The following is a 288,358-nucleotide window of genomic DNA, read 5'->3' as shown; positions in this document are numbered from 1 at the left end:
TTTATTTGACTGAGCGCGAATATTGTGTGACCTCTTCGGCAGCCCCGTTCGTCAGTCTAAAGACTTTGAACTGGTGCCGCCTGAGTGCTAGCAGTAGTAAAGCCCTAGGCGCGCTTAGACCCCACCGGCAAACAGAGATCTCAACCCGGTGGCAGCCGAGTGTAAATGAAGTGTTCACTGTCTTTCCTTGCCTTTTAGATTCACGCGCATAACCCCCGTGTGGTTCTTAAAGAGTCCCAACACTCTTTTTGTGCCCAGAGAAGCCTGTGTACATTATTGGTGAAATCGTCATAAACTGTAAGAGTTATCTTTCCAACCTGAAATGTATTTGCAAATGTAGTGTTCCTGAAGTATTTAATTGGTGGCAGCGATACCAGAATGAACCTGTGGTTGTTTATTTAACTGAACCAGTATTTATTCTGCTAAACAGAAAGTGATATTTATTCTATTTATTGAAGATATTTATTCCCGATATTTATTCTATTTATTGAAGATATTTATTCCTGATATTTATTCTATTTATTGATGATAGGTAATCCTGAGCTTATTTATTGTATTTATTCCAAAATCGAAACCCATCAAATTGTGGCCAAAAGAAATGTAAATGTGCTTTCCTAATTGATCCCCATTCATAACAGAGAATTTTTACATAAAGGAATCGTATTTTTCTACAACAGTGGTGTGGTTTCCTTCTTTTTGGTGGTTGTACAAGGAGATATTATTGGGTCAAAGCCGGCTTAACACAATAGCCTTCACTTGCCGTGACACTTGAGCCAAGCTACCCCCTTTGTGCTGGGCTTGCCCATCGCAGGTCCAACAACGTGTTTTGTTGCTTATCTGAGGTGTTGGCCTGGGATCTTCCTCGCGATCCACAATTGGCTTTGCTTCATGTCATGAAAGGGGTGGGGAGTAACAGGTACAAGCCAAACTGGACATTGCCAAAGCTTGGAAGGCGCCCCAAGCCCCGCCACTGGAGGAATGGCATGGACTTTTGCAGGGGACTAGAGCAAACTGTATTCATGGCCAGGGGGTGCCCCCGTAAGCACTTTAAAATCTGTACGAGGTGGGCTGATTACCGTGGGCTGGACTTGGACCCTCCGCCTGAGGACACTTTGACAGTTGGACTTTTGGCAACTCCGTGTAGTGTCTTGATGGACTTGGCATGTCCTGTTGTAGATACTTTATTGCACTTAAGCATTGGCAGCAGCGCAATGGGGGGTGGTATTGGGGGAGGGTGGGGTGTTTTTGTTTCATGTAAAAGTCTGCTGATGTTATTGTTGCTCCACTAATGGTTGCAGTAGACTCCGGATGTTGGGGCTATGCAATATATGTGAGTTCAGACAATAAAATATGTTTAAAAAAAAAAAGAATTTATGAACAATATTCCATTGTAAATAGAGATGGCTAATGATAAAGACATTGTAGACCTCTATTATAATAATTACAATAAAAGGCATCCCTCCCTGCACTTGTCTGTTTGTGTGTGACTTGTTCCAAGAATGTAAAAAAGGGTGCTTCGACAACCAGTGACCAAAGTCCCTTTTGTGTTGCCCGGCGGTGTCGCCTCTATTACCCACAAAATATTAGCAAATGAAGAAGCAGGAGCTGGAGACTGAAAGCCAGGAAACGAGGGTTTATTCTCTCCGGAGGAGAACACATCAATTCAGACAGCAAGTATCGTCACGAGGTGCTCTAACCGCATCTCTGAGGCCTGGCCTCTTATACTCAGATTTATTGCTTTATTACATGAAACACATATTTGTCAATACTTTGATGTACGGAAAGGCGTCTTAGGAATCCCCGCTTCAAGCCCGTTCCCACTTTTTTACAGTTGAAATCCCCACCCCGGTCACAACAGGTGATGCTTATCGCGCAGCTGGACATTCCGCCGATTCACGGAATGTGTGGAGTTGATCGGATCTCATGGGGTGAAGGGTGTTCAATCGACTCGAGGGTCCTTTGATAGGGGGAAGCTTCCTACTGTACGGGGGGTAATAAACAGTGTCCGCAGGGCCAGGTGGCGGCCTGGGAACAGGGGAGACAAACGGGCACACAGGAAAAGGGGGTTTACCTCAAAGGACTTGGGACCATGAAAGGGATGAAGGGAGGTGTCGCGCTGGGAACAGGATGGGATTCCGAGGCAGAGCTGCGCTGAAGAGGGGTTTTATGACCCGTGGCGTATGAGAGCGAGGAGGTTGTCAGCATGCGAGGGATGCCTGCGGGGCTAGGAGAGGGTGAGAGACGCGCTGGCTATCAGCGAGGGGCAGAGGGGCCATGGTGCTCAAAATGGCTGCCGCTTACGCGCAAGACATGTGAAAGCGGGAGTGATCAGTGCGTGGGGGGTGCTACAAAGAGTGTGGCATCAGGGCAAAGGGAAGATGGCGCATATAATGTTCACCAAACCGTATTAATTTTCCACAGTCCTCCCTTTAACATTTTCTAAGACATCTTGATGGCCTATTTCCTATCTATGTCTACTGCGGTGGTCATAAATAAGGAAGTAAAAACCCAGGCGAAGGAACTGTACATAAACATCGCATTTTAAAATCTTTTCATCTTAGTGGCGGGCTCATCGTTAAGCTCGTTGTAGGGAAGTCATAGTAATGCAAGACCAGACAAAAATTATGTAGTGAGAGCGTTGGGTATAGATCATAGATGCTTATAGTCATTCGGAATAGGAACTGATAGGTTACCACGTAAGTAAGTTCTTTTTGTACTCGGTTGGAGCATAGTCAATTCAATGGTGGTTGGGAGAGAAATGAGACATAGTAAAAACAATAATCAGGGTTCTGAGTGTCTTATGGTCGTGGACCATTATTAGTGAGTTCTCAGCATTCTTTGTCGTCTTCATGTTGGTACTGTTGAGCACCTGTATTACAATTCGTTCTTTAGTAGGGATGTCCATGTGAGTTGAGCCGTTGGAGGTCGGCGGGCAGGAGAGTGTCTTTGTTTTGTTTCGTCAGACCTCGTGGGAGAAATGCGTTACGATTTTGAAGCAGGTGCATTTTCTTCCATAATCCAGAGTGTGGTCATTAGAAGGAGACAGAAAAGGATTGTGGTGAAGGGTGCAATTGTCTTTGAGTTGTAGAGTCTGTCTGTTCTTGGGTTTCTGTGGTGGGTATTTCCTGTTGCTTCCATCATCTTCAAGGTGCTCGGTACCGGGCAGAACCACATACTTCCTTTATCTTCTCTTTGGGGCGACCCTTGGTGGAGTTTAGGTCACCGTTCTGAGATTTAACACAGTTCGTGGTCTACTTAGTCGGAGCTCCCTCCCTTTTGACGCAGGAAATACCCTTCTCCGGATGGCACAGTAGGATTTAGAGGATTTTGAAAGTTCAGGTGGAGGGAGGGGTGTGTGTGAATAGTCCTTATGGCAGGTCGGAGGAGGAGGGGATGGAGCAGGGCCAGATCGGGAACAGACCAGGGGGGGGAGAGGGGGGGGGGAAATTTAGACAGGCGGGTCCATAACCAGGTTCAGAGAGCGGGGACTTTTCGGCACATGTCGATCGCAAAGCAGGGGCCTTAGGTCAGCCCTTTCCTTTCGTGCTGTCAGAAACAGTGCCTCGTCCTGCGACTCCTTACTGCCGCGGTCTCGCCTTGGCCAATGTTGCTGATGTTCCACGATCTGCCATCAGGCCGCGTGCTCCCACATCCGGTCTCTTTCTCCTCCGACAGTAGTTCCTTTAAATGAGTTTGAAAAGACAGTCTTTAGAGAATTTGCAGCGGAAGGTAATCACATAAATCTATTTCTCTCCCAACACTAAGCAACTGGGTAAGCATCCGTTACATTGAGGTTTTGCAGCCAACGTATAAATAATAGAGTGAGAGGTTTGCTGGGTTCCCTACAGCTTTCCTTCGTTACTACTTCTTTGGAGTTTTGTATTTTACAGAAAAAAAGGGTGCCACGTGCTATTCACCATGGTCTGATAGATATCTTTCTGAGGAATGAACATAGGCTAAACGATTTTTCATTATATCAATGCATCCTATCTTTCGGCTAAACATTTTACCTTCAACAGGTTTACTTGCAACAAGTTCTTTTCATTTTTGACTTAATTCTAACTTCGCAAACATTATTCTAAATTCTACATAGTTTCTTACAACCTGGCTACTTTGTTAAAAACTTGGACTTGCGATGACTGTTCAACCCATCCTTGGGGCGAGCGGGGTCTAATGGAAAATAACTAGGAATATAGCGAACTGGGGCAAGGGACATTTTTAAACTCTCGTCCCGGGCAGTTGATACAAAACTGGGGGCATTCTGGGAAAACGGGGATGTCTCGATCACCTTTACTGTTTGGGCGTTGAGATAACTTCGGGACAGGGAAGGTCGCGTTTACCAGAGATACTTTATCATGGATGCCACTGACAAGTAGTTCCCTCAAAATGGGTCGGATTAGAGAACCTTAGTCGTCCTACCTGTCCCTTTCCTTTCGGACAATCTAGGTTTCATCAATATTTAGCAGAAAAGGAGAGGTAGTAACGTGGTATCGATGCAATTTTTATTTAAGACAAATTTGTGCAAATACCTGTGGTATTTGGAGCCAATCAGGTGGTGCACCAGGGGTAGTGGTTCGCCAATTAAGTGCCATTCGCTAGAAAGAGTGAAAGAGTGGAGGAGAGAGAGAGAGAGAGAGAGAGAGATAGAAAGGGAGAGAGAGATCAACAATAGGCTAACTAGTACACGGGTGACATGGAGAGTGGCCATGTACTATTTAGACTATTCAGTGCATTACCCAACATGAGACATTTTTGGGTTCGTGTTAGAATGCAGGAAGCATGCAGTTTGGGACGGAAGAGCATTAGACCGGGTACATAAGGACATGCATTGAGCTGGGCGTCTTTAGGTGCCATCTTGCAGCGTAGGTCCGCTTCAGGTATTGGACATGGCGTGGCTCCAGATCTTTACTATACCCTAGTCGTGATTCCAATGTAACCTGTAGGGGGAGAATAAGGAAGAAAGGGAGGGGGGGACAACATTCGAGCATATCAAATGTACGGGCACGAAAGTTAGTTACTTACCACATACCCGTATTTATCCCCTCGGGATATAATCCCTAGGGTCTTGGTTTCTGAAGTCAAGGAAGCGGGCAGTGTGATAGGCTGTTCATGGGGGGTTCGAGGGTGGCATTATAGATCGTGTGTAGGGAAACGCTAAAAAGAGAAATCAGAGGCGCCTAGCGTGAGGTACCTGGTTTTGTAGATGTATTTAGTCATCGGGATCCTTAAATCATTCCCAAAGCTGTGTTGTTCTAAGGCATATCAGTTCTTCGGTCAACCCTGTCCCTTAGTACCTTCGAGCACCATACCTTTATAACATTCTATCATTCACACCGCTTTACTTTACCCATTCTCAGTAATCGAGGTCCTTTTTCATGCGTAGTTCCTGAGCTTAGTCGCATATTTGGAGGCAGCGTATCATACCTTAGATTCGATCATCAATCCAGGGCCGAACAACCATTTTGTAATAACCTTGAAAAGAGAGCAAAACGGTTGCGCACAGAATAGCCCTCCCGCCGATTCCCACATTTACAAATGTACGCAATACCTGTTCATAGTTTGGAAAACCTTTATTTGCATAATGGTTCAGTAAGTAAATATGTGAATGCAATCGTATTCGGTCGGACACGGTGATGGCTGGAGCACATACAGTAGGGGGGGGGGCTATTTGCAGCATTTGAAAACATTGAAAAACGTCTACTTAGTTATTTGCAAGAAACTAAAAAAACATCTATTAATAATTGAGGGACCAGAGGGTATTTACTTCATGGATTGAAACACCGTCAGACTAATTGCAATCACATTTCCTAGATGTATGCCGTGGGCGTGCGCCACAAGCTACGTTATGTATCGGTTTCAATAAATATAATAAATCGTACATTGAAATCAACATTTTAACGGGATCCTTTCAAATGTTCGCCAAGTGAACCCTCCTCCCTTTTTCGCCAAGTGTACAAAGGTTCACATACATAACTCAGAACATCAAGTCTTGTTAGTCGAAGAACACCACGAGGTGTCCGTAAGTTCCTATTGATACCGGTGCCATTTTGGGCGATGCCGAGTTGGTTGCACCAGAATCCCTTTCGGCAGTTCAAAAACCTGTGCTAACAGAGGGGCTGGTAATGTGGACCGTCAATCAAAAGGGGAGGGAGGTAGAATCTTCCCTACCAGGTCACGTTGAGGTTCAGCCGGAACTTACTCGAATTCGTTAGCCCACGATGTTCCTGGATGGTTCAGACTGAAGCTAGTGCTGACACGAGAGCACCACCATCTTGTGGCTATGTTGTGGTCGTTTCATTTGTGATCAAGGCAGTTGTTCCCCACCGGAAGCCTGTAGGGGCCGAGGGCTTCTGGGACTCTGGTAGAATCTTCAAAGCTGTGGGGATGTTGTCGGAGGTGGGGGCTCGTGCCCAGGCGGGCAAGCGCCCGAGTTGCAATAACGGACAAAGTTATTCCAACGGCCTAGACCCGCCTTCCAGGGGCCCAGACGCCATTTTGAGACCCTGCAGCGTCTCCAAGAGTGGAAGAGACTTCTTTGGGGCGAAAAAAAATGGAACACCGTGCCGTTGAAGCAGGACATTTGGCTCAGGGCGTTAGGGTGCAGCGGCGGCGCCTCCACCGAGGGAGGTGAGGGAGGCTCGTTCACATCGCCTCCTTCTCCCAGTGCACCCCACGCCGTCCCTTTGAATCAGGGGTGCACATGATGACCACCCTACACCCCTGACTCTGCAAGTACTCTGGAGGAGGACCATTGTATGTCCGGTGCTGCGCAATTATGCCCGCCGGACATTGTATGTTCTGTGCTACGGAAATAGGTCCGTCGGACATTGTATGTTCTGTGCTATGCAAATAGATCCGTCGGACATTGTACGTTCTGTGTTGCACAAGTATCTTCGTCGCCCGGCTGGAGGATTTCGGCGCCGGGCCGGGGCTGGGAAACCTCCTACCTGTGGAGGTGGGAGAGGTTCGTCCGCGTCGCCTCTCCCTCCCAGTCCCCCTGCACCAGTTCAGCGGAGGAATTTTGCAATGGCCGGACCAGGAGATACGAGGGAGGGGGTCATCTGCATCCGCCCCCTCCCTACTTGTGGCCCGGGGGACGCCGCCCCAGGAAGGAGAGAATGGGAGGACCATTTCATGCCGGGCCCGTGGAGCCTCCTGTACATCCTCGCCGGCGACCTCTTTGGTCTATGGCTGTCGGCAGGCCCGCCCCACACGTGCTGTGTGTTTCACCTTCCGGATGGGCGGGAACGTTGACCTGTTACATTTTGGGGACTTCCGGGGTGAGCGTAACATGTTTTGTATTGCTCCTATTAGTACAGTTTTACTTGAAAAAATGTTTACCTAGTTTTTCTATTCATCGTTGGTCGTGTGTTATCTTTACCGTAATTAAATCTTAAATTATATAACAGAGATTCGGCTTCCTTGAGTCCTTTTTCCAGTGGGGCGTTGTCTACGCAGGCCTGTAATTGCTTTTGTTTTTCAGAGTGGGGGGGCAGAGAGTAATCAGTCCCAGAACTCAAACATGTTGTTGAAATTGGTCTGACGAAATCTATGCCATCGGGCATAATCAAATGTTGTAGTTCTATCTGTCTTGTCCGTGTTAGTCTGATTCGTCTTTGTCTCGCGCCTTTTCCCTTTCTGTCGGCCTGTTATTTCTGTCGGCCCTCCGCTCTTACCTATGTACCGTAGAGTCGGGCATTGGGCTTTCCAGTGCCCGAGTCTTTTACAAAAAGCGCATTGGTTTTGCTTTAAGTCTGTTCGTCCTGTGCGTAGTGTCGGGGGGTTACTTTCGGGTCGCTGTGTCTCGGGGTTGTTCTGTCGGTACGTCCCTTTATACTGTTCCCTTTTTATGTCTAATCCTTGGAACTGTGTCATTGCTGCCCCTTCCTTTTGCCTACCAGACGCTTGGAAGGTCGTCTGTCGCGTTTCTTTACCTACTATGACTTCGTCTCTTTCCTTTCGTTGCACTGCTTCTTTGTGCCACATACCGAGACTGTCGAGCATAATAGGCGTTGTCTTGCTACTACGAAGGGCTATTTCTAACATTTCTAATTTGTCAGCACTTAGAGGCCCCGGTGGCTATAACGCGCTATACAAATCAAATAAATAAAATAAAATAAATAAATAAATAAATAAGATCGAAGGATCCTACCAGTGGCCACTGTTTCTCTTGATTTGCTTTGGTATACTTGTGCCATAGCTTACTATAGGCTATGGTAATTAATCCATACTTTGTGAACATTTCTTTATTAGGGGTGCCTTCCAGTGGAGCAGGTTTGGTCCACCTCTAATACACGGTCCGGGCTGAACCAGCTATCGATCAGTGGGGAGAAGACAGGCATGACGGGTCACAATGGGGACAATAGTCAGCACTACCTATCTTATCACTGGGTGCAAAGACTAGACAGAATATTTCTATTCTACGTTGTTTGCAGGCAGTGAATACCTCATGAACAAATATCGGGCAATTCAATGTTTGGGTCAATAAAATGGTCAATGAAATGGTCAATGGGGAGAATAAGTAGGCCAGCAAAGGTCTGCGTTACCTACCCTTTCACTATCTGCAAAGAGGGGACCTATTCTTTCCTGTTTGCAGACAGAGAATCTCCAGAAAACAATCCGTAACAGTTAATCAATGGGGAGGGGCAATTGATCAGTGGGGGAGAAAGATAGGCACGACGGGTGCGTTACCTATCCTTCACTGTTTGCAAAGGGAGAGCCGGTTGTTTCTCCGTTTGCCGACAGCGAAACTCCAAATAAATTACCAAAGAGTAATACTAGTATTTTTTCGATCAATCAAACAATTTCTTAATTTGTCGTGTCTACACGACCTTACCCGGACCGCATGGACAGTTTCTTGTCTTCCGAATCCAGCGCCCGATCGTCCTCTTTTCTTCGTAATCCTCGCGGCACTCCTGATGGTTCCCAGTCAGGACCGTAGATCACTCGAGAGAGGTCTGTTCGGAACCAGTGAAGTTCGGATGATCGGCTGTCAGACGAGGGTCTATCGGACAGGGTACCTTCCGATCGTTGCAGTCGTTCACTCTGTCGTCAGGACCTCTCCCACTGGATCCACGAGTCGCTGATGGGCCCCACGTTTGGGATGCCAATTGTAAAAAAGGGTGCTTCGACAACCAGTGACCAAAGTCCCTTTTGTGTTGCCCGGCGGTGTCGCCTCTATTACCCACAAAATATTAGCAAATGAAGAAGCAGGCGCTGGAGACTGAAAGGCAGGAAACGAGGGTTTATTCTCTCCGGAGGAGAACACATCAATTCAGACAGCAAGTATCGTCACAAGGTGCTCTAACCGCATCTCTGAGGCCTGGCCTCTTATACTCAGATTTATTGCTTTATTACATGAAACACATATTTGTCAATACTTTGATGTACGGAAAGGCGTCTTAGGAATCCCCGATTCAAGCCCGTTCCCACACGTTTACAGTTGAAATCCCCACCCCGGTCACAACAGGTGATGCTTATCGCACAGCTGGACATTCCGCCGATTCACGGAATGTGTGGAGTTGATCGGATCTCATGGGGTGAAGGGTGTTCGATCGACTCGAGGGTCCTTTGATAGGGGGAAGCTTCCTACTGTACGGGGGTAATAAACAGTGTCCGCTGGGCCAGGTGGCGGCCTGGGAACAGGGGAGACAAACGGGCACACAGGAAAAGGGGGTTTACCTCAAAGGACTTGGGACCATGAAAGGGATGAAGGGAGGTGTCGCGCTGGGAACAGGATGGGATTCCGAGGCAGAGCTGCGCTGAAGAGGGGTTTTATGACCCGTGGCGTATGAGAGCGAGGAGGTTGTCAGCATGCGAGGGATGCCTGCGGGGCTAGGAGAGGGTGAGAGACGCGCTGGCTATCAGCGAGGGGCAGAGGGGCCATGGTGCTCAAAATGGCTGCCGCTTACGCGCAAGACATGTGAAAGCGGGAGTGATCAGTGCGTGGGGGGTGCTACAAAGAGTGTGGCATCGGGGCAAAGGGAAGATGGCGCAGATAATGTTCACCAAACCGTATTAATTTTCCACAAGAACGTCAGTAACTTGGGCCCTATTGACAAGTTAGGAAAAATAGTGTGAGTTATTTTTTTCTCCACATGTGGTAAACACCATTAGCTTGTGGTGAAGAATTTACCTTGTGGTAAATACCTCCTATTGGAGTTTCTAACTTTCAAAAGAGGCATAACATACAGAATCGATTTTTTAAAACACCAATGTGTTTCCAGTTTTTTCTTATTTACTGGCATTTTACCTTGTTAAATTTCAGTACGTTTGAACCTCCTTAGAAGAAAACTGCAAAGGTGTGATAGTAGTCAAACAACTCGTATTTCTGATCCTTGTGCAAACAAATGCTCGCCCACAGATCAGAATTTAACCCTGTTCTTGTAATTAGCGCAAAGACTAATAATAGATATTGACTAGTCACTATGTAAACAAGCAGTAATAATGCACATACAATAGTGTTTATACTCACGAGTAAAACGCAATTAACTTACACAAGTCGAAAGGACACAGTAGCCTGACCACAATATTTAAATTTAAAATATAGAAATACATTTCTTAGGAACTATTTATATTGAATTAGGTTTTATAAAGGAATACAAAATTTTCTAGCTATTGCGACAAGAATTTTAGATTCTGTTAAGGACATGGAGGTGAGGATTATGCTTTGTCTATTTCTTTACTGCAAACACAGCAGCCAATTAGAGTAAAACTATAACAATAAAAAACAGCAATACCCATGAGGCTTTGAACCACGCCTCCTTTGTCCAGCCAATCACTGCATTATCAAGTATACAAAGTAGAGAGACACTAATCTGTCTTCCTCTTTTCTTTGCGTGAACTCAGTCCAATAAGAACAACATCAAAGTCTTAAACTCTCAACGGAGAGATGAACAGTTCCTTAAGAATTCTCAACGGAGAATAATTCACAGCAAACGAAGACATCCGCTTCTGTCAGGAAGGCAAGTAGCTCCATCCAAAGTAGTCAATCAACTCTTGTAGGAATAATTTCCTAAAACAGAAAATAAGGTTGAGAAAGGAAACCCACAACATCATTTCTCATCGGGTGGGCATAAAAAGTTGTTAGAACAATATAACATCAAACAACTTCACAGTTGCATAAACTGTCCCAACGGGTGGGACAATCCTCGCCTCCTTGTCCTTAATAGAATCTAAAATTCTTGTTGCAATAGCTAGTAAATTTTGTATTCTATAGCAGGACTGGAAGCTTCTGATTATGCTGGTTCAAAGCTCATCAATCACAGCATCAGAAACATGAGGAATAGGTTTATAATAAAACACTTTAAACATCAAATCAAAAGACCAGTCAGCTGCTTTGAGGATGTCTTCCATATGGGATCCTAACAGGTATGCTTTGGAGGCCATAGCTCCTCTGGCAGAGTGGGCACCATAAACAGAGATGTCAATACCTGCCTCTGACATCACCCATCTAACTGACCTAGCTAAGCTGGCGGTAAGGGTAAACAATGGTCCAGAACCTATTTCTTTAAAAAGACATACAAAGCAGTACAGAATTTGGTCCGGCATAACGCTCTGGTGGATATGTGGGCAGAGAAAGACCCAATAGGTACAGGCAGCACTTATTACTCAGCTCCACATAAAACGGTCGCTAGGTTGGATTACTTTTTCATCTCTAGTTCACTGGTGTGCGGGGCCGTAATAGCACGGCTTCCCAGGATAGTGTCGGATCACAACCCGTTGGTTTTAAGTATGACATTGGCTAAAAATAGGGACAGGATGACTAATGCATGGACATTTGAACGGGGGCTGCTGAAGGAGAAGGAGTATGTTATAAGGATGCAGGAATGGATAACACAATTTTGGGACATGAACAGGTACTCGGCTTCAGGGGATATGGTGTGGGACGCTTTTAAAGCTGGAGTGAGGGGAGAGACACTAAGCTATACTATGCTAAGGAGCAAGAAGGAAAAGGAGAGGATGGAAGAGTGGATTAGAAGGTTGGTGCACTGAGAGGAGGGTCTAGTGGCAGCGATAAGTAGGCAAGAACCTATTGAACAGATTCTGTTGGACCTGGAGGTACAGAAGGCAGAGGCAGGCGTAAGTCTGGCGCAAAAGGCAGCAGGGAACTTCCTAGCAAAAAAAGAAAAATGCTATGAATTTAATGAGAGGGTGGGCCATTTGTTGGCAATTAGGACTAGGCAAACATTAGCAGCAGGGGAAATAAAAGAAATCAAGGACAGTACAGGGACTATAATCAGGAGGAGGTACAGGAAGTGTTCAGGAGGTTTTACGAAACACTATACGAGCAGGACCCAAATAATGCAGAGACAGGGATTACAGAATACTTGTCACAGGTACCGCAGGTAGGGCTAAGTAAGGAAGAGAGGGGAAAGCTAGACCTTCCGTTAACGATCCAGGAGGTAAGAGAGGCGACATTCAGTCTCCTCTCTGGTAAGGCAACAGGTCAAGATCAAATTCCAGTGGAATTCTATAGGACATTTTGGGATGTGTTAGGGACGGACATGTGGGCAATCTGCTGCATGGCACAGGGGGGTAGGGTAGTCCCACAGTCCTGGGCCATGCGGATATAATTGTGATATTAAAAAAGGATAAACCTCCAACAGAGCCAGGTTCATACAGGCCAATAACGCTGCTGAATGCAGATGCAAAAATATTTTCTAAATGATTGGCAAAAAGGCTGAGTAAGGTCATCTAGGGGTTGGTGTCCCCGGCACAACATGGCTTTATCCCAGGCAAAGGGACTACCCAACATACAAGACAGATGATTACCATCTTAGATGCAGCCGAGGTTGCAGGAGACCCTGTCGCTGCTATTTTTCTGGACGCTGAGAAGGCCTTTGACAGGGTCTCCTGGGACTACCTGTGGAAAGCCTTGGAATGGGCTGGTATAGGCAACGGCTACATAAATGCAATTCAGGCATTATATAAACACCCATAGGCCAGGATAAGAATTAATAAATCCTATACGAAGGCAGTACAGATCAGGCGGGGACTAGGCAGGGATGCCCAGCCTCGTCTTTACTGTTTGCCATATATCTGGACCCGTTGCTAAGAAGGCTTGCTTACAACCGTAGGATTCCCCCAGTTAGGCTGCATGAGCAGGAATATAAATTATTCGCTTATGCGGACGATGTAGCCATCACAACACCAGCACCGGGGGGGGCATTGGTCGAAATAAAGCAAGAAGCAAGGAATTTCGGGGTGATTTCAGGGTATCTTATAAACAGAGGAAAGACACAGGTAGTGCAGAATAGGTTCACAACATTCCAGGATACGAGGGTAGTTTCAGAAGCAATGTATTTGGGGATTAGGGTGTCAGCGGATCTGGATAGATTAATAGAGATTAATATGGAGCCACTCCTAGGGAAGGTCAAAAGAAATATGGAGAGAATTAATAACTTACACTTGGCATTAATGGGGCGTATCAATATGATTAAAATGGTTACTTTTCCAAAATGTTTATATATTTTCAGAGCGATTCCCTTATACTTTGATGGCACATGGTTCAATAGAATAGAAGCAATATTGAACAGGCTAATATGGGCACAGGGGAAGACTCGTAGAGCATATCGATTTTTGACACTACCGAGGGAGGGATGGGGGGCACCTGATTTTAGGCTGTACTATTGGGCAGTAGCTCTCCAATACTCTCAAGGGTTATTAGGAGGTAGTAGCCAGAATGGCGAGAGATTGGGCTGCGTGAACGTTTATGAAGCGGTTTTGGGCAAGGAGGCAGAGAATGCCTTAGTAAATACAGTGGATTATGCCTACTTTAAACACACTAGGTTCAAGACACTAAGTGCTATATATAAAATCTGGAAGGCCGTTGGGAAAAAGCTAGGAATTGGGAGGTGTTATAGACATCTGAGGCTGTATACAAACAAAGCTTTTCCTGCAGAGATCTTCAGGGATGCAGTTATGAAGGATTGGGATGGCAAGGGGATCAAGAAATTAGGGGACTTGCTGGACGGAAAAGGGGTGTTCCTACTGTTTCAGGATATTCAAACCAAATTCAAGATACCAGGAAGTAATTTTTTTAAATATCTACAAGTGAGGAGCTATTTTTATAAGAAACAGGGCGTGCCAGCAGGGCTGTTTCACTGTAGGATAATGGGGGGAAAACACGAGGTCTCTTTCAGTCAATGGTTCAATGTGACTGACGCTGCACCGCGGAGTACAGCGGCGAACACTTGGGAAGCATCAAGACCGGCACACATGGCAGGAAGGTAAGAGATTCCGTTCGTTTTAACAACAAACTGAATCGAAAACGTTATGAGGGAGGCTGTAACTTCATTGAACCATTGACTGAAAGAGACCTCGTTTTTTCCCCCCTTGTAGCAGTTACCTGATCCCTGGAGGACAGGAGCGGTGAAAACTGAGACTACAGATTTTAAGGTAATACCCTCAAAATTAGTGATAGCCATTATATTTGGCATTTGTATGAGAATATTGGGTTATTATAATCCCCCCCCCCTTGTTTTAGAATTGACCTGCCATAACTAAGACGGAATAAGGAGTCTATTCTAAATATGACTACATTGAATAAAGGAATTCCAATGGATGATTGATTCACCATCATTTCTAAAGAAATAAGGTAATATCTCGCGTACACCGACATGATTGTGCAAACGCATGGGGTGTATTAATACCATTAGTCCATATCCTGCATCGTTATGTCTTGCAGGATCCGGTCTTGATTGAATACGAGGCATACGCAGTGTAGCCTTACATCTTTGGGTAAGCGATTAACCCTTAGTGGTTTTAACTCTTTGTTAACATATCACTACAGCGGGGTAACTTCCCCTTTTTATATTTCATAGGGTCATCTCCAACCCTTGGTTGCCCAACTATTAATGTCCTGATGAAGACTCGCACGGTCCAGGTCTAACTCACCGGTTGACCCTAAGTCGAGTCGAAACGTCGAGGATACTAATCTCACCTTGGACCCAACCTCTGCCAAAAGTGCACACAATCGATATGACTGTTGTGTTTGTATGATTTAGAGATTAGTTGATAATAAAATTCTATGTGGGCCACGTTGTTGCATTACGGAAATTGTAAAACCGTAATTATAGAAAATTAATGAAATTATCTTGTTTATCTCTTTGAATTTTCCTCTTCTTTCTTGATTCACTGCACTCCCTTTTTGATCACCTCTTTTTGTGCACGCTCCTTTTGGGCAACCTCTCATTTGAAAGCATTGATAAAACTGTAAAAAATATCAGTTTTATGATTAGAGACAATGAATAAAACATTGTTTTCCCCTTTTTGATATATTGGTGCTGTAGTGATATTTTCTTCTTTTTACTCTAAGTAAGTAAGTTTATCTATGATTTGGGGTGGATATATGAGAAACGCCCCTGAATTTGAAAATGTTTGAATATGTGCTGATCTACTCGGCTTTCTTAAAGAAATAGGTTCTGGACCATTGTTTACCCTAACCGCATTATACCCAGGTCCTTATCCTTTGGGTTACCCCATTTTTCATTAATGGTTACCCTAGCTAAGCTGGCAGCAGAAACTGGTTTGAATGGTTTCTGGACCGAAATTAGCAACTGACCCAAAGGATCAGACCTGTGTGCAAAAGTACGTTCTTCATAACACTTCAAACACTGTAAAACACATAACTTGTTATTATGAGGAAAGGAAAGATACTCCACTGAACGAAACATGGTCTTAGTCCGTCGTGTGATCACAAAAGAGACACCATGAGGAGAAAACATCCTACCAGCCAGGTCTAAAGCCCTAACGTCAGACACTCTTCAACATGAAATGAGACAAAGCAACATGGTAAGTTTGGCAGAAATCTGTTTTAAAGATAAGTCAACATTATCCGGCCAGGATTCCAACAGGGAGAGAACCTTAGAAACGTCCCATAAAGTGGAATACCTAGGCCGAGGAGGGATAGCCACTCGGACACCCTTAAGTAACTTACAAACCAGGGGATGCACCCCCACAGGCTTACCATCAATTTGATCGTGCCCAGAGGAGATGGCAGACCTGAAATTATTAACCAATCTGTATGCAAGGCCTGACTCTGCACATTCCGACAGGAAATTAAAAATCTCAGTTACATTTGATTCCACTGGATCCACCTGTCTTTGAAAGTACCAACCCACCCATCTCTTCCATGAAACTGAATATCTTTTTTCGGGTGGAAGGAGCCCATGCTTGGTGCATAAAGCTGGCAGCCGCCTGTTAAAGTCCTGCAATGCTCTCATGTCTCCTCAGAGCGTCCACACCATCAGTACTAACTGATTCTGAAGGACCAGTGGATGGCCTGGCCCCATTGGGTCCTGGAGGAGAGTCGGGAACACAGGAGGCGGGAATGGCAGATCCACAGATAACTCCAGCAGTGTGGATAACCACAACTGAGTTGTCCAAAACTGCGTCACCAACACTAATGAAGCCGACGGACAAAGGCCGCCACTCTTGGTATCAGAGCAAACAGAGGAAATGCATAATTCCTCTGCTGCCCCCAAAGTTGAAGGAACGCATCCATTCCCATCGCCATCGGATCCGGTCTCCAACTGAAGAACAGGGGAAGTTGGGCATTGAGGTGAAAGGCAAACAGGTCTATCTGGCAAGGGCCTCGCATATCCATGATCTGAGCAAAAAGCGAGGGATGAAGTCTCCAATCGCAGTAGTCTCGGAGGAACCTGTAATTCCAATCTGCTACCTGATTGAGCTTCCCCGGGAGATATTCTGCCACCACTGAGATCTTACGATCCAGGCAGAAATGCCAGAACTCCTTCACTATGTGGACTAGCATGCGGGACTTTGTCCCCCCTAGGCGATGATGTATCTCACCGCTGAGACATTGTCCATTCGCAGCAGGATGCAACAATTGCTCTTCATGGGGGAGATAGATCTGATGGCAAAGTACCCTGCCAACAACTCTAGGCAGTTTATGTGCAACTTTAATTCTTCTGCTGACCACCGTCCTCCTGTGGTAAATTTTCCACAGCGAGCACCCCAACCCCATTGGCTGGCGTCGGATTCGACAACCACGTCCGGGGCGGCGCTGAAAATTGCTCACCCATTCCAGGCCGTCATGTGTTCCAACCACCACTGAAGCTCTTCTCGAGCTTCCGGGGATAAGGGAATGAGATGAGTCTCTGAAGGGCCCTGTAATGCAAGGGACCCGGAAAAATGGTTTGTATCGAAGAGGCAAGAAGACCTACAATTCTTGCTAGAACCCTCAATTAAATCATTTCTTTGGACAACGTGGATCTGATCTCCCTCTTGATAGACCTGATCTTGCTCACTGGAGGAGGAGCTGTGCAGAAACCGAGTCCATCAGGAATCCCAGAAATTCCATTTGCTGACTCAGTATCATCACAGATTTCTTGGTGTTGACGACAAACCCTAGATTCTGTAACAGGGACATTGTCCACTCCAAGTGTGTGAGGAGGAGATTCCGATCCTGCGCCAGAATTAACATGTCGTCTAAGTACACAATGAGGCGCACCCCCATCTCCCGGAGATGGGGGTGGAGCTTGGTGAATACCCAAGGGGCTGAGGAAAGGCCAAATGGAAGAGTCCGATACCGGAACCACCTCCCTTTCCAAGGAAATTGCAAGAATTTCTGATGTGAGGGGAAAACGGGAACAGTAAGGTAAGCGTCCTTCAAGTCCAGTCGGACCATCCATTCCTCCTCTAACAGGAGATCCCTCCATCTTGAAGTGTCGATAAACAACGTAGGGATTGAAATCTCTTAAGTTCAATACTAGGCGTTGTCCGCCGCCTTTCTTCTGAACCAAAAAGACGTTGCTGCAAAATCCTTCGGGGATGAAGGCTCCCACAGCAATAGCCTTTTAGGCCAAAAGCTCTTCTAGTTCTGAGTCTATAAAACTCTGTTCTAGATGGGAAAAAAGGAGAGGGCGAGGGGGACAAACCTTACGGGGACACTGCAAAAGTTCTATCTGGTAGCCCTGTACGGTCTAAAGGACCCAAACATCCGAAGTGAGATTCGTCCAGTTTACCACAAAATGTAACAATCTGCCCCCTAGGGGAATCAATGGACACACAGGACTTACCAGAGGATTGATTGTCGAAATTCTTATAACCCCGATTGACACCCCGGTTGAAGCAGCCTCTGAAACCGCGTGATCTGGACGGGTGGAAGCCAGCCTGATCGGGTTCTTGGGTGTAACCTCTGCCACGTCTGGGGGAGTAACCTCTCTGAGGACTTGTGTTTGAGTAGCGGCCGGTCGAGCGTCCTCTGCCACACCCGGCCCTACCAGAGACCTGATGTGGCACTCTTTTCAAGGAAGCCTGAGATTTGTCAAGGGAAGCAAACGTGCTTACAAATTTGGCGATATCTTTAACAAATTTGTCTCCAAACAATTTATTTATTTATTTATTTATTTTTGACATTTGTTAAGCGCACGATTACCCATAGGCGTCTTGGCGCTAGATTGTTCCCTAGATCCTCCCGAGAGCTCACCAAGTGCTAACCGTTATTGATCGAACAGCCACGTCTTCAGGCCCTTACGGAACTGTAGCAAGGAAGGGCACATCCTAATGTGCTGGGGTAGAGAATTCCACAGCTTAGATGCAGCAACTGAAAAGCGACAGTCCCCCCAAGAGACAGTTTTTGATCGTGGGGTGGCTAGTAAATTTAGATTGGCCAATCGGAGCAGTCTGGTTGGTTTATAGAATCTGAACTGGCCCTTAAAATACTGAGGTCCTGAGTCGTTCAATGTTTTATATACAATGCACAAAGATTTAAATTTAATTCGATTACAGATGGTCAGCCAATGATATTTCCTGATGGTGTTTGCTATGGAAGTGAACTTGGGTGTCCCAGAGAGCAGACGTGCAGCGTCATTCTGGATGGTCTGAAGCTTGGTGATAACCCTTATCTGAGCATTTAAAAACAGTCCATTACATTAGTCTAGGGACGATAGCACTAGGGAGGTAACCAGGGCTTTGGCTGCATAATCCGGTAAAAATGGGAGAATTTTTCTGATCAGCCTTAGCTTGTGGTGGGCAGTTGCCGCTACCTTGTTTGCATGAGCTAGAAAGTTGAGGTCAGCATCGAAGATTATACCCAGATTCCTAACCTTAGAGGCAGGCCTGGGGGGGTTACCCAGAGCTGCAGGCCACCAGGTTACTGACCAGTCAGGAGAAAGAGGTCCAAAAATAAGCACCTCCGTTTTTCCGGAGTTCAGCTTAAGGCAGTTCGCTGCCATCCATTCTCCAATTGCTAGCATCCCACATTGGAAGCGCTCTGCCACCTCTGGTCCATTGTTTTTAATGGCTAAAACCAGTTGAGTGTCATCGGCGTATGAGGTTATGCTCATCCCGTATGCTCTGATGACATTGGCAAGGTCCGACACGTATATGTTAAATAGTGTCGGACTTAGGGATGAGCCTTGTGGGACCCCACACGGAAGCGACATCTCGACTGATTGATATGGACCCAAGGTGACTGCCTGGGATCTGTCAGCCAAAAAGGATGCAATAAGATCCCTTGCAGTAAGGAGAATGGCATTCTTTGATCTTATGGTCGACCGTGTCGAAAGCCGCAGACAAATCCAGCATTACTAAGATTGCCGTTGCTCCCTGGTCTCTGATGGTCCTAATCTCATCGGCGGCTTTAATTAAGGCAGTTTCCGTGCCGTGATATTTTCGAAAGCCGAATTGCGAATCATCCAGGAGAGAGTGTTTCTCTAGTTGTTCAACTAGCTGGTGATTCATGGCCTTTTCTGTCACCTTGGCTAGGAATGGAAGACTTGCAATGGGCCTATAGTTCTTTAAATCTGATTTATCAAGGGTTTCTTTCTTCAGCAGGGGCTTCACCAGCGTATTCTTTAAGGAATCCGGGTAGATTCCAGAGGCTAGTATCGAGTTGCAGACTGCGGTAATGACAGGGATGAGAGTATCCATCACCGGAGAGAGTACTGATAGAGGGCAAGGGTCTAATGACGATCCAGATTTGATGGTGGAGACCAAAGCCTTTATTTGGTCTGTAGTGAGTGGGTTAAAATTTGTCAAGGCGTTGTCCATAGGGGGAGCCGATGGGGCTGATATTGTGGGCCGCGAGGAGAAAGCCTGATAAATATCGTTCACTTTTGAGAAGAAGAATTTTGCCAATTCATCGCAGAGATATTGGGAAGGAGGCGGGATTAGATATGGGGCATTGCCTGACAAGGATCTGGTGATATCATACAGTTGCCTACTTGAATTTTTGGCATTTTCAATTTGAGCTGAGAAAAAAGTTTTTTTTGCTTCAGTTATCATGGTTTTATAAACACTCAAAGACTCTTTGTACTTTGCCTTGTCCTCAGTGTTGTAATTTTTTCGCCACTGCCTTTCCCTGTTTCTATTCTGCTGTTTTTGTCTCCTTAATTCCTCTGTGTACCATGGCGCGTTTGGGGTATTTCTGTTACTTGATAAAGTCTTGGTTGGTACTAACATATTAGTGGCGTGGGCAATCCAATCATGATATTGTTGGGTTGCAGTTTTTGAATCCATAGACGGCAACGGGCAAGTACTATCCAGATGATTTTTTAATTCAGTCTGGTTTATGTTTTTCCAGACTTTAACAGATCGTGGGGTCGAGTTGTTGCTCGCATTCTTCAGTTTTTCTCTAATATTGAGTCTACTGAATACAGCGTAGTGGTCGGTCCAAGACATCGGTTGGATGTTGGATATGTGTAGTCTCTTCATATTAGAGAAAATGCAATCTAAAGTATGTCCGGCTTGATGGGTGGCATCTGTGATCATTTGTCTAAGCCCCCATGTGGCCATATCGGTAATAAGTGCCCGGGTGTCCCTATCATCTTTTTGTTCCAGATGGAAGTTCATGTCCCCCATTATAGTGAACGACTCTTCAGTAATTAATGATTCCATTAAGGTACTCATGTCGGCTAGAAACGCCGCCCTTGCACCCGGTGGTCGGTATAACAGTATTCCATTGAAACTGATAAGGGGGGTAAGCTTGATGGCAAACTGCATGGCTTCACATGTAATAATTGGAATAGGGGATGTTTTAACTGAGAACCTTTCTCGAGCTATAATTGCTAATCCTCCTCCCTTTTTCCGTTGTCTACCCTGTCGGTAAGCCTTATAGCCCTGCGGCACGGCGATTACTAGATCGGGGTCAGAAGCATCGTCCATCCAAGTCTCTGTTATGAACAGAACATATAGATTGTGATCAGTAATTAAGTCCGCTATTTCCTGACAATGTTTACAAGCAGAACGTGCATTAATTAGTGCCATGAGGATGTCAGTTCCTCTATGACCCTCAGCCAGGGGCCCTGGTTCCGATGATGCCAACTCAACCAGTTGTGGATCGATCCTGAGCAAGACGGATTTCCGTCGTTCCGAAGCCAGGGCGCAGTTTGAGTTCCCTAATATGCAGATAGCTCTTTGTGCCCAACCAGCCAGGACCTCGGGATGGATGACGTCACCTGTCTCCTGATCTTGGAGGGCTAATTCAAGAATCTTTGCCAAGGGGCCTGAAAGGTCGAGGACCTTATCCTGGCATGCCCGAAGGGCGTGACCGATCCCCTTCTTGGGGTCCTTTTTATATTTCTTAAGAAAGGTGGTCATCGAGGTATCGATGTCGGGTGTGAGAGCCACCTTGTGGGCTAAGTCTGGACGGGGACATTCTGACTTTAGACGAGCCTTGACTTCTTTGTCAACACCTTTCCTCAGGTGGATCTGTAAGTATTCCGCCACTGCGGGGGGAGGAACCCAGTCAGAAGATCTAGGGTGAACAATGTCCGAGGTGTCAAACATGAAGGGGGCAGGGGTAACAGGGGAAGAAGCATGCTTACGCTTCTTTGCGCATTTGCGCGGTCTGGAAGCCTGGGAGGAATCTGTATCAGTACTAGTATCAGTAGTGGTATCTACAACTGGAATAGGCGAGGACTGTGGAAGGGGAAGGGAAGGAGCGGCATCTTTGGCGCTTTCTTTGGACTTGTAAAGTTTAGCATAGGAGTGGACATGTGGCCAGGGGTACCCAGTGGACTCACGCGCTGTGGGAGTTGGGGCCTGATCAGAGCTAGACGGGGAGGGACCTTGGAGCCAGCAGGGACAAGCAGTTCTAACTTCTTAGCTAAGGGTAACAGGGTGGAAGACAGGGCCTTATCTAACTTGGCGTCAAGCTTCTTATCAATAATGGCCTCCATGGATTCTTCTTCATAATACTCATCGTTGCCCTGCTCGTCGCACGCAGCAACCTCCTCCTGATAGCAATCAAATTCTGCCATCCTCCAAAGGAAAATAAATCTCCAATCGTAAATCCCCAGAGGGAAGCTTAATTCTCAGCCCAGCAGGGAGTTGGTTGGGAGTAGTGCCGGGCGCAGGAGCCTAAACTACAGTACCAAAGTCACTCACTGTTGATGTAGTCCCACTCTAGGACTAATGGAGAAACTAAACCCCTGTCTGCAGGCAATCAGACAGGGGTGACAAAAATTATGGCTCAGAAGAGCCTAGGTAGAGTGATAGAGCGCGCAGTTCACCCGGGTCACCGAGTTCACCAATTACTTACACGCACTGGGCCCTGGCGTGCACAAGATTTAATACACCATTGACATTTGGGGTGAACTGGGTGATGGTTTCTGTTGCACGCTTCTATGAGCAATTAAGGCTTGGGTTACACCTCTGCTTACCATGTACCTGACTTACCCCAGGCACAAATACATATGATAGATCTGGAGCTAACAGGGAAAATAGTAGACAGGGAACCTAGGAAAAATACTCTTTATATTTCAGTACATACTTATCCACAATTTCTGTAAAATGACCACAGACACCTGATGAAGTTTAAAACTTTATATATGAGTTCAAAGGGAAGATGCCAAGACAATAAGCGATATGCAGAATAATATATCAAACATCAAAATCAACACCAATAAGTAACTTTGCACTAATATTATAACCATTAGAATATATGGGAAGACTAAAGGTAGGAATTTAGAACAGAACTAGTCACTGCAATTTTATACTAGGACATGGGTTTATGATTGGGACCTAAAATGTGTACTTATCCTAAGTGTTTTAAACTATTCTTGCTAAATTCACTGCAATCAACTAAAGGAAGGGAAAAACGGGAACATACTATTAAAATATAACAGTTTGGCAATTTTCTAAAGGTGGGGAGAGAAGTGGAACAATCCTACTAAACAATCACATATAATTTGCTTTTAAAGGTGATAGAGCAGTATCACTGGCGAGAGTGCTTTAATAGAAGAATAGAGAGAGAGAGAGAGAGAGAGAGAGAGAGAGAGAGAGAGAGATATGCAAACCCACAGACTGATATTTACCTAATTCAGATTGAAGACTAACCCTGGCCACGGGTCAGATGGGAAGACGGGGATAGGGACCCTCAGAAAAGGAATGCCAGAATGCGAGCAGGTACAGCCCACGGACAGTTCAGGACAGGATACCCCTCAGGTTTGGGTCAAGACTGGGCCTCCCAGGGTACGACCAACACCTACAGCTTCGGACAGCAACGCCTGCGTTACCCCTCTCCTGCAAGTAATCCGCCAGCAACCCCGATTGGGTTTTCGAATTTCCCCAGCAAAGTGCTTCGCCAGCACTTAGGATTATTTCCACCCCTTAGGAGTTTGTGGAAAGTATGGACAGAGTGCTCCGCAGCACTCTCAGATTGAGCACCTATTGAGATCGTAGGGTCAGTGACAGGTCTGCTACTCGGACAAGTCGGACAATTTTCCTAAGCTAAACTAGGGCAATTATACTATTTTGGGGTCCCTCAGACCACCCACTAATATTGCAAGTGACAGTTTCCCACATTATGATTGGTCAGGAGAGGTGGTGCGGTCATTACCACCTCCTAGAATTCAACTTTTTCTTCTCAAATATTAAAATTTTCTACCCGCCCCTTGGGTTCACGTTCCCATGCATAGAATTACAGCATTACTGTAGAGTTCACGATAGGTAGCAACAGAGTTGCATAGTCCAAGGTAAGATTCTGTCTTCCCAGGGTATTTCTCAGGCGCATTGTGCTTCAGGAGCCAGCTGGCTGATTTCAGCTTCTGCGCGGTTGAGTTTCTCCCAGGTCACATGGAAATATTCAGAGGAGCTTCAAAAATGGCGTAGCTCAAGCACTCCCAGCCCCCAGAGACACGGTACATGAAAAGTAAGCGAAAACAAATTAAAATCATATATAAAACGATCACACTGTATACCATGATGGAATTCTAAACATCCCTTATTTTATAATAACTATAGCGTTACTGTTTAGTGCGAAAAGATAAGATAGACTGAAGCGGCGGTAGCAAGCAGAAAGCGTGGTGAGAGACAAGCGGCCATTTTTGCATCAGTGCGCATGAGCAATACAATCCCTCCAAAATGCGAGTGCGTCACATCACATGGGTATGACCGACACATGCGCAGACTGAATTTCAGCGAAGCAGCCGATTCTTTAGTGCAAGCTTCGTTAATATGGAAAAGACATACGAGCAAGCATCCTGGGGACACCCGCGTGTATGGGAAAACGTATAATAAATGACGAACAACTATTTTAATAGGATTATACATTAGGCGAGGTTCTTGCACTGGAGCAAAGCGCTTTACGTGCGAATCCTTGCTCCATCAATCCCCTCTTTGATGATATTTACTATCATCACCACATAAAGGAAACAGATGCCAACTTCTCATTCATCCACATCACTCATTTGAATTTCAACAAATTTATTGTTGAGTTTTCTTTCAGCTTCTCTATGAGAGTGGTGATTTTTCACCTTCTTGTAGACTTCATTTCTTAATTCCTCTAATTCTAGTTCATCAATATTTCTCTTCACCCCCCTCTTAGGTTCTAGAGACTTCTTTTTGCATTTTTGGCATTTGCAACAGATAAAGATAATCAATACGACCACACCTATCACAACTATTGGCATCAGTATTTTCCACAAAATATTTCTACCTAGGTTAGAAAACCAACTACCTATAGAGGAGAGACCTCCAGTCAGTCTCGTCCAGGCACTGTCAACCTTCAATGGTTTGAGTTCTTTTTCCAAATTAGTTATGTTCTTCACATATTGTTTTAATTCGATACTTTTATCAGGAATGTAAGTGCAACAATGTTGCGCCTTCAGCATTCTACAGACTCCGCCCTCTTTTGCTAATAGGGTGTCAAGGGCAAGACGGTTTTGTAAAACCATTGATCTGATCGCAACCATTTCAGTATTGACCATCAGGAATCCAGCAGCAGTGTCCGTTGATAGTCGGTCCACTACTGTAGACAATTTGCAGATTCTATGCGTGTTCAGAACTACCCCCATTCCAGGTATCAGTGCACTAAAAATATCACCTATAATTTCACCTACACTGTCACGTTTACTACGCACTAAGCCATTAGTTTCTTCATCGCTTCCAGCAGCATTATTCACATGGTATATTTTCGGGAAAACAATGCCAAAGTAGCAGCTTCCATACCAGTGATCCGGCAATTTGAAATAAGCCTTGTTCCCACATATATAATATATTCCGGGAAACACAGGTTCTGACCCATTTTTGAAACCCCAACCTCCAATTACTTTGTAATTATGTTCACACTCGCTGGAACCGATGAATACATTGTTATAGTACTCTGTCTTTTCCCTATGGATACAAAGTTTCCCTTTTCGTTCAAAATCCAGTAACAAGGCAGGATTAGCTTCGCCTTGCGAGGTGTTATCCATGTGCTCAGCCCACCTAGGGACTCTATCCTTTTCGTCATTTGCTTTCTTTTGAAACTTTTCTCTCCTTCTGTCTGCCATTTTTATGAACATCTTTTCCTGCTCTTGCAGAGAACAGGTCAGATTATCTTGTCTTGCTTCATCTAAATCTATGTTGCCTATAGTCAGAAAATATTCTCCCATATAACGGGTCACGTCACTTTTGGTATGTACAAGGTTCAGGTGTCCTCTAATAGGAAGTTCAGAAAATACCACGTCAGCATTTGAATAATAGTACTGTAAAGTGCTCCTATAAAACAAGCTAGCTAAAATACTGCAGGAAATTCCATATGTTAAAGGTAGATGGTGATATGTCACGCCTTCAGCCACTGAGGTAGGTAGCTTCATGCAGACATAACAGTCCTCTATTTCCATGGCTTCTACGTAATGCACTAACAAGTTAGCAAAAACATTCAAATGTGTCCTGTTTCTCATTTTGTGAAAGTGTAGTCCATCCTCATCTGATGCTTCTAAATTAGGTCGTGTGTGTGTCAAGCCTACTTGTTTGTCGCGTCTTTCTAAGTTTCGTGGTGTTTCTACAGTCTGTACAGCCCCTACGTCTACTGCTTCTGGTTCAGTAGGGGACAAATTAGGATTTCAACTTATCATAAAAGGTAGAAAAACTGTTAGTCCTATCCACATTATTATTAGCATTGCTATACTACACAAGCATATTTTACAGCAAGTTTTAAGACACCCACATCGGGACCTTCCAGAGACATTCGGATCAGACATTTTTAGCTTACAGGTGGCTTTTGCTACCCCTCTTCGTTTCTTGGCACCAAAGGCTCACTTCGGGGCTCTCTCAAGGAGGGTCTTCGTCAGAACTCCGATCAGCGATGGACTCTTCGTCACTGTTGCCACTGTGGTGTGGTTCGTCTATTTCCTCCAACACAAAGTAAGTCCACTCAGGGCTCCGATACAGTCGGTTCTGTTTCTTTAGTCTGTCGCTTTTTCTTAGCGATTTTCCTTGGGCTGCCTTTCTTTCACTTTCAGCCCTTTTTCGGTCTTTCAGTTTCTCTTCGACTGTCTTTAGTCTGAGTCTCAGTCTTTTGACGTATCGGGGTGCACTTCTGCCTCCGTGCCTCCCAGTGGTAGAGGAAACTTGGCCTTCTTCGTGTACTCTCTTTACTTTTGGTTGTGGCACTTCTGTTTCCCTACCTGTCTGACTTGTTCCAGGTCTTTCATCTATGTCTTCTGCCTGGTCCCTAGTCTGACCTTGCTCAGATTCAAATCGTACTTGCTTTTTATTTTTCTTTGGCTTTACTTCGGTTGTCTGAGCACGTTGATCTATTTCTATCTGTTCCTGTTCATGCTCTTCAATCTCTTCGTCTTCTTCTGCATGAACGTCAGCTCTAATTACTATCTGTCCCTCTCCAGTCTCTGGAGTTTCAGGAGGAGTTTCGGTGTCTTTATCTGACTCTACTTGGCCTACTTCCTGATCAGGTGTGATGTGATTCTCGTTGACCTGATCTTCTTCGTCTATTTCTAGCTCACCTGGACTATCCCACTCACTGTCTAAGTAGGAATATTTCCTGGTTCGTATTGGATCATGAACCTGGTCGTCGGCAGGGAACCTCTCAACGTCTCGACTTGTGCTCGGCAGTTCGATGTCAGCTAGCTCCGGACTCTCCTCCTCGGGAGCTTCTTCAGCTGCGCTGCCTTCAGCTTCAGTCACGTTTTCTCCAGTTACCCGCTTTGTGTGGCTGGCGTGGATCCACTTCGGTACGCCCGCACACTTTACAGCAGTTGTAGTGACGAGGATCACTTGTCGTGGCTTTCCCCACCTTGGTTTCAGGCAACTGCTCCGGGTGTGTTTCTTTAATGCCACCCAATCTCCTGGTTGCAGTTTGTGTACTGGAGTCTTTGGCCACTCGTCTTCTGTCTCTCCAATCTGCTGAGAGAGAGAACGCACTTGGTCACCCAGCTGCTTGCAGTATTCTAGTACCATATCATCAGAAATGCTTAGCAGTTTGTGTCCGGGTACCCATGCCTGTCGCATCACTCTTCCCATCAACACTTCATGGGGACTCAGGCCAGTTTTTCTGTTCGGGATACTTCTCAAACTCATCAGCACAAGGGGTAAAGCCTCTATCCAGTTCATTTTTGTGGAATCACACATTTTGGCCAATCTGGATTTCAGGGTGCCATTTATTTGTTCCACTACCCCAGAAGCCTCTGGACGGTAGGCACAATGCAGTCTTTGCTTCATTTGGAATGCTTTACAGAGCTCTTCCAGGACATCGTTGGCAAAATGCCCACCTTGGTCCGTTTCGATTGTCTCGGGAATGCCGTACCTAGGTATCAACTCCCTGAGCAACAATTTTGCAGTAGTTAGGGCATCATTTTTCTTAGCGGGATAAGCTTCCACCCACCGGGAGAATAGGCAAACTATGACTAAGATGTATCTATACCCTTTGCACCTAGGCATGGTTACAAAGTCTGCCTGCATTCTGACAAAAGGACCTACTGCCTTTCCAACCGTACTTTGTCCTACCACAGTCCTTTTCCCTGCATTGAACTGCTGACACACTAGGCACCTCTGGCAAAGCCTTTCCGCCTGGTTCCTGAACTTTGAATTACAGAACACCTTGTCAAACACTCAACACATTGCGTCTCTTCCCATATGTGTTGGTTCATGTATCATTCTGATCATGGGGTCGATCAAGCTATCAGGCAGTACAGGCACCCCAGTCGAATTTACCACCACACCATCATCTCTCAATTTGCATCCATTTGCTGCCCACCTGCCTTTTTCTTGCCTGTCTGTTGCCTGTTGCAAATCCTTTAATTCTTCCCACGTTGACACATTCTCAAACAACATAAGTTGGCAGCTGGTTCCACCCCACAACGCAATTTGGAGTGACATATGGTATCGGGCACAGAACTGGGCAATTTGGTCAGCGTACCTATTACCGGCAGTCACATCATCGTTTCCAGATCTGTGAGCCGCGCACTTGACCACAGCCAATTCTTTGGGCAATTGGATAGCTTCCAGTAAGTTATGCACCACCTTTCCGTTTCTGATAGGTGTGCCTGAGGAAGTCATGAATTCTCTTTGCAGCCATAATTGGCCGAAGTCATGAACAACCCCGAAACAATACTGGCTGTCTGTGTAAACAGTTATTCTCTTGTTCTTACCCCTCTTACATGCTCTAGTTAACGCGATGAGCTCTGCCACTTGTGCAGATTTCACCTCGCTCAGGTAAGATGCTTCTATGGTTTCTGTCAACGTAACCACAGCATAGGCAGCACTCAGGCTCCCACTCTCATGTCTTAAACACGAGCCATCCACGAACATTGTCTTATCCCCATCAAGTAACGCTATTTCACGGATGTCCGGACGGGGCTTTGTACTGAACTCAGTTAAATCGATGCAATTATGTTCCCCTCCCTCCTCAATTTCTACATCCAGAGGGATAGGTAACAGTGTCGCTGGGTTTAGGACATTGCACCGGGAGATGGTTACGTTTTCAGCACCAATCAAGATTCTTTCATACCTAGTCAGCCGACTAGGTGTGAGGTACTGGGTCTTAGTTCTAGTCAGCAGAATCACAACAGAATGAGGAACATATACAGTGACGTGGTGTCCCATGACAATGTTCTCACTCTGTTCCAGACTGACGCAAGTAGCAGCAACTGCTTTCAGGCACTCCGGTAATCCAGCAGCCACCGGATCTAGGGTGGTTGAAAAATAGGCCACCGGTCTCCTAATTAATCCGTGCTCCTGGGTCAGGACTGAAAGAGCACAATTCTCTCTTGTGTCACAGAAAAGCTCAAAAGACTTAGAGTAGTCAGGCATACCCAATGCAGGAGCGGTACATAGACAGTTTCTCGATGTTACCCAAGCGTTCATGCTTTCATTGTCCCAGCTGACGGGGTCTTCTACTCCTTTCTTGGTCATTTTTATCAGGGGTCTTGCTAGCGCGGCAAATCCTACAATCCATTGTCTGCAGTAACCCACAACCCCTAAGAACATTCTCACTTCTTTCTGAGTTCTGGGCAGTTCCCTGGCTTTAATTATTTTGATTCTTTCTGTAGTAACTTTCCTGATTCCTTTTTCTATCTGGTGCCCCAGATACTTCACTGAGTTCTTACAAAATTGCAATTTGTCAGGCGACACTTTATGTCCTCCCTTTCCTAGGTGATTCAGCAAGGCAATGGTGTCGGTGACACAGTCTGTCTGGGTTCTAGATGCCACCAAGAGGTCATCTATGTACTGCACCAGAACAGATTCTCTTGGCAGCACCAGAGTTTCAAGGCACTTCTTTAGTATCTGGTTGAAAATCGATGGACTTTCGGTGTACCCCTGGGGGACAAGATTCCAGACATAGATATGGCTGTCAAATTCAAAACTGAAAAGGAACTTGCTTTCTGGATGCAACGGGATGGAAAAGAATGCATGGCACAGATCGATGACAGTGAACCATTCTGCATTCCAGGGAATCTGATATAGTATCACTGCAGGGTTGGGCACAATAGGACAGCAAGGCACAACAATCTGGTTTACCTTGCGCAAATCTTGCACTACCCGGTACTTTCCACTAGGCTTTTTGATCCCAATGATAGGCGAATTACAGGGGCTGCTCATCACTTCCTCTATTATTTCTGCTTCGAGCAGCCTGGTAATTTTAGTCGCTACTCCTGCTTTCACTTCTGCACTCATTTTGTACTGTCTGGTTTTGGGGTATACAGCATTCGTTTTTATCGTTATTTTAACTGGGTCTACATTCGCCATCAAGCCTACATCTTTTCCTGTGAAATCCCACACTTCTGGAACTACTCTTAACTGGAGTTCTTCAGGTAAATCCTCAACTGTTAACGGTTTGATATCTGCATCTTGTCTGACCAACATCAATTTGTACAGGCCATCTTCATCGGGGGTCTGAATTTCGACGCCTTTTGGTGTGCAATAGATGGTACAATGCATCTTGCACAACAAATCACGTCCTAGCAGGTTCACAGGACTAGAATCACAGACCACAAATCTGTGCATTTCCTTGAAATTACCTATGGAGATTTCCATTGGTTCAGTTACTGGGGTACTTATTATTTGATTTGAGACGCCCACTACTTGGATCGCTTCTCCCGAGAGGGGTAGGTTAGGAACATCCACTGTTCTTACAGTAGATCTGGTAGCACCAGTGTCCAACAGAAAGGTGACGTCTTTTCCCTCAACCTTTCCTTCAATGTATGGTCCAGTCTGGTCTACCGGTAAGGAGGCGCCAAGCACGCACTCCTCATCCTCCCCTCTCAGGCCCCGTCAATCTTGATTTTCACAGAGGAAGGTATCATTTAACAAATACTGTGGAATGACTGCATTTCTTTCATTCTCGACTTCCCATACTTCCGCCCTCTCATTCTGCTGTCCCTGATTCTTAAAGTTTTGTCTAGGAGCGCGAGGTACTGGAGGTAGTTTTACCTGTTGCTGGTTCTTCCTCGTCCCCTCTTTCTGCACCTGTGGGTTTAAACCATTTACAGGGGCATTACCGGCCTGCAGGTGTGGACACTCGTCTCTCCAATGCCCTATCTGGCCGCACCCGTGGCAAGGGAATTTTTTCATAGCCTCTTCCCGACTCATTTTAGCCCGGGGCTTTCCTCCTCCCCCACCAGTGGTATTCTGTGAGTTCTTATTAGAATTCAAGTTACTTAACTGCTGTTCTTGTTGTTCAGCCAACTTCACCTGTGCCCACATTACTTTCTCCTTGAGAGCCTTCCTTTTGTTTTCGATTTCATCTTCGCAGTATTTTGCGTATTTCAGGACATCATCTATTGGTTTTCCCTGCCAACTGATTTTATTGTCTCTAATCCATTGGGAGATTTCGGGCCTTAATCCTAGTACAAATCTGTAACTGAAATGTGTCATGTCTTTCATGTCCACATTATCGATACCGCTGTATGTTTTAAACACTTGCAGTAACCTTTCATAATAGGAGTGAACAGTTTCATCCCGTTCTTGGGTGGTTCTATCTATTCGGGTCCAATCTGTTTCTTTTGCGGGAACCTTTTTCTTGAGATATTGTATGACTTGCTCATACTTCCTCATTACTTCAGGTGCAGGCGCTCCTGTTTTCTCATCTCTGGGAAATTCCTCACTGGGCCAATCAATTTCAATTTTACAGTCGGTCCACAGATCTACAGGGACCACAATGTCGAAAAACCCATCCAGGTCTTTCAGCAGACATTTCTGAACTTTTATGAAGCGTTCTACCTGCCTGTACCAATCAACAGGCTTCTCCCGTAATTTCGGGAAGTCATTTGTAAACGACACAATATCCTGTCGGGACCAAGGGACATGGACATATTTCCCTCCCGGGACCTCTCTCATGGGACACAATTTTTCTGCTGGAGTTACTTCTTTCAGCATATATTCTGACGCTTGTGATTTCGCTCTACTGTCTTCCTTTTTCTTTGCCCACCGGGTTCTCCATTTTCCCACATACCCCCATTTCTGCAAAAGCTTTAATAATTCTTTTATCTGGATCTGTTTTCCCATCACATTCAGACTTTCTAAGTCTTTGTCTGCAAAATCTACTCTGTAGGGTTTCTGAAGAATTTTGGAGCGACTGACATCTATTCCCATTTCTGTGGCAGTGTCCATTAACCTTTCGAGGAGCAATCTAGCGTTTCGGGTAAGATTTTTACTGATGAACAGCAATTCTTCTTCACTGAAGGAGCTCAGGCGTTCCACCCCCACATTTCCAGCCATCATCTCTTCTATTTCTATTCTTAATTTATATATTTCTAACGCTTTGGGTTGGGGAGTGGTATCTTTCTCCAGCTCTTTGGTCCATCTGTCTAATTCTTCTGGGGATACTACTGTGGCACTCCTAACCCCAGATGCACCTTCAATCAACACCTCTTTTGGCCTACTCTGACTTCTTGTCCCCGACATGCTAGTCCTAGGTTCCCTAATAGGCAAATCCATCAGAACCACTGATTCACACTCACTCTCTTGATCCTCATCTATGTATACTTCCTTTCTCGAGGGTGGGATACTAGGCGTAGGCATTATTGGGGAGATAACAGGAGGACGGGGACTAGCCAGGTTATCTCTATACAGTGGAATAGCTGGACCAATAGTTACTGGAATAGTCAGGGAATCAGGATGGGGATGTATCTGGGCAATGGTTCGAACTAAATCCTCTCGCTGTCTAGCCAGGGCTTCCTTTTCTTTTTCTCGTAGAGCCTTTTCTGCAGAATTGTCGTGCAATACCTGAGGTACTAAGGGAGGATAAATACTTGGAGCAGTCGGAGTGACCAATCGGGGTGGTCCTTCCCCGAACGGCTGATAATTTGGGACCGTGGATTTAGGTCTGCAAAACCCATCCCCGTCACTGACTTTACTGTCTGTACCCGTTCCATCTGTATCACTATCCCTCCTACATCTGGGATATTTTGAAAAAGGGTTTGGAGAATGCACAGGTTCTGACTCTGCAACATAGGGAGGAGGGTTTTTCGTTAACAGGTCTTCTAGGTGCTCATCCTCTGAGTCCCCCACGGGCATTAAATGATGGGTCTTTTCTTTACATTTTCCTTTCCTCTCTTCTAATACCCCCATCATAGGAAACAATCCTTCTGTCATCATGGTTTGCCTCCACTGTTTCATTTTCTGCTCTTTGGTTTGCGTTGGAAGCCTTGGATACCATTTACTTAATCCCTTATCCATCCTGGGTCTATCCCTTTCTAGGGCCTCAATCTCCCATTCTTCCAGGGCTTCGTACTGGGTCAATCTAGGTCTGGGGTGTAATTCATTCATGCGGGTCCTTAAGTTAAACAGAACCCGACCATTAAATGTACCTTCAACAGGGAATGCTAAAACTCCGTCCTCAGCAGTATACTTTGCCCAATTTTCCAACCATACACAGGTATGATACCCTTTGTCAAACATCATGAAAGAGGCAGGGGTATTTGGCGGGGGAATGAGCACACCTTCCCTCGTTCTAATGGGCTTGTCGGTTTTGAAAAAATTCTTTATTTTGTCAGTAAATGACAGTTTCCTTTTTATTCCATACATCATGTGCGGTCTACCTCGCAATATCTGATCCTTATGAAATCCTAGGTACTTTGGATTTGGTATAAAATCTGGATACCACATATAATTTTCCAGACTCTCTTCTAACTCGGCCTGATTAATTTTGTTTACCTTTGTGCTTCCAATGCTAGCGCGACTTTTATTTCGCACTACCCAATCAGATCAGAGAATACAAAAATCTTTAACCAATGGGTGCGCGGCCTTTTCGCAAGACAGAGTCTCACTCTTTGGCACTCACCCCTCCTTCACAAATTCAGCTTCACTACACACCCGCTGTTTTGACCAATACCAGCGCGGCACGGAGTGACGTCAGGGCAGTCTTCCGACCGACTCCCTCCTTCACAAGGTAACGGAAACTTTTAACTTTTCCTAAAGTGCGAATGTAAAACTTAGTTACTAACACACAACGTCTGCCACTATGTCTGAGTGTTCTAAAGAGACAGAAAAACTTCCTTTCACTGCAAGTAAACCACTTCTGTCTACTTCTCATTCACTCTGGATAGACTTCTTTGCCTAACCTCACACGCGAGTAATATAGAACCCGTTATTCTTCCGACTCATCCACTTTCGTCAGGGATATGTACTGAGCCGGGGTTTCACCAGTGAACTATTTTACTTACCAGTCAAGCCTCGGAGACCCTACTACTCCTTCCGTATGCGACCCTTACTAGGTGATATCGCAATGAAAGTTTTATACCGGACTCGTAGCTATCATTTATTCAGATGCAACAAAAGGTCCTAATTAGTGCTTCCAGTTATTCCTAACCCTGCACTAATGACTCAAACCTAGTGACTTCAACAGCTAACCGGATTCTGCTCACCGTTAGCCAAATACTTCCCCGGGGATTCGGACTACACTGAACACTTACAAACAATTCTGGGTTAATTCAACATGTAATATCTATAGCAGCAATGCAAAATCATATACATTTACATATAAATCCTTAAAACATTTCAAATTATTTGAACCAATACAGTAGAAAATCAGCAGCACATTTTATTTTCACGGTTTGTTTATCACTTACCCTGTCTATCTAATCTAACTAGTCCAAACCATCCTCTGGTTACCAGAAAATTACTGATAGAGCGCGCAGTTCACCCGGGTCACCGAGTTCACCAATTACTTACACGCACTGGGCCCTGGCGTGCACAAGATTTAATACACCATTGACATTTGGGGTAAACTGGGTGATGGTTTCTGTTGCACGCTTCTATGAGCAATTAAGGCTTGGGTTACACCTCTGCTTACCATGTACCTGACTTACCCCAGGCACAAATACATATGATAGATCTGGAGCTAACAGGGAAAATAGTAGACAGGGAACCTAGGAAAAATACTCTTTATATTTCAGTACATACTTATCCACAATTTCTGTAAAATGACCACAGACACCTGATGAAGTTTAAAACTTTATATATGAGTTCAAAGGGAAGATGCCAAGACAATAAGCGATATGCAGAATAATATATCAAACATCAAAATTAACACCAATAAGTAACTTTGCACTAATATTATAACCATTAGAATATATGGGAAGACTAAAGGTAGGAATTTAGAACAGAACTAGTCACTGCAATTTTATACTAGGACATGGGTTTATGATTGGGACCTAAAATGTGTACTTATCCTAAGTGGTTTAAACTATTCTTGCTAAATTCACTGCAATCAACTAAAGGAAGGGAAAAACGGGAACATACTATTAAAATATAACAGTTTGGCAATTTTCTAAAGGTGGGGAGAGAAGTGGAACAATCCTACTAAACAATCACATATAATTTGCTTTTAAAGGTGATAGAGCAGTATCACTGGCGAGAGTGCTTTAATAGAAGAATAGAGAGAGAGAGAGAGAGAGAGAGAGAGAGAGAGAGAGAGAGAGAGAGAGATATGCAAACCCACAGACTGATATTTACCTAATTCAGATTGAAGACTAACCCTGGCCACGGGTCAGATGGGAAGACGGGGATAGGGACCCTCAGAAAAGGAATGCCAGAATGCGAGCAGGTACAGCCCACGGACAGTTCAGGACAGGATACCCCTCAGGTTTGGGTCAAGACTGGGCCTCCCAGGGTACGACCAACACCTACAGCTTCGGACAGCAACGCCTGCGTTACCCCTCTCCTGCAAGTAATCCGCCAGCAACCCCGATTGGGTTTTCGAATTTCCCCAGCAAAGTGCTTCGCCAGCACTTAGGATTATTTCCACCCCTTAGGAGTTTGTGGAAAGTATGGACAGAGTGCTCCGCAGCACTCTCAGATTGAGCACCTATTGAGATCGTAGGGTCAGTGACAGGTCTGCTACTCGGACAAGTCGGACAATTTTCCTAAGCTAAACTAGGGCAATTATACTATTTTGGGGTCCCTCAGACCACCCACTAATGTTGCAAGTGACAGTTTCCCACATTATGATTGGTCAGGAGAGGTGGTGCGGTCATTACCACCTCCTAGAATTCAACTTTTTCTTCTCAAATATTAAAATTTTCTACCCGCCCCTTGGGTTCACGTTCCCATGCATAGAATTACAGCATTACTGTAGAGTTCACGATAGGTAGCAACAGAGTTGCATAGTCCAAGGTAAGATTCTGTCTTCCCAGGGTATTTCTCAGGCGCATTGTGCTTCAGGAGCCAGCTGGCTGATTTCAGCTTCTGCGCGGTTGAGTTTCTCCCAGGTCACATGGAAATATTCAGAGGAGCTTCAAAAATGGCGTAGCTCAAGCACTCCCAGCCCCCAGAGACACGGTACATGAAAAGTAAGCGAAAACAAATTAAAATCATATATAAAACGATCACACTGTATACCATGATGGAATTCTAAACATCCCTTATTTTATAATAACTATAGCGTTACTGTTTAGTGCGAAAAGATAAGATAGACTGAAGCGGCGGTAGCAAGCAGAAAGCGTGGTGAGAGACAAGCGGCCATTTTTGCATCAGTGCGCATGAGCAATACAATCCCTCCAAAATGCGAGTGCGTCACATCACATGGGTATGACCGACGCATGCGCAGACTGAATTTCAGCGAAGCAGCCGATTCTTTAGTGCAAGCTTCGTTAATATGGAAAAGACATACGAGCAAGCATCCTGGGGACACCCGCGTGTATGGGAAAACGTATAATAAATGACGAACAACTATTTTAATAGGATTATACATTAGGCGAGGTTCTTGCACTGGAGCAAAGCGCTTTACGTGCGAATCCTTGCTCCATCAAGAGCAGGGGTTAATAGTCAGCCCAAGCCAGAAGATCGTCTGCTCAAAACTCTGCTTTTATATCATAAAAAAGCCCAATTTGGCTCCTGGCTTGCTGCGAGGTGTCCCCTGTTCAGCCCGGGGCAAAGCGTCGGAAGAGGCACTATTTCGGGCTGCGCGCGTAGACACACGCGCAAGCCCGGGAGACGCACGCTGCAAGCCTGCGAAGGCTCCAACGTGCGCTCCCTCCAGAGGTGGGGGCCAAACTCCTCTGGATTGCGGACCGCGAGCAGGCAGGCAGAGCTGCCAGATGGGGCGGAGGCACGAAGACCTACAGTGCAACACGCGCTGAACAAAGGAAAAGAACAGCTGAGAAGCGGAGCGGGCTCCACCGGCAGGCCGCGCTCCGAGACTGAAAGCGGGGGAAGCGCGCAGACAGCAAAACGCGAAGCAGTGCACATTAACCCCACAAGGTAGAAACCTCAGCAATATCTCGCATCAAATATTAAAAATGCAATACATGTATGAAATAAACAACACAAAGCACATAAGCTACTACTAGTGCAAGTATACAGAGTAGAGAGGCACTTATCTGGGCTGCGGAGCAGCAAAGAGAGAGGAAGACCGATTAGTGTCTCTCTACTTTGTATACTTGATAATGCAGTGATAGGCTATGACAAAGGAGGCGTGGTTCAAAGCCTTATGGGTATTGATGTGTTTTATTGTTGTAGTTTTACTCTAATTGGCTGCTGTGTTTGCAGTACAGAAATAGAGAAAGCATAATCAGAAGCCTCCGGTCCTGCTATAGAATTAGGGCCTGAAGTGCAATACCATTTTGCAGCTGCAAACCCTTGGATTCATAAAATCACTGGGTTTGCAACAGCAAAATGGCTTTTTGCTGTATACAAACCCCATTTTGCGAAAAAGCATTTCTAACCCATCCCAAATCACTGTCAGGAAGGGTAGTGAAAGGAGTGGTACCCTTCTAATTCCGATTAGAAATAGTATGAAGCAATGGATTTTTATTGCAATTGCAGTCCATTGAACAGTTACAGACTTCTTTAAGGAGTCACAAATGGACAGCTTCTCATTTGAAAATCGTGTCAGGCGACTTCAGGAGGGGCAGGCAGTGGTGCAGAGGAGCATTTCTTACTTCCCCCAATATGCTACCATATTGGAATTTTTTACTTATAAGTTTCTTTATGTAGGCAAGCCTTTTTTTAAAAAAAAATCTTTTTTTGGGGATATAAACACAGAGATGGCGGACCATTATTTCTTGCATGCTTGTTTTTGTAGCAAACCAAAGGAGGTTGCAAAAAGTGACATGTCAAATTAATATTTACTAGGCAGGTCGTTCTGCAGCCCCGTGACTGGAAATCTAGTGATGCAACCTATTAATTAGTTCATAGGATAAATTACCAAAAAAAGAATAGTCTCAAAACGCCCGCTCACAATGTGTGACAATAATTGGTGACTAATCTGTTAGTACATCTGGCCCTTTGCTATTAAACATAAACTTTAATTAATAATAAAGATGAATATTCTTTGATCTAACAGGTGACACAGATCTTGGGTTCTGTTTAATCGGCTATTGCTGAAGCCGTGGATTAGCATTTTAATGGTAAAGATGTATGCTTGATCAATAAAAAATGAAAAAAAACCTCCAATGTGTGAAATAAAGCATGAGCCTGCATCCCACACTACCTCTACTTCACACATACCGTGGCCTCCAACTCTTTGTCCTCCATATACAACCGATCCCAAAGTATATGCCTTTAACCCCACCTCTCACGCGCGCGCACACACACTTGGATTTCTACAGTGTGAACATAGGCATTGCACAGGGCGCGCGCGGTCTGGAAGGAGCACGGTGGACAAGGCCCGATGATTGGCTAGATGCCGGGGTGACATCCCAGCAGGCACCGCGCCCGGCCAGGCCGGGAGGAAGGCCCTGAGGGAGGCGGAAACGCGATAGCCAGCAATAACTCCACTCAGCTCATAATGAAGAGCCGGCCTGGGGAGCTGGCGGCCGATTGACTCGCGCACTTCATGAACACCTTCCCAAATTACAATCAATTACCGGGTCAGCCCGGAGTCGGGCCGCCGATCGAATGGGCACACATTTCGCGGCAGATGGAATTGGATTTTATTGAAAAAGAAATTTCAGCTGCATTTCAAATGCGCAGATGTGTCTGGCATAGAACAGCGGTTTGTCGCCTGATGTTATTTGTAGAGTCGCCCAGGCCGGGACAATCTTCAGTGAGGGAAATATCTGAGTAGGGGATCAGAGCACTGACTAATAAATACAGCAGCAGAATCCATATGGCCTCACGGTATGTCTAGGATCAGAGCTCAGAATATTATATTCAATGATCTGTCTAGGATCAGAGTTCATACTCCTACACACAGCGGCAAAACGTACAGGAAAGACGATCTGTACAGACTCCGAGCTCAGACAGTAAAATACAGTAACATGACCGAGAAGGGTCCCAGGCTCAATACAGGATCAAAGCTTCGACTGTAATATATATATATATATATATATATATATATATATATATATATATATATATATATATACAGAAGCAGAAGCCACAGGGCCTCAGGTTCTATACAGGATCAGATCTCAGACTGTAATATACATAGCAGAACTCAGGTTCTGTACAGTATCATATCTCAGACTAATAATACAGTAGCAGAACCCAAAGGGGCTCAGGATCTATACAAGATCAGATCACAGACTGTAATATAAATAGCAGAACCCACAAGGCCTCAGGTTCTGTACAGGATTAGATCTCAGACTGTAATATACATAGCAGAACCCACGGGCCTCCGGTTCTGTAAATGATCATATCTCAGAGTAATAAGACAGTAGCAGAACCCACAGGGCCTCAGGTTTGGGACAGTATCCAATCTCAGACTGTAATATACATAGCAGAACTCCGGTTCTGTATAGTATCATATCTCAGACTAATACAGTAGCAGAACCCACAGGGCCTCAGGATCTATACAAGATCAGATCACAGACTGTAATATACATAGCTGAACCCACAGGGCCCCAGGTTCGAGACAGGATCCGATCTCACACTAATATGCAGTAGCAGAACCCACAGGGCCTCAGGTTCGGGACAGAATTAGATCTCAGCCTGTAATATACATAGCAGAACCCACAGGGTCTCAGGTTCTGCACAGGATCAGATCTCAGACTAATATACATAGCAGAACCCACAGGGCCTCAGGTTCTGTACAGGATCCAATCTCAGACTAATATACAGTAAAAGAACCAACAGGGCCTCAGGTTCTGTACAGGATCGGATCTCGGACTAATATACAGTAGCAGATCCCACAGGGCCTCAGGTTCGAGACAGGATCAGATCTCAGCCTGTAATATACATAGCAGAACCCACAGGGCCTCAGGTTCGAGACAGGATCCGATCTCAGACTAATATACAGTAACAGAACCCACAGGGCCTCAGGTTCAGCACAGGATCAGATCTCACACTAATATACAGTAGCAGAACCCACAGGGCCTCACGTTCGGGACAGAATTAGATCTCAGCCTGTAATATACATAGCAGAACCCACAGGGTCTCAGGTTCTGCACAGGATCAGATCTCAGACTAATATACATAGCAGAACCCACAGGGCCTCAGGTTCTGTACAGGAACGGATCTCAGACTAATATACAGTAGCAGGACCCACAGGGCCTCAGGTTCGAGACAGGATCAGATCTCAGACTGTAATATACAGTAGCAGAACCCACAGGGCCTCAGGTTCTGCACAGGATCGATTCTCGGACTAATATACAGTAGCAGGACCCACAGGGCCTCAGGGTCTGTACAGGATCAGATCTCAGGCTGTAATGCACATAGCAGAACCCACAGGGCCTTACGTTCTATACAGGATCAGATCTTAGACTGTAATATACAAAGCAGAACCCACAGGGTCTCAGGTTCTGCACAGGATCAGATCTCACACTAATATACAGTAGTAGAACCCACAGGGGGCAGAGTCAGCACAAGGCGCTAGAGACACGCCGCATGGTACAAATTCCAGCCGCGACCCTGACTCCCCGCTGAAGTCCGATTGTGGATGGAACAAGCTTGGAAATTCCAGCGTATTAATAATGTAACTCACACATAAGGTGTGTACGTTAGATATAGCGATCATATTTTGTTTTGTGTTTGTTATTGTCCTGACGAAAGCTCCCCTGACCCCTGTGGGCCCCGAGAGCTGAAACATGTCGACACCTCTGGAATGATATAGTAGCCCCATAACCCAGCTACTCGTATATCACTATTGTTTTTTATTAAGAGTGGCTATTTCTTTGCACTCATTAAAGTTTTTCATTTTTTTGATCTAGCCATTACTTTTTTAACTTCCCTTTTTTCATCTCTGGACACTTCTGCAAATATCAGAAGTAGCCTCGGGTGAGGCAGGCATCTTGCACGTCAATCGGAGACCCAATGACTATGCCAAGACTCCTGTTGGGGCGGAGAAAAGATATACCGCTTTGACATTTCCCAGGAAGTCTATGAGGGTTTTCGATAAAAAAACTATTGGTTTTTTGCGGATACCAGTGTCCATTCTCTTTTGATTACCAGTGACTTATATAGGGGAAACGAATGGATTCTACTTTTTCCTCTTCCCTCCTTTTCAATTTTTGGTAGAACCCACAGGGCCTCACGTTCGGGACAGAATTAGATCTCAACCTGTAATATACATAGCAGAACCCACAGGGCCTCAGGTTCAGCACAGGATCAGATCTCACACTAATATACAGTAGCAGAACCCACAGGGCCTCACGTTCGGGACAGAATTAGATCTCAGCCTGTAATATACATAGCAGAACCCACAGGGTCTCAGGTTCTGCACAGGATCAGATCTCAGACTAATATACATAGCAGAACCCACAGGGCCTCAGGTTCTATACAGGATCGGATCTCAGACGAATATACAGTAGCAGGACCCACAGGGCCTCAGGTTCGAGACAGGATCAGATCTCAGACTGTAATATACAGTAGCAGAACCCACAGGGCCTCAGGTTCTGTACAGGATCGGATCTCAGACTAATATACAGTAGCAGGGCCTCAGGGTCTGTACAGGATCAGATCTCAGGCTGTAATACACATAGCAGAACCCACAGGGCCTCAGGTTCGAGACAGGATCGGATCTCAGACTAATATACAGTAGTAGGACCCACAGTGCCTCACGTTCTGTACAGGATTAGAGCTCAGACTGTAATATACAGTAGCAGGACCCACAGGGCCTCAGGTTCTGTACAGGATCAGATCTCAGACTGTAATACACAGTAGCAGGACCAACAGGGCCTCAGGTTCTCTACAGGATTAGAGCTCAGACTGTAATATACATAGCAGAACCCACAGGGCCTCAGGTCCTGTACAGGATTAGAGCTTAGACTATAAACAGCAGCAGAAACAGTAGAACCTCAGTGTCTGTCCAGGATCAGAGCTCTGAATACAACACATTGCAGCAGAACCCACATTGCTTCAAGCCCTGTCCAGAATCAAAGCTCAGAATGTTATAAACACAGCGGAACCCATAAGGCTGCAGGTTTCATCTGGAATCAGACCGTAGACTACTAGAAACATTAGGAGAATTCACAGGACAGTAGACTCTGGTCAGGTCAGAATGTCCAAAAAGATTGTTTATGCCGTTCCTCACATGTTAGAGACACAAGTTCAGCAAGAGGCTGCATCCCACTACGCCCTTTTGGGTTTATAGTTGGGAATCCATGTATTGGATTGTAATGCCCTCACACACCCTTTCAGGTGTCATGCTTCATCATATGGGCTGCTCCTCGTTGGGTCGGAGGTGCAATACCCAACGGGCTCCCTCAAAAGGGGCACTTTATCAGAGATCTTTTTCCAACAGCCGTAAGGTGAAGTGCGGGTGTGGGACCAGAACCGTGTAGATGTGTAGTGATGAATTTAAAATAGGATTGGGAGTACCTAGCATGAATTAATTTATTCTGGGGGTCTCCTATCCTAGTTAAAAACAGTGAACAAGGCCCTCATCAGAGTGTTATGTCTCGTGGTGGAGTGCCCTTTGTTAAAAATTGTTGGTTAACATGTTGGTCAACATGTTTCTCGCTTCCAGTTGACTATACTAGCGATTCCTCAGGACCTGGAGAAAGAACTATCTACACTTACTGATAATAGTACAAGAATTACTCACTGGCAAATTAATTTTAATGAAAAAGTACCTGATGCAACCTGGATCTATCCTATTCAGTAAATTCCCCAGGCATCATCAGTACCCGGCGGATCACGCATAAGGCTTAGCTCCTAGGTGTGCAAGAGGTTTTCAGCATTATGTTACACCCACGATCTGCCCTATCCACCGGGTCCAGGAGCAGTCCTGGTCAGGTCAGAACACAGAATATTATATTAAGTACAAAACCCCATAATGCACCAGACTCTGTCAATGATTCGAGCAAAGAATATTTTATACCGTAGAGGAACCTGCAGCAGATTCTACATGATGACTGCTCAGGATATTACATAAAACTAGTAAAACTCTCAGGTCCTGGATTGGAGCTCATAATATCACATAAAGCTTTCTGTTCATGATCTGAGGTCACAACATTATACACATCAGCAGAATCCATAGCACTTCAGGGCGTGTCCAAATAAGAGCCCCCAATCTTATATACAGTTGAAGACCCCACAGGACTGTAGGTCAGTCTAGGATCTGATCTCGGGAACATTAATACTGTGGAAGAACCGATAAGGCCCATAGCTCTGTCCAGAATCAGAGTACAGAATGTTGCAAATAGCATACAGGATCAGCGGACCTCATAGTACCTCAGGGTAACAATTAGAGCTTTGACTAATCCTCCCTGCAGTAAAGCTTAAGGAACTGCAGGCTCTGCACAGGGCCAGAGCTCAAAAGATTATACCCTGTAGGCCTCAGTCTCGCTTAAGGGCTAGAGCTCCGAATATTATATTTAGTATCAGAACATATAGGGTCTTTTGCTCCGTAAAGGATCAGAGTGCAGCATATTATATGAAGCAACACAAATCATAGTGCTTTAGGCCCAGTACATAATCAGCATATATTAATCAGCAAAATCAGTAGGTTTTCAGTCACCATCCACAGTCAGAGCTCAGGATATTGGCACATTTATTAAAACAACATAAAATCACAGCTCAATATTTCCACTTCACCATAGCATAACATACCACACAGTACCATGGCGTAACATACACATATATGGTATGTCATATACATACCACACAATGTCATTACAAAACAATCTGTACCACCACAAAACACATCATAGCACGGAAAATAAACATAATGGAGTGGCATAACTTACAACCATACCATAACCATACAATCCCATCCCACAGCATAACATCAAAGTCACTTCACAGAGCATACCACTTTTTTGCCATCCCACAACATTATGTAAGATCATGGGGAAACAACCTTTACAACGCAACTTTTACAACACACTACCATTACAAGGAAACTTTTACAATGCAACATCCATTACAACGCATGCCATTACAACGCAACAACTACAATGCATGACACTACAAAGCATACCACTACAACGCATGTCATTACAACGCAGTCATTACAACGCATACCATTACAACGCATACCATCACAGCGCATAGTACCCTTACACTATCCAACACTTACCCTACTGTTGCACTCCCTGGAGTTAGAATAGTAATTTTTACCCCTACACTATCCAACACTTACCCTACTGTTGCACCCCCTGGAGTTAGAATAGTAATTTTTACCCCTACACTATCCAACACTTACCCTACTGTTGCACCCCCCTGGAGTTAGAATAGTAAATTTTACCCCTACACTATCCAATACTTACCATACATGCAATGTAATGGTATGCGTTGTAATGGTATGCGTTGTAAAGGTAGTATGCGTTGTAATGGAATGCGTCTTAAAGGTAGTTTTTAAAAATTCGTTGTAATGGCATGCGTTGTAATGGAATGCGTTTTAATGGATGTTGCATTGTAAAAAATGCGTTGTAAAGGTATGCGTTGTAAAAGTATGCGTTGTAACGTCATACATCCAAGATTATGTGCCACAAGATAATTCTGCTAGTTTAAACAAAACAAGGGAACCCAGTAGGATCACTGCAGACCATGGGTAATTAGTTATTTCAAAGAACAATGGTCCTTAGTTTATAAAATGGTATAAACAAATTTAATTATAGACCACAATGAGTACTATACATTTGAATCCAATGTCCAGCCGGACATGGAATATTTATTTGATTAAGGTGCAAAGATATAAAAAATAGAACACACAGGAATAAGAGGGGCACACTCCTGTACCCAGTGTGAAAGAAAGGAAAGTTGAGAGAAAAGGTAAAGAACAATTTAGATTTTCAGGCAATAACCTTTGGAGCAGAACGTGGCTTGCATCTTAATAAATAGTACTGCAAGCTCAGTGACAGTGACAGCAATATATTAACACAATGGTATAATTTGAGGCACTGTATTTGAAAAGTCGAAGTTTCGATCCCTTGCCCCTATACAAACGGGATCATCCCTTTCTTTCACACCGGTTACAGGAGTGTGCCCCTCTTATTCCTGTGTGTTCTATTTTTTATATCTTTGCTTATTAATCAAATAAATATTCCTTGTCTGGCTGAACATTGGATTCAAATTTATAGTACTCATTGTGGTCTATAATTAAATTGGTTCATACCATTTTATAATCTAAGGACCATTGTTCTTTGAAATAACAAGATAATTCTGCTGCATAACAATACATAATATAAAATCCCTCCTTAATACCAACGAAAACCCCTCCTCCTAATCATTGCTGTTCTGTGAATCCCCCTCCTCCCACCCCGTTAAGCCCAAACATGTCTTCACCTGATATTTTGGCCCCCAGGCCTATGCCTCCATGAATGAATCCGGCCCAGGGCAGTTCCTCTTTGCTCTTGTCAGTGAATTGAAAACCATCCCTTCACTTTCCCTGGTCAAAGGTTCGAGGTGCTCTTATTTCACCAGGTGCTTCATGGACTAGGTCACCTGGAAGACCAAACCATGACTTGGGGAATACTGGTTACTAAGGAAAGACTAGGGAACAGGTAATATATATATATTTTTGCTCCACTCGCACCGTTATCGAGTCACTCTTTCAGGCGGGTGCTGCCGCGCGTTGGTGCTTCGCGCAAATATTATGGCTCCTGGAAACCTCCCACCTCGGTAGGAAGAAAAGGCAACACTCCCGGGGTGATTGAAAACTGCTTTTTTAATCAGAGATAAGACAAACGCGTTTCGGAGAAACCTCCTTGGTCAGTGGCAAAGCGGCAAATAATCAAGGCACCATTTAAAAAGACATCATTGTATGTTACATTGAGATAGAGAGGGGACTGGCGCGCCAAAGACTTAGCGCCCGCCATTTTGAAAGTGTTTCATACTCGTTGTAAATACATTTCTTTAATTAAATGTTTACCGTTTGTCAAGCCTAATTTTACAATTCGCCCTTTATGGACGCACTAATATATATATATATATATATATATATATATATATATATATATATATATTCTTCCTCCACCAGGTGCCCCAGGTTTCAGAAACGCCACTCCAACAAAGGATGATTCCACCAACCTTTATTTCACCGAATCATGAAAACAGCCCGACTGGTTTCTGTCCCTCACGCGTTTTGCTGCGCATGCAGCTTAATCATAGGGGGAGGGGGAATGACAAAGTTCCGGCAAGCTCCAATTGGGGTGTAATAACGTTGAAAAAATCTTCGGACATTATTGGAAGGGCATAATTGGACTCCAACTCCCGGCATACAACTCATTGGAGAGTGAATGCAATTAAGGGAAAATGAGGTGGAGCTTGCCGGAACTTTGTCATTCCCCCTCCCCCTATGATTAAGCTGCATACTCAGCGAAATGCGTAAGGGACAGAAACCAGTCGGGCTGTTTTCACGATTCAGTGAAATAAAGGTTGGTGAAATCATCCTTCGTTGGAGTGGCGTTTCTGAAACCTGGGGCACCTGGTGGAAGATATATATATATATATATATATATATTCAAAACACAAGAGTTACCTCATTTGGAAAAGCCCACATGCAGGTAGGTGCAATCTTCGTTTTTATTTTGCAGTTTAGCAGCACAGTGATAAAGAAACAAAGTCCAATTCAAATGACAGCCTGACGCGTTTCATGCTCGAAGAGCATTTCCTCAGAGGCTTTTGAAAAAACACTGCGTGAAGCACACAAATTTGAAACCTGAACACCTGCCAAGTGGGCGTTGGCTCTCCCTGAGCCTGCTGGTGCTCGTAGTCCTGATAAAATTACTCCAGTGTGCTGCTTCACAACAGTGCACATAGTTCAAAAAAGTGAAAACTCCAAGTGGGTTTGGAAATAATTCCTTAGTCTCTGTGCCTTACTTTCCCTGTGCAAACACGAACCATCTGCCACTGTTCAGTTTATAACTGCAGTAAACCCACTTCCAGGTGGTGGGGGGGCTTCTCCTCGACCGAGGCCGGCCGAAATGTATTCAAAACACAAGAGTTACCTCATTTGGAAAAGCCCACATGCAGGTAGGTGCAATCTTCGTTTTTATTTTGCAGTTTAGCAGCACAGTGATAAAGAAACAAAGTCCAATTCAAATGACAGCCTGACGCGTTTCATGCTCGAAGAGCATTTCCTCAGAGGCTTTTGAAAAAACACTGCGTGAAGCACACAAATTTGAAACCTGAACACCTGCCAAGTGGGCATTGGCTCTCCCTGAGCCTGCTGGTGCTCGTAGTCCTGATAAAATTACTCCAGTGAGCTGCTTCACAACAGTGGACATAGTTCAAAAAAGTGAAAACTCCAAGTGGGTTTGGAAATAATTCCTTAGTCTGTGTGCTTTACTTTCCCTGTGCAAACACGAACCATCTGCCACTGTTCAGTTTATAACTGCAGTAAACCCACTTCCAGGTGGTGGGGGGGCTTCTTCTCGACCGAGGCCGGCCGAATTTTATTCAAAACACAAGAGTTACCTCATTTGGAAAAGCCCACATGCAGGTAGGTGCAATCTTCGTTTTTATTTTGCAGTTTAGCAGCACAGTGATAAAGAAACAAAGTCCAATTCAAATGACAGCCTGACGCGTTTCATGCTCGAAGAGCATTTCCTCAGAGGCTTTTGAAAATTGGAATTGGACTTTGTTTCTTTATCACTGTGCTGCTAAACTGCAAAATAAAAACGAAGATTGCACCTACCTGCATGTGGGCTTTTCCAAACGAGGTAACTCTTGTGTTTTGAATACATTTCGGCCGGCCTCGGTCGAGGAGAAGCCCCCCCACCACCTGGAAGTGGGTTTACTGCAGTTATAAACTGAACAGTGGCAGATGGTTCGTGTTTGCACAGGGAAAGTAAGGCACAGAGACTAAGGAATTATTTCCAAACCAACTTGGAGTTTTCACTTTTTTGAACTATGTTCACTGTTGTGAAGCAGCTCACTGGAGTAATTTTATCAGGACTACGAGTACCAGCAGGCTCAGGGAGAGCCAATGCCCACTTGGCAGGTGTTCAGGTTTCAAATTTGTGTGCTTCACGCAGTGTTTTTTCAAAAGCCTCTGAGGAAATGGTCTTCGAACATGAAACGCGTCAGGCTGTCATTTGAATTGGACTTTGTTTCTTTATCACTGTGCTGCTAAACTGCAAAATAAAAACGAAGATTGCACCTACCTGCATGTGGGCTTTTCCAAATGAGGTAACTCTTGTGTTTTGAATATATATATATATATATATATATATATATATATATATATATATATATATATATATAACTGCACACCAGGCACGGCCCGTGCAGGGCGTTATACCAGGGCGGTGATGTCAGGAAGGGGAGGGTCAGGGTGGGGGGTTGTAAAGTGCGGGATATGGACCATTACAGGTAAGTACTGGGAAAAAAAAACGAATTTCGTTGCCCACGCTGCATCACCAAATGTGATGCAGCGTGGGCAACAATTTTTTTTTTTCCGGTACTTACCTGTAATGGTCCATATCCCGCACTTTACAACCCCCCCCCTGACCCTCCCCTTCCTGACGTCACCGCCCCGGTATAACACCCTGCACGGGCCGTGCCTGCTGCACACGTGTGTTTGGGGCTCCAGTACTTGAGGCTGGCAGCATGCTGATACTGCAATCTGTTTTGCTAAAAAATTCTGGAGTGAGGCCAGTAACTTTCTGCACTCTCAGCCTTTTCTACCACCCCAACCCATGCACAACCTAGCCATGTGCTGATGTGCTGGAGCAGCGGAGCATCTAAGGCTGCAATTAGGCCTGCCTCTCCCTCGGATGAGTGGATTGGGAACCTAGCCAATTTCTTTTATACTAAGATAGTGTCTATACAAGCTTAGGTCAATGATTTAGACTTGTCAGATGTGTAGATTTCTTTACGGGCTGTCCCCCAGTGCCAGGAAGATGGGCGCTCCCTCTCCATCTTTCCGCCTATGCCTTTAGAGACATCTCTAGCAATAATGAAGGGTTTAAAATCAGGTTCGCCTGTAGATCTTTGTTCTGCCAAATTTTTGGCTTCTATGGCAGAGATTTTGAACCCTACTGTTAATCGTGTGTTGAACACTTCTATTCTTAGTGGACGGGTCCCAGCCAGATGGAAGTGTGCGAAAATAATTCCATTATTAGAAAACCTACAGCAGATCCTATGGTCTTTACTAACTTTAGACCTATATCTCTTCTGTCTTTTTTTGCGAAAACTGTTGAAAAATACATCCACACAGTGATCAACAATTTTGCAGAGGTTAATAATCTGTTTCATCCTAGCCAGTCCGGTTTCAGGCAGAATCTCAGTACTGAGACGGCATTATTGGAGGTATCTGAATCCATCAAAGAGACCTTGGACGTAGGTGGCAAAGCGGTTTTGGTCCTTTTGGACCTATCCGCGGCATTTGACACCGTGCCCCATGGCCACCTTCTGCAGAGACTGAGGGAGTGTGGGCTTGAGGGCACGGTGTTGAAGTGGTTTACTTCCTTTTTAGAGGGTAGATTTAACCTATACATGGCCCCACTAGCATCATTGGCGGAAGATAATGAGGTCACAATAATATCATATGCCGGTGACACTCAATTGCTGTTCACCTGCAGAAAGGACGAGGAATTTAATGGGGAGAAGATCAATAAGTGCCTAAAAGAAACTTTTGCCTGGTTTAAACATGATCATCTGAAGTGTAATACAGACAAATCTGAAATCATTTTCTTGGCTCCCTCCCCGCTAGATGTCTGGAAACAATGGTGGCCCCAAGACATGTCGCCTCCCCAGTCCGCGGTTAGGACTGTAAAAAACGTGGGTGTAAAAATGGATGATGCCCTCTCCATGGCACCTCAGATTCAGTCGCCAATCGGAACTTGTTTCGGTCTTCTGAAGATGCTCCGGAGGTTTTTATTTCTACTACAGATCAAACACAGAAAAATGGTTATTCAGGCCCTTATTATCTCAAGGCTGGACTATGCCAACGTCCTCTATCTGGGCCTTCCGGAGTTCCTACTTAATAAACTGCAGGTGGTGCAGAACGCAGCAGCCAGGGCTGTCTTGAGCCTAGGGCCTAGAGACTGGATCTCTCGCCATCTTAAGAACCTGCATTGGATACCGGTACGCAGCAGAATCCACTTTATAGCTCTGGTCCTTGCTTATAAGGCCCTGCATGGTATAGGAGCACAATATATCTCTAGAAGAGTTTCTTTTTATGTACCTGGTAGATCTCTCAGATTTGCCCATCAACATCTTATGCTCACCCCTAAACATCTTAGAGCCCACAAAGGCGGTCCCTCCTTTCAAGTGCAAGTGGCTGGACTGTGGAATAAGTTGCCTCTCCCACTTAGACAAGTCACTAACCTGCTTGCTTTCCGGAAACAACTGAAAACCTGGCTGTTCCAATGTACAGACTAATATTTACGTTTTCTATCTGGTCTTCTTTTCTCTCTTACTTGTCTCCGCTTGCTCTGGGCCTTCCTCTGTCTTAAGCGCCGGGACAATCTTTTGAGTAGCTGGCTGCGCGCTTTAGAAATCGATTTTAACATAATATAACATAACATCCACACAAGCAGCCTAGAGTCAGATGCGTGGCAGCCTCAGCCCCAGAGCAGAAGGGTGCTGTCTTTTAACACCCTGATGAAGGCCGGTGTCTCACACCCTGGTGCCCCTATTCTCCCTGAAGCCCAAACACTATAGTTCTCCCAATTCACTTTCTCAGCAATCTTTAGCTCTTCAGACAGATATTAGTGAAAAGGGGTAGGAATAGTCTCCCGCTCCTGCAATCCTGAGCTGTATTCTCAGAAGAGGACCGGGAATGAACTACAACCGTTCAGGAAGAAGAACACACATGACACAACATTTTCAGAGCCATCCCTTGCTCAGCTGATTGTGTACATCTGACAGCAGAGTTATCTCTCAAAATTTCCAGACAGCAGAACTATCTACTTGCTACAGTCAATCCAGCTGTCCCTCACTGGACATAGGCAGCAGAGCTACCACACCACTTGCTGGTAGCTTACCAGAGGCAGTAGCATATGAGTGGGACTTCACGCCCCTGGAAAAGAAGGCAACAAGCAGCGTGTCTATGACTTTCGCAGTCAGCACATCCAGGACTTCTTCCTCCAGGCCATTCCTGTAGTGTCCGCATTTGCCCAGAGGGATGTCTTGGGTCATGCATAGAGAGCCAGCCCAGGAGGACAGCAGTGAGGATCTGAAAGAATGGAGGAGGAGAAGGATGTCAAACAAGGGGTTCTTCTTCATATACTTGAAAGAGGCCTTTCCTCAAAAGCTGAGGGCATTGCTAGGCTTAATTTTACTCCTATTCTAGATAGTTGCCTTGTCAGTTGCCTGAAGCCATAGAGTAACCTTGTGCCCAACTCCATGATGGTTTGGAGCATGGCTTGTGTGAAATTGTAATCAATTCATTCCATAATACTGTAGGGCCACTTCATTTTTTAAATATACTATTGCTTTAGTATACAGGCACTTTTTACTTTTGAAATTCAATGCTATTTTGATACTAGCTGAATGAGTTGAGTAACCTTAACTTCACTGCTACCTTTCATTCATTTTCAAAATGTAGAAACCATTTAATTTTTTTTCATACATTTGCACGTTTCACTGCATATTGTAGTAGCATAGGTTTTTTACAATAATTCCTTACGTGGTTTAGGTGACAGGGAAATTTCAATTACAGAGTGAATACTATAAGAAAACATTTGTGTTGGTTTGAGGAATGTGTGGTCTAGGAGGGATGGCACTAACAAAGTACTATAATACAACCTCAAAAAGGCATGCACATAGTCTAAAATGAAATCACATTCCTGAGCTATCAATAGTGTTAGACTTGCCACTTTCTGCAGGGTCATCCCCAAACCTTTAGCCTTCACCCTCCTTTTTTCTATACCGATTTTCATTGGCTTTTTAGAACTCTGCGCCCTTTACCACCATTAACCAGTGCTAAAGTGCTTATGATCTGTATTGTAAACACAGCAGTATAGGCTTAAACCCAATTGGCACATTTAGTTTACTTGTAAGTCCCTAGTAAAGTGGTACTACATGTACCCAGAGCCTGTAAATTAAATGCTATTAGCGGGCTTGCAGCACTGATTGTGCCACTCACTTAAGTAGCCTTTTAAACATGTCTCATGGCGCCATTGCAGCCTGTGTGTGCAGTTTTAAACAGCCAATTGGACCTGGAAAAATAAACCTTTTGCCATGCCTAAACCTTACTTCTTAACCCCTTGGCCGCGGCGCTAATTCCTGGGGGGAGGAGGGGCCTCACGGCGCCGCCATGCTGGTGACGGAACCACTCTATCACCAGCCACGGGTGGGCTGTGCTAATGACGGAGTGGTTCCGTAATGGCCCCGCCTGCCCATTAAAACGCACCGCGCAGGCGTGAAATTAGTGCTGCGCAGGCGCGGCGGCTGGGCCGTGACAGAACCACTCCGTCATTAGCACAGCCCACCCGTGGCTGGTGACGGAGTGGTTCCGACACCAGCATGGAAGCGGTTAATACACATAAGTGACCCCTAGTGTGGGTCCTACATAGGACAGGGTGCAGTGTATTTAATAAGTTGAACATGTAAATTTTATTTTTGCCTGTCCTGGTAGTGAAAAACCCTTAAACTCATTTTTCATTACTACGAAGCTGCTTCTCACATAGGATAGCATTGGATTAACGTATTACTTTTAATAAGTGATAATGTTCAGTTAGGAGCAAATAGGAACGTCAAGTCTGGTGTCTGAAGAATTATAGTTTAAAACACTCTTTAATGGTAAAGTCAGACTTTAAGTGACAATTCTGAAAATGCCACTTTTAGAAAGTTGTAATTTTCTTGCCCTAACCATCTGGTGCCTGCAGCCTGCTCTTGGATCACATTACTTCATGTAGCTGGCAGTTGGTCTTTGTGTATTGCTCCCAGACAGTAAGACAAAGGAAAATTTGTGTTGTCATGATAGGCCATCTCTGACGAGGGGGAGGAGCAGGATCGGGCCATGCAGGGTAGAGCGGCTGGGCTGGGTGGGGGGACTCGACAGACGCCGAGGGATAATTAAATAAATTATTAATTTTCCCACATCGTCGTCTGCCGAATCTCCCCAACCCGCCCACCGCTCTTACATGCACTGCTTGCTCCTGGGGAGGAGCTGTCACCTACCACACTTGCACATCACAAAAGCTCTGCTCAAAATACTCACAAAGGGTTTGACACTTAGGGGCTCATTACGATCGCGGACGGACTTGCATCCGTCCGCGAGCCCTGAGTAGGAGGGAACGTTCGCATGTGCTGCAGCGTTCCCTCCTTTGCAATTAGGATGTGACCGCCACCCTGGCGGTCACATCATCTATATTTAACATTGCGGCGGGTGCGGCTTCAAGCTGCACCTGCCGCAATATTAAAAAGGCATGCATTGCATTTACATGCAGAAATCAGCATGCACCGCGCGGTGCCTGCCGCTTTCTGCATGTAAATGCAGGGGGGTACCATAGGTACCCTCCATGTGCACCTCTCACCCAACCTTCCACCAGGGGGCCCGCAACGGGCCACCGAAGTGAAGATCCGTATGCTTTTCCACGGCGGAGAATCCGCTGCGGAAAAGCCTGTTTTAGAAGCCATCCTAATATGTCTGGCGGTGTCTGAGAGACACGCCACCATATTAGAGCTTTTCCGCGCGGTTGTAAGCTGACCGCGGCGGAAAAGCGGCGGACTGAAACCAAGACCCACCAGCCATCCTAATGCGGCGGTGGGTCTTTGGTGGGTCCGCAGCGGTTTTCCCGCATCCTCGGAGGATGCGGGAAAACCGCGATCGTAATGAGCCCCTATGTTTGTGACTCCAGACAGACTGTGGCCAGGGCAGAGAGGTAAGAAATTTGAAGCACCTCCAGAATCATATCCTACTTCAAAGTGGGCACTATGTATAAATATTGGATTCTCAGACCCAACTCTTTACTATACCTCTGCGCCTGTGGATACTATAGAAGAAGGACTGCTATTTTGCTTTACTGCCAGAAGGACTTCTACTTTGCTGCCCTGCTTTTCTGCTGCCCTACTTGCTAAGAAGGAAGACTGGACTTGCAACCTACATCACTGGCTGAAGTGACTCCAACGCTCAGCTGACTGAGCTCCTGTCCTGAGCCACAGGGACATAACATGCTGGCAATAGCCCAGCTGACCAGCTGCCTGGTCCTGCAACTGGGCCTGCTTGAGCCCTGCTGGCCTCTGCTGGATTGTGTTGCTGATCACCAAGAGGTGCTCCTCAGTTCCTGGACTCTTGGTGTGGAATTAATTGCGCTCTCTCCTCAAAAAATGAAATCCTGAAGTTTTGGGCTCTTGTTGATTGCAAAAAGGCCCATTCAATCAATCAATCAGGGCATTTCTAAAGCGCACTACATACCTGTGAGGGTCTCAAGGCGCTGGGGGGGGGGTGGAGGGTGCTGCTACTGATCGAAGAGCCAGGTCTTGAGGAGTCTTCTGAAGGCCAGTAGGTCGTGGGTCTGCCGTAGGTTGGTGGGGAGGGTGTTCCAGGTCTTGGCGGCGAGGTGAGAGAAGGATCTGCCGCCGGCAGTCGTTCTTTGGATGCGGGGGACTGTGGCGAGGGCTGTGCTGGCGAAGCAGAGATGGCGAGAGGGGGTGTAGAAGTTGAGTCGTCTGTTGAGGTATGCTTGGCCTGTGTTGTGGAGAGCATTGTGTGCGTGGATGAGGAGCCTAAAAGTTATCCTCTTGTTGACGGGGAGCCAGTGCATGTCTCTCAGGTGGGGTGTGATGTGGCTGTGGCGGGGGATGTCGAGGATCAGACGTGCCGAGGCATTCTGGATGCGTTGCAGTCGTCTCAGGAGTTTGGCCGATGTTCCTGCGTAGAGGGCGTTTTCGTAGTCCAATCTGCTGGTGACGAGGGCCTGGGTGACTGTTTTTCTAGTTTCAATGGGGAGCCGTTTGAAGATCCTGCGGAGCATGCAGAGGGTGTTGAAGCCTGATGAGGACACGGTGTTGACCTGCTTAGTCATGGAGAGGGTGAAGTCGAGGATGATCCCTAGGTTGCATGCGTGGTCGGTGGGTGTTGGAGCTGTTCCCAGTGCGGTCGGCCACCAGGAGTCGTCCCAGGCCGAAGGGGTGGGTCCGAGGATGAGTACCTCCCTCTTGTCTGAGTTCAGTTTCAGCCAGCTGTTCTTCATCCATTCGGCGACAGCCTTCATTCCTTCGTGGAGGTTGGTCTTTGCGGTGTGAGGGTCTTTGGTGAGGGAGAGGATCAGCTGGGTGTCGTCGGTGTAGGAGATGATGTTGAGGTTTTGCTGTCTGGTGACGTGGGCGAGGGCTGCCATGTAAATGTTGAACAACGTCGGGCTCAGGGAAGAGCCCTGGGGTACGCCGCAGATGATCTCGGTGGCATTTGAGCGGAAGGGGGGGAGGCGGACGCTCTGAGTTCCACAGGAGAGGAAGGAGGTGGGTCCAGTCCAGGGCCTACTCTTGGATCCCGGCGTCGTGGAGGCGTGTCCGTAGTGTGTGGTGGCAGACCGTGTCGAAGGCGGCTGACAGGTCCAGGAGGAGGAGGGCCGCTGTTTCTCCGTTGTCAAGCAGGGTCCTGATGTCATCGGTGGCAGCAATGAGGGCGGTTTCGGTACTGTGATTGCTGCGGAACCCGGACTGGGACCTGACCCGGTCCCATATCATCATTGTTGTTATGGTTGTGTCATTCGAGTGATGAATTATTATTCCTTCTAAAGAACTGAAAAAAGTTTCACTTTCGTTTGAAATTTACAACTGTTATTATTCTTGCATTATTACAAACTGTATTGTGATGATGGGACCTGTATGAATGTTTTTTGTATGTCTGGATGGCCAAGAATGTGTTGAATGCTAGTTTGAGTGAATTATGTACATACCAAAGTGTGTTTTTTCTCGTTTGTATGTAAATGTATAGTTTTTTCCTACACAATTTTTTGTATTCTCATGCCAGAAAAATCAAGCAAAAGACTAAAAAGCAAAATAGTCTGCAAAAGAATTAAAAGAAACGTTGCAATTTCAAAAGCCATTGTTCATGTTTATTGTTCATGTACAATTATCAAAGTATTGTTTCAAGGAAAGCTGCTCAGCATAGGCAGGTGTGTTGTTTTTCAAGTTATTATTGGCTCAGCCTTGCTGAGTTTTGAGTCAAACCCTTGACTGTTTTTCATACTCTTGGATCCCGGCGTCGTGGAGGCGTGTCCGTAGTGTGTGGTGGCAGACCGTGTCGAAGGCGGCTGACAGGTCCAGGAGGAGGAGGGCCGCTGTTTCTCCGTTGTCAAGCAGGGTCCTGATGTCATCGGTGGCAGCAATGAGGGCGGTTTCGGTACTGTGATTGCTGCGGAACCCGGACTGGGACGGGTCTAGGATGCTGTTTTCCTCGAGGTAACGGGTCAGTTGTTTGTTGACGATTTTCTCGGTGACCTTCGCCGGGAACAGAAGCAAGGAGATGGGTCAGAAGTTTTTGAGGTCCTTGGGGTCTGCCTTGGGTTTCTTGAGTAAGGCGTGGGATCGTGTTTGCATTGTTGGCAGACCTTGCTGACCTCTATCTGCATGACGAGGGGCTTCTTGCTTGGAGCTCGTGCCCTTTCTCCACTCTGGGCTCACCTGGGCTGCGCTTCCCTACTCTCCTGCTCTCCTCCCACCGCCGCTAATTACTGCCACCATCCCGAGGCCGCTGTGTGGGGGAGGGCCCTTGCGCTAAGGACTACAGGAACCAGCCTGCAACGCGGCCGGAAGCCGCCACCGCCTGAAACGCGCCAGGAGGCGCTTTAAAGACTGCCTCTTCCCCCGCGTCGCGGGAGCGTCCCGGGACAAGGGCGGGGCAGTCTGTGGCAGTCCGGGGCAGAACGAGGCTGGGCTGGGCCATCCCCCTTCGCAGGTGATATCCCTACGGACCATTTGGACTGTTACAGGCGCACCAGGTTAGTGGATAGTGACAAGTTATGTCTAATTTGTAGAACAAAATACACTGTTGGAAGAGAGCTAACTGTTGAGTTGCATAGCGTACTTTGACTAAATATACACCATGGGGAAAAGAACAACGGCAGTGCCTAGGCCAAAAGACAAACAGAAAATGGCCGTAACAACCTCTACCACCCCACTGCCAAGCTTGACCGCGATAGATAAAATGCTCCAGAAAACTATCGGTGTTGTTGCAACAGCCATCCAGAACACGGAAAGGTGCCTTTCGCTCCCATCGAGCCTGCCCCAACTTGTGAATCAGGATAATTCACTGGATTCCCTACTTGCTGCATCTTATGCAGGGCTCCCAGGTGCAGACTCTAATGAGAACTATATAACTGTGGATACGGCCCCCCTGGAAAAATTTCCAGCAGGTAGTAGGCTCTCGTCAACCCCCACTATGCTCAGGTCTAATACAAATATAAGCCAAGATTCTTCTCTACCTTTAGTTCATGACCCGGTTCACCTAGAGGGCACAGGACCGTGCCCGGACTTTGAAATGTCAAATACTGACAGGGACGAAAGTATCAGTATACCGGTGCGAACCAGAGGGCAAAAAGCTAAGAGAAAATTGAAAAACATAGACACTGAGCAATCAGCAAACAAACTAAGAGGCAAGGGTGGGCGTAAACAACGGTAGGGAGACAAAATATCGAAATTTAAATATCGATGTCCAGAATATTGACAGACAGAATATCGTTTTTATGGTATGTATGTTACTAATATCGAAATTTAAAAATATCGAAATTATGTTTAGTGTTTTGTATTTTATTATGTTGTTTATATGTTTGTTAAATATGTTATTAAATGTATGTTTGAAAATTAGTAATTTTGTTTACATTTTGCGTTTTAGTATCAGAGTGGGTTGTGGGTTTATAGGGGAATAGGGTGGGAAGTAATTTAATAATAATTAATTAATTAATAAATATTATAAAATATTTTTAAATAATAATTAATTGGTAATTAATTAATAATAATTAGTTAATTACATTAATTAGAGTTAATGTGCTAATATAGTTTATTTTTGTTATTGTTAATTAATAATTAATTGGTAAGTAATTTATATTAATTAGTTAATTACATTAATTAGAGTTAATGTGCAAAGAAATAGAAATATTTGTTATTGGTAATTAAAAATTAATTAATTTATTAATATTAATTAGTTAATTAAAATAATTAGAGTTTATGTACAAATATATGTAATTTTTTAAAATTGTTAATTAATAAATAATTAGTAATTAAATAATATTAATTATTTAATTAAATTAATTAGTAATTTTTATTTCTACACTATCCAACGCTTTCCCTACTGTTGCACCCTCTGGTGTGGGAATAGTAATTTTTACCCCAACGCTATCCAACCTTTTCCCTACTGTTGCACCCTCTGGAGTAGGAATAGTAATTCTTACCCCTACGCTATCCAACCTTTTCCCTACTGTTGCACCCTCTGGAGTAGGAATAGTAATTTTTACCCCTGCGCTATCCAACGCTTTCCCTACTGTTGCACCCTCTGGAGTGGGAATAGTAATTTTTACCCCTACGCTATCCAACGCTTTCCCTACTGTTGCACCCTCTGGAGTGGGAATAGTAATTTTTACCCCTACGCTATCCAACCTTTTCCCTACTGTTGCACCCTCTGGAGTAGGAATAGTAATTTGTACCCCTACGCTATCCAACGCTTTCCCTACTGTTGCACCCTCTGGAGTAGGAATAGTAATTTGTACCCCTACGCTATCCAACGCTTTCCCTACTGTTGCACCCTCTTAAGTGGGAATAGTAATGTAAACCCCTACGCTATCCAACGCTTTTACTACTGTTGCAATATGTGTAGTAAGTATATATATTAATTTAGATGTACACTTTTTAATTAATTTAAAATGTATATGTATTAGTTATTAATTTTTATATATGTTTTAATGTAATAATAGTAAAATTATATGTATTTTTAATTTATTTTTACATTATTATTAATACATTAAAAAAAACGATATATTTAATTTCGATATTTTTGTACAACGATATTTTTTCCCCGATATTTTTGTACTTACCTTTATGAAGATATAACTCCGATATTTTTGCTGCCGATATTTTAGTGTTGATATTTTTGTATGTAGATATTCTGTCTGTCGATAATATGTCAGACATTCGTAAGCAACGACGGAGGGCTCCTGCATCTGCTGAGCAGAGAGGGGATAAGAGGGATGGCCAATGCAATGAGATGGATATTCAAACTATTGAGACCAGTGCAGTGACGGGGAACAAAGGATTTTGGGGGAGGATGGAGACTCTGCAATCCACCCTTTTAGGGCCAATTAACCAACAAATTGTAAATATGGATAAAAGGCTGAGAGCGTTAGACGAGCATGTAATAAAATTGGGCACAGGGTATAATGTAATAAATAAATCGAATTTGGGGATAATTAGTGGAACTAAGCACAAAGACAATGGGGTTAGTACGAATACAGATGACCATAACAAAGCCCCCCTGCCAACACCAAAACCTAGTACAAGTAGAAATTTGACAAATGCTCGTCCCCCAGCAAAACGGGCTCCTAACTCTAATACAACCAAAGTAGTTAGCCCAAAAGGTACGGACCCTACCGCTGACAAAAGTAAAAAGGCCCCAACTAGACAAACTAATAATGATGCTCAAAATCCCCCAATAGCCAACCTGGATCAAACTACGGCAACTAACATGAGGCAGCTACCAGCTCGCATCAGCCTACCCCCCCGAATGTGGGGCCTATGTGCTGGTCCTAGTTAACGTGCCCAAACTGAGGAAGGACCAGGTGGAGAGTGATATAACCCTCAAAAATAGAATTCTCCACTGGTTATCTGGTAACTGCAACTTCCCAATGCAAGGAGCAAGGGAAATTATTCACACCCAAAGAGTGGGGTGGGTGGGCCCGTTGAGAAAAAAGTTCGAAGGTGACTGTATAATTATAAACTTTAGGTCCCCACAATGGGCCCAAAACACCCTCACCAACGCCCCACCGCCCTCCCCCAGGGAATTCAATACCACTCTGCTCCCCCTGGGCTACTTTTACAGGCATCTAATAGATTCTAATTTTAATTTTGGGAATAATCCCTCAGTGCATCACCAGGACCCAAATTTTGGTATTAAGAATAAATCCCCACTGCTCTTACGGGACCGAAATTTTAACCTTAGGAATGGTCCTCTGCCCTGTCATCAGACCATATTTCCAGCACATCCTATGCCACATCCATACTTTCCAACTTTGCCCCAGCATAACCTAGGGGAGAGGCCCTATTTAAGGGCTAATCAAAACCGAATTATGCCCCAGAATGAGTTGAGGTATACATATAACATCCCAACTTATAATCGGTTTGAATGTGCTTTTTCAAACCTAGAAGATCAGGATTGACTGGGGAACAGGGAAAGTAACACTGAATGTGAAGTGGTAACTAACGATGAAAGGGGACATTCATTTCTAACACAAGCCAACACAATTCCGGGAATAGTAGTGCACGATCACACTGCCACACCTATAGTCACACATGAGGTTGTAACTCCTACACAAATAGGAGTGATAGGAGTAAGCCAGTTAGCCCTCCTAGCCATTCTGACCTGTCAATCCTCAGCTGGAACGTTGCTGGGTTAGAACCAAGATTGTCTGACCCTCAATGGATCCAGCTGCTGGATGACAAAGACATTATTATGTTTCAGGAGACATGGGCCGTGGGGAATTTACATATAGAGGGCTATCATTGTTTCAGTGTGACAGCACCTAAGCCTGACTTTGGACGCGCAGTGTGTGGATTATTTATAGGGATTAAAATATTAGCTGGTGGTACAATTAGAGATTTATCAGGAGGGAACTCGAATATACAGGTTCTCGAACTTAAGCGAAAGACCCAGATTTATTTAATTAATTTTTATAATAATGATTTTTATTCCGTACCCAATAAGAATTTTTTAGCACTCTCTAAGATTTTACGAAATTTGGAATCAAATTCAGAAATAGAGGAGGAGATAGGGATACTAATCGGGGAGGATTTCAATGCAAAAATCACAAAGCATTGCTGGCATAAGGATAAAAATCATTTAGACCAAGCCGAACGAAGGGGTATTGAATTAGACAACTTGTTAACTGAGCACATTCTCAGTAATGCTATGCATACTTCCAGCACGCTTTGCGCCCCTACGTTCAGAGGCAGGGACTGCTTCTCAACCATTGATTTTATTTTTATGTCCTCCCACCTAATTGATCGTGTAATTAAATCCACAGTGATAGAAACTTTGTTTGGGGATCATAACCCCCTCACGGTTACTTTGCCCCAACCCGGTATATGCTAATTTAAATGGTGCAAAAGACATTACACCCTCGGGTGACGGTCTGCGATTAAAATGGAGGGGAGTCGATAGTGGGGCCATACTAGAAAGTGTGAAAAAGGAATACCCCCAGTTAATCAACTCCTGTTTATTAACAGACGGGAACGGCCACAGGATAATCGCTGACTTTGGTAAATTATGCCTAGCCATAAAAACTTCTTTGTCAGTTCCTCTGCCAAAGAAAGGGAAAGAGCCAAGATGGTTTGATTTCGCCTGCTCATTAGCAAACAGGGAACTTCGTAGGGCATTAGCAACTAAGCCAAGGTGCTCAGTAGAGGTACAGGCAGCTAGGAAATATTATAAACTCAAGACAGCTGAAAGGAAGGTTGCATTACTGGCAGAACAGTGGGAGTCGCTGGTCGGAAGCGCAAATTTTCGCAAACCTTCTGGTCAGCTGTCAGAAAAATGCGAGACATGGGCAAACAACTAACCCCAATTAGCTGTAGTGTTACCAGCAGTGTATGGGAGGTCCATTTCTCTAAAATATATGCGGCACCACCTGTGGAAACAACTAGCTTCGCCTCTGGACAGCCCTGTGGCCTACACAGGGCTGAGGTAGAAGTAGCCATCATTGAGAGCCTTGGCAACAAGGCTCCTGGTCCCGATGGACTCCCCATAATGTTATTAAGCATAGTCCGGACCTATGGGCACCAATTCTTCTTAATGTTTTTAATAGTTTGCCAACAGTACTCATGCCCAATACTTGGGCAACCAGTACCATAGTCCCAATTTTTAAAAAGAGTGAGAGATTGGACCTAGTCAACTATCGCTCGATTTCTCTTTTGGATAACACCTTAAAAATCCTGGGGCGAGTCCTCTATAATAGGGTGGTAGAATGGACTGAAGATACAGATCAATTGGACCCGTGTCAGATGGGATTCAGGAGCAAGGTGGGTATGGTGGAGCAATGTCTGAACCTAAAGTTGATAATTGACAAGTATAACGTTGCCAAATCGTCCCCTATCTACCTTGCATTCATGGATCTTTCATCCGCCTTCGATCTAGTCAATAGATCTAAACTTTGGGCCATCCTCTTGAACTATGGACTGGATGAGGCTCTCGTTAATTTCTTAGCCTATCTCCATACGGACCTTAAGGCACAAGTTAGGATTGGGATGGGTGGAGAAGTCTCTGGACCCATTAAAATTGGCAGGGGGGTAAGACAGGGGTGCGTTTTAGCACCCCTGCTGTGCATTATCTATATCAATGGTCTAGCCAAAGCTCTAAAAAAAGTGACTAGAGATGTACCAATAATCCAGGGGCAACCACTACCAGTCCTATTACACGCAGACGATGCGGTCCTCATGGGCCGCACCCCAATCGCCCTCCATCTACTTGTCAAAACTTTTGTTCAATATATGGAGAACCTTGATCTGCGTGTTAATTTAAAAAAATCTTTTATTATGCCATGTGGGCCTGGAAAACGAAAGCTTAATACTATACACATAGGGACAGATAAATTAGAATCTGTAACCACATTTCCTTACTTAGGGTTGGTTTTCGCTGCGAACGGCTCATGGAGTGGGCATTTGGCCCACGCCATGGGCAAGTTCTCGAAAGCAACCAATTCCATTCTGAGTCTGTCCCGCCCAAAGAAAATAGGCGCCACTAGAGCTATATACATTTTTTAGATTACAGTGCATACCAGTAGCTACATATGGGGCTGAGGTTTGGGGATTGGGGAAAAGTTCCAGCATTCAGCGAGAAGAAAGACGCTTTTGCAGGAAAATACTGGGCGCCCCAATCTCATCCTCTGAATTCATTTGTCACAAAGAACTAAACCTCCCCTATGTATGTGATTTTATTAGAGCCAGACCAGCTCTATTCTGGATTAGGATCTGGAGGAATAATCCAGTCACTTTAACACAAGATATTATAAAAGATTGTCTCAAATGTGACCATGGCTTAGCAATCCCCTGGCTCGCGGGAGTCTCAAAAACCCTGCGCGCCGTGGACAGAGGAGATCTTTTTTCATATCAATCCAGGATCGAGCCCAAAGACAAAATTGAGGTCAAACAAGCACTTTATGCACTTTATAATTCAGAACGAATGGGAAGGGAAACACTCAAATCTACTGTTGTGACATACATGGGGAACAAATTGTGTAGGCAACCACTTCCATCCTACCTCACTTTACCCATGACCAACTGGGAAAGATCACTGTTATTTCGCCTTAGGGCGTGCTCTGTGAAGTTTTTATTGGGTTTTCCCTTGGGTTTTCACCATGCAACACAATACAACCCATGTCCGTGTGATGGTACCAGCACACAGAATGATTTACACTTCCTATTTTTCTGTAAATTTTATTTAAAGTATATTAACTGGTTCTTAACACCATATTTTAGAAAACAAAGACCCCTGTCACTGGGGGAGTCTTATTTAATGTTGCTGTCCCTGGACACAGACAAATTAACCTTTCGCACTAGCACTTTTTTGAGATTGATAACACGCGCACGTAAAATGATGGAAAACCCCTGATAATAGACTTATTAGAGTTGCAATATATATATATATTTTTTTTTTGGGTAAACCTTTATTGTTACTTAAGTCAGTTACAGTCATGAGCAATTAAGCAATTAAACCATCACGGTCAGCCATCAAGACAGAAGCGGTCACATCAAAACAAGTAAGCCATAGCAATACAGGAGTCCGCTCCTCAAATACTCTGTTGTAACACAGGAGAACGTTCGTACCATAATGGTAACAGGATTAAAGAAGGTTCCTTTTTTACTTTCAAATTAAGGAAAGAACAGGATCTGATGCAGTACAATTAAACCAGAACAAATCAGGGTATATTCGTTAGGCAGGATATTCACGGTCAGGATTACTGTAGGCAAGATATTAGCGCTGAAGTACATAATCAGGATAATCAATAAGCAATGCATTTCTCCCACCGAGACAGTTCCAGACCGCAGTAAGCAAAGCATTAGAAAAAATTCCACCCTCATTATCCGAAATAGGAAAAACATGCGGAGAGGTAACTCCACGCAGATCCCGGGAAAAGGAGAAGAAAAGAGGAAAGTGAAGACGAGCCAAGAGTAACAAAAATAGAAGAAGGCCACAGAAACAAAAAGGAAAGAAGAAAAACAATAACACCCCTCCCCCATCCCCCCACCCTGCACCCCTGCATATGGCTATGGCCTACCACCCTAGCAGCGTGCCTGTCGCCCAGTATCTAAAACCCGAAATATAGAAGAGAGAGAAAGAGAAAGGAGAAAGAGACAATAATCTACACTAAAGTAGCAGAAAAAAAGGGGGGAAAGGAAAGAGGTTAACTAGAGCCCCACGATAGGAGAAAGAAGAAATATGAGGGTTCCCATTGCGGGTTCCCCGACCCCCCCCAGCCCCCACCGCCACATGGCATTTCAATTACACCGGCATTATAACCAAAGCATCGGAAACACCAACATAATCAGGATAGTAGTCGCCGCTCAGCTCCTCAAATCACACAGTAAAGATGTAAATCCCCCCGTGAAGCAACAATGGAGACCCGAGTGCCATCGACTCCCACAGACCCACCCGGCTCTAATAAAAAAATTACACAGTCAGTGTAGTGCAGGGTAGGGCAAGCAAAGTACCAGATGGAGCACGCAAGCCAGTCCAGGAGAAACCAGAGTTATTACGATGTCCCATGGTGCGACGCACTCGGCAGCCGTCCACCTTCACCCACGGAACCAGGTATCCCTGCGTCGGTCCACTTAGAACTACCAGGGAGTCTCTCAAATAAGCATACTCGCCTCTCAGCCACAATAGAGTCACCTCCACACCCGACAGCAGCGTCTTCACGGGGAACTGCATTATGTGCCACACAAACAGTGTTTCCCAGAGCTGATACCGGTCTCGGGTTATCTGACCGATCCAAAGGCAATCGGGATCCTCCCCGTAGCACGCTTGTCCAGATTGTGACGCTCCAGCACCCAGGGGGTATCCGATCTCTTCACCCCGGTCTTCGGTTCGCACTGCCACCGCCATGATCAGATAAGACCCATCAAGGCGCCATTTCAAAAAGGAATTCACCACATGAGCGCAGCTCAGACGAGCAGCAAAGCCGCCGGCCCCCGCCAGAAAGAAGAGCGTAGTCCACCAAGACCTCCACATTAGTGCACAACACGGGTGCCATCCTCACTCGTCACTGAAGGGAACATACAAGCCCCCTCAACCCAAAAAGTGCCACAGCAACGTTTTACATCAACCGGCTCCGGTCAAATGGAGCGTGGGATGTAGACAGATATACACGGGTCCAACAAAGTACCATTAGGGAAACAAAGAGCAACTTCCAGGTTCCCGTTGCCGTCGAGCTATGTTCGGGGAGGGAGAGCGATCGGCGTAGAGGGTCGGCTCATTCCACTGTTACCAGGCTCTAATGATCACGCGCTGGAAATACACTTTCGGGGGGGGGGGCGGGCTGGCATCCATGACGGTTGGCCGGCACCTTCAGGGTCTGCTTGTCCGTTGTTCAACTTGCGGCCGGCAGCAGCATCACGTGGGGTCCCGGCTTCAGGTATTGTGCAGGCCGCAACGTGCGGGGGTCCGTATCTCCGTCCCCGGGGCTCAGAAATTCCCCAACGTCAAACGCTGCATCACAGTACCCCTTCCAACGTACGGGAGCACCGTATCTGCTCGGGACAGTCGACTGGATCGGGCGGCGGGGGAAGAAGGTCGGCGGAGCCGGGAACCCGAGCGGCCATCTTGGTCGCCGGTCCGGCTCCGCCTGCAATATATTTTTAACCATTATGAATATTGTATTTTGAATCGCAAGGAATCTAAACTGTGTTTTTATTGTTGTACTTTTATGAAGTTCGAATAAAGGTCTTTTGAATTGAATTGAATTGAGTAAGGCGTTGATTTTTGGCGTGCTTCCAGCTTTCTGGGAAGGTTGCTGTCTTGAAGGAGATGTTGATTATTTTCCGGAGGATTTGAGGTGCGATGGCTGATGTTTGTTGAAGATGTGGTGAGGGCATGGGTCTAGCGGTGATCCAAAGTGGATGGTGTTCATGATCTTGCTGGTGTCTTTGTCGCTGATCTTGGTCCAGGAGAGCAGGCAGTTGGTGGGGGAGGTGGACGTGGGGGCGGTAGGTGTTGGGGGTGTCGCGGTGTTGAAGCTGTCGTGGATGTCGGCGATCTGACGGTGGAAGAAGGTGGCCAGTGAGTCGCATAGGTTGTGTGACGGCGGGATGTCATTGTTGTTGGAGCTGGGGTTGGAGAGCTCCTTCACGATGTTGAAGAGCTTTTTGCTGTTGTGTGCGTTGTTATCTAGGCGGTCTTTGAATGAAGCCCTCTTGGCAGTTCTGATGAGTTGATGGTGTCTGCGAGTGGCGTTCTTGTGGGCTGCGCGGCTGTCCGGAGTACGTTGCGGAGCCAGTTCTTCTCCAGTTTTTGGCATGTTCGTTTGGAGGCTTGGAGGTCTTCGGTGAACCAGGTAGACTTCTTGCTGGTATGGCTGTTGGAGGGTGCCTTGAGCGGGGCAAGGGTGTCAGCGCAGTTGATCCATTGTCTGAAGATGCGGGCGGCGGTGTCTGGGTCGGTGGGCTCGGCGGGTAGGCTCTGGGCGAGGGTGGTTGTTAACTGGTCTTCTATGACCTTGCTCCAGCGGCATAGAGGAGTCTGCTAGGTACGGTGGTGCGTTGTGGGCTTCCTGAAGGTGAAGTGGATGCAGTGGTGGTTCGTGGTGTGGGTGAAGATGACATGGGGGCTTGCTGTGAAGATGGGGTCAAGCATGTGGCCGGCGGCGTGTGTGGGTGTTGTCACGAGCTGTCTGAGTCTGAGGTTGGCTAGGTTTTCGATCAGGGTGGTGGAGTTGGTGTCGTTGTTGTTCTCGAGGTGGAAGTTCAGGTACCCGAGGACGATATAGTCCGTGGAGGTGAGGGCGTGTGTGCTGATGAGGTCAGCGATGGAGTCGCTGAACTGTGGTTGTGGTCCGGGGGGTCTGTAGACGAGGGTTCCTCTGAGGGTGGTGTTTGCGTTGGTGTGAATCTGGAAATGCATGTGTTCGGTGGTGTTTAGGGTGTTGTTGGTGTTGGGTCAGCCTCTGAGGGTGTTCCTGTGGATGATGGCGATTCCTCCTCCAATGCCGTTGGTGCGGTCCTTGCGGGCGATCTTGTAGCCTTCCGGGATGGCTATGGCGATGTCAGGTGCCGAGGAGGGGTTCAGCCAGGTCTCTGTCAGGAAGGCGACGTCTGGGGAGGTAGAGTTGAGGAGGTCCCAGAGTTCGACGGCGTGTTTGCGGGTGGAGCGGGTGTTGAGGAGGATGCATCTGAGGTAGTTGGCTTCTTTTTGTTGGTGGTTTGGTGGGCCGGATGCTGGTGAAGCGGCAGGTCCTGCAGGTGAAGGGTCCGTGGGTGTGCTTCAGGGTAGCTCGGTAGCATGTGTGTTCTTGTCCGGGGTTGAGTGAGTGGAGGGTGCTGGCATCGTAGCGGAGTTGGGCTATGCGGGGGCCAGGGGTTCTGGCGCTGTGCGCGGTCCAGGCGCGGATGGGCGCAGACGGGCTTGCCTTAGGCTCGCCTTCGGTTCACAGCGGCCGCCATATATGGGGTGGGTGGGAGGGAGGAGCAGCTGGGAGGCGGGAGCGGGGAGGCCAATGGAGAGTGAGGGGGACGGGGCCGCCAGGGGAGCAGTGGTGGGAGCCGGCGACGGTAATGAGTCCAAATGACGATTACAGAAAAATAGCGAGAAGCAATGGCACAGAGCAAAAGTAGATATGAAGGAGACCAGATGACGAGTACAGCAGAGATAACGAGAAGCAATAGCACAGAGCAAAAGGAGAAATGAAAGAGAGCAGATGACGAGAACAGCAAAAATTACGAGAAGCAATAGGACAGAGCAAAAGCAGAAATAAAAGAGACCTAATGGGGAGCAGGTCCTACAGCGGGCCTCGAACCCTGGCAACAGCGGCAGAGGCTGGCTGGGAGCACTGACGCGATCCGGTGGAGCTGCGCGGGTAGTGAAGCAACCTGCCAGGAGTCAGGGTTAGGTCGCTCCCGTTCATATCAAGCTCATCCTGCCAGCAAGGCGAAGTTCCAGTGAAATCGACTCTTCACACCACAGTGTCCGCCACCGATGCCCGGCAGCATGAGATCTGCACTTCGCGCCACAGCATCGACAGCCTGCGGTGATCGCCGATGCAAATTTGCAGCAAGGACCGTCCGTGACACTCGACCTTCTCTTCGCAGTAATCAACAACAATCTGCGAAGCTCTCCCTGCTCCTCGCGGCCCCCTCCACCATGAATGGAACTCTTCATGCTGCACTTTTGAATGTAATTCTTTCAGTGGGGCTAACCTGGTCCCTGTATCTGGCCCGTGCTCCATCGCGGTCAGCCTCAACATGTGACTTTCACCTGTTCTGATATGACCAGATAACCTGCGAGTGGGGCTTTGTGCTTCTAGGCACTTTACTTACCTGAAATCTTTAAAATTGCATATCTCCGGTTCTACTGATTGGAGTTTTGTCATTTTGGTGCCAAATCATCAAGTACATTTTGCTCTGTTTTTCTAAATTGGTGTGGAATGTTTATTGTATTGTGTTTTTACTTTATAACTGTTTAAAGTGCTGCATAAATACTTTACACATTACCTCTAATTACGCATGACTGCTTTTGTGCAAAGCTACCAGAGGTTTAAGTATGGGTTGCTTTGGGGTTTGCTTGTGACTTCACCCTGACAGATTGTGCCATACTGAATTGCAAATAGAAGGGGCCATTAAATAGGGTGCCCACTCCTGTTTCCTATTCAGAAAAAAATATCAGTGGTTTATAAATGCTATTACAATTGCACTGAAGACTTACCAACTCCCGAGATGGAGTTGTAACTTACTTACCTTTGCCTACTACCCCTCACGGAGTATAGACCATCAACCAGGACTATTCAGCCATCTCTCTCCTGGGCTTTTCTTTCAGTCGGATTCCAGATGTAACCGATCTCCTTGAGGTCAACCTCGAGGCTCAGCACCACGTGTTTCCTGGCCTTCCTCTTTTCCTCTTCCCATGAGGCTTTTAGGTCAGGAGTTACCAAGGGCATTCGTTGCGCTCTACAAGTTTAAAAAATAAATAAATAATACAGGCTTGCGGAGGGTGTGACTAATCCAAACACAGTGTCTTTTCATGATTTCTTTATGAGCAGGGATTTCGAAAGTCTGCTGCCATAGGTTGTTGTTGCTGATGGTGTTTGGCTAATGTATTTGGAGGATTTTCCTCCCCAAAAACTTTCGGGGGTTGATGAAGATCTGCACTTTGTTGGTAGTGGTCACAGTTGATGGCGTTAAAAAAATCTGATCCTGGTTTGCAGTGTTAGGTCCTTGGACCTTCAGAACTTCTTTAGATGAAGGCAGCCTTTGTTTTGCAGATTATTGCCTTGATATTGGCGTCTGTACCACCCTGCTTGCCTATGACACAGCCCGGGTAGGTGAAGGCCTCAACCTCTTCCAGTGCATTGCCTGTAATAGTGACTGCTGTTGTTTCGGCTGTGTTAACCTTCAGGATCTTGGTTTTTCCCTTGTAGCTGTTGAAGCCAAAATATGCCTTTGTGGCTGCCATATTGTTGGTCTTCTCTTGCGTATGCAGATGGGTATGGCAGAGTAGGGCCAGGTCATCTGCAAAGTCCAGGTCACCGACCTGCATGCAAGGTGTTCACTGTATCCCATTTCTTTTCCTTGCTCTGGATGTCTTCATGATCCAGTCTATGGCAAGCAGGACAAGAAAAGGCGAGAGCAAACAACCGTGGCAGACTCCATTCCTCACTTGGAATGCTTCTGTGAGTTTTCCTTTGTAGACTATCTTGCAGATGGGGTGGTAAGCGATTCACAAAAGGGAAGGGGTCCCTTGTTGTCTAGGGGACCAACTCTCAACCTAGCTTTTTTTAAGTAAACATTTCTTTTAAAGGAAATGGACTCCCTTAAAAAAATCCTTTATTGAAAGGAAATCACAAAGTTTTAAGGAATTTTACAAGCTGGCCAATTAATAAATAGGTTAGTCTGAGAAATTAAATTGTGGTTGCAAAAATAATGGTTTCAAATTGTGATTAGTTTTTTGTGACCAGCATTTAGCACATCTGGCTTTAGTTTCTTTGCAGGTATGGAATAATTTGGTTCAGCAATTTCTACCGTAGCAGAGAGCAAATACATTAATTTACACCCCACTTCATTTCCACCCATTCAGATGGATCTGCACGAAACATATCTTTGTGATTCATCCAACTTGGTTTGGTAATGGTTTTGTTAAGTGTTGCATTTATTATTTTTTTAGATCAGGAATATGTCTTTGTTCTTTCAACCACTGCCAAATTATAGCTACATTTTTATCAACTTCAAAGTGTTTGTGTTCGGACAAAGCAGCAGCCGAACTAAGCTGATTTAAGAGAGTCTTTTTTTTTCTCGATATGACTGTTCTAGACCCCTGAAGCAACTGCCAAGATCTGGAACACTCACCACAGAACGCTCAAAAGAGCATTCTACACTCTACAACATAACACATCTCTTTGTGAGCATTCTACCATATAAATCTACAGTATAAAACATAATTCATCTTTCACCTTATCAAAACATGACTAAACCCAACAAAAACCTACTAGTTAACAAAACATACTAAATAACAAACCCAAACCCAATCAAAATTCAAAACAAAAATAAAAACACAAATGTGAGATGTTATCAGGCCAAATCAAGGGCCTGCAAATTCCTAGACTGGTTGGTAAACATACAAAAATGAGATGTAATTTTGTACACATACCTTGGATGTAGTGTGCCCTTCTGCCTCTTCCCTCTGAAGAACTGACCAGCTCATCATTTGCGTTAGGAAGATTATAATTAATGTTGTCCCCACTTTAACCTTGAACAACAGGCATGTCCATACTTCTAGTTGAAAGAGCACCATAACCAGGCAAACACCTTCAGGTCGCACCGGGCTTAGGACTTTAACAGAAACCGGGTTGTACATCTCAAACTCATACTTCAGCCACCAACCCTCATGCAACGTTACACTTTTGACGGAGGCCTCACCAACCACTTGTGAATGCGACTCATCCTTTTTTTCTGACCACTGCAGCACTTCTTTTGCTCCACCACTTCCCATTTTCCACCAAAATTGGATTCTTAGATACTTTCATCAGCTGCATGGTTACAAAAATTGTTTCTTCTTTGACGTAGGGGCCTTTTAATATCCACCACACCTGCCACTCAAAACTGCAAATCTGTCACATACATTAAGGTCATATTTTTCTTTACTTTTTTCCCTGACTTCTTTCACTCTGCAACACATCTCACTCAAATTAGGCAACCTCCTGTCGACAGCTGTTTTACGTAAAAACCAGCTGGGTGATAATTTAGACGAGGAATGCCTAGCCCTCATCAGTACAAACGCGGACACATCAGTAGAAGAATGTGGTGTATTGGAATAGCCGCTAAACCTCTCTTGAACGGCATTCATTTCATCATCCCCAGAAGACACAGCAATCTGAATACTTTCCTTCAACATTCTGTTCACCCTTTCTACCGTTCTGTTGCCATGGAGACTATACAACCCCACCGACAAATTTTTGAAGCCAAATTAACTCAAGAACATCTGCATGAAATGAGACTTGAACTCCACCCCATTTTCAGTAGCTAACTCCTAGGGTATTCCTTCTCGTCTGAACAAACCGGAAATAAACTCAATGACTGGTTGAGTGTTAGGCTCCCTCAGAAACCTGCACTCCACCCATCTGGAAAAATAATTGACCACCAGCAAGGTGTGCCTCATGTTTGCTGGCAAGCTATATATTGGTCCAATAAAGTCAATACCAAGTTTTTTCCACAATTCCTTGGGAAGCTCAATAGGGCACAATGGGGTTTTGAAACATGTAATGACTTATCAGCCTCGCTACACTTAATGTGGTTTCCCAGTATTACCTTGATCCCGTTGTCGAACCCGGGCCACGAATAATACATCTGCACCCTCTTTCTGGTGCCCGTAATTCCTACATGGCCTTGGTGGCCCAAATTCACCAATCTCACCCTCAACTCTGCTGGAGGAACCAACAAACTTCCTGCAAAACTAAACTCCCCTCCACAGACAGTTCTTCTTTGATCTTGAAATAGTATTTGAACACACCAATAACATTCCTCTCTTAAGGCCAACCATTGGTGATATACTTCCTATGTGCTATCTAACACTCATCCCACTCTGAATAAAAATTCCACTCCTGAAGAGTAATTAAACCCCCTGCAATTATTAAACCGTCAATCCTTACCATAATGCATTCAACATATTTATTGTTTAAGTCCTTATTGTCAATGTCTACTGGACAGCTGGAAAGGAATTCAGCTCTGGAATACTTTGCCCAGGGAATATGTTTTACTTCAAAATGTAATTCATACATTCTCACCAGCGATCTGACTAGTCTAGGGCTGGCTTGAATTAAGTTCCTTTCGAATTACAAATACACTTGGGGCTTGTGGTCAGTTAGAAGTGAAAACTTCCTTCCCCACAAGTAGGTTGAGAAATGTTTGGTGGCTCAAGCATATGCCAACACTTCTCATTCTATAGTGCTGTAGTTACGTTCTGCTGACGACAGACACCTCGATGCAAATGCTACTTTGTTCTCTTTACCAGCTACCATCTGTGTGAGAACTGCACCCCGGCCTATGCCACTGGCATCTACAGTCACAACTGATTCTACATTGTCTCTGAAAGCATTATGGCAAGGGCTTGTTCAATCAACTCCTTCAAAATTTCACATACCTCATGTTCCCTGGCATTCCACTCATATTTCTCACCTTCGCACAACAATTTTCTGAGGGGATCAGTTTGAAGGGCAAAGTTGCCTATAAATCGGGGATAATACTCGCACATCCCCAAAAAGGACCTTAGGTGCTCTCTCTTTACAGGTTCAGGGCTTGCTTTGATGGCATTCTCCAAATCGCTTTTAGGTTTGATGCCTGCCCCTGACAGTAGATGTCCCAAATATTTCACTTCTGGTACTACAAATCAGCACTTCTCCCTCTTCACAGTAGTCCCATGCTCTTGTTATACACTCAACACTTCACTTAACACTTTTAGATGACTCTACATCATTGTTGAGCACTAGCATGTCATTTTGGTACGCCATCAATTGCTTACACTTCCCAAAGAGTTTGAACATTAGCTTTTGAAAGACTAACGCTGCAGAGGGCAAGCCAAACCGCAAGCGTAAGAATCTATAATCACCAAAAGGAATATTGTACGCAGTCAAGGACTTGGACTCCTCACTTAATCCAACCTGGTGATATGCTACTTTAAGATGTAAGGTGGTACACACCTTGGCATCCTCCCAGCTGAACTAACATTTCCTTAATTTTGGGACATGGAAAACAATCCAAAATGTTATTTAGAGACTTAAGGCAACACTTAGTCTAATTTCCCCATGCGTCTTCTTGGTTACAACGATTGGCGATATCCATTGAGAAGAATCCACCTACTCTATGACTCCTTCTGAACATAAATTGTCAATATGCTCTTTCAACTGACTTCGATCACTCAATGGAACATGCCTGACTTTGTGGACTATTGCTACAGCTCCATCTTTCAATACTATTTTGTGTTTGAACCCTTTGACCAACCCTACATGGTCTGCAATCAACAGAGTATGCCTACCCAACAGATCATCCAATGAGTGGGGAATACTGAAAAGGTCAGGTATGGCAATTAATGAGAGGGGGTACTTCGTACCCGGTCTCGAAATCATAACAAATGCCCCCTGGTCCTTTCAACCAAGGATATTGTACCCTTTTTTAGCCACATATACCTTCGTGATGATTGGCTTGTCCTTAAATGTGATCGTTTCAGGAAAATAACCCATCATGTCAATGGTATGCCCACCAAACATCACTGTACGTATATCCGGCGGACTTAATTGAACAGCACCTCATTCTTTCCAGAACAATTTGTCAGTAATGCTGGTGATAGGAGAACCAGAGTCCACAGTGACTTCAAACTTAACATTACCAACTCCCACATTACAAACAGGATCACCACCCCTGAAATCATTATGTTGGATTTCATGCATTTTGAGAGGCAAAACTACTTTACTATCAAACTGTTCTATTTCCTCGACTTGTCCTTTAGAAGAAATTTCCTTGCTAATGAATGCCACCTTTTGCGAGTTCTTACACACTCCGGCAAAATGCTTGAACTTTCTGCACTTTAAACATATTTCCCCAATGGCTGGGCAGCCTAGCATTTGCAAACATGAGTTTGAACCACATCTGAAATAGGAAGAGTTTGAGTTCGTAGCCATCTTCTCAATCTTTTGTTGTCTTTTGAACCTCCAGCGTTGAGCCTAGTTTGTAGTGTAGTTCCTAGTTTCCCACTAGGCCCTGCGCATTGGAATAACATAAACAGTAGTATCGACGTGGAACTGCGGATATTCCAGGCCTCCACTGACTATGCTAAACTTAATTGGGTTGTGTTACCAACTAGCTCAGAGGTCACTGGAAACTTTCTTCTCTGCATAGGAAGTGATCAGCTTCCTTGGCACAGACAAGAAGGGATTCAGTTTTCCAACAACCGTGCAACATGACAACTTTGCTCCTCAGATCAAGAGTCAATCTCTAGGGTCGTGTGAAACAATAGACCTGTATTTCACTCAGTCAGTCTAGTGCAGTTTACTTTCACGAGATGTAGAGAAGAGAGAGACGGGCGTTTGTCAATAAAAGGTTAACATTTATTGCACAGTCTTTCTTCTCGTACAAGAGAAATGTATTGCCACAATTGCAATAATTGTTATTATAAAAAGTACGTACAGTAAGATAAGTATTGCGAAATAGAACTGTAAAAGCATTGATATGGTTTCTTAGCCATACAATGGTTTAAAGTAATAAAACATATATACAGTCATATATACATTAGGCTAACATACTCAACTGGTGCTTCTAACTAAGCCTACCCCAGTGTGCCTGACCTAAGCCTAACACGTGAAAAGGGGAGTAAGTAAGTAGCTTAAGTTAAGTTGGTTTTGCCAAGGTTTGTTTCAAGAATTCTCGTCTAAGGGTTTAGTCAACACCATACCTCTGAATAGAATGATGGAGGATTGGTATCTCCTTCAGGGGTCTCTCTCGATATCCCAGTCACCCGCGAGGGTAAACCGGAAGCGCCGGGACTGGATTTCTCTGCACGAGAAAGGCAGCGGCTTCTCTTCAGCGCGTCGAGGAAGGAGGGGGGACAGCGTCCGCGGGCAGCTGGAATCTGCTGGATGTCTTCGCAGAGGGACGGCTGTTCAGCTCCTTAAGCGTACTGCACCATAGGTCGCGCTTTAGCGGCGATAATGGTATCAGCAGCTTCACCACCACAGGATAGCAGGCTGCAGCGACAGAGTGCTAGATTTACCAACACAGGGTCATGCAGGCAGCCAGCATCAGTAGCTCGCAGCTCACAACAGCTCCTAACCGGGGATTGCTTAAGGCAACGTTGGTAATATTTATACCTGACAGGTGCCGGGTTTGACGCAAGTTTGCTGGACATAAGACGTCAATTAAAGATGTCACTAGGAAGTGATAGTTATCAGTTGCTCATTAGAGTTCCATTACTAATCAAAACATAGCAAGCGGGGATTTCCAGGTTTGCTAAGTTTTTATCTTGTTGAAGAACTCGGAGTGTTATCTAGGAATATCAGATAGTGACTACTGCTCTGTCATTGCACTAATTGGTCGCAAAGGAAGTGGCAGAGAGAACTATGCTGGAATGTGGCTCTGTTCGTGTGAGGCCAGAGATGACTTTTCAGAAAATCGCACTTGAACGGTTATGCCAATATAGGGAATAAATGGATTTATAGCCGAATAGGGGCATAAGGTCACAGTATCGATCAGGAACCTAGATAAACACGCAACAAGTTTTAGAGAATACGACGTTAACCTGTTCTCCTTCGGTCAGGTTTCTAGTTTTGTTTAATTCTTTTGAGGCCATCACCGATAATTCACTCTGCTAGCAATTTCCAAAGTCTCTTATAGATTGGGGTTACAGGAGCACAGCAATTTTTCTTGGATGCATTTATCATGAAATTAACCACAATTTGATTCCTAAAGTAATTATCACTCTTTCCATCAAAATCGCAGGTGGAACCTAACACACTCAATTCAGCCCGAAAGTTGTCAACTGATTTATGTTGGAGTTGCTGAAATATGAAAAATCTATGCCGCTCCACATTTATGCTGGTATCATCTTTAAAATGGTTGTGGATTTTATTAGTAGCTTCTGTATAAACATCCCATTCCATCTCAGGCGACTGAATGGCAAGCAGCAAATGAGCAAAAATAATTTGGCCTTCAGCTCTTAAACAGTTATAAAGTAAATGCCAGCTTCCTTGTAGGAACACATTTTGATCAATCAATAGCAATTAAATAACTGTCAACGTTTTTAAACCATTGTTTTCACTTAAACTTGTGTATCCCTGGTTCTGCCAAAAAGAATGTGGGAGTATTTGCATTTTCAATGACCTGTGTACATGCTTAGTGTTAAAAATAAAAATATAAATATCTATAAAAATTAGTTTCTAAGCAGCTTGTTGCAGGTAGCAGACATGTGAGTACTCAAAGGGTTCAACTGTGTTGGGAACATACGATTCCGAAACTCTCAAAGACTGACCAATCAGGAGGCTTATAAGTGAGCCAATCATATGATATCTAAATTTCTAGAAACCTTGACTAGAGTCGTCAATCTCATGGTGAAGCACCTGCAGGGAAATCAAGGCGATATAAACAGATAATGCCGGTAAGAATTAAATTCAATTGTCTCTCAATGTTTTAACAATGCTGCGGGGAATTGATCCTGCATGTTTGCATGCCATTTGTAGTAAAGAGGATTCTATGAAAACGAGTCCTGAAGTATGAATTCAGCTGCGCTAGCTAAACTAGTAGTCTGTAGCGCAGGAAGGCCTGAAGAGTGCATGTTGGCTTGTGGCATGTTGCTCCTGTGAGCTGTGGTGCTACTGAGCGCATGCAGAACAAAACCACAGTAAGTTCAGGTAACTCAGGGAAAGCCAGCGGCAGCGCGTGCAGAACAAAGCCACAGCAGAATCAGGTTGTGCTGGGAGAACCGCATGTGCCTGGTTCAAATATGTAATGGGCCACGTGGCTATGCAGGCCAAAACTAAACTCCCCCCAAAAAATCGGGCCAAATGAAGTCCCAGGCCCAGCTAACACAACATTGCTGCTCCAACACCGCTGCACAAGTGTCACCGCTGTGTACATTACTTGTCCCAATCACTGCTGCCGTTGAAGACGCTGTGAGAGGTGCTGTTGTCAGCCCTACTTGATTCTGCTCGCCAGGGTCTCCCATCTCCTGAATCCCATCCTTGTCGCCAATTCATGTTATGATGTCACGAGCTCGACCAGCTGCAGAGCCAAGCTGATTTAACAAAGTCTTCTTTACTTCTCATTCTCAATATTGCAGACAGCACATGGTGATGCCTGGTGATTGTTCCAGACCTCTGCAGCAACTGGCGAGATCTGGAACACTCATCACAGAATGCTCAAACGAGCATTTTACATTTACAACTTAACACATCGCTATGTGAGCATTATACCATATAAATCTACATTATAAAGCATAACAGTGTTCTTTCTCAAACGGCTGAGGCAAACTCCACCATTTTCAATCCCAAAATGATCCAAGAGAATGATATATTCATGTTAATATTATTGAAATTAAATGTAAACAGTTTAGGGGAAATTGTGCCTTAAGTTATTGTAATCAGGAATCTCACAAGGAAGCTCATGTTAAAATAGTACTAAAAAAAGACTTGGAACCTTTTACACCCTGAAATCCCTGATCAGTCTTTGTCAAACTTCACATGTGTAGTTAGTTCATTGTGAACCTCAGATGGCTGTTACAAATGTGGCAAAGTCTAATGAAAGTTTTAACAAGTTATGGTCAAAACATAACTCATCTTTATGTTTCCATTCCCAATAAGCACATGGTTTGGAACCATTGTATGTGAAACAACCATATTGACACATGTTATATATGTAATACGTATTCCTTTAAAAAACAAAAAGTGAAGTTATGGTTAGGATCCAAGACCTAGTTAATGCTGATTTTGCCAATAATGGTTCGGTACCCGGAGTGGACACCAGGCACAGGATGTGGCCTCTAGACAGCAGATCGAGAACGGTACCCAGTACCCATGCCCATAGTACCTTCTTGGGTAGTTGCACTCGGCAGGTACTGACCCTAGAGCAGTGTCAGGACCCATGCCCTCTACCATATTTATAATACCCACTGTACTGTTGTGCCCAGACCATCCATGTATCCAGTTCCCATACCTAATGTTCATGCTGTGCATAGCTTTGCCCAGCAGGCAAGGGGCAGTGCCTTGATCCATGCCCAATGCTCCTTGGATTGACAAAACACAACTTGCCAACACCCACCTATTTCTTTAGAAAGAAGCCAATCATTTTTGAGCAATAGGAAAAACACAGTTTCTTTATATTTGACCTGGTATGTTTATTTATACCCATCAACTTCAGTATTTCTATTATTTTATACTTCTTTATCAAAGAAGGAAAAAATACATTCACCTGTTCACAATAAATCTGTACAATACTATCTACAAAACACTTAATATATACAATTCGATTATACAATTGACAAACATTCTACATGTAATACAAAACACAAACAAAAATTGATTCAAGATACTGTTATACAAAATGATCAAATCATACAGAAAAAGAAAAAGAAGAGACAAAGTCAATGAAGGAAGGAGTAATAGCTTATTGTTTGAAACGTTTAGTGTTACAAATAACTCCCTCCAATGTGCCGACGCGTTTCTAGTCCAAAGAACTCAATTTCTGGACTGTCATCAGGGCTCTGTCACTTATCTGTATTAACAAGCAGAAAAACAATAAAGTTTTATTATTTCGCTGCACTCATTTTTTTTTATAAAAGAAATTAGGTCGCTACACTAATTCATCACACTGGGTAATACCTGTCGATTTCTAAATCCTGGCCACACTTGGTATTCTCCAGGACTGAAACTTCTATACTGTTGTGCTATCTTTAAGTAGAGGACGGTCCCAACCTACAAGAAGGGAGGGATTTGAAGGCTTAGATTTCATTTCTAAAAATACATGAAACACCCATTGAAGGTGGAGATAACAGCAATGTCCTACCTTTCTCATCAACGGATTAAATTCAATTGCGGCTGTCGATCAACTTTTATGTCCACTTTTTAAGAAGTAATCTGCCAACATTAAGTGAACTTGTTAGAGCCCATCAATTAATATAGTCGCCTTTAAATCATGCCATACTGCATCGTGAACCAACGTACCTTCATTCAAACGATACGTGGAGTTTTTTGTTTATCTTAGTTCTGCCATTTGATTCGGGGCGTCTGCCGCGCAGCGCACGCCGCGCTTCCGTTTAGAAACAATTACTGGCACGTTCAACACTCCCCAGTCCTCCGTAGCAGTGTCTAAAATTACAACAAATGCTACTGTTTGGAGGTTCTTAACGCTAGAGTGCAACTCCCAGTTTGTCAGCTTAAAAGCTCTGCCACATACCTGAATCACTACAGCCTCTCCGGGACGAATTCTCTCAATACTGATGTGACGGGGCCATTTTGGATTATCCTTATACATGCATCTTGGTTGCCCCATGGGTTTATGGGACCTGTAGTTTCTTAATCATAACCAAAGCTGTTGCTATATTCAGGCAGCTTGGATAAGGCTCAAACAGGAGGCAAAATCAGCTTAAACAGGAGGGAGGACCAGCTTGCTAATCTTTAGTATCACATTATTGGTCAGAACAGGGACACAATTGGCCATTCAAGCAATTAGATTTTAAACCCGCTTCATAATTACAGTCGTGATATTTCGGACAAGTTGTTAAGTCCAGTCACTGTGCTGTTAAATTTAAGGATGAGGTACGCTTCTTTCTGCAACAAAAGTCTCTCCATATCTATTAAACATTTTGTCTGATTGATGGAAAAAAGAATAGATCATTTAAAGTCATTCTCACTGTGGCCTTTCTCAATAAAATGTTCAACCATGGGAGCTGTTATTACTTTTTTCTTTATTCGTGACCTGTGCTGACAGATTCTCAAATTGATTTGTTGGTTTGTTTTACCAATGTAAATTTTACTGCACGGGCATATTATCACATACACCACGTTTTTTGTCTTATATGTTGTAAATCCTGAATGTTTCCACTTTATGCCCAGATGCTGGAACTCATTTCCTTCTATCTTACTTGGAAAGGCAACGCAGTTGCCACACCTATGGTGCCCTTCAAGTGGCTTCATCTTCCACTGACTCCGTAGATCGTTTTTAACCTTGGGAGCAACAATATCTGCTCTAACAATTTGCTGCCCTATGCTTTGATTTTTCGAGTAGGCGAAAATCGGTCGCGGGAATGGACACTCAAGTCCCTCTAGAAGGTGCCAATTTTTGAGAACCGCTTGTCTCAATTTGTGTGTATCTGGGCCAAAAGTGGTAACACATACTAACTTGTCAAGTTTTTTCTTTGGTTTCTTTTCCAAAAAGTGTTCACGAGGAATAAACCTTGCTCTTTTTCGAGAATGTTTAAGAAGTTTCTTCGGATAACCCCTCTGTGCCATTTCTCTACAGAATGTATCCGAATAGTTGTCGTAATCACTGAGCTCCGAACAATTCCTCCTTATTCAGAGAAGTTGCCCAAACGGCAAGTTAGCCTTTAGATTCCTAGGGTGGGCACTTCTGTGGTGTAAAATTGTGTTTTTATCTGTTGCCTTTTTATATAGAGACACTTTTAGCTCTCCATCAGTGGCTATCGTAGTGACATTTAAGAATGTCATATGTGTCGTACTGGATTCAATTGAGAATGAAATTTCAGCATGTCTTGCATTCAACCAGCCGTGAAACGCCAACAGTTCCACCTGGCTCCACTACCACAGGAGCCAGATGTCATCTATATAACGCCACCACTGGCTGATATGGTGCCTGAAAGGATTATTTGTTTCCACAAAACTCTCTTCATATTGTGCCATGAAGAGGACTGCCATCTCTGGGTCATAAGGACATCCCATGGCAGTCCCCTTCACTTGCATAAAGAATTGATCGTTGAATCTAAAATAAGTCTTTCTTAGGGCCACCTCAGCTAACTTCAACAATCAATTCTTCTGGGATGTCCTTATGCCCCATTCAACCAGCCATTTCACGGCTGGTTGAATGCAAGACACGCTGACATTTCATTCTCAATTGAATCCAGTACGACACAGATGACATTCTTAGATGTCACTATGATAGCCACTGATGGAGAGCTAAAAGCGTCTCTATATGAAAAGGCAACAGATAAAAACACAATTTTACACCACAGAAGTGCCCACCCTAGGAATCTAAAGGCTAACTTGCCGTTTGGGCAACTTCTCCGAATAAGGAGGAATTGTTCGGAGCTCAGTGATTACGACAACTATTCGGATACATTGTGTAGAGAAATGACACAGAGGGGTTATCCGAAGAAACTTCTTAAACATTCTCGAAAAAGAGCCAGGTTTATTCCTCGTGAACACTTGTTGGAAAAGAAACCAAAGAAAAAACTTGACAAGTTAGTATGTGTGACCACTTTTGGCCCAGATACACAGAAATTGAGACAAGCGGTTCTCAAGAATTGGCACCTTCTAGAGGGACTTGAGTGTCCATTCCCGCGACCGATTTTCGCCTACAAGAAAAATCAAAGCATAGGGCAGCAAATTGTTAGAGCAGATATCGTTGCTCCCAAGGTTAAAAACGATCTACGGAGTCAGTGGAATATGAAGCCACTTGAAGGGCATCATAGGTGTGACAACTGCGTTGCCTGCCCAAGTACGATAGAAGGAAATGAGTTCCAGCATCTGGGCATAAAGTGGAAACATTCAGGATTTACAACATGTACGACAAAAAACGTGGTGTATGTGATAATATGCCCGTACAGTAAAATTTACATTGGTAAAACAAACCAACAAGTCAATTTGAGAATCTGTCAGCACAGGTCACGAATAAAGAAAAAAGTAATAACAGCTCCCATGGTCGAACATTTTATTGAGAAAGGCCACAGTGAGAACGACTTTAAATGGTCTATTCTTTTTTCCATCAGTCAGACAAAATGTTTAATAGATATGGAGAGACTTTTGTTGCAGAAAGAAGCGTACCTCATCCTTAAATTTAACAGCACAGTGACTGGACTTAACAACTTGTCCGAAATATCACAACAGTAATTATGAAGCGGGTTTAAAATCTAATTGCTTGAATGGCCAATTGTGTCCCTGTTCTGACCAATAAAGTGATACTAAAGATTAGCAAGCTGGTCCGCCCTCCTGTTTAAGCTGATTTTGCCTCCTGTTTGAGCCTTATCCAAGCTGCCTGAATATAGCAAACAGATTTGGTTATGATTAAGAAACTACAGGTCCCATAAACCCATGGGGCAACCAAGATGCATGTATAAGGATAATCCAAAATGGCCCCGTCACATCAGTATTGAGTGAATTCGTCCCGGAGAGGCTGTAGTGATTCAGGTATGTGGCAGAGCTTTTAAGCTGACAAACTGGGAGTTGCACTCTAGCGTTAAGAACCTCCAAACAGTAGCATTTGTTGTAATTTTAGATACCGCTACAGAGGACTTGGGAGTGTTGAACGTGCCAGCAGTTGTTTCTAAACAGAAGCGCGGCGTGCGCTGCGCGGCAGATGCCCCGAATTAAATGGCAGAACTAAGATAAACAAAAAACTCCACATATCGTTTGAATGAAGGTAAGCTGGTTCACGATGCAGTTTGGCATGATTTAAAGGCGACTATATTAATTGATGGGCTCTAACAAGTTCACTTAATATTGGCAGATTACTTCTTAAAAAGTGGACATAAAAGTCGATCGACAGCCGCAATTGAATTTAATCCGTTGATGAGAAAGGTAGGACATTGCTGTTATCTCCACCTTCAATTTTTTATTTATTTTATTTATTTAAGGATTTGTAGAGCGTCTGGTGACCCGAAGGCATCCCCGCGCTATAAACCTGTAAGGTTGGCTAAGAGGGGAGTGAGGGGAGCGAAACTATTTATTTAGGGAAAAGTAGCGTTTTGAGTTGCTTGCGAAAGCGGAGGTAGCAGGGTTCCAATCGCAAACTGCGGGGAGCAAGTTCCAGCGGGAGGCTGCCTTTACTGAGAAGCGACGGCCTCCGGTGCGTGCCCTCCTAAACTTGGGGACATTCGCCAGTCGCTCACTGTCCGATCACAGGGATCTCGGGGCTTTGTACGGGGTAACCATTTCTCCTAGGATAGAGGGGCCTTTTCCATTTAGGAGCTTGTGGGCGATGCACATAGCCTTGAACTCGATCCTCTCTAGTACTGGCAACCAGTGGAGTGCTTTGAGGGCAGGTCTTGCGGAAGATCTGGAAGGGAGGCCAAACAGCATCCGGGCAGCTGCATTTTGGGTTCGTTGCAGCTTACCCAAGGTGGATTCGGGGGCTCCTAAATAGACAGCATTGCTGTAATCCAGTCGTGCAAGAACCAGTCCTTGAATTAGTAATTTCCTGGAGAGAGGGGGGAGTAGGGGAAGGATCTTGCGGACTGACCGCATGAGTCCAAAGCAGGTACCGGCTGTTTTGGTAGCCTGGGTTTTCATGGATAGGTCAGGTTCAAGCCAGACCCCCAGACTCTTAATTTCTTCTCTGGGGGTGGGCACCTCACCCATGGAGTCGGGCCAAACAGATGGTGGAATTGTTGTCCATTTCTTGCCCATCAGCATAACCTCTGTTTTGGACCCATTGAGCTTGAGCGAAGATTCGCACATCCAGTGGTGGATCTTCTGGAGGCAGTGCAGAAGACTATCTGGTCGCTGGTCTAGATGTGAGAGCGAGACGACCAGTTGCGTGTCGTCCGCGTAACTCACAATCTTGATTTCAAAGGGGGCAACTACATCTTCCAAAGGGGCCATGTAGGCATTAAAAAGGGTGGGGCTCAGTGAAGAGCCCTGGGGAACCCCATTTATCAGAGGAAGAGAGTCAGAACGGGAGCAGCCATCCCAGACCTGAAATGAGCGGCCCGAGAGGAAAGACTCTAACCAGGCCAGCGCTGTGCCCCCGAGTCCCGCCCTAGCCAGCCGATGGAGCAGGACACGGTGGTTCACCGTGTCAAAGGCTGCACTAAGGTCCAGGAGGATCACTGCCACTGATCCCCCCGAATCCAAAATGCACCTTGCCTCCTCGATGACGGCGAGGAGGGTGGTGTCCGTGCCCTGTCCAGGGCGAAACCCCATTTGGGACCGACGCAGCAGATTATTCGATTCCAAAAACTGGGACAACTGAGCGTTGACCAGTTTTTCGGCAATTTTGCTGATGCCAGGAAGGAGCGAAATTGGTCTATAATTGGCTAGGTCGGAAGAGTCCAGTTGGGGTTTTCTAAGCAGGGCTTTGACTACCGCTCCCTTCCAGCTAGGAGGGACGATGCCTTGGAACAGAGAGGCATTGATCAGCTCCATAACTGGGGGAACAATCACCGAAGCGGCTGCTTTGAGAAACCTCATGGGTGCGGGATCTAGGGGGGAGCCACTTTTCATTTTGGCCAGGGTCTTTTCGACTTCATCCGATGTAACCGCTCTAAAGGCATTAAGCTGCGGGCCAGGGGTGCTTACTGAACCAGTGTCAGGTGCTACCGTGTCCCAGCACATTTGCTGACTAGGCTGTGGAAGTGAGTCCAGGATGTTGGTGATTTTATAGTCAAAGAATTTAGCTAGTTCTTTACTCCTGTCTGGAGTGGCCCTGGACAATGATAGGGGTTCAGGAATCTTTAGGAGTTCTTTGGCGATGAGATAAGATTCTCTCGCGGAATTAGTGGCATTTTTTATCCTGTCGTCATAGTAGGAGGCTTTAGAGGTTTTCAGAGCAGCTTTATATGCTCTCACGGTCCTCCGGTATGCGTCTTTATTGGAGTGAAGCCAATCCTTCCTCCACAATCGCTCAACTTTTTTACATTCCTTGCGAAGGGCTCTAAGTTCTAAGTTGAACCAGGGGGCTGAGCCTTACTTTCCGCTCTTATCTTAGCGAGTTTTAATAGGAATGATAGAATCAAGTGAGTCAGAAATCCACTTCCTAAAGTTACTGTCAGCTATAACCGGGTTTCCGGTAGGGTCGGGGGTCGTTGATTCTAGAGCATTGGCCCAGTCCTTGATAGAGAGTCTGGACCATGCCCTATCCCGGGTATACGTGGTGGGCTTAGGAAGCTTCCTGAATTCTCCTGGTAAGGAGAGGGGGACCAGAAAATGGTCAGTCCAAGGGAGGGGGCATGCGGGTTTGGCCTGGAGGGTGCGAACATTTGTGAAGACTGGGTCTAGCAAATGACCCTTGATATGGGTAGCCCCGGTATTTGCTAGTTGGAGACCGTAGGCAGCTAGATCTCGTGTCAGGTCAGCAGCCCCTGTGTCTAGGGGATCGTCAAAATGGATATTGAGGTCCCCTAGCACAGTGAAGTTGGGAGTGGAGTGGGCAAGAGCTGATATGGAATCTAGTAGGGCGCTGGCAAAGGGGCCAAAATGGCCGGGGGGCGATACACCAGAATGCCTGTCAACGAGGTTATCGGAGATAGACGGATGGTGAAATGGCAGCTCTCTGAGTCCTTGATGTGAGCATCGCTAATTCTTCACGGGAAATGGTCTCTATGCAGAATTGCCAGTCCGCCTCCTCTGCCACAGGGGCGTACCTGGGATTGGATGAGGAAGCCCGGGGGCAGAGCCATGACCACATCCGAGTAAGCCACGTTTCTGTTAAAAACAGGATGTCTAGCTCATGGTCAACAAGCAGATGGTTAATGAGCAGGGCGTGCATGGGGAGCGACCTACAGTTCAGTCCTGCCAGTTTAAGGCCAGAGTGTGTAAATGGCCCTTGAGTCAGTTGTAGTTTGACCGGGGGGCAGATGGCACACTTTGTGAAATTTCCACCTGAGTCATAAACATAGGTACAGTGTATGTTTTTAGTAGGTCTGAGACTAAGTAAGTCACGTCTCGAGTAACTCACCCTCTTGGTGTGCCCGTCTGGCATAGGTTCTGGCCCTGGGCCCGGTCGTGCACGGACGGGCGCAGACGGGCTTGCCTTAGGCGCGCAATCGTCGCGCCCGCTGCGCTCGTCCGCTGCGCGTCCTGGCCATGTACATGATTTATGCTACTTCCGGTGAGGAGTGAGGGGCGTGGCCTCGAAAGGGGGCGTGGCCTCCGGTTTCAGCGCGCTGGCGCTGGCGCCAAACAACGATCACTGGCGGTCTTACAGCAGCAATAGATCGGCTGCTTTCAACCACAGGCTTTTCAACAAAGCGTAAGTGTGTTTTTAAAAAGTTAATGTGTCAATGGTCAATGGGTGTTTCATGTATTTTTAGAAATGAAATCTAAGCCTTCAAATCCCTCCCTTCTTGTAGGTTGGGACCGTCCTCCACTTAAAGATAACACAACAGTATAGAAGTTTCAGTCCTGGAGAATACCAAGTGTGGCCAGGATTTAGAAATCGGCCGGTATTACCCAGTGTGATGAATTGGTGTTGCGACCGAATTTCTTTTATAGAAAAAATGAGTGCAGCGAAATAATAAAACTTTATTGTTTTTCTGCACGTTAATACAGATAAGTGACAGAGCCCTGATGACAGTCCAGAAATTGAGTTCTTTGGACTAGAAACGCGTCGGCACATTGGAGGGAGTTATTTGTAACACTAAACGTTTCAAACAATAAGCTATTACTCCTTCCTTCATTGACTTTGTCTCTTCTTTTTCTTTTTCTGTATGATTTGATCATTTTGTATAACAGTATCTTGAATTAATTTTTGTTTGTGTTTTGTATTACATGTAGAATGTTTGTCAATTGTATAATTGAATTGTATATATTAAGTGTTTTGTAGATAGTATTGTACAGATTTATTGTGAACAGGTGAATGTATTTTTTCCTTCTTTGATAAAAAAGTATAAAATAATAGAAATACTGAAGTTGATGGGTATAAATAAATATACCAGGTAAAATATAAAGAAACTGTGTTTGTCCTATTGCTCATAAATGATTGGCTTCTTTCTAAAGAAATAGGTGGGTGTTGGCAAGTTGTGTTTTGTCAATTTATAAATAGGGTCCAGCCTCCCCCACTCCTTGTACGGACCTAACTCCTTAGTTTTCACAATGCTCTTTGGAGGCATTTTAACAGTTTGCAAAAAGTTCAAGGTGGCAGCCTAGCAGTAGGTCTAGTTCAAACATAAAGTCACTTATTACAAATAAGTCGATAAATTCTGATATGTGCAGTACGTTTTGTGATAAATAACAGCAGTTCAAACCTTACAACATTTATCAGGTGGGGGGTTCATGGTATACTGTAGCACAGGGGAAGGAGCTGATCTGCTGCTCATCTGCTTGTATCACTGGCTTGACATTTAGGTTTTAAAATATTGTTTTTTTAGTATGACAGGTCTGAGCTTACAAAAATGTCACTTTAGGTGCAATCGAGAAACTGGTGGGGGTGTTGCAAAGTTTAGCTAAGTTCTAGAATTCGCACTTTGTCTCTTTTGAAAAGTTTCCTTGTTGTCTTTCGCCAATTGCAAATTTGTTTTTCTTTACTAAGCATCATAACATTTAATAACAATCAGTCAAGTCAAAATGTTAGGCTGGTAAATGCAATGTGGGGCTTTTTTATGCATATGGGCGCTGGAAGACAGGCTCCTGGTGTCAGGTATAACTTCGCAGGATTCAGCTGCAGTAGAATAAAGGACCATCTCCTGACATCACCAAGTACCCTGACATGGGGTTACCCCCCAGGGTCTTCAAGTTGTCAAGCGAGGGACACCAGGTAGGGGAGGGGTCAGCAGGGACAAAGGCTCTGAAAAGACATGAACACAAAAATAAGATAATGTCAACACTCTACACTCATCAATTCTCGCTAATTCACCTGAGACTAAAAATACATGTTTTGTCCTCTGCATATGTATTTAACTGCACACCATATGACACCCTGTAACAACGTCTGATGAGGAAAGCAAAACCAAGCATTAGTGAATATTCATTTGAGAAACAGATTATCACTCATGTGTTTTCTCAGTACCCCTACCCTGCTACGAACTCCTATGAGCTTCACAGGACTGAGACACCTCCAAGGAAATATAGAAAATCGGAAGTAGAACTGACAGGGTTAGTTGTCACCCAGCCAGTGAATGATGAAAAGCCTTTCTTGGAAGTAGACACTAGAATCCCCTACCTAGGACAATAGTTGTTCGAATAACAAAGTAAATTCTAAACGCTGTTTATCACACAGCCATGGCAAAAGGAAACAATCAAAGGGAAAATTCTCCTATAGGGTAACTTGCGGTTGCGACCACCGCCAAGCTCCGCACATAACTCCTGCTTGCTCTATTCCCAATCTACAGACGGTTTTACGCTGCGGCTGCACGCTGTAACCCGCTGTAATGTCCACGAACTGAAATTCAGAAACACAGTGACCAGACGGCGTTACGCTGTTTCCATAACACGCAGTAACCCGCTGTAATGTCCAAAACCAAACCAAAATGAAAACCCTTACACACGGTGTTACGCGGCCGCAGCCCGCAGTAACCCGCTGTAAGGAACAATGTTCTGCCAAGCGGCGTCCGCCCGCTAGCAGAAAACGGCAAATAGACCAGGGAACGGTGAATTGAGCTGCACCGCTCCGTAATTACTCACGGACTCCGCAGGCTCAACTGTCACCGCAAGGCGAAGGCTCCGTAATCGTACAGCAACACCAGGAAATCCCTTCGACACTCCAACGAAGGCGGGAAACAGGAAGAATTACGCGCATCCGATCGCGCACCAAGACAGATTATATCATTTCCTGTCTATGCATAGGCATCTTGTGAAATGTAGTTCCGGGCCGCATGTGAGGTACGGGGCTGAAGCCTGACACCTGGTGGTGCTGCTGCACCCAAATACCCATACTGGAGTTGACACATGAATGAGTAAGAAAGAGGCCTTTAAATGCTATTTTTATCTTATCAAATTAGCTATGTGCTCAAAGTCAGTGATCAAATGTCAGGCAATGACTTCTGAAAAACTCCTGCTAATTCTTTTGAAAGGGAGCTTGGTGTTTACTTTTCTTTATCTGACTAAAAAGTAAAGGATTTTGTAATATGAACAAAGCCAAGATCTTTCTCTGTACATAGAGTGTAAAGAAAAGGCTGTAGGTTCTCAAATGTTTTTAAAATACAACAAAACATAAATACCTGTAAATTAACTGTACACCTATTTCAAAATATCTCAATATCCAGAAAAGAACAGATCACGCCCATTGCTCTTTTTTTTGTAGTTCTAGAAATGTGATAGAAACAAAAATGTTAATAGAATCAAAACAAATCAAGACTCTCTACTTGTGCAAAACTTCTCAATCATCCCCAGGCAAGAGAGGGATCCTATCGCAAAGCAAATATTAATGTATGTTAACTATGATCAATGTAAGGCACGTTTTCCTCCCAATGAAAATCTTATAATTGTATTGAAATGTAGGAATATTAGATGGATTGGGGATCTTGAGCATATATTTTTACAAATGAATAAACAAGAGTTTATAGCATCTACAAAAGAAAATGTTAATTATAATGATCACACATCACACACAAGAGTGTCCGATTGGGACTTTCTATTGAACTTGATCTTCACATTTATTTCCACTAAATCAGATAATACGTATGACCTTAGAAGACACACTTGTTGCCCCAATAATATTAACTTGCCAATTATCAGTGCACAAAGACAGCATCAGCATTTATTACAACATCTTCTAAAACATATTTTCACTTAGTACAGTAAGACAGTTATATTAAACATGCCAATATCAATGCAGACAAACTATAATGGAAATAAAGATTAAATATCAAGAAGAAACATGGATTAATTTAATTGGACCAATTAAATCAAGTAACTACAAACTATTCTGGTCCATGGTCGGACATGGAACCAATGCATATAAAACACCAATTATTATTTTCCACAAAGGAAATATGGGATGCGCACATTAAGGATCTTTATTCCATCATTGTAACTCCCTTAATCAGATAGTGCCTTATTCTTATACTACACTTTGCATAACGCAAAATAAAAATAATCAAATTGTTAAAAAAGTGCAGATTTTCACGAGCTGGAGGCCCAAGTGGCATACCTATTAACCGCAGTAAAATGTGACCCTATAGTATGGAGGTCACTCTTATTCCAATTATTCTCAAACATGTTAAAATCTGTGCTGATTCCGCCATCATGATAAGGCTCAATCATACACTAAATTCATAAGAAAGGCTTAAAAAGGGACCCAAAAAAACTATTGCCTAATAGCTCTTCTTGAATGCGAAGGAAGGATATTTACCAAATATTTATTGAATACATTCTCTGCATGAGAGTGTGACAATATCTTATTAAATTATACCAAACAGGTTCGAGGAGCCAAGATGGCGGAGGAGACAGACGTGTAGTCTCCCAGCTCCGCGAGCCTTTGTCTCCCGCAGATAAATTCTGCCATCCATCCTGTTATTGAGCGGCTGCGGGGGAACGGCGAAAGTGAGCGGAGGCTGTTGCCGTTTTTCCGAGGGCCCTGCCAGCCTTCCAACTGGAGATATCGCCGAGCTGCTTCGGCGGCCGCTCCTGGACATTGAGCTGAGACCCGGGCTGACCCGCTAAGATGGCGCCTGCTGGAGCTCCGTGACCCGATCGAGATGGGGCGATGCTGACGACCTGCCTCGCAGCACACAAGTGCCTGTAACCATCGGCCCCTCTCACGGGGCTTTCTTTTTGCTGCTTGGAATTTACCCCGCCGATCTGCTGTGGAGGATGCTCAGGTGAGACACGCCGCGCCTTCCCCGCATTGGTGTATGGCCAGCTGGCGGTGCCTGCCTCTGACTCGTCCCCGCCCTGGGTTGACCGAGGGAGTCTCGTCCTGCTGTTCCTTCGTTCCCGGCTGCCCTGAACTGTACCAGTGACCTGAGACCCTGTTTCGTTTTGCGGACCTTGCCGACTCAGCCCCGTGATTTCCAGGCGGAGGGACGGAAATGGATGGCGCTGCTGAGGCGAGGGTAGGCTATGCTATGACCCATAAATGTGCCGCCGGGCGGGCTTCTGATCAGTGTGCCGGAGGGCGAGCCGCACACTACACTGTGGACAAAGTGAAACCATCGCCTGAGCCGACCCGCGGCTCTGTTATGCTAGCGCTTGCCGACCTGAGGGCTGCGTGGTGTGAAAGCTCCTGTTTGCTGGGCAGGAGGCTTGACGATGTGATACTGTCAGTGGCGCTTATACCACCGACTTCTTCCCCACGCAGTACTGATCTGCCTTCATTGGGCTCCAACTGTGCTACAATGTTACCGCCCGAGCACATGGGGGATGTTTCTTTTGGCGACGCTACACTGTTTCCCTCCTTGCTGGATACCAAGACTTCAACCGGGGCAGTGCAACCATTGTTTACGGAGCCGTCAGTGCAGCAACTGGCTCTCCTGCAGATTTGTTACCCGCAGGCTCCGTTACTTTTGTATCTTACTCTGCGATGCCTGTCTGCCCTGAATTTGGTACTCCCTCGGGACAGTGAGACTGAATGTGCTTGGCGGAATCCATTTTGCCCTTTGATAACTTGATTCTGCCGAGGGTGGCCATCTTGCTCCTTTGTTCTATCTGCGGTGGGCTCTGGCCGGGAACCATGGTTGGGCGGGCGTTTACGATCGGGCCAGGGCTAGGAGTCTCTATGTTCTGAACTGTGTTGGACTATCTGGTGGGGTCTCGGACTTTGGCGCTTCCTCTGCACGTACTACAGTGATATCCCTTCCCATCCCGATTTGTGATTTAAGCTTACTGTGATTCTTCATGTACGGGGTGGAAGAGTGCAATGTTGGCTGGGGAGTTTCGGAGACATTGGCTTTGGCCCTCCTCCGGTAATAAATAGATCTAACCTTGCTATTGTGTATGGGGAGGGAGATGTTTTACGGCTGGCGGAGTTCGGGAGACATGGTATTTGGTGGGCTCCTCCCCACTTTCCCTTCCTTTTTTCTCTTTTTATGAGAGTTTTAGATTAGATTAGTCTTTTCTTACTCTCTATTTTACAAGTGTAATTCTTCTTTTTCCTTTTTCTCTTCTTTGTTTCTTGCTTTATATCTTCTGTGTATCACGTTTTTTCTTTTTCTCCTCTTCTTTCCCTTTTCTGTTCTAAATTTCGGGTTTGGTTCGTGGGCGACAGGCACGTTGCTAGGGGGGGGTAGGCCGTAGCCTCCGCATACGTGCAGGGCGGGGGGTTGGGGGTAGGGATTTTGTTTAAGTTTCAGTTTCTATGGGCCTTACTTCTTTCGTTCTCTCTTGGTTCTTTCTCTTTCTCTTTCCTTTGGGTCACTCAGGTGCTTCGGGGTAGTGATACCTATTCTCTCCGCTGTTGATACTGTCACTATAGTGGATTTGGGTGCACTGAGTCCGTGGGCGGGCGATGGCCAACATGTACTGTTTCGTTGTGCAATTATCCTGATGAACATTAACCTTCGCTGCTTTTAATTTCTTTTCCTCGAATTGCTGTTACCTCGCAGGTTCGTTGCCTGCCATTTATTTTCGGTGGATTGAATGCATCTGATCCTTCTTTTCTACAAAACTTTAAAAAACTTAACCTAATTTCTCCTGTGCCCTCGGTCCCGCTTTATTTGAGTCGCGTCTTGGACACTTATCGTTTGGGTTTTCATTGGGACCGCTGGGATGATCTATTCTTACTTTTTGTGCTACTGATTGCTTTCGAGGCCGGCCTGTATGGTTGTAGGCCCGTATTTGTACGCTTACTATGCACAATAAAGGTTTTCAAAAAAAAAAAAAAATTATACCAAACAGGATTTCAAACAGGCTGTTCTACTATAATTACAGTAGAGCTCTTACATTATTAATATAGTAACTAGGGAAAACATCTCTTCTGATGTCTGCTTTATCGATTATAGCACAGTCTTTGACATAGTTATCCTTGGCCGATTGTGAGGTAAACTATCAAAATGGGGAACTGAACATTTGCTTTTACATTTTATAATTGCTTTACATGAAGATATTGGTGGAAATGTGTTTATCTTTTCATTATCTGCAAAATGCCTACAATATCAAATGATAAAATTCCACACATATAAATCTTGAGAATAGCCTACCTGTGAAGCTTGCAAAAACAATAGTAATGTCTTTAGGTAAAACCTTCAAGAATTCATCTTGTCAAGTAATTGATAAATGCATAGACAAAGTGAATAAATAGGACTACTTTGGAATAACGATTGACAACAAGCTGTCTTGGCTTCATCATATTATGACAAGAAAACAGAAATCAATCATAATTCCAAATTCAGTCAAAAGATTTTCAAATATTTATGGTGTCTGAGCTATTTGGTCTCCAATTACTTAATAAAACTCTAAGTTCTTTCCATGATTACTGATTAATAATAAAAGGATCATAGATTTGGATAAAATCTATATGCAGAACATAAAGATCCCTACTAAACCTATATAGAACTACACTTCATTGTAAATTTAGGCTTGAATTATATTTGAAATCTTTGACTTCTCTTCGTACTGCTGCAATGCTAATTTATGTTTGTGATTGTAGCTGACCCAAAACAGACATATTAAAGTGGGTGAATTAAAAGAAAAAGGGGCAACAATCTGGACTTAAGTTTATCTGCTATTGAAAAAGTGATTGCTGAACATGTTTCGCAGCATGATTTGTTGGTTGGAATGACTTGAGTTAAAGAACTAATAGGAAAACACTGAAGTAGAAAAATTGTATGAAGAATTTATCAACTCTGCCCAAATGGAAACACTCAGAACTACTAATTGATTCCTTATCAATAATAAGGCAACACTACCTTCATTCCAATCTGGAGCTGCATGCAAAAAAGAATATCTTAGATTAAGAAGACTGTATATCCTGTTTGGTCAGTTTAAGGGTTCATTAAAGCTTCGGCCAACAGCCTTAAATGGATTGAGGCTCTGTGGCTACACAAATAAAACCATAGCCCACATTATTTGTCCAAATCTGCTCAGCTCTAAGAAACAAATATCAGTTGAGAAGACAATTAAGTGCTGTTTTTCAGTGAAAACTAAGGGCCGGATTTATAAGCTGGTAAATGGCCCATTTCTCCACCAGGGTGATGGAGTAAATTACTCTTGTGGCGTAGAGAGCATTTAGCAGTTTTCACTGCCCCTTATAGCCAGGGATTTCCTGCTGATGACTGGCAATGAAAATGGTACTCTAATTCTGCCGCCTAGCTTAAATGGGTCTGCTGCTGACAGCCCTCGTAAAACAGGGCCGTGGCAGGGTTTTTTTTCATGTGAAGACAGCATAGTCTCTGAGTTATTGAACCAAAAGGCTGAATGTATCTAAATTTGGAAAGTGGACCATTATGTTGATGTTACTCCGCCACCGATGCATCAGAGTATGCTTTACCTCCAACATATTGTTCAGGATCCAAATCTTAAAGATCTTGCTTACACCTTGTTGCAAATGCCTACCATCACAATCAAATTTGTGGGATTCATTAGATCATGCTTTATTATGATTTAGGGATACAGTTGTTATCATTTTGGGATCAATGTTTTTAAGTAAACTTGTTTTATGTAATGATTTTATATTTTTATTTTATATTTTGTACTTATTGTAATTGACATGTTGAATGCAATGATTATCTATCTACTTACTATTCTGTAGTAAGAAATGTATTCTCAAGATCGTAGCAAACAACATTTTGGACAATTTTGCTTAAACATACACAATTTTCCCTGGTACGTCACACACCTCTATTCAATACTCTGGTTTTGAGCAAAATCCATGTGTTCCCGATTTTACGCTTTGCCCATAATTCGGAATAAGGTGGTAACTGTTTTCTTTGAATTATATCTTCTACCAAATCCTTTTGAAGGTTTATTTGAGTACAGACTGACAAACTGTCAAGAAAGTCACATTATTCACAAGGGTGTCTTGAAGGAAAAAACGTTCCCTTCACAAAAGTTGCTAAAATGTCTGTGAATCTGTGAAGACCCATAGAACTAGGGCTGTATCACATATAAAGCACTGAAGTTGCTAATTTAAGACCAGGTCTCTGTCGTAGTTTTAAGTTGGTTGGTCTCTTAAATAGCTGTTTGCATTAAAGGCGTGTGCTGCTTTTGACTTTAAATGTAGCAGTATTTTTAACATTTCTAAATTAAACTGAACATAAAGCAATAACATAAAGAAAGCAACATAACAATGTATTTAAAGTATAGCAAGACACAACATAACTGAATACAACAGAATGCATTGCAAAAATGTGACTCAAAAGCACAAAAAACACCACAACACATCAAAGTCACATTGTGATAATACAAAATAATAACACAAAACAACTACACATCACCACTGTAACAAATGGCAATTAACAAACATGTGCCAACAACTCTATGGTGCCTTAACTTGTGTTGAGTGACATCTCTTTGATTTTGCTGTGAACACCTTGCCTTGTAGATCAATGATTTTAGAATTTGTCATAACTTTATTCACCTTTCAGGAAACATGGTACACTGCGACAAGGGAGCTCTGAACCTTGACAGGATCTGTCAAAAGGCTCCCTGCGCAGCAGCTGGAATCATTTCCCACGTTGTAAAGGGTCGCCAGAGATGTCCTTTTTTAAACTCGACAAGTTTAGTGAAGTGACATAGCTTGAGAAATAAAAATAAAAAACACCAAGTTACAACTCAGCTAACTTCTCATCTGTGCACACTCCTGTGATACATTGCAGAGGTGGTGTTAACTGGTGCTTGCTCAACAGAAGAATGAGATCAGTGGAATGACATGGTGATTAATGTACTGAAGAAGTGATATCCAAAGAAAGACCAGTTAACATATGGTTTAAGACCACTTCAGTATACAGAGGAAGACGCGTGTAAAGATCCTCCAGAGACAATGGTATTAAGGATATAATATATTGTATTCAAGTTGAACTTAACACCCCAGCCTGCTAACAACACCCACAGCAAAGCTCAAGTCTAATTGTCAGTAAATCAAATACATACATTCTATAGTGAAGCTTGATGCTAGCAAGATTCCAACAGTATGATGTCATATTACAATATTAGAAAGAATAGCACAGAAACACATTACAATGGCTGAATGTAAGTTACAAATATATGAAGAGGAGAATGCCACACATCTCCCTTCCGATAACAACAAATTAACTCCCAAAAAAAACATTTTTAATGTTCATCCAAATATTTTGGTTTGACATGTGGCCTGGTACTTTTTTCTACAACCTTTCTCTTTGAGCAAGTTATCACTTTTTGCAGAAGCATCAGAAGGAAATTGAAGAAGTTTGGCAACCTTGTTTAAATTCCAGACTCTATGGTCTTCACTTCTAATTGCATTCTTGAATACTTTAATTACTTTAATTGGTTGTGAAAACTTAGATCCAGCAAGGACATGACCCCTACGGGGATGACGAATCCTAACTAAGTCACCAACCCTCACAACTGTTTTTTAACAGCTTTTCTTGAGTTAAATTTCCTTATTCATGTACATTGTCTTAACTTCTTTTTCAATGCGTACTTTGTCACCCTCCTCAAACATGGAATTAGAAGATTCTTTGAATATCCAGGAAGGACATAATATTGTGGAAGGTTTTCGTTTGCGAAATAGCTCAAAAGGAGTCCTAATTTTGGTTGAATGAGGAGTCAATCTATAGCTTTTAACATTGTTTTCCACTTCAGAATACCAACACCTGTGATTAGACAAAGCTCTTTGAATGGTTTCTTTGAGTACTCAATTAAATCTCTCAACTGTCCCATTTGTCTCTGGGTGAGAGAGAGAGGACCTTTTGTGTACAATGCCCTTGTCATCCAAAAATGTAATAATTTCTTTTGAGGTCAATTGAACACCATTGTCAGAGAGTAGTTTTGAAGGAAAACCTTCTCTTTCAAAAACTTTAAGAAATGTAATGATATTTTTTGTTTCTACTGAGTTTGTAATCATAACCTCAGGCCACCTAGAGTAAACATCAAGAAGCACAATGAGGTACTTATCCACACTAGTGTGTTTTATGGGGCCTAAAATATCAATAATTACCTCATCCCAAACTTCTTTGGGAGGTAATCTTAAGGTTATCGGTTGGACACGCGGTTTCAAAGTTTTATCACACCTGCTGCATTCACCGCATTCTCGAACAACTCTCTCAACCTTGTGTCCATCCCAGGCCCCCAGTAGGTTTGTCTGAGAATCTCTTTGGTTTTTGGAGATTCCAGGATGTCCATCATGAGCAAAATCTAACAGTTGTGATCTTAATGAGGTTGGAGGTATTAATTTCGTACCTCTTAACAAAATACCATTATGACAAGCTAGTTCCTCTCGTACTCGAAAGAAACCACTGAGATCATCATGTACTTTTGCGTGTTTGGCCCAATTTCCTGCAGAAATTCCTTTAAGAACAGATTGTAGTATAGAATATTTAGCAAGTTCATCTTCCCACACAGCCCTTTTTATCACACTCTCATTGACTAAGCACACAGCGTACTCATCTAACTCATCACTTTCATCTTCAACTGCCTCACTCTTGGATATATTGATGTCTACCAAGTGAGAGCAGTAATCAGGCAAATTGTTTTTCGACCCAGGAACATACACAACAGAAAAGTCAAACTCTTGAAGAGCCACAACCCATTTTCTTATCCTTGAGGAAATACTGTCTAGACCAAACAACTTCTCAACATTTTGTGGTCAGTTTTGACAGTGAATTTGCATCCCCACAAGAACTTTCATAGTTTCCTTATCGCCCAAAAGATGCCTAAAGCTTCCTTTTCCACTACAGAATAATTACGCTCAGATCCTCCAAGTGTCCTAGATAAGAACAAAATGATTCTTTCAACTCCTTGATTATTTTGCTGCATGACAGCACCTAAACCTGCAGAACTGGCATCAGTCATAATGACAATATCATGACCCGGTTCAAAACTGCTTAAATAGGAAGCTTTGGACAATATCTGTTGAACTAAAATGAATTATTTTTCACATTCAGCATTCCATTCAAAACGTATTCCCTTTTTTAGTAGGAGTCCTATGTTCTGTGTTCTGTGAGCAAACTTAGGTGTGAATTTCGCATAATATTCTGTCATTCCCAAAAATTTAACAACATGATCTTTACTACTCGGACTTGCCATGTTGTGAATTGGGTCAACCAGTTCCTTCTTGGGTTCTATGCCTGAAGAAGGTACCTTATGACCCAAATAATCAATCCCAGTAAGACAAAATTTGCATTTTTTTGCTTTCAACTGAAAATTATTGCCTTCCAAGATTTTTAGGACTTCTCTCACCCTTTCGCCATGTTCTTCTTTGTTACGACCAAAGACAAGTATGTCGTCTTGATACCTTTTTATGCCTCTGACATTACCAAGGACGTGTTCCTTCTTCCTTTGAAATACAGCAGCAGCAGATATCAAATCAAAAGGCAAATCTTGTGAGTTTAGGTGCAACTTTACTTGGTGGTATGCTGAAGCCAAATCCAGAGAGGAGAAGAAATTGGCTCCCTCTGATATGTTGGGAATGGGATAATGGTCAACCACCACCACCACACACTTGTTTAGTCCTCTGCACAAAGTCTGGATTCTCCATTGCTTTTAAGTGCCATCACGACTGGTGACAACCATTCTGAAGCTTCAACTTCAGCAATACCTCCAGCACTCAAAGGTTTGTCTAATTCTACTTTCATGTTTTCTTTCACCTTAATGGGAACTCCTCTTACCTTGCTGATAACAGGAACTGCCCCCTTTTTAAAGATTATGTTATGTGAGTATCCATTCAAGCATCCGAGCCTCTCATTAAAGACCAAGGGAAATACTTTCTCAAAAGAGGAAATGGAACTGGAACCATATAACTCAACTTGACACACTGGTGCACATTTGTCACTATAATCATAGATTTTTAACATAACTGAAGGAGTTTCATTTGGATCCAGTATAACTCCTTGATCTCTTTGATGCAACCAACTAACTAACGAACCACCTCACTCAGACACATAAACTTTCCCAAGGGTGACACGATTTTTGAAATTAAAATAACCTGAAAGTGTAATCGGTTCTCCACCATACCCTTTCGCTTTGATATCAGGTTTATACAGTACAACTTTATCTTTCAAATATTTATCATATACATCTTTAGGAACAAGAGTAATTTTTGCCCCAGAATCAAACAACATTCTAACAGGAGTACCATCGATGTGAACTATTTCAAAGGGACCACTCTTTTCACCTTCAGAGACTCTGAGTATTATTTATTCATCTTCATGATCTTCATCACAAACAACTTCTTGAACTTTCTTTTTTTCAATACCAGAGCGACAACATTTAGACACATGTCCCTTCTTTCTACATTTCTTACATGTTGCCTTCCATCCAATACAACCCTTAAAACTGGCTACATGCCCATGTTCTCCACATCGGTAACATGTAACTTGAAGTTTGCCAGAATTAATAGTACTCTTGCTATAGTTATTTTTATTAAATGCAAATTTATTAGTGTCAGACTTGTGAAGATGGGAATTCGTCACATCATTTTGTTTGCTTTTAGAGTCATATACAGTTTCTTTTTTGTCTTCCTTGGGAACCTCATCATTTCCTTTTTTATGTTCTGCAACACATGCATTCGTGTGTTCACAGGATTCGGCAATTGTAATCACTTCAGATAGGGATGGATTATCTTTCTCCCAGCAAGCTTCTTTGACTTTGTCTAGAGAACATCCTAACATGAATTGATCTCTCAACCTCTCCTCGTAATTTCCATAAAAATTGCAAGTTGAGGGAAGTTTCCTCAAGATAGTAATATGGTCCTCCACACTCTCTCCTAGTCTTTGCATAGGTTTACCAAAATTATGTCTTTCTAGCACAGTAGATACTTTGGGTAGACAATGTAAATCTAACTTTTTTAAACATATTTCATAATCATTTAAATTATTAGCTCCAGCTGTTGGAATATCTGGAAGATGTTGAAAAATCTCTTGTCTCTCAGGACCTAAACAGTGAAGAAGAAGAGACATCTTTCTTTCTGCACCCAAAGAGACTCCACATACACGAGAATAGTGTGTGAAGACATTTTTCTGCTTTTTCCAGAGAATATTAGGTTCACCTGGACTAATCAGGAATAATGGAGGAGGAGGAAAGTTTTGCATTATGAATGTGGAGCAATTATATACCTGTAAAGAAAGAGAGTAGTATGAAGTGTCTCTCCCAATATATAAACGAAGAACAAAGAAGAACAACAATGAATAAAAAATTGTGTGCTTGTCACTGAGATGAATTTGATAAGCAAAAAAAATAAAAACTTAAAACAGTTTGCTTATCACTGAGATGAAATATCCAATTAAAGAAATAAAGGAATGTTTCCCACGCTGATTGGAACACTTTTATGCTTGAAACAATAGGTCTTTATGAATAAAGTTCCAAAAGAGAATTTCCCACGAAGAAAAGATAACTTGGAATGTATGTATTATGAATAGAATCTTCAATGAAGAACCTTTATCCAGGTTGGTTCTTAACACAGCAGTCAAACGTTCCAAGTTCTAAGTTAAAAGAGGGCTGGAAGTTGAACAAAAGAAATGGAATGGTTAGCAGTCTTGTAGCAAAATAACAGGAAATGAGGGAAACTCTTTATGCAAGTTAACAGTCTAGTTGCAATTGTGTTGAGAACGAAGAGGAAATGACATGCGTGTTTTTCTCCAAGTCTCATGTAAGAATTGCGTAGTGTAGCATGCACATCAAAGAACACGAGCAGTGCACTTAGAACGAGAGCCACGGGACATCTTTTGAAGGTAAGGGGGAGTGGGAGAAATGTAGGCACCAATGGCCACTTCACAGCGCATTGAATCAAATACAGGTCACTCGTTATGTAGGTCAAAATGAGGTACAGAAAGTTGGCAAGTCACGCAAAAAGAAACAGGGACAAAATACCGCACGCATCAGCAATTGGCCAAATTCAGCACAAAAGTCACAATCAAAATAGATGAGACGTAGACATTGTCTAACATAAAGAGTTGAATAAGAAAAAAAATCTCTTTTATGCAGAGTTCAGTAAGAAGCGTGAAACATTGGGATACAATTAAGTATGAATCCTTTAAAGTGAAGTGCACGTAATGAAGCGGTAATCGAATCCTCTAAAGTGAAGCGCACACAATGAAGCAGTAATCTTAATCCTTGGAATCAGTCACAAGTTACACAGTTTTTAAACGCAAAATGCATAAAATATGGTACCAAAAGTTCCAAAGGATAGTTGATTCCGGTTTTCTTCTTATAAAATGTCAGGATGAAATAAGAACATGTTGTCTAAATGTCTTCTCTTGAGAGGTGGTAGCGTTGAGGTGTGAAATAAAAGTCCAAGATGGGTTATCCTCAGCTCGTCGCCATTGTAAAGATCCTCCAGAGACAATGGTATTAAGGATATAATATATTTTATTCAAGTAGGACTTAACACCCCAGCCTGCAAACAACACCTACAGCAAAGCTCAAGTCTAACTGTCAGTAAATCAAATACATACAATCTATAGTGAAGCTTGATGCTAGCAAGATTCCGACAGTATGATGTCATATTACAATATTAGAAAGAATAGCACAGAAACACATTACAATGGCTGAATGTAAGTTACAAATATATGAAGAGGAGAATACCACAACGTGGTACTGGAGGGTGGCTTTGTAGGCTGAGTTTGTGTTCTAGAATGTCTCTTTGTACATCCATTATTAATCTCCTATATTCCCTTTGGCTTGTGCTGGATGTAAAATCGAGTCCCATTAAGGTTTTCTTCGAGTATAGTAATATGACCTCCTTCTATGCCACTTTCAACCAAATATATTCAACTATATCTGTGCTATCAAGCACTGGTGTAGAAATAAACAAAGACGCTGATAGTGTAAAATAGGAAGTTTATTCCTAAAGCCCCAGGCACGTCCTATAGAAGTGCTGGCTAAGTGATCAATGACCAAACGGTCAAGAGTAGCTGTCAGGTGTGGAATACGGGGATGGGGTGGAAAGGAAATACTAATGGAAAGGGATGGAATGTGGTGCGTCACAATACAATCGGGAAGGGTGCCATATGACGGAGATACACCACATCTTCCTCCTTTACAATTGAGTGATGAATAAAGAGGAGAAGATGGAAATAATATATTACAAAGTCATTCTATGTTTTGGGTTTGACAATGGGCCTACCAAAACTGCCTGTGACAATAGGTCGGCTTTTGGAATTACTCGACAACATATTGGATGAGGAGTCACATCCGTGGTCAAACCTGAGATTTGACGCTGTGTCCTTTTGGAAAGTGTATTCAAGTACATCAGCATTGTTGTAATTATTTACATTTTCAGTCTCAGTCAACATGATGACAGGTTCTGTCTCACCAAAAACAAAGTCTAACCACGCATCCTTATTGGTTTCACAATTTTCATTTAGTCTTGTGGGATTAGTTCTGTCTGTACATTTTGCTATCCTATTCATGTGCCAGACCTTACCGTCCCTTAGTTTGACAGAATTGTAGTAGATTTCACTTATTTGTAAAGGACACAAGAATATGCTCTCACCCTTCCTTGTCTTCCTTTCCAGACAGACCTTGACAAAATCACTACATTTGTTGGGCACACTTTTTGTACCATGTTTCGTGTTGTACCATTCTTTGTAACATTCTTGAGTTAAGGCAATTTTCTTCCTAACAGATTCAGGTGACCATTCCACTTGTCTGGAAACAGATATCCAACTTAGATCTTTGCTCGTGGCATGTCTGCCTCTCATCATGACAAAAGAAATGTTACCAGTGACAGCACTGGGAGTAATCCTGTATTGTAGTGTGTGGCACACTATATTCTTCTGTGGGTTACTTTTTACCGGTGTGTTGCTTCAGTTTAATTGCGTTTTTGAGTGCCAGTGGGTAGCTCCCTCTGACCCTGGGGAGTTGACTTGAAATTAGCGAAAGATGCAATGTTAACTTAATAACACTGTTCCCGGCTGGCACTCCTTGGAGACGTAGTCTCCCGATAGTTTACAAATTTAAATCCGCTTGTAGAAATGAAGACATTAAGACTTTTTCTATCTTATTCTAATCCAAATGTTCATCTTTTATTGTATCAATTTCATTGTTACTTCACAATGTTTGTGATTTACTCATATCTTTCTTTCTTTGCTCGGATTACATTTCCTTCATGTACATTGTTAATATTCCGAAATATACATCCCTATGCATTTTGGGACTGCACCCTTCTTCAGGGAAGATATGTTAAATCTGAAAATAAAGAAAGAGGATGCTATATAGTAACCACATATGGCTAGACTCCCACAAACTAGTACAAAACTTGGGAGTGTCAGACTTTTGCTCCGGTGGTGACTCGTGGAAAAAATGCAAGCATGCACCGCAGTGTACAAAATAAATAGTAAAGATGAAGGTGAATTCAGTAGTGCTACTAAAGACATGTGCCAGTTTGTGCTCGTGTTGTGTCTAATCAAAAAAGTGCCTATTCGGACTGTGGTTTAACCAATGTTCACAAAGAAGTGGTATAATAAAGTTGTTCAACTAGATTGAAACAATACTGGTACGAACACGGTAGCAGAAATGGTAAGGTAAATGATGTACGTTAAAGGGTACTGATGAAAGCACATGCTCGTGTATACGCGATTAAATAAGTAAATCATCGAGAAACGGTAAAAGGGAACAACATTAGTTAAAAAGTGCTGATAAAAACACATGCTCGTGTATGCACGTGTGGACTGATGGCTATTGTGAAAACCGGCAAAAAGTGAAACACATGCTCGTGTGTACGAGAGTAAGTAAATCATCGTGAAACGGCAAAAATGAACAACGTTATTTTAAAAGTGCTGATGCGAACACATACTCGTGTGTGTACGAGTGGACTGATGACTTATCGAGAAGGGGCAAAAAGTGATGGCTTGCACCGTGAGGCGATATCAAACAATAACAACGTGTGGCATAGGCATACATAGATAGCGTAGGTTCTGAGACCCATGCTGCCGTGATCTTACCGCGTGTGAACTTCTCTCATGTACTGTCCTGGCGCAGTGTTCAAAGTCGTCGGTGTGTGTTGCAGCATAACGGAGCGTTAAGTGCTGGTCTCCTAGGTAATGCCAGCCGGGAACAGTGTTATTAAGTTAACATTGCATCTTTCGCTAACTTCAAGTAATACTGTATTCCCATATTAATTTATGAATATCATTCTCTTGTTGCATATTGTTGTTTTTTTACAATTGTATGCAACCCTTGATCACCCTGTTGAAGTTCAGGGTGATAAAGTGACATTGTTTTGTGCTTAATGCAGTTGCGAAATAGGAATGTTTTGAAAGCTGTGGATGTGAGCTGTGATACATTGTCAGTTAGCATGGATTTTTGGAGACCGTCTCTCCTGAAAATCTTGTCAAGAAAGGTTATGACAGCTGTACAATCAGCATTCTGAACTATTTTGATTTTGGGTCATTTAGAGAAATGGTCAATGAGCACCAGTATGTATTTATAGTTGCCAATCTGGCCCTCAACTGGTCCCACAATGTCTGGGCCAACCTTTTCCCAAGTTATGCCAGGCGCCTCAAATGGACATAAGGGTATTCTGAACGTTTTTAGACTATTGTTCGACTCATTACAAGCCACAAATTCCCTAACTAAACGTTCAATATCTTTGTCTAAGCCTGGCCTCCAGTAATTGAATTTAACTCTGTTTGGTTTTGGAAAATGCCCAGGTGTCCCTCATGGCATAATCGAAGAATTCTTTCATGTAAAGTCACTGGTGGTATTATTTTACCTAATCTAAATAGTAAGCCTTCAACACTCAGCTCATGTCTGATTTCCCAAAAATTCCTTTCACTATTTTTGAGACTCTTTTTTTCAGGCCACTGTCCACATGTAAATTTACATATTTTCATTAGTGACTGGTCTTTGGCTAGCTCTTCTTTCCACTCTGTGAGTGTAACCCTTTCCAAACCTTCACTGAAAACTGACTGAACTTTTTCAGATTCCTCCATAAATTGCCCATCACACTCATGATGGGGTAATAGCAATCTGCTTAGAAAATCTGAAACTCTATTCTTAACACCAGGCCAGAATTCGATGTCATAATTGTAGTCAAGTAGTTTCACAGACATTTTGCTTATTCTAGGAGATGCATTAACTAGACCTGCAGTTGATACAATTTTAACAAGGGGCTTATGGTCAGTACGAAGGATGATGTGGAATCACCAGACTTATTTCCGAAAATGATTAATGGCCCAAGTTCATGCTGATGCCTCACGGTCGATGAATGAATATCTCTCCTCAGCCTTCATAAGTGAACATGAAGCATGATGACCCATTCCTTGCCATCTCTGTCTCGTTGTGATAATACTGCACCTAAACCTTTGTTACTTGCGCCAGTGGTCAGGATGATCTGTGCAGAAGGATCAAAACTTTTTTTAAATGGTGCCTCACTGATTTCCCTTTTTTATGTTCGTAAAGGCATCTTGACATGTTTTAGACCATTCGAATGTGCATTTGTTTTTAAGTAGTTGCCGAATCTTGTAAGTTGTCTCTGAATTTTCTTGTATGCATTTAGAATAATATTCTGGCAATCCCAGGAATGCTCTCAAGTCATCTTTACTTGTGGGACTGGGTGCATTAACTATGGTATTGATGAGGCCTTGTTTTGGTTTTAACCCGTGTTTGCTGATTCTATGTCCTAAATATACAACTTCATTTTGTGCAAACTTGCATTTGTTAAATTCTACAGATAAGCCTTTTTCTCCAGGAATTTCCAAGACTTGACAGACTCTACTATTATATTCTTCCTTTTTACTTCCTATTATAAGGATATCATCTTGGAAGATTTTTACACCATCCACCCCATGAAGAATTCTAGTCATTGTTCTTTGAAATAGGGCAGCGGCAGAAGCTAAACCGAAGGGTGCCCTAGTAAAGCAGAGACAACCAAAAGGTGTTATAAATTAAGTGAGTTTTTTGCTGTCTGGATGTCTTGGTACTTGGTGGTATGCGGATTTTAAATCAATGGTGGTGAACTAACACATATCTTTGATGGCTGCAAACATTTCATTTATACTTGGCAATGGATATTGGTCTATTAATATATTCTTATTTAGATCTCTCAGGCCAATGCCTAATTTGACCTTACAAGTGGGGCGTTCAATGACAACCAAAGTTGACACCCACTCAGCCGATTCCACAGGTTCTATTATGCCATCTGCAACCATCCTCTCTAGTTCATGCTTCACTTCATCTCTGATTGAGATTGGTAAATGCCTTACCTTGTGTATGCATGGTGATGCATTTTCTTTTAGTTACTTTTTGTGTTGGAAGTCATTTACTTTGCCTACTTTGCCTACCCTGCCTGAAAAGTCAGCTAAAATCTCCAGCTGAACACCATCTATGTTCACATTACACATGGGTTTCTTCACCTTAACAAGGTTGAAATCTAAAATATCGTACTGTATATACCAAATACATAATTCACATCTGATGAATCTGACTCCTCAGATTCTACATTAGTTCTATCTTCTTCACACCGCACACATTTTACTTTCATACCTGAATTGCAATTCTTCCTCCAACACATTTTGGCGAAATGCCCAATCATACCAAAATATGCACATTTCTGAAATATTTTACTGGGCATTTCTGGAAATTAGCCAAATGCTCATAACACCGGTAACAGTTTCTTAAACCCTGTTTTCCTCCAGAATTTTCCCAGGATTCTTTCTTTTCATTTAACTTTTTCTTTTCCTGGTTGCATTCAGGGTTATGTTTAACTTTACTTTCAGCTTTCTTATATCTATTGTCTCCCGACTTACTCAGTAATTTTAGTTAATTTGGTTAATCAAGTACGGTTTTAGCACATCTCCCAGTACGCTCTGCTTTTCTGACTAAAGCTGCCACTTCCTTTAACGGTGATTCACTGTTATCCCAAAATTTGGCTTGTATAGTGGGATTGCTTGTGTGCATAATTATCTGATCACGTAACAATTTTTCTTGTAAATTCCCAAATCTGCACGTTAAGGCTAACCCTCTTAGTGCAGAAACATACGCATCTACTCTCTCATTTTTGCCCTGTTTGCGTTGGAAGAACTTATATCTGTCTACTGCAACACAAACTATTGGATTAAAATGTGCATCTAGGTCTTCCTATGCATTAGTAACCACATCCACACCTTCTCTGGGTTTCTTCTCTATAAGACTATACGTTTTGAGACAACCTGGACCTAAGCAATGTTTCAGATTACCATTTTAAGAGATTTCCCCTTCGATTTTCATAAATTATAGAAGGCCCACTTGGGAACAGAAAATGTACTTTAAAGTTGAGAAAAAGATATGGGGCCAGTGGGTGAGAGTAGCCCATTTGCGAGGGAAATACCTTTCCTCATCCAGGATATTTCTCATTGAGGAGTTGCGTCTATGGCAGTTTTTTTTTTTACTCCTCCATAGTTACACCAAGGAGAAGTTTGGTAGTTGATTGGTCAGCTTTCTGTGTACTAACGAATATCTCTGACCGCATCCAGGATAATTTGTTTAGAGAGTAGTGTGTTTATAGTGTTCATTGTTAGGTGCGAGGTCATTTGTAATAGTGAGGCAAGTTTTTGTTAAGTCTGTGTCCAACATGGTTGGTTTACATCTTTGTCCAGACCCACTGGCTTCCCTGTGTGGAGAGAAAAGCAATTTGATAGTTGAACCAGTGTGGGACTGTGCACCCCCTCCCCTCCCACCTACTATAATCTCTGTGCAGTTTTTTATTATTCTATTGTAGCTTTTTCCTAACTCCACATAAAGGTGGAAGTGAGTTTATTGATAGATGCAAAAAGTTCTTTGAAAGTCTGACTAGGATCATACTTGACGCAAAAGTAATTATTGGTGTGATCATAATTTTTAAGGATTCGGATCTACCCTATCAGGGTAGCAATTTAGGTGACCAGGATTAGCTAAGTCTGGCAGACTCCCGCAAATCATTAGTGAAACATAATCCCAGCTATTTAATGTGTTTGGATTGCCAATGTGGTCCAGTGTGTTTAAATCAATTAGGAAGACGGAGGGCGTTTAGAGGTAAAACTTCAGTTTTATACTTGTTTAGACAGAATACTGAGGAACTATAGAACCTCTGTATGAGGTCTAGTATTGCTGTATTTGCTTTTTCAGCTGCCTCAGAGATAATTAAAATAGCATTCTCATACAGAACAGGTACTGGGCACACGTATAGATTAAACAGTATAGATACAGCGAAATTATTCATAAGAAAGTCGACACCGGTAGTTCAATGTAAGTTGTTTATGTAGATGGTATTCTTTAGAAGGAAAAAACAACGCCAGCCAACACGTGTTTCGTCACCAGGTCAATGCCTGTGACTCTTCAGGGCTGTCAATGATACAATTAAATAAGTGCAAAAAATATATATATAAAGTCACAATATATACATGTGCATTTTGTGCCCTGACATACACAGAAGGGTGATCATACAAGAAACCCTGATTAATAGTGCAAACCCTAGTTTCCCTAAAATAAAACATTTTGTGGTGATGGCGTGAAGTGGTTGCAACACAAATGTGCCACCTAACTGCACACAGTGAAGATCATGGGAAGAAAAAACAAAACAAATCATGGATAAAAACCTAGATTCGGGTACATTCTATGTTAGAGGACAATGCTTATATCTCAAGGAATATAAGCGACTTTTTATAATAATTTAAAAAGGTCTGATACTAAAAGACGATAAATGTAGTTATTTTACCAAAAGGTCAGCGTAAAGTCATTCTTATTTTGTTGTTTCAAGGCAAATGAAAATTCAAAGCGTCACACAACTAAATGCAGCATGTTAAGAGACTAGTGAAAGCAATATTCAAATATTTCCTTATGTTATCAAGAGTGAAATGAAAAGTAACAATTTGAGATCAAACATACTGGATTGGACATCTTAATTGTTGACCTGATAGTTACAAAAGGTTTAAACAAGGTTTAGTCAACACATCTTGTAAGTAACATATTTAGAATCAAGATTGGTATCTCAAAATTATAATTATTAGAAACGGCGAACGATGGAGTGCACATTTGTCATGCATCATGCGATAACAGAATACTGCATGTGGTTAATGCAGGCTAACTAAAACATGATCCTGGTCGGTGCAGAGCAAATACGTGTACAAACTAATGTAAAAGGGCGCGGCGAAGGAAAAAGTGATTCAAATCATGCACGCCAAAGTGAAGAGAGTGAAGTGAGAGTGAGAGTGAAGACGTCAATGTCAAGACGTTTTACCTGTTTAAGGCGTGGTGCGTAAATCTACAACGGAAAGATAAGGGGCAGTGAGCCGTCATGAGTGTACAGGTGACACATGTGGATTGCTAATGGGCAAACAATTGTTTGGAAAAGTTTCAAAACTACTGGTGTTTCAGAACTCACTGTTGTACCGGTGATAATTCCGACCCGATGTTCGGGTAAATGTAAATGTAAATGTATTTGAGCTTATATAGCGCACAGCTACCCACAAAGGGTTTCCCGGCGCTTGCTTAGGGAACCCGTCCTGGTATTCCCCTGTGAGATAACCCCGGCAGGGTATCCACAAGGTGAAAGCCAGGCATCCCGCCGCGAGGGGCCGTTGTGGAGATTAAGCAAGCTATTGCCCAGAGTCGCAGAGTGTGAACCCGTGAGTTGAGAAGGCACCGGAGCGAGAATTATCAAGTCCGTGGAATTTTTGAGCCCAAGACCCGCCGAGGCGGGGAATTGAACCCTGGTCCAGGGCCGATCTCAGCTTCCGGGTCTGCCGCCTCTAACCCCTGAGCCACACTTCTCCACTGGTTAAAGAAAGGCAGCGGGTGCATAAATCTGGAACATGAGAGATAAGGGGCGGGTAGCCGTCATGAGTGTACGGGTAATACACATGGATTGTTATGGGCAAACAATGCAAAGAAAAGTTTCAACGCTACTGGTGTTTTCGGAACTCACCGTAGGAACGGTGATAATTCCGACCCGGTGCACGGGTTAAAAGAAGGCCGCGGGTAGGGCATATTTCAATTGCGAAAACGGAACACGAGCAGGTAAGTCCGTGTTCAGTAGAGGCCTGTAAGAGAAGGGAGTGCGAGGGTCAGCGATTGTGCGAGGCCACAGTCTGGTGCCAGCAGAACGTGACATGGCGGGAAGAAAGTTACCTCGGGGTGCCGGGTCCTGACAGCGCTCGTCTCGCCTCGGATATTGGGAGACCGAGCATGGAGCCGATGTCCGATGTAAAAAGGGGCGTGATTGAAAAAAGGCTGGAACGGTAACCTAAAAACCACGGTATCTACCGGAAGTGAGTAAAAGAGCCGGAGTAGGGCGTGACCGATTAACTGGCGCGGTAACCTCGATGTGTGCAGGAAGTGAGTGAAGGAGCTATGCTGAAAAATAGGGGAGGCGAGCCTCCATGAGGATGGCGAAAAAGCACCACGGGGATAGCAACCAGGATAAACTATGAAAAAATAATAACACAGGATCATGATCGTACAAAATATGTGAGTCTTCCTTAGAGACATGTTAATCATTTCAGTATAAGTGCACTGATCATGATTAGAATACGATTTGTAATCGGAAAAAGCACCTTCTTTCTAGAATAAAAACATGTGTGTAGATACACAGAAGGCTAACAATCAAATGAGTTAATCACAATTGTAGATAATAAGTAACATTGCAATGAGGCTAGTTAGAAAAGTCAACGTAGCTCACATTGAAGGCTGATAGTTCCAGATCTTCTTTCCCAAAAACTGTACCACGATTGTCACAACTCCCGTTTCCCCTATGAACCCCTGTAAATGGTATCCCTGGTACCCAGGGCATGGGAACAGAAGAAGGTCCCCTAGGGAACCCTCACCAGGATCAGCCAGTGTTGCTATAGCAGGCTGCATGTCCAGGTGCAGAACAAACCAAAGATTTGACATGGCACACAGCCCTGCCACCCATACATACGATATAGGTAAGATACTCCTATGGCAGGCCTTCCACCCTAAGGCAGGGTGCACTATATCCTATGGTAGGGCATATATGCATGAGCAGATATGCCCCCACAAAGTCCAATCCATTCTGGGTGTTATAAGTGAACAGTGAAACCATATAGAGTGCATGGGCTAGCTACTTGTCAGAACGAATTTCCTAGCTCCATGATGGCTTTACTAATTTCTAAGATGTTTAGTACCAAACATCTTATCTCAATAAAGCCTTGCTGATTCCACGATTTGATGTATTATTAAATTCACTCAGAAAACCTCGCTAGAGGGTCCCCTGAAACCTACTGACCAATGGAGCTGTCCCTGTCTAGTTCTAGCCAACCTGCCATCACCAGACATGTTTATAGGCCCTGGGGTATAGAGACAGTGCTCTCCGGATCCAGAGACAATGCCTGCTCTGGGTGGAGGTGATCACCTCTTCCCCCCTTCAGGATCTTCTCAGCACAGCGACCGACGCTGGGAACAGCCCTGCTCCTGAGAGCCCGTACCCTCCTGCTGGTGGCCCCGACAGCGGAAGCAGCAACTTTGGCATGACTGCCGCTCCTCCGTGACGGTCTGCCCTGCAATCCACCTATGGCCCGACCGATGCCAGCAGAGTCCTCCTTCCAGTGACTGTGAGGGTAACTGCGTCGGCGGTACTCCACTATCAAAGACTACACCTTTATCTCAGCAACCGCCACTGCTAGGCTGGCAGTGCATCCATAGAACTACAGTGACCTGCTGCCAGCTACCACAACAGTAACTGTGTTGTCAGTCTACTGAACTCCATTCAAGCTATGTGCCTCCCAGGCTTCCTCCGCTAACCGCGATGGTAAATGTTTGACAGTATCAGCTGACGTGTGCCTAGATACTGAAACTACTGCATACCTTGAACTGCATTGCCTTTTATTCCGACTACCACATACAACAAGGTATTTATTGATGTATTTTAAAACTTTTCAAAATATATCTCCGATTTGAAGTCTTGCTTCTCAAAACAAATATAAAGAGTCTTGTTATTTTTATACAAAATTGGTCTATCTGAGTACAACAAATGCTTAACAGTATTTGCCCACTACCACAAAAAGAGAGTTCACCATTTATTCTGACACTTGCTGTTGGTTTGGCATAGAAGGCCAAGGAATTGGTCACCTAAGTTGTGTTTCTGAAGAACTGCCCGAGATAAGGCCAAGCAACCATATCAAAGGCCTTCTCTGGGTCTAAGGCAATGGCTGCCAAAGGTGATTGGCCAGACAGTATTTTTCTATAATATGGCAGAAAGTGCAGGTGTTATCACTAGTGAGTCTCTCCTTAACAAAGCCAATCTGAGATTTATTGATTTGTTTTGTAATTATTTTTTACAGCCAACTAGCTAGCACTTTAATGTATATTTTCACTACCACGTTAATTCACAACATGGGCTTGTATTTCTTTGGTGCAAGAAGCACTTTACCTACTTTCCGAATAACCACAGTGGTTTCCTCACAGCTGTTCTGGTAACCTCACCAGTGAGGGTGAAATGTTTGAGGGTTGCTTCTAAGGGGTCAATCAATGTGTCACAAAACATTTTATAGATTGAGATCAAAAGCTATCTGGGTCAGGGGATTTGGCATAGGAAACGGCCGTGATAGTTTCCAGTATCTCCCTCTTAACAATGGGTTTATTCATTTCAAGTTTGCCAATTTCAGAAAATTGCTGACTGAGCAGACTGTTCAGGATTTTCCGGTAGGCCAACAATTCTAAGATTACTCCTCCTGTTGTGCTCTTCGAGGTTGGTGATCCCACACTGAAGAACTGTGATCTTTTTGTCAGTTTTGCAAGTTATTTATGTATTCAGTGTTACTGATTCTGGATTCCAGAACAGTGATCCTTACATTGAGATCCTTTAGGTCTTTCCTGATTCTAGGTATTTCAACGTGTAACAGATCCATGTTCATCTTGGTGCATTATGCAGTGTTGTATACTGTGTCAAATTCTTTCAGTATAGCTCAACCGTTGTGTTTAATTCCAGGTTTGTCCTTAACTGGGAATTCTAAAATGGGAGGTTGGCCTCTTTAGTTCATTACAGGTGGGTTTTTGTATCCTTATCTTTGTGGTGTTTGTGCTCCTTCATCCCTGCCCTATTCTCTTATTGGTGGAGAAAGTGGTTTAGGGAAGTATAGTCTGCAGCCTTATTTTTTGTAATGGGCCATGACAGCAAAAGTGGTTGGAGGACAGTACCGCCACCCAAGGCGAGAGAAGAGAACTCGGGTAATGTTCACATCAGAAACAAATGTGAGAAGTTGGGGGTCCATGGTGGCCCTTGCGTGGTCTTCACCATTAGACTCTTTTCACCTGAAAGGATAAGCACAGCACTGTAGAAATAAGAGGAAATACGAAAGTCTGCAGCTGTGGGAGTGTAAGAGCTGATGCTGGGTGGGTTAGTTCCCAGATTGATAACAAGTTGTGCTCAAAATGTGAATGTGGAGAAGAAGGTCATGTGAGCCTGCTCTAAAATAATCCTGAAGGAAGGCAGCCTCAGTGTAGACAAATGGCAGCAAGCTAGGCTCGGGCATAGAGCGCTGGTGGTAGCTGCACTTGAGTAATGGAGACTAAGTCCTTATTATGAGTTTGGCGGTGTGACTGCTGAAGGACCATATCTGCGTCTGCTAGGAGACAGCTACACCTTTTGCTGTCCGATCACTGTATTACGAGTTTGTTGAGGGGCCAGCAGTGTTTTGCAGCAGCGGTCTTGAGGCGGTGGACAATGTATTTCAATATATATTGATGCATGTGTGTACATTTCCAACTGCATATGTGTCAGATGCACACATATGCATGATTTTTGTTGAAAAATACCACCTATCCATTGCCGGAATCAGACTGGTTCTGGTCTTCTGGATCCGTGGGATAGAGGCCAGGGGAATTGGGTAGAGTAGAGTTCTCTGGCAGGTGTGTGGAACGTGAGACAGTGGTTCAGATATTCTGGTCCTGCCTTGTGGAGAGACTTATGGGCATGTGTGAGGAGCTTGAATGTGATACTGTTGTTGATAGGGAGCCAGTGGAGTTGTCAGAGGTTTGTGTCATGTGGCTGTGGTGGGGGATGTCCAGGACCAGTCTGGCTGTGGCGTTTTGGATGTTCTGTAGTTTCATGAGCTGTTTCTGTGTGATGCCAGCATAGAGTGCGTTGTTGTAGTCAAGTCTATTTGTGATGAGTGCGCGGATGACCGTCATTCTGGATTTTGTGGAGAGCTATCTGAATGTGTTTCGAAGTAGGTGGAGCGTTCGGAAACAGGATGAGGATATGCACCCCAAATCCTGGGTCTCTGCCAACCTTTAGGCGACAGTTTGACCGCCACGGTCGGCTCATGGGAAAGCCAACTCGTAATACGGACAGCAGTGTTGCACCTATGTCCTGCCCAATGGATGCTGCCTTCCTCCGGACTGCGACCTTGGCAGTCGGCAGTGTGCTGAAGGTGCCGGAGGTCTCTGTACAGGCAACACTCCCAACTCGTAATACGGTGGATGGCTCACCGCTGTCAGACTGCCAAACTCATAATAAGGCCCTTCAGGACAGATTCGCAAAGGGACTTACCTGTAGTAAACTTACAAGTGCGGAGTCTCCACACTCGTAGCGGAGTCTTACTCATGCTGGAATCTTTGTACGCGGGTGCGCTAGTGTAGAGACACTTCCACGAGAGCGCAGACGTTACACTCATAACTTTACTCCACAGAAGTCCCTTTGTGCATCGGGCCTTTAGACTGTATCCCTCAAATGGGCCGGCTATGAAAAGGCATGCCATGCAGCGAACTGGTACACTTTAGAGCAGTAATCTTCCTGTCCGCCCCTTCACGCCCAGTGCATTGTAGGGGGATTGGTGGTGCTGGCTGCAAGGACCTGGTAGAGTAAGAACATAGCAACAAACAAAGGAATTTTTGCAAAACTCACTAAAGTCATTATTGCAATGGAGCCAAACAGACCACACTTCAGTCAGACAGAGACAGTCGCTGTTCCGGTGACGCACCTGCAGGTAGACCCTAGTGGGCGAGAGAGCAGTACCAGAGATGTTGAGCTGCGCCCACCCGCAGGACTCCACCAGTGAACCAGTGTGTCCAATGTAATTAATTGGACCACCAGTAGGTAAAACTGTTCCACATTTCAGTGTTGTATGAGCAGAGGGTTATCAGTGTCTGTCTTTTTGTTGTGCAGTTTATTTATTATTTTATTTAGAAGTTTTGTATAGCGCTAGCTGGACCCGAGGGTATCAGAGCGCTTCACAGCAAGTACAATTATGAGTCTTATCCCCATAGACAGAATCCACAACTTATAAACTTAAGAGTATTATATACATTATATACATAATTGCCATACAGTTGGGGGGCGTGGCTTGGACGCCGATGGCGATGGTCGCCTGAGAGCTCGGCTCCGGGACTGAGCCCGTGATTATCCTGCAGATCGGAGGCCGGGGGGCACCCTAACCCCCGCAAACCGTCGTTCAGACTGATTGGGAGCTGCCGAGGCACCTGGTGTAACTCGAACATGAGTTGATCCGACGGAAAGTCGAAGTTTGTGGTCCCGCGGAGTGTGGCCCACCATGGCGCCCGGACCTCTTTGTCCCCTTGGTTGGGACCTTTAGTCTGGAGGAGCGTCGTTATCTACAGCGCACCCTCCACCTTTTCATCTCCCTGTGATGTGATGGTTTGGATGTCGTTCTGATCGGACTTTGAATACGGTGATCGCTCCTGGATGATCGGATGCCCACACGATAGTGGACCTCGACTCACGGACGCCTGGCGGCCCTGATTGCGGTGCCGACCCCCTGAGCCGCGCCTGGCTGCATCCCCCCGAGTGACTGACTTCCATGGGCAGCACGGCGCCTTGGCGCCACAAAGTCTCCGGTGGTGTTGGAGACCCTCGTTCCAGATCCTCATCGGCCAAACGGGCCTGCCCGACCTGGCGCCGATTGTCCCCGCCTCCTCCTCAGTGCCCTCCGACGACGCGGTGGTGGCGCGGCCCGAAGCTGTGGAGGTCCAACAGGCCCTGGAGACGGAGATCGCCCGCCCTCGACCCGAAGGCCACTAGTCGAGAGAGACATAGCCGACACCCGCACTTGATGGCGCCTCTGACTGGCTCTCCACCGTGTGACTCCTGCGCCATGGGGAAACCAAGGGGACCACCCCAGCCGCCTCAGACTCGGAGGCCCAGGACAAAGAAGAACGTGGGGACCCGGAGAGTTCTGGTCGAGCGCCATTGCAGCAACAATTTGACCGGGTCCTGGAGGCGATCGCGACCACACGCTCGGCCCTCCAGCAGGACATTGCCCAGGTGGCGACGAGTCTGGGCCTCCTTAGAGCGGACCACGGCAAGCTCTCGGATAGGGTCAAGGAAGTGGAGGGCTCGATAAAAACCTTGGAGCCAGCACAGAGAACCCTAGCCGCGACAATGAAGGATGCCCTATCCCGGATTGATGCCCTGGAGCGGCGAGCGGAAGACGCGGAAGGTCGCAACAGGCGAAATAACATTCGAGTAGTGGGCCTGCCGGAGAAGATCGAAGATGGCGACATGGTGGCCTACTTGGAAGCCTGGCTACGGAACACGGTGGCTCCGGAGGGTCTATCCTCCTTCTACACCCTGGAGCGAGCACACAGAGTCCCAGCGAGGCCGCCGCAACAGGGCCGTGCCCCACGACCGGTGGTGGCACGATTACTGCACTTTCGGGACAGAGATCTCATCCTTAATGCCGCCAGACATAATGGCCCCTTCAAGGTGGCGAACAGCCAGGTAAATATCTTCCCGGACTACACCTATGAGACCCAGCGCAGGCGGTTCTCATTCCTGGCGGTCAAGCGCGAGCTCCGGAGCGTGGGCATCTAATACTCGCTCCTGTTTCCTGCAAGGCTCCGCATAATTGTCGATGACAAGACTCAGTTCTTTGATTCCCCGGAGGATGTCTGTAACTGGCTAGAACTTTATAGAGCCGGGAAGGATGGCTTTGGCTCCTCATCTCAACTAGCAGTGGAGCCTGGACAGCGACGGCGGTCTAAAAGGATTCGTAGTCGCCGTGGCCGGTCAGGCGGACCTTCGACCGCGGAGACGTCGACGGAGCGGAAGGGAGTGCTGGAGGTGTTATTTGCGCTGTCTGGCTCACGGGATGGTACCATAGAAGAGGAAGCGGACCTTGGCGACGAGGGGGTACCAACGGACTCGGAGGAATCGGTGACCGACAGTGTCCATACCCCGGTGATCACTCCGAACTCGGTTGAGGAACTTCTGGATGGACAGGGTTGATGGGGTGAGCTGCGTCCATTTGGGTGGGGGCCCGCAGCGGGCGTGGTGGGGGTAGGCGATTGCTCATAATCCCCGGGGGAGTGGAGGTGGGGTGCCCTGCCTGTGCCTTGAGGGTTTCCTCTTACTGTTTTGGGCTCACTTTAGTCTCGGTAGCCCGGGCATCGAGGGCCCATTGCCAACGCCCAGCCCGCACCTGGCCCTTAAGGCCTCCCTGTGGTGGCGACTGCAGGATTAGTCGGGGACTGAGGGTTTGCTGGGGGTATGGTTTGGATGGGGTCTAGATGGTACTATTTGGGTCCTGTTCTGGGGAGGGTGGGCAAGGGTTTGGGTCGAACCCGGGTTGTTATGTTTTGTTTTGGGAAAATGGCCGCCACCAGTGCTGGGTTGATTGTTGCTCCTTTTTTGTTGGGGCCCGGATGGAGAGACTTTGCACGAACAATATGGGACAATGGCTGATGTTGCTAATGTGAAATGCATTACTTGGAATGTACGGGGGCTTCACACTATGTCTAGACGTCACAAAGTCCACGCTTATTTAGTGCGTAGAGGGGTGCAAATGGCGCTGCTGCAGGAAACCCACCTTAACAAGGCGGAAGGGGCGGCGCTACAGCGTAGGTGGAGGGGGCAGGTCTTTTACACTTCGTACTCCGCGTATGCCAGGGGGGCGCTAATTTGGATCAGAGCTGGGGTTCCTTTTCAGGTTACGAATTCAGTGGTGGATCCGGAGGGTCGATATGTGGCCATTTCGGGCACTCTGGGGGGGAGGGACCTAAACGTTTGCTGTGTTTATGCACCCAATGTGGACCAGCTTGCCTTCCTTTCCAGGTTATCGGGCTCATTAGCCCACTTCTTTTCCGGGCCCCTCCTGCTTGGCGGGGATTTCAACTCAGTAGTAGATGTGGAGAATGACCGCTCACATCCCCCCCTCCCTGACTCTCCGGTTCGCCGTGTGGCTAAGGGTAGGAGGGATTGGCAGACGCACTGGGGTCTGACGGATATCTGGAGGGCGCAGCACCCCGACACTAGGGACTATTCCTACTTCTCAGGCTTGCACGAGTTACACGTCCGTTTGGACGGGTTTCTGGGCTCGACAGACTTGGTTTCAGCGGCGGTCCGATCTGAATATTTAACCAGGACCATCTCAGATCATAATCCTCTCCTGCTGGACCTTCGCTGGTTTCCGGGAGTGCCTGCGGTGCCCACCTGGAAGTTGCGTCCCGAACTCTTAGAGGACATTGTATTCAAAGCAGACCTAGAAGACAAGATCTCGGAATACTTCTCGTCCAACGGGGGCACTGCAGGTTTGAGGGCGCTAGAATGGGACGCTTTTAAGGTGGTGATCAGGGGCTTCTGTATTTCCAAGAAGGTGGGTATGAGGCGAATCATCCTTGATGATTTAGAAATGGCAGATCGGAAACTCCGTGAGTTGGAACTCCGCCGCCCCGGACGCCTGGAACTCCAGGAACGCACGGCAGCGGCGAAGGAGGCGGTAGCGGCAGAGGTCGAACGGCTGCGCTGTTTCGACTATAAGGCCTATACTGTTAGGTCCCTTGCAGAGGGGGATAGATCGAGCGCATTGCTGGCGTGGCTAGCTAATCCTACGCGCCAGACCTCTCTGACGACGTCCATGCGCACGGCGATTGGGACCGAAGTGCACACCCAGCCTGAGATTCTGAGCTGTTACCTGCACTACTATGAACGCTTGTACCGCAGTCGCTCTGCCAGGGACCCCGACCGGCTTGATGACTACCTGCGACCCCTGGAACTCCCAATGGTGGAACCTGACGTAGCGAAAGCCCTGGGTTCCGACATTGAACTGGGGGAGATACGTAGCGCCATTAAGAAGATGGCGAGGAATAAGACCCCGGGTCTGGACGGCCTTCCGGTTGAATTTTATGCCGCTTATGCTGATCTCCAAGCACCGAGGTTGCTGATCGTTTACAGAGAGGCGAAGCGGCTTGGTCGGCTCCCCGGCTCGATGTGCGAGGCCTTAGTGGTCCCCCTCCTCGAGCCGGGAAGGGACTCGTCTGATCCGGCGTCCTACCGTCCTTTATCAATGTTGACGGTCGATTATAAAATACTGAGCAGCATCTTGGCATCGAGATTGCTGGGTCACATGGGCTCTCTGGTGCATGAGGACCAGGCTGGATTCATCCCCAAGCGAAACACGACCATGGACATCCGTAGGCTGTTCCGCTTACTGGGAGAACCGCTCGTGGACGCCCCGTGCCCGGTGGTCCTCTCGGTAGATTTGGAGAAGGCTTTTGACAGCCTGGAATGGGACTACCTGCGCACAGTATTGCTATGGTTCGGCCTCGGTGAGGGTTTCATCAGATGGACCACGGTACTATATACCTCGGCGTCGGCCAGGGTACGGGCAGGCCCGCTGATCTCCTCGCAATATCCGGTGGAGAAAGGCACGAGACAGGGTTGTTCATTGTCCCCGCTTCTCTTCGCGCTAGCGGTGGAACCTCTGGCGCTGCTACTCCGGTCGGGAGCCCACTATAATGGCTTATGGACACCTTCGGGCCCACATTATGTCTCGCTGTACGCTGATGACCTGTTGCTCTTCCTTGAGGACCCGGTTGCTGCCCTGAATGGGGCTGCGTCGGCGCTCACGGCGTTTGGGGAGGTCTCGGGCCTTCGGGTGAACTGGGCTAAGACCTGTCTTTTCCCGGTTCGTAAGGGTACACCTAGCCCTGATATCAGTAGAGATATTAGGTGGGAACCTGACTGCTTTAAGTACCTGGGGGTATACGTCTACCATGAACCGTCAGACCTCCTGGATGGAAACATAGCTCGCAGCACTCGCGCGCTGCGTGGTAGCATGGACTTCTGGGCTACCCTACCGCTCTCGGTAGCTGGACGGATCGCTTTGCTTAAAATGGTGGCGCTTCCCAGGTTGCTATATTATTTCCGGGCGCTGCCGATTTGGATCCCACCAGCCACATTTCGACTGTTACGGTCAATGGTGGTCGGATTCCTCTGGGGTTCGGGCCGCCGAAGAGTGGCCCTCAAGACCCTGACGAGGCCGAAAGATGAGGGTGGGCTGGCGGTGCCGGACTTTGAAAAGTATTACTTGGCAGCGCAGCTGCAGACTTTCACCCAGGATGTCGCCAGGGAATTCCGAGGCCCAGAGGATAGGAGGGGCACGGGGATAGCTAGGCATGTTCTCTCCTTCATAGCGCTGCGACAGCGTTTGGCCTTACAGGACTTGACACTTGAAGAGAAGACCATTCGCTTGTGTTGGAACCGGGCCCACGCCCGGGGCCAGTTGCGGATACCGTATGCACCCGAAATACCCCTGGGCATGCTGACGGCTCTGCCTCATGGTGGTGATTGGTCACGATTAGCCGATTGGGAGGATGCGGGCCTACAGTTGGTGGGTGACCTTTACGAGGACGAGGCGCTTTTGCCCTTTCAGGAGCTCATTGATCGCTTCGAGGTTCCTCGCGGTGATTTTCTTCTGCACTCGGCCCTGGTCCGAGCGATTCAGGCGCACTGGAAGCACGGGCAGGAGGAACCTCCTACTTCTCCGGTGTGCCAGTACGTTATGATGTCCGCGGGCACTGTTAAGGCGGTCACGTGCCTATACGGCAGACTGCTCAATGAGGGGTTGGCCCCCCTTACTACCTTAAGAACCCGTTGGGAGGGGGACATAGGGAAGGAGATCCCGGAGACGACCTGGTCCCAACTCATGAGGCGGGCCTGGAAGGGCACGCGCCACGCCCGCTTTCAATTGGTCCACTACTACGTACTCCATAGGGCATATTTGACCCCGGCGAAGATCCGACAATATTTTGCCACGGACTCCGCGGACTGCCCCAGGTGCCAGGCGCCTGATGCAGACCTTCTCCATATGTTGTGGTCCTGCACGGGGCTGTCCTCCTACTGGCTGGAAGTGGGGAATACCCTGGAGGAGGTAACGGGGAGATCCTTATCGGTTGATGCGGCAGTGGGGCTCCTGCACTGGTTCCCGCATACCCCCAAAAATAAAATCACCAGTAAATTCATTGATCTGGGGCTTCTCCTTGCTAAGCGAGAGGTGACCAGGAATTGGAAGGCACGGGTTGGTCCAACGGGGGCCCGATGGCACAGCGAACTCTTGAAATGGGCGGCGGGAGAAAGCACGCTGCGGTACCAGTTAGCTAGGAGACAACACAATGATAAGGCGCAGGAGGCGGCGCTAGAATGGGAGATATTAGTGCAGGCCCTCAGGGATTATGGCGCTCCCAGCGATTCCGAGGGCGCAGATGCAGCTCGCCTCGAGTCCCGATAGACGATTGCACTTTACATGTCAGTTGCTTTCCTCATGGGTCCTCTCACAGATCCCATTACGGCTGTTACTGTGCACTGGTGGCGGGGTTGGGGGGGGTATTTGGTTTGTTTTATAGCGTTTTGAAGGGGGGGGTTTCTTTTGGTTTTTTGTAGGATGGTTTAGAAAAGCAGATGACGGATAGTGGATCATCCGGACCAGCTCCGACTTCCTGTTGAGTCCCCACCGAGTATCGCCGCCCGACCCTTAGGTTGTGGGCTAAATGGCTGTGTAATGGTTCGTCCTACTAGGGAACGGAGGGATGTATTCTACTAATTTTGATTGAACTTATGATGCTGGTATTTTTGTACAAATTTACTGATTCCTGCAATAAAAATATATTTAAAAAAATAAAAAATAAAAAAATAATTGCCATACAGTTCTTGTGGTCAAACAGGAGGGTCGAGGCTGAGGGGTTTGATAAAGAGGAGTTTGTTTGCTGATAGCGAGTGGGGTGTCTATCAAACAGGACGAGGTACGGTGGGAGATCCCGGCGATTATAGTTCTAAGACGACTGTTTTTCGACCACATCGAGGTTGTGGTGCGGTGTCGAACTTTCTCCGAAGGACCTTGTGTTCTTCTTGTTAAGTTCAAGAGTGCTCTCGGAAGAGGGCTTTGAGTAGGATCTTGAATTTCGGGAAAGAGGTGGTCATTCTAATGTGGGGGGGGGGGGGTGGAGTTCCAGATCTTAGGTGCATTTCCCGCAAAGGATTTAGTTGCGGTTTTGTGTTTCCGAGATTTCAATGGGATGAGAAGTAGCGTGTTGGAACTTCTGAGATTCCTCCATTGGCCGGCCCTTTTGAGTTTGGCGGCCAGGTATTCTGGTTTGCCTGTGTGAAGGGCGATGTGCGTAAGGTAGGCTGTTCGGAAGCTGGCTCGTTGTGAGCCACTTAAGCTCCTTGAGTGTGGGAGATATGTGATCAAATTTCTTAGTTCCTGTGATAATTCTTGCTGCGGCATTGAAGGTGGTTTTCAGGGGACCTATGTGACATTTTGCTGTCCCGGTCAAGGCTGCGATTCCATAGTCAATTCTGGAGAGCACTAGTGCCTGGGTGGCCTGTTGAAGGTCTCTCAGGGAAAGGAAGGGTTTTATTTTGTATAGAAGTTTCAGATTGAGAAATGCGCTTTTGGCGAATCTTGAGATGTGTTTTTTCATGTCCAGTGTGGGATCTAGGGTGATACCTAGAGATTTTACAGAGCCCTTTTCCGTGAGGGTGACTTTGAGGGCATCAATGGCTTTGAGCCATTTTTCAATTTGGGGGTTTTTGTCTCTGTTGGAGTTGAGGAGAACTTCTGTTTTCTCTTGATTACGTTTAAGGTGGTTCAATGAGAGCCATTGTTGAACCCCTTTGAGCGTGACATTTAGTCTGTGAATATTGTCAAAGGAGGTGGTTTCCCGATAAAGCTGTGTGTCATCGGCATAGAGGTGGAAGGGTATGTTGGAATTCCTGAGCAGTGTGGTGAGGGGTTCCATGTAGATGTTGAAGAGTTGGGGAGAGAGTACTGACCCTTGTGGAAGGAACTCCTCTGTTGACGGGCAGGTGGTCGGATTCAAAGTTTAAAATTTTTATTCTTTGCGAGCGGTTGTGTATAAAGGAGGAGAATCAGTTTAGGACTGTCATTTGATTTCAATGCCTGCTCTTTCTTGAAGGGCTTTGAGGAACAGGGTGTGATCAACTGTATCGAAAGCGGTCGATAAGTCTAGAAGAATGAGAGGGCAGCATTGGTCAGAGTCAAGTGACTTGTGTAGATCATCTATGACATTTAGGATTGCGGTTTCAGTGCTGTATCCCTTTCTGAATCCAGATTGGTGTGGGTCTAGGAGCTTGATGATCTCCAAGTGTTGGGTTAGCTGTGGAAGAACACCTCTTTCCAGAATTTTGGATAAAAGAGGTAGGTCCGATACGGGTCTCAAGTTGTTCATGTCCTCAGTGTCTAGCCCTGGTTTTTTAGTAGCAGCGTGACTTGGCCTACTTTGAGGCAGTCTGGGATCATTCCTGAGCTCAGAGAGCTGTTGATGATCTTGCTCCAAATTGGGGCTAATATAAGCTTCAGGTCTTTGGCCTGGCTCGTGGGAAGCTGATCAAGGGAGTAGGATTAAGGTTTGACATTGGCGATCAGATTGACTGTCTCTGCTTCCTGGATGGGGGTGAAGGCGGACCAGTGAATAGATAGGTTCACTGGGGCGCTGACCTTAATTGCTGACGTCTTGGTCTCCGTGTGAGGGGAGGGATTTGTGCTGAGAGAGAGATCGATCTTGGCGATTTTTTCTTTGAAAAAGCTGGTAAAGTTGTCGCATTGTTCTTTGGAAGCAACTATATCGGATGTCATTGGTTTGGATGTTTGGCTTCTTATGATGTTAAAGAGTTCTTTGGGTCGGATTTTGCGTTGTCTAAATCGAAGCAGAAGAAAGTTGTCTTTTTGTTCTTGATGTGCTTATTGTAGTTTATGCGTGCTGCCTTGAGTTGATCACGGTGGAGGGAGGAGGAATTGTTCCTCCAGATTCTTTCTAGGGTTCTAAGACGTCTTCTTTCATCATTGATGTCAGTGGTGAACCAAGACCAAGAGGGAGGAGCTTGTTTAGGGGGTTGAGCTAGGGCCGGTTGGTTGATATGGAAAAGTATAATGTGGTGATCTCAACAGTCCACTGGAATGATATAGTCAATAGTGATAGAGTTTCTGTCCGAAATGATTGCGCTATATATGTCTGAAGATGCGCTTCCTTAGTGAGGGGAGGAGCGAGATTTGGATCCACTGAGGAGCGGGTAATGAATGAGCCACAGCCACTGCCGTCTTACTTATGGCGTGGAATCTAGATGTTGAGCCTTCGATCCAGCTTCATCTGACACTTGGGTGGCATCTAGTTGGCGTTCAAGTTTGGAAGCCTCAGACACAATTCATTCCAGCTGGATTGGACATCTTTCTGTCTTCTATTTTGGTGGAATTTAGGATAATGGTGAGGGCTCGCAGGATCTCATAGGTGAGCCACTATCATCTTTGAGCGCCAGGCCATGCCCATAATACAACAATAATAATACTGCCACAGAATGGGCCACATTATTCCTCCTAATTTGCTTTTTCTTGCCGCATAAATTAACCTGGCTGTATAATTTGGTAGGTATCATTTCATGCGAATAGTTACTGACCATTCAGATTAGCCTAAGCAAGACTGGTCAAAGAATACCTCACTCACACTGAGGCAGATTGGGCGGCTGCTCCTTTTTAGTCAGTGCTCCTCAACTCTGGGGCAACCCCCCATCCAGTTTACAAAACAACACATGATCTGCCACGTTTACACACACAACTAAAGGCTTGTGGTCTCGGTCCTACCTGGGCTGGTGAGTAAAAGAGTAAAATTGGGTTCAAACAGTGGTGTCTGTATAAGGGAGGGCGGGTGGGACCAGCGCCCAGACCTTTTGTTCGGTTACACCGCTGCACCCCACCACCACAGCTGCTCCACGCGCCAGGAGTTGACACAGAAAGATCAGACACTGCATCTTGCCACAAACATTAATTTGTCCAACTACCTTATACTGCAAAGTAGTGTTGTTTTATACAAATGGTTCGATCTGACTTTGCATGTATATATCTACATCTGAACATACATATGTATGCTCGCATACATACTAAGTCAATTTTAAACATATTAAGCAAATTCATATTTTATCTATGGCCTAGCGTGTGCTCCCCGTCCATCCCCTTCACAGTGCTCTTCTAAAGACGCCAATAGGTTCAAAACTGTTTTATCATGCCTCGTGCTCACTCTGCGTCCCTTAGGCAATTAACAAAAATCGTGTACTGTCAAGGTTTTTGCTCAGACCATTCCGACAGGCCCACCCTGAACGATTTTGTTCAGGGGAGCACATGCGGTACAGGTACTACCTTTTCAGAAATTCGGTTGCAAAAAAGGTCTTTCTCACTTTATTTACCATTAGTCCCCACAAAAATAATCCCATCGACCTCAAACAACACAACGCCGCGCACGAACGCTTTCACTGAGTTTTTTATTTTGCACATGTGATTACCGTACATACTGGTATGAGGCGCGTGGCCTTTCCTCTAAATAAAGACTACTCGGGGGTCGATATCAATGTCAGAAGCAGAATCTGAAATATTACTTTTCCAGAAAAAAAAACGGCGAGGAAACACACCTGTAATAAATAAATAAACAAACAAGCGTTACGTGTCTGAATCCACATGGAAATACAAAAACTGCCCCAGGAGACGCATTGAGAAATGTGGATTTAGAACAGGATCCGACGATTTTCCGGGGATGAAAGGTGGAGAAAATTAGCAGTTGTCCAAAACAATCCCCGTCATACAATAGAGCACGTGTTGTCAGGTGACAGCTGAGGGCATCCCCGGGCGGTGGCATCCAAGGGCCTTCCCAGCTGCTCGCGCCCACCTGTCACGAGGCAAGGCCTGAAACCTACACCAGAAGCCATTCCTGGTTAGTGGCTACTTGCCACCGGCTGATACATGCTGGGTTCGTTAACCCATTCGTCTGTGACCACCCCCTCTGTAATATCAGACAAGGCGACGTCGACATGACAGCTGAAGAGGGGGCGTGGCTGCTGACGAGGGGGCGTGGCTGTTGAAGAAGGAACCCTTTCATTGCCAGCTCAGTGTATTGCTAGAGGCCAGCCTTCTGGAAGAAAGGCCATAGGTGTTAAATAGGTGATCAGAATGGCTGTAAGTGACTGGCGCAGGAGTCACGTGAACCTCTTCAAATGCATGCCATCTCTCACTTTTATCGGAGCATTTAGCAACATGCAGAGGTTAACATGACTCCTGCTCCAGTCACTTTCAGCCATGCTGATCACCTATTCAACACCCATGGCCTTTCTTCCAGAAGGCCGGCATCTAGCAATAAACTGAGCTGGCAATGAAAGGGTGCTTTCTTCAGCAGCCACGCCCCCTCTTCAGCTATTTACAAGCCCCTATTGCCAGAGCAATGTCACTTTTTGTGACGTTCCTGTGGTGATAAGGGCTTCGCCTTATTTACAAGGCGGCTTTACGCCACTTAAGGTGGCTTAACACCGCCTTGTAAATAATTCACCCTTTCACGCTATACTTAGCAGGGGAGGGCATTGGGTGTTGCGGTGGGTGTTCCACCACAACATCCATTAATTTCGGCGCTGCCCTATATTTACAAGGGTGGTGTAAATATGGGGCAGTACCAAAATTAAGACCAGGGAAAACTTGGTCTTAACATTGCGAAACGAGAAGTGCCTTATTTCTCCTTGTTTTTACTGTTTCTATTTGTGCTGTGTTGCACAGCACACATAGAAACCGCAAAACCCCATGTATTTTTTATGTGCAAGAGTCACTTCCTGCACATAAACAATCATTTGAAAAAATTACGATTCGCAACTTCTAGGTGTGCTGCACAATGCAGCACACTTAGAAGTTACAAATCACCATTTAAGATTGTTTATGTGCAGGAAGGAAGACCTTCCTGCACATAGACAATCATTATCCGGCTAGGCAGCTGAAATTAGCACAAGCGCAGGGGAAAATGCAGGGCTGCACCGTATTGTTGTCAATACAGTGCAGCCCTGCGTTTCAGAAGTGGCAGAGTGTGATGTTAAGCCAAGAAGGACCTTTGGACCCCCCCTGCACCCTTGGAATGCATTAACATTTTGCGAATTCCAATTTGCGAATTCGCAATTCCCATTGATTCCTATGGGCCTTTTGGCCCATAGGAATCAATGGGAATTGCGAAATCGCAAATTGGAATTCGCATAATATTTGCGATTCGGTAAAAATTGCGATTTTTATTGAATCGCAAATTTTATGCAATTTCAATCATGCATCCCGTTTTGCGATTTCTTATTTGCGATTCCCTAAAATTCGCAAATAAGGCATCGCAAAAACGGACTTTGATGCATGTGGCCGAATTTGTATTTACAACTTTAATACAAGTATGATTTAAATGATATGCCTAGCTTACAATCTTTGGAAATTAACAGAACACTACGGGAGACATGAGCGAACCGCGGCTGTACAGAATGAGAAATCGGGCCGCAACAACAAATTAAGAAATTCGATTTACATTGGATCTCAACAGAATATCACCGATTTGAGACTGCGTAAAAAAGGAAACAAACCATCTCAATCGGGGCGCCCGGAGCCGGGAAGACCACAAGGAATATGTAGAAATTTCAGATGAAATCCGACAGACACCTCACCATAGCCGACTGAAAGCGCCTGTACCAAACTATTTACCAGAAAATTAGGGGGTGTAACACCCCAAACCCCCCCCCCCCCTGAAGCTACGCCCCTGCTTGTCCTTCGAACGCTAAATCAGGCCCTTGGTCTCCCAGTTTTATGTTTTTACTGATATATGCAGAAAAATATATAAAGAAACCAATGTGCTTTGCTATCCATATTTATATTTAAAAACGAAAATATACAGAAGTTCATCTTATGAGTGACTCTCCATGCTGTCTTTCATGATTTAAGGCCAATATTTAGGTACCGTATTTTCCGGCGTATAACACGACTCAGCGTATAAGACGACCCCCTACTTTTCTTGATAAAATGTAGGTTTCGTGCTATACTCGCCGTATAAGATTACCCCCACTTCCAACGCAGTCCAACGCAGTCCTGCATAGCCATTTTGAGAATTTATTTTGGGCTTATTAGTGATTCTAGTCCTCCTCCTTGTGGGTGAGCAGTAAGGCTTTATCAGAGGACAGTGTTAAGCATTTATTGTACACACTCAAAGACTGAACTCAAACCAATTGGTTGTATAAACAATATTGCTTTAGTCACGATATTTTTATTTAGAACCATATGAAAAACAGTCACTTGTAAACATAAGGCTGTTTGTCATCAAACATGTACCGTAAACATAAAACAGTGCAAGTGGATTAAACTTTTCATAACTCCAAGGGATTTTTACAGGATTTGCTGGCATTCCCTTTAAAAGCCTTCAAAATCCTCCTCTTCGTCATCTGACATCATAAGTAAATCAATGAGATCTTTTGGTACATCTGTAAAGCAGTCATCGTATGGATCTGGTAATTCCGTTTCAGATGGTGTGACCACTGTGCCTCTCGAGGCCGGGTCACCCCCTTGCTCCCTCACCTGCTCGCCTGCTGATCCTTGCTCCCTCGCCTGCTGTTCCTGCCTGCCGCCACCGACTCCATCGCCCCCCAGCACCCCGAGCGGCCCAGCCACAGCTGAGCCGCCCGCTTGCCACTTTTTCCTGCCGCTGGCCCCCTGCGGCCCCGCCCACCACCGGCTCATTGGCCCAGTCGCTCGCCCAGCCCAGCAGACCCGCCCTCCCGTCCCCCTTCTTATGACGCCCCCTGAGCAACCGCGCAGCGGACGCGCGCAGCGGGAGCACCGAATGAGCGCCGAAGGTGCGCCAAAGTTAAGCCCGTCTGCGCCCATCCGCGCCTGGACCGCGCCCAGTGCCAGGACCCCTGGCCCCCGAGGACCCCAGCCCACCCGCCGGACGTACGACGCCGCCACCCTCAACGCACTCAACACCGGCCGAATCCCGGGTTGCTACCGAGCCACCCCGAGACGAACCCACGGACCCTTCAGCTGTCACACCTGCAAGTTCTCCTGCATCCGGACCTGCCCCGCACCAGCACCCGCCAAGCCGATCACCAGCAGCAACCACCTCAAGTGCATCCTACTCAACACCCGCTCCGTCCACAGACACATCATCGAACTCTGGAACCTCCTCGACACCACAGATCCTGACGTCGCCTTCCTCACGGAAACCTGGATGAACGACTCCTCAGCGCCCGACATCGCCATCGCCATACCAGAGGGCTACAAGATCACCCGAAGAGACCGAGGCAACCAGACGGGAGGAGGCATCGCCATCATCTACAGGGACACCATCCGCATCACGACCAACACCGACGACACCCTGACAACCGCCGAACACCTGCACTTCCAGATCCACACGGACCCCAGAACCACCCTCAGAGGCACCCTCATCTACCGACCCCCGGGACCACGCACACAATTCAGCGAAGACATCGCCGACTTCATCAGCCCGCACGCCCTCCCATCCGCTGACTACATCCTCCTGGGGGACATCAACTTCCACCTGGAGAACAACAACGACTGCAACACCACCACCCTGCTTGACAACCTCGCCAACCTCGGACTCAAGCAGCTGGTGACCACCCCCACCCACCTCGCCGGACACACACTCGACGCTGTCTTCTCATCCAGCAAGGACATCGTCTTCAGCCATGCCACCGGACTCCACTGGACGGACCACAGCTGCGTCCACTTCACTTTCAGAAGATCCACGATCCACCACCACCAGCAACAGGTTGCTCGAAGAAACTGGAACAAGATCACAGCAGACCAGCTCGCCGCTTCCCTGAGCCTGCACCCTCCCGCCAGCTCAGCGAACCGCAGCCAGGCCGCCGACAACCTCACAAAGTGGATCAGCAACTGCGCAGACGACCTCGCCCCACTGAGGACCCCGCCTAGCAGACCCGGCAGCAAGAAGACCCCATGGTTCACCGACGAACTCAATAGCTCCAAGAAGAACTGCCGAGCCCTCGAGAAAGCCTGGAGAAGGGAGCCAACACCGGACAACATGACCACCCTCAAGCTCGCCACCCGGAAGCACCATCAACTGATCCGCGCCACCAAGAAAACAGCATTCAAGGACCGGCTGGACAACAACGCACACAACTGCAAGGAACTTTTCAACATAGTGAAAGAGCTCTCCAACCCCAACGCCGGAAACAACGACATCACCCCGTCGCAAGACCTCTGCAACTCCCTCGCCTCCTACTTCCACAACAAGATCGCTGACATACACAACAGCTTCAGCCCACAAACAACGCTCCCAACGACCGCACCAACGCCCCCCACCACCACCCTCAGCGCCTGGACCCAGATCAACACAGAAGACACCATCTGCACGATGAACTCTATCCACTCCGGATCCCCGACCGACCCGTGCCCCCACCACGTCTTCAACAAGGCCGACGCTGTCATCGCACCCCACCTGCGGGACATCATCAACACCTCCTTCGACACCGCCACCTTCCCTGAGAGCTGGAAGCACGCCGAACTCAGCACTCTACTAAAGAAACCAACAGCGGACCCCACCGAACTCAAGAATTACCGCCCCATCTCGCTCCTCCCGTTCCCAGCCAAAGTCATCGAGAAGACCGTCAACAAGCAGCTGGCAGCCTTCCTCGAGACAAATGGATCCCTCGACCCCTCACAGTCTGGCTTCCGAGCCAACCACAGCACCGAGACCGCCCTCATCGCTGCCACCGATGACATCCGATCCCTGCTGGACAATGGTGAAACAGCGGCCCTCATCCTCCTAGACCTCTCCGCGGCGTTCGACACTGTCTGCCACCGCACCCTAGTGCAGCGCCTCAGCAACATCGGAATCCAGGAGAAGGCACTGGAGTGGATCATCTCCTTCCTCGCTGGAAGAACACAGAGAGTCCGCCTACCACCATTCAGATCTGCAGCCACGGAAGTCATCTGCGGCGTTCCTCAGGGCTCCTCGCTCAGCCCCACCCTCTTCAACGTCTACATGAGCCCCCTTGTGGCCATCGCACGCCAACACAACCTCAACATCATCTCCTACGCTGACGACACCCAGCTGATCCTCTCCCTGACCAACGACCCCGCCGCCGCCAGAACCAACCTCCACGAAGGGATGAAAGACGTAGCCGAGTGGATGACGACCAGCCGCCTGAAACTGAACTCAGACAAGACGGAAGTCCTCATCCTGGGCTCCTCGCCCTCCGCCTGGGACGACTCCTGGTGGCCCCCCGCCCTGGGCACCGCACCCAAACCGACAGACCACGCACGCAACCTAGGCTTCATCCTGGACTCCTCCCTCCCCATGACCAGACAAGTCAACGCCGTTTCCTCGTCGTGCTTCAACATCCTGCGCATGCTACGGAAGATCTTCCGGTGGATCCCCACTGAGACCAGGAAGACGGTCACCCAGGCCCTCGTCACCAGCCGACTGGACTACGGCAACGCCCTCTATGCCGGAATCACCGCCAAGCTCCAGAAGAGACTCCAGCGGATCCAGAACGCCTCAGCCAGACTCATCCTCGACATCCCCCGGAGCAGGCACATCTCCGGACATCTGAGAGACCTGCACTGGCTCCCCGTCAACAAGAGAATCACCTTCCGTCTCCTCACCCACGCACACAAAGCCCTACACGACCAAGGCCCGAGCTACCTCAACAACCGCCTCAACTTCTACGCTCCCAAACGCCACCTCCGATCGACCAACCACGCCCTCGCCGCCGTCCCTCGCATCCGAAGAGCGACAACAGGAGGAAGGTCCTTCTCCTACCTGGCCGCCAAGACCTGGAACACCCTCCCGACCGACCTTCGCCTGACCCAAGACCACCTCTCCTTCAGGAAGTAACTCAAGACCTGGCTGTTCGAGCAGTAGCGGCACCCCTCCCCAAGCGCCTTGAGACCCTCCGGGTAAGTAGTGCGCTCTATAAATGCCTTGATTGATTGATTGATTGATTGTGGTCCCGGCTTCGGCTTCCTCTTCATCTTGCCACAAGTAGGCATGGGCGAATTTTGCAAATTCGCAATTCGCGAATTTTGTGAATTTGCGAATTCACGATCTGCAAAATCCGCGAATTTGCGGATTCGCGGATTTTGCGGATTGTGTGGGGCATGGCCGGGCGGGAAAACTGTGCACATCGCTAGTGTGAGGGGCAGGGCCAAACGGGCGAGGCTTATATGCGAGTTCACATGCCTCTTGTGTGTATAAGGACAGGCACGGATCAGAGAAGCTCGTGGTCACAGAAACTGCACAGGGATTGAGCTAGTGAAAGTCATTTATGCAAAGGCCTCCATCAAGCATCATAGCTAATTTTCGACAATAGATATGGGGAGAGTGCACACCTACCCAGCCTCGACAAAACACACATTTTTGGGGGGGCTGATTAACTTTACCATCACACCAAAGAGCGCCGGGGTGCCTCGAGTGAGCTGTCCATCAAGTGGGTAAAGGGCGTGAAGACGGTGCACACCACTAGTGTGTGGGGAGGGGCCAAATGGACGGGGCTTATATGCGAGTTCACATGCCTCTTGTGTGTATAAGGACAGGCACGGATCAGAGAAGCTCGTGGTCACAGGAACTGCACAGGGATTGAGCTTGTGGAAGTCAATTATGCAAAGGCCTCCATCAAGCATCATAGCTCCTTTTCGACAATAGATATGGGGAGAGCGCACACCTACCCAGCCTCGACAAAACACACATTTTGGGGGGGGGCTGATTAACTTTGCCATCACACCAAAGAGCGCGGGGGTCCCTCGAGTGAGCTGTCCATCAAGTGGGTAAAGGGCGCGAAGACGGTGCACACCACTAGTGTGTGGGGAGGGGCCAAACGGACGGGGCTTATATGCAAGTTCACATGTCTCTTGTGTGTATAAGGACAGGCACGGATCAGAGAAGCTAGTGGTCACAGGAACTGCACAGGGATTGAGCTAGTGAAAGTCATTTATGCAAAGGCCTCCATCAAGCATCATAGCTAATTTTCGACAATAGATATGGGGAGAGCGCACACCTACCCAGCCTCGACAAAACACACATTTTTGGGGGGCTGATTAACTTTGCCATCACACCAAAGAGCGCCGGGGTCCCTCGAGTGAGCTGTCCATCAAGTGGGTAAAGGGCGCGAAGACGGTGCACACCACTAGTGTGTGGGGAGGGGCCAAACGGACAGGGCTTATATGCGAGTTCACATGCCTCTTGTGTGTATAAGGACAGGCACGGATCAGAGAAGCTCGTGGTCACAGGAACTGCACAGGGATTGAGCTCGTGAAAGTCATTTATGCAAAGGCCTCCATCAAGCATCATAGCTAATTTTCAACAATAGATATGGGGAGAGCGCACACCTACCCAGCCTCGACAAAAACACATTTTTGGGGGTCTGATTAACTTTGCCATCACACCAAAGAGCGCCGGGGTCCCTCGAGTGAACTGTCCATCAAGTGGGTAAAGGGCGCGAAGACGGTGCACACACCACTAGTGTGTGGGGAGGGCCCAAACGGACGGGGCTTATATGCGAGTTCACATGCCTCTTGTGTGTATAAGGACAGGCACGGATCAGAGATGCTCGTGGTCACAGGGACTGCACAGGGATTGAGCTCGTGAAAGTCATTTATGCAAAGGATTTACCGAAAATCCACGAAACCCGCGAGCGGAATGGATTTTCCGCTCATGTTTAGCCACAAGTAGTCGTCCTCCATACCATCTAATGAATTTGATATGCCACACTTCTTGAAAGACTTTATGACTGTTTCTGCATCAATATCATTCCAGGCTTTTATGACAAACTTGCACAAAACATCCAACTGTGGAGCGCGCATGTTTCCTCCTTTTGTGAATTATTTTTCGCCGCTAACCATCCACTCATTCCACTGTTCTCGAATGCGATCCAGTGCCTGTACCAACAATGCCAATCCTCCAGGAATAACTGCAGCATCTGTTTTTATTCTTGCCAGTCTTTGCTTGGTGCTGGGAGTTAAATGAGCCCTGAACATATCCCACACCAGTAGACTACGTTTTTGAAAAAGTCCACCTGGTCGCCTGTTCCATACATTATCAAGCCATAGCTTTACCCCTTCTTCATCCATCCAGCCTTTTTGATTCACATGTACAAAACAACCAACAGGAAACTTGAGTTTCGGCATTGTTCTTCTTTTAAAAATAACCATTTGTCTCAGTTTGGCGCCATCAGCTGTGCATGCTAGTACCACTGTAAAACTGGACTTCTCATGTCCTGTTGTTTTTATTAAAATTGTCTTTTCACCTTTTGGATGGACAGTTTTGTTTGCAACCATATCAAAATTCATTGAAGTTTCATCCATATTTCCGATACTACTTAGAGCATAGCCATGTTCATTGCGCAGCTTAATAACGTAGCGATGGAAATTATGTATTTTGGCATCAAGATCTGCAGGTAATTTTTGTGCTATTTTCGTCTTTTGCCTCAATACCAGATTATGCCTTCCCAAGAATCTAGTACACCAGGATACAGTGGCCTTCAATCTGTTGCTGAGATCTGGGTTAGATATGGCCCACTGAAGTGCAAACAAAAGTATGTGGGGTGCCTCTTCTTAATGCACACTTACCCCTTGGCATACTCCTTAATGCTTTCTCATTTGCTTCCCAGGCCCGAACCATCTTTTCTGTTACTCCATATTGTCTTGCAGCAGCACAGTTATTATGTTCCATGACAGCATTTACAACTTTAAGTTTGTAACTGGCTTCATATCTCTTTCTTCTTGCTGCTGCTGGAGCCATGATGGGTTCTTGACTGTCAGCCATTTGCATACTGTACTCTATGTACTGGTGCTGTACTGTATGAACCGGTACAGAGACTGGTGCTGTACTGTCTTCACCACCACATGTATATCTGCTTACCAGACTGCCTTTCCTGTTTACAACAACCAGCCAATCACAGCAAGTGATCTACTGGTACTGGTACCGGTACTTCCTGTGCACACTGCATACAAACTCTGTGCTCACACTACAGGCCCCCTCCAAGCACCTCCTTTCTTTATTAAACAGTATAGTGTATTTCAGGTGTGTATCAAAAGAAGGTCCGGTACCTACCTTATGTAAGAATTCAACATAATAGCTCAGTCAGTCATATAAAAACCTTAAAAAGAATTTTAGTGTGTTTTGTACCGTAATTCATTAGGAATGTACCATACTGAAATAACTGCTGCAAAACTGCCATTGGGAACATTCTACAGTCCCCTTTCTATGTCCATGGACTGAGGAGATCATGTGGTACTGACGCTCCTCTCCTTCCGATGAACGTGAGATTTATGGAAGGAGAGAGAGATCAGCACATGTGGAGGAGCGCGTGTCAGACGTGCAATACAGTGGGGCCGCCATCATAGGTGCTTCAGCGCTGCCCGTTATGTTTTCGGACGTCCTGCTGCCTTAATTGTGGAAGTACCATGCATCGCAAGCGGTCGGAGGCGCGTGTGCAGCTGCAGTCTAGGTAGGACTCACGGCGCCATTTGTTCTGTTTGCCTCTTACTTTTTGTTTGCTTTCGATACTTGCACAGCACCACCATCGCCTACGTAACGTTCGTTGTTGTGTTTGAGTGCACTCCATTTATTGCCAGTCAGTCACCCTCTTTTGAGCAATCTTGCAGTATTGGCCGCACTGTTGCCTCTGGCTGGCGAGGGGCTGATATTGTATTTCCTACCTCTTACGGTACTTTTTGTTTGCTTTCGACACTTGCACAGAGCCACCATCGCCTACGTAACGTTCGTTGTTGTGTTTGAGTGCCCTCCATTTATTGCAATATTATACCGTACCTCTACTTGCACACATGTCACTTTTTCCTCCTGTAATGCACCATTCCTATTGAGAAGCGGTCTGACACCTTCAGGTGAAGTCTGCGCTATGTAAAAACGCATGAATACGTACCGTAAATTTTGGCACCCGGCGTATAAGATGACCCCGACTTTCCAGAACATTTGAAGGGGTTAAAAAGTCATCTTATACGCCGGAAAATACGGTACATTTAGAGCATGCTGGGTTAAAAAAGGCAAAGGATTTCTTGAAATAGCTGCTGTCTTAGTATTACAACGTTCTTCAAAGATAAGTGTACAGTTGCATTACAGATAACTGCTTATAGTGGTAAAACCACCAGCGATCCAGGTGGGAGTGTACGTGATGTTTATATATACTAGTTGCAAAATCATTTCTTCATAAACCACAAAACAAATATGGATCAATCCTGATAACATGAGCTGAAAATGAGTATGGATGAATACAGACGGCAGTACTAATATAATAAATACCATAAAACCAGGAGCCTTGTTTATGATATACCTATCAGCCTGTAAATACTGCACTATTTCTATCACATGCTTAGTGTGGAGAGAAGTGCTCTTTTCAACAAAGAGCTGGTATTAATATTCAGCTGCAGGCTCGTTTTGCTTTTAGTTCTCCAGTTCTTGGTCACCTATTGGGGTGACAGAGGCAGGAGCAGTCACGCTTTCTGGCACCACTGGCATAATGACATTTTGCTAATTACAAAGGTTTCCGCCATGCTCTTGGAGGCCCTGCTCTCATAGTCTGCAGAGAGGATGTGGGCCCATCCAGCACAAAGGATGAAAGAATAATATATTTTATGGGAATGAGCACTAAATTCCTGACGATTTGTTTTCTGCTCTTTTCTCAACTTTTGCTAGTAGTGCCCGGTTTCACAACAGCACCAAAAAGGCAGTGGCAAAAGCCATTGAGTTCCTCGCCAAATCATACAAATACATTTCAAGTTTCAGCTAGGAGATCATGAAAAAAATCTGTTCAGTCACCTACATTTTTTCCCTTGGAAGGATAAAAAAGCAGAGCCAACACACCAGGATTCAAATTGGTGACCGCCAGGTTGCACACAGATGTGTGCACCAGGAGCAGTAAAAAAAACAAATTGCACAGTTATGGGCAGAGCTTATGTGGCACCTGGGTGATGCTGTTTGGGAAAGCTGGTGTATCCATGTTTTCTTGTGAGAAAATACTTTTTTTGATCACCACCATGTTTTGCTGAATGTTATTGTTGTTTTATTGAACTCTGCACACCGGGGCAATGCCATTCAGTCCGAGTGTACGTGCTCTGACCCCTAAAACATGGTCACATTGACTCACCCACAATGTGAATACTCAACTGTTCAGTAACGCTAGAGTATATGCCACAGTAAAATAAACCAATGGCATGGTAAGTTAAATGTCACCTGTGGACTCAAGTACATTTATTTATTTATTTATTTGTAGAGCGCTACACTCATCCTAAAGGAAATCAAGGCACTAATAGGGGATAGATTGGTTAGGCTGCCATGAGGGGCGAACACAGATGAGTCTTAATGTTTAGGGAACAGATGAGTTTTTAGTTTTTTCTGGCATGATAGATAGTTGGATGTGAGCCGTAGATCCAGAGGCAGTTTGTTCCATTTCTTGGCTGCCAAATAGGAGAAGGATCGCCCTCCAGTTCTGACTTTCTTAATACGCTTAGTTGTAGCCAGCGCTTGATGTAATGGCGGGCCATTACTAGGCTGACAAAAAAAAAACATTGCTCCAGGCCCAGCACATAATTTGAGCCTGTGGTTTCCCAGATAAGTAGTGTGCATTACCATTGAAAACTGATTTTCAGCACAACTGCCAACTACAAATGCTTTACAATTAGGTTCACTGCATATAAATTTGCCTTATGAGTATATCCTGATAATTTGGCACAAGTCAGTCCTTTTCGGCCTGTGCTAGGACACCTCCTCTGTTGTTTGGCTCAGGAACATAAAGTACAGTAAAATACTGCACTTCTCCAACACTGAATTCAAATATGGCTTTATGGCAGCATGCATATGATGGTTGTATGTCACAAAAGCCCTTCAAAGGGGTTCCTCACTGACAACTTACCTAGGGAGGTTTTCGGCAAAACTTCCATAAATGCTAAAATTGTGTTTATGAATAGGTTTTTCTGCGTTTGCATTCACGATGACAGTCACTGCTACATGCTTTGAACCGAAAATGATCCGACTTTCTGCTAGATGGTAGTTCTTGCAAACCATGTCAGAGACTCCACTGACACCATATCGAAAGCTCTGAAACTAAGAACTCCCCACTACCTGAAAAAGAAACGAAACATTTTAGATAGACACAGCTTTTGTGGCACTACAATCTCCAACTGAAAAACATGCAACAAAGCTAACACAAAACCTGCTCCTTTTCTGCTTTTGTTGAAAGACATAGAAAGAAAATTCAACTAAGTATCAGGAAGAAGCTGTTATTCATGTTCTTCAATACCTGCCTCAAAAATCACTTACTCTTGAAACAAACTGGTGGCCACCTCTGCAGTTTCTGAAGTTGTCAACACCTCAGAAACCTATCTAGGGCTACTGTAACTCTGTGGTTCAGCGGCAGCGAAGTTTTTCACATAGTTATGAATTTACTACACTATCTGATGCATGATTTGCCTTTTTGTGACACATAATTTAGCCAACACTGATTCATAATGTGGTCTATTACTGTATCTCCTTGTCTAAATATCATAGTATGTACTTGTCCTACATATGACCAATTAAAATATTAAGAAGTGAAATATAACATGGCCTGTACTCTATGTAAAGTGCTTTTTTGGCGTTTAGGATAATGTCTGTGATGTGGTAAAACATAAATAAATACAAACATGGACGATGAAGCGCACCTATGATTGCTGAACATTTTTAAGTGACGTATCTCTTGGCTCTTTGGCATTTAAACATCTAGAGATAACTTTTTAGATTGTTTTTCTAGGAATTTCCATGAAGGATGGAAATTGAAAAGTGTCCAATTCTCTGTAAAAAAAATCGGTATAATCCCAGCTTCTTCTTGGGTCTTGATTTTGGTGTGAACTCCTTTGATCATGCAGCACGTGACTGCCTCCCAGGCCCCAGCGTTTGTTGTCAATTCATCCTCTGGAGCAGGATTCCACGGAGGCACCTAAACTAACCTCGTCTACCCAGAGAAGATGTTTTTAAGGCGCTTAATCGAGGCCACTGCAGACCAGTGGTCCAAGTCGCAGGAGTCGCCCACCCTAAAGCCTTTGACTCTCTTCCAGATGCTGGAATCTCAACATTGAGTGGTCACACCATGTTCCCATGGAGGTTCCTCCCAGTATATGCACATTATGCTAGTGATAGGCACCTCCACAAAATGTAATCAATGCAGTTTTAATCTCAGCCACTGGTAATTACTCTGGGCTACCATTTCTTCCATCGTGTTTTAGCCTTCCTGTTCCACCACAAGTAGAAATCAGCCATCTGCAAATCAGTTGTGGCTTGTCCCAGATCTGATGTACCGGCCCAAACTGCTAGGTCACATGTCATCGGCAGAGGAAGGCATGGAGCAGCAAACTGCTTTACGGTTTGTTGGGCCTCATCAGTGAGTACCGTATTACGCTTCATCTTACATGTGTGGTTGTCTTCGCCTGGATATCCATACAAATGGGGCAAAAAATCGACATTCAGACTCTTAGGGCCTGATCCACAGAGGCAAACGTACACCTTTGTGTAAGTGTACTGTCGTTTGATATTCACAAAGAGATTTACGAGCAGTATCTTTATAAATCTGAACGAATCTTTAAGATTATATGGGCCCGATTCACAAAGGTAAACTTAGACGTTTGGTCTAAACTTAAACCAAACATCTAAGTTTACGACTTTGGAAATACACAAAGTGCATTTACGAGTAGTATCTTTACGTCCGCACTCGGGGCGAAGATCCGGCCCGAGTGCAGCCATAAAGACAGTACTCGTAAATGCCCTTTGTGAACTCCAAGATTCTAAGTTTACCTTTGTGAATCGGGCCCTATGTGCGGAGACTCTGCACTCGTAAAGATACTACTCGTAAATCCCTTTGTGAATAGAAAAGAATCGTAAACGTACGCAAAGGTGTATGTTTACATTTGTGAATCAGCCCTTAATGTTTCCAGATTTATGTTACTGCCCTACCATGGCCTGATGTACCACCCATTATTTTATGTAAACGTGGCCAATCGAAATGGTTTGGTCTATAAATAAAGAAAGAAATACGATGCGTGTGAGTCCTTTTATAAAGGGCATGAACTGGCAAGTTTGCCAGCATTGTCCCTATTCATGCAAGACCGATTTTCCATGTCTGGTCCCTGTCTCCTTGGGCACACAGGGCATAAAACGATTGATTGGAATGCTGCCCAAGTAGTAGCTAGTATCTGAGGTTAATTAAACTACTCCGTCCCTCACTTGATTTGTGTTTCACTCGGACAAGTGCCACATAGGATTTGCCGCTCCTTCATGACGTAATCCATCCCAGGATTACGTCATGAAGACCAGAGAGGCGGGCTGTGCAGGGGAACGAGTTGCCATACTAATGATAATTTGTTCTTAACATAGCCTTTTATTTTGCACGGATGCTGTAAATAACAAACGGTACTATTACTGAATGTAATGGTACTGAACGATTCAGAAAAGGGGGTGGTGATGAACAGAGTGTCCGAATCAAGCAGACCACTCCTACCCAGTCCAAAGATCAGGGCTTCATCCATCACCGTTATTTATCTCACCGCACCATCCCAGCTCAGAACCTGGCTATATGCAAATCAGTCTGTCCCTGGCCCAGTGCATCATGGGAACAGGGCAGACTAAACTACCAAGCCAATTCTTCACCAGAAAGGAGACAAGCTACCGGGGACCGGTTTCTGGCATTTCAGCCGTCTTCGGCCCGGCTTGCTTGAATCCTGATGGTGCAGTGAGAAAGGGACTCATGTCTGAGTATACCCTGCCACACCTATAGTGGCCAAAAACGATTCAGAAAAGGGGGTGGTGATGAACAGAGTGTCCGAATCAAGCAGACCACTCCTACCCAGTCCAAAGATCAGGGCTTCATCCATCACCGTTATTTATCTCACCGCACCATCCCAGCTCAGAACCTGGCTATATGCAAATCAGTCTGTCCCTGGCCCAGTGCATCATGGGAACAGGGCAGACTAAACTACCAAGCCAATTCTTCACCAGAAAGGAGACAAGCTACCGGGGACCGGTTTCTGGCATTTCAGCCGTCTTCGGCCCGGCTTGCTTGAATCCTGATGGTGCAGTGAGAAAGGGACTCATGTCTGAGTATACCCTGCCACACCTATAGTGGCCAAAAACGATTCAGAAAAGGGGGTGGTGATGAACAGAGTGTCCGAATCAAGCAGACCACTCCTACCCAGTCCAAAGATCAGGGCTTCATCCATCACCGTTATTTATCTCACCGCACCATCCCAGCTCAGAACCTGGCTATATGCAAATCAGTCTGTCCCTGGCCCAGTGCATCATGGGAACAGGGCAGACTAAACTACCAAGCCAATTCTTCACCAGAAAGGAGACAAGCTACTGGGGACCGGTTTCTGGCATTTCAGCCGTCTTCGGCCCGGCTTGCTTGAATCCTGATGGTGCAGTGAGAAAGGGACTCATGTCTGAGTATACCCTGCCACACCTATAGTGGCCAAAAACGATTCAGAAAAGGGGGTGGTGATGAACAGAGTGTCCGAATCAAGCAGACCACTCCTACCCAGTCCAAAGATCAGGGCTTCATCCATCACCGTTATTTATCTCACCGCACCATCCCAGCTCAGAACCTGGCTATATGCAAATCAGTCTGTCCCTGGCCCAGTGCATCATGGGAACAGGGCAGACTAAACTACCAAGCCAATTCTTCACCAGAAAGGAGACAAGCTACCGGGGACCGGTTTCTGGCATTTCAGCCGTCTTCGGCCCGGCTTGCTTGAATCCTGATGGTGCAGTGAGAAAGGGACTCATGTCTGAGTATACCCTGCCACACCTATAGTGGCCAAAAACGATTCAGAAAAGGGGGTGGTGATGAACAGAGTGTCCGAATCAAGCAGACCACTCCTACCCAGTCCAAAGATCAGGGCTTCATCCATCACCGTTATTTATCTCACCGCACCATCCCAGCTCAGAACCTGGCTATATGCAAATCAGTCTGTCCCTGGCCCAGTGCATCATGGGAACAGGGCAGACTAAACTACCAAGCCAATTCTTCACCAGAAAGGAGACAAGCTACCGGGGACCGGTTTCTGGCATTTCAGCCGTCTTCGGCCCGGCTTGCTTGAATCCTGATGGTGCAGTGAGAAAGGGACTCATGTCTGAGTATACCCTGCCACACCTATAGTGGCCAAAAACGATTCAGAAAAGGGGGTGGTGATGAACAGAGTGTCCGAATCAAGCAGACCACTCCTACCCAGTCCAAAGATCAGGGCTTCATCCATCACCGTTATTTATCTCACCGCACCATCCCAGCTCAGAACCTGGCTATATGCAAATCAGTCTGTCCCTGGCCCAGTGCATCATGGGAACAGGGCAGACTAAACTACCAAGCCAATTCTTCACCAGGAAGGAGACAAGCTACCGGGGATCGGTAATGGTACTGAAGTCACGCACCTCAGAAGGATGAAGGGCTGAATCTGCCTAACAGCAGCTGGATGTATCTTTTCTTTTCAGATCCCTGCACATCCTGGGAGAGCTGGGCCCTCCTGCCTAGTCACTGCCATACCCATCACCCGGGCTCGAGTCGGGGTACCACCGCTCCAGCAGGCGCAGGGTGTGTGCAAGAGGCGGTGAGCTCCAGCTGGCGGAGCCACTGAATAATGGAGTACGATGCAATCCATGGGCCTAAACATGATTGACATTAATGAGAGCAACATCCGTCGAACGGAACCCTACACTTTCCATATTCCCTTCTCCTGATCTCCTCGTCGCTTGCCGCCCCTTTCCACGGGAAACACATAAACACCCGCCTGGAGCCGGCGGGAATCTCTGATGTGTCAGGGGACGGCGGTGAGACGGGCGCGTGCGACGTCACATCTATTGTACCGGGAGTTGCCGCTTTGTGTGTTGTGCTAGAAGCACATCTCGTAACATAACTCTTTACAATAGGATACAGGACTTCTGGTCTGTTTCACAGGACGGTGTTGGTGGATACACCGCCAAAATCTGCAGGTTCCTCGTCCGCAGCTCTGTCAGCATAACCACCTTACTCCTATGAAATGATTGGGTCAGCCGATTTACCTATTGGTCTGGTCAACTGCCACTCACATTGTGCTTCCGCCCACTTCCGCGATTGGCACTCTTGCCCTGTGCCTGGTGTATTTTATCTGATCCCGTGTACAGATCTGCCTAAAAAGACGCTTTTCAGAGCCAGTGCGACATTTTACTTTGACAATGGTTTCATCTTTCCATTCTTTATCCTCTCTTGTTGTTAGTCATTCTTGTGTGTTTAAACTGTGGCATCAAGTTTCTGTGACGGGAATCGAAACGAAACAGGGCCATTTAATGTATGGTCGGTGTACTGTTCACGCTTTACTCAATTACAGTCTGCCTTTCTGTTATACATGGCCCATAGGAATAGTTGGTCTGTTCTAGCATATATGACCCAATCATTCGTATATCATATATGACCCACCGTACAATATATTCCCATGCTATCAATTTTGGCCATTCCTACCATATAGTCCATTCTGTCCAAAATGTAGGACATTTAAGCTGGTGTGGTCCATTCTCTCATACACGGCCCATTCTTTCATGTGTGGTCCATTCTATAACATGCACACTATGCATGGTCCATTCCATCCCATAGGGTCATTTCCTTCATATGGAGCATCTTGTCATATATGAGGTCCATTCTCTCATACATGGCACATTCTTTCATGTGTGACCCATTCTCTCATACATGGCCCATTCTTTCAGGTGTGATCCATTCTCTCATACATGGCCCATTCTTTCATGTGTGGTTCATATGTGTGGTCCATTCTCTCATACACGGCCCATTCTTTAATGTGTGGTCCATTCTATAACATGCACATTATGCATGGTCATTCCATCACATAGGGTCATTTCCTTCATAAGGAGCATCTTGTCATATATGAGGTCCATTTGACCTCATTAGGCCTGTTCGATCATATTGCGCATTCTATCATACTTGGCCATCCCACGGCGGATGCATTGAAAAGAGATGCTCTCCGCAAGGCCCTATGGCTTCGCCTTGGTAAGCTGTACCTGGACAGACCTTCCCTGCCCCCCTCTCTCCCTCTCGCCTGCGCTGCATATGAGGTAAACTCTGTTCACATAAAGTATTCAAATCCACGGGCCAACAGGTTTAATGATTCCAATCGTCCATTCGTCATTATTGACTGATTTCTTTTTATTGGGCATGTTGGCGCGTTGAGGAAATTGGATCAATAGAACTCTTAAGGAAAGGGGGTGAGCGAACATGGACACCTAATGGGATTCCGAGACAAAAACTCTATTAGCATTAAAGCCCCGAGCGATAAAGAGCCATCATTTAAGTGTTTGTTTTTAAATCTGATGAAGTGGTATATTAGCAACACTGCGTCTGCTTCGGAACATCTTGTGTTGATTCTCCCAAAACTGCGCGTCAGCACTTCGCGCACACCGCTGCGCCGTGCCTGTCTGCACCAGAGACTACACATCCAGCGAGCTAGGCACCGTCCACTGACTGAAGGCTAGGACCTACCACCTAGGGTCAAAGAGAGTGACCTTAGTCCTGTAAGGCTAGTCCAAAGGGTGCAGGGAGGGATTTAATGCAACGGAATGCGTGATTCCAATAACCATCGCACTAGGAACCGTCAACTGACTGAAGGCTAGTGCATACCACCTAGGGTGAAAGAAAGTGATCTGAGTCCTATGTGTTTGGCCGGCCTGAGACAGCTGGCCAACTAGATATGCCAACTAGATATGCGCACTTATAAGTGCACAAACAAGTCCTCCTCCCCCTCCCATTCTGCGAATTTCGGCATTTGCGAATGCTAATTTGCTTGATACATATGACCCTAAGTGATGCCAAACTGGAGGGGTAAATACAAAAAATGAAAATGGCGGCTGCATGTTGATGTGCATATGAGTACTGACTCTTGCGTACACTTGCATAAGGTGAGAGGAATACATCGGAATTAAAGCCTCAGTGGGGGACAGGGCGTTCTTCCCACCCCCTCTGTCTCTTTTATAACCCACAGCAAGCTCCCACCTTGAGCAAGCATGTTTTGAAATCTTTGTCCAACCTGGGGGTCGTTTTCTAGAATACACGTCTGTGAAGGGTGGTTGAGTTCACGCTTCCTGCAGGATCTATTGCAGCCTGTTATTAGGCCCACAAAATGCATATCCCTTTCAGCCACCCTCATGCAGACTGCAAGGCTCCAAACAAGGGACATGTTAGCAATGAAACCACGCTTTGAGATTCTCAGGTAGATTCATCAAGCATTTTTGCGAGAGCAAACGGTGCGAATCGCAAAATTCGGCCGTTTGCGCCCGCAAAAATGGCATTTGAGATTCATCAATGGTTCATGAACTCGCAATTTGACAATTCGCAAATAATTGCGAACTATCAAATTGCGATCGCATTTAAGGAATCACAATTTGAGATTCCTTAAATGCTATTCATGAACCTTTTAAAATTTGCGAATTTGCAATTTCTGGCCGCTATTTACCGCGAAGTCTGCACTTTAGTGCATTTTTCTAAGTGGTATGTTACACACACACATGTCCTTTGGACATGTGTGTGCGCAACATCAGGCTACATTTCCATTTCAGGGGTGCTACAGGGTGTCCTTTGGACACCCCTGGCACCCTTGAAATCGCATTCTTATTTGCGATTAGCAATTTGCTAATCGCAAATAAGGAGGCTGTAGGAATCGCAATTTATTTTGCAATTTCTACATGAATCCCGATTTGAGAGTCCTTAATAGCGATTCCTTAATAATCGCTATTAAGGACTCGCAAATCAGGACGTTGATGAATCTGGCTGTCTGTCATTACACCGTTAGGTGCACACTTTGAATGACACCCCTTTTAAAGGGGCTATCTAGTGGAAAGAAGAAGCAATTCTCTTTACCCAAAACTGCAGTACTGTAGTGATTCATTGGTCTGCCATGCAAGTGAGCATGACTCGGTCACAGCTGGTGAGATACCTAACAAAGCATTGACAAAACCAATAGGTTGCGTCCCTGATGAGACATATTGGCTTGGTTAATGTTTTTAACCATGTTGAACTGCATCACGGCTGTTGTGCACCAGTGTGAAAAAAAAGACCTAGACGAGAATGTTGCGTCATTTTGTAGTCATGCGCACGCGTACAACACACATGCTCGTAATACCAAAAGGCACTGTTTTGTCTCTTTATTTACAAAACCGAGAAGGATCGTTAAATTGAAAAAAGTAGCACAAAAACACTGTTTTAAAATGGAGCTCGAAGTGCTTTAAAAAAGAATGGAGGAGCTAGTTGCAGGAGTTGGTGGGGTAGAAGCAACACAGTGGGTGGAGAGAATCAACAAGCAGGAGAGCACGTGTGCAGAAGAGCGCAGAGTGTGGGGGCAGAAGCACACGGTAAAAGAGCAACTTGGAGTGTGGGAGGTAGAGAGCAAAATAAGTGTGGGTGGTGGGAGAGAAGCACATGGGCAGAGAACAAGGGGGGATAAAAGCACATGAGGGAGACAGCTGGAAATCACATGCATTCTTATGGAGTGCTCAAACGAAATGAAAAAAGTGAGCAGAGGACATATATAGGACAATCTAAGATAAGATTAAAAAGGCTATGCTTCATGGTAGGAATACACAGAAAACGAACAAAAAAAAGATCTAATCAGACGTAGGGCAAATAGACTGACAGGAAATAAACTAATGGTAAACAATAGTTGGGATCGAAGCCCCTGTGTGTTCTAGAAAACCCACAATATGTATTTTGCAACCAGATAACTTGTGCTGTCTGGAAAGATCAACATAAAAATAATCTTTTCTGTTGGGCAACAAAACAAACAGAAAGAGCAGAGATAGTCAGCGGTAATGCTACATTTAGGGGGTATGGGTTAGTGGTGGTAAAGGGCTGTAACAAGAATTTCAGGGTTTAGGGGTGGGTAGCAATACAGGTCAGTAACAGTAATTTTAGGGTTTAGGCGTGGGTAGTGGTAGAGGGTGGTAAGGATAATTTTAGGGTTATGGGGTGGGTAGTGGTAATGGGTGGTAAGGATAATTTTAGGGTTTAGGCGTGGGTAGTGGTAGAGGGTGGTAAGGATAATTATAGGGTTTAGGGGTGGGTAGTGGTAATGGGTGGTAAGGGTAATTTTAGGGTTATGGGGTGGGTAGTGGTAAAGGGTGGTAAGGGTAATTTTAGGGTTTTGGGTAGGTACTGGCAAAGGGTGAGAAGGGTAGTTTTACCATTTAAGGGTTCGTACTGGTACATGGTAGTAAGGGTCATTTTAAGGTTTGGGGTGGGCTGTGGTGAAGGGTGGTAAGGGTAATTGTAGGGTCGGCGTGGGCAGTGTTAAAGGGTACTCTTAGGGTTAAGGGGTGGGTAGTGGTAAAGGGTGTAGAGAGTAATTTTAGTGTTATGGGGAGGCTAGCCCTAAAGACAGGTTACGAGTGCGTTAGGAAAAACCTTCCATCATGAAAACAAAACAATATGCATTTAAACGATTTTTTGTATTAAATGCAGAAGGGTAACCATCAGCATATTGAATTGCCAAACAATAAATGAAAGTAACAGAGTTGTCCAGCTTTTGTTACAGTGTTATACATTGTGGAAAGCACATTCCAAGAGTTCAAAGGAAAGCTTTCTCATAGTACCTAAGCATCCAACAGAAAGGCATCCCAATACAAAGTTAACAGAACTGTTAATTACTGCAAAGTATCAGTAGATTTCCCAAAGAAATAAAAACGTGTGCTAAGGTGCTTTATTTCGTGTTAGAAAAGCACATTTTATTACCAGCATTAGGAACTTTGAAAGCAGACAGAAGTCAAGCATCAAATTTGCCAGGGATGTTTGTTTGCATGCTATAAAGATAACACCATGCTCTCTTCACTGGCTAATTGACATACAAACCTTAGCAGTTGTAAAAACAAAATTACATCTTCTGGCATCTCAGTGGAAGGCATGGTGTGGCTGCTAGTGAAGCACACCCTGTGAAAAGTGACCTCTAAACAAAACATACCCTTTCATGCGTAAACGTGCCTAAAAAAACGAGGTAAAAAAACAAAACAGCTTCTGGTAAAAGTGACTGCAGAATCCACCAAACACATACAGAGAGCAGTGGGGAGGACAAGCATGCAAGGACAGATAGCTTTAAAACATGCATTCACATGAAGTGCTTCACAAAAAAAGATTTCCCTAAAAGCGAACAGTTGTGAAAGAATACAAGCCACTCACTGAGGTGGTAAACAGGCAATGCTCCACAGAATGGACTAACCCAAACAGGACAGCCTAAAACAACCAAAACCAGAGAAGAGAAAGCATGCAGATGTAAATGACAATAGGCAAAGCCAATGGTAAGCAATGAGTGAATGCATTTTTAGGTCGGCTTCTAGCATGTCCCTCCCTAGTATGTCTTTGCAACCAGACAGCTCTGCTGTCTGGGAGGCTTCAACCCAAAAAAGGTTATTTTCTTCTCTTGAAAGAAGTTGTTTTAGTCAGTGAAACAACCTTTTAATGTAGATGTTAAAATAGTAAGAGAAGAAGATCATTAAATGAGGCCTTTCCTAATGAAGGGGTCTGCGCCCTCACCCCATGTTCAGTATACAGAGCATGTACCATGCTTAAAAAACTGCAGACTATGCTTAAACAGTCTCCCCTCATACTCTGGCTTGGAATGTAGCAGGCATGGGCTCTTGATGTTTAAATGATCTGCACAATCAGGCTTGCATGGTTTAGCAATCTGCCCTGGACATCAAGCAATCAGTAATGTGGTTTCTACAGTCCTACGTACTCAGATTGTATTGTGTCACAAACACCCTCCTCCCCCTATATTTCAGTGGTTCTTTCTGAATCCTGAGGAGTGTTGTCTAGGGGATGGTGATTTTCAAGGTGGGTTGGGATTTGCTTGCTTGATGGCCTTCTCAATCACTTTGGATGGATAGGAGAGCAGGGAGATGGGTCAGAAGTTACTCAGTTGATTTGGGTTGGCTGTGGGCTCTTGAGTGGGCGTTGATTTCTGCAAGTTTCTATTTATCAAGGAAAGTGGTGGACATGATGGAGGTGTTAATGATGTGGGGCAGGGTGGTGCTGATTTGTAAGTTTCCTGGTTGTTGATGTGGTGTACAGCATAGGTTAGGTGGGGCCCCTGTGTGGCTGGTCTGCATGATTGCTGCTATGTCATTTATGGGCCGGGTTGTCCTTTCGGTCAGGTGGCCATCTTGGTTGGTAGTGGGTAGGTTACTCATGAGTTCTCTGGGGTTGGGTTGGTATGTGAAGTGCTGTAGATGTTTACGATTTTGTTGTGGAAGAAGTTGCATAGGTTGTTGCAAAGTTGTTGGGAAGCAGTATTGTTACTGACAGTGGCTGCAGGTGAGGTGAAATCCTTGACAATCAAGAAGATCTTTTGGCAGCTGTTGGAGCTTCCTTCAATGAAGTCCACTGGTGCTTTATCCTAGGTGTCTTATTTGCTGGTGATAGCGTCTGAGTTCAGCCTTGTACGTAGGTCGGTCAGTGATGTTGTGGCTGGCACTCCATTTCCTTTCTAGCTGTTTAAAGTTTGTTTGGTGTCTCGGAGTTCTTCTGTGTACCAGCTGTCCTGCTTGTTTGATCTACTATGCTTATTGCATTTTATGGGTGCGTGGGAGTCTGAACAGTTCTTGATCAAGATGTTGACGTTGTTGATGTACTTGTTGAGGTTGTCTGTGGGGCTAGGATGACCCGTTCTGAGGGTGCTGACCCAGTGTTATTCTGTGATTTTGCCCGAGCTGCAGGTTGGAATGCTGAACCTGGTAGGGGTGTTGACTTGAGGTGTTTTGATTTGGAAGTGGATGATGGAGTGGTCGGTTCATGTGAGCCGCGTAGTGGAGTGGTATTTCATGCTGTTGCATGTGGTGAAGATAGGGTCCAGTGCGTGTCCTGCTGTGTGTGTTAATTCTGAGACTAGCTTGGTGAGTCCGACGTTGCTCAAGCTTTCGAGCAGTGCTGTGGAGCAAGGGTCTTCCAGGTGAAAGTTGAGGTCACTGAGGAGAATGTATGCTCTGGAGTTGATGGTGTGTGGAGCGATGAACTCTGTGATGAGGTTGGTAAAGGTGACTCATGGTCTTGGTGGTTGGTAGGTGAGGGTTCCATTCAGGGTGAAGTTTCCAGAGTTTTGCAGCTTGAAGTGCAGGTGTTCCATGAATGGGGTGGCATTCTCTGTGGATGTTGTGCATTTGATGGATTCCTTGTAGATGGTAGCAAGTCGTCCTCCTGGCTTGTGAAGGTGGTCCTGTTGAGCTATCTTGTAACCTGCTGGGATTGCCATGGTAATGCCGGGAGCCAATGAGGGGTTGAGCCAGGTCTCTGTGGTGAAGAGAAGAGGATGTTGAGTGCCTTGCTGCACAACAGGTCCCATATCTCTGTTGTGTGTTTGCTGTGTGGATGTGTGTTGAGAAGCTTACATTTGAGTGGGTGTTGATGTGGGGGTTTGCTGTGGAGTGTGGTGTAGGTTGGGGTCGTAGGTGTTATTGGTGCTTGTGTGGCGTGTGTTTTGGCATGTAATGTTCAGAGCGTTGTTAGTATTTGCGTGGGGAGGCTGTGAGTGGGTGGATACTGGATAACCGACAGTGGGTCAAGGTGAAAGCTCCCACCGTAAAGTGAGGTGCGGCACAGCAGCAGCAGCTGGGGTAATGGCATCCGGTGTCTAGTAACATAAGGAGTGATGCGGAGTATCGCTGGGCCGTCATTGGACTAGGGTACCTCGTACTTGGTGCTGGGTGCTGTCTGGGCACAGTTGGTGCAGGCGACTTACCTTTGATGCGCCTTTGGCATGCCTGCTGCACGTCCCTGTTGCAGCTGCTATTAAGTAGGTCCTGGAGAGGGGTAAGGAGTGCGGTGTTAAGGACAGCATAGATTGTGAGTTGAAGAGAAAGGCTCATATGGGAGAAACAAAAAACGATTGAGAATGGTGGGAAGGAATGAGGGGAAGCTGCAGAAAGAAGAGAATCTCTGCTTAAGTGTTCAATTGCAGTGTATGGAAAGACTATCTAAAATGGATGTCAGAGAGATGGAGGTAAAATAAGAAAAGGGGATGAAAAATGTATAGCCCTGGCATATAGGTAGAAGCTGACATCAACATACGAAATAATGGGAAAAGGGGAGCAGTATTAATGGAAATATGATGGGGGGGTAATCATCGACAGACACCTGGAGAACTCCATATAGGAGTGGAATGGAAGAAAACGCTTAGCAAGAGACAGAATAAACATGATCATAATGATGAAAATCAACTAAAACCAGAATACAACCATGCCGGAAAGACGGAGGAAGGGCTAGTTAGGGAGAAAAATACATCAAAAATCATAGACAGATAAAGAAGAGTATATAAAAAAGAGGGCTTGGTGCGTCCGGCACAGATAAGATGGTTGAAAAAAGTAAGAAGTGAGATTCATTAGAGTGGACAGGGTGTTACTTACATTGTTAATTGTTATAAATAGAAAGTCCTTGAGCCAGGTGTATAAACAGGATAGGTTTATTAAGTTAAGCTCCAGGTTAAGTTCTTCAAGATAAGTTAGATAGAAATGTAAAACCCCACCAGGAGTGACCTCCCTGTCACTCAGCCTGCCTGCCGTCAACTGCCAGTCTACACCCAGGTCAGGCACCCAACATTCCTTGATGTCACCAAGCATTCCAGCAGTCACACCATCTGAGCCACAGGGAAATCCCAGCCAAGGAAAAGAGACATAGATCAATTATAACACATCTCCTTTCTTTAGGGGAACAACAAAAAAAGAAAGTATTTACATTACATTCTCAGATAATTAGCCCCATCCCCCTCCCTTGGGAAAAACATAACACAACCACAAAAATGTACACACACCCATGATCAACATGTAACAAGGTACACACCACCTTGTGGACCAGTATTGGAACAAAGAATGCCCCACAACCTACAAATAACAGGGTACACACCACACTGTGAAGCAAAATTGGAGCACTTATCACTCCATAACCAACATGTAACAGGGCACCTACCACCCTGTGAACCAGTACTGGGACACAAATTGCCCCACAACCTACATGTAACAGGGTACATACCACCCTGTGAACCAAAAATTGGAGCACTTATTGCTCCACAACCAAACATTTAACAGGATACATACCACCCTGTGAACCAGTACTCGGACATAAACTGTCCCACAACCTACATGTAATAGGAAACTCATGTTCCTATGATCGACGTAATAGAGCAAAACCTCTAAAAATTGAACTGGGGCACTAAGTTCCCAAAACTCCACATAATGAGAAACGCACATCCCCAAAAATGCATAATGGGGTATTAAACTCCCAAAAACTGAACAGGGCACGAAGCTGCCACAACCTCATCTCCCAACACTTATCAATACTGAAGTGGGCACAACAAAACTCAACATACCACAACTACGCCCAGAAATATAGTAGTATATCAATATTCACCCCACAACTCTCAGAAAGTAAGTAAGAATTTTTGTAGGAAATTGAGTAAAGGTAGCATTACATGTACTATGACATGGCAATAAGTACACTATAAAAATGAATAAAACACCGGTGAGCGATGTCTCACCCGAGTACATCAGCCAAAGTGAACACTTGCCCACAGAACGAACTCTACAATTCTATGGCAGGACGGAGGCTCCGATTATGCTATTCTCAATTCCTTTACTGAAAAATACAGCAGACAATCAGCACACAGTAAAGTAAAAAACAATTACAATACCCATGATACCTGGGTAACCATAGAGTACACAACCCTATATAAAGGATCATAGATGTAACTACTTCCTCTTTCTTTGCTGCTAAGCCAGTTAAGTGCACTTTTCATATTACTGATTACTGTATTGCCTTTGCGCTGTTCTTACTTGCAATTTTGCCGCTTTGTACGCTTCTATTGTTCGCGTTGTAGCGCTTTTGTAACTGCGCGTGTTTTGACCGCATTTCTCGGCTCTTGCGCCAGCGTTTGTTCGGGAACGTGGGACACCTCCCCAGTGCAGGCGCGCGTTGTCCGCGTCTGTTATTACTTGTGGAGCGGGAGATAGGGGATCGAGAGACGCGCACGAAGCTCGCGCGTCTCTCCATTCGGCAGGCGGCTGTTCGCGCATGCACGATAGCTTTGTTTTCATTCGCTCGGTCAGGCTCGGCTTTACTTTGCTGACGCTTTGCCTCAGAGAGCGACTTTGACAGCTGTACTTCAGCGTGCCCACTAGCCTGTCGTCTGGTCTCCATTCACGCCCTCTGACAGTTAGTTGGGGGGTTGTAAAATTCGCATAGGCTCTGCCTAGAGTGGCTAATTATTTTTTGTTCAGCAAGCCCTCCCTCCACTATTAACTTACCTTTTTTGGCAGGGTTTCCTGCCTTGTTGGCTTGCTTTGGGGCTCCACTCCCCCTGAATTGGCCTTGGCTATTGAAATTACCTTTATCCTTCCTGTGGGCATTTATTTGGCGGACTATTGTCGCCATGGGAGACTATTACGAAGAGGAAGGATACTATTATGAAGAAGAGAAGCCCTCTGGCTCTGTGGATGATGTCATGGGTCAGGTTTTGTTTCAGGCCATTGCCCCTTTGAAACGTCACTTATCTGACTACGCTGCGCAACAGGGTTGGTTGCTAAGAAGTCTCCCAGGAATCCTCATCATTCTGACTTCGTTAAACTGGCAAAGACTCTGTCTTTCGCGCCTCCATCCAAAAAAACAGCTGTGTCTGGTATTTCTACCCATATTTCTGATTCTGATGATGGTTCTTCATCTTCTTCTTCATCTTCTGAACCAGCAAAGCCTCCTCCTTCAAAGAAGACACGTAAGGAACATTTTGTTGATGCTCCTTCTACGCCCCAATTGCTTACTTTTGACCCAACTGATATAATTCATCCTAATTCTTCATCCTTGTTACCCTCTCCTGAGGTGGCGTATTACATCCAAAACCATGTACTCCAACCTTTTGAAAAGGATGTGTGTGCGCGTTTGCGCTCGGAGTGTCCGCGTCCGGACCTCGCAGGTAAGCTTGCTGACACTCCTGAAGTGGACCCTACCATGGTCACTTATATGAAGAAATTTTCTAAAGACCCCAAGAAAGGTTTAGATTGGTCCTGCTGGATCTGCTGGGTCCCCTATCTAAAATTCTTGACTTGGGCTTTCGGGCCAAAGCATCCGGCGCACTAATTGATCCAGACGAATTAGTGAGATGGTCGCAACGAGCTATTTACATCCTGGGAAATGCCAACTGTGCTCTTTCTTCTGAGCGTCGCCGCTCCATCTTGATGAAACTGGATCCCAAGCTCACGGAATTGGCTTCTTCCGAGTCGGGGCCCCAAGCCCAGGGTTTGCTGTTTGGCTACCCTTTTCTTAAAGAACTCACAAAGTTTGTGGCCACTTTTAGTGGTTTGGATAAGGCCCAATCTAATCTGCGGCGGGCTTTTCGCCCAGTTTTTGGCAGGGCCGGACGACGGGGACGCTCGTTCGGCCGTGGTCCGGACCAAAACTCTCCAAGAGGTTTCAAGTCCCAAAAGGGTTGTCAGGATTACTCCTCCGAAAAATCCAATTTCTACCCCTCTTGGAAAGGCAGAGGACAATACAAGAAAGGCGTGTACAATGGCAACCAGGGAGGACAACAAGATTCCTCAACCTCAGGTGAGCCTGATTCTTGCTTCAGATGTGATTTTGGGGGGCAGGTTTCAATTTTTTCTCCAAAATTGGCGATTAATCTCAAACGATGCCGGGGTGTTGGAGACGGTGCAAGGTTTCAAAATAGAATTTTACAGTCACCCTCAGCAACGTCATCGGCCTCTTCCGCTTGTTTTTTCCCAACAAGATCAGAACTTCATTTCCGCAGAGGTCGCTTCTTTTCTGGCCAAAGGGGCCATCGTCTCCATGACACCTTATCCGCAGGGATTCGCCAGCAACGTGTTTCTCGTAGAGAAAAAGGGAGGAGGTGCTCGTTTTGTCCTCAACCAAGAGTTCAATGGGGGAGTGGTGTACCGTCATTTCAAGATGGAGGGCATCCATCTTCTGAGAGACCTGCTTCAGGAGGGCGACTGGATGGTTCGCCTTGATTTGAAGGATGCATATCTATCGGTTCCGATTTAAGCCCCTCATCATCGTTACCTCCAGTTTCAGTGGCTCGGGACCTGGTACGAGTACACAGTCCTTCCATTCGGCCTCTCATCGGCTCCGTGGTGCTTCACGAAGCTTCTTCGTCCGGTGATGGAATCTTTGCGAGCGCGCGGGGTTCGCTTAATAGTTTATCTGGACGATGTTCTCATCCTGGCTCAGTGCCCTCTTGTTCTACAGACTCATTTACCTTGGTCCATAGATCTATTACAATCTCCGGGGTTTCTAGTGAATCCTCAGAAGTCCGATTTTGTTCCGTCTCAGTCGATGGACTTCCTTGGCTTTCAGATAGATTCGGTCTCCTGTCAACTCCTCTTGCCCGGACAGAAAATCAGGTCCATCAAGAGGGACTTGCAGTTGCTCTTGGCTCAACAGACTGTCTCCTTGAGATCGGTGGCTCGCATAGTAGGTCTTCTGTCCTCTTCGATTCAAGTGATCTTTCCGGGCCTATTGCATTACCGTGCGCCGCAGCGTCTCAAAATCAGACACCTGAAGAAGGGTCTTCAGTATTCGGATCACGTTCCTCTGACGGAGGATGCCCGGGCGGAGATGTTGTGGTGGTTGGACCACATGGAGTCTTGGAACGGCCGTGCGCTGTTCGGGAGGACACCGGATGTAGTGATCGAATCCGATGCCAGCCTTTGGGGTTGGGGAGCCCGGTGCGGTCCGGTTGCAACGGGAGGTCGATGGTCCCAGGAGGAGTTGTCTCTTCACATCAATTGCTTGGAGATTCTAGCGGGCTCCTTCGCGATTCGGTGTCTTTCTCCTCAGCGGACGAATTGTTGCATTCTTCTCCGAATGGACAATATCTCGGCAGTGCATTATGTCAACAAACTGGGGGGTACCAAGTCCAGACTTCTGGCGGAGATTGCGAAAGACTTCTGGCATCTTTGTCTGCAACGTCAGATCATAGTTATTGCTGAGTATTTGCCGGGCCGAGACAATCGAATTGCGGATTGGAACTCTCGTCATCTGAGGGATTACAGCGATTGGAAGTTTCATCCTCGCATCTTTCGAATGTTGTCCAGGATTTGGGGGCGTTGTCACCTCGACTTGTTTTCCTCTCGCCTCAATGCACAGGTTCCCCAGTTTTACAGTTGGCGTCCGGATCCGGAGGGCCTGGCCATGGAGCGTTTCTCCAGCCTTGGCCTCCTCTCCTGTGCTATGCTTTTCCACCGTTCCTGATGATTCCCCGGGTTCTGGCCCGCGTGAGACAGTTCTCCTCGGAGCTCATTCTAATCACTCCTCTTTGGAGGGCTCAGGCTTGGTTTCCAGTTCTTCTGGAGATGAGCTGCTCGACGCTGCTCCTTCTTCCTCACAAATGGAACGTGTTGCTGGACTCTCTTCACGAACCACACCCCCTAGTTCTGTCGGGTCAGCTCCATCTGGTAGCATGGAGGATTTTGGGGGACGCTGGAAAGTCCCAGGGTTATCTGGAGACGCTTCCCAATTTATCAGTGAAGCTTGGGCCCCCAACACACACAAGCGTTATGCGTCAAGTTGGAAACGTTGGTGTGATTGGTGCTTACAAAGGTCGGTGGATCCCGCTACAGCAGATCTCGCTTTGATTATCAATTTCCTGGCCTCCATGGCCTCGTCTGGGCTCGCATATAGAACGGTTAACAATTTTCGTTCTGCTATTTCTGCGGGTCATGTGTCTATTGATGGCAAACCCGCTGGAGAACATCCCTTGATATCTAAATTACTGAGAGGCATCCGGAAGGTAAAACCTCCTTGCCCTAAATATGTTGCCTTGTGGGATGTGTCAGTTGTTTTGCGTTTCCTGAATTCCTGGCCTTCAAACTCTTTGTTGACCCGTAAACAGCTCTCAGCTAAACTGACTATGTTATTGTGTTTGGTTTCCTGCAAACGGGTTTCTGATGTTCGGTCCTTGGACCTCGCATGTCGTACTTTCTCCCCAGAAGGCGTCACTTTTGTTATCTCAAGACGGACTAAATGTAATACATCTTCAGTTACTTATCCTTCTTTTCCTCACAACCCTCAGCTGTGTGTGGTCCAATGTATCAAGGATTATGAGGTAAGCACTGCACCTTTTCGACATGATTTACAAGGTCAATTGTTGATTGCTTTGCAGAAGCCTTTTAAGCCCGTTACTCCTGCTACGCTTGCCCGTTGGGTACGATGGCTCATGCTGGAGGCAGGCATTGATGTTTCCCTCTTTGGTGCCCATTCGGCATGAGGAGCTATGGCTTCCAAGGCTTTTTCCATGGGAGTCAGTATTCTTGACATCATGAAGGCTTCAGATAGGTCTTCTGAATCTGTGTTTAAGACGTTCTATTTTAAACCAATTGTGAATGTTGCTTCAGTAGTGGTGGCTAAGCTTTGAACAAGCATAATCGGAGCCTCCGTCCTGCCATAGAATAAAAAATTTGCTAACATTCCTGCCAAGAATTTTCAATTCTATTAAGGACAGGAGGCGAGGATTATCCCACCCTTGTTTTCTCTTTGTTGATTGCATTGTTCTATGCATTTCTACTGTGCCATGTTTTGAATGTTCTATGCAATGTTCCCGCCCTATTTTGGATTCTGAGTTTATTCCATTATGGGTATGGATTTTACGGCTCTGTTTATTCCTTTCAGGCTCCGATCTTAAATGAAGTATGGTTCCGTCTTCTCCTGTTGGATGATATATGTTTGTTCTGACGGACTTCGGATGTTGCCTCCTCGCTTCGACCTGTTGCTGACCTCTCCTCTGGACGTCCTTCGTGGATTATTTGAGTTTGCTGTTTTGACTTTTTACCTGTATTGACTGTTCTGGACAAAGAAAGAGGAAGTAGTGACCTCTATGATCCTTTATATAGGGTTGTGTACTCTATGGTTACCCAGGTATCATGGGTATTGTAGTTGTTTGTTACTTTACTGTGTGCTGATTGGCTGCTGTATTTTTCAGTAAAGGAATTGAGAATAGCATAATCCTCACCTCCTGTCCTTAATAGTATTGAAAATTCTTGGCACGAATGTTAGCACATTTTTAAGTGTGCATTAGTATTAGTCAAGTTCGGTGGTGGAACGTCACTTTGCTCGCAAATAATAGTAAAATGTACCTTGACCACCGGCATAAAGATAACTCTGAAGGTAAATCCCAGTTTTAAACTGGTTGAAAGTATGCTGAAACAGATTTAACTGGCTTAAACGCTGGAGGTTCCAATAGCATCTTGAAGACTGCGAAGCTGAACGAACTCTAACGAAGAAAGACTACGTGCTGCATAAACTGCCTCAGGCACAGCGATAACGTGATTGGCAAATTGCAAGTAAAACTGCACTGAAGAAGCCAAGCGCAAGATGGTGGCGCGTTCAAGTGACGCCATGCCGGGTGGTTACCGGCTTCATCGTGCTCTCAAACGTCCAAGTTAGGGAGCAGACGTCACAAAAGATTCCCCAGCTGTCTTGCATGGAAAGGTGAGTAGCGCGTGATAGCGCAAGCTGAGCACATTTGAATGTTTGAATGTTGCGCAAAGAATACAGCCACATGACAGTTGCTCAATGACAGTTGCTCACGAGTTTTCTCCTCAAAGTGCAATAAAATTCGGGATAGCTCAATACATGGCAGAAAATCAATTACGTGTTTCGCTTGTGCTGCCCACCGCCAAAACGAACAAACACGGAGTCAATGGCCCGTGCGCTGCTCTCTCTCCGTGGTGCCAAACAGCGCAGCAGGCACCGATCTCCCCACAGGAAAAATAAAAATTGCACGTTTAATTGCTGATAACAGCTGACAGAGGAGCCCTTTCCTCAAACAAGACACTCGTCCATGTAAACTCCTCTTGGGTGTCAAAGGGTGCTCAAACCCTCTGGCATAAGTGCACATGCATTACATGAGTTAGCACATAAAAAATGGCTCACCGTGTGTCTGTTGTGAATAGATAGGTGCTGCCAATTCAATCCAGTAATGCAATTGTCACAGTGGTTACACGATACTGGGAGTAGGGGTCAAACACCTTGGGCAGCATGCTGTCCAAATGATAAATTACACTGATGGGGTTAGGAAAGGCGTTTCCTTGTATTTTAAGTAATGTCTTTTGTTCCATTAGGCTCTTATAAGCAGATTCTCCTCTTTGCTGTAGGTTCTTTGAATACACAAACTCTTCTCTTTTGTAGGTTGCTTAGTTCTCTCTCTTTTCTGCACGCTGTAGGTTCTTTAAATACAGACTTATCTGTTGTAGGTTCCTTAATTATTTTCCTTTTGTGCACGCTGTAGGTTCTTTTGTATATAGGCTCTCTCCTGTAGGTTGTAGGTTCTCCAAGCGTTGCCAAAATGTTATAAATAGAAATTCCTTGAGCCAGGTGTATAAACAGGATAGGTTTATTAAGTTAAGCTCCAGGTTAAGTTCTTCAAAATAAGTTAGATAGAAATGTAAAACCCCACCAGGAGTGACCTCCCTGTCACTCAGCCTGCCTGCCATCAACTGCCAGTCTACACCCAGGCCAGGCACCCAACATTCCACGATGTTACCAAGCATTCCAGCAGTCACACCATCTGAGCCACAGGGAAATCCCAGCCAAGGAAAAGAGACATAGATCAATTATAACAGTAATATTCTTTCTGATGGACGATACAGCTCCCACAGATGAAACTTGCCAGCAAGCACCTGGCTGGACTTGGATTTTTTAGTAATAGGAAATCACCAGCATCAGATGGTGCTCAATAAGATTGTCTGTGGAGCTGTGCAACTACACTAGAAGTTACACATGCAATACATACAATATATAAGGTACCTCTGATGCAGGTGCCGTTCGTTTCATCCGTGTCTTAACAGAGTCCTGAGTTGCAAAGGTCAGAGGTAATGACATTAAAATACAAAGTCATCTCATCTTTGAGAGGGGAGATGAGATGGTGGTAAGAAATGTGCATGAGCTTAATTATCTATCAGAAAGAACAGTACCAAAAGTACAATTCTAGTATTAACAACTTCCTTACCACCCTATTAAAACTGAAACTGAATGTAAACCAATGAAGATTGCAAAACTTCCATGTCTAATTGAACATCTTCTCCTTTGTCTCTCTGTGAAGAATAATGTTTAGTATGGAAGTGCAGAGTGGTCCTGACCTTAGTCACCTCTTGAAAGACCATAGTTGAGTGGGATTTAATGGGGGATTTATTTACTACTTCATTGCCTGCCTCACTATCAGTGGGATCCATTTAATAACAATTGGTTTTCTGACAGCTCTGCCCAGTTTACTCCGTTTAAAACCTGAAAGCTGGCTGTCATCAGTTCTGAATGGCTGGCCCCTGTAAATACACTGGCTGAACGTCTAACAGGGATCTAGTCTGTGCAGCCTCTCCTTGTTCTTGGAAGGGTGAAGGGGTGGAAAGGATGAGGATAAAGAAGTACCTGAGCTGCAAGGAATTATGTCACTGCTTTAGGGAGGACAATTTAGGCCTAATCACTACTTTATGTTTGGAGTAAAGGATAAATGGAATGAGGGGGTGTGGCCGCGGAGGCGACCAAGATGGCCGGCTTGCCTGAAGCTCCGCCGGCCAGGCGTAATAATCCTTTAATTGCTCGATGTAGGAGCATACAAACGTCAGCAGACACCCACCTGTAACTCCCGGAGACGGTAGGGATCATCCTGATGGCAGACGCTGCTGAGGTTACCAGGGCTGGCGCAATACGGGCCCCCGTGAAGACCTGACGCGGCCCTGCGGCCTTCCCTGGCAGAGGAGACGACGTCTGCGGGGGCGGTGAGTCTTTGCCCTGGCGGGCACCCTGCGCTGCCCTGTGCTCCCCCACGTTCCTCTATGCAGGCTTTCCTCCCCCCGCTCCCCCTGCTGCAGCTTTTGCTGGCTCCCCCCCGCTGGCGCAGCATTCTCAGGGCCTTTCGGGCATTGTGGGCGTGTCTGCGCCGGGGCCTAGCATACTGGTCTCGGCGGGGAGAGAGGCGGGTTTGCGAGGAGGCCCCGGTATTCCGCTCCGGAGCTGTGGCGGTGCTGGTCCCCGTTGGGCACACTGGCTTTCCCCTCAGCCCCCCTGGTTGCACAGCAGCCGTAGTAAGTAGCGGCCTACACCGGGGTGAACACGCGCGGGCGTGTACGGGTCGCAGAAGCCTTCTTGACCTCTGGTGCTGCGCACCTGGGGGTGTAAGCTGCCCTGAGCCCCTGACTTCCCGCTGATGACCGGTGACCATTGGAGGCACCAACTTCCTCCAGGGGGCTAATATTACCAGCGCCTCATTGGAACCCAGCTATGCACCTGTGCCCTGGGTCCTGTACATCCCACCTGGCGTTGTGCGCCTGGTTGACGCTCCGCAGCAGCAGGGCTCTGTGATTTCCCTGGCGATCTTCCCTGCAGATATCACGGATCCTGTGTGACCTCACCCTCATACACATGTGGGAGCCTATCTGCCCTCCATTTCCTGCCTGGTGTTGTAACAGCTGCCGCACTAATTTGGCTGCCATGTATTGTCTTTGTTACGTGGTGCTTTTACTGTGAGACACCAACGTACTCGCTCTTTGCCTTGTTGCCCTCTGGACTCGCCGCGGCTATTGAACTTCTGGGCCACAGTCAAGCCCCTTTCCTCTCCTCTTGAGATGGGGAAGAAGGACCCTAAACAGCGTATGCTGCAGTTTGATAAGGCTGCTGGTCCCGCTTCGGATGTCCCTCCTGATTTGCCTGGTGGGATGTACAAACGACACCAGGGACCCTGCCTCCCTTGGGACGCCATGCTAGCCGAGATGAGAGCCGGCTTTAAGGCGTTGGATGGGCGATTCGACGACCTGGATAAGAAATTTGCTGACATGGGAACTAAGATTCAGGTGCACGACCGGAGGCTGGATGCCGTGGAGGCGAGGGTCTCGGACGTTGAGGATGGTGCGTCAGCTTCCCTGAAACGATTGGACAGAGTGGAAAAGATCCTCAAAGAAGTAGCTATCAAGAACGAAGATTTAGAGGCTCGCAGCCGCCGAAATAATATCCGAATCATCAGCGTTCCGGAGACGACTGCCACTGGTCGTATGGACGCCTTTGTAGAGCAGCTGCTTGCTGAGCTGTTCGGTCGAAAACCTTCACACAAGGCTTCGTAGTTGAACGCGCTCATAGGTCGCTGGGGCCCAGCCTCGGCCGGGCCTTACCCAGCGACGCATCATTGCCAGGCTCATGAACTTCAGGGATAGAGATGCTGTTCTCCGCTCAGCCCGCAACATGGGAGACGTCAAGTGGCAGGGTAGCAAGTTGGCTTTTTTCCCTGACGTTACCATCATGGTTCACGAAGCGAGGCGTAAATACAATGGTGTCAAGGCTGCCTTGGAGAACTTGGGCCTCAAATACGGCATGCTGTATCCGGCGAGCTTAAAGGTAGATGTGGATGGTTGGCCTCGCATATTTGACACCCCGACGGAAGCACAGGAGTTCTGCCAGACCTTTAAGAAAGACCATTCTGGGTCACCTGTTGTGCCGCACCCCGCCTCTCCATCGCAGGGGGATCGCAGGACAGTGTGGAACTTTTCTCCCATGCCGGGACTGGTTGACCGATTTTATGCATTTATCGTTTTGTTCTGCTCAGTTTAATTCATGCAAACATTTCTCTTCTACATGATGATATCGTTATTTCTATTGCTCGACCGGTGTGGCGTTGCCACGCCCTATGGTGAATACCACAATATCTTGCTATAATATGTTCTTTTTGCTACGTGCGCCTTTAACTTATACAATAATGGTATTGATTTCATTGCAAAAGCATTTGGTTAGTAACAATGGGATATGCCTCTTTGGGGTTAGTAGGAGGCTAGGTGGTGGGTGGTGGGGGGGTCATTTGCTCAGATTCAATGTTTTTTTCTGTATTATTGATCAAGGTGCTAGTTTACGGCGTGTGACAGACATGCATTGCGGTGCGATTGAGGTGCTAACTCTTCAATGGTTAAGCTAGGACGTCTGCCCGGTCCTTCCGGGCTTTCTTTGATGTCCTGGAATGTCAGATGATTAAATAATACTAGGAAGCGTAGGCAAGTCCTCAACTATATCGTCAGACACCACATTGACATAGTGTTTCTGCAGGAGACGCACCTGTCTAAATCTGACCACACTCCTATAGCGACGGGTTGGGGTTCCCATAGATATTTTACCAATTATAGTTGTTATGCCAGGGGGGTGCAATTTTAGTACACAAACGAGTCCCTTTTTCACTGCAGAAAACCTTGATTGATGCTGAAGTTCGAACCCTGATTGTCACTGGATCATTGATGGGGGGCACAGGATTTCACTGGTCGGGGTTTATAGCCCCAATGTTGACTCCCTATCTTCTTCCACGAGCTGCAGGTTCGGCTCTTGTTACTGGACCCCAGGCTATTGATTCTTGGGGGTGATTTCAATTTATTATTAGAGACAGTACTTCAGCTTCCCCTGACACCAAGCCCCGTGCCCTCAAGCCCTCAAAGACATTTGTACTCACTTCTTTGATAGATGTCAAACACAGACTCAATTCACGCCTTCCGGACTTCACACACTACTAGGCGTATCATAACACGTGGACCATGATAGATTATTGGTTGGTATGCCCGGGGGTGGCTGGCTGGCTGGCTGGTATACTCACTCTTCCCCGCACACTCTCAGATTATTCTCCTGTCGTACTTTGATTGAATGTCCCCAGGCCTGGAGGTTACGAACGACAGTGGCGATTCCCTGGAAGCGCTCTACTGGATCAGGTTTTTAGTGAGGAGGTTAGACAAGCAATTGAGGAGTATTTTGAATTTAACACCGGGACGGTCGACACCTGGGCTGTCCTTTGGGATGGGTTTAAGGCTTACATTAGAGGAGTCTGTATTGCCAAACATGCCGGGGTCCTACGAGATCTCCACTCCATGCTGAATTGCATTGAGAAAGACATTGCTGCCTTGGACCGAGAGCTATTGGTCTTGGCCTCCAGTGTGGTAGAGGCAAAGCGCCTGGCCCTTCTGCTTGAATTTAGGGAAACGGCTGAGCGTGAATTACTATTCCTTAATAAACAACACGCCGCGCATAGATATGGCGAGGGTAAGAGACCTGGTAAATTGCTAGCGTACACGCTACGCCCCCGCGTGACTCTGCTTATATTACGGAAATTGCAGGTCCGCATGGCGGTATACTACACTCTACCCCAGAAATCTGCGATTATTTCCTTTCATATTACAAAACGTTATATACTTCCAGACTTACCGGGGATCTGCGTGAACAGGGGAACTACTTGGCCGAAATTGCGCTGGTCTACTTGGAACGATATATGCAGGACTTTTTGTACGTTCACATTTCTCAGGACAGCATAGTTGAAGCCATCGATGCACTGCGGGGCTCTTCTGCGCCTGGTCTCAACGGCTTTTCCGACAATTTTTATAAGGCACACAAAGATATCTTAGTGCCGCGATTGATGGAGGTTTATGCAGAGTCGCTTCAGGTTGGTACCCTTCCTCCGACTTTCAGAGAAGCGGTCATCATTTTACTTCCCAAACCTGGAAAAGACCCCACATTATGCAGCTCCTATAGGCCGTTATCATTATTAAACTTAGATTACCAAATATTGGCTAAGCTAATTGCAATTCGATTGTCTTTATTAATGGAATCCATCATCTCACCGGCACAGTCTGGCTTTGTTCCTCATAGGTCCACTTCCCTGAATCTTCGGACCTTATTCACTGTATTACATCGGATCGACCCTGCCACGCCAGCTGCCGCCGTCCTCTTGGATGCCGAAAAAGCATTCGACTCACTCGAGTGGCCCTTTTTGAGGCGTATGGGTATGCCAGAATGTTTGGTCTCTACGGGGGCGCTTCTGTACACTGAACCCACCGCCAGATTACGCCTCAACGGTACCATCTCCGACCCCTTCACTCTATCCCGTGGTACGAGACAGGGATGTCCCTTGTCCCCACTGCTTTTAATTTTGGCCATGGGCCCTTTATTGCGCCACTTTCAGGAAAAACACTTGCACCGCGGCCTTAAGTTCAGCACTGGCCCCCTCTTATTTTTGCTTTATGCGGATGATACTATTTTATATGTTAGGATGCCCCATCTGAATCTGGAACCCTTCATATTGGAAATTGTTTGGTTCGGCAAATTCTTGGGGCTCAGCATTAACTGGCACAAGTTGGTTATCTTCCTGCTTACGACGGGCATGACTGCCTGGTCCTGTGAGTTCCCACTTGAATGGGGCAGTGACGCAGTTAAATATCTTGGAGCTTATGTACATCTAGATACCACCACTATGATCAGACTCAATTACGGCAGGGCTGTTACCTCCCTTGAATCCCAAATCGCGAAGTGGCTGCGGCTGCCGTTGTCAATGGCTGGTAGAGTTGCCATAATTAAAATGGTAGACCTCCCCCGGTTTTTATATCTAATATCCCCATACCTCTTACTAAGACTTTTTTTGCATAGTTGCGTACATTGTTATTGCGCCTTATCTGGGGAGAGAAAAAACATCGGGTTTGCTGGCAGACCTTGACCCTACCGTATGAGAGGTGGGGCTTTGGTGGTTCCTGATTTTTATTTGAATTACCTCATAGCACAATGTTATTACGCGCATGTCTGGTTTCACCCTGACGCACGCGTTTCCCATATTTAAAACCGGAGGCAGACCTGGTGTTCCCACGCCACCTTTCTAATATCCTACCTAAGGGATTCCCTCGGGATCCCCAAGACATTCAAACTATCTCCACCACATGTTGGACGTGGGTCAAGCTGCGCAGACTGCTTGGACTCGAGCTACTCTATTCTCCTGAGCTGCCCCTGCCTAACCCTTCTCTGCTTCCAATTACTGGCGAAGTCTTGGTCCAGCGTACATTGGATAAATTTCACATTCGCAAGGTAGGCGATCTATTTCCTGACGGACGCATCTTCTCAGTATCGGAGGAGGCCCGATCAAAGAGCGTTCCTTTCCCTTCACTTCCTTCGGCCCCTGAACCAACCCCACCACTGAAACTGCTGATACAGAACCCTATTGGCGCACATTTGGTCTCGAAATTATATAAGCAATGTGGGGCGTCCAGACCTATATCCGACGCTAAGGTGCGTGCGGCCTGGGAGGTGGATTTGGGTAGGCCCATCACTGACGACCAGTGGGAACAGTGCTGTAGGGCTACCAAAGAGGGTTCTCTGAATAGCAGGCACAAGTTACTTCATTTTAAATTCCTTTGCAGAATGTATCACACTCCCGCACGCTTCCATGGAATTGACCACAACAGGCCCCATCACTGTCTGAAATGTTTGGCTCCATTTGCTGATTTTGCGCACCCCGCCTGGACATGCCTCAAGATACACCAGTACTGGTCCCTCGTACGCTCCACATTGGGAGACATACTGTCCATGCAGCTATTACCCACCCCTGAGATCGCACTGTTGGGCTATGTGGCCAACTTCTCTATGAAGATCAGGAAACTGGCGGCTCTGGGCTTCCTACTGGCCAAGCAGGAGATAGCTCTCTTATGGTGCAGCAAGAAAGCCCCTTCCTTGCAGGCATGGCTCCGGAGTTTGACATTTTGCAATGTAAACTGCGAAGAATACTCCACCCTGATCCCTAGCTCGTCACAACCTGTAGATATCTGGGGCCCATACAGAGACTACATAGCCCAGAATCAACCCGAACAGGAGTCTCAAGCGGCGAGTGGCATTGTTCCGAAGGAATTGGCTAGATGCCAGGTCTGAGAGGAGTGTTGGATTGATGATCTAATTTTTTTGCTTATTGTTGATACCAATATGTCCTTATTTGTAATGCTTGATCGCTGTTGTGATTCTTGTATCTTTTATATTGCGAATCAACTTATTGCTTGCACTAGCCGCACATCCTCGACGTCCTACCATATTGCACCGTCTATTTTTATTGTTACCTGTGATCATTTTACAGTATATTGGCTATGCATGTGCTTTATTATCACCGATGCTGTACTCTGCACTGTAATGCTTAACCTTTTTCTTTATGCAAAAACTGGAAAAATAAAGTATTTAAAAAAAAAGGATACATGGAATGAGGGATTAGAGGACCTGCAATGTTCTAACACTACAAGCCAAGGGTACGGTCAAAGAGGGTGCCTTCTTCCAAGTAAGAAAGGAAGTAGTTTGGTGATTCCAACGTAGAGATTGTTGCCGCAGTCCGGTCTGCTAGTGATGAGTGCTTGCATGACAGTCCGTCTGGTGTTCTAAGGCAACCATTTGAAGATCCCGAACGAATAACCTATTAAGAATATTGGAATGCCAACCTGATATATAGAACAGAGATGTGCTTGTCTGCTTTAATTATTGTATTGCTTCACAATTTGGTTGTTAAAGGGATGTGTTGTCCGGGGGTGGTGAAGGAAGTCCTGTTTTTAGTTCATCTCCATGTGTTGATGAATCTTTTTTCTATTAATAGCGCAAAGAAAATCAACCTAATACAAATTTTCCATAAAAAAGAATATCAGAGCTAGATTCACGTCCCATGGAAACCTGAAAAAGAAATGGCAGAAATGTATTTTGTAACCGTTATAGGAATCCAGCCAATACTGAAAGTTATAACAATATGACCTTGATCAGTCGAAGATACAAGAAGAAATAGCTGTTACGTAGCCTTTGACAGTCCACAATGTAAACCTTTTTGCAGCCAACAAAACTGCGAAAGTTGGGTCTACTGAAGCTCTGTGATGCCAAGATGCAAACACTGCCCATCAACTGGTCGCTAGTAAAATCCCCATCACTTCAGGAAGAAAATTGTAAGGGGAAAGCTCTAGCATCTCAAATTTCAACCATGCACGTTTAGAGTTGCATCTAGAAATGGAAGTGGACCAAATGCTATCTTTGGGGCTCCTATAGTCCTGCTAGAGGGTATTTCCACAAAGTGTGCCTACACAGTCTTTTGGAAGGCCTCTGTTTCAGTGGAAGAAGACGCAAGGGGAGGAGGACGAACCTGTGAGATCTTCTGCATCTCCAAACTTGGGTAGGAAGACAATATACCATATTCCTGAGGCCTCTAAAGCGGTGGTTCCTACCTGGAGACCTGCGAAACCTACTCAAGGGATCACAACTATTTAGAAAAATAAATATTATAAGCAGATTAGTACATAAAAAAGGCAAAACAAAACATGGAAAACATTTAAATGTTCTGTAAATGTGAAGCAATTTTAAACTGGAGGCTAAAAATTAAGTTGGTACACTTAGCATGATTCATTCATGGAGGCAGTGCAACCGCACCACACAGAATTTAATACCAACTATTGATGGCTCAATTGAGGCACTAGAATGCAATGACAAAAAAAAGAACATGTATTACTAGCAAAAAACAACATGAGATGGTAGAGTCTAGCGTAGCAGCTTGTCTCTTAAAAATAAAACTACATTTTGAAAAGCTCCATCCTCCTCATTAAAATTTATATTTAAATGTTTACATTTTTTGTTTGTGATTTAAATACATTTCATAATTTGTGTATTTATTTGATGCATACATGGTAATTTATGTTTTGTGTTATTTTAAGGATCAAATCCTAGAAATTGCTAGGGCTGGGGTCCCCTACTTCCAGCAGTGATTTGGTGGGGTTCACAGAAGTCAAAAGTGTAAGTATCACTAATCTAGTGTGTCTTCTGATGATGGTGTGGAGAACAGCTTCAGAATGGTGGTATAACATTAAACCCCTAGTTTTGAGAGCGATTTCGATTTTTCTCTTTAATAGGCCGTCTCAATCGCTGATTGTCTTAGTTTGCATGAATGCAGAGGGACAGCATGATGAAGCATCATGCGATCTACAAAGACACCTTAGATATCGTAAGCAAGCGTGTAACTAACCTCTGCGTGGGCTTGAAGAGCAATGATTTGGGAAAAGACATCTCATCAATTTGTGATGGAAAAGACGAGAATAGTAGGTTCAACCGCATGCGCGCTAGCGGGTTTTCCCGCTGCGCGCTGAAATTTGAAAATCGCGGCTTTCGTGACAAAGCCAGCTCGTCATGCGCGCAGCGCAGGTAACGCCCATGACGAGCTGGCTTTGTCATCCGCATCGAAGGGGTTAAAATACCATGAAACTCTGAAAATGTGGATTCCATGTCTATGAAATCCATAAAAAAGAACCTGGTGTCAGCAGCACATATGGCGCTTGGGAAACATCCTTGAACCCGCAGTCTCAACAACGACCAGCCTTTACAAAGCTGTCACTACCCAGACTGCGACATTACCATGCGTTACTTTAACCCACAAGTCGTTACAATGACCTGCTTCATTGGGCACGTTGTTGGACTGGTGTTGGATTTTTAAGTCCAACACCTTCCCTACTGTTGTGTAGATTGGTGTTGTAATAGTGATTTGTACTATTTTAACGTCCAGTGCCCCGAAAAGCAAGTCATTGTAACAACTCGCGTAGTAACGCATGGTAACGTCGCAGTCAGAGTAGTGACTGCTTGATCAGAGCATGCGTTGTAAAAGAATGTGCGGTTCCCTCATACTACCATAGGGTTTTGTATACTCACACTCTGGGTGTGAGTATTATATAGTTTTGTTTTAGGAATACTTCAAGGACCAAACACAATGTTATCTCATACTCGTTGGGAGACAGGTCAGTGTCTCTCACATCCACAGATATACACAACACACACCCGGTGGGATGGACTGTCTGTGATGGATTGGACTAAGAGTGATATCTGGACATGTGTAGATTTATGGTGATGACCCTCGGATGGCTAATTTGACCAATTCACTTGTGTAGCCTCATTTGCAAAACCCATTTGCACACAGCTTAACTAAGAAATGCATGAAATCGACAGCAGGTGATTCATTCCTGGAAGGGAAAGGTGTATTGATGGGCAGCCCTCACCTATCGGGTGTGACAAATGAACTGCTTGTCTTATTTTCTCATTTCAAGGGGCTGTGGGTAATAGGGTGACATTGACTACCGCTTTGTGGATATTGGTATTCATGTTGTTCTAAGAGGAAGGCAAGAAACCCCAAATCTTTCATTTGAAGTAACCAATGAAAGACAGGCACAGACAGCAGCTTCTCCTCATCAACCCAAGTGACTTGACAAGATGAGGGTCTCGGCGGTCACTGGCAAGAGAACTTCAGGGGCTCTGACAGTACTTTCATATAATGATAACTGTGAAGAAGGACTAATTGCACAAAATACAAAGATGCCTGAAACATCATCTGTACATGCTTCTACAGATAGCAGTTTCCCATGGCCCAAAAAGGTGTATGCCCCCTAAATTACACATGCTAAAACAACACAATTATACCATGAACTAGGGGTGTGTGAAGTTGTGTTTGTTTACAACTTTTGCAAAGTTCTAACAAAAACTTCACAGCTTTATTAAGCCTGCAATGTTTTTTGCTTTGTCCCATACCTGTGAGCATCATGACAAATGAGACAATCTATGTTGTGCGTATGCTTGACACTTACAAAAAGAATCTGCATACGATATATTTCACAGAACAAATAGGAGCTTTAATACAAGTATTGAGGCAATTCGGTCTCAAGTTCCACACTTGGCAATTATCAGTACCTGGGGTGTGACAAATACTGTGTGGGATTTCCTCCAAATGACATGTTTTGACCATTGGAATGAGATATCTACTCATATTTTCCACCATATGGAAAGGCCAAAGTACGAAAACCTCGCAAAACTAAACCCATATTCTGCATGTTGCCGCCTTGGTTATTCCATCCTTCCCCTCCCTATCTCCACCTGGACAGGACAGCATCCGCAAGAGGGAGCTATGGGGGAGGGAGGGTTATATGAGGCACTGCCCGCAAGATCCTGGGGACCGATTCACAAAGGTAAACTTATACCTCTGTGTAAGTTTACTACTTTTCTATATTCACAAAGGTAAACTTAGAGCAAAAGTCTAATTTTATTAGTAGTAACTTACCTTTGTGAATGCCAAAGAGTAGTAAACTTAGACTTTTGGTCCAAGTTTACCTTTGCGAATGCTGAAAAGTAATAAACTTACACCAAAGTGTATGTTTACCTTTGTGAATCACACCCATGGTTCTTAAAGTTCACCATGGGCGCCAACATATAGCTGTAGGTATATCCATTCACTCCTGCTGCGACTCTCTCTGGCCCGTGAAGATGACGTCGAAGGATTGCTAAATAAAGGTTAGAACCCCTTAAAAGCTGAGACTGAGGCTGCCTGACCTGACCTCTGCTTGCAACTAGTGACAATAAGCATAGGCAAGTCCAATAGATCTGGCCTTGGTATAGAATATATGATGCAACTCAAATGTGGCATCCATATGTTTGTAATAAAAATGTTATATTTAAAATAAATGTTGCTTCGCACATAATAGTAATAGAACTGCTTTCTAGCTGGCAGGTGCATTTTGAACAGCTGTAGGAAACCTTTTTATTTTGAATGCATCTTGCTTGAAATATGAATCTTATTGAGGTAAAGATAAGGCACTACGGTATTTAAATTAGTGTAACCTTAACACAAACTTCAGCCACACAACAACTAAAATCAATAATAAAAGACTAAAGAATGGAAAGAAAGAGGTAATTGGCAAAGTATTATCCCATCATCACTGGCACTGAAGTGTAATTTTTAGGTGCATAATCACGTGATCCGCAAAACAGCAGTCGTCGTAGCTCAAATGAGCCAATGGCTGAATGAATAAAGAAGGATGGTCCAAAGTCTCTCTATGTATGTATATATGTACATATTTTTTATCAATGCTTTTTAGGTCTCGCGACCTGCGTTGCACTGCGAAAGCAGTTCTTCGCAGTGCGAGGCAGTTTGTAATCGAAAAACGGGGTGTGAGCACTGACCTAGGAATCGCACGCGCTCGTGCATGTGCGATTCCTTTTGTGCTACCTCATTGGCCTTTGCGTGCGCCTTTTTATAAAAGACTGCACGCAATTGGCCAAAGGCGGGCGCGTTGCTCCGCCCACGGCCTATTGGCGTCTATTACGCGCTTGGTGCGCATAATAGACACCAATAGGCCATCACGTGGTTTCTATTAGCGTGCCCACACACGGGCGCGATAATAGAAACACATGGCTTGCAGTGGCGCGCGCTTGCGCTTCTTCTTTATTTTTGGATCCATTTCACACGGAAGCAACAAAATCGTTTCTTTTCCTTGTGAAATGGAGGGCTGCATATCTTGTGTTGTGCAAAAAGGCACACGTTCTTGTTTTTTTATTAGTCTCTCTCAGTGAGGTCATCCGCATCCTCTTTCTATTAGTCCAAAAAGCTCACAGTACCTACGTAGTGATAACCTCGACATACTTATGCTGTTTCAAGAGAGAAGTGCAAGCTGAAAACCTTACTGGCTCTTGTTTCTTTTTCCTGTTTCCCTCCCTCCTGCGTTCTTACATATTTTCCTCACTAAATATAAAGTCTACAAAAACTTTTTTGGTACTATGAACATAAATATACTAGTACCGACTTTGCCCAACCCACTTTTCAGGGCATCCTAAATGCGTTTGGCGAATTGCTTGTTTGTGCTATGTTGGGTACTGAATTTGTGTAAACAGCTACGTAGCCGGCTTCGTCTATTCATGTTATGTTTCCGTTGCTCATATCCATTGCAGCTTCAAGGTTAAAGCATTTATAATGTGAATACATCGCCTCATCACCCAGCTGTCCTCTGCTTGAAGTACCTCCCCAGCGGCTGTATTACATTCGAAGGAAGCAAAGTCTTCCCAGCGGCTGAAGCGACAAAACGAAGAAAGAAAACTCCTTAATCTGGTGAGGAGTACGGAGGGAGGTTAAAAAAAAAAATTAATAAGGGGACGTAAAGAAGGAACATAAACAATGCGCGATGTTTGTTTATTGAGCCGTTAAAGGCGCTCGCGCTGCTCGTTCCTATATGCGCGAGAGAGTTCAGCGCGTACTGAAGGAAGGCGTCATGCGGTTCAGTGACGCAGCACGCAGCGTGTGAAGGAAGTCACCGTGCGTTTCAAGCCTCACTGCGCGCAGTGGATAACGCGCGTCTAGAGAAAAGAAGAATTCTGATTGTTGAACTCTATGTGCTCACAGTTAAAAGAGCGTAGAGTGAAGGAACGTTCGATATAAAAAAAAAAGAACCCTTATTGTCTTCGTGAACAGTGAAAAGGAACGTTTCTGAAGGAATATAGAACGTGTCTTTATATAAAAAAAAAAGAGGATGATCTCACAAAGCCTGCTCCACTGGGAATTAAAAAAAAAATAGACAAAGAGAAGCTCATTTTTTTTAACACAACTAAATCTTTATTAGTGACATTTAGACATTTCTTTATAGAAGAAGATAAAGAAAAGCTTATTAAGGGCACTATAAAGGATAAAGAGAAGAAAGACCATATACTATACATAAAATAAAAAGAAAGAAGCTAAATATGCAGAATGTCACACAACCATCATTTTTTTTGATAAGTCCAGGTGAACCTAGTGTGAAATGGCAGAAATGGAAGAAGATTTTTGCGAATTATGCGAGAGTGTGTGGTACAAACCTGAGTGCAGAAAGGAAGCTTTCTTTACTGTTACACTGTCTAGGTGGTGAAGGACAGGACGTACTAGAACACTTGCCTGAGCTCACAGCAGCGGAACAGAGAAACCTAAACGAGTATGAAATAGCAATAGAGCAATTAGATCGTCACTATCTTCCAAGATTGAGCACAATAATGGAGAGATACCATTTTGGTTTGAGGGGTCAGAAGAGAGATGAGTCTGTAGAAGACTATGTGTCCGCTCTAAGAAAATTGGCGTCTTCATGTAAGTTTGGACAGACATTAGAAGAAAGGATAAGAGATCAGTTCGTCTTAAAATGTGCTCATGACAGCATTCGTAAAGAGTTATGGTTAAAGGATGAACCACCCCTGGAGGAAGTACTTGTGATAGCATAACAAGTCGAACACATGACCAAATGCGTAGATGAACTGAAAGGAGAAAAAGAGAAAACAGTAGAACCTGAAAAGAAAACCGAATCCAAAGTAGAAGAAGTAGTTTGTCAGGTTCAGAAAGAGGGAAAAGAAGACAGTGGGAAGAATCACAATATGACGAACAGATATAATCCGAATTTTAATATGTCTAACAAATTTTCTTGTTTCAGGTGTGCTAATCCCGGACATTTAGCTAATTCACCAAATTGTCCTGCCTTGAAAGTTATTTGCAATGAATGTGGGAGAAGAGGTCATTTTTCAAAATGTTGTAGGACAAAAGGTAATAAAAGGGATAATACGTACAAGAAATGGGCACAACCACAGGTGAAAACTGTTACGTTTCAAGTTAGTGATGGAGTATTAGAACACCCCACACATTTAGTTAAAGTAGATGATGCCATGATTGAATTTAAATTTGATTCTTGTTCCCAGATCACTATGATTGACGAGGAGCTTCTGCACAAAACCTTTGGAAAAAATTTAAAACTGTTCAAAAGCGACATCTTACCGCTAGGGTATGGCAGTAAACCCATTAAGATTTTAGGTTATTTTACTGCCACTATGGAATTAGGATGTAAAATCATTCCTGGAAAAATTTATGTTACCAATTTTGGGGATGCTCTAATTAGTTGGCGTGACCAACGTGATCTTGGAGTCACACTTGATCCTAATGCCACACCTCAGGTGAGAATTCAGGAGGTGGAAAATCTTGCAGACATGTTTTCTGGAAAATTTCCAGCTGTCTTTGAAGACAAGTTGGGATGTTTGACTGGTTATAAGCATTGTATCAGGCTTAAGAAAAATGCTATCCCTGTAGTAGCGAAGGTTAGAAGGATCCCACTAGCAGAACAGGTAAAGGTACAAGAAGAGTTAGAAAAGTTAGTTTCAAATAACATTATAGAGCCTGTAGAAGCCACGGAATGGTTGTCTCCCATTGTGGTTGCGAAGAAGCCTACTGGCGAGATTCGTTTGTGTATTGACCTAAGAGCGTTAAATAAGGAGGTGGTGGTGGACAGATTCCCGTTACCCAACATAGATGAAATTGTAGGCACATTAGAGGGTGCGAAATACTTCACTACCCTGGATCTGGCTTCTGCCTACCACCAGGTAGAACTAGACACTTCTTGTCAGGACTTAACTGCATTTGTAACACCGATGGGGACTTTTAAGTTCAAAAGGATGCCCTTTGGATTGATATCAGCTGCTTCGGTTTTCCAGCGGATTATGACACACATACTTAAAGGTCTTCTTGGGGTAAAGTGTTACCAGGATGATCTTCTAGTGTATGGGTCGAACTTGCAGGAACACAATGAGCGTGTGTGTGAAGTTTTGAAAAGACTGGCTGATTCTGGTTTGACTCTTAAGAAAGAGAAGTGTAAATTTGGATTAGAAGAAGTAAATTACCTAGGGCACTGTATTAAGAGTCAAGGTGTTTTTCCTAAATCGGATTTAGTTACTTCCATCAGTAAGGTGGCAGAACCTATCAATAGAGAAGAGTTATTGTCCTTTTTAGGGATGGTAGAATTTTATGGGAAGTTTATTGTACATTTTGCGGACAAGACGAAGAATATGAGGAGGCTCACTGGAAAAAGTGTCATTTTTGTCTGGTCAGACGAGTGTAAGAAGGAATTTGAGGGAATAAAAGAGGAATTGAAGAAAGCTCCGTCCTTGCAGGCATTTGTTCCTGGTTTACCTACGTTCATTTTTACTGATGCAAGTGAAAAGGGATTAGGGGCGATGTTGGTACAAAATAAACAAGGCCATGAGTCTTTAATTGCATGTGCATCCAGGTGCCTCCGTGGTCCAGAGTTAAACTACTCCGTAATCGAGAAGGAGTCATTAGCGATATATTGGGCATTAAAAAAGTTTAAGAATTTAGTTTGGGGGACTAAATTTATTGTTAAATCTGACCATAAGCCTTTGAAGGAAGTATTTTGTAAAAAAGGACTAGATTCCATTTCTTCTCGGATAAGAAGATGGATCATATCTTTACAGGAATTTGACTTTGAAGTCCAGTATTTACCCGGGGTGTCTAACAAGGCTGCTGATTGTTTTTCTAGATCGGTTAAAAGTGATGATACGGGGGATGAAGATGACTATATTGATGCGGATGATTATGTAAATGTTTGTGAGGTCACAGAGGGCGTTGTAAGTAAAGAAGAGTGGAAAGAGGAATTGTCGAAGGATGAGGAGTTGGTTAAAGTAATGTCCTTATTAAAAGATAACAAGCGTCTGGACAAGCCTTGGTCCCTGGTTTCTCATGAACTTTCAATTTCAGATGACATGCTAACTCGTGGGTTGAGACTTATACCTCCTTTCGCTTTAAGGAAAAAATTGCTCTCTCATGCGCACTCTGGTCATTTGGGGATAGTAAAAACCAAGGAGATGGTTCGTACTCAGTTTTGGTGGCCAGGGATGGACTTAGAAATAGAACGTATGGTGAGGGAGTGTGTGGAATGCTGTGCAAGTGATAAGATCCTGAAAGTCAGGCAAATGCCCATGGTGTGTAGGGAGTTACCTGATCATCCCTGGGATGAATTGGCAATTGACATTTTAGGGCCTCTTACGGGTGTTTCTGACACTCCCTATCTGATAGTCTTAATTGATTTGTATTCACGGTGGATTGAGGTCCGTGCAGTCTGTGAAATTACTTCTAATTCTGTCATAAAGTTTTTATCGGACATATTCTTGAGAGAGAGTTTCCCTAATAGTTTACTGTCAGATAACGGTCCTCAGTTCTGTTCTAGTGTCTTTGAAGATTATCTTAAAAAATGTGGAATAATACACAAGAGAACATCGTTATATCACCCTGAAACAAATGGTGCAATTGAGAGGGTCAATCGTACATTGAAAGAGTGCATTCAGCTCGCAAGAGCTAGTGGCTTAAATTGGAAGGATGCATTAAAAGAAAGAATAGACGCTTATCGTTACTCTCCTCACTCGACCACTGGAAAATCTCCCTTTGAGCTATTTAAAGGTAGAGTTCCGAACACGATGTGGTGTCCAGGTTGGATGAACATGAAGAAGGGGTTTGTGGATAATCATGTGGGAGCTTGGAGAGAGAGAGAAATTGAGAAACAAACTTGTAGGAAGGCATATTTTGACAAAGTCAAACGTGTTAAATTTCATGATGTAAAGGTAGGTGACCTTATAAAAATAAAGGCACCAGTAGGGAGACGGCCGTGGTCCAAGTATACCAATGTTAGGCCGGTCATTAAAGTTTTTGGTAATGCCGTAAAGACACAGGATGGGAGAATTTGGAACAAGAGTCGAGTTGTAGTGGTTAAGTCAAAGAACCTTTCTCAGTCTGACTCTAATATCTCATCTAATCTGTTTGGCATAAGCAATTCTTCTCGCTCTTGTCACAACTCTCCATCCAGTCTTCGCATGAGGAGTCAAAGGTTACGCAGTGCTCCAATGTACATGAAAGATTATGTGTAAGTTATGGTCATTAATTCCCGTTTGCTTATCAGTTTCTTTTATCTTTTTTTGCCTCCTTATTTTCTGTTCACCATGTTTTGGTAAAGATGGGAGATGTGTCATGTTGTGTTTTACTACTTGCTTTCCTCCTTCCCATGTTCTAATCCCTCTTGCTTAGAATAGGAATTTTCCTGTGTTCTTAGAATAGGAATGTATGTGTAATTCCAGGTCAGTTACGACCTGAAGCTGTTGATGGATGAGGCGAATAAACTGGACTCCTGATCTACACTTTGTTTCCTCTTTAATTTATTCTTGGGAAACACCACAATAGCCCTTCTTGCAGCGGTGCAGAGCATTGTGGGAAATGTACACCGAATGGCAGATGTGCTTTACGCTTTTTACATTAGAGCAAGGCTAAAGAGAATGAAGTCACCAGGGCAACCTGTGTGCCCAGGGAGGGGCTCAGGAGCGTCATCTTGAGTGGCTGTTCCGTTACACAAGGGGCTCTGCTTTCGGTCTCTCATGAAGCACTCCTATGACACCCCCGCTTGCCATGTCTCGGAGGGATTTGATTTTAGCATGCATGTTTTATGTTGTTAGGACGGAGGAACAGAGAAGCCACAACCTTCTGCCCCTCATTTGTTCGACAGCCTTTTTTAGGTCGAACATAGGGCACTGCTGGTGCCGTCTGAGAGCGGGCACCAGTGTTATCTGCCCAGGCCACGTCTGTATTGCTGTGTGCCGTAAGAACTTAAGAATGGGGTCTGGGCCTGCGCTGCTGTTGTGACTCCGTCGCTGCAGGCTGCATACATAAAGTACAACCATAAAGTTATTTGGAAGTATACAATAGCAGCATTAACTGGGCAGTACAGTCTTGATGTGTCCATACTGTTACACCGTGCTCATCTCTAGATCTTCATCCTGTTTCTCTGCAGTGAACACTAATGCTTTGCCAGCGGTTGCCACTCTGCAGTTGGCCTGAGGAGCCGAGTGCTTAACCTCCTCATGTGCACAGCTCCCCTCTGCACAGCTTTAATCTACCCGGCGGCTCTGCTCCCGTGTTCACTCTCTTCCTGCCACCCCGCCCACTCTTCTTGTTTAAAGTTAATTTTGCTTCGCCAGCATTTCCACTCTGCTTAGCTGACTGTTGTACCTCTCAGGTCATCTTAGTCCTGGACCCATTCTGCCTAGCTGACTCTGGTGTCCCTACACCCAGTTTCACCGGGCCCTAGGCTGCCCACCCTCCTATCTACCACTCCCTCTCCTGCAGTTATTTTGTCCCTCAACCTTGTGTCCCCCAGTGTCAAACTGACGCTTTTATATATTTACCTATATGACATCTGTCCATTCAAATCATATTCCGTTCTACTCAGTCGCTTTCCTGTTCCTCTCGGATTACAAACTACATGCCCTTCCTGTCCCTGGTGCCCGTCTGCTATTCGTGGCACAGCCACATATCCCCAGTCATGTCACATTTCTAAACTAAGCCACTTCACAGCCCTCTCCATTTCTGATTTCTGTCTCTTGCAACACATATTTGGATTTGTTCTACCACACTATCTTCTCATGTCCCACTCTGCTCCGTCTCTGTCCGTCCCTCAGTGCTCAACCTAGGCACTGCCCATTTGCCTGTGCTCCCACACTGTCTATCCTTCAAAAATAATCTGGTTGGCTCTAACTCCTACGCCACGGATTCCCCTAAATCAGATCCAGACTAGCTTTATCAGGCCACCTCAGGGCAGTCTTGCCAACTCCTGTTCCTTTCTTCTCAGTGATCCTATGCTCCTCTCAAACTAGCTTTCCTGTTTCTGATGACCGCTCATCTCTCCCTGGCCTCTTCATGTCCATTCCCTGCACACCTTTTCCTGTCACTTCTACCCATTTCCTTTCACACCCTCTATCACTCTCTTCTCAAACCACTTCCTGTAGCTCTCTTGCCGAGCCACTTCATGTTCCTCTTTGTACCAGTCCTGTTCTGCTCTTTCTGTCCAGACCGTCCCTCTAGCCCCTCTCTGTCCATTAGCGTCTCACCTTTCTATTTCCAGCCACCTTTAAACACTCTGCTTACTCATCTTCAGCCCCTTTTGTTAATCCGTGTCTTGGTCCTGTCTTTTGGTTCTCTCCTTCTCTTGCCCCTTCCTTTCCAGCCACCTTTTTTTTAACATTGGACTGGTTCTTTAGGTCCCCAGGTGGCCAGTCCTAGACTCATTTAAGATTCTTTGCTACACATAGGGGCTGCTACGTTATTTTAGGTTGTTCCATGGCACTACACTTACTTTAAGCTGCCCCTGCAGCACTGCCAATAGCCATTACTCTCACCATGCTGCATATCTATGCAGCTTCTGGGTAATGTTCCCTCACTCTGTTACCAGAGTGCTGCAGCTGAGGGTGCTACTATGTTAGGCTGCTCAGGATAACTTCACACAATGCTACGCAGTCCCACACCACATAATTCAATAAACTGCATAATTCAAATCAACAACATAATTACCCAACACATACAACCAATCCACACCACAGAATTCCACATCATGCCACAAAATTCAACAGCACACCACATAATTAAACTCCACAACATGCCTCTCCACAACACGCCACTACACGACACATAATAACCATCCACATAAGTGCATTCAAGACGCACACTCCACTTAATTCCAGTACACTCAATACTACATAATTGCTATCTACATAATTCTACTGTGCACCATGCCACATATTTCATTCCACACCATTCCATGCCACACAGTTCCACGACTAATAATTCTAATCCAACCCACATAATTCCACACCACATACATCCACTCCAAAAACAAAACACATGGTAAAAAGACATTGTCATTTAAAATGCCAATAGCTCTAACTCTCACAAATGCGAGACCTATTGCATTGTAAATGCTTGTTATTACTTGAGGCTGAGGAGAAAACAGAAATTGTCTCTAGACAAGATCTAATATAGATACACCGCCTTGAAGGAATGTATATTAACAGATACTGTGACAATTTCTATAGGCAACCTATCCATCTATACTACTATAATAAAGTAAGAACTTTCAGGCTTTGAGGCGGGTAAACTCGGGAACCACTGTGCCAATCTACACACCCGATACACCATTGAATTTGTCAGGGTGTGTAGATGGTTATAGGCTATATAAATGTCAAAATAAAACGTTATTTACAATATATATATTTTTTTTTAAAGTAGTCCCCCCCCAAAGTAGCGCCGGCCTCGACGTGCATGCTCACGTCACCACGGGGAGGAGAGGCGTCCGAGGAGCAGCGGACATGGCGCGGGGGAGGAGCGGTGACGTGAGGCCAGCGGCGGTGGGAGCAGTGGAGAGGCGGACATGGCGCGGGGGAGGAGAGGCGGCGGACAGGCGGTGAGGAGCAGAGAGGCGAGGAACGGTAAACTGAGGAGCGGCGGATCAGGTAAGCCTCCGGGGACTATGTCGGGGCAGGCGGGTGTCGGGCCAGGCGGGGGACGGGGATCGGCTGAGGAAAGTTCACAAGATGCACAGATACTCCTGCTACCATTTGGGGTTACTGCAACACGCTGTAGTATGTCGGGCCAAGAGGGGGGCGAGATGTTGGGATGCACAGATGCTCCTGCTACCATTTGGGGTTACTGCAACACGCTTTAATAATGAATAGATGCATGTGTGTCTTTACGGAGCACAGAGGTGAAAGTCAGAGTTTCGGGGGGATAACAATCACCACCTCATCTGTCTTCCCATTCACTGTCAGAATCTACTTGGTAGTAGACCCCACCACGAAGACAGGTGAACACACCTTACACCGGGGCAGCCCGGGGTCGGGGCAGGCGGGGGGCGGGCGGGGGCACGGGCTGCTGGGCAATGTCGGGGCAGGCGGGGGTAGGGGAAGCCTGAATGCTCCCGGACAAGGTCGGGACGGGCTGCTAGTACTAATATATTAAAGAGAGAGCCCAAACCTTTGAGGTGGGTAATCTCAGGAACCACAACACCAATCAGAACACCTAATACAGCGTTGGAAAGAACAGTTGCAGCAGAAGGACATAGGCTATGCAGACGCCCACCATATACATTTAAAAGGTAAAAGAACCTTGCCAGCAAAGTAGTCCCTTGTGGGCGTGTCTGCGTTGTGCTGTGGGCGTGTGCTGGTGGCGTGACAAAGGCTGGGGGCGTGTGGTACGTTCCGCCCTTAATGCCATGTCTCATATCATGTGCTAATCCCACCCTGCTCCCTTTAAATACCCCTGCACCCCATAATCATAACCCACCCTTACTCCTTTAAATACCCCAACACCCTTAAACACTAACCCATTTTAACCCTTTAAATATACCCCTGTACCCCAAAACTCAAACCTATCCCTAAACCCTAAAAATACCCCTCTACCCTAAAACCCAAACCTAGCCCTGAACCCTATAAATACCCCTGTAGCTCAAAACCCAAACCTACCCCTGAACCCTAAAAATACCCCTGTACCCCAAAACCCAAACCTAGCCCTGAACCCTAAAAATACCACTGTACCCCGAAACCCAAACCTACCCCTGAACCCTAAAATACCCCTGTACCCCAAAACTCAAACCTAGCCCTGAACCCTTAAAATACCCCTGTACACCAAAACCCAAACCTACCCCTGAACGCTAAAAATACCCCTGTACACCAAAACCCAAACCTTCCACTGGAGCCTAAAATACCCCTGTACCCCAAAACCCAAACCTAGCCCTGAACCCTAAAAATACCCCTGTACCCCAAAACCCAAAACTAGCCCTGAACCCTTAAAATACCCCTGTACCCCAAAACCCAAACCTACCCCGGAACCCTAAAAATACCCCTATACCCCAAAACCCAAACCTAGCCCTGAACCCTAAAAATACCCCTGTACCCCAAAACCCATACCTATCCCTAAACCCTGAAACTACCCCTGTACCCCGTAACCCAAAACTATATCTGAACCCTTAAAATACCCAAACACCCCAAAACATATACCTCAGTACCCAAAACATATACCCCTATACCCATACTTACCTTACCCAAACATTAAAAAAAACATGCTTTTACCATTCATGCATTTACAACGAATTTCGTTGTAAATGTATGCGTGGTAAAAGCATATAAAATGTAATGCCATGCGTTATAATGGCACTGCGGAGTCATGGTACTTTCGTAATGAAAGTATGTGGAGTGATGGTATGCGGAAAGAAAGTTGCGGAATAAGGGGTGTTAACCCTCCCCCGGTAAGTACATTGGTGGCACGGCGGCCCACATCTCCAGCAACATACTCATATTTTTTCACCACCCATTTGAAAAATGCACAGGTCTCTCTCATTGATGGCCAGCACCGAAATACACTTTTGTACACACCTCGCGCCACAAGTTTTAGAATTGCGAACTTTAGAGCTGGGGAGCTACGTTCGAATCTCTGCAGCAGCTCAACATCCTGTGATTCCAGGCAAATCGCTTTGTCTCCCCGTGCCTACCACAAATGAATGTGCTCTTCTGTAATGTAAATTGTGCTCATGCCATGTTGTCGAGTTCGCGCTGTATAATATTGCAATGAAAAATAAAGTAGGGAAACTCGAGTTCACACACTACTGAATGCGCCCTCTTAAGTGCATCAGCAGTGCACTGTGAATTGGAGCGTTTCACAGGCCTGTCACAGATAAGAAATGCTATCAAAACGAAATCCTGCAAAACAATATACTACTGGCCGGCAGCAATTCATACCCAGACATCGTCGGGACGGGAGCGCCTTGAGACCCCACGGGTATGTAGCGCGCTTTATAAGTGTCACTGATTGATTGATTGATTGATGCTAGTTACTTATATAAGAATAGACCCACGACTGTGTTGTAAAGGGTCACCAACCTCTTGGAGGATATGCTTATTTCTCAGTAACAAGTTCACGTTCAGTATGATGCTGTTTCTGGTCCGCATCAGCCGTGGCTGTGCAGGTTAAGTGAAACGCAGTTCTTGATCTACTGTCAATCCCAAACTCCTGGTCCTTGTCATTGAAGTTGATGAGTGCCTTTATCATCCATCGTTGACATGGAGGTATAATGTTGTAAGTGGGTGAAGACAATGGCCTTCGGACAGGCCCTCCTACTTTGATTCTGAACGTTTGACGGCACTTTAAAGGCAGGGCATATCTTTCACCGGGTCAGGCATTGAACTTCCTAAGCCCCATAAGTGAATGGGCATGATCGTAGTCCAATCCTACTGTGCTCTGGGATTTAGACCTGGCCTTTAAATTGACTGTGTGCTTTAAACACAGATACCCAAGCTCTGATAGGAGCATCTCTGAAGCAAATTATGGTATTTGTGATGTGATATATCACCTCATTTATGAGCACCGCTTTGAGGAATTAAGGTTATGTTGTTCACCATAACTGGCAAATTTCCATTGTGGGGATTTTCAATGGCCTAAATAGAGAATAACTTCCCATTTCAGTGATTTCTCAGATTCCTTTTTACATGTGGCCAGAGAAAGAAAGTCCTGTGCCTAGCTTTAGGCTGAACGCTGCATCCTTGGGCTTTGGGCTCATCCCTCGGACGAGCTCTGGTTAGCCTTTAGCTGTGTGCAATTGGCCTGTGCACCGATAGTGGCCATCAGCCATGCCCTACAACCCACCCGTGCACCCTCGAAACTCACTGTCCGCTGCCAAGGGCCATGTGCAGCAGGCGCTTGGTAAGGAAACACTCCATCAAGCTCATACAACTTATTGTACCTTTTTGATGGCCAACTTCTAGTTCTGTTAGGGCACCTGCGTGGAGTGTGCTTGTGGGTCGTCTGTAAGAGGTATTTCACAGTGCACTCTTCTATAGTAATGTCCACATTCCTGAATGTTGGTTGTCCTTCTTACATTGGAGTACTGTGGGTTCCACTATTTAGATATACACAGATGATGACATGGTGATGGCCCCTTTCCTTTCTTGCGTGGGTTTGGCAGTTGTTTTTCTTCACAGTTGGAGGCGCTTTGGGTTGTACCTGCCCATATGCTAATATTTTAAGGAAAGCCAGTGAGTGTGCCCATAATTCTCTCTACCTCAGGCACTGCCCACATGCTTTGGATTAAATCGTGCATCTGAGGTTAGTGCCTGTAGCAAATGATGCAATATGTTCTGTGGGCAACGACATGCGTACCTGATGTATGCTGTATTCAATATCTTACCTTTTTCCCAAAGTAGAATGACCAATCTCTGCTCATTCGGATCCTCCTTGGTCAGCATCTTTTAGTGCTGGGTCCATATATTGTGTAAGTTACACCTCTATGCACACGCAGAAGGCTGATGACGTCCTCGTTACGTGAACAGGAAATGTCGTCACATCATCATGCATGTTTCTGGGTCTGTTTGATGTGTTGTGTACATTGAGTGCCTTCGGTTTAATGCACCTGTGTAACTTAGAATGACATTCTTTTGTTCTAGATGGCAGGGTGCTTGTGGAGGTATTCTAAATGCTCTCTCCAAAGCCTCTGCTGCAGGCAAGAGAACTGAGCGCGCGCAGAACGCGGTCCCGGGCCCGGCTGAGCGCGCGCAGAACTCGCTCCCAGGATCGGCTGAGCGCGAGCTCCCAGGCTCGGAGCTGTCTCCTCCTCAGCCCGGAGCAATTAGGAGTCATGAACAATGGATTAGCAATTAATGAGCTTTTCCGATTCATTGACTCCGGCGGTTGTAATTGGCCCGCGCCGGCGCTAAGGACAGACTCTGGGAGCGTTTAAAGAAAGACGTCCTCGCGCGCAGCTCCACTGGTCGCCGGCCCTGGATAAGCAGAAAAGGAATGACAGCGAGAGAAGGAGTGAACTTAATGAGTGCGCGCCCGAGGACCGGCCGCGGAGGGGAGGGGGGCCCGTATTTGTTCAGCACCATTGGGTAAATTTGTGTGTGCGGTACAACGCACAGACGTGCTGAGCACACGCCATTTCCGTCTGCAGTATACATGGTAATTGTGCCAATGTGTTCTGTGCTTGGGAAACGTGTGCCAATTGGACGGGTGTCGCGTGGCCAGGGATACTTTCATTCGAATTTCAACATGAGCAAACTCGAATCTCCCAAAAACTGGGAAACAATGATTTTGCAAAAGCACAATGATTTTGCAATGATTTTGCTTTACTCACACGCGTTAACAAATTAAATATGCTTGCACGCTGCATGTTCACAAGAGGCACTCCCCAACCTGCTGCCAAACACCCAATGGGGATGGATATACGTACTAGCGCCAAGACCAACAAACATAGAGACATCAATGTGCACTCTAGTCCAAAAAAAGGTTCATCCACCTCAGCTCCTTCCTGGAGTGTCGAGGTGATCCGCCATGTGGGAGGTCCCAAAACACATTTTCACCATAAAAATTTCCTTAGGGATTTTTTACAGCGCTACAGCCAAAATGCCTGAATGGAATTACACCAAATTTGGCAGAAAGCCAGATCTTGAGACCGACAGCGTGCTTTTTGTAATTTGGTGTAAATCTGTTCAGTAGTTTTTGTGAAGTTATGGTTCAAACGTTATAGATATTTCCGACCGCTGGTACGTTTGTGGCACTTCCACGCATCCACCCATGGATTTTGGCGATTTCCCAGATTAACCATTACTGGTTGACCTGGAAGTGCGTCAAAATGCTACGACTCCCCAGGTGAGGCGTAACGAATAGAAATATCTGTATTTATTCTCTTTTTCCCCCTCTTTCTATATGTGCTGCGTTGTGCAGCACACATCAAAAGAGGAGAGTGCCTCAAATTATTGTTTTGGTGCAGAAAGGTGTTCCTTCTGGTGCAGGGCAGAGTGATATATATCTGTATATTAGTATAACTGCTGTGGGTAGGTTAGTGAATATGCATAAGCTGTGGTGCCTAATCACTGCGTAGCTGGCAGACCTCTAAAAATTAAATCTGTGCATATTTGCATGCACATCTTTGTGAATGCTACGCTTTCTACATGTCCCAAAATGCAGATGAACACACATGTAAATTGTGTTTCTGTTTGTACAGAAAGTTTCACAAATAGTTGAAGCAGGAGTACAGTGTGACGGCACTAGCCCTCTTCCTTCAAAGCCAGGTACCCCACATGGCTAAGCTAGTTCACTGTGGTAAATTGTAGGAGTCTCTCATATTTTAATATTCCAATGGCATTTAAAAGAACCATGTTCATGAGCATGTATGCTTCTTTCTCATTATTTATTCTTTTTTTATGGCATTTCTTCATATGAATAATCGCAGTAGAGTTCTATTCAACAGCTGACATGTTTTGCTGCCTTTTACTGTTCCACTTTCTCTAAGTTTAAGCTAATCTGCAGTTTCTTCTTTATGGTGTCGCCACATTACAAGTGGACCTTTTTCTCAGGTTATTTCATTTTGGCCATTATGTTTATTGAGTCTTGATTTGATGTTTACATCTTAGGTAGAAGTCTAAATTAGGGGGTACACATGCCCACAATACAGCAACAGAAATGAAGTAGAAATGCTGATCATTTAGATGCCTCGCCTCTTTGAAAAAAGAATAAATATTTAGATAGAAGTATGTTTTTATTACAGTATGTGTTTTATCTTTACCCTGCCCGTATATCGTTTATGTATGTGACCTGTAGGCACTTGTGTCTTTTTTGTTTTGAATTTTAAGGGGCCAATTCACTCAAGCATTTAGGATTACAGAAATTAACCCTACAGGAGTACTCTTTTGCGTGCTTTTACATGTCTTTGCGAATCGGCCTGAAATGTCCCGCCGAGGCCGGATTGGCCATAGCGGGCACTGGATTTTTCCCAGTGGTGTCGCCATGGTGGGGGGCCGGTTTTGGGCCCCTGGGGAGCTGTTTTCATTACTGGGGGCTGGAAATATCGCCCCCGTAACAAATTCATCCGAAACCAGCCTTAGCAGAGAGCTAGGCCGCACCCTCTCTCTCCACCAGAGGGGGCGATCGAGTAGTTTGCCAGGGCCTGTTTCGTTTCCCAGTCCGGCTCTGTGTCCAACCCCCTATTAGTAAAAGATGTCATTGTGCTTTCTAAATGTGTTAACTGTGTATACATATTTCCTGAATAATCCAATTGCAGTCCCATTTTAGATGTTTTGGGGTTAAATCACAAAGGTATGTAAGAATGTAAGAGTGCTACAGCAGAACTACTTTAAGTATGTCAAAATACCTTTACAAATAGGGGCCATCATGTTCTGTACAGAGATTATAGAGCTAACTGTGTCCCTTTAGGGCAGTTCAGACCATTGTCTTATACTTAGGCATTGTGGTGGTAATTCCTCTTGGATGATGTAGATGCTGTCCGGAGTGCAATTAGTACCTGGTCTGGCACGGATGAGGAGTTTATTCAGGAAGAACTTAGAAAATACCCCTTCCTCTCTACACCTCCGAACACAAGAGCATCATCTGTGGCATCCCTCAATGCTCACCCCTGAGCCCCACACTGTTCAACACGTACATGGCCCTCCCGGCTGACATTGTCAAAACCCTTGGACTAAACATCATATCCTATGCCGCTGACACCCAGCTCATCCTCTCGCTATCAGAAGAGCCTTCCACGACGAGGGCCAACTTCCACAGATGCATGACGGGCATCACGATTGGATGAAAGACAACTGCCTGAAACTAAACAATGAAAAACTGGAAATACCGATCTTCGGCATCAACACCTCCCCGTGGAACGACTCCTAGTGGTCTTCCGAACTAGAATCCTCACACACGCCATCCAAACATGCTTTCAACCTCAGCATTATTCTGGACAGCAAACTCAGCATAAGAAACCAGATCAACGCAGTCTCCTCCACTTAATTCTTCACTCTGCAAGAAATTCAAATGACTTCTGCTCAACACCAGACGAACTGCCACCCAAGCCCCAGTCACCAGCCCGTTGGACTACGGCAACGCACTCTACACAGGAATCACCTTGCACCTCCTAAAGAGACTACAGACTATACAGAATTTTGTGGCCAGACTCATTCTTGGCCTCCCAAGCAGACCCACATCACCTTCCACCTCAGGAAGCTCCACTGGTTCCCTATTCAGAAGAGATACCACTTCAATACACTGATCCACACATACAAAACCCTGCACAACCAAGGACCAGCATATCATCAGCCACTGCCTGAAGTTCCACCAACCTCCCAGACTCCTCTGCTCTGCCTCCCTTCACCTCGCTCACACCCCTCGCATACATTGAAGCCACACCGGAGGTTGCTCCTTCTCCTATCTCGTGGTCAAGTCCTGGAACAACCTCCCTCTTCATATCCGGACCACACCCTCACTGCTGGAATTCAGGAGAGAACTCAAGACCTGGCTGTTTGACTGAGGCTCTACAGCAATATCCTCAGCGCTTTGATACTGTCACAGGTGATTAGTTGTGATTTACAAGTCTTATTTGATTGATTCATTCAGGAGAGGAGACACATCATCATGAACCTGACAACACTGAGGTAAATATTTTTGTAGTCACAGGCAAAATTACTGTAGCACAATACACATGCTTACCTAGAATCCCCTGGGGAATCTGGTTACAAACATTTTATGCCACTAAGAGAGCTTTGTTAACTAATGCTTCCACTACAGTGATCTATGTATAACCGAAAGGTCACATGTTTAAATCCTGGTGGCTCCGATCAGCCTTTCATTTTTCTGACAATTAAATGAGTTCCATTGAGTTGATTAATAATTAACACTAGTTATCAGGCTCTAGTAACTGGACAAATAGTAGAGTGTGCTACATCAGTGTAGTAAGTGTTATTTGAATTAGTTATATTTTATTATAAATTCCACTTTGATGGACTCAGCCAGCATCTATCTAGATGAATGTATTCATAATTGAAACCGAAGTTCCAAATTCATACAATTGCATGCTCGGAATTGATGAAAATTAATTAATTGAGTTATGTTATGAAACAAGTAGTATCCTTTCTGATGAATCTCTTCAATTATTGGTAAGTGGCTTGTTTATTCCAGTAAAAGCCAGGTCTAAGTCAATTGATGACTGCTGTAAGTAAACAACTCAACGATTTTTTTCTTTTTGTATTATGCAAAAGAGCAATTTCCCACCTGGCTAGGCCCTTCGCAGCTAACAGGTAATGATGAAAAGAGGTTTTCGCCCAGGGTCCTCAACACAATCTTCAAAAAGCCCTATTGAAGGATTGTCTGAGGTCAGACATACCCTAGCGGCTGTACTGCTTACCTTCTGGTGCTCTATGGAGGTGGAGAAAGCACACAGGGCTAGAACCAAATTATAGAATCATAAAAAGACTGAGGGCCTTATTATGAGTTTGGTGGTCCATTGAACCGCTGAATCGGTGTTGGTGACCTGAGCGTGGAGGCCTGAGTGGTCCAACGGCAGTATAACGAGTTGGTTAGATCTCCTTTGCGAAGATCGCTGATGGACCGCCAAGACTGCCAGCAGACTGCTGGGTTTACGATTGGGCAAAGGCAGCCACCATAGGGCGGTACAGGGGAGCCACACCACCATTCGTATTATGAATTGCCTGCTTCACAAACAGACTGCAGCGGTATAACCGCCTGCTTCAAGGTGGTGGTAATGAAGGAATTGGGGTGCGTACTCACCCCTTTCAATTCCAGGCAGATTCCGACGCGGATCCCTTTCTCCAGGCTCCCCCTTGACAGCAGGATCTTCACGTCGAGGATTATGTCCCTGTTTGTAGTGATTCTATTCTATTCGGTTTTGGTAGAGCGCGACAGCTGCCCCAGCAATGAGGCGTCCCGGCGCTAAGAACCCAGGGTCCTAGTCTGAGTAAAGGGAGCCAGGCAGGAGGGGGGTTTTACAGGCAAGGGAATAGGAACGTTTTAACTGCTTTCCGGAATACCGGTAGGCTGTCAATGGAGCGAATGTGTTGTGGCAGGTCGTTCCACAGCTTGGCTCCGAGGAACTTAAAGGAGCGGCCACCCATGCGGCTGAGTTTTATGCGTGGGACGCGTAGGAGGTTTTGGTTGGAGGATCTTAGGTTCCGTGACGGCGCATAGGGGGTGAGAAGGGGTCGAAGCAGAGGAGGGGTGTTGAGTTTGAAGATTTTGAAGGACAGAATGAGGGTCTTAAACTTGATTCTGGAATCAACGGGGAGCCAGTGTAGTTTTTTGATGGTCGATCTGGCTGAGCATCTGCGGGGGAGGCAGACCAGAGTTCTAGCCGCAGAGTTCTGCACGCGTTGGAGCCGTGCTATCTCGCATTTGTTAGCACCCAAAAGGAGCACATTAGCGTAGTCCAGACGTGAGAGGATTGTGGCTTGTATAATGAGTTGGCGGGTTTTAGCGTTGAAAAAGCCTAGTATGTGGCTGAGGCTTCTCAGCAAGCCAATACAGGTGCCGGCAACTTTTTTGGTATGTGACCGAAAGTTAAGTGAGGCGTCCATCCAAACACCTAGATTTTTTACTAGGGTTTTGGGGGGAGGGATGGTGCCTAAGGATGACGGCCACCAGTGCTCATTCCAGAGGCTGGTGTCTTTGCCAAGGAATATCACCTCTGTCTTTCCGCCGTTGAGTTGAAGACAGTTCATTGTCATCCATTGGGCGACCGCAGAGAGTCCGTTTTTAAAGTTGGAGGATGAACTGGAGGGGCCTTCTGAGAGAGCGATGGCCAGCTCTATAGGTAAGTCCTTTTCGTACCATATACCCATTGCCAGGAATGCCCACATATGGGCTGAACCCCAGTAACGGGTATATGGTATTTTTCCACATATATTATGCATCTGTGTGCATCCGACAGCAGTCGAAATGCACACATAGGCATCAATATATTTGGGAAAAGTACTCACCACCGGTGCAAGATCCCTGCCTCCATACCGCCAGCCCCTTGGTCAACTCGCAATACAGAGGTCTTTGGACCGCCAGTCTCGTGGGCTGCTGGCAGGGGTCCATGCGGTCCTTCAGCTGTCAGACTGTCAATCTCATAATGATGCCCTTAGTTGATTTAATGAGAAATATGGTATTACAGCATGTTTTTATCCCATGCCAATCTGCAAAAGTCGGAATGTTTGTATTTCCTCTGCACAAAATCTATTAGCTTTTTGAGGCAAAACTGCGCAGATAAAGTGTGGTTTTCACATCTAAATTATCTGTTTCATTCCAGCACTGAATTGGGATTATGGATGTAATGGAATGGGGCACTATCCCTATCAATATTTTTCCTAATTTTTCTTAGGACTCTGAAGGAGAAGGATTCACAATAAACCTGACCTGATAATGGTTTCTTCCCTACGGGGCATGACTTGGTAGCCAAATATAGCGGACGTGTGAGCCTAAAGCTCCGCGTCGGCCTGCTATCTATACTGCTTGTTTTGGTGTCTTGAGGGTACAGGCCGGACACCGCAGGCGGTTAGTGGTATTGGAGACCACTGTGGATACGGCGGAGCAGCTCGTGAGAACGGAGACATCTGAGTAACCAAGAAAGAGACCAGAGGCCCTGAGATGACACCGCACACTATGAGGGCGGGGTTCGTGATAGTTCTACATGGGGAAACGTTGGCCCGGCCATCCACGGAACTGCGTTGCAGCCCGGAGTAGAGCCACGGCACAACATGCTAAGTGCTAGCGTAGGAGCGTCCCCCCTCCGCTGACAAAGAAAAGTGCACCACGAGCCACGCCTAGAGTGTAACAAAAATAATCCAGATGTGAGCCGGATGGTGGGTGGTGCCGGAGTGCGAGGCGGCTCCGGGTAACAGATTTGGCCGGCAGTGAGAAGCAGGAGTCGCAGAGTGCTGAAAACCGAGGCGTCTAGCAATGGTGTGGTAAGCGGTCAGAAGGCCATGAAGACATGGGTAGAACTATGGATAACCCCCGTAGATCACTGCAGATGCCCCCAAAAGCGCTTTCAGCGCCAAGATCCGAATTGGCAGGGATGGCCTTGTGGGGCTATGCACCAAGGGAATGGGGATTTAAAGGAGAAGAGAGTGGCTGCACCCAACCTGAGCGGTAACTGGCGGCGATTCAGGGGGCCTTCCCAAGAAGAGTCAAGGAACTCTCAGGCCTGCAAGCAGACTAGCATGAGGCCCTACCCTGTGCATATAACACCAGAGTCTGGGCTTATCGCCCCCATGAGGTAAACAGAGTGGATAGGTGCATACTCTGAGCACCTCAAGCACGGAGGGGGGCAGGTCAGACTCGGACTAACCAGGTGAAGGCCCTTGGGGCCCAGATGTGAAGCCACCACAGGCGAATGGTTGCACTTGAACTGATATGCTCAGCAAACATGCTTGACGAGTAGACAGAGGCAGTCATGGGAAAATACAGAATTAAGTTAACAGGGACACCCCAAAAACATGAGGTCACCCCTTCAGGTCCCCAGCAATTGAAGCCGCTAACACTGCCATTGGAAGATCCAGTATAGTAGCAACTGGCCAAAATCCTAGAGGCCATAGCTAACACAAAAGCAACGCTACACCAAGATATAGGTACAGTCTCTTTAGGGCTGGGACTCCTGAGAGTGGAACATCACAAATTATCCAAGAGAATGGAAACCACCATAGCAGACCTAACACCAACTCAAGTGAAAATGAGACTGCAACTAACAGACATGGCCAGCAGGGTGGAAACCCTCGAGGGCAGAGCAGAGGATGCGGAGGGGCACAACAGAAGAAATAACATTCGGGTTGTGGGATTGCCCGAGAAAGTAGAAGGTGGAGACATGCTAAGCTACCTAGAACTATGGCTCCGTACAGTGGTTGCGCCGGACGGCCTGTCACCCTTCTACACACTGGAGAGGGCCCATCGATTACCGGCTCAATCGCTGACCCCGGGACATCCTCCACAACCTGTACTTGCTAAGCTGTTACACTTCAAAGATAGAGACCTGCTATTACAAAAAGCAAGCACAGATGACCCATACATAGTCAACAATTGTAAGGTCTCCATTTTCCCCGATTACACCTTGTAGGTCCAGAGAAGGAGGAACTCATATCGTGAAATGAAAAAAGCCTTACACAGTGAGGGCCTGCAATATTCCCTGATGTTCCCTGCATGACTCGGTATCATACTGGACGGGCAAGCCTACAACTGTGAGGATCCTCAAACGGCATAGGAATGGCTTGAGGAGCACAAGACCGGAAGGCTGGACCGAGAGGAGGTGGCCCCGGAAACAAAATGATGGAGAGGTCAGAAAAAGACCCAGAAATAGGCCCAGACGGAGCCAAACAAAAAAGCCAAGCACTTCCCAAACTGAGAAGGAGAGAGCTGCAGCACTCCAGGCGGTATTGAACTTAGTGCACAGCACCAAGTATACATCGGGGGCGAAATTGCATTCGAAAAAGGAACAGAAAACTCAGACTCGGACAGCTATGGGGTCAGCGGTGGAGACCCACCGAAGGTCACCCCAGTAACCACAGATGAGATAATCTGACCCAGGATGAGGAACATCATGGGCGTTGAAACCTACCGGGGGGGGAATGGAACCGCACCGGCTGCTGGGAGGTCTGCATGGTCCAATATGAGAGTTGAGCAGAAGCCCATAAGATGGGGCATTGCCCCCCCTTCTATCAACTCCCCCAATGGACTGGTATTACACCAGACCATGATCCACATTGGAACTTGTCGACTCATTTGAGGTTTGGGCGGTTGGCGGTTGCGGAACTACCCTGGGAAATTGTGAGTTGCTTGTTGGGGAATGCAGTTCACAGTTTATAGTTGTTTTCTCTGCAGGATGGGGAATGGTTTCAGCGATTGGGAGTGGACTGGGTGGGAGGGAGGAGGTGTGTGGAGGGATGAGCCCAACTACCAAAAATGACAAATATGCCACGCACTATTAAGTTCATAACATGGAATATTAGGGGTATGGCTACGATGAGCAAGAGGCCCAATATCCACAGCTATTTAAAGAGGAGATGCGTAGAGATTGCCCTACTTCAAGAAATTCACCTTCTGCAAGGTGATATAGAGAATTTGAGGAGGCGTGGGGGGGTCAGATATATGCAACTGGTTATTCACCATACGCCGGGGGAGCCTTGATTTGGGTAAGATCAGGGGTTCCCTTTGAGACTATAGCCACTCAGATTGACAAAGAAGGGAGGTACGTGCTGCTTTCAGAAAAGTTGTATGGCAGTGACATTACAATCTGCAGTATATATGCTCCAAACCATGATCAGCTGGCTTTTTTTTACAGAAACTCTCGTCCAAACTAGCTGGACTTGCACAATGGGCCTTGATCCTGGGGGGATTATCATTGTGTTGCACACATAACACTAGACAGGTCACACCTCCTGTTGCCAGCGCCCGACACAGCGCACGGCAATAGGCTATAAGGAATGGCAGGAACGTTGGGGATTGGTAGACGCTTGAAGGACACAATAGGTACTAGAAAAATAATATTCCTTTTTCTTCCCGCTCCACCAATTGCACATAGGGCTGGATGCCTTCCCTTACACTCCGGACTTCAATGAGTCCATTACACACACCAAATACTTGAGTCGTACCTTTTCAGATCACATTCCTTTAATGATGACCTACTGTCTACTGGAGCCGAGACCTCTGCTCCAACTGTGGAAATTCAACCCCGGGCTGCTAGACAACGCCCCCTTGAGGTAGTCAATGGTCTGTGTCGAGACCCTCTTCACGGCCAACACACAGTCCGCCTCCTCGAGACTGGTAGAGTGGGAGGCCTTCAAAGTGGTGGTCCATGGACATTGTTTACGCCAATCAGTGGTCGTCAGAAGGGATCTTCACAGGGAGCCAGAAATACTCGAGGACAAACTGTGCGAATTAGAGAATGCACAATACACGGTGCGGCATGGTTGGCAAATTATAAAGATACGAAAGTCCAACATACAGACGTACTGGAACGCTTATGAAGATGTGAATACAAAAATTATCTCAATAGGGGCCAGGAAGAGGAGGGAAAAGCTGTCTGTCTGCCAGCCTGGCTGATTAAGCCAGAGATACAGAGCACCCAAATCATAAGTGTTAGTAAAGGAGCAAATATAACTGTTCATGAGCCGGGAGCGATAAACACTTTATTCCGAAAATACTACGAGAATATTTATACGGCCCGCCCGGATGGCCCAAGAGGCCATTAGGGACTTCTTGGCGCCCTTGCAATTGAAAGTACTGGTCATATTGACCCATGAGCTGGGGGGGTCCGGTAACCCTAGAGGAGATTCGCCAAGCCATAGCCTTAATGGCCACTGGGAAAACGCCTAGACCGGATGGACTCCCGGTGGAATTTTACTCGACACTCAACTCACTGGTAGCTCCCCAATTGGTGACCCTCTATGTAGAATCCCTGAACCTGGGATGCCTCCCCGAAACAATCCAAAGCACGCTGATGATTCCTCACCCCAAGATGACAAATTCAAGAGCCCGAGTGACAGAATACAGGCCCCTATCCATGTTGAACATGGACGTTAAGATCCCAAGTAAAGTTTTGGCACTCAGACTACTCTCACACATGAATACCCAAGTCCACACAGACCAAAATGGGTTTATTCCATCTCGGAACACCTCCTTTAATTTTAGATGACTATACTCTGTATTATATCATACTGATGTGGGAATGCACCCACAGGCGGTGATTTTTTCAATATAGCTAGAGAAGGCTTTTGACACGGTGGGATGGGATTACCCGATCAAAACCATAGATAGGATGGGATTGGGAGAGGGCTGGATCAAGTAACACAGCAACCCGGAAACGTGCGATTGCCCGGAAGATACGAGACTGAGCCTCTTTACAACAAAGACTGTCCTAACTACATGAGGTGGGACTGAATTAGGAAAGGAAGGCAGACTGAATGATGCCGAGACGTGATCCGTTGTGACTGTAAAATTAAGGACATCAGTGCATTTACTGTGCAATAGCTTGCTTAATCTTCCTGATGTCCCCCAGCTCGAGGACACCACTTTGGAAGTAGCTGTGCGCTTTATAAATACTGGTATATATGTGTATATATATATATATATATATATATATATATATATATATATATATATATATATATATATATATATATATATATATATATATATATATATATATATATATATATATATGATATATTAAAAAAAACATAGGTTTCACACCAGTTATAGTTAGCTGGACATTTTACTCCTACAAAACCATTGAAATTCCCCCATTACAGTTAGTTGTACTCACTATAACTCGCGTCCCCGCAATCCACTGCTGATGATGTCACATATTACATCATTCATGACATGGTCAGTGACATCACTGATGACATCACTGATGACATCTCAAATGACATCACTGATGACATCACTGATGACATCATCCAGTGAATGTGGTTTGCTTTGATATTTAAATATGTATTATAAATACACTACTTTGCATTGAAGAATGAGTGGATATATAAATATAAATGTGTGGATTGTGGATTTAGTAACAGTGTCATTGATTGTTTCCGTGACTAATTTGTAGAGTCTCACTATATATAATGTGTAGTTACTAAACTGTGTGAAAGTCTTTGTTGCTTTGTCTTAATTGCTATGTTAAAGACTATATTTGTTATTGGTTTCTTAACTGAGTATTTGTATGGGTAAATGAATGTCTATGTGGTTTGGTGGGGGGGTGTGATTGCCAAAAAATGTGTGAATAGTTCATTCAGTAGGTATATGAGGTTAAGACTACATGTTATAACAGTTGTTTCAGTGAGTGTATACGTTTATGGGTGTGGTGGTGATGAAATATTTCTCTCAATGATACATCTCCATTAAACTTGAAAAAAAGGCAGTGTATGTGACAGTCCGCCCTAAGTGGGTGTGGCTCTCAGGATGATATCGCCAGGGATTCTGGTGAATGTAGTCCCACAACTGAGTTTTATTTTCCTTCAGTAGGTTGTGGTGCCTCTGTACCTTTAGTCATTTTTATAACCTTCAGTAGGTATGGGGGTAGGCTTCAAAGTTGTAATTTTCATCGGAGTGTCGTGCTGACAGGCAGGAGACAGTGAGCCTGTCACAGTCTTCACCCGCGCTGCATCCTGAACGCCTTGTGAAGTAGAGCTCCTTCCCACGGTTCGGGTCTACCGTGAAAACAATGAATCACCAAAGTGCCCTTGCGCTGACAGAAGGGCTCACCACGGCGCTCCAAAGCCCTCCGGCTGTTTGTGGCTCCCGATCAACTGTGAAGCCTTTCTCCTAAATTTTTTGTAAAGTCCGACGCGTTTCGGGGCCAATAACGCCCCTTCCTCATGGACATTAGCACAGAAGCACACCACGCTCACCTTAGTATTTCAAACACATATTTACTTGATTGAATTCTTCGGCAGATCTAGAGTGTCGCTGGTGTTGAGAGTGCTCCAACAGGGGCTGCTTTCCACCTAAACTTGAGAACTACCCAGAGTTCTCTCCTTCTATTTTGCATAATTTATGCGCCACTCTATGCCTGAAAGGGTTTTGTTTTGACTTAATACTGGGTGCTCTCTTGTGTCTGGACAAAGCTATACCTCTCTGAAGAGCTCTAATTAGAGCGAAACACTGTGTCAGGGGTTGCTTTTACTCATTTCAGGTTGGCTTGAGTTGGTATTTCACTAATTCAAAGCTGTAATATTGTGCCTGGAGTGATAAATGGCTTTTGTAATTTTACAGCTCGGCAAGGACAGCACTGTACTAGTCCTATGCTTAAAGACTTTGCTGTATAAATTGCAAAAGACTTTGTCATTTTCTATCTCGGCGTGGATAGCACTGTGCTAATCTTATGCTTAAAAACTTTGATAAAAAACAGACATTTGAGGTGAGCAGATCTAGAGTGTCGCTGGTGTTGAGAGTGTTCTAACAGGGGCTGCTTTCCACCTAAACTTGAGAACTACCCAGAGTTCTCTCCTTCTTTTTTGCATAATTTATGCGTCACTCTATGCCTGAAAGGGTTTTGTTTTGACTTAATACTGGGTGCTCTCTTGTGTCTGGACAAAGCTATACCTCTCTGAAGAGCTCTAATTAGAGCGAAACACTGTGTCAGGGGTTGCTTTTACTCATTTCAGGTTGGCTTGAGTTGGTATTTCACTAATTCAAAGCTGTAATATTGTGCCTGGAGTGATAAATGGCTTTTGTAATTTTACAGCTCGGCAAGGACAGCACTGTACTAGTCCTATGCTTAAAGACTTTGCTGTATAAATTGCAAAAGACTTTGTAATTTTCTATCTCGGCGTGGATAGCACTGTGCTAATCCTATGCTGAAAAACTTTGATAGAAAAACAGCCATTTGAGGTGAGCAGATCTAGAGTGTCGCTGGTGTTGAGAGTGCTCTAACAGGGGCTGCTTTCCACCTAAATTTGAGAACTACCCAGAGTTCTCTCCTTCTTTTTTGCATAATTTATGCGTCACTCTTTGCCTGAAAGGGTTTTGTTTTGACTTAATACTGGGTGCTCTCTTGTGTCTGGACAAAGCTATACCTCTCTGAAGAGCTCTAATTAGAGCGAAACACTGTGTATGGGGTTGCTCTTACTCATTTCAGGTTGGCTTGAGTTGGTATTTCACTAATTCAAAGCTGTAATATTGTGCCTGGAGTGATGAATGGCTTTTGTAATTTTACAGCTCGGCAAGGACAGCACTGTACTAGTCCTATGCTTAAAGACTTTGCTGTATAAATTGCAAAAGACTTTGTCATTTTCTATCTCGGCGTGGATAGCACTGTGCTAATCCTATGCTGAAAAACTTTGATAGAAAAACAGACATTTGAGGTGAGCAGATCTAGAGTGTCGCTGGTGTTGAGAGTGCTCTAACAGGGGCTGCTTTCCACCTAAACTTGAGAACTACCCAGAGTTCTCTCCTTCTTTTTTGCATAATTTATGCGTCACTCTATGCCTGAAAGGGTTTTGTTTTGATATATATATATATATATATATATATATATATATATATATATATATATATAGGTAGTCTTACTGAGAACACCTCCAAGTATGTGGATTTCTTCTTACAAGAATGGGTGCTCAAACTTCCATCTTATGTTAGAGACACCTCTGATTTCTTGAGAAAAATCAGTGACAACAATTGGTCTGATGACCTTATCCTTATTACCGTGGATGTTACATCCCTCTATACCTCCATTAGTCACAAGGATGGTATTAGAGCGATTGAATATTATCTCAATCGTAGGCCTGCATGTTTTTCCCTCCATAATAAGATGCTGGTAGAAATGGTTAAAGTATGTTTAGAACATAATTACTTTTCCTTTGACAACACCATTTTTCAGCAAATAAGGGGGGTAGCTATGGGGGCCTGCTTCTCCCCCAGCTACGCCTGCCTTCATATGGGCTGGTGGGAGGAGCAGGTCTTGAAAAGGGAATATAAAAACATCTTGAAGGCACATGTCCCTTTATGGCTGAGGTACATTGACGACCTCTTCATTTTATGGAGGGGGTCTGAGGAAAGAGCCAGGGAGTTCATAGAAAAGTTAAATGACAACCTTTTGAACTTGCAATTTACTGCGAATATGAGTAAAACTTCTGTAGTCTTTCTTGATGTGGAAGTGTATGTTAGTAACAACAATTTATGCACTAGACTCCATCGTAAGCCTACGGCTGGTAACTCTGTTCTCCATGCCTCAACCCATCACCCCCAACATTTGATCAACAGCATCCCCTATGGGGAGATGCTGCGGATCAAACGCATCTGCAGTGACAATGAGGAATGTAAACTGGCACAGGAAAGTTGTAAAGAGCGGTTCCTTCAAAGGGGTTACAAACCCGCGATCATTGACAAAGCTATCAGGAAAACTGAATCTTTGAGTCGGGATAACATCTTAGCCCCCAAAATCCCTGCCATGGCCAATGATTCCAATAATAAATTGCGAGTCATTATAACTTACAACAAACAGCAAGCGGCCATCAGAAAGATTTTTAGGAGGCATTGGGATCTGCTGTTAAAGGATCCTGTCATAGGCAATGATTTGCTTAGAGACAATCCTACCCCTCTGATAACTTTTCGGAAAGCTAGATCCATGGGGAACTGTCTGGATAAATGCAATCCTGAAATTAGACCCCCCTCTAATTGGCTGTCCAATCAAAAAGGTTTTTTCAAATGTTTCCAATGTAAAGCCTGCAAACATGCGAAAAATGTGAAGGAATACAGTACTCCATTCTTGCCTCATCCAGTTAAAATGAAGCGGCGTATTACGTGCAAAACTGAATACGTCGTGTATGTGTTAGAATGTCCCTGCGCATTGCGCTACATTGGCAGTACTAAGCTACCCGTGCACATGAGGATCCTGCAACACCTCAGGGCCATCAATAACAAGGATCAGGCATATCCTGTAGCACGGCATTTCCAAGCCAAGCATGATAGCGATAACACTCTGCTTCAGTACTTTGCCATTGACTGTATACCTCCATCTCGCAAGGGTGGCAACAGGGACAGTGCTTTGAGAGTGCTTGAAACCAGGTACATTTTGGAATTTAATTCCAAAGTCCCAAACGGTCTTAACACCACGGAGGACTTATATACCTGCATATAAAATATATTCTGAATTTTTCTGTCTCTGGAACTAATGTTGTTTTCAACATGTTTGACGGGCGTGGTCTGATTTGACATACTTTAAACATTGATTTGAAAATGAACTGTACTACTCTGACATGTTTCTGAATCTCTAATTATGCCCCTCTTTATGTCTCTCGAGAATATACATCTGCGCTTTAATATGAATTTGAGTATTCACTCTTTTTAAATTCACGTAACACACTGTTGGTTATTTAGCAATAGAATAGAGTATTCTGGGTTTTTTATTCTATTTCTTTTTGTTTCACTGTTTCACAATTATGTTATCACTTTATATCTTTTCGCCTATACATTTCAGGCAGCTGATAACATCGATCTGTATATCCCAGGACCCTTTTGCTCAGTTTAAGGTGTTCGCCCACTTGGGCTATATTAATGTAACCAGCATATTTAAGACTGCATTTGGAATTTGATACAATATACATAGTTAATGACCAGTGATTTGGTTATATATCTATGATGATATGAGGATGGCTCCTTACATCATTTGGGAGCCATTTCTTAAAAAAGTCTTTATTTATTAAGATATATATTTATATATATATATTTTTCTACTGAGACTTATTTGTATATTTTTGTATCTAGATATAAGTGTATATTTATGAAATTACTTGTAAATACGCATGATTTTAACTGTACATACTACCAAGATTTGTGTATATATATATTCCATTCGCAGTCTGGTCTATATGCATTGTGTTCGTTGCATAGTCTGTTTTTCAGTTTTATTGTGCAATGCAACAGCTGTTTACAATTACTTGTTACCTGTCTCTTTAAATATGGCATGGGTCCATGAGTAACGCGTCATGTGATCAAGGTCCAGGTCGGACCGAAACGCGTCATGGCGGCATACTGATGTGTGGCGAATTTTCTTGAAATAAGTATTGAAAAGCACAAAAGAATGGGTCCGCGCTTGTCTATCTGAGTCCTGTCTGCTGAGTGGATTCTTAAGATAGAGTACTGGAATATATATATATATATATATATATATATATATATATATATATATATATATATATATATATATATATATATATATATATATATATATATATATATATATATATATGTGTATATATATATATATATGTGTATATATATATATATATATATATATATATACACATGGCCCCTCACAGATTGCAGACTGTAGATGGAGGGAGGCATGTAATTGACAGAGGTGTACCCTCCCAGATGCGGACTTTATACACATGGTCTGGGACTGCGAAGTAATATGCATATTTTGGAGGACTGTGACGATGCAGATCGGAACCGCCGTAGGGAGAACAGTAGGTAATTCCATAGAAGTGTGGTTGTTGGGCCTGTTCACATGCCCACCTAAGCGGAAGGTAAGGAGCAGGTTCATAGATTTGGCTGTGTCCGTGGATAAGAGACGGATAGCCCTGGCATGGAAGACTAGTACAGGACCACGGGTAGAAGGCTGGAGAAGGGAGGTCTCTAACTGGGCTATAGCTGAAGGCCAGGTGTTATTCAGAGAAAAGGCGAGAGGCCTGAGGCAGCAGCATCCCATAGCAGACCAGTGGAGGCAGCGAATGCATGCTTGGGAATTCCTAGGGCAGACAAGCAGCGAGGAAGAAGAAGGTGAAGAGGTAACAGCACTTGCAAATACGCCTGCAAATATACAGCCAGATAGATTAATAACCCACCCAAGATGATCACTTAAAAGAGATAGGCATTAAAGACCTAGCTGACTGTAATATGGACCTCAATACTAAACATGAAGCCGTCTCCTGTACCCCTCAATGCAGTACACCCAGTGCTTAATTTGTAAAAAATGAAGTGCCAGAGACCTCATCAGGAGGCCACTGCAGCCTACACCACCCATTGCCCAGGCCAGCGCTGCCAATGACAGTACCAAACCAGCTACTAACCATCACACCCTACAAGTGTGACAATTCAGACTTTCCAGGACCTAAAGTTATGAGATTAGCATGAGTGGCAGGTAATAGTCACTTTTTAAGGTACATTCAATTAACAAACAACCAGTGCTTTAAATGGCCCGGTACTCACCGGTACTGAGTACCGGCACTCCAAAATTTTCTGCACTTGAGTACCGGAACTTCTTCTTTGTCCAAAGAGAGTACCGATACTCATGGGGCAGCAAGCCAACTCAGTGCAAGTTGGCATTTAAAAGAAGAAGCTGACACACAGCTGACAATCTGTTTGTGAAGCACTAGAGTGCTAATCTCCCCTTAACATCTACTAATTGAGCAATGCCCCTCCCCCGTCGGGCTCTCTAGTCCGGGCTGCTGCAGCCTCCTGGACACACGAGATTCATTCAGCAGACCTGCACGCTGGGCTATTGTGCCTTGTTGGCCATCTAAACAACTTCGGAAGGTGGAGGAAGCTCTGGTTTTATTTTTACTTTTCTTCGTGTGCCCCCTGCAGTCGAGCTCTCTTCAACTCATGTGCAAGCTGCAAAAGACTTGGTGGGAGACAGATGAAAGGCCCAATTTGCATCTGGCCCCTATCCATACTGATAAGCACACTGCAGCCGTACCTTGTCAGAGCTTAACTTATAAAAAGGAGAAATAATATACATACCTTTCCTTTAAAATGTAATTGACAAGAAAGTTAGTGATATTGTGTTATGCAAGTTTGATTCCTATAGCACTTTCCCAATGCTTGTGAGGCCCAATGCGCTATTACACTGAAAACAAATTAAGACAGGGTTTACATTCAATTAAAAAGTAAAATATTTATGACATTAGAAAATAAATGTTAGTGAACTTTTTTCTTAGTGCCTTTGAAACAATTTTTAACATAAAGCGCCAATGCAACTAAATCTTAAATGAAGAGTTGCATTTGGTCATGAGGTTTTATCAATGATTTTAATTAATGGACAGCCCTCCACGTTCATCCGCTCGCTCCAGGTAATTGTTGCTTTTAGCACAGTTTTTTGTGGGTGCACATGAACTTAACACCCTCCCTATATGCATGCATGAGTGCTTCTATGTCCCTCTGTGTGTTCTTGCATGAGTGAGTGGTGTCTGCAGTGTGTATTATCTGCACACAAATTAAATCTCAATCAAATTAAACATGTGCCTCTGCCCCGGTCCCTTAGCACTGTCCGTAGCTCCGCCCCATATCCCTGTCGGCCCCTAACCCCGCCCCCTGGCCCACATCTCAATTGGGTGAGTAGCTGCACTTATTTTTTTCCATTTAAAGCACTGCAAACAACTGTTGTTGTACTCGCTCTAAATCAGACAAACGTGGCAGACTGTCATGAGTGCCGGTGCCGACCACCAGAAACCACTGGCTCAAATTAAGCACTGTCACCTTCACCCAGTCTCACCGGACGCTTATATCGCGATACACCCACCTGCACAGATGAGCTCGAAAGCTCAGAGTTTATTATTGTTTCTTGACTCTTTGATGCCGTTTTAGTGAAACGTTAAACCTGCGGCAGCATAACTTGGCTGAGTGGATGTCGTAAAACTGCATGTGCCAGGCGAAGTCCACACCCACAACACTAGATGCAATAAGTCCTATACAGACAAGTACCGGCAGCCCAGTGGTGTATAACAAACCGTAAACACGTTAGCTGCAAGGGGTAAAACAACAAGGGCAAAGTGCATTACAAAATGCAGAATCGAAGTTTGTTTACAATGAGTATGTAAAGTACTGCCTTTGTTGTACAAATCTTGAAACTGTAAACATGTATAGAACAAATGACAAAAAAAGTTTAAAAAAAGGAAAAACATTACGGTCTCTTCCCTACTTCGCAACCAGCAAAAAGAAATAGCAAAATTGATTTGGATGTTTCTGTTATTTTGCACCAGCACAAAGTTTTGTGAGATGGGCAAACAGCTGCCACTCATGTTATTAAGATCTGACAGGCCGCAGCTGCAGTCACATTTACTATCCTTACATAAGGTGGCCTGGTGACACAGTAGACTAATGCATCCACTGAAGGTATCTGTGTTACACATCATGGGCACCGGCTCAAATCCAGCAGCCCAACTCAGACTTTCATTCTTCCTAGGTCGATACTGAATACTACTGAATTTATTCAGTGCCAAGATGGCATGTGCTGTACATATACACATACCCAATGAGGGACTGCATTAAATTGGTCTGGCTGTCTTACAGTTGGGAATGAACTGATACAGACTACATTTTTGTTGTTGTTGTTGCTATTAGTTATTTTATCTTTAAAGCCACCTGCCAGCTAGATAATCCCCTTCCCAGAGTCTTTCCAATATATCTCATCACTAAAAAATGCACAAATACGTGACCCATCGATGGCTGGCACGACGCCTCGGTTATGAAAGATGTGAACATAAAATGTAGAGTGCGGAGAAATAGGACAATTACATCTTAACACATTGTGTATCGATTTTTTGCCTTTAGTGGTGTGGAAAACTACAGCGCCCTCATTTTTTACACGTTTATGTTGCAATTATTATGCAACGGTGCGAGACAAAAATAATTTACTACCGTGAATCGCTGGTGTTGTGCAATTAGGTTTTCCTTTGATGCTGGTGTGTAAAAACAGGGGCTCAACTACTTCTGGGTTCCAAGCTTGTTTTGTTGTGTTCGGTATATTTGATGCACGTCAGAATTGCAAATTACCTTACACTCTTCTACGGGAGTCTGTTGGCGCTAAGGACTGAACTGGATTCTGTATAACAAGTTTTAGGCACCCACTCGAGCCATCAGAGATGCTACTGCTCTCGGCTACACGCAGCCATAAGTGTCCAGTACATGAGATACCTTGGAGTTTGTGCCCTTTGGTCCGCCTCTTGCTTATGATTGGATGACTGTTGTCTTTCTCAGTTGTCTACTCTTGATTCCTCCCTATTCCTGAGTTTTTCCTGTCTAAGGGGCATATATGTATCAAATACCGTCATTGTGATTCTCAATAGCGATTTTTAGAGAATCGCTTTTTGAGAATCACAAAACGGGATGTAATAAATAATTCGCAAATATTTTGCGATTCCTTGGCATTCCTTAATTGCGATTAGCAAATTGCGAATCACAATTAAGGAATACCTTCTCATTCATTCCTATGGGCTAGGAGGACCATAGGAATGAGTGGGAAGACATACTCAATTTGCGATTCGCAATTAGAGAATCACAAATTGAGAATGCAATTTCAAGGGTGCCAGGGTGTCAAAAGGACACCCTGTTGCACCCCTGAAATATGTATGTGTGCACATGTTGCGCACATACATGCCCTAAGGGCATGTATGTGTGCCACATGGCATTTTGAAAAAAGCAAAAAAGTGCTTTGTTCAAAGAATTTGCAACGTACCACCAACTGTCAGTTAGTGGTAATTTGCGACTTCTTATGCCAAAGCCGCACAATTTAGGTGCTTTCTAATTGCATTTAAGGAATCGCAATTTGCGATTCGTTAAATTTAATCGCAAAATAGAGAATCGCAAATTTAGCGATTCTCTATTTTGAGATACAGTTTTGGGATGATACATCCCAAAAGGCCTTTTCCCATTCGCAGATGGGCCGATTCTGAGAATCGGCCTGTTTGCGAACGTGAAAAGGGCTTAATACATATGCCCCAAGAGCATTACTGTCTCACAGTGCTTTGAATAAATGAATTGTATCCTTTTGCACCATTCTTGAGAGAACTCTTTTTAGGTCTCGCCTGAGCTAGCGCATTCGCTGCTCTGCGAGACATTTAGTAAGTGGGCTTTTAAAAGTGCTACCACACACTTTTGCTGGCCTAGCGCTTGCGGTTACGTGCGCATGCAGCCGCCAGCTTTCAGCACCCAATCAGGCGCCATCTGGCTTTCCTCTTACTTGCTTGCTCAACGCTCCTCCGCCCGCCCCGCCGCGTTAATTGGAAACATGTGTGCTTTTACTTTTGCCGCGGCAGTCGACGCGCTTGCACTACTTTCAAAGCTGGGCTTGTCTTGTTCCCTTCAGATTTGGTTCTCTTTTTCTATTTTCACTCTTTTTTTCACTTATTTTAGTTTCTCAAGTTTTCGTTCGCAACTTTATATAGACACTTTGGCGCACACGGAGCACAACACTGATATTCTACCTTTAAGGACGGATTACCACTCTACTTCCGTGTCGCGTATGTGCTTTAAGATTTAACGCCAGCACGTCATGGGAATAGTCGTGGTTCGTTGAAGCACTGTGCCTCACACAGTTGAAGTTCAGTCTAGAACACGGGGAAGCTGCGACTACATTGGTAAGATATGATGCAATTACGCTTCGTGTTTTTAAAAATAGTTGATGGCATTTGTAGAAAGCAGATTGGAGCTCCATATAGCTAACATCGACAGACACCAGCGGCTCCCTGAATCCTCTTCCCCCTCGGGTCGGAGCCACAGCCTTGCGCCACCCTTCCACCCCCCCTCTCCCGCGACCGTCCGCTCCCCAGCCAACCGCGCAAACCCAAGTTCAAGTTCAAGTTCGAGCATTTGTATAGCGCACTACTCACACAGAGGGTCTCAAGGCGCTGGGGGAAGGGGTTCAATATTTGTCGATTTTTTTGCCAGGTTTTGAGTTCTTTTCTGAAGGAGATGTGGTTCTGAGTAAGGCGGAGGTGGGTGGGGAGAGAGTTCCAGGTCTTGGCAGCCAGGAAGGAGAAGGATCTGCCACCCATGGTGGATTTCCGGATGTGCGGGATTGCGGCGAGGGCTTGATTGGACGATCTTAGTTGGCGTGTGGGTTTGTAGAAGGACAGTCGAGTGTTGAGGCATTCGGGTCCTAGGTTGTAGAGGGCTTTGTGTGCGTGTGTGAGAAGGCGGAAAGTAATTCTTTTGTTGACGGGTAGCCAGTGGAGGTCTTTTAGATGTCCGGAGATGTGATCTTGGCGAGGGATGTCTAATATGAGTCTTGCTGACACTTTGTGGATCCGCTGGAGTTTTTTCTGTAGGTTTGCTGAGATTCCGGCGTATAGTGTGTTACCATAATCCAATCGACTCGTGACCAAAGCGTGGGTGACAGTCTTTCTTGTCTCGAGGGGGATCCAGCGGAAGATCTTTTTGAGAATGCGAAGTACGTTGAAGCAGGAGGATGAGACGGCGTTGACTTGTGTGGACATCGAGAGAGAGGAGTCTAGGATGAAGCCAAGGTTACGTGCATGGTCTGTGGGTGTGGGTGCTGCGCCCAGAGCGGAAGGCCACCAAGAGTCATCCCAGGCTGAGGGGGAAGATCCTAGGATGAGCACCTCCGTTTTGTCTCCAGCCTCCCCCGCATCTCTCCCTGCGCTGCATCCTACCCTGCAGTGCCACAGGTATCCCTGTGCCAAAGACGCAGCAAACCCATGGCTGGGGCAACATAAACATTATACCCAGCCCCAGTTGAATTACGGCGGCACCCTATTTGCAACCGCTACATTGCAAGCTAAAAGCGCTTCATCGGCGCCTCCCACATCAAGGTGCCACCGTGCTCGTCTTCATAGAATGAAGAACGGCCGACCCAAGCCTGTATGCACCCCTGTGCGCGCCACCTCCGCACTGTTGAACCACTCTAAGACCCAAACAGCACTCCCCTGATCCAACGTCGGCAGGCCTTGTCCCCACTCCTTATATCTTGCCCCTCACTGCCACTGTTTTGCGCAACCACCATGTGCTCCTGCACCCGATTCCAAACCGCACGTGGGCCTTCTGCATGACCCCTCACTGCTCCCATCCGCGGCCAACCCCCCCCCTAGTGCAATGCACTGTCAAAAGGCTTTAACCCACCCGCCTAGCACACCATCCCTCCTAAGGCCTACGGCTCCCCTAGCCCATCCCAACCCCCACCCCCTCACCTCACACAATGCAGCACAACCTCTCTGCTCCGTAACATTCCCAGGAGAGAGGAGTGTGGCGTTATAGCCAGAGATGTCAACTAGGGAACTAGGTTATAGTTGCAGCATTAGTTCAACTTCCTGTGATTCTGGGCAAATTACATTATCTACCTTGCCTACACAATTAACATGAACTTGTTTAGTGTAATCGGTGCAAATGTAAAGCGCTACAATACAACTGGGTAGCCTTTGAGCAGTATAAAATTGGAAAAAAGCGTGTCCCTTAAAACGCTTTTTTCCACTTGCGCAAATAGCGCATTTGCATGTCAAAGTAATATTCACCTCAAGCTTGTTTATTCTGTTGTTCCTTCCAAATACCATCAGATATGTCATTTGTAAAGTTCTTCGTATAAGCAATATTTTGGAACTTTGCCTGCCAAAACAAGACCATGGTTCAGTTTACCCACTTTGTCTACAATGGCGGACAATAGAGCACAGTACTGCAGGGAACACGGAGTAGGCCATGGAACACCAAGGTGTACCTTCCTGCACAAAAACAATCTAGCCAACGACACAGGCAGCCGTGCAAATGACACAAGAGGGCCTGCGTTGGTGCTAGGCAGCCAAAAGCGTGCCAGAGCTAAGAAAGGACAGGAATACGCTGTATAGTGTTAACCCCTTTCGCTGCTGGGGTTAATCCCCCGCTGTGCTGGGGGGAAGGGGGGTGCGCACAGCGCCCCCATGCTCATGACGAGCTGAGCTTGTCATGAGGCACGGCGCTCCTGTGCTCATGGCGAGCTCAGCTCGTCACGGCCACACCCCTTCCCATGGAACGCTCAGCACAGCAGGGGAATTATCCCCGCATGCGAGCGTTCCACAGCTCATGACTAGCTGAGCTCGTCATGGGCACCAGAGTGCCGTGGCTCATGACGAGCTCAGCTCGTCATGAGCCTCGAAGAGGTTAAATACGGAACATTCCTGCCCTTTCACGCAGTGCAGCGCAGCATGGTGGCATGCTACGTTGTGCTACATGAAAAAATGATAAATATGAGTCTTTGTCTTTATCATGTTAAATCTGCTGTGTGTTCGAAGCCAGGAGTCAAACGTCAGGCTAAGTGTTTGACACATTTCTGCTTCTTCGTTTAATGAACTAGCGGGAGTAGGAGGGTTGTGAAAGGAAAGAATGTAGGGTGCCATTTTTTTCAACACAAGAAAATTTAAATAAATGTACATGTATTGTATAAAATTCCAAAATATACTAGCAGTTAAGGAAGCACAAATGCACTGTTTTGTGGTTCTGAAGTGTGATGGAAGCAAAGATTTTTAATAGGTTCAAAACAAATCAAGACACATAGGCCCATCTTTTTCAAAGTGTTGCATCGCTATTTGCACCGCACTAGGGGTGAAAGGGCGATGTAACATTAAAGTCAGATTTATCAAGCTATGCAAGGCCAGCCTGCGTGGCCCTGCGTGGTTTAATAAATCTGGAAAATGCAAGGCATCGCAAATTGCTGCCTTACTTTAGTCGGTCGATAGGTGGAGAATGTGTGTTCCTACACATCCACCCATCGTTATTGACACATTCCCAGATTTACCATTAGCAGCAGATCTGGAAATTTGTCAAATTACTACGCCTCGCCAGGGAAAGCGTAACAAGGAGAAATATATTTCCCCTACTTTGCTCCTTTTTCTATGTGTGCGGCATTCTGCAACACATGCAGAAAGAGGAAAATCCCTCTCAGAATTGTTTTTGTGCAAAAATGTGTTCTTTCCTACACAAAAGCAACCCTGCTTACAACGCAGGCACCCTTGCACCATGGTGCAAGGATGCCTGCATTGGTGCTAGGCAGCCAAAAGTGTGCCAGGGCAAGAAAGGACAGGAATGTGCCGTATGATCTTAAATGCGGTGCATTCCTGCCCTTTCATGCACGCAACTATGCCCCTTAGAGATGTGGAAATGATGATTAGTCACTGCACCTGAAGTCCACACATTGTCGTTTGTGTGCTATGTATTTTTATCACTAAAACTGTATGTCTGTGAACATTTAGTGGCCACATAATGGAAAATGTGCTTTCTGTAAATGGTATTGCGTCCCGAACCATGCTTTACTAATATATTTGTGACAGTGTGCTCCAAAAAGCACCACTCGCTACATACTACATCCTTATCACTCTCCTGCTGAATGGGCGTGGCTCATTTGCTACATTTGTTTTTTGTGTGACTATTGGATTTTTTACTGTCCCTGTGATTACAGTGATGTAACACTGATAGCAGCACCCCTATTCTGAAAATTGCTCCAGGACTACTGGGTCCAGCACTGGGCATATCATCCATCTGGACTGAAAAGGGCCCGGCTCATGAGGGGCTTGAGCTGGGGTGAGCTTGTAGCCAGCAGTGCCTGCAATAGAAATGCTGTCAGCCCCCAGGTTGGCAATGTTTTCTTGTTTAGCAAGTCTGTTGCTGTCTTTCTTTATGTTAGGGGGTTGTGTCATAGTTTTTTTGCACACCATACCTCTCTGATTAAAATGTGCTGATGCTCACAATATGTCAGCGATGGCTGCCTTTATTTACTAGACCAAGAATGCCCAAAATATGTCAAGGAAGGCAACTATTACGCAAGGATCAATATTATGCCAGGAACAGGCACAGTTGTGCCTGACGCACTCCTTTCATGGCCTTTTATTCACACAAATAGAATGACTGATACAGTGGGGCCTAAACATCTCCTATCTTTTTGTGACTTCAGTACAATAAGAGTGGATGCATATGTTCACATTCATTCCACCTGCTTTGCAGTGCACGAGTGAATATTTTACATCTCTGAAGTGCACTGAATCATCACACTTCACATCCTTTATTCCATAGGTGCATTGTATACAGGGAATTTATACAACTGCAATTAGTTAGGACTCAAAATACAAGCCAGACCTCCTGGCTTTGCCAAAGCTTGTTCTATTTTTGATATAGTTTCAATGTTAATAGAGGAGTACCCAGGTAACAATTCAGTGACATGCAGATGCGTTTGTTGTTTTTCTTTGATGTTTCTTATGGGGAGTTGTACACACCCTGCGAGTGCGGATGATATTCAGTCGGTGTGTGTGTGCGTGCAGTCAGGCGCATGCGCACGTGTTGGCTGATGGATGCACGTGGGTGTTGTCTCTTAATGTCCCATATTCCGTGTACTCTGCGTACATCTGCTTCTGGGTGCTCCTGCCAGCACGGAAGGGAAACAAACAGTGCCTCCCTTGCATGTTGAGTAGGGTGATTTTGCCTAATGAGCGCCCATGTTGTGCTTTGCAGCCAGCGTGCAGGAGGCAGGAGATGTGAAAGCCCTCCATAATGAAGGCCTTGTCACTGGAACTACATTGACAGGGCCTAATGATTACCAACAGGCCTCTCTGAAGGCTGGGAGTGTGCGTAGAAGTGTCGCCGCCCTTCCTCCTCCGTCTACTCCCAGTCCACCAGCTGTGGATCCCTTTGCTTAAGAACTCACTCGGTCACTTGTTATTTTAATGGTCCAGTTTAGCCTTTCACTTGGAGTTGGTGCACCACAACATTTGCTACACCTGTACGTGTTACAATTTCATAACATAAACGAGCGCTTAGCACATGTTTATCGTGTGGTCTAACAATATGAAAATAAGTGTTGCACTTGACATTATTTCTAAAGTGCATTTACTGTAGTGCTAGTGAATTTACACAAACTTGTTTTTTTCACTGCATCAAATGGGATATAAATAAACTATCCTTACTTCGTCGATATGTATTCATTATAAAGTTGGATTTGAATTACATAATGTGTAACTTAATGCATTAAATGCTATTTACTGGTTAGATGATTGAATAGACACCCTCTAAAAGCACATGTGGAATATGATTACTCTAGAAATTATAAACGTTTATGTAATGTGTGCATTAAGGTTTCATATATTGCCTTTAAATGTAGTTCTTAGCCAAACTTACACATGATGATCAAACGATTTTACTGTATGTCACATGTAATATGAATCAAATGTACTAACATTTTACATTAAATTGTGTTTAAATGTGCACACGCATACTAGATGTTCACTCTAGTTTAACACAATTAGTTAACATTTTAGGCCTATCTTTTCATGCTTGCAGGTATTCACACACATTTTTAATTTGAGAATAGATACATTACTGTACTAGCTATAGAGAGAGAAAGCCTGAGAAGAAGACCTTGACGAAAGAACATGGAAAGTCAAAGTGTTAACTGAAAAGTCTATTCAGCAATGTTACCACCTAACCTGAGTGTGAGAAGAGGATGTTGTTTCCATGTCCAGTGTCGGATACTCTGCGAATGTTGTAGTCTGCAACGTTAAAAAGGAGAAAGACAATGGACCTCTGATGATGAAATCAGAGGGATGTTGCCTGAACGTTTTAGTGCGAATAATTGGAGTCTCTACTGTCGAATGCTAGAGCACTTTTCCCTGGATTTGAGAGGTTTGGACCTCTATGCTTCCTTTGATTCTTTCCTGAGTGCGGCTTTGCCTAACTCTTACTTTCCTGACCCAAGAAGACTCTTGACCAAGATTCTGCAAAGCTGACACCTTCCTGTTTAATTCTTCCCTGCTCTGTTCTATTTTTCCATTATGGAATTTCATCCTTTAGGCTCTAGAACGTTCTCTTAGCTTGGACTTTACTTTAAGTGATTTAGATTTACCCATATATAAATGAGAAAATCTGAGACTCTTCTCTGAGCATCATATACTTTTGTTAGTTTTTTGTGTTGCTGTGTCTGACCTCAGTCAGTCAGTCATAATCACTTTATTCGGTTAATTTAGAACCATAAAAGTACGCTACAAAAATGCATTATAAAACAACAATAAGACATAAACAACATTCATTATCTGTACGACATAGTGACAAATCTGATTCCAGGACCTTACAAAAATTTATCTTGGAAATAACAATCAACCAGATGAACATTCAATTCATTATAATTATAAAAAGTTAAAATATATGATATCATGTGGTCTCCCTTTTTTCCTTTCTCTAACCGCTGCAACTAAGAAACTAGCAATATTAAAAGTTTCCCAAACATTATGCAGCATCTGTAAATATATCAATACAGGCCTTACCTGCATAAATACTTTTCTCTTTAAAAAAGGTTCTATAAAACGCTTATGAATGTGCAAATAATGCTCACAAAACATAACACAGTGCAAAGTGTCTGGGGTAGAAAAAATATCACAGGAGCAGGGACCCAAATCCTCCACCTTTTTCCATTCCCGGGGCTCTGCCAATGAAAAGTGCAAATAATTCAATTTAAATCGTATTAAAAGGAAGCAGTGGTGGGGCTTTATTACTACATCTAAGTAGGGTTCTATCGCAAGGTTTGTTTTCAGTAATAGGTGGGCTCATACCTTTGGTTTCACCAGCTCTCTAGCCTCTCATTCAGTACAGGTCATATATAAGTGGGATTTCTTGACCCAAGATAAATCTTCCTTCGATAACTTATCAGGTGAATCAAACAACTCGGGCGTCCTAATTGCATTGTTAACCTCTTAACATAACTTAACCAGGGGATGCAACTTGCTCTATCCAAGGATAGGCAATCGTGTACAATCTCACGGCTCAGTTCTAATTCAGGATTAATCCAGGTCATTATCCATTTAAGTAAGGGAGCCATCCCGATCAAATCTGACACAAAACCAATGCCCATTACCTGGTGAATAATGTAGGAAGGTGTTGCTTGCGGGACTGAGAGCAAGTTTCTCAAAAATGTATTTTCCACTATTTCGAGATCCTTCACCTCTTTGTATCCCCAGATTCCAGAACCGTAATTAGAGATAGCAATACATTTTGCTCTGTATATATTTAACATAGCTTGGACCAGCTTCGCCCATAACCTACACGGAAAAACAAGAATGGCTACTGTGCTACTGTTAATCTTGCCATAGCGTTTCTTTTGGCTTTCTTTTAGGGTGCCCATGTACCCCTTTCATCGAATAAAACACCTAAGTACGGAAATGTGGTCACCCTAGATATTGTGTTTCCTTAACAGTAAAGCGTTACAAGTTTTTTGGGTCTAGAACCCATAATCATTGTATGAGATTTAGAAAAATTAACATTTAAATCCAGCAATCTCATAAAATCTGCAAAGGAACTTAAGAGACGCTGTAGGCCAACCGCTGTTCGTGCTAATAAGGTGGCATTGTCTGAATAAAGCACTGGTATCAGCCTCTCCCCCAATCGTGGATTATCGTTGCTGGCTGCACCCAATAATGAGTCTCAATGGTTAATATATAAGGTGAACAATAGGGGAGCTAAAATACAACCCTGTCTAACTCCTCTGATGATACTTATTCCCTGTGTGTGGTTGCCCCTTTGGTCAAATCTTACAGTGGCAGTAAGGTCACTGTGCAGATCGGACAGAAAGTTTACGATATTCCGATCCATGCCCATTTCAAGTAATAAAACCCATAGTTTGGATCTGTTTACTCTGTTGAAAGCCGAGGACAGATCCATAAAGGCCAGGCGTAGTGTCCCTCTCTTGGCATGAGTGTATTTCCCTACTAGTAAATGCAAGTTGAGGCACTGATCCGTGGTTCCCCTACCTTTCCTAAAACCATGTTGCTGGTTTGATAGTACATTACACCCTTCTAGCCAGTCTGTCAGCTTACTGAGGATCACTGTTACTAAATACTTTAACTGCTGAATCAATCAGCGATACTGGCCTGTAGCATCGCAGGTCTCCTCTCTGCCCTTTCTTGAAAACTGGAACAATAGTTGACTGGGACCAAGATCTTGGCAAAACATACTGACAAACCATATTGAATAATACATGTGATAATATTTTGGACCATAATATCACATTTACCTTAAAAAGGTCAGCCGAAATGCCGGTAGCTTTATTACTTGTCATATGTATTAGGGCCTCCTTTTCCGTGAAAGTCAAACTGTAAGCCTCAACCGTGGACCATGTGCCTAGGAGTCCCTGTTCATCCTGGTCACCATATATATGTTTAAAGTAGCTAAAACACTGCTCCTCTGTTATATTACAGTCCAATGTACTGCCACTAAAACCAGAGAAGAATGGTTTATTAACAATTTCCCATTACTTGACACTATTCTTAATAACATCCACAGACAGTAAATCATTCCAGGCATCATGTTTGATTTCTGTTTTACGTATGCATATGGCCTGCTTATACATTTTCCTATGTGTGGCTATTAAAGCTTAATCTTGGGGTTTTTGCTTTAATGCAGAGAGTAGCTTTTGATGGGCAACAGTGCAGTAATGGTCAAACCACCTCTCTCCGCCATTTATGAATTCCCTAGTTTAATGTGTGGGAGCTCTGGCCAACTGTTTGCAGATCCTATTGTAGGCTGTGAGAATTTCTGCTTCCTTTTTTGTGCCATCTAGGTAGAGATCAATCTCTTCCCCAATGGTTTCCAATAGATCATTTAGAAAATGATCTCGGACTACCTTACTCCATTTGAGTCTGCGGCCTTGATCCTTTACCTTTAAGTTTGGGCCAGTAATGATCTTCCCCATTTTGGGGGTAACCCTAATGCTCCCATCTAATATGATATTGTGATGCGACCCCTTCGCTCACCCCGCCTGGACTTCCTGTCCTCGGACGATCGCCCTTCTCCGAAACTTACCCCGAGGCGTCCCTGGAAGCAACCATGACAACCAGACCCCCACCCCTCTCTTTTTTACAGGAACCAATCAGAAGAGATCTCTTACCGGAAGCTCTCCGCCCTGACCCCGGAAGCTCCGCCTCGATTCCAGCACCGGAACAGGGAAAAGACGGAAGCCCAGACAGAGACGCCGTCGGAGCAGCGATCTCGTGGCAGGAGACTCGGACCGGAGCGGAGGACGAGCAGGCGACCGAAGAAGCGGACGTGTGGACTGAAGACTGGTGGAGTCCCCAGGAGGTGGCTGAAGAGCGGCCACAACTCAACGGAGAGTTGCGGCGGAGCATGTGAGCACCAACTAACCACTCCTATAGCACACTAGGTGCTCTGTATATAGAATTCCTCCGTAGTCACACCAGACCTGACTTCACTGTAAAAACTTGTATAGCACCCTGCGCACTTGTACAGCACTCAGATTTAGTCCATTTCCTTCACGAGTTTCCACAGGACACCCTTCCTTCTTCCTCCCTATCCCTCCTTCCTGATTCCCTTCCCTCACGGTTGTTTTCCGAGTCCCTCACTTGAGCCCTGGTGTTGGTAACGGTTTGTACTTTAACAAGCCCAACAGGACTAACGGCTCCTTATTTCTTTCTCTTCCTGACCTCTGAGGACCTCCCCGAAGACCCAAGACCTCAGCCCCGCCCTGAAGAGGATCAAGACGCCTTACCTCGGAGCCTCACTTTTTGTTTCCCCTGTTGTTTCCTGAAAACCGACTTTTGTGTTTAAATAAAAGAACCGATATTGCCCACTACATCCGGCCTCCTTGCCTGCTTTTCCAGACCGCGGTCCCCCCACGTTCACAGATATGTATGGGATTATGATCTCTAAAATGTGACCATTGACCAGCAGAGATACCAAGGCTGTAGTAATGAAGATATAATCAATTGTTAAGTTCAGGTCCCATCCCTTAAAGGACGGGATATCAACCTTACCTCTCATGGTGTTTGGGTATGATAAGCCGAATTCTGCTGTAGTGTCCTCTAAAAGCCCACCTTGTTGCATGCGTTCAAAATGTGTATCTGAAAACAATTTCCGGGGCCAAGATTATCAGTGACATGGAAATTCCTTGTACACAAATGTATATTAAAATCTCCTAAAATAATCACCGAATAAGGTGTAGTTTGCTTTTCCATTGATGAACCTAAAAAGCAGTTTAGACTGCATAAATGTTAATTCACAGAGATTCTGCCAAATAAATTGTAAAAATTAACAATAAATAATTTCCGCACATTAATAGGCGTAATTTGAACCACAAGATAATTACCAGAACCAGAATCCAGAGGATTAGATTTCATGTACAAGTTTGGCTCTCCTAAATTTTTCAAGAAAATCTGCTTAAAGACTCTGCGTTCGGCGGCTAGGTTGTGGTCTGACTGACGAAATTGTTTGTGACTATCCTAATATAGTGAGTGGGTGCCAGTTTGGGATTCTCCCGGTACACCTGACTGTCTTTTGGACTCCCTTGTTCACCCACTGAAAGAGGCAGGGGTTGTATATTGGAGAGACCTTGTACTGGGTGATGAATGCCATTCTTGGGAATATTGGAACCATATTACTAACTGCACTCTGTCCAGGTTCAAGTTCTATCAGCTCTCTTCCTGGTGTAAAAGTCAATGCTGGCCAATCATAGATGATAGCAGTATGGAAAGTGAACTACAGGATCTAGCTACTAGGAAAAAAGAAGTGGCACAATGGTATAACTATTTCTTGGCATATACGGACAGCAAGATGGATCAACCATACAGAATCTGGGAGAACAACTTGCGGAGCGAGGAGCTGGAAACCTTATGGCAAGTATCTCTGGATACTCTTTACGTTTTGTTTAAATCTGCTGCACTCAGGAAAAACCACTTTTTTACACTCCATAGAATCTATAGGTCTCCCCTCAAGTTATCCAAGATAAAGGGTGGCGGAGAAGCCAGCAGTATGAAATGCGGCCATCAGAATGCAGATGATGTCCACGTATTTGTTTCCTGCCCCAAGATACAAGAATTTTGGATAAATGTGGGTAAGACTATCTCTAGAACCCTGGGTCGCATTGTGGAGGTCAGCCCATCTCTTATGTTATTTGGTTGTGCTCCGGCATTGGGGGAAGTTTCAGATCAGATAGGGCCATAACAAAGACTGATCTTTTACCTGATTTTGCTGGCTAGGAGGGAGATTTGTAAATTGTGGCGTCATATGACACCTCCCACTTGGAATGCTTGGTGGAGTTTAGTTAGATATTTCAGAGCGCTAACCAAAAAGTAAATGGAAAGCTCAGATAAGGGGCAGTTTTGGGATCTTCTGGATGATGCAGCATCTGGTTGAGTGTAGGGACAGGACAATGACCCACTGATTAACTCCTCTGGGCAGCTCAGGTTGTATGTTATGGGTATCCCCCATAAAGAACATCAGCTGAGAGTGGAAACACCAAGCTAACACGCATCAGAGGTGGTAGATATCGAATGGGTGCCATAGCTACGGAGGTCATATGAGATGAGTCAAAAAAGAAAAAGAGAAATTAGGGTTGTTAAACCGCCTTTTGCTCTACCTGCTGCGGATGGCCGTGCGGGTTCGGAATAAGTTGTATAGTCATCCATACAAAGGGTATTAGCAGTTTCCCGAGTTGTCTTGAAGTCCAACCACATCAAACTCCCTTAATATATCCATCCAGCCACCCTGAGTCATCTGTTTTATTTCTTCAATCCGCTATGTTCCAGCTGAGTACCTTGGAGTATTTGTGTGTTCCAACTTCCTCCCCATTATGAGGCGTGGAGTAGAAGTACTAGAATTGAGCACTTTCTGTCTTTGACCGGGGCGGGGGGGGGGGGGGATTTTATGAGTCAGTCGTTAATATCTAACTGACTCAATGGAGAGAATTGTCAGTTCAATTCTATTTCCAACTGCCCTCTCTCCAATTGCCTCAGCCTAATTTGGGTGAAATATAGGTGGATTGGAAGAGCCCAACAACTAACCCTGAAAATTGTCTCATCAGAAGTTTGGGATCTTTGGTCTGGCTCTCCATTATTGGGGGATAGAAATAACCAGAAGAGAGTGCTTTAATACCCCCTGGGCCTTGATTTCGGCCTTCTTGGAATAACCAACCTGCTACGTTAATCTGATCAAAATTGATGATGATACAGTCACCCTCTTCTGGCTTAAAATGCCAACCAACCCATCACACCTGTCAAGCCATTACGATATGCGCAGATGCTCTAGTCATCCGACAGTTTTTTTGCACCAAAATGTAGCTTTACGGAATAGCTCTTCTGTAGTTTCGGTTGTGTTATCTTTGAGAAGGGGTACCCCTGTTAGTACTGCTACCAAGGGGGAAGCCTCCGCGGCTAATGCAGCCTACATCTGTTGCGAATCTAATGTATGGATGATTTACTAGGCTCCATCTGGGATGGGGTTTCTGACAGAGGATGTGCTCCCATATAATTTGGATTGGTGACCACCTGTCTGGTTTCTATATTCTTTCCTTATTAGGCTTGGATGCCCCAGGGTGTAGGGTATTATGTCATTCCCCCCTTGTGGACACCACCCTTTGTGTGCTTTGGGTGATATTAGGCGCATTATACATAACATTCATATCCTTGACCCTGGAGCTTGTGTCTGCCAGCTCAGTCAATCGTCTATTTGTGACAATTTCTCCATTATTCCTTCTAACACATATTACTAACTCCTCCCGAAGTGACCCAAAAAGTTCTCCAAACATGACTGTATAAGGGCACCCACAGTTGTATTGAGATAGGAATACAGCCGATCTTCCTGGGCTAGAGTTCCTTCAGCCCCCTCCTGAGTTGAGAGTTCATCCGTAACAGTACCCAATTTTTTTGTAATTCTTTTTATTAAATATCATCAACACATCATACCATTCTTAACATGCTGAGGAGACAGTTCATTTCAATCAATTTAGTTTCTGAATTACATGGAATCAAATCACAGTGTACAGTGTGGGACAATTAGGGAGGTGTGAGGCTATCGTCTGCATTCCTGTGTGTTGGCGGGGTGCAAATATCTCCACGGTAGGAATTCCAAGGCCAACAGTGCCCCAATTTTGAGCCTCTTTTCCTCCTTTTTTTTATTATGGGCCATGTTCCAATGAGGAGATGTATTCCTGGCAAGTCTGCCCCTTCTTTAATCAGCGGATCCTGAGATAAAGTCAGGGAGCTTTGCTTGACCTGTATGGCAGCACTCTCCTCAATAGCTATGTCAGTGTCTTCGGCAGGGATTACATTCCATGACGTTGCAATAGGCAGGGTGTTCGTGGATGCTGTCTCAACCCCCAAGCCTTGCTGCTGCTCTACATTATGAATCTCGTCTGTCAGTGCCCCTACTGCTGTTGTTAAATAAGATATGATGGAAGCACAGTTGCGTGGGAACTGTTCCCGGGGGCTGAACATTTCTGAAAAAGCTAACATAAAGGGTCACAGTAGAGGTACTCTGACCCCATGATGGAGATATGGGGGTGTTAGTGATACAAGTTATGTGTCCAAAATTGATTTTTTAAATCGCACACGATATTCGTGATGATACTGTGTCCACCAGCTCGCCCCCCCATGTACCATATTGGGGACAACGCGACTATCGCAACATCATTGCGCATATTGGTGAAATGTAAAAAATATATAAACATTTGTACACACTTCACGGTCACTGTCACACACTAATGTACTCACTCCCAAACTCCCTCAGACACTTATACACCCATTGACATATCCACTCACACACTTATACATCCAGTTACATACCCACTCAGATACTCATGCACTCACTCACATACCCATTCAGGTACTTCTGCACCCACTTATTGACTTACTCGGAGAGGAATGCACATATGTACAGACCCTACTCAGACTCATGCACCCACTTACAGACTCACTCACACACTGACTTATGTTCTCACAGACCCACTCATACACTCACCCACAGATCCACTGAGACACTCACACACCCCTACAGTCACTCCCACACTCAGTCAGAGACCGTCTCAAAGACTTATGTACTCAGTCACTCATACACTCAGAAACTCACACACCCCCTCACAAACTCACTCAGATATGCACACACCACTCACCCACTCAAGGCTCATGCATCCACACACAGATCCACCCAGACACTCACTGTCCCAGTCACAGACCCACTCAGACATTCATGCTAGCACCATTCACTCATCCACTCAGATACTATGCTCTCACTCTCAGACCCATTGAGACACTCATACACCCTCTAACAGATCCACTCAGACACTCATACATCCACTCATGAACCTACTGAGACACTCACACAAACATACAGTCACTCAGACAACCACTCATAGACCCACTCTGAGACTTATGCACCCAGTTAGTTATAAACTGAGAGACTCATATACCCAAGCACAGTCATACTGACAGACCCACACACCCACTGACAGAGATAGTAATGTGTTAGTGTGTTGGTTATAATTCATTTTTCAGTTATAAGTTTTGAATGTGGTGGAGGCTACTGAATGTCTGCATTTGTTTTGCATTCGTTAAAGTATTTGTGGTGACCACGGCTACCGATATCGTTGCAACACGCGGCATCCCCCAAAAACGTAAAATTGGTTTAAATGGTTGTTTTTATGCAAAATCTCTACAAAAACAAGACTTTAAACAGAGCAGTAATAAATCCCTAACATTTAAACTACCATAAAATGTGTGCATATAAGTGTTTTGCACCCTCTAAAAAAGGCACAATCTTCGCAGTTACCGGAGTCATCGCAGCTCTCGGTGTAATTGCGAAAACAGGAAGGAGGGTTCAACCGAGGCAGGCGCACCAGACCAAACTGCAGTGATGCATTACAAGGTCAATACCATACCACATTCATGGACAGATATAATAAATAGTTATAAGGACAACTGTTGTATATTCTTGACTGAGCACAGATCTGTGAAAGGTAGGGACTGAAATGCAGTGGGCAGAGCAGCGCCGTGGGCCCAGCTGGTCCTCGCAGGGCAGAGATGCCTCCGTGCTGTGGGAGCCGCCGGATTCTTCCACCTCACACCGGCTGTCAGCGATGATCAGAACCCATCCATCTCTGCACCTCCGCCACAGGCTTGTCTCTTCCACACAGGGATGTGTCTCATGTTCTCTGTCTCCCTGGCTCGCACATGGCAGTCACAGCAGCGCGGATCCAGCTGTCAAAAGCTCGTCTTTATGTGAAGGGAAGAGCTCTGATAATGACACACATACACATGTCAACATCTCAGCTGCACTGCGCCGGCACAAAGGCAGGCATCAAGGCTGCGACTGAGTCAAGCAGGAGGAAGCACAGTATTGCACCTTCCCTGCCTGTCTCTGGGTCATCCGAGGCCGAGGCCTTCAGATGTAGTCTTAGTGTCTTCCATTACATGCCTCAGCCCTTGTGGCGGCTGCCTGCCTTGACTGATTGACATGACACACATGCTGTGGAGACGAGGTTTTCAGAACACTACTATTCCAAACTCTCTGGTGCCCTCTGAAAGACCCATCAGACGTCTGATGGCTTGTGTGAGACCTCAAGGAGCCCCTACATATGCTGCCTGTCTAAATATTCTACCACCTCTTCTATCCCTCCGCTATCCTTTTCAATCCAACTAACGAACTCACATGTCCACTGCTTAAATTAATTTCATATTTTCCTATGCTAAATCCCCACTAATTCTGTTTGGGTTCCGTAGCTACGTGCTACGCGCTGAAAAGCGCTTCAACACCTCATCAGGGGTAGCAAGCATTATATAAATGCAAACCCTTCCCTCTTCTATTCCTCCACTATCCATTTTCAATCCAAATAACAAACTCACATGTTCAAAGCTCAAATTAATTTCATATCTCCCTATACTAATTCACCACTGATCCTCTTTGGGTTCAGGAGTAGCGTGCTACTCTCTGAAAAAGCGATTCAACACCTCATCAGGGGTAGTAAGCGCTATATAAATGCAATTACAATTACAATGTTCAAATGCAGTATCACTGTTGTGGTGTGTGGCTTAGAAGATATCAGATGCAGGCGTAGGAAGAGGTGGAGCGTCTGCTCATTATGCCAAGATGCACGTGCACTGGCCCTCCAGGTCCTCTTGCTGTGCACCTCGGCCATACATGGCCTCTCCTAGAAACCTTGGGCAACACTATATGAGCCTTCTTACAGCCTCCTGTAGTGCTCTTCTGGCATTACATTGTTGTTCCACAACCCTCTTAGTAACCCCCTATATTAGCTCTCTCAGATCCTCTTATGGTGCCCTGAAGCGTTTACACTGGCAGTGCTCCTGTGGGTCATACATCACTGTTGTAGTGTCCCTCCGGGCCTACAATGGCACTCCTAGTCCAGCTTGTAGTGTCTTGATGGACACACATAGGTACTCATCGTGCCTCTTGTACTATCGTACATTAGCACTCTTAGACCCCTTTGTACTACCCTACACTGACACCCATAAACTCTCCTGCAGTGTTGTAGTGAACATACATTGGTTCTCTTAGTCCCTCTTTCACTATCCTGTATTAGTACACACTTCCCTGTGAAAGAGCCCTGCATTCCGTACATTTGCACTTACGCCACTGGCATCATTTCATCATAATCATAGCAGTGGGGGAGTCACACACCCCACTGGAACCTTGATGGAATCACGGGAAGCAACATCTTCAATCCTGATACGACAAGTAGTGACATAACTGGGCTGATGAAACTGTAAGACATAGATTCAAAATCTCATAATAAATATAAAACTTAAAAGTTAAGAGTCTCAGATGCAGAACGAAGGCAGCATGGGAGTCAAAGCAGTGCACCGGGGTTGCAGGAGTAGCACCTGCCACTCCACTGCTATAAGTTATTTGGTGGTGGTTGCTGGAGGGTGTGGTGCACAAAGAGACTCAAGACCTGGATTGTTGGACTTTTTTTTTGCAGATTTATGTAGAGCGAACTCGACCCGAAAGTATTGGAGCACTTTACATAAGCACCGGTTACGTTACACAAGGACACATTCATTTTTTAAAATTTTTTTTTGGTAGGCACAGGGAGATTAAGTGATTTGCCCAGAATCACAGGATGTGGACGCGACCCCGAGGCTCAAACCTTGGTTTCCCAGCTCCAAAATCAGCAGTCTAGCCGTGAGACCACAACCTCTTGACATCCATTGTATGGTTTTCCCCTAGAGCTTCTTCTTTCACTCCTTCTGTTTGGCTGAATTCGTTTTTGCTGACTTTAGGTCTCTGTGCACTTCACCACTGAAACCAGTGCTAATTTGCTGGTGCTCACTCCCCTTACATGGTAAATTTGACCCACACCCAATTGGCACATTTAATTTACCTAAAAGTACCGAGTAAAGTGGTACTACAAGTACCCACGGCTTGTAAATTAAATGCTACTAGTGGACAGTTCAGGTGGGCCCATGAGGCACAGGGTCAGACTGATAAAGAACGGTGATGGATTAACCCCAGAACTGTTGACTGGGTGTGAGTATTTGATTGGTTCAGATGCTCTGTCCATCACCACCCCCTTTTGTACCACTAGTGGACCTGCAGCACTTATTGTGCCACCAGCTCAACTAGCCTATTAAAACATGTCTCAGGCCTGTCTTTGCAGGCTGAATGCAGTTTTACTGCCATTTACCATGCCTGAACCTTCCTTTCTAACGCACCTCATTCCTAAGGTAGGCCCTAAACAGCCCATAGGTCAGGGTGCAGTGTATTTGAAAAGTTAGACATGTACTTTTAAGTTTTACGTGTCCTGGTAGTGAAAACCCCCTAAAGTCGTTTTTCACTACAGCAAAGCCTACTTCTTCCGTAGGATACCATTGGGTTCCCTTATTACATTTAATACGTTCCCCAATTGCAAGAATGCAATCAAGCAAAACCGGGGGTCCCTACCAACACTCCGGACCAGCCTGGAACACAGCCCCTCACAGCCTAGAATCACAGCAAAGTTTACATTTCTGAGGGATGCTGGGGCATCAATATACTCAAGAATTAGAGACATCTCAGGCGCACTCTTGCAGCTCAGTCCCATTGTGATCACATATCCACAGGCGAGGATTTTTTAGTGACCAGCCAGCTAATGAAAGGGGCTCCGAAAGCTGAAGCCCAAAGGAACTCAAAAATGAAACTGAGATTCCGGAAAAAGCAGCAAAAAGGTCCAGTGGAAGCCTAGCCAGAATGCCTTTACCAAGTATAAACTCAAACTTAAGTTCTCTAACCCGGGAGAAACTATCGGGCCCAAACCCTCAGCAATAATTGACCACAGGAGGGGCCAAACAGAGCTAGCAAGGCTCCGTCTTCCAATTCCTCGTCAGGAATGAACGGCCTGTCCCACTTGGTTGGTTGGCTGGAGAAGGAGGAGGCTGCACAGCAAGTACTAGTTTTAACTGGGATACGAAACATCAGAGTTAGGAGGCTATGGGGCTCACAATACAGACCTAAAAATGGCAGGTTCGCAGGTAGAACAGACCTTATAGGAGAAACTAACACGAGCCAAGTCCCATAAACTGTACAAGATGAGGGAACAGAGTCCACTAACTAAACGCTTGGGCCAGTAAAAGATCTCTCATACCTAAGCAGTCAAGAGTAGGAAAACATGCTGGCCATGTACAACATTGGAAATGGCCGACAATTCATCAAAACCAAAGGAAGTGAGAGAAGTGACCAGAGGGAGCTGGCCGTCCTTGCTTAAAATTCTCCAACTATCAGTGTAAGCCATGAACTATCAACCTAACAAAGTGGACATCCAGATCAGCCTTCTAAACACTCTGGCTGTGTTTGTATCAGGGATTAATGAGAAAATTGCTGATTTGAACAGAATGATAAGAAGAGCACAAGCAGATGCACCCGACATCAGGCAAACATGTAATTGTTTGCCAGTTCTGGATAAACTGGTGGCTCTCTCTGAGACAATAAGGTTAATTTTCGCCAAGTTAAAGGAAACCTTTGGGCAAAAGGCATCTAACAGACAAGGGCCTACCCAATTTGTCTCCACTGCAACCCAGATTGTTCAAACTGGGGCCTCTGGCAAAATCAAGGGAGCCAACACTTGGTGACCCTGCTCCAGGGAGAAGACCAATTGCAAAACAAAAAGAGAGCAAGGTGAAGAGACCTGTAATTGGGACAGAATCTGGGTCAATCACAACGGAATACCCTGATCTAGTGCCCAAAACACCCAAAGAAGAACCCTCACTTATGATGCTGTTAATGCCTTTGTCAGAAGGACCCGCCAAAGACGAAACAGTTACTACAGCAATTAGAGGGACTAGTAATGTACCGTATTTTCCGGCGTATAAGACGACTTTTTAACCCCTTAAAATGTTCTGGAAAGTCGGGGGTCGTCTTATACGCCGGGTGCCAAAATTTACAGTATGTATTCATGCATTTTTACATAGCGCGGACTTCACCCGAAGGTGTCAGACCGCTTCTCAATAGGAATGGTGCATTACAGGAGGAAAAAGTGACATGTGTGCAAGTAGAGGTACGGTATAATATTGCAATAAATGGAGGGCACTCAAACACAACAACGAACGTTACGTAGGCTATGGCGGCGCTGTGCAAGTATTGAAAGCAAAAAAAAGTACCGTAAGAGGTAGGAAACACAATATCAGCCCCTCGCCAGCCAGAGGCAAGAGTGCGGCCAATAGTGCAAGATTTCTCTAAAGAGGGTGACTGACTGGCAATAAATGGAGGGCACTCAAACACAACAACAAACGTTACGTAGGCGATGGTGGCGCTGTGCAAGTATCGAAAGCAAAAAAAAAGTACCGTAAGAGGTAGGAAACACAATATCAGCCCCTCGCCAGCCAGAGGTAACAGTGCGGCCAATACTGCAAGATTGCTCTAAAGAGGGTGACTGACTGGCAATAAATGGAGGGCACTCAAACACAACAACGAACGTTACGTAGGCGATGGTGGCGCTGTGCAAGTATTGAAAGCAAACAAAAAGTAAGAGTCAAACAGAACAAATGGCGCTGTGAGTCCTACCTAGACTGCAGCTGCACATGCGCCTCTAACTGCTTGCGATGCATGGTACAGCAGGACGTCCGAAAACATAACGGGCAGCGCTGAAGCACCTAAGATGGCGGCCCCCACTGTATTGCACGTCTGAAACGCGCTCCTCCACATGTGCTGATCTCTCTCTTCTTCCATAAATCTCACGTTCATCGGAAGGAGAGGAGCGTCAGTACCACATGATCTCCTCAGTCCATGGACATAGAAAGGTGCCTGTAGAATGTTCCCAATGGCAGTTTTGCAGCAGTTATTTCAGTATGGTACATCCCTAATGAATTACGGTACAAAACACACTAAAATTCTTTTTAAGGTTTTTATATGACGTAATGAGCTATTATGTTGAATTCTTACATAAGGTAGGTACCGTACCTTCTTTTGATACACACCTGAAATGCACTATACTGTTTAATAAAGAAAGGAGATGCTTGGAGAGGGCCTGTAGTGTGAGCACAGAGTTTGTATGCAGTGTGCACAGGAAGTACCGGTACCAGTACCAGTAGATCACTTGCAGTGATTGGCTGGTTGTTGTAAACAGGAAAGGCAGTCTGGTGAGCAGATATACATGTGGTGGTGAAGACAGTGCAGCACCAGTCTCTGTACCGGTTCATACAGTACAGCACCAGTACATACACTACAGTATGCAAATGGCTGACAGTCAAGAACCCATCATGGCTCCAGCAGCAGCAAGAAGAAAGAGATATGAAGCCAGTTAAAAAATTAAAGTTGTACAGCGATAATTTCGCATACACGTCCCCCGCTACATGCTAGGGATATTAACACGGTGGATACTACGGTCAAAGCTTGGCACAGGCTAGGGCAGCTGGCTCATAAGACCCCACTGTATGCACCGGCCATGTTGCTACACCATCATCAGGAGCTGTCAGTCACTAGGGAGAGTGTCGGAATGTCCCTACTGAGCAGAGCTGGTATTGACAGGATGGGGGACGTGTTTCAAGGGGGCACGTTCGTTGGCCTAGACCAACTGGGATATGTTCAGAACCAAACACCCATGTTTCACTTTACATATTTCAGACTCACTAGAGCCTTGAGGGAACACTACCCAACGTTCCCTTCGGAACCAGAATGCCTTGCACCACTACAATTATTGATCACAACTAACGATTTATCACACCTGGTATCTAGACTTTATTCGGCTGCACAATTAGAACTAGCGGGACACGCGTTGAAGGCAAAGGGGCGGTGGGATGCACTACTAGACACACCATTGACAGATGAAGAATGGACTAGCACTTGTGCCCTGACACAGATACTGACACCCAACGGCAATTTGAGAATTATTCATTTTAAATTCCTTCACCAAATTTATTACACGCCGACAAAACTGCTACGATTCGGGTTACAGGAGGAAGATAGATGCAAAAGGTGTAACAGGGAGGGAGCGGACTTTGCGCATTTGGCATGGGACTGCGCCAAGATAGAGAGTTACTGGGTGGAGGTCACTGCCACGTTGTCTGTCATTCTGGAGGAAGAGGTGCAATGTACACCCAAAGTCTGCTTGCTGGGAATAGTACCACAGTTCAGGGCATTGAAGCGCAAGTTCTGTGCAATAGCATTATTGTTAGCAAAGAGGCAGGTGGCACAATGCTGGCACAGTCGCAAGGTGCCGAAGATGAAAACATGGTTGCATGACATGTCCACCTGCCGGGACAAACTACAAACTTATGAGGAGCTGTTACCGGCGAAGTCCAGGCCAAAAAGTATTTGGGGTTATTTGGAGGAATACCTTCCCTCACCACAGGATGATGAGGAGGTCCGACCCCTGGATTGAATCGATTGGACAAATGGATAGGTTACCACAGGTGCATGAGCAGGGTGGCGGCGGGAATTTGGGGGGAACTGTAACTGCCATCACAACTGAAGTGTAGCATGTGAGGGTTGCACTGTACGGTCTAAGTTGGGGAGTATTGTTCTATTGTTCTTGTTATAAAATGAGAAAATGTAAGACTCATTTCCTTTACCAGCTAGTAGCCATACGTAAGACATGCGGAAGGGCTCTGCCTCGCACTGCAGAGATGTTTATATGAAACAATCATTTACAATGTTGGTTACTGATATTAACGTAGCGAGCCGGCCCCAGGGTTGTAGGCTCATGCTGTGTCAACTGCTTTGTGATTAATAAAGGTCTTACACAACAAAAAAAAAAAAACAACAAAAAAATTAAAGTTGTAAGTTTTGCCACGGAACATAATAACTGTGCTGCTGCAAGACAATATGGAGTAACAGAAAAGATGGTTCGGGACTGGAAAGCAAATGAAAAAGCATTAAGGAGTATGCCAAGGGGTAAGTGTGCATTAAGAAGAGGCACCCCAAATTGGCCAGAACTCAAAAAACATGTAGCTGACATGGTGAATGAGCATCGCCAAAGCGGTTATGTAGTGACACGAAATAAAATATGTTTGTTTGCACTTCAGTGGGCCAAATCTAACACAGATCTCAGCAACAGATTGAAGGCCACTGTATCCTGGTGTACTAGATTCTTGGGAAGGCATAATCTGGTATTGAGGCAAAAGACGAAAATTGCACAAAAATTACCTGCAGATCTTGATGCCAAAATACATAGTTTCCATCGCTACGTTATTAAGCTGCGCAATGAACATGGCTATGCGCTAAGTAGTATCGGAAATATGGATGAAACTCCAATGAATTTTGATATGGTTGCAAACAAAACTGTCCATCCAAAAGGTGAAAAAACTATTTTCATTAAAACAACAGGACATGAGAAGTCCAGTTTTACACTGGTACTTGCATGCACAGCTGATGGCGCCAAACTGAGACCAATGTTTCTTTTTAAAAGAAAAACAATGCAGAAACTCAAGTTTCCTGTTGGTTGTTTTGTACGTGTGAATGAAAAAGGCTGGATGGATGAAGAAGGGGTAAAGCTATGGCTTGATAATGTATGGAGCAGGCGACCAGGTGGACTTCTTCAAAAAAGGTAGTCTACTGGTGTGGGATATGTTCATTGCTCATTTAACTCCTAGCACCAAGCAAAGGCTGGCAAGAATAAAAACAGATGCTGCAGCCACTGGATGTGTGCCTAAACAAGCCATTTAAAGATCGCATTCGAGAACAGTGGAATGAGTGGATGGTTAGCGGCGAAAAATCATTCACAAAAGGACGAAACATGCGTGCTCCACAGTTGGCTGTTTTGTGCAAGTTTGTCATAAAAACCTGGAATGATATCGATGCAGAAACAGTCATAAAGTCTTTCAAGAAGTGTGGCATATCAAATTCATTAGATGGTATGGAGGACGACTACTTGTGGCAAGATGAAGAGGAAGCCGAAGCCGAGACCACACTATCTGATACGGAATTACCAGATCCATACGATGACTGCTTTACAGATGTACCACAAGATCTCATTGATTTACTTATGATGTCAGATGACGAAGAGGAGGATTTTGAAGGCTTTTAAAGGGAACGCCAGCAAATCCTGTAAAAATCGCTTGGAGTTATGAAAAGTTTAATCCACTTGCACTGTTTTATGTTTACCGTACATGTTTGATGACAAACAGCCTTATGTTTACGAGTGACTGTTTTTCATATGGTTCTAAATAAAAATATCGTGACTAAAGCAATATTGTTTATACAACCAATTGGTTTGAGTTCAGTCTTTGAGTGTGTACAATAAACGCTTAACACTGTCCTCTGATAAAGCCTTACTGCTCACCCACACGGAGGAGGACTAGAATCACTAATAAGCCCAAAATAAATTCTCAAAATGGCTATGCAGGACTGCGTTGGACTGCGTTGGAAGTGGGGGTAGTCTTATACGGCAAGTAGAGCACGAAACCTACATTTTATCAAGAAAAGTAGGGGGTCATCTTATACGCCGGAAAATACGGTAAGCTTAAATGGACAAAAGAGGCCGGCCAAAATAATTACATCTCTAAATAATAAAGGGAAGATTTACAAACCCCTTTGACACATTTGCTCTACCTTTGCGTCACTTTTATGACGCAGCACCGGCGTCAACAATGCAGCAAATTTACAATGTGACACATCTAGGGAGATGCGTCACATCGTAAAGCCCTGCATCACATTATACCTGCGTCAGGTATAATGTATGCAGGGTGGGCGTTCCCAGGCAGGAAAGCCTCATAGAAGTCATGCAGTGAAATCTACTAGATTTCACTGCGCCACTTCTAGGATGCCACTGCATCAAAACCTTACGCCTGCTTGAAGCAGGCGTAAGGAGTGATGCAGTACAGTAAGTATAGGCCTCAACATGCATTGCTGGTGTTGCGTTGTGCTTGCAACATGACTCCAGCAATGCGTGACTTTTGGGCCAACAGATGCGTCAGAATTTCCGACGCATCAGTCAATCCTTGCGCCATGCTGCACCATATTGTAAATACGGCGCATCCATGGTGGAACAGGGAAACTGACACACTCTACAGATGTGTCAATTTCTTGTAAATCTGCCCCAAAGCCTAAAGTGAAACCGGCTATCATAACTCCAGAAATTCGTGGAAACAAACCCCTCTTACAATTCATCCAGGAAAATTGATCCTGGCATGGTTGACAGAAAAACTGAACCCCAAGTACAAGTCACAGCACCTAATGAAGGGAGCATTACCCTCCTGCAGGCAGATTACACCACAAATGGGCACATTGCTATCCTGAACAGAGGCAATATTCTGAAACTCACTCAACTGATTCCCACACTGGCTGGAGTTACAACTAAGGACATAGTCTTGATCGTGTTCTCTAATCCTGGTCCTGGATACCAAAATGAGACCATCAAAATCACCTGAGGCTCCGCCGATCTGGGTCTTAAAGTTCTAAATGAGGAGACACCTTTAAACAATGGGGAACAATGGTAATTGCTTATAAGGATACAGGTGATCCGCACACACTCGCAGTCCTTAGGGCAGCAGGTGAGGCCTCTAGTCAGGCGATGAAAGCGTACTCCATCCTGAGGAATTCTGAAAGTTCATCTCCTAGGATGGATAATATCACAGCTGGAAAGAACGGCCAGAAAACCTGCTTCCCGGATACTACTGCAAATGACTGCGACTGACGACCCTGCCCCCAGAACACAACCAGCAAGCTCTGATGTACCTGACAAACAACAACCAGATAAAGGATCCCCAGTGACTCTGGGGCACATGCATGAAGGTAGGCTTTTGCGATTCCTTAATTGCGATTATTAAGGAATCGCAAATTTGGAATCGCAAAAGCCTATGCATGTAGGAATCGCTAAAAAAATAGCCATTCCTACACATTCCTTAATTGCGACTCACAAATTGTGACTCGCAATTAAGGAATAGCTTCCCATTCATTCCTATGGGCCTACAGGCTCATAGGAATGAAAGGGAAATGCATGCACAATTTGCGAGTACCCAATAGGTCCTCGCAAATTGCACATGCAATTTCAAGGGTACAAGGGTACCAAAAGGATTTTTAGCATCTCCCCGTTTGCAACCGGTTTTTCTTTTGATGCATGTGGCCCTAAATTCATCCAAGTGTGATCCTGGAACATTAATGGCCTGTTGGGCAAAATAGGAAATCCTGAGACTAAAGAATCTGTGAACCTTCCAAATAGTGCTGTTACATGAGTCATGGACCATTGGTTCAGTATCAGTAGAGGGATTTATAAACTTCTCAGTCCCTGCATTTCAAGCCTTCCATTACGGCCACTGCAAAGGGGATCCTGCAATCTATATATTGATCGCCCTTGCAATGGAAAGTAAAGCGCTTGACCAGTAATTATCATGAGTTCCATTTAGAAAGGTCTTGCTGAATGATAGTGTAGGCAACAGGGCTCTTGTTGCCAACACTCCCTCACCTTTTGCCCCCTTACTTTGCTACTGGATGCTGATTTTCAACCCTGACAGTGCAACGAGGCCTGCTAACCAGACCTCAGTGCCAGTGCTCCTTTCCTAAAATAAGGTACAGTATAATTGTGCTACAATTGGCTAAGGACTTTAGCACCCCTGTAAGTCCCTAGAAAATGGTAATATAGGTACCTAGGGCAAGGGTACTAAAGAGCGTCCCTGAGGGCTGCAGCACATCGTATGCCATACTAAGAGGATCACATACATGCCACACAGACTGTCAGTGCAGGTTGCGTGGCATGGTGCAACTCCTGGGTGAAAACACGACATAACACACTCTTGTGTGTCACTGCATATAATATATGTAAGTCACCCCTACAGTAGGCCTTTGAGCCCTAAAGCAGGGTGCATTATATTTTATGTGAAGACATATCTGCATGATCAGCTATGTACCTGTGACGTCTAGTTTTATTACTAGATATTGCAAGTGAGCAGGGAAGCCATTTTAAAAGCATGTTCTGTACAATCGTGAAAATGAGTTCCCCAGTTACATGATGGCTTTGCTGAAAGTAGGAATGTTTGGCATAAAAAATCTTGTAACAACGAACCCACACTGAGGCAAGTGTTGGATTTACTAACACATGCACACAGAGGGCACTTTAGAGGCGCTCCCTGAAAACCTACCAGCTCCTGGTGTGCTGTCTGACTGGTTTCTGCCAGCTTGCCATCAGAGAAGAGTGTCTGACTGCCAAGGGTGAGAGTCTTTGCTCTAAGGAGGTCAGAGCAGAGCATACTTGAGAAAAGGCTGATAACACCTCCTCCCACAGCTGATTAGCATTCCAAGGTAGGGGAGCTTCAAAGAACACTGGTCGAACACAGAGAGTCAGACTTCCACGTTCAACTCAGAACCCACAGAGATCAGCTGCAGAGTGCCTCAAGGATCCTCCCTGATCCCCACTTCCTTCAAAACCTACATGGCGGGGGGCGTGGTCTGACTGGCTATGTGGCAGGACGTGTCTCCCGGGAGCTCCCGGCATCTGCCACCAACATAAGCTATTATAGCGGAGCTGGATATTACCGCTACATCCCTGGAGGTGGACGCTGACCAGCGTGACCTGGGGCATCTGTAGTGTGGTCCTTTGGCAGCCTCCAGAGACAGTGGGGGCAGACAACGAGGAGACGGCGGGGACTCCGAGGCGGGAGCCGCCATTTTGTGGAGCCCGCACAGAGGCCCGACCTGCGGATCGCTGCCACCCGGGGAGCCGCTAGAGCCTGTGGTGCACTCCCCCGTTGGCGGCGGAGTGAGCGGCGGCGATTGAGGCGATAAGGTGCGGAGAAGAGAGACAGGCGCTGACGGAGGCCCTGAGGCTTGTACGGAGGCGGCGATTGGGCCTGGAGAGCGGAGGACCCGAGCGGTGCTGGCGACCCTCCTCCCCCTCGCCCAGTAGAGAGCAAGAAGGAGCAGATCGGCGGGGGTGGCGACCCCGCAAGTTGGCACCCGCTGCGACCTAAAACTGATTGAGGAAAGGTGCTCTTGATAAGGGAAACCAGCGGCATTACTCTGGGCGCTTCTGGGCTCTGAAAGTGTCGGAAGGCGTCTCACTCCCGGCTGAGCACACGAGATCAGAGCGGGACGCATTAGACACTCACCAGCTGTGGCCCTCCTGCACTGGGCCATCTGGATCTGACTTTGGGACTTGGAGCCCTGCGGTGGGGAGACGGGATCGCCATAGCTGGGCCTCTGGTGCTGGTTCCGGTGCTTTCGAAGGCTCTGGACTGGGGCCGCTGCGGCTGGCGGTGAGACGAGCGGCCTTTGTTACCTGGAGCTGCGGCACGCCAAGACAACCGCCGAGAGGTGAGCGCTCCCCCCCGGCCCCAGGATGGCCCTATCGACCTGAGCCCCAGCTGCGGCCACCATCCCACCTGCAGGCTGCTGTTGTTGCGGGCTGGTCCATCTGAAGCGGAGGGGGAGAGTGCAGGGTGCCGCTGTCCGCCATTTTGCAGTTGCGGCCTGGGGGCACTGACCATCCTCCCTGCATCCTGCCCTGCTCGGCCTTAATATCGGGGGGCGATAAGGAACTGAGCTGTTGGCTGGTGGAGACTGCGGGGTGCAGGCTCCTGGCTCTGGTGGCTGTTGCGGTAGAAAATGGGGGAAGACCCGGGTGATTAGAGGCGGGGGCCGCCATTTTGTGGACTGCCTGGCGGAGCTCCCCTTGCGGCCTTGCGGCCTGATTGGGCCTGTGGGTCCCTGCACCTCTCCTCGGCGCTTGGGGGTGCCTGGAATTGCCTTCGACCCAGGAGTAGCCTTGCCTGACTATCTGTGGGGCTTGAGGGCCCTAGTGACTGAGGCAGGTCCGTGTCCTGGTCGGCTACACGGACCTCCTTACTGTGCGAGCTGGGAGGTGGGATCAGAGAGAGCCTGCCGGGGGGTAGCTGGAGTCTGGCGACAGGGGAGCCTCACTTGACCTTTGGTGGCGGCGTGGTGACTCGAGAGCTGGAGGCCTAGCAGGACGGCGATGGCCTTAGATTGCTTTGAAGTGCGCGCCCCTGCCCCCCATGTTGTATGCACTTCCATAGGGGCCTATTGCTGCTGGCCTCTGGATATCCTGGCACACGGGAAGTTGCTCCCCCGCTGCGGTCATCGGTTCCACAGTGCCCTGCTGCTGTGGGAGATGTTTGTGGAAGGCGTATGGGGGGCCATTGCTACACACCGGAGCGGGAGGGCGATGGGCAGCGGCGCCGTTGGACATCATCTCAGGGACTGGGGCTGGTGGTGATTTCGCCTGCACGCGCCTCTCCATAGCTGAGTGAACATTTGGGCAGAAGCTTAGCCGACTCTAGAAGAGGTGTGGGGGGTCGGCTGTTGAGGGCGCCTGTGGGGAGAGAGGTGGAGGGGCAGGTACATACCCTACTTTGCATTTGTGATGGGGTGGAATCCTGCACTGCTGCGGCTGCTGGCCCTGGGCCCTGTACCTAGTGTGTCCTGAGTGCTGGGGGGACTGTAGTCTGCGTGGGGGTGGTTGTGGGGGGACACCGGGGCCAGTTCGGGTGAAGGGTGAATTATTGCATTGCCTGGGCCCCTCTGACCCACTGAGGCCCTTACCTGTTTCTTCCCGGGGGATTGGGACTGCTGTCTGCGCCTTGCTCTGCAGTCTTGACGCTGGCCCACTGGACTCCTGCAGCTGGTAACCCTGAGGGGCGACCCCTTCCTCCTGCCCTGGCCTTGTGTCTGGAGAGTCGGGACTGACTGGTCCTTGCGACGTCTATGTGCTGATGAGCAGACGAGGAGGTAATTGGGGATCTCCACTTTGTATCTCGTCCTGGGGTAGAGGTCTTGGGCCCCCAAGATCTAAGCAGTCGCTGCGTTGGAGAGCTGGAAGTGGGGCCCCTAAACATCTTCCGTTGGGCGTGAGGTGGCTGCATTTTTTTAATTGCCTACAGAACACAGCAAGGCTGGTGATGACGCGCTCCAGAGGGGGCAAGGCTGACCCGGCTGCAGCCCCCAGGGACAATACTGTCATGGCGATGTGGGGAAAGTCGGGCAGTCAACCACCACTGAGGGATCGTCCCAGGCTGCTGGGGACTCCATGCCGGTCACCCAGGCGTTCATGACCTCTGTTATGTCAGAGGTCAAGACGGAGATCGGCTCCCTAAGGTCTGAGGTCCACACTTGCGTGAAGGATCTTCGGAGGGAGGTGACGGACTTGGGGGACCGAGTGGATGGGCTGGAGAAGATGATCGATGCCCATACAGAAGATCAGGAACAGCTGTGGAAGCGTCTGGTGGTTCTGGAGGAGCAGACTATAGAACTGCAAGTGAAGCAGGAGGACCTGAGAACAGAATTCGCCGGAACAACCTCCGCATTCGGGGGGGGTTCCCATTGTAGAAGAGGGGAAGGACATTATGTTGTACATGGCGCAGCTCCTCCACGAGGTATGGGGTGATGAGAATGCCTCCCCGCCGGCTTTGGACCGAGCTCACCGTGTTGCCGGGCCCGCGGGGAGGCTGGGACTTATTCCGGACATCTTGACACGGGTCCATTTCTTTACAGAGAAGGAAGCTATCTGGAGAGCGGCACGTGATAAACCGGACCTTAACTATAGGGGGCACAAGATACAAATCTTCCAGGACCTGGCGCCTAATACTCTGAAGAGACGGCGGGCCTTCAAGCCTGTGACGGAGAAGTTATGAGCCCTGGGCATCTCCTACCAATGGGGCCACCCCTTTGCTCTTAGTGGGAAGCCAAACGGAAAGTGATACAAACTTACACAGAGGCGGCGCAGCTCCTTCATCTGCCAACGTCGCCGCCAGCGAGCCCATCCCGCTCACAAAGACAAGAATGGGTGCCGGCTAAGCCTTCCTGGACCACTGTGCAGCGCCATCGTCGCACCCCCCCTCTGGACGAACGGTCAGCCTCTCAGGCCAAGCAAGATATTATAGCGCACATTAGATCCCTAGAAGGAGATCGGGAGGAGCTTGTCTCGCTCCCCATGATGCCATGATCAAAAGGGCAGCTGCACAATAACTAACGGGTTGACTGCTGGCCCTATATGTACACTCACACACGGTGGAAGATCTACAGCATGGTACCCCACAGTACACCCTGGCTTCTGGTAAGGGGGTTGGGGGTGGCGGGAGCTCCCTGATGTCAGATCTTTGAGGTTACCACAGACCTACCCCGAGCTGTCCCTAAGGGAGTGACATCCCAGAGAGTATCCAAACCCTAGGGTATAGGATGCCCTGTACTTGGGACAGTGTAATATGGCCCTGTTGGCCAACATTGTTGTTCGAGGATTTGTGGCCTGTTTGGCTGCTCTTTGCCTTGTTGATCTCTTCTTCCTTTTGTTCCTGCTCCTCACTGGCCTCTTTCTCTCTCTCTTTTCTTTCCTCTTCGAGCGCTTGGCGGGGGTGGTTTGTGCTGTGGAGTGCTATGGGGACTATGCTGGTGGGCACTCCTAGCGGTTATAAAGCATTGCTGGCACGGGATGAGGGCGTGGGTGGCCCCTGATTGGACCCTACCATGACGAATAGCTTGCCTAGCCCTATGAAGATCTTAACGCTAAATGTCAAGGGTCTCAACTCCCCTAATAAGCGGAGGCAAGCGTGGCATTATCTCCTTTAGCAATGCCCTGACATCATATTCTTGCAGGAGACGCATCTTCTGCAGGCAGACATTAAGCGCATGGCACATCCTAAGTACACTCTTCAGTTTTGGTCTGCAGCAGATACCAAGACAGCCGGGGTGGCAATATTGTGTAAAGCTGGCATCAGGCGGGGGGGACCAAGCCCTTTCGGAGTGGGGAGGGACGTTTCCTCAGAGTGCATGTGGAGATTGGATGGCACAGCTACACCCTATGTAATATATATGCCCCTAATCAGACGCAAGACCGTTACCTCCGAGATCTCCTAAGAGAGCAGGTGCCGCAAGGGGATCCCTCGTTAATTCTGGGTGTGGACTTCAACCTATTCTGGAGCCCGGAATTGGGTCGTAGCGATGACTCCTTTAGTGGAGCAGGGGCTATGTCCTTGGCATTGTGTAAGCAGATAGCGGACTTAGGACTGTTGGACGCATGGCGCTACCACTCCCCTGACCGGAGGGAATATTCGTTCTACTCTCATGCACACCGCTCGTATTCCCGTATCGATTATCTATTTATTTACCACGCCCTCTCCCGAGACATACTTGGGGTCACTATGTCTGATATCTCGCTTTGTGAACACGCTCATGTCGAGTTGCTCCTCTAGGACCCGGCCACTTGCCCTACTCGGGAAAGAGGTGGCACCTGCCGCCGGGTATTCTACGGGATGCGGCCGATGTAGAAAGCATTAAGGATGCCATTGATTCCTACTTTGCTAGTAATGATTTGCCAGAGACACCCTTCCCAGTGGTATGGGACCCCTTAAAGGCCACGATATGGGGGTCATATCACCTCCCTTTTGATTGCACGGACGCGCAAGGCTCGCTTGTTGGAAGATAGATTGGTGGGAGATATCAAGAAAGCAGAGCTGCAGGACCAGGGCTATACTTCCCTAAAGTCGAGGAGGCAGCTGGAGAATCTTAGAGGACAACTCAGGCTTCTATGTACTAACAGGGTGGAGAAATCCCTCCTGGCATTGATGCAGAGGTATTTCGAGGGGGGGGAGGGGGTAAGGTGGGGAGGCTACTGGCGAGACGTCTGAGGGTACGTGCGGCCAACGCACATATCGCGAATGTCCAGCTTCCGGTCGGGACGAGGGCTACGGCGGAGAGGGATAAGTGTGAGGCATTTAGTGCTTACTACTCAGCGTTGTATCAGGAGGAGACGCCGCCCCCGGAGATAGTGGAGGAGGTCTTGGGAGCCTATACGGGGACGCCGCTACACCCGCACTATGCAAAGTCCCTAGAGAGCCTTATATCCCAAGAGGAGATAACAACAGCCATGCGCAAGCTCCCGCTAGGGAAAACCCCGTGGCCGGACGGTCTCCTTCTGTCCTTCTATCGCATGTTCCAAACTCAGCTTTGGCCTTACCTTCTTAGGTTGTACAATTCCTTCACCGACAAGGTAGGGCCATCCCCCGATATGGGTGTGGCGGAAATAGCCTTGATTCTGAAACCTGGAAAGGATCCTACGCTATGTGCGTCATATCGCCCGATTGCCTTGCTAAACACCGATTTTAAAATTTACACCAAGCTACTGGCGAAATGGCTAGATCCCCAAATGCCAGACCTGGTGGACCCGGACCAGGTCGGCTTTATCCGCAACCGGCAGGGGGCGGATAACGTGCACAGGGTTGCACACCTTGTGGGCAAAGTACTCCACTGGAAGATACCGGCCTGCCTTTTTTTGGTGGATGCGGAGAAGGCATTTGACCGGGTGGACTGGTCCTTCCTGCGAGCGGATGGGGTTAGGTCAGAAGATGATCACTAGGATCATGGCGCCATATCTAGCCCCGGCTGGCCAGGATCCGAGTCAATGGGCAACTCACTGCACCGTTCACCATCTATAGGGGTACTAGGCAGGGATGCCCGCTCTCGCCTTTATTATTTGCCCTTGCGATAGAGCCCTTGGCGGAAATGATCCGACAGACCCCTGGAATTCATGGTATCCCCCTGGGTGGCCGCGAGCACAAGGTGGCGCTGTTTGCGAACGACCTTATTCTTGCGCTCACAGACCCTCGAGCATCCCTCCCGGAGTTGCACTCAGTGCTGGGCCTTTTCAAATGGGCCTCCGGCCTGAAGATCAATCATAATAAGTTTTGGGCCCTTAACCTCACCATTCCGAGAGATGAAATACCCCTTCTGAAGCAGCTTGTCCCATACCAATGGGCAACCTGGCACATCTGTTATCTTGGCCTCCAGTTGACCCCCTCTCTGGATGAGTGGACGCAAGTAAACTGGCGGGAATGCCGGCGCTCGGTGCTAGATGATCTTCGGAGGTGGAAAACGCGTGTACCGTCGTGGTTGGGCAGGCTTAATGCCATCAAGATGTCTATCCTCCCCAAAATTCTATATTTATTTCAGTGCCTCCCCACGTCCATTCCGCTACACTACATACGAGGCCTCCAGCGCGACCTTACAAATTTTATCTGGGGGGAAGGAGGCCTCGGTTCTCCCAGACGCTCCTGATGGCACCTCGTGACAGGGGGGGGCTGGCCTGCCCTAACTTAGTGGACTACTACTTGGCGGCGCACCTCCGATTTATAGTGGAGTGGGGAGTCACTGAAAGCGAGAAAGGGTGGCTGGATATGGATCGGCCAGTGACTGGGCGAACCATCTGGGACCTTGCGTGGCTTCATAGGACGGCGTGCTCTCGGAGCGCTTATATGGCGGTACCCACGAAAACGGTGCTGGAGATCTGGGATAAGATAGCAGTGCGCAGGGGCCTCACGACCTTCCCCTCACCACACAAATCCATCCTTCCCGCCGGCGCACCGCACCGGCGCCTTCAGCAAGTGGACGCAGGAAAACTGCAGGGTGCTCACTGATCTGTTTGAGGGGGGCTACCTCAAATCCTTTGCCCACTGCAAAGAGGAATTCCGATCCCTCCTGAAGCGGGGATGCAATACGCTCAGTTGAGGCACTGGGTAGCCGGATATGAAACATATCAGGCAGCTACGCACGCTTTCACCCCATTCGAGCAGCTGGCCCGCACCCCTGTTGAGGTAAAGGGTTTGATCTTGCGGATCTATCAGATTCTGCAACACCCAAAGAAGCCACCCTCACATCCATATCAGCAACGTTGGCAGTCAGTGTCAGGTACGGACATTGCCCTGGCACAGTGGTGTCGCCTGTGGAGGGACATCCCCAAAGTGTATCGTAGCATCCAGCAGCAGGAGAATGCTTAAAAGATCATGACCCAGTGGTACTACACACCTCAGCGCCTGTGCAAGATATTTCCTACCTCTTCACCTAAGTGCTGGAGGTGCCAATCTGCAACAGGGGATTTTATTCATCTTTGGTGGGCGTGCCCGTCGTTGAACCTCTTCTGGAAGGAGGTCCTGAGCCACATCAGGGGGGTGTTGGGGTTCCCTCTGCCTGAAGCCACAAACACACTCCTGCTAGATATCAAACCTGCTGACCTGAAGGCACTGACCCGGAGCGATTGGACACTGGCGCTTCAGATGCTGGGAGCTGCCAAGCAGCTCATAGCCCTGTATTGGAAAAAGCCTGAGGCCTCTCCAATCGCAGCCTGGTTTGTGCGTTTATGGCATGTTATTACGATGGAGCTCTTTACAGCTAGGTTGCAAACCCGGGACACGCGCTTTAAATCGGTTTGCCAGCCCCTGGTTCTATATTTATGTGCCTTTGAGCATGCGCGCCATATGCCTGCTAAGCTCCGGGCACTGCGACTCTTTGAGGACACTGTGGCCCCCCCTGCTCCAGATAGACTGCTGCCATAGGCACCCTTGAGCGCTGGGTCCTGGCCGTCAGGAGCGCTGGACTGGACCTGATGTTCTGTAGGCTCCCCCTCTCGGCGCAGGCTGCACTCTCTTCGGCTGTCCTCCCTTTTCCCTCTTTACTTATTCATCCTGTCTATTCTATCCTGCTGTTTCTCACTCCACTGTCTTGTAGGGGTTTGGGCCTTACTGGTCCCTTTGTACCATTCATGTTGGTTACCTGTTTGTATTCGACCCCAAGGGTTGGGCTATTTCTTGCAACGACTGAACGACCCGTACTTGATATCACGAAATGCGGCCGGCCTCAAGGGGTTGTAGGCGAAACGCATTGTACAACAGTGTTGAGGGGGTGACTCCCCAAAGCTACTACTGTGTTATCTCATAACGCGGCCGGCCCTGAGTGGGTTGTAGGCTCAACTCTGTGTGACATTCAGTCTTTTGCCTGCTGCCTGTTTTGGAAAATAAAAAAAGATGTAAAAATAAAATCTACATGGCCCGCTTGCAGCCATCGTCAGAAGCCAAGAACTCAGCATTGTCCCCTACGCCGACAACAGCCAGCTGATTATCTCCCTCGAAGACAACCCCACAGCTGCCAAGAGCAACTTATACAACAGGATGAAGGCAGTTGCCACCTGGATGAAGGTCAGCTGCCTCAAGCTTAAATCAGACAATACTGAAGTCCTCATCCTGGGTTCCACCCCCTCTGCCTGGGACAACTCCTGGTGGGCGACAGCGCTCTGAACCCCCCACACCATGCAGGAATCCTCAGCATCATCCTTGACTCCTCACTCTCGATGAAACATCAAATCAATGCTGCTTCGTTCTCCTGCTTCCACATGCTCTGCCTGCTTTTGCAGGATTTTCAAGTCGAATCCCACAGAGTCCAGGAAAACGGTCATCCATGCGCTCATCAGCAACAGACTCAACTATGGAATGCACTACTCACTGGCACTATCCAGAAACTGCTAAAGAAAGTGCAGAGCATCCAGAACGCCTCCATGCCACAGCCGCATCACAGGCCACCTGAGAGACCTTCACTGGGTACCTATAAACAAAAGAATCACCTTCAGACTCCTCCCGCACTCCTACTAAGTCCTTCACAACACCGGACCTGCATGCGTCAACCTCTACCTCTCCTTCTACACTCCCACCAGACATCTCCGTTCTGCCCAACTGGCTCTGGCCACCATTCCACGAATCCGCAAGACTACGGCTGGAGGAAGATCCTTCTCCTACCTCGCTGCGAAGACCTGGAACTCCCTGCCTCTGCACCTTAGGCAGTCACCATCGCTGCCGCAATTCAGGAGACCTGGCTTTTCGACTGAACCGCAAAACCACCCCCCCACTCAGTACTTTGAGACCCTCACGGGTGAGTAGTGGCGCTTTATAAGAAACTTGTAGAGGAAGCTTAACCCCTTTTTCCAGAGCCTTTTGGTACCTGGACAACTTGAAAAATTAATTAGCTAGTCAGTTAGGTGTGCCCACCCCCAGGCTAGTACCACCCCTGAGGTGGTCTAATTTGTGTTGGCAAACATAAACAAAAATGTAAACCTCTCAGAGGTTTTCTGTCACCAGACAACTCTGAGAGGCGCTATAATTTGTGTGATTACACACAAATCAATGCACCAGAATTAATCAGATTTTTGATAATTCATTCTTATCAGGACTCACCAAACAAGCCATATGAGAGAGGGAGGAATACGCCTTCAAGGTCGTAATCAGGGGACACTGCCTGGGCACGCAGGGGCATATACAGAAACAGCTAGAGGGGGAATTGACACACACAGAGACTGACCTACTCCAGCGGGAACAAGAGGCGATAGGAGGCACGGATGGACCATTGCTCACAGCACGCGCAGAACATGCGCGATTACTGGAACAGCTTTGCCACATCAATTACGCAGCCCACTCTGCACGCACGCACCACCTCAGTGATAAGCCTGGGAAATTGCTGGCCTGGCTCATCAAGCAGGAAGATCACTCAGCGCCTGTATCTGCGATATGCACTGACAGGGGCGAGGTGGTGTATACACAGGACAAAATGCACATGGCCTTCACAGGTCACTATCGGGCTTTGTATCGCTCACAACTACGGGTCTCCGCCACGGACATCGCGGACTATCTCTCGGGCACACAGCTACCTAGACTGACTGCCGCGCAGCAAGAGAACCTGGGGGCGCCACTTGCGCCCGAAGAGCTGCGCACCGCAATCTTTGCCCTATCGAATGGCAAGTACCCAGGCATAGATGGGCTACCTGCCGAATACTACAAAGCCTGCTTGGATATTCTGATTCCCGAGCTGCTAAAAATGTATGCAGCTGCAGTTGAAAACTCCTCTCTCCCCCCACGCTAAACGAGGCCACACTCATCTCCCTTCTAAAACCCGGCAGGGATGGCACTCACATGTGCTCCACCCGGCCGTTGGCCCTGTTGAATACTGATTACAAAATACTTGCTTCTACCTTGGCTCAGCGTCTGGCCCCCCTAGTCTCAACTCTCGTACACCATGACCAGAACGGTTTTGTACCCACACGCAGCACCTCCCACAATATCCGCAGACTGTTTAGAGTGCAAACCTATGCCACCCACCAATGGCCCCGATCGGGGTGCCTCGTCTTGGACCTCGAGAAGGCCTTGGACTCCGTGGACTCGTGGAGTGGCCCTACATCAGGGCAACGCTGGAGAAATATGACCTTGGGTACGACTACATCGACATGGTGAGATTACTTTATCAAAAACCGACTGTACGGGTGTGCACGGGCAGGCTGTTGTCTGACACAATCCGGGTGTGAAGAGGAACTAGGCAGGGTTGCCCCCTGTCCCCGTTGCTTTTCTCAATGGCCATGGAACCTCTCGCAGCGTTGTTAAGAACGCAGGGAGAGGAGTGGGGGATCCCACTGGCAGATGGCTAACATGCAGTCTCGCTCTATGTGGATGATTTACTCCTGTATGTTAGAGACCTAACCTGCATACCACAGTCCCTGTCTGATACTTTTCGGACCTTCGAGGCCATATCGGGGCTCAAAGTCAACTGGGCCAAATCTGGAGCGTACTCCTTCAGGCCAGATACACAGGAGTGCGATATCCGCTTCAATGGTGGGAGACTTGCCTGGTACCCTACAACATTTAGGTATCTTGGAATACATATTTACAGAGCCCCATCTGACATATTGGAGGGAAACCTAATCAGAGCTATTTCCTCCTTGCACGCACAGATGACCTTTTGGAAGACCCTCCCCCTAAACGAGCCCAGCCGTGTTGCACTGACAAAGATAATAGTCTTGCCGAGACTATTATACTATTATGCAAATATCCTAGTATATGTTCCAACCCAGATATTCAGGGAGCTAGAAACATCGCTCCAGAACCTCATCTGGAACACCCGGAAACCCCCGTAGCATTGACAAAGCACTATGTGCCCACAGAGGCTGGGGGCCTTGCGGTTCCCAACCTGGAACTGTATTACCTGGCAGCACAGATGCAATGGGTGACGGGATGCCTGAGTGGCAGGAACCTAGGCGATACCGCCACGTATGTTACAATCCGGACCCATACGCAGATCTGCACGTTGTTTCACCCCCTGACCAGGGCTCCCTGCCCGATGCAGCTGCACGTGGCTGTAGCTCGTAGGTGTTTCCTGCGTAGCTTGAAATTAACTCGTGAGGTGAAGCCCTATGCCCCGGCGCTTCCACTGCTGGGCACCCCCAGAGAAGGTGGGGTGGTGACGGAGGCAGCGTTCGAAAGGGAGGCTTGTATTCTGGGACTATACAAGAGGACCAAACTCAACAGGGTACCGGCCAGGTTCAGGGACCGGGAACTCGTCACAGCCAAACGCCTACTCACCAAACGCTGGAAAAAGGGCGAACCCCCACACGCCAAGCACTGGTATGCTTCTTGTGACACCTGGGCGAGAGCGGAAAGCATCATACTGCACAGGGTGGAAACGGCGGGGCTGAGGAAATTCCCCATTGCACAACTTTGGGATGACACCCTGAAATCCTTCCAGCAGGCGAGCTTGGATCAGGGAATCACTTAGATAGCGCCCCTCTCTGAGCTGGCCCTGGGCAGCGGCTGGGATGGAAAACATCATGCCTCCATCGATGCCCCATCGGTTCGGATGGGCAAAAGACATAACCCTCACCTATATGATGAGGCACCGCTGCAGAGTCATGGCATGATAACCACTTAGAACTCCCACCCCCCTGGCATCGACATCCTGGTGCCTATTAGACACCACCGAGCCGCTCTCCCCCCCGTCACCCCCCCCCAGATGGACATGCCCGCCACATGACCTCGATCGCCCCATGCCTTTGCCCCGGAATTGGAGGTTTACCTCCACGGACACACATTGACACTCTTCTCAATACGGTAGCCATTCACCCTCATCCTTTCTCTTTACGTTATCTTTTACTTTTTATTCTTTCCCACTTCATTGAGTTCGAGTGTCAAGGCAGTTTTCCTACAACACGCCTGTTATAAAGTTGTGAACATAGTATTAGTTACAGATGACTGTCTAATCCGGATCATTCACGATGCGACCTCACAATGGGGGATACACCACATGCTAACTATCAGAAGAGACCCGGGTAAGGCGCGCGACCACAAGAACATGCCGCCTCACATCACATCTCATCCCCGTACCCCAGACCACACTGCCATTAACGCCATGCGACATCATACTCTCTAAAGCCACCATTTCTTTTCACATATTCCATCTGTTTTGCCAAGAGCAATGTGACGTGTGTTCAATAACTCACCACGTATTATCATTATGTTTTAATGTTGTATTGTCGCTATGGTGTTATGCAAATTATGTGTATCATTTCCCATTGCTCAATGCCTAAGTGTGTACCGAAAATAAATGTTGAAAAACTAATTAAATATATTCAAACAAACAAAAAATGAGAGAGGGGGGCATTCTGATTGCAGACAGGAAGAGTACGTGAAACGGAAGAGCGACTTGCAATGTTCTTCTGACATGAAGATAAAGACGGAGGAGAAATCTCCTCAATTTAAGCCCCAATTTCATTAAAAAATGTTGTGGCTATAACCGTTAAATATGCCACAAACTCTGAGAACTCTCTGGGAGGAGACTCTTCTCGACAGCGCGACTGAAGTATCTATAGTGAGCCAGAAGCTCCAGGAGTTTCTGGTAGCGACAGTAACTGATAACTTTTATACAGTTGAAACTTCAGACAGACACATTGAACCTACAGACAGGTTAAATAATTTGGATACACAAATTGAGAGTGACATAAAGTGCACCATTAGAGTAATATTCGGGGAAAATTTGACATTGTCCTACAACATCCTTTTGGCGGAGGTTGATTGGCCCCTGCAGTCTGTCCAGACATCCCTACAGGGTGAGGATGTAATAATGCGTTCATTTTCTGCGCTTGTCCCTGATGAGGTCAAACAAGCTTACACATCGGAATGGGCTCTTGCAGAAGTCCCAACTTTATACTGCTATCATGCCGGCTGGGATAAGGAGTCAAATTCATGCCCAAGGTAACAAAATTGATACAAGAAATTGAACTGATAAAGGCATCTAACGCCCAGTATAAATAGTGGCCCAAGGAAGGAAGCCCACGGTGGTAGAAAGGACAAATACTGAAAACTTTGTTAAGGAATTGTACAATACATTTTAATGGAAGAAATACCACCAGAGTTGTCCCTTTCTGGGACAGAACATTTAGTCTTTTTATTGTTTTAAAAATGTGGATTTTTTTTTATCTTGTTCAAATATTGTAACGATTTTTATTAATCAAACAATAAAATGAAAATTGGAGAAAAAAAAATTGACCATCCTTATCATAATACCCATAAGATCCAGCCCATAAGTGCATCCACAATACGCTATAAAACAGGATGCTAAAGCACCTGTTGGAGAAATACTCTCCCAATTGAAGTATCAGGGTGTCACTGTATAATCCAGTTTTTCCTGTTTTAAAATTGGATCATTCCTGTTGCATAGCCTTAGACTACAGACATTTAAACAGTCATACACGCACATCTGCAATACAAAATACACACAGTATAACACTTATTAATAATATAGTCCATAAAGAAACACAGAACAACCATGGATATTTCCAGTATTTTATTTTGGCCAAAATCTAGTGCCTGAAAGCAGAGATTGGAAGGCCTTCTTTGCACTCGGCTTTCAGCATCATTTTTCCTGTTTGCTTATGGGCTATAAGAACAGTCCTGGACTGTTTGTCATAGTTTCAATTTTTCAAGATATTGACCCTGACACATTGTCCTCTGTAGATGATGTCTACTTGATGGACCATGAGCTCAGCACTCATTTAGCCAAAGTGGATTGCATAATATTGGGATATACACAATCTGGCTACAAAAGTTCAACTTTAAGAAATCTAATAAACATTTCTAAGTGTCCTTTTCTTGAGATATGAACTTGCACAAGAAGGTAAAAGCCTTGCCCAGCATTTCTTGGAGAAGTGTGCTCGGTTGCAACCTCCAAACACTCTAAAGAAACTTCAATCCTTACTAGGATTCCTTAATTTTGGTAGAACTTACATACCATATTATGCACAATGCATCAAATCACTTTATGAATTATTTCACCCTGATTTTTTTAAGTTCACATTGGACATCAGAGCAGACAGATGCACTCAGAGCTGTACAATCTGATCTACTGCAACACGTCACTTACATACACGTGTAAATACCACAAACCTAATCATCCGTATAATAGTGGGTGCTATGTGCTTCACCTGTATCACCTTTAACGAAGGTGAGACATTGCTGATTGCTTATGAATTGCATTTATATTCCAGTGCAGAAATGTGTTTGACCCAACTTTACATACACAAAAATGTTTATATTATAAGCTGTTCATCCAATGCCCACCAATGTTTTACCTCTTGACGAGTATGAATATATTATTTATACTGATGGTTCAGGCCATCCTGCTATAGGTACCAAGCACCAATATTCAGCAGTTTGTGATGTTGGATGGAAAATTCCAACCACAAAACACACTTACCCAGCCCTTAGGGGATACTACTGCGCAGTTGGCTAAGTTGAAAGCTCTGCTTCTTGCGCCAACACATATGGATTCTAAATTCCCCACACTTTCAGTGTGCAATTCGGATTACCGTGTCCAGTCCTTTGACGATAATCTACATTATTGGCTCCAAAATGGATTCAAAGATTCTAAAGGCATCACAATAAATCATAAAATGCTTTGGGTGAAAGTGGCAGACCTGAAGGATAGGTTGCCACAGGCTCACTTTATTCACACGTTGAGTCATCAACGCATGGAAACACATGTAGGGAATACGCTGGCTGATGAAGCAGCCAAATCTGCAGTTGTGACTGAAACAGTTGTTGCAATAACTCGTTCTCAAACAAGGGTAGATAATGACATAGTGGCAGCCGTTAATACTAACATAGATGGCACTCCTTTACCTAAGGGCTTTCCAGCTAAAGACATGCATAATTTAAGTAAACATAAAGTTCCATTTGTAATGATTCCAGGGGTTGTTGATCGTTTGATTCCCAACCAAGACCGCAGACTAGCTTTAGTGATAGCTGTGCATGAAGGTGTTGCTTCTGCACACGCAGGAGTGGCGGCCACTTGTTAATACAGAAACATTATTGGTGGCATGGCTTATATCAACAGGCAAAAAATATGTCCTCTCTTTTGACATTTGTCAACAAATTATAGCTTACACCGTGGCACGTCCACCGCATACACACCTGTTGATTTCCAACAAACCTTTCAGCTGAATTTATTTGGACCACTCTGGTCCTCTTATTTTGGATGGAGCATTTAAATGTATCCTAGTTGCAGTTGATTTTTGCTCAGTGTTCCTCTGGGCACAAAATTCACCTGGTGCTTGCACTGTTATTAAAGATATTCAAGCCTTTATCAGAACATATGCATGCACATTCCACTAGTACCAAAGCCCTGCTTTTGCCTCTCAGGCTTACAGGGATACTATGGTATCCCTGGATGTAGAGGAGCATTATTCTTCACCGTATCAGCTCAAGGGCAATTATTTAGTGAATAGGATGAACCATGACTTAAAGCAGTTCATAACAGCTAGGGTATTAGTTAGAGGGTGTAGTTGGTCTTACCACCTATATAGGGTACAACAAGCACTTAACAATCTCCCTAAAAAAAAGTTATTTCTCCCAAGCTGGGGGGGGGGGGGCACAGAATGATCTTCAATTAATTTCTGCTTCTGCTACAAATTCCAGCAACACAACAGAAGTGAGTACTGTACTTACTACTGCATCTTCAGCAGCTGATGTAAATTTTATTGATCTACCCCTTGTGTATGTTACCAGTTCTTTAACTGCATCTATGGCTCCTGTTTTTTAACGAACTGCTTCTAGTTATTATGCCGGAACAGATTATTTTTCATCCAACTCTTTTGATAGTTCCTCCATTTTAGACACTCCGCCTACACAGACCTGTGTTTTCTTTTCATGACTGAAATTCACTTATCTGTTCCCTCCCTGGATAAATGTTTAGATAACACTTTCCTTGGTTTTCCTATTCCAATGGATTGGATTTGTGAATGTTTTCTTCTTGCTGATTATTGCCCATTACCTTCCAGAATGGTCTGCCACAGAACTGGTTGACAAGGTGTTGAAGCCTCATCTATCTTCACATAAGCCATAAAGAGACTTGTTCCTTGTGAACATTTCAGCTGTTCCAGTAACTGATGGAACTGTTTGGGGTAAAGTACTTATGATGTATTCAGTCATACAGAAATACTGCAGATTCCTTATTCGTTTAGGGTTTCTATGGGTGATGTAATTGTACCTGGGTTGCATTCTGATGATTGGGATGTTAAAACTGTAAACTCCATGCTCTTTAAACTGGAATACTTCACTGTTTTTGAATCAGAGGATCAGTACATTAATTCTACTAATTATTGTGAAATGTTCTGTTACCATCATTATGGACATCACTATTTACATTGAGTTAGTGCTCAACACACACTTTTTAATTACACACAATGGGAACTGTGTCCAACTCCCCGCGCAAGGGGGGGTCAAAAACATATAGGGAGTAATTCACATTTTTTCAGGCCATGACACATTAGACAACAAATCGTTTTATTTTAAACTTGTCCCTACACCACCAAAGAAATTTATGCTTACACAAATCAAGCTAAAATATACAGATTTGTGTGTCACGCAATTAGCTGTAAAAGGCTATGCCTATTGAAAGGATACTATTGACGTGAAATCAATTTTGGGTACAAAATCCTGGTAGGTTCAGATACAGACACTTATTTTGAGCCTGCATAATTCCAACACAAATGATTTTTTGGAATGCTATGTGTCTAGGACTGGCTAAAATTAAAGACATGAAAGCAGGGTTTAAACAGGCGAAGGTGGCTCTACTGTTCTTGTAGCTGTCTACAGAGGTTTTAACTCTTCACTGAACCATAAGCTTTTTAAGATCGGCAATGCGACTCAGAACCAGTAGAGGCGAAGTGTGATTAGATACATTTTAGTGTTGGGAGGGGTCTGGTTGCAGTAATGAATTGGGGGACTGTGCTTACCCGCAATTATCAAATGAGTATTTATTGTATTCCCTGTTAGGCGGTGGTTTTACGGAAGTGTCTTCCAGTTATCTGGTCATGTCACTTCTCTCTTACCTTAGGTCATGTTTGAACCTCCTGTATAAGATTACCAGATGAGAAGGGGTTTTAATAGGAATCATGTTGTATATACATCTGTGGGCTGCATTACTGTGACTCTGACATTGTTTTCCTCGTTTCACCGTTGTGTTTCCTTCTCTCCCCCTCCTCCTACCTCCATGATTCTTTGATTTAATTGATGTAACTATGTAACTTGTAACTCGCTGATCCTCTTGTAAAGCACTCTGATTCCTCCGGGTCTAGCCAGCGCTATATAAAACTTTTCAAATAAATTGCCCGATTTGACAATTGGCATCATTTATAAATGACACTGAAGAACAACTCAATAGTATGTTGCAGAATGGTACAGTTAACTTCACACTTTCAGATCCTCATGGGTGACTTTTGTTCCCAGTGGACACAAATGGTTGTTATGCTCAATTTTTAAATTCCACACCAGGGTTTAAAGCTAGCAGTCCCGACCCTTGTTATTCCTAATCTCAGCACTCAGGCATAGTCACAACCTATTCAGTGGGGAAAATATGTCAACAATGGTTAGAACACTCCACACTGTCTGCAGTAAAACAACATCTTTCCCTCCTATCGTCAGACATGGACCTATCGATTTCTTGATGGGTCCTAGGTTTTCGTGTTCAAAACAATGTATTTATGCCACATACAATGACATTTGGAAATTATCAAGAATGGAAGCTGCCGCATGTTTCATACAAATTGATCAAGATAATTCGGACAAAGGCTTGCTGTTGTTGATAAATGTATTAATAGTTGTCTTCTCGCATTTACAATCTGAATAACATTGTGTCATTTCTGATTGATATCATGCATAGTGGCATATCTTCATTGTACCTTGGGCAAAGTCAGCTTAGATCTATCATGCGGTTTAGCTGGACACTTCAAGTCCTTAAGAATGGCTGCGTGCCATGGCGTTACCTTAATTCTACTCAGCTATTCTTGGCTTTCAACCTGACAAGTAAACAACAACACATGGCCAAAAAAGATGCACATACACAATATTAAATCTCAAGAAGTTAGAACAGCTTCCATTAACAATAGCAGATAACCCCTCTTGCTGTTTGGTTAATACATGGTGTAATATCATTGCCAATTTCAACATTTTAGTTCACAGCATGCATGGAACATCTCCCTGTGAGTAGATATGAACCTCTAAGAGGCAGCTTCATTCATGCTTTATGGTCCCTCCAATGTTATTATTGCTGTGAACGAGCCCACAAAGAGGTCTTCTTTACTGGAAAGGAATGCAACTCTTCTGTCGGACATTCACTTGTTTGTAAACACATTGCCATTCACAGAGCACGTAATGCTTCGGCAGTGAATTTGGCTGCTTTCTAAAAGGAATACCAGACCCTTCAATTCTCCCCCTTATTACTGTACTTTCAAATATAAGCTATTTTATAGTAAGCAACCAGGGCTGTGGCAGAAAGAAGGCTGGGATCCCATATATTTTATCGGTCTCCCAGATAGTGACCTGTTGTAACAACATGCTGTTCCCTCCCAGTCAAGGAGTTTTATTAGCTCGTTTTGGCTTTGAATTCCAATTTTGAAGACAGATTTTAACAGGCTAAGCAGACTCAAAGTACTCATGTTTCAAAAAGATGTAGCATTAACATCTGCCCGAGAAACTTTCGAATTATCAGTTGCAATGACATTTAGTGAAATACAATCCTTGTTAAGCACTAATCTCCCATAAAATTTCGGCGAGTTAGTCCACTGAATTTTTGATGGATCCAGAACTGCCGGAATAGGACACTTTTTAAAATGTATTGGCCCTGGCTTAGGCAGTTCCTTCCAGAAAATCTTTGGAATAATACTGCCCTTTATTCATTCCCTGTTTTCAAGTGTGTATGGAGACATACCTTTGGTGTTATTCCTAATTTGTGGCATTGAACACTGAGTTGTCATTGCCATTCTGACCCGCCTGGTTTACTTGCGTACAACCCGTGTTTCATTGCCTGCGGTACTCCTTCGAATGGGCACTAGATATTTGCCTGGCTCTGCACATGACTCTTCCTGTGGACATGAACCTGTTGATGAGTCCTATAACGACCTATTTTCGGAGTTGTCCCATGAACTTGTGGCTGCTTCAAGATGCATGGAACCTCAAATATAAGCACAAATCAAGAATTGATTATGCGCTATTCAGTTACTGCCTTAAGAATTCCCTGTCTGGGATAAACTATCTTCCCTCCCACCTGTCTGACCATTCAGCTCTCTTATTCACTCTTAAACTTGAAGCCCAGATCAAACATCCATCCTGGTCATTCGACCGTACTATCCTATTGGAAGAAGAGGAAGTCAGTTTTCTGGCAATTGAGACCACCTCATTCCTGGATACTAATCTAGAATCCGCAGCACTAGCTATGGGCTGGGAGACACTGAAAGCTTTTTTGCGAGGATGTATCACAAACAAAGCCTCCAACCGGCACAGAATTTATCGGGAGAAGATTAAGAATGTGGAGCAGGAAATGGAGTCGATCGAGCAGAGGCTTGGCACCTCAATAGGGTCGCCTGACGAGCAAAAAAAGCTGGACGAGCTGAAAAACCAATTGGAGAACATCCTACAAGAAAGAGTGGCTAAGAGATGGGAGGCGAGTAAGATCTCCCATTTCGAGTTTGGGGAGGCAGCGGGCAGGTTATTGGCATGGAAGGTTAAGGCAGACCAAGCCCAAAACTATATCAGAGAAATCATGGTCGAGGGTGAGAGTGTAGCCAGGATGTCTAACCAGGAGATAGGTACAGCTTTCAGGGAGTTTATTTTAGGGGATCTACAGGGAAGACACCCCGAACGATCAGCTGGCAAGGGGTACATGGTTAGACCAGATTCCCCTACCATCTCTCTCAACAGTATAGAGCAAATGCCTGGAGATGGAAATATCTGAGGCTGAAGTTAGTAAAGTTGTCAGGCAACTCAAGCATGGGAAGGCGGCAGGCCCTGATGGGTTGCCAGGTGAGTTATATCGAGCCTTGGGTGATGTTATCGCCCCTACACTGACAGCCCTTTTTAACGGGATCCTTAGGAAGGGGGAAGCACCCCCAAAATCTTGGGGTGAGGCGACCATAGTTCTGATCCCCAAACCAGGGAAGGACCCAACTGAGTGTGGGTCCTACAAACCGATATCACTTTTGAATAGCGACTATAAGATCTTCGCTTCCATCATGTCCGCAAGATTGGGGTCAGTAATAGGGGAAATTGTCCACCAAGACCAGAGGGGTTTTATCAAAGGGCATCAGCTATCTGACTTGACGTATGATCTGGTGGGGGCAATAGACATAGCTTCGACTTTCTCTCTTCCATTGGCCACACTCACCTTAAACGTGACTAAATCCATCGATAGGGTCAATTGGCCCTATTTGGCTGCAGTGCTGAAGAAGTTTAACTTCGGCGAGAATTTTTGTCGGGCTGTCACCCTTATGTATGATGCCTCATTGGCAAGGCTGCTAATCAATGGTGCCTTGACAGAATCTTTTAAAATCATGAGGGGCACGAGGCAGGGCTGCCCGCTCTCTTCCCTTCTCTTTAATTTGTAGATCAAACCGTTTGCTCAGCTCCTACGGGGAGATGAAAACATTCCATCATTCAGATTTGGGGATTGGGAGAGACGGGTCGCACTTTATGCAGATGATATTCTCATCCTAACGTCTGATCCGGAGTCATCATTCCCCGCGGTTATCAAGAGGGCTGAAGAGTTTGGTCGCATTTCGGGGTATGAGATCAACGCCAGCAAAACTGACATCATGGCGTGGAATATCCCTAATTTACAGCTGGATGTGACCAACTCTATGTGCTATCTGGGAATTCGGGTGACTCAAGAAGTAGGTGACATTGCTCAAGTCAACTTAGAGAGAGTTTACAATGAATATAGGAAGTTATTAAAATCTTGGTCCAATCTCCCACTTGCCATACTGGGCAGGCTGAGTTTGATAAAGATGTCTATCCTCCCCAAATTTACATTAATTTTCAATACTATTCCCCTGGCCTTTGATGTTAAAACCTTAGATAAGTGCCAGAGAGAGATAAATTCTTTCATTTGGAATTTTAAATCATCGAGGGTGGCATGGAAGAAGTTGAGGAGGAGGAGGGAAAAGGGGGGGGGCTTGCCTTGCCGGATTTGCAGTACTATGCATGGGCTTTTCAGCTGTCCCATTCTAGAATGCTTTTAAAAACACTATCAAATGCATCTGCTGGGACAATGTTTAAAGCCATACTGGTAGGAGCTGCGTTACCAACTGACGGATACCTGTTTAAATTTGGGGACCAACATTTTTTTAAAAAAATTCAAGTTAAAAATTCTTCTGTCCCTGGCGATAAACTGGGTACAGATTAGGAAAAGATTAGGTTTGCCTTATTTCTCTAACTACGCACCTGTGTGAGACTCCCTGGGCCTCCCACTATGTCTAAAAGACAGGCTAGCGATCCCGGTGAGGGATGGAGGGATAACAATATTGGGAGAATTGTTGGCAGGAGGGTCGCTGAGGTCTTGGGAGCAGTTACGGGAACAGCTGGGCCCTGGGTTCTCTAGATTTAAGTATTTACAATTAGACAGCTGGGCCAGGGTCTTGTGTAGGAAAGGGATACCACTTTGGAAGATTATTAGTCTGGAACAACAGTTGATGGAACGACAAGGGGGGGGTAAAGAGGTGGCCCAGTGGTACTAGAGTTTGTTGGAGGAGGCTGATGGGGAGTTTACTCTTCCCAATGAGTTGTGGGGGGAAGAGTTTGGCGCCCAGTGTGTAGAAACTTGGATAAGATCTTTCACCCTCCTATACAAAATTGTTAAACCAGCATGGTTGAGACGTAACCAGCTGTTCACGACACACCGAGCCTACCTCTCACCCCTGAGACTGTCTAAATTCCTCCCAGGCAAGAAATGCAACAAGTGTAATTACATTGAGGCCTCGGACGTGCATATGTTCAAGGACTGCCCATACATCGCCCGTTTCTGGGAGGAAGTGAAAGTAACCTTAGACTCTATCTTAAATACATCTTTGTCCATCACACTGCCATTAATTATCTTTGGCTTGGACGCTAGTATTACTGGTCAGGCAAGGTCTTTTCTCTTTTATGCAGTTTTGCTGGCCAGGAGGCAAATATGTAAAGCCTGGGCGGAAAACACGGCGCCATCACACGCAAGTTGGTTGTCGTCCATGTATGAAACATCTAAGGTGGACCTGGCCAGAACTTGCAGCAAACGTAACTTGGCTTTTTGGGACCTGTTGGTCCAGTGGAGATAGTGTTCGGGGTTCCCCCCCCCGGTCCTATGATTATGCCTATTCTATTGCAGGGACCAAGGCCCCCCTCCGTTCCATTGTCGGTCCTACAGGTTACAAACACCAAGATGGAGTAATTGCAAGCCCGCTCCCATCCACCCCCTCCATCTCTCAAGGCCCATCTACTGCCAATCCTCATAAATTGTGTCACCGAGCGGGCGATAGCTAAAATCTTGAGTATCTCGAAGTGCGACACGCTAGGTGGTTGGCGGTTACTTGAGAGGAGGGCAAGGCAAATGAGGACAAAAAAAAAGATGCATGGTAGGAGCCATTCCCTCCATGGGAGGGGGGTGCTACAGCAGCAGGATTACTGAATTCAGGCTCTAATAACACATATGCAGGCAGAAGGCTACTTCCTCAGCATCAGCTGAAAACAAACATCATGTCTGTTCTTTGGAGCTTTTCAAATGGGCAATGGTGGAATCATCGTCTGCGGAGACAGAATCCGATCTGAATTCACTAAAGATTGATCTTGTGGAAGATATCTTGGGTGGCTCTGGCTCATCTTAGTTTGGCCACGCTTTCAAAATATTCATGTTATGTTTTTATTATGCTTAGTATTTTTTTGTTGTAGTATGACATGCTTATTAGCTTATTAGCATTGCATTTAATTTGCTTGGCTTGTGCTTTTGTGGTGTATTGTTGTGTTGGTCGCTAAGTTACTTTCCCGACCAAGGAGTGGGTATAGTAATTTACCTTTTGGACCCTCTTTGGTTTCCCCTTGGTTTCACATATTACACGTTTTAGGCTGCCTTTGTTTTGCACAGCCACACCTAACACATTTATTTAGTGCCAAGATGTTATTTTAGAAATATGCTGCACATGTTATTATTATTCAGTTGTTCTTCTCAGAATTCAGTCATGGTGTACTGTTTTGCTCGAGCCCGGTCAGCAACATCTCCTAACGTTTTAGACACAACACAATGGCACAGCTGTTGTTTTCGAACACAGTAGTTTTAATTGTATTAACGGTGACTTTCCCCTCGGCAACAAGAAGAGAATTCTAGCAGAGGGAAAAGGTCTTGGAACAAGCACACCCTAGCCTTGCGTAAGTTAACACCTATGATGCAGACCACCTAACTTCAAATAGCAGGTATGGGACCCAGTGCTAATCTCAGAGATCACTGATATATCCCTGTACTCACGTATGAGGGTAGGGCTAGACAGATGTAAAATTCGCCATGTAGGGCTTTTTTATTGTATACTGTTTGCCAATAATGTTGATTACTTTGCTTACTTGTACATGTTTTCTAATCGCAGCACAACTACTTTATAATGGTCTACGGTAGTTTCAATAAATATTGTAAACTTTCCTTGTGTCTTTCCTTTGCTTATTAAGGACAGGCGTGAGTGAGAAACAAAAGGTGATGATCTATTTCCATGGTTCCCTTGGGGAAAAGAGAGTTGTGTTCTAGGTTATCAAGTCACCTGTTAATCTGGAAAGGTTAGGAGTGCAGACGAGGCACCGTGACCTAGTCGGATTTGGGTCATATGTACTGATGTGGTAAGAAGACTCAGCCACTACATTCTGACGTCCTGTGATCCCAATGCACAACTCTGTTTCTAGGCAGAATCCCTGCAACAAAATCCAGTCACAGCAACTCCACATGTTTTAAAACCTGCACCACACACAGCAGAAGCGGTAAGAGGTGTGAAAAAGAATTGAACAGGAGAAGTGGAGGAGGGAGGGTCATTTTATGTTTGGTATGACATGGTAATTAATGTCTGGTGAGGTGAGAGGGCCGCATTTTGTAATGACTCTGCCTCTGACTACCATGTTCATTCTCTCAGATACAGGTGGTGAAGCAAGTTGTCAAATCAGGTTACACTACATACACTAATGCCAGTTGCAGTTCTGTATACTGGTGATCTACTTCAAACAGCCAGATGCTGGAGGATGGAAGTTCTGTGCAACACACATGAGATGCACAGAATTTTTTTCTCAAAGATGGCTGAATATTTGTCGTTGACCAATGCTGTGTTCTGGAAGACATGAGTCTGAATCGCAAGAAGAAAATCTAAGCCTTCTGATCTTCATCAGTGTGTAAACATAGGACCACAATTAGGGTATAGCAATATCTGTTATTTACAGCACTCAAAAACAGCAGATGTGTGGTACTTAAAGCCATACAAAAGTAAAATTTTTATTTTTATAAAATTAACTGTTCTAAAAAGCATAATTTGTGTTCTTAAATTAAATGTTCTAAAGCCATAGTCAACATTTTCATACTGAATGAAAAAAAAACTACCTTTTCTAAAAAGAACTTTGGCCCTAAATAGCAGGGTGTGGGAGAAGAAGCTCACTTCACACAGGTCCTGCTGTGAGTGTGAAAGGTTTCTTAGGTCAGAGCCCACTTCAGTGGTGGCCGATGGGCTTAGGGTATATGGCCATGCCTTATCTGTGCTCTTCGTGCAGAGTCTGACCTGCCATTCCCTACACTTGGCATCCCTGTACCTACATTTCCCTGCTTAGTGTACCCTCAATGCAGGGCGTGCACACTCTTACTCCAGACATCCTCTGAATACGGCCATAAATAATGACCATGGATCTCCAGGTGCAGAGACTGGCCTTTTGGCTGTACCACGCAGTTTGAGATCTCATCCATGACATTATAGGTACGGTTATAAGCAGTGCATTTGTTGGAGTGTTGGTTGCACCACCCAACATATCTTTTTCTAGAGGAATACTTATATTTTTATTATCTTCTCATATTTGTAAAGTACCACAACTTCCCTTTGACAGAGTCTTCTCTAGTGATCACATTTTTTTGTTTATTGATACACTTTCGTTCCTGGTCAAAGTAAAGTTTGCAGTTTTCAGACAGTGGGCAATTAGCAGCTATAGGATGGAGAGGAGATAGGAAGGGGGAATCAATGGTTTGTTCTCTTGTTACTAATAGAAAAAATTGGGACCGATTTAAAAAGGTACATGCAGTCGCGGCTCACATCGCTCGCTGGTGGGGCATGGGCGCAGGGTGTCGTTCAGGGAGGGAGGGTAGCAGGGGGGTCACGGGGAGGTCGCAGGGGAGGATTTAATGAAAAAATAATAATTTTAACTTATCTTGAGGCCGGGTCCCGCATCTTCTCTGCCTTCTCCCTGCTCTCCTGCCTCCGACAGGACCAGGAACAGGAAGCAGGCATCCAGGCTCCAGGCTCCATCCCCAAAGCGAATAACAATGCTGCAAGCAGTGTTGTGATTGGTTGGGACGGCACCCAGCCAGAGACTTATGGGGTGGGCATGTGTTCCATGCAGGCTATAATGCAGCCTGCATGGAGAATTCAGAGTGCACGTGACTGGTTTGGGTGGCCCTAGAGGGCCAACCAAACAGTCATTGTGCACTCAGAAGTAGGCAAACCACACCTACCCTGCCCTGCTCAAAGAGCAGAGCAGCCCGCCAACCAGCAATGCACAAAGCAAACTTCTGAAAAAGTTTCTGCTTCTAGCACTGCGAGAAAGCAGTGGGGCGACGCTCCTCCACCCTAGCCGAGGAACCGCCCTTGGGTACATTAACTAGAGAAGTAAAGGACAAGTCAGTGAAACGTTGAGGGCACAGATTCACAAAGGTTTAGCATTGGGTTAGCTTTACTTTTTCAATGCTAACCCGACGCTAAACCTTCTTAGAGATTCACAAACTAACGCTAATTTGTATTAGTGTTGGTTTTTATAGGAAAGTAATGCAAGCAGCGTGAAATGCAGCTTTGCATTACTTTGCGTTAAGGGGGCGTTACATTGGTGGTACATGGGTTTTCCCATGCAACCACGCATGCTTTTTGACGCAAAAAAACGAGTTACATACCTGTACACTGTGGTTCTCCAGTAATAATATCTTTCATAGATTCACACGCTTGAATCTTCCCCATCGTCATGGGGGGGAGTACTCAAGCATGTGAATCTATGAAAGATATAGTACTGTGGAACCCTCTCTACTTACATGAATAGACAAGGTTTAGCGCCAAAAATTAAAGCAGCTAGAAAGCAGGCATTAAAAGGACAATGGGGCATATTCACATGGATTTATCGCCGAGTTATCAGCACTTTATTGCAACCAAAGTCGGGATAAAGTCATCGCCTAATTCTTAAACTGGTGCTAACAGCTCATATCACCAATTTACCTGCGAAAGCAGGCACCAAAAACATCGCCACAGATGACCCTGGCAACTATCGCTAATGAGATGCAGAGTAAGAGGCGTTCCTGTGCAAAAAGCCGCACCACACCGCAACATTCTCAATGACCAGCCAGATCGGCGATAAGAACACAAAACAGGCAATAAGGTGCGTTAGCAGCAGGAAATTAACACCTGCCCTGACCTGGTGTAAAGTCGGACGACAACCTGCAACATAAAAAGGAGCCCAGCCCAGAGCCACACCTGAAGATCAACAGATGCCATGGACCTACTGATCGGATTTCTAGTAAATGTAATAATTTATGTTTTTTGTATGGCGGTGAAAAAACCCCAGACTGTTTTCAGAAATCTTCAAAAAAAAGTGATGTAACTTGTATTACTCAAAAAAAACGTACATACATCACCCAAGGATTAATTACCTTAGGGTGAGATTCTGCACAAAATAAAAAAAGAGGCAGAACTAAACAGTGACCGGGTTCTTTATTTTCTAATGTTCAAATAAGACGTTGTCCTACCCGGCCACAGTAAAGGACACAACCCCACTTCTTCCATAAGCATGGAGCTACTGATCAGCAGCTCAGAGCCCCAAAAGGGCCACAACACCCACTGCCACCCCCCGGACTCCCCGCCACCCCAGACCACCACAGAGGCAGCACAGAACAAGATAGCGGACCTTCAGGAAATGCATCAGCCTCACAGAATTAACACCAGAGAATGTCATGGCCCACTACAGGCTCAAAAGGACAACCATCCTCCGCATCCTGACCATCATTGCCCACAGGATGATGGTACCAACACAGTGGACAACCAACATCCCACCTCAGACAAATCTGCCGGCTGTGCTGCACTTGTTGTCCTCTGGTACCTTACAACCAACAACTGCCAGAGTCGGAGGAGTCTCACAGCCAGCCCTATCAAAGTTCCTCACACTTGTCCTGGATGCCATCATCAGCTTGGTACCACAGTACCTTCACTTCCCCACACCCCGCAGGAACAGCTGGAGACCAAGCAAGTCTTCTACGCCATAGCTGGTTTCCAGCACATGTTGGGGGCAATTGACTGCACACATGTCCTACTTATGCCCCCTGCCGAAACTGCCCACAATTTCTGCAAGAGAAAGCACACGCATTCCATCAATGTGCAGGCAATAGTGGAGCACTGGGGACTCTTCACCAATGTCATCACCAACTACCCAGGCAGTGTGCATGATTCCTACATCTTCCGACAGTCCAGCATCCACCAGCGCTTTGAGGCTGGCACCTACAGAAATGCACTGCTCGTTGGTAAGTACCAAATGAATACAGCACACACCTCAATTCCACAATCATGCAACTCACAACTGTAGGAATGCACACAAAATCACATACAACATGCACACCTAACAGACACTTTTAATCAAGAGGAGGGGGAGGGGGGATCACTTGTCCTGTGTAACCTGGGTACAGTTCTAACTAGAATGACCCTTGTTTAAAAGACCCTCATACACGTGCAATCATGGTGGTATGGGCGGTGTATCTTGATTCTCCGCCTTCGTTTACACGTCTGTGCAGAATCACGGGGTCAGTTGGTATGCACCCTCCGCCCGGAGGAGAACACCCTAGGTTAAAACAGTAGTGATCAGTGATTTAGGTGAGGTGACAGTGCTCTACTTAAAAGCAATCCAAATATCCCGAGAGAACAATTTTAATGGTCGGGGTTGAATTGACGGTGGAGGATTCGGTTGAATACGTGTAAGGAAAATTATCAGGATTCATACATATTCATTCCTCCTGTGTGAAAAAGACGGTCGACATGTTTCAGCCTATGTCGCCCACAGGGGTCGGTACGGCTTTCTTCAGGACCAGGTGAGTTCAGTGAAAGAGGTGGCTAAGGCCTACTCTCTGTTGTCGGTCGAAATATAGACCTATAAAATAAAAGGATAGTGTTGCTAGGGTGTGGGTCATAACATTGAATTCATAAAAAGAAGATGATGTGGTATACTTGTACAAGTTAGAACTACCCTTTCAGACTCCCTGATTAAAGTGGACGAAACCACCTACTCAGTACTGGCAATACAAATTTGAGTGAGAAATTTTTAATGGCATTACGTTTGTATGGTAAGTGCCAAATTTGACATGCTCCTCCCCTTCAGTACATCGATACATGAATGGATTGGCAAAGGAGTATTTTTGTGACAGAGTTCCCTGCATATGTTCCAGGCATACGGTGCAGTTTATGAGTAGAGAATTTTTGTTAAAAAATGCAGTTATATCTTACTTTTAAAGGCTAGAACAGTCCCCTTGAGAAACATACCTTATGTTGATTTTTAAGTGACTTCCCTCGGGTACCCGGAGGCTTGGAGGAGGGGCTCCTACAGAAATGAAAGAGTTAAAGTTATGGTGCCCAGCGTTTACTTAACTCTGTCTAGCGGTTCGAGCCTTCGTCCTGGACACGCCATACCTTATTGCTCCGCTCGGAATCCTGCAGCTTGTGCTGTCTCTGCCTCTCGCGGTCCCGGATGCGGCTGTTGCCTGCAGTACCGGGTTAAATGGCCGAGTTCCGCATAGAGGTGAAAAAAAGACTAAAGAAAGTTGTTAAAAAAGCGGAATAGGTTTAAACATTCAAACGAAGTTTTTCATAAGTTTGTTTTTAGTTTGGACTACAAATTTGGACTAAAAATTTCGTTTGCAAATTGCAGGTAAAAAAAAAGGATTCGTAACTTTAATCTTGACGCCGAAAAAAGGGCTTACGGGTTAGGGTCTATGTTATGTGAATTAGGGCGCTGGTTCTAGTCTTATGGTTAAAGAATATTGGTATTGAGGGTGTGGTAAAAAGAGAAATATTCTGGGTTCGCATTTTGGGCACTGGGATTAACTCTCCATTCATGAGATGTTATACATGTGGTTCTCGGTATTTCCTGAAAGAAGAACATAGAGGCATAAGTCATTTGTAGAGGCTTAGCCATGGGACACCATCGTTCAGTCCCCGTTGATCTGTCCTCAAACGGTGGACCCACCTCTGTTCTTTTTCGAACAAGATGCGTTCAGCGTTATGGTCTTTGGTTGTCAGTGTTTCTAAGATGACCCATTTTAGGTCTTCCACAGTGTGTCCTTTCTCCAGATAATGGTTGGCCATCTTGGTAGTTGCCTTCTGACATTTGACATTGCTTCTGTGTTCACAGATTCTCTGCCGTATTTTTCTACATGTCATACCGATGTACTGCATGTTGCAGGGGCACGTGATCATATAGATCACGTGGCTGGAATTACAATTCGTGTGGGATTTCAAGTACCATTTCAGATCCGGTAACAGTTGTATCGCTCTTGTGGGTGTCGTTAGGGGGCATACTGAGCAATTCCCACATGGAAAATGTCCTTGGACTGGTGGTAGGTCCCAGAGACGTGTTTGTCTGGCTCTCTGTTCCAATCGTGGTCTAGTATGCACTAGGATATCTTTTAGGTTCTGTGTTCGTTTATTCGAGAACCTTGGTTTTGGCCATGAAAGGTCTGCTGAGGTGAGGATTCGCCAGTGTTTGTTAATTATTTTCTTGACCACGATTGGAACAGAGAGCCAGACAAACACGTCTCTGGGACCTACCACCAGTCCAAGGACATTGCAACATGACCATAACGCTGAACGCATCTTGTTCGAAAAAGAACAGAGGTGGGTCCACCGTTTGAGGACAGATCAACGGGGACTGAACGATGGTGTCCCATGGCTAAGCCTCTACAAATGACTTATGCCTCTATGTTCTTCTTTCAGGAAATACCGAGAACCACATGTATAACATCTCATGAATGGAGAGTTAATCCCAGTGCCCAAAATGCGAACCCAGAATATTTCTCTTTTTACCACACCCTCAATACCAATATTCTTTAACCATAAGACTAGAACCAGCGCCCTAATTCACATAACATAGACCCTAACCCGTAAGCCCTTTTTTCGGCGTCAAGATTAAAGTTACGAATCCTTTTTTTTTTTTACCTGCAATTTGCAAACGAAATTTTTAGTCCAAATTTGTAGTCCAAACTAAAAACAAACTTATGAAAAACTTCGTTTGAATGTTTAAACCTATTCCGCTTTTTTAACAACTTTCTTTAGTCTTTTTTTCACCTCTATGCGGAACTCGGCCATTTAACCCGGTACTGCAGGCAACAGCCGCATCCGGGACCGCGAGAGGCAGAGACAGCACAAGCTGCAGGATTCCGAGCGGAGCAATAAGGTATGGCGTGTCCAGGACGAAGGCTCGAACCGCTAGACAGAGTTAAGTAAACGCTGGGCACCATAACTTTAACTCTTTCATTTCTGTAGGAGCCCCTCCTCCAAGCCTCCGGGTACCCGAGGGAAGTCACTTAAAAATCAACATAAGGTATGTTTCTCAAGGGGACTGTTCTAGCCTTTAAAAGTAAGATATAACTGCATTTTTTAACAAAAATTCTCTACTCATAAACTGCACCGTATGCCTGGAACATATGCAGGGAACTCTGTCACAAAAATACTCCTTTGCCAATCCATTCATGTATCGATGTACTGAAGGGGAGGAGCATGTCAAATTTGGCACTTACCATACAAACGTAATGCCATTAAAAATTTCTCACTCAAATTTGTATTGCCAGTACTGAGTAGGTGGTTTCGTCCACTTTAATCAGGGAGTCTGAAAGGGTAGTTCTAACTTGTACAAGTATACCACATCATCTTCTTTTTATGAATTCAATGTTATGACCCACACCCTAGCAACACTATCCTTTTATTTTATAGGTCTATATTTCGACCGACAACAGAGAGTAGGCCTTAGCCACCTCTTTCACTGAACTCACCTGGTCCTGAAGAAAGCCGTACCGACCCCTGTGGGCGACATAGGCTGAAACATGTCGACCGTCTTTTTCACACAGGAGGAATGAATATGTATGAATCCTGATAATTTTCCTTACACGTATTCAACCGAATCCTCCACCGTCAATTCAACCCCGACCATTAAAATTGTTCTCTCGGGATATTTGGATTGCTTTTAAGTAGAGCACTGTCACCTCACCTAAATCACTGATCACTACTGTTTTAACCTAGGGTGTTCTCCTCCGGGCGGAGGGTGCATACCAACTGACCCCGTGATTCTGCACAGACGTGTAAACGAAGGCGGAGAATCAAGATACACCGCCCATACCACCATGATTGCACGTGTATGAGGGTCTTTTAAACAAGGGTCATTCTAGTTAGAACTGTACCCAGGTTACACAGGACAAGTGATCCCCCCTCCCCCTCCTCTTGATTAAAAGTAACTGAAGCCAAGGAACTTGGTGGGGTCACGGATTTTCCTTCTCCCCCTCTTTGATCATAACACCTAACAGACACAACAGCACAATTTACTGTGGTAACTGGGCTAGCCATGTACACAAGCCATCAATGGCATAGCACCTCAGCCGCACATTAGCAGAATGTGGGGAGATGTGGGAACCAGGCATGTGCGAAGAAGGCAAGTGACCCATGAATGAGAATGTACACAATGCCAAGTGTGGCTTGGATGTTCTGGACAGACTGCAGTATGCAGACCACACACATATCCATATCGACATACACTGCTGGTGGTGGTAGTGTAGTGGACAGCCAGTGGGGACGATCATGGAAATATAGCTTGTTACATCCCCCCTGTAAACGTGTGTGGAGTGGGCTGGCCCGGCGTACGCCAGGCTAGCGTAGGGGTGTGAATAAAAAGCACTTAGCCCTGGGCGTGGTTCTCTTCTGGAATGACCAACGTCTCTGCCAGGGCGGCGCTTCTCACCCTGCCACGAGGCCAACACTGTGAGCAGTGGTGCGTGCGATCCTGTGCGCCTGCCACAGCCAGGGCCGCTGGTCCCCGAACAAGTCTTGCCCACCCCTGCTCATCCAGGCATCACTGCTCACCTGACAACACCGGCATGTGTCACGGAGGGCCCACTACGTGCCGGTACAAGCTCCAAGCCAGAGGCCCGTGACCTTGGCAGCCCCCTCAGACCATCACGGACTCAGCGAGCAGGGCCCGCAGTACTCCTTTCTTGTTGACGTACTCCACCGGCAGACACAGCGGACAAGTAGGTCACACATTTGGAACTGAGTCTTGATTACACAATGGCAGAGTACATATTTCATTGCAGAGTTTATATCACTATACCCCCCCACGATGTGGTGCCACCAACTCTGTGCATAGCATTCCAACCACACTTGTCGGTGGGTCCTTGCTGACTTCGGCCTACACTACGGTCCAACAGGCCTCACACCAATCCAGTGCAGTCCGTACCAGGCAGGACACGGCATTGTCGCAGGCTGCACATCCGCTCAGCTCTGGTGCCACTATCTCCGTCAGCCACATATCTTCTCCACATGCCATTCCAACGTCGTGTGTTAGAGATCCACGAGGAGCTGGCTGGACAGCAGCTGACCAGCGCTGACCGCTGCCTCCGGCCTACATTGCGGTCAAGTGGGTCACACAATTGGAACTGAGTCTTGATCTCTTCATGGCAGAGTTCATATCATTGAACAGGCCTCATCGCAGACTGCATACCCTTCCAGCTCTGGTGCCACTAACTCTGTGCCCCGGAAGGCATGGATAGCCTCTGGTTGAACTTTGGTGGCGTCTGAGTCTATGGCCTGAGGGTTGTCTTCCTCATCATGTAACGGATACTGACATGGTGGTAAAAATTAGTCTGTAGCATTCTACTCCTCCATTTGCCTGTTTCTGCTTGCTTCTGCCCTGTGCATCATGCCCTGGAAGGGCACCTTCCACTGTCCCCATACCACTCCATGACATTCTCCTTGGACATCAACGAGGACCCGCTCAGCTCTCGTGCCACCTACCTCAATGCACTGCAAGTCACCGTCCCGTGGTGGTGTGCCTGTGCGGCCGCAGTGCATCCGGGGCCACTAACTCTGTGCAGCTCAAGTCATGGACCCTTGCTGTTTGAACTTTGAACTTCTGATTGTCTGATCACTGTTGTAGTTGTTGTCAGCACCATCCAACCCCTAAGGGGTGACTTACACTACCCGACACCCATCCAGCACAGGCGTCACTTGACATGTTACACTGGCAATAAAAGGTGCCGGGCGCAAGTGCCCGTAGCCAGTTCCACAAACTATCTTAGTGTGTCTGTGTGGTCATTATGTATGCATGAGGGCCCCGGGCCGTACCACATTACATTATGCTGTATACAGCGGGCACAACCTTGTCACCTCAGGCAGTGGGTAGACCTGAGACATATAATTGTGTCGTACCCCCCCTGTGAGTGCAAACGGAGTGGACAGGCATATGGCAGTACAGCGTAGGGGTGTGGTTCTTAAACATGTGGCTCTGGGCGTGGTGAAGTTTAGGCCTTGCCAAGGAAGGAACTAATGCGTGTTGTCTCTGTTATAGTGTCTGCGCCACCCGTCCCGCAATGGACAATGTTGCTATGTAGCATGCCCCCGGAGTGTGGTCTTGGCCAAAGGGGTAAATGAAGGAGCGCAAGCCCGCTCGGGTCAGGGATTACACATGCCAACTGTTGTGTGTATCGCTATTAGCGCTGCATGCGCCAAAGGTCTACCCTCCATGCATGTCAAGTTCAGCCAGGCATGAACTCTACATCCGTGTCCGCCCTGTCCTTACCATACACACGTGGCCGCCCACCTTCAGCACACAACATCACTGTGTCATAGTCAGGCTTGTGGACATGCGCAGACAGGCATGACAATGGTGTGCCATAGGGGTGCAAGTGATGCAACTGCGCTGCGCACAATAGTAAATAGACTCAGGGAGGGAGGAGCTGCAGTGAGGCTATGTAATAAACATTGATGCCGCTCAGTTGCAACACGCATTACATGCCATACAGGAATCACTAAGTCACACATGTCACACACCAATGAACCAGTGAGCCTGCCAACACATCATGCAGTCCGAAGTATTGACTCATGTCTCTCTGCACTGTCACAGATGATCAAGAATATGCACTCTGCGCTTGGATGATGACACCCCTCTGAACCCCGAACACACAGTCCCAGAGGCAGTACAATTTTGCCCACAAATGCACCAGGGGCATCGTTGAAGTCACGTTTCAGGTGCCTGGACATCACAGGTGGAAGGCTCCTTTATAGCCCAGACATCGTGTGCAAGATGATTGTTTCATGTTGTGTGTTGCACAAAATATGTGTACGCAGCAATGCCCCATGGATACAAGTGCCAGATGCACCGGACGATGATGAGGAAGATGAGGCAGGTGGACCACACCCCACTGCAGCTGCAGCAGGAATAACCCGTAGGAACACCATCATTGACAATTTGTTCTCATCTTAACATCACATTGTGATAATCATTAGCAATTATGGGACAGTACGATAAATGACCACAGGCACAGCATGTGCAAAACAATGCATTCCAAAACTCATTCCCTGCGTGCATGTCACTCATCTGTACAGGCACATCACTCAGACAAGTGTGAGTGCGACATGTAGTGCTAGCAATTTTGAAATTTGTTAGTGGATGGTGGATGTGTCACCTCTGTGCAGAGAGGCTGTTTAGGGTGTCACGTATTCGAACTGCCAGTTCTGTGTGTCACAGTTAGTACGGAATGCCACTCTTCGGCATTTCACATGTGTCCCAAATCATTCCTTTTTGGCTGTCATTTGTGGCCTACAAGTGACAACAGGGCTTCTTTTGGGGTCAGATATGTGCCGCTATGATGCAGGGATGCAACCTGTGACTGAAGTCCCACGACATGGGAAACATGTACGTAAGGGGGAGTCACTGCCTCTACATTCGTCCATGATTTCATACTTGATTGATTTTGAACATGGCACGTCTGTGTGCAGGAGGTGTTGATTGTCTCTCTGCAATGTGAAGGGGAGATTCACAGTGTGTTCCATGTATGTATCCGCATTGGCGCAGTTTACATACAGACTGCATGTCAATGTACATTGTAGCTGTTTGTGGGGAGATGCTTATCTGATGCAGGGACAATGATCATTTGTTCTACATCATGGCTGTGTGGTTGTGCTGCTGCAAACCATTCATTATCTGGATGTTATTAGATAGGGTTCCCTGGGTTCCCAAGGTGACCCTGGCCCAATTACTTGTGTGCATTTCCTGGATTAGAGATAGTACTGCCTACTTGATTCTGAGCTCTGTTAACATTTGCCACAGTAGACTACGATCCACTTAATCGAAAGCAGCTCAGAAATCTATCAGGTCCGGTGACTCTCACTGGTGTGCATGTGCTTCATCCATGAGCCCGTCAGCTCAATGACTCACAGGAGTACTTTATATAGACAACATGATGTGGGAGCACACCGCTGACTTCTGAGGCAAGGTTCGCCCCTGGCATTCTGGGAAATGCAGTCTCTTGTAGCTTTCTCTGAAATTTTTGAGTATTTCGCCAAGGTTGGCGCAGATAGTGCTGATCTCTAGACATGTGTTTCTGGTTTATTAACTGTATTCAGTAGAGAATACAGTCTTGTATTTTGGGGTTTGCAGAGTAGGCTGCCAAACATTATATCAGGTCGGGTACCTCTCACTGGCACGCAGGTGCTTCATCCACGAGCTCGTCAGCTCAATGACTCATGGGAGTACTTTAAATAGACAACAGGATGTGGGAGCATACCGATGACCTCTCAGGCAAGGTTCGCCCCTGGCATTCTGGGAAATGTAGTCTCTTGTAGCTCGCTCCGATATTTTTGAGTATTTCGCCAAGATTGGCACAGATAGTGCTGATCTCTAGACACGTGTTTATGGTTTATTAACCGTCATCAGAAGAGAATACAGTCTTGTATTTTGGGGTTTGCTGAGTAGGCTGCCAAACATTATATCAGGTCCGGTACGTTTCACTGGCAAGCAGGTGCTTCATCCACGAGCTCGTCAGCTCAATGACTCACAGGAGTACTTTAAATAGACAAGAGGATGTGGGAGCACACCGCTGACCTCTCAGGCAAGTTTCGCCCCTGGCATTCTGGGAAATGCAGTCTCTTGTAGCTTGCTCCGATATTTTCGGGTATTTCGCCAAGGTTGGCGCGGATAGTGCTGAACTCTAGACACGTGTTTCTGGTTTATTAACCGTCACCAGTAGAGAAGGGCGATCCTGCTGGGAGGTGAAGCAGTGTGATCCCACATTTGTTTCCTGTTTAAAAGGCTCCCTCGAACCATTTGAGCTGACGAGCTCGCGGAGAGGCACCTGCGCGTCTGGAGAGTTAGGGACAACCGAGAAAATTTTGGCAGCCTGCTAAGCAACCCCTTACACTCGCATTGCCTAATCTCTACTGATTACGGATAACAATCCAGAAACACATGTTTAGAGATGGCCAGCACCAATCTGCACCTACCTGGTGAAACACTCGAGAGACTTTGCAAGTACACACACTTGGCGAACTGCATTGACCATGATGCCTAGGGGCGATCCTACTGGAGGTGAAGCAGTGTGATCCCACATTTGTTTCCCGTTTAAAAAGCTCCCTCGAGCCATTTGAGCTGACAAGCTCGCGGAGAGGCACCTGCGCACCTGGAGAGTTACAGAGAACCGAGAATATTTTGGCAGCCTGCTCAGCAACCCCTTACACTCGTATTGCCTAATCTCTACTGATGACGGATAACAATCCAGAAACACGTGTTTAGAGGTGGCCAGCACCAATCTGCATCTACCTGGTGAAACACTCGAGAGACTTTGCAAGTACACACACTTGGCGAACTGCATTGACCATGATGCCTAGGGGCGATCCTGCTGGGAGGTGAAGCAGTGTGAAACCACATTTGTTTCCCGTTTAAAAAGCTCATTCGAGCCATTTGAGCTGACAAGCTTGTGGAGAGGCACCTGCGCAACTGGAGAGTTACAGAGAACCGAGAATATTTTGGCTGCCTGCTCAGCAACCACTGACACACGTATTCATTTAATTTCATTTCGTCTTTATTTCAACAAAAAGATGTCATAAAAGAATACATACACAATAAAATTTCAATACACAGCATTACAATTGTTTAAAATACAGAGTGCCATAAAATTCATTCATTAACATTGTCTTAATATAAAAAAGGCAAACAGCCCATAAACCTCTGATCCCCAACACCCCCGAAACGCCTGGGCATTATAAGGGAATACATTTGATCTCATTTTACAGTGTACTTTCTTCTAATATTCCACATGGCAGCCAGGAATTTTGTAACCGCAAAAACAATTAATGGGGATAAATCAGGTTTTAATATTCTATAGGATTGAGAACATTGCCTGATCCCCAGGTTTTTGCAAATGGGATGATCCACTTCTTCCTGGGAATCTGATAGGAAGGGCAGAAGAAAACTATGTGTAAGTCATTCTCTACCTCCGCAGTGCACGCTGGGCAGTTTCTGGGAGCATTAATGTGCCAATGGCTGGTGAGGGCTCTTATTGGTAGGGAGTCATACCGCCACTGAAGGTACAACTTCCTAAGACTATTAGGGCTGATGTTATCTAAAACAGGCTCTAATTTGTAGTAATCTTTTGTTATCAGGAATTTACTCGTCAATGTCCCCGTTTGGTCATTCGTTAAGCTGGTAGACAAATTATGATCATGATACAGGCTAACTAGCTCCCTGCGGGATATACCCCTACACGCTTGTTCGGGGTTAGTCCATAGCAAGGTGCAACATAGCCTGTCAAATTCTTGCCTGATGTATTTTAGCCAGGAAAAATTCCAGACATTTGCTGATTTTAACAATTCTGCAAGCTCGTGCCTATAACTGGCAAGTTCAGGGGTAACCCAAAGACGCCTGCAAATAGTTAGAGGCTTAAGTCCCAATTCCTCCTTAAGTGATCTCAATCCCATATCCAACCTAAGGGGAAGTAGGGGCGTACTAATGGGCAACGATACCAACTGCCTAAGAAACCTATTTTCCGTAGCGGTGATATCTGGGGGACAACTGTAGCCCCAGAGTTCCCCTCCATAGATCACCGTACCCCGTGCCTGCATTATATAGATTTCGAGTGGGGCTGAAATTGGTTTTATCGTAGATTGTTTTAGGAGTTTAAGAATCCCCCCTGCTTTTTTGCGAGAGCTTTAACTGGGTTTTAATCTGATGTTGTACCCAAGTCATATTTTCATTGAGAGTTAGTCCTATAGCAGGGTTTGGGCGGGATGTTTTTGGTGGATTAAAAATCATAAATTTCGTTTTGGATGTATTTATTTCTAGTCCTCGGTCTTGACAAAATGAGACAAAGCCATCCAAAACTCGCTGTATGCCCATCGGAGTCTTTGCCAACAACAGGGTATCATCCGTGAACATAATCGCAGAGATCCCTGAACCAGCGAGCTTTTGGGGGTCTCTGTTGTGGACCATGTTCAGGTGGGCAATTACTCTGATGACGTAGAGGCAGAACAGGGTCGGCACCAAAACGCAACCCTGCCTTACCCCCCTGCCAACTGAGAAACTAAATGACAGATTGCCTTGTCTCCCACACCTGACCCTTGCGAAATTCTGAGAGTGGAGACGTATTAGGATATTCAAAAGAGGGATTGGAATACCTAAATCCCCATATACACTCCAGAGTTTCCCTCGTGGGACCAAATTGAAGGCCACACGGAGATCTACAAACACCGTATAAAGCGAACCGCCCTCCACTTTAACCGTTTTCCAGAAGAGCATATTTAGTCTGAAAATCTGGTCAGTAGTGGATACGTCCTTCTAAAGCCTGCTTGATAATCCCTCAAAATTTCAGAGTCCTCAACCCAGTCCAGGAGGTGATCCAAAATCAGCCTTGCAAACAGTTTCTGAGAAACGTCTATTAGGCTGATTGGCCTATAGTTGCCTGGGATCAAAGGCAACCCCTTCTTGAAGATAGGGACCAACTCAGCTCCCAGCCAAGTATTTGGAAGTGCCATTCCCTCAAGAACTGCATTAAAGATTTTTAAGAGATAGGGTGCCCAGATCTCAGGTTCCTGTTTATAGAGGTCCCCCGGGACCTTATCCAGCCCTGGAGCTTTTCCCGCGGGAAGCTTAACTATAGCCGCCCGTACCTCATCTAGGGTAAAACTAAGCTCCGACGTAACAGAGACAAAAGTACTCGCTACATCAGGCGTGGAGATCTCCCCCTCATACAATTTAGCAAAATGGTCTTCCCAGATCTCAGCTGCAATATTTGGTGCTACTGCCAGCTCTGGTTCAGCTGAGCCAGTGCTCACAATTTGCCAGAACTTTCGTGCGTCTTTGACCGCAAGTGCCAGTGTTAATTTTATCCAATTCTCATTCTCCCATTCGATCTTAGCGTGGCGAATGAGGTTCCGGTACACTTGCCTCCTACTTTTTATAAGGTCCCTATCAATATTCTGTTTTAGTACCAGGAGTAGCTCGCTTTTCGCCCGTCTGCATGCCTTGTTCTACCATGATGGCTTCCTTACCAACCCTCTTCGGCACGGACCTGGGGGATTTAGGATTACTGACATAGTGCTTACTAGTACATTATGCAGTTTTCCCAACCCTTCATATCAATCATTCACAGGATGCTGTTCAGTAAGAGCAGCAACATCTTCCAGTATTGGGATTACCTGGGTATACAGTTTAGTTAGCGCATTGGGATTTTGGGCCAACTTATCCCAATTTATTTGTCTATTATTTGTTAGGGTAACCCTATTGGGTATTTCAGGTTGCAGTAATAAGTTGCCCTTAAGAATGTTCGGAATTTTAAAGTCTAAAATTAGAGGATTATGATCACTCTCCACCCTGTGTGTGACCCCAAAGTCTACTATTCTATTCCAAGCCCTACACTCCACAAATATATAATCGAGGCGTGCCTTCCTCCCTGACTGAAAGAAGGTGGGGGTAGGGGGGTTATCTGACTTTGTGCGGCCATTACATGCCCTAATTGAATGGGACAGCGTCAATGAAGTAATTTGTATTGCTAGTGGGGTCCATGCTCTTACCGGAGGGCCTGCCACTTGGGGGATTTTCCACACTTCATCCTCCTCCTGGTTTACCGCATCTAACAAACCATCAAGTGGTTCAAATTGGGAGTTAAAATCTCCTCCAACCACAAACGTGTCACCCTCAGGAATATTGCTTAGAAGAGAGGATAGTTCTACAATGGTTTCAGACTCAGAGGTGACACTCACAGGTCTAGAATAAATATTGACCACTGTCAGTCTGAAGCCATTATGCCACTCTAGGGTTACACATTGAACATCGTCTGAAGCTGTATCCATAATTTTAGCACTGCAGCCCAAGTGGGTTGCTACCCAGATTGTTAAGCCCCCTGACGGGTGACCTTTTCCCGCCCATTTAGCAGCTACTGAGAATGAGGCGAATCCTAAACGATGCTGGTGCTCCCTCGCCCATGTTTCCTGGAATAAACAGATGTCATTCGTGTCTATGAATGACCACCAATCAGGGCAGGCCAATTTATTACATAGGCCCGCTATATTCCAGGAAAGGATTTTTAATACAAGTGGACCGGGAGGAGTAATGGGATATTGTATAGGGGATTCTATACTGATAGTACTTGGCCGACCAGGGAATAAGTGGTCGGAGGCACAATTACCAGTATCAGAGATATCTGCCACTGTCCTCTGGATTGTACAGGGTACCACCCCTTCTATTCCCCAAGTGCATTCATCCTGCTGGAGTCAATCAACCTGGTCAAGGCAACTGTACCTATTAGCATGTAAATCGTTTCCCGGTATTGGTATATCATAATGCTTAGGCCTGTACCTTGTGCCATCAATGGCATATCCCACCCTTGTCCAGCCATTATTCACCCCAGAATATAAACTATGCGTTCTTGGCGGATAGAAGAAGGACAGGGGTAACAATTGGATGCTTGTATTTCCTGGGTCTCCTAACCAATTACAAATATGGGAAAGGATCTGCGAGTCCCTTAAAGTTACCAAGATGCAGTCACCTTTCGTTTTCTTTGTGGTATGTCCCACCCAGGGTACCCTCCTGACCATCAATATTTCTGCTCTCATGTTTGGTGGCAAGGGCCTATGAATATTTAACCAGCTGGTGACTTTGTTTTTCAAAGAATCGAAAGATTCTGGTACAGAGTTAGAGAGATCAGGAACCCCGGTCAAAATTACAGTATGAGCTGCAGCCTCTGGAGGCAGGTTAACTGTATTTAAACGTTTTAGACCGGTAACGTTCTGGGCAGGGCAGTTAGCTTAGTGTTGGTGGAAGTATTTTCTTGCCTCGTTGAGGTCGTTGTTACAGGTGACTTTGATTTCCGTGCTAAGGGCACGAGAGGAGTTTGCCTTGGGAGGGGTGTGGGGGTAGGATTTGATGGGTTAACTATGGGTACACTTGCTATAATGGGAGGGTTAGTCTGGTTTGTGTTTAGGGTATTCAATGGATTAGAGGGAAGGGAACTCCCTACCTTCATCAAGGTAGCACCTTGAATACCACTCAAAGTTCTTAACCGATCCTCCATACCCCCAGTCACTGTTTCTATTGCTTGTAACCTGGTATCAATACAGTCAAGCCTAACCAATATGGGGTCTAGAAGTTTCTTCAAAACTTTAGTGATAAAATGAATAGTCTCTTCCTTCTCTCCACATGGCCCTTCACCAAAAATAAATGGGCCAGACCGCCCTGGGACCTGTGATTGGGAGGTCTGTGTTGGACTCGCAGTTTCATTAACAGTTGCAGTTATTGGAGAAGAAGATTCCATTATATCCGGCATGTTGTTGGTAATACTAGTGGCATGATCCAATTTGGCCCTTTTTGCACCCTTAGACTGTCTAGCTCTTATTCTTTTTGATACAGCACCTTCACGTAGGCCCCGTGAGTGAGATAAGTTTGGATCACCCCACTCTCCCCGTGTCAAAACTGGGTCAGATGTTGGAAGAGGATCCACCTCTGGTATAATCGGAAGGGAGTCTCGATGTGAGTTTGAGGAAGTCCTTAGCTGTTGTAAGACAGACTCAATTGTTTGGTCGATACTATCCAAAAGAGATAGGGAAGCGTCAAATATTTCCGGGGATCTAGCAACTAATCCCACAGAGGATCGCCTAGTACTTTCTATCCCATCCGCAAGCTGTCTTTCTTGGGCTGTAAATTCGTTATTTACCACAGTGTTCGCTCTGATAAGAAAGTTATCCAAAGTACCTGCCACCATGGTAGATGATGTCATGGCTTTGCTCCCCGTCTCCCTTGTTGACATGGTGCTTAATTTAATATATCCAAGTTTTACCCAGTCTAGAATGATGTAGCACAGGATATGATAAGTCCCGTGAAACTAGCTACAGGCCCAGAGGGGTGGCCCGGTCCGGTCTCCCCGGGGCTCGAACGGGCTACAACGGGTATGCCCTTGGCCCGGGCTTCGCCCGGCGCTGCCCGCGCATGTCCCGCGTACCGCGGGTTGGGCGTGGTTAAGTAGCAACAGGTGAGGGGCGGGAAGAATCCCCAGGTGCGGCCGATGTAGCGCCGCTGCGGCTGATGGGACTCGCAGTCCCGCTCCAACACCGCCTCACTGCTGCCAGAAATCACCCCAAGGGTCCAGCCAGGTAGGGTCAGCAAACAAGCTCCAACTTGATGAAAGGTCCAAAGCCCTTAGCGTCCGCGACTGCGAGAGGCTCCCGCAAAGCGGGGGCCTCGAGTCGTGATAAGGGCTGGAGGCGGGAAGAATCCCCAGGTGCGTCCGATGTAGCGCCGCTGCGGCTGATGGGACTCGCAGTCCCGCTCCAACACCGCCTCACTGCTGCCAGAAATCACCCCAAGGGTCCAGCCAGGTACGGTCAGCAAACAAGCTCCAACTTGATGAAAAGTCCAAAGCCCTTAGCGTCCGCGACGGCGAGAGGCACCCCTCGTATTGCCTAATCTCTACCGATGACGGATAACAATCCAGAAACACGTGTTTAGAGATGGCCAGCACCAATCTGCACCTACCTGGTGAAACACTCAAGAGACTTTGCAAGTTCACACACTTGCCGAACTGCATTGACCATGATGCCTAGGGGTGATCCTGCTGGGAGGTGAAGCAGTGTGATCCCACATTTGTTTCCGGGTTTAGCTCGTACATTGTCATATCACCGTTTTTTTACTGTGTTTTTATGGAGCATTTTCCCGCATGATGCGTGGGAATCGCAGGCCTGTCGCTGGTTATCGCTGATGTTTGTATTGTGATTGACCTCATCACTACTATTTTGGCGTTCGTGTTTTGGGTTTTTCGGTGTCGCGTTGATTTTTTACGTGGCCATTTGACACGTTATTGTGAGCCTATCGCATGGTACCGCCGTGTTGAGAATACTACGTTAACACAGCATTATTTTCCTGCGATAGACTGCGATGTGAAGAGTTGCGTTAGGCTAATTTTGCGGTAATTATCACACGTTCTTGAGAATATTCCCCAATGTTTTTATTTATTGCTCCTTTTTTTCCAAATGGCGTAAAACATGCCTCCTGTTGCGACCTATTTACAAAGTGACGCTATCTAAGCAGATGCGTCATTTTGTAAACCCCTATGCTACATTATACCTGCATCAGGTACAATGTATGCAGGGTGGGCGTTCCCACGCAAGTAAGCCTCGTAGAAGTGATGCAGTGAAATCTATGAGATTTCACTGTGGCAATTCTAGGGTGCAAATGCGCCAATATCTTACGACTGCCTCACAGCAGGCATTAGACTGATGCAGGCCCTTTCACATGGGGCTTGCCCCATGTGAAAGGACACATTGCTGGAGTTGCGTCACTTTTGTGACACATTCCAGCAATGCGTCACTTTTGCGCCTAAAGATACGTCAGAAATACTGACGTATCTGTAAACTCCTTGTGACATGATGCGTCATACAGTAAATATGACGCATCCATCATGTTGCAAGGAGGGCGCACTGAGAAGTGACGCATCGCTGCTTTCACACAGCGATGCGTCACTTCTCATAAATGAGGCCCTTAGTGTTTTGCTTTTGCTAATTCAGTAGAGCACACGCACCACCACATAAGGGTGCTCTCAAAAGACTGGTGAGGAGCCATGGAATCCGGCAGTCAAACCATCATGACTCCACCTGAGGGGCTTCCTAATGGTCAGACCCTGTAGGTGAGCCTGCACTGCCCTTGACCTCTCTTACTTTCCTGCTTTTTCAATCCCAAGATCAACATAGACGTTTTCCACCTGCATCTTGATGCATTGAGGGAGTCTCCTGACCGAGAATGATTGCCCTGAATACAGAACCATTTCAACCACTATCCTAAGAAGTAAGTTTCTGGAGATATAGTGGATTACAGTTTGCGGGCGCCATCCTTAAAAAAATGCTCCTTCCCAGTTTCAGGCGTGATCGCCCTTTTCCTATTGGTACCCTCGCTGCTGAAAATTTTTAATCACAACCAGCCAAAAACTAGTTATATGTGCCCACTGTTGATACTCCTGGTAGACCAATATATCTGCCAAGCAATTCCCCAGAACCAATTTGAGAGAGAAACTGGTCTCCCTGTTTTCCCCCTCCCCTGCAGTGACTTATAACCAAACTTCGTTACAGATGCTGTCTGTTTTCTTTAGGAGAATGGACCTTTTGTGTCCAGTATTTCTGTGTTTTAACTATGTACAATGGATGTCAAGTTGTGACATATGATCTTTCCTGCATATTGATCGTGTTCATGTGCACCACTTTGATGTGGTGTGTCTTTGATTGTCTAGTCCGATTGCTTCCCAGTGTACTTACACAATAGGTTGCATTGTTCCTAGTTACCCACCCTACATATATGTTTTGCTTTATGTGGTTATCAACCACTTCCCATGTTTTTGACACTGCATTGCTTCCGGAGTCTTTATTTGATTATTAAATTATTCATTCTGTGCTTTGCTCAGATACCACTTTGCAGGCACCAGTTTTTGGTTGTTTCCTCCTCCATGATTAGGCACAGGAGACCAGAAGATACTGCAGACCCTTGTAGTAATATACATTCTCTGATATATTATGAAATCCTCAATATATTTTTGATCACCTACTGAGTTGCTGTAATGGTGTACCATCCCACATGTGTTGTTTGTGTGCTCAGAGTATTCTAGGTTTTGCTCTTTCTGGGTTACACCAGTGTGTACTTTGCTGGCAGCCGCGGTCCGTGCAGGTAACAGCGGTGGGGCCCGGTAAGGGGGGATTTCGAGGGACAATGTCGAGGGAAAATTAAATATTTATTTATTTTCCCTCAGCATCGTCCCTCAAAATCCCCCTTTAACCTGCACCCCCACCCCCTGTTTTTACCTGCACGGACCGCGGCTGGTTAATGGGTACCTCGAGCCATATGATTGCTTTAAGAATATTATGTACTGATTTATCTCCCTTGTTTGTATGCCAGTGCAGGTGCAAAATCCTTGGGCTTGATGTTGGCAAAAAGGAGGGCCATTATTGATGCTAAGTGATTTTGGGTTTTTAATGAGTGCATATTATTATAATGATTTTATTCTATTTTATAGCGTGAATCTTGAATTAGCAATTTTAGTGTAATGATTTATTGACTCTGTAGTTAAGGATGTGTACAGGCTGTGTATTGATTATCATGATGACTTTATTATGCATATATATGATCTGTATTTCTTTACATATTTGCTCACTTTTAAGGCTGAAGCCAAAATAAAGTAATTTGAAATGAAATGTAAGTGATTTACTTGGATGTTTGGAAATCACTGCCATATTGTCAAATGCAATTACATCTCTTAAAGGTTCTTCCCCATTTAACTATCTTGTGTGCTCCTGTTTGTGTGCAGGATTACTTGATTGCTCCTAGTTCACCCTGTAACATTGCAATCCACTAACCGATTGCTTGTTTCTTCAGTGCCGATACAAAATCATCAACCGTTTTATTTACACCATGGTTTTTTGTGATCAGACTTGAACCTACATACAGGAATGCACAGTGGGGTGAAAAAAACGATCTTCAAGCTTGCCAAGTGTTTTTCAAATACAATATTGTCTTCCCACTTCCACATTCAGGGCCTCATTACGATGCACCGTCATGTATTCGGGACCGACCGACCTCCTGTCGGTGGTCCCGCCCGCATGATTATGAAGCGACCACACAATGTGAGGTCACATACTCCCATTTCTCTATGGGAGCTTGTGCTATGGCCATAAACCGGCCACCATTACCATCATGGCCCCCAGATAAGGTTACAAAAATGTTTCCTTTCTTCTTTTTCTATCAGTGTTGTTCTGCTGCATAGACTAGGGCAGGGCTCTCCAAAGTCGGTCCTGGAGGGCCGGATCCATGGCTGACTTTGGAGAACCCTTAACTATGGTGTGCCAGACGTGCTTCTCTCACACACTGTGCTGACATGCTTACCCCACCACCCACTGGTTCTTGTTCTTCTACATGTATTTCTCTGCACATTCATTCACAGTCATTATTAAATGATGGGTATCCAACTCAAGACAAGTCTAGGTTGGATGGGAAGATTAAAAGGCTGTTCTTAATGAGGTTAGGAAATGTATTAAAAAGTTCAAAGAAATATATAAAAAGAACTATGATTCCGTACATGGTGCAAAGAATATTAAAATCAAGGTGGGAAATGATCTATGTGTGAAAACATAAATGAACCAAGAGAGCAGTGCACAGATCCTAAGTAACTGGTATACACTTTGAACATTCCATCACACATTTTGAAGTAATTGAAAATTGTGTCACATCCATTAATTCACTCTTAAGGATAATGCATATGCGGAGAAGTGTACTGCACACAGAAATTAATTCTATCGAGTGGGGTGGAGTGATTACTGGTGGATAAATGAAGAGCTTCTGAGCAAAACAAGTATGTTTGTTAGAATTATAAGGCTCTAAACTTTTATATTCTTCCATGTAGTGTTAGTAGTTAATGTATTCTACAATTGTGTTTTTCTCATTTCTTTTTAACTGATTATCTATGCTCACTGATTATCATTTGTATGTGTACTTCACTCTGTGATACTGTAACTTCAATGTGTTCCTTGACATGTGGAATGTACTGTGAATTCTAGAGTGCTTCTGCAACTTTAGCTCAGAGCTTTATTCACATCTCTTCTAAGTGGCGCTTTCTGTAGAACAGTTTGTAAGATGGGCTCAATTTTATTATTTGACTACTCTGACATCACTGATTACTAACAGGACTTCAAGTCAGAACATTATACAACCCCCACCATTTCATCAAAAGGCAGGCAAACTGGAAATCAGATGCAAAGAATGGCTGCACATTTTTGAAAATGACTTGACAGCCATTGATGCATCAAGATATGATCTACAATAAAATTGGCTCTTCTCTTTATTCAGCTAGCATTGCTGGCCAAATATCATTTGATAATCTCCCTTAAGTAACGGCACCAAACAACGCACATAATGAATGGAATATCTATGCTGAAACAAAAGAAAGAATGCAGAGACAATTCTCTGAGAATTCTAGTGTCATGTTAAAAAGATAGTTTCTTTAAACACAAACAAGGTAGCGATGAATCAGTAGAAGTGTTTAGTGCTGCTTTGCCTGTATTAGGCTCACCTTGTGAATTTTAGACTAGCATTGAAATATATATTAGAGACCAGTTCGTGTTTAATTGCTTCTCCAAGAAGATACATGAAAAGGTACTGACTTTCATGAGCCATACTTTGTTTGAACTTGATGTTGTAAAAGGAACAGAGAGCGTTTATCTCCTGTGGGTTACATTTCAGACAACAATTCTGTTTGTGCAGTGAATACTAAAAATGGAAGGAATAAGAGGGGGCAAACAAAACGCTATAGATGTGGATCTTGGAATCATATTGGAAAAATCACTTCTTGTCTAGGTTTGGCAAAGAAGTGTAATAATTGCAGAAAGATAGGCCACTTTCAGTCTGTGTGTACAGCAATAAAAAACAATGTACAGATTGATAATATACATTTTCAAGACTACGTAGGCAAGTTGTGTAATGTTATGTCAATTTTTGACACACATGATATGTATGTCGAAATGAAAATACAAAAATTGTGGAAAGACTTTTAATGGTTATGGCGGAGCCAGAAGCATCCATTACTGTTTCGGCTGACACAAACCTTTACAAGTTCAGGCCTAGTTGTTTTACCTTAACGAAAATGGATATAAATCTTTAAGCTTATGGGGACCTGATATAGATATGTTGGTCTACTCTGATCCCTTATATGAGTGTTTCGGGATATACCTTTGGATAAAGATGTATGTTGCTATTAAAGGTCGGATTTGGTTTGGTGGAATAATTTAGCTAAATTAGTTATTCTACTATGTCCAGATCATGAAAACCATATTGTACTATGGGAAATGCCTATTTTAGCAGCAATGGACACTAATGACAATATAATTCAGCTGATGATTTCTAAATTTCCCAACGTATTTAAGAATGAAATAGGAACGGTTAATGGTTTTCAGCAATGTATTAAATTGAAGCAGAATGCAACTCCCACAGGTCACATCCATTCCACTTAGTGTCAGGAAGGATTAAAGTGTTTAATGAATACATTGTGTTCTGATTGGGTCATATAGACTATTGATTCACCTGAGAGGGTTTCTCCAGATGTTTTAGAGAGAAAATACTCAGACGATTTACGTCTGTGAGTGGACATACGCACACCGAACCAAAATATTTTAGTTTACTGTCATCCATTGCCCTGCATCCAGGAAATGATTGTCAACATTGGTGAGGCCAAATATATTTCTACAATTTACCTACATTCAGCTTAACATCAGATTCCTTTGACTAAATATTCTCAAGAACTTACAACCTTTATCACTCCCTAAGGTGCTTATAAGTACTTACGGTTGCATTTTGGGCTGGCATCAGCAGCCAGTATCTTTCAGTAAATAATGGACATTTTGTTTTGTGACTTAGACAATGTTAAGGCCTTTCAAGATGACATCCTCATTTTTACAAAAGATACAGAAGAGCATTTAATAGTACTTGAGTGAATTCTTCACTATTTAGATGAGAGGAATGACTGTGAGGCCAGAGAAATGTAAACTTCTGGTTCAGGAAGTGGCCTATCTAGGTTACACGATTTTGCCTGAAGGCATTAAATCTAACTTTTGCAATCCAGAAGTAATACAAAAAGCACCATCTCCCACAGATAAAGATTTACTACACTCATTTTTAGGTTTTGCAAATACTATGCTAGATTTGTCCATTGTATGCTTTGACTGTGCAACCCTTAAGATCTTTACTTTAAAAAGATACCATATTTGATTCGACATAACAGGTGAGCAATGCTTTTAAAGAAAAAAAAAACGATGGCTTTGAGAATGTATGTACCTGATGGAAAGTGTTCCATTACAGTAGATGCTGTTTTTGGGTAGTTTGTGTCTGGTAAAGAGATTATGGTTGCTTTTGCTTCTAGTACACACATTGAGGTAGAAGTAATTACAGTAGTATTGAGAGTGAAGCTCTGGCTTGCATGCTGGCAGTAGAGAAATTCAAAACTTATATTTGGGGGCCCACGTTTGACGTGTACACTAACAGAAACCTCTGATATAGCTTTTAGGTGACGATAGTTCGGGCAAAGTCTCGGCACGTTTGGAAAGACTTTTATCCAAACCACAAGAGTATATGTATCTTCTGAGTTAAGGTGTAAATATCAATCCTGTTTAAGGAATTGTTTATTCAAAGCACAACTGGAATTACGTGAGCTCATGAAGATCATTTAGGCATTTCAGCCTTTTGCAAACAATTGTGTCAAATTTCTTGGCGGCCTTACATGGCTACTGGTATTGTGACATGAGTTGTTTAAGATAAGTATTGGAAAACAGTTCCCAGTTCTTTCCAACTTCTTTCTTATGGTAGTAGGTATTTGATTGTCTTCATAGACTACTTTTCCATATTGATTTACTTTTCTTTTGTGGATTCTCCTAACACCAAGAATGTGATTTAATTTTTAGAGGGTGAGTTTCGTCTTCAAGGATCACCTGATGAAATTGTAATTGATAATGGCATACATTTTGTTTAAAAATAAATTAGTAAAATTTTGTACCTGCACAATATTAAACACCTTCAAGTTGCTTTTTATAGTCCTTCAGCCAATTGTCTTGTTGAAAGGGAAAATCGTTTTTTGAATGAAGGGGTTGGACCTGCATTATGGCAGAGCTTATGTGGGTTGTTTTCTAAAGGAGAAGGTCTAGGCTTATTTGGCTGCTCCTCATTTGACAGTAGTTTCACCATTTAAATTATTAAAAGAAAGTGAAGCAAAGTCATAATTTGTACCAAACTGGTAAAATACTACATGCAAACTTAATGATGATATCTTCATGAGTGTTATCAAGATGAGTGAAAGAGTTGGGTACAAACAAGGTAAACTAAAAGAACATGTTGACAGCAGAATAAATGTCAATAAATTGGACTTCACTATTGGCAATTGGGTTTTGATACAGACACCTTTTAGATTGAGGAAAGGTGAATCTACGTTTTTTTTCCAAGCTAGGATTATTAAAAACGGCAAAGCTTCTGTGCATTTGCATGGCAAAGGATAGTTAAATACAAATAGTATTGTACATTATTAACGTTCCTCTTTAAAGGTACCCCAGTTTGTTTTCCTTCATGAGATATTTAGATTACATTGTTCTTCAGGACTTGAACTTCACAAGACAGGTGCTCTGACCTGCTGGTAGAGTTGCTTTGAGCTGGGGCTGCAATAAACTGTTTACATTTTATCTGTGGTAGGTGCCTTTGCAATCCAAAAACATCCTTCTAGCTTTACACTGCTTTCCACCTGATCAAGATATATATTTCCTCTTCTACTTGTATTTTTTCTTAATGGCACTCTTAAAGCCACCTGCTTCCCCCATGTTTACAAATAACTGTTTAACCTTTCCACCCTCATTCTTTATTTATTTATTTTTGGGCCCTCCTTCTAAACTCTTAATCGCCTTCTTAACACTTGCTTTACCTTACTGTCTTTACACTTTACTGTTTTCCCCACTCTAATATTAAAAACATATTCCATATTCAGGATTTGTTATATAGTCCTCAGCAGGATTAGGTAAGATGGAATCAGTCAATCAATCAATCATAATATTTGTATAGCGCGCTACTCACCCGGAGGGTCTCAAGGCGCTTGGGGGAGGGGGCTCCGCTACTGCTCGAACAGCCAGGTCTTGAGTTGCTTCCTGAAGGAGAGGTGGTCTTGGGTCAGGCGGAGGTGGGTGGGGAGGGAGTTCCATGTCTTGGTCGCCAGGTAGTAGAAGGATCTTCCTCCCGTAGTGGCTCTTCAGATGCGGGGGACGGCGGCGAGGGTATGGCTGGCCGATCAAAGCTGGGGGTGGGGGTGTAGAATGTCAGGCGGTCGTTGAGGTATCTTGGGCCTTGGTTGTGGAGAGCTTTCTGTGCGTGGGTGAGGAGTCGGAACGTGATTCTCTTGTTCACGAGGAGCCAGTGCAGGTTTCTCAGGTGTGCGGAGATGTGGCCGTTTCGAGGAATGTCCAGGATGAGGCGTGCTGAGGCGTTCTGAATGCGCTGGAGTCCTTTCTGGAGTTTGGCTGTGGTTCCGGAGTAGAGGGAGTTGCCGTAGTCCAGTCGGCTGGTGACGAGGGCCTGGGTAACCGTCTTCCTGGTTTCGGTGGGGATCCACCGGAAGATCTTACGTAGCATGCGTAGGATGTTGAAGCATGACGAGGAGACAGCGTTGACTTGTCTGGTCATGGAGAGGGAGGAGTCCAGGATGAAGCCCAGGTTGCGTGCGTGGTCTGTTGGTTTGAGTGCGCTGCCCAGGGCAGGGGGCCATCAGGAGTCGTCCCAGGTGGAGGGCGAAGATCCCAGGATGAGGACTTCCGTCTTGTCTGAATTCAATTTCAGGCAGCTGTTCATCATCCACTCTTTCATTCCTTCGTGTAGGTTGGTTCTGGTGGTGGCGGGGTCGTTGGAGAGGGAGAGAATCAGCTGGGTGTCGTCGGCGTAGGAGATGATGTTGAGGTTGTGTTGGCGTGCGATGGCCGCAAGGGGGCTTATGTAGATGTTGAACAGCGTGGGGCTGAGTGATGATCCTTGTGGTACGCCGCAGATGACTTTGGTGGCCTCGGATCTGAACGGGGGGAGGCGGACTCTCTGTGTTCTTCCGGCGAGGAAGGAGATGATCCATTCCAGTGCCTTCTCCTGGATACCGATGTTGTTGAGGTGCTGCACTAGGGTGCGGTGGCAGACCGTGTCGAACGCGGCGGAGAGATCCAGGAGGATGAGGGCCGCTGTTTCCCCGTTGTCGAGCAGGGTTCGGATGTCGTCGGTGGCTGCGATGAGGGCGGTCTCGGTGCTGTGGTTGGCCCGGAAGCCGCACTACGATAAGTCGAGGGATCCATTCGTCTCGAGGAAGGCGGCCAGCTGTCTGTTGACGGTCTTCTCGATGACTTTGGCAAGAAAAGGCAGGAGCGAGATGGGGCGGTAGTTTCTGAGGTCGGTGGGATCCGCTGATGGTTTCTTCAGTAGGGCGCTGAGTTCGGCGTGCTTCCAGCTCTCTGGGAAGGTGGCGGTGTCGAAGGAGGCGTTGATGATGTCCCGCAGATGGGGTGCGATGATGGAGTCGGCCTTGTTGAAGACGTGGTGAGGGCAGGGGTCGGTTGGTGATCCGGAGTGGATGGAGTTCATTGTGCGGATGGTGTCTTCGGTGTTGATCGGGGACAAGGCGCAGAAGGTGGTGGTGGGGGGCGTTGGTGCGGTTGTAGGGTGCGTCGGCTGTGTGCTGAAACTATTGTGTATGTCTGCGATCTTGCTGTGGAAGAACGAGGCGAGCGAGTTGGAGAGAACTTGCGAGGGAGTGATGTCGTTGTTTCCGGGTTCGAGAGCTCTTTGACGATATTGAAGAGTTCCTTGCTGTTGTGGGCGTTGTTGTCCAGTCGTTCCTTGAATGCGGTTTTCTTGGTGGCGTGAATCATCTGGTGATGTTTTCGAGTGGCGAGCT

The sequence above is a fragment of the Lissotriton vulgaris genome, chromosome 4_1, assembly GCF_964263255.1.
Source record: "Lissotriton vulgaris chromosome 4_1, aLisVul1.2, whole genome shotgun sequence".
Lineage (NCBI taxonomy): Eukaryota > Metazoa > Chordata > Amphibia > Caudata > Salamandridae > Lissotriton > Lissotriton vulgaris.
The sequence above is the reverse complement of the archived record's forward strand: the minus strand, read 5'-3'. Positions refer to the sequence as shown.